At 40.8% G+C, this 288,358-nt stretch overlaps 5 protein-coding genes and 1 long non-coding RNA gene across 12 annotated transcripts; 1 reads left to right on the forward strand and 5 right to left on the reverse strand.

The window, feature by feature from the left end:
• Positions 1 to 73,167: 73,167 nt before the first annotated feature.
• fat4 (FAT atypical cadherin 4) lies at positions 73,168 to 192,155 on the reverse strand. 2 transcript variants are annotated; one of them, XM_074649052.1, is made up of 17 exons: positions 186,511 to 192,152; positions 133,238 to 133,369; positions 126,080 to 126,341; positions 125,000 to 125,350; positions 120,952 to 121,874; positions 118,310 to 118,484; positions 103,292 to 103,472; positions 100,370 to 100,620; positions 95,419 to 99,768; positions 93,808 to 93,912; positions 92,411 to 92,718; positions 87,379 to 87,464; positions 85,494 to 85,673; positions 84,943 to 85,067; positions 82,440 to 82,657; positions 78,962 to 79,223; positions 73,168 to 76,300 (listed from the first exon to the last, which is right to left on the reverse strand). In XM_074649052.1, exons 1-17 carry the CDS (start codon positions 191,611 to 191,613, stop codon positions 74,391 to 74,393), a joined length of 14,922 nt encoding a protein of 4,973 aa, XP_074505153.1. In that variant the 5' UTR covers positions 191,614 to 192,152; the 3' UTR covers positions 73,168 to 74,390. The 2 variants fall into 2 exon arrangements, with proteins under 2 accessions (XP_074505153.1, XP_074505154.1); XM_074649053.1 differs by lacking the exon at positions 93,808 to 93,912 and having other exon boundaries at positions 186,511 to 192,155.
• Positions 192,156 to 196,806: 4,651 nt separating this feature from the next.
• LOC141774849 (uncharacterized) lies at positions 196,807 to 204,486 on the reverse strand. The gene is made up of 6 exons (XR_012595478.1): positions 204,387 to 204,486; positions 204,100 to 204,233; positions 201,394 to 201,473; positions 201,046 to 201,100; positions 200,275 to 200,387; positions 196,807 to 196,914 (listed from the first exon to the last, which is right to left on the reverse strand). It is a non-coding gene; the product is annotated as an uncharacterized LOC141774849 (long non-coding RNA).
• Positions 204,487 to 228,852: 24,366 nt separating this feature from the next.
• On the forward strand, positions 228,853 to 234,249 carry LOC141774850 (lectin BRA-3-like). Its single transcript, XM_074647661.1, has 7 exons — positions 228,853 to 228,923; positions 229,380 to 229,473; positions 231,115 to 231,246; positions 231,316 to 231,456; positions 231,570 to 231,712; positions 232,666 to 232,775; positions 233,113 to 234,249. Exons 2-7 carry the CDS (start codon positions 229,401 to 229,403, stop codon positions 233,246 to 233,248), a joined length of 735 nt encoding a protein of 244 aa, XP_074503762.1. The 5' UTR covers positions 228,853 to 228,923; positions 229,380 to 229,400; the 3' UTR covers positions 233,249 to 234,249.
• Positions 234,250 to 237,206: 2,957 nt separating this feature from the next.
• Positions 237,207 to 242,719, reverse strand: LOC141775571 (uncharacterized). 3 transcript variants are annotated; one of them, XM_074649063.1, is made up of 8 exons: positions 242,646 to 242,719; positions 241,468 to 241,564; positions 241,278 to 241,379; positions 240,300 to 240,538; positions 239,732 to 239,879; positions 239,486 to 239,628; positions 239,191 to 239,300; positions 237,207 to 238,650 (listed from the first exon to the last, which is right to left on the reverse strand). In XM_074649063.1, the coding sequence occupies exons 2-8, from the start codon at positions 241,541 to 241,543 to the stop codon at positions 238,515 to 238,517; spliced, it is 954 nt and encodes a 317-aa protein (XP_074505164.1). In that variant the 5' UTR covers positions 241,544 to 241,564; positions 242,646 to 242,719; the 3' UTR covers positions 237,207 to 238,514. The 3 variants fall into 3 exon arrangements, with proteins under 3 accessions (XP_074505164.1, XP_074505163.1, XP_074505162.1); XM_074649062.1 differs by having other exon boundaries at positions 239,732 to 240,042; positions 240,232 to 240,538; positions 242,646 to 242,718; XM_074649061.1 differs by having other exon boundaries at positions 239,732 to 240,538.
• A 1,145-nt stretch (positions 242,720 to 243,864) lies between these two features.
• On the reverse strand, positions 243,865 to 258,173 carry LOC141775569 (uncharacterized). 4 transcript variants are annotated; one of them, XM_074649056.1, is made up of 8 exons: positions 258,101 to 258,173; positions 256,931 to 257,027; positions 256,741 to 256,842; positions 254,378 to 256,112; positions 246,341 to 246,714; positions 246,098 to 246,240; positions 245,807 to 245,916; positions 243,865 to 245,276 (listed from the first exon to the last, which is right to left on the reverse strand). In XM_074649056.1, exons 2-8 carry the CDS (start codon positions 257,004 to 257,006, stop codon positions 245,141 to 245,143), a joined length of 2,676 nt encoding a protein of 891 aa, XP_074505157.1. In that variant the 5' UTR covers positions 257,007 to 257,027; positions 258,101 to 258,173; the 3' UTR covers positions 243,865 to 245,140. The 4 variants fall into 4 exon arrangements, with proteins under 4 accessions (XP_074505157.1, XP_074505160.1, XP_074505159.1 ...); XM_074649059.1 differs by lacking the exons at positions 254,378 to 256,112; positions 256,741 to 256,842; positions 256,931 to 257,027; positions 258,101 to 258,173 and adding exons at positions 247,125 to 248,386; positions 249,015 to 249,116; positions 249,205 to 249,301; positions 250,375 to 250,447 and having other exon boundaries at positions 246,341 to 246,662; XM_074649058.1 differs by lacking the exons at positions 254,378 to 256,112; positions 256,741 to 256,842; positions 256,931 to 257,027; positions 258,101 to 258,173 and adding exons at positions 246,726 to 248,386; positions 249,015 to 249,116; positions 249,205 to 249,301; positions 250,375 to 250,447 and having other exon boundaries at positions 246,341 to 246,662.
• Positions 258,174 to 259,872: 1,699 nt separating this feature from the next.
• LOC141775570 (uncharacterized) lies at positions 259,873 to 265,356 on the reverse strand. The gene is made up of 7 exons (XM_074649060.1): positions 265,284 to 265,356; positions 264,114 to 264,210; positions 263,924 to 264,025; positions 261,796 to 263,295; positions 261,553 to 261,695; positions 261,262 to 261,371; positions 259,873 to 260,731 (listed from the first exon to the last, which is right to left on the reverse strand). The coding sequence occupies exons 2-7, from the start codon at positions 264,187 to 264,189 to the stop codon at positions 260,596 to 260,598; spliced, it is 2,067 nt and encodes a 688-aa protein (XP_074505161.1). The 5' UTR covers positions 264,190 to 264,210; positions 265,284 to 265,356; the 3' UTR covers positions 259,873 to 260,595.
• Between the last annotated feature and the right edge of the window lie 23,002 nt (positions 265,357 to 288,358).

Here is a 288,358-nt window from a genome sequence, read left to right on the forward strand (position 1 = left end):
TAAAATCGGCCCATATTCATAGTTTTCCATAAGCATATTAAATGAACAAACGCTTTTGATAAGTAAAGCTTAAATTTGGTTATTAAATTTAATTGTGACCAAGATATTAACCGTCAAACATTTGTGGTCAAACTATGTAATGATGACACTGTTTCTAGATAAAGAGGACTCAGGATTTTATTTCAAGACCGGTCAAGACCACAACTACAGGTTGTGACTAAAATCACTAAATTACCTGTGAATTGTTTAATTTATCTGTTAACATCATTACTCTGATTGCTCATAGAAAACAAAGCGGAATTCCCACACATAAAATCCACCTCTGCAATGCCTTTGGATTATTTTATCAAGACATTTATCATGGTACACTGTATACATACACACAGTATATATGGCAATAAAAGACGTAAATTCCCTATGGTTTGCACTCGCTTCTGGTCTTGGTCTTGACCACAGACTGCATACATGTATAAGAAGTGGACGTAGTCACCATGACGTCACCCATTGGTTTGTGGAATGCTGATTTGAAGCCCCGAGTTCGGCATTTTGGCTGTCGCCATCTTGTTTTTTTGTAACCCGAAGTGACTCAAGAGGGTGGCGCTAACTACAACCGAACACTGAATAAGACATTTTTAGACGACCAAAAGGTTATAATTAACTTTCATGAAGTGAAAACACATTGAAAGGGTTAAAGTTGTAAGACGAAAACACGGACAACTCCCAGACCGGACAACGCCGTGGTAACAACCAGTCAATTGGCCATGTACTAAAGCATCCCCTGCTTTATGGTCTATTTGACTCTAAATGGGACCATAATTTACTAAATGAACATCATGCTGTATTGAAGAAGACTTGAAACTAGTGATTGAGACCATAAACTCATGTTTACAATGTTTACTGAGGTAATAAGTCAAGTGAGAAGTAGGTTCCTTTTCTCATAGACTTCTATACAAATCAGACTTATTTTTGCAACCAGATGAGTCGCCCCCTGCTGGCTATTAGAAAGAATGCAAGTTGAAAGCCCTTCAGCATTGGCTTCACTTTTCAAAACCAAGGAGTTGCCCACTGATATTGACTCTGTCTCGCCCTGGCTTGGTCTTGGTCTAGACTTGGTCTCAACCCCTCAAAGTCTTGGTCTTGTCTCTGTCTCAATACACTCATAACTTGGTCTTGGGTTAGGTGGTCTTAACTACAATACTGTGACTTATATGGCAATATGAATACGTGATAAAATAACACTGGCCGATGATAAAGGCTCAACTGATTTATCATTCTCACTAGAGCTGCACCTAATGCTTTTTTTTTGAGCTGTGTTCACATTATAGCACAAAAACAAGACTTTTGCCGTTACATGCTGCCCCTATAGAACTTTTGCAATGACTTAAAAGCTAGAATGTTGGTATTTGCCATAACAGCGTTTTTGTAATAAACCTGGTTGTCGAATCTGAAGGCTGATATTTCAAACAGCAACTGGTTTTTGCTTGGCCTAAATATGGACAATGATTTGTTATCGTATTAGATACACACCGACCTTATAAATATTTAAACGCGGCTTCAACCGTTAACTGACCTCACAAAAGGTCAGCGTGCAACGCTTCACAGCACACCACGTACATTAGTGCAGGAAAGAAAACACACTACACTCACATTAATGGAGGAGGTGCACGCAAATGCTGTTTTGCTGTGGTAATGTCAACAAAGTTACAATCTATCGTTTAGCTTGCAATATGTAAGACAATAAAGAAAAATGTCCAGAGCCCAAGATTAAGCCTTTGTTTAGCAAAACAACTCAAACCCCAAAGATATCCCATTTTCAAATCATTTCAGAACTATTCACCACCTCCCGTGCGACTTTTTCCCCAAGAAAGACCACACACCAAGTGTTTATAAGTACAAAATTTTAAAACTATGGAAATTCTATTATCAAAAAATGATCACCACAGATATGTGAAACTGTCACATAATGCAACCCACAGACAAAAGTCTACTTACTGTAAGTAAAACCCTGATATGATCTAACATTACCCCTGATTGTAATGGACCAATAATGTGATTGCCAGGGAAAAAAATGATATAAGCACCAAGTAAATACAAATATAAAATGTTAACAAAACTAGTACATCTACTCTCCTGCTATTTGATTTCATTAACTATTTTTTTTTTTTGCAAACTAAGGCACGTTTGTCTTTGCAGATCTCCCAAGATTCATTGCTTTTGGGAATGTGTGATGGTATCACGACCAAGCACTTTCAGATGGTGGTTGCTGGAATTGCTTCCAAATGGGTGTGGGGTTTTCCGGCTTTATCCCCCTTTTCCATGCTTCTTTTTTCCTTTTTTTCTAAGGGAGGTAAAACCAAACACTGATTGTAAAGCCAGTCGAGGTCGTTAGATAACAGGAGTTCCTCTCTATAGACAACTTTTTCATTATCCTTGGGTTTTATAGCTGCACCTCTCTGCGTGATCTCAGAGTTCAGCTGAGAACTTGAGGCTGGGCCTGAAAACAGAGCAGGAGTCTGGTAACAATATCAAACAGCCGTCGAGCTGCAAAGGAGCTTTTTGTTCCCAGCTCGGGTGTGACCGCGTTGGCTCGCTCTCCGATCGCCGCGCTACCAGAATGGAACCTTTTCATTGATAGCCAATGCCTTGTGAGGCGCATGCAGGGGATCTGGCATACGGGTGACATCATCAAAGCTATGTGTGCATTTTTGTTCCTCTCTGAAAATAAATTTCACTGCACAGGCTCGTTATTTTACAGCCGAACAGCGGAGCTCCTGGTTGTTTTGTTATGGGTGGTTCTCGGGATCGCCTGCCAGTGCTATCCGCATGCTCAAAGAAAACAGTCCAGACCATACGTGGCCAGCTCAGGCCGCCTCGGTTCTCAGCTAAATAACAAGAACCAAATGTTTATGAGATACTTCTGTCTTTGACAAGATTCCACTTGAACATGTCTCAATGATCAATTGATCAACCATTCGTCATATGGCATAGACTAAGGGCAAAATAAACACCCGCTTTTGTTGAAAGATATGCACTCATTGCAGAACATCTGTGAAGCATTGCACTCAGGACAACCTTAACGTCCCCACGACTTGATAAATAACTGCTACAGAACTGCTTCATAAGTACCGAAATGTTCCAAACTTTTCTGTCAGCTTTTTGATAATTATTCAACCCCGCCTGTAAATAAATTGACAGAAATATCAAACGTTTACACGCTTATATAATGCAGTTTTATGGTACACTTAAATTCAAGATAACATTTCATATGCAGAGTTTGTTCACTGATGTAAACACACAAAAACGCATTGTTTAAACAGAAGGAGCCTGACACTGTGAGGCGTTTAAAGACTTGGAAGTGCATCAAACCCAGTGCCATGTAGACCAGTGAAAGAGCAGCAGCTACAAACCCTCGCTGGTGATTGGAGCTTTCCCCGTTCAATTGAAATTACCTTTCATCGCACTTTGTTAGCATCGAACTGAGCGGGAACAGCTTTGATGGTGTGGAGAAACACTTGGGAAATGTGGGTCAATCCAGCTCACTGAACACTGCTGTGACAGTCCAGGAAACAAATCCAAAATGAACAGCACTTTGCATGAGACTGAAATGGATATACACAAAGCACTACCAATATGCTTCATAAAAAGTCTAAAGAAAACAGTTCTGTGACCTCTGCTTTGAAACACAACTCCAAAATGTTAAAACTTTTAGTTTGTATTTGCGGCATTCATCAAATTTGGATTGGAAAAGAGTCCGAACTTTGAAATCTTTCTTTCCAGCGTTTCAATCAATGGGATATTGGTGTCACGGCTCAGAAATGTATTACATGTCAACAGTTATGCCTTCAAGACATGGCAAAAGTTTCAACCAAAGTAGCAAAACAAAAAAACTTCCAAAAGCAAAAATGTTTTTTTTAATATAGTTATATACTGTATAGGCACTGCATCAATTCAGTCCAATTAAAGCTGCTAAAAAGCCACTGTTCAGCACCAAACAGCTGACAGACACAGTTAGAGACTAGCTGTTGAACATACTGGAGTATTTAGCAGCTAAAGAGAGACATATTTCCCTCAGGAGTTGGTAGAGACCAAAAACAGAGCTAAAAGAGAGAGATTATTGGACTTACATTCAATAAGAAACCGTTGCTCATGTCCAAAGTGGAACCAAGTCAATGTTGACTTTTTTTACCATAGGTTTGCTACGTAACTTCTGTACTTTGCTAACACCAGTTCTATAACAAATGTTATTTTAACCCAAACCACAATCTTTTCCTAAGCCTAACCAAGTACTTGTGTTGTCTAAATGTAACCAAGTAGTTTTGTTGAGTAAGTAAACCTACGTTGGAAGTTTATATTGAAAAGACACTATGATCGGAAACTGACACATCGTCCCCGACACGTCCAAAACTGATGCTAGAGGGGTACCTGGAGCATCATAGTTTTAAGCGTAGGGCCACTGATAAAGTGTCGATATTTGACGAGTTAGGACTGAGAATGTGTTGCAACGTCAGTGTTGTGTTCACAACTTGTTTCTGCTGCCCCATGCCAAAAATACAGTAATAAATACAGATGTTGTACGCAGTGGCTTTTCTTGCCTCTCCTCCATTGTTTCACTAGCTGCCTCTTTCATCTGCTGCTTTATTGATATCAACTATCTCAGCCTCAGGCTACACGCTCCTTCATGGTAGACAACTGAGTAAGTCCAGAGACTTTTTTTGGAGTCCAAAATCCTTTTAATGAAAAACTCTGTTTTCACGATTTCATTAATGTCAAAGGGACAGCACAGGGGTCAAGTGCATTCTAGGACGATACCATTGTCTGCTTGTCTCAAAAATATGAATTTTCCATGATTATCTGAATAATATTAATCAGATTTCTTCAGCAACCCATCAAAACTAACTCATTGGTTCTCATTAGTTTTGACAGTCACCTAATCCCGTCAGGGCCCTCAAACCCCGTCACAATCCTTGTTTAATCAACTGGTCTTAACCCTTCCACAGTCATCAGTGACAGGATTATCATTTAGGGAGACACATCTGTGGCCAATTCAAGACGCTTGCTGTTATGTGAATGACCCCGTGAGATGATACAGGAGATAAACCAGCTGCATTGAAGTCTCCCTCACACGTAATCCTCTCAGATCTCATCTCGGAACCACTAAGACGTATCGCATATCCACTAATCATTTTCTAAATTGTTTATTGAAAATACTCCTCGTCTGGTAGATAGTGAGTCTGAAGAGGGAAGGAGTTTTCTTTACATTGAGACTTGTGCTTGGGGTCATATGGGGCGAGTGATTCAGACATCAGATGCAGAATATTATACTTTGTTCTGGGCTTGTTAATGGAAACAATTATTGCATCAGCTTCTTTGGTTCACTGACACAAATGCCCTCCAAAGAAAACCTGCCTTGTATCAAGTGTCTCTGGAAGTGCAGCAAAATTGCGACGTATCCCTGCGAGCCATCTAACATTTAAGGAATAAACAAACCATGACTGGAAACATTTGGTCATCTCGGAGGCACGTGAGCTCAAAAGACAGTAATTTGTTTCCCCCGGAAAACATTTATTACAAATCTACCAGACACAAATCCTTTAGTTGAGAGTCGTTTTTGTAAAAACTCCTGTTGGTTCTCGCAGGGGAGTCAAACATTTCAGAGGTCGACTACTAGTGGTTTGAAAATTAGATTAACCTTAATAACATTTCAGCTGGCAACTTGTGCGCTTAGATTTATTTGGGGGTCAGCTCAAAGCTGCTACAAATTGCAGAGAGCGACAAGAAAAAGGGTGGACTTGCTTTGTGTGTTCTTATTTTCCAAGAACTGATGTTGTGTAGTTTACACGGTGGGATAAAGAAACTGCCAACAAGAGCAGCTGCACAAATGGATCTACTGGAAACGTGTCATACCACCGTTGCAGTGAGGTGATTGATTTCTAGGATACAGGCAGCTTGGACTGATCCATTATCTGCACCTTATTGAAGTTATTACAAACAGAGAGAAACAATATTTCAATGAAAATCAAAAAGGTCAAACCTCTGACAGTTATCTCTCTCTCTCTCGCTTGGTTTTAATTTTCTACAGTCATGCCTTAAAGCCATTACTGTTGCCTCTTGCCAAAACAGACACGGGACTCGCTGCGTTCATGTGCTGTTTTCCTCACGTCGCCCACATCACAGTATCTGAAATGGTGCACATCTCTCCCCCTCTCTGGCTTCTCCCCATCATTTCATACCACATCTGGCTCTGTGGGGTCGGCTCCAAGCTCTGGTGGAGGTCTGTGTCGCTGCAACACATCTCTGAGAGGACCCTCCGCAAGACGAAGACAGACTGCGCTGGCAGGTCTGAATCTGAGCGGCCCGCGATGTTCGTCATGCATTAACATCTGTCCACAACTCGGCAGGATTCAGAAGGGCTCCTTTTCATTTTCTTGGGGAGAATTGCTGGTGCTCTGCTTTGTGTTTCTGTGTATGGTGAGGAATGGGTGCACTCGTGCTTGAAGACGATGATGCACTGCAGCATGGAAAGAGTTTGCTCCTGCGGTCACATCTTGGTACAAGAACACTTGTGATTCATGGTTATTTTGCACACGTTTTGGCTGGACTACTGTAACACTGAAAATTCATATTGGTTTAATCTTGTATATCCTTTCCTTTCCTCCTGCGAGCAGTTTTCAGTAGTGGAAAGATAATGCCCGAAATTATTTGTGAAAGGACTGCCAGCGAGTTATGTGCATGAATTTTCATTCTTTGGATGTGGGACAGTCAAGTTTACCAAATCAGAGGATGTGCACAATGTCATTGCTTATAAACCACATACGATTTATGCTGATCCGTATGACTACTGCAAAATAAAGCTTCCTGAGTACACCCAAATATTTCTCTAAATAAATTAGACTTCCCAGAAGTAGTTTTGCGGAATGATTACACACAGCAGTTCTGACTTGACAGATATATGGCGGCATTGGTGGTTTATTCCCTTAAAGCTGCACAAACCAATATTTTTATGATCAACAATGGATCAAATGAGTATGTGTAATGTGAAAAACACTACGGCGAATTACCACACAACTCAATTCCTCTCTTACCTCTACAAAGACTTTTAGCATCTTTACTCTCATTGTTTTGGTTTTTGGGCTTGCAATTTTATTGTTTTGATTCAGACAATTTTACCGTATTGGTAGCAGATCAAAAATTACGATATGACCCATTTCTGTAATGATAATTTGTAGCAGTTAAAAGGGGCGCCAAATCAGAAACAAACACTCATATGGGTAATTCTGACAGACAATGACAAACATGCTATTTTGCCTTTTAAGGACTTGTGCTAACTCAATGGCAAAGACACCAACCTCTCTACGCGACCTTAGATTATTAGTTTATTGATCTATCAGTCGATCACCAGAAGTCATTTATCAAGCACAAAAGCCAAACGTTACCTAGTTCCATCCTCTCAGTTGTGGAGATTTGCTGCTTTTAAATTAAACTGAATATCTTGAGGTTTTGGACTGTTGGTGTTAGGGATGTCACAAGAACTGAAACACCGGTACCAAGTTGACACCAAAATTCTGGAAACATAGCATTTTTCTAGTGCCGCAGGTACCGTCAAGTATTTAAAAGGGGCACTCCACACGAAATCCTACCTTTGAGTAAGAAACACCCACTCTGTAGAAATTACTACATTAATGGCTATCAATAGTGAGCAGTTTTTAAAGGGGAAGAAAAGTATTCAAATGTCATCAGTAGGGATGTTAAAATTCTGAAAATGTGACTGTACTCTTTTTTCTACAGTACAGCAGTTACCGTGGGTACTGTCTCGAGACTAACGGCTTCCTGGGACAATAGAAACTATCGACGCCTTCAGGGTACGCACCCTATTGATAAAGCTACATTGGGGTGTGCGATTGCATTACATTATGATGTGTTCAGGCTCTATTCAGAAAAAAATTAGTATTGGGTGAAGGTAAATGCTAACGTTATCATGATGTGTTCAAATGTAATCTTGTAAAATATATTTTTTGGTAAGAAAATTGAATAAACACAGTTGTTTGACAGAGATGTTTTCACAGCAATTTAAAATAGATAACAGACTGTAGTAAAGGAACTTGTATCCAGAATGGTGGAATTTCATGGTATTGGTATCGACTACTACATTTCTGGTACATCCTTAGTTGGTCGGATGAAAAAAGAACAGAAGATATCACCTTTGGCTTTTGGGCATTGTGAGGTATTAATTGTATAAACAAAACAACTAATCAACAGATGAATCAATAAGTAAAATAATCAGTGGTTGTACTCATATTCCTGAAACCCTAGTGGATTCATTCTTAACAATTGTCCGCCTGTTTACAGCACAGAGAACCATGGAAAAATAAAGATGGCAAACATCATGACAAGCAAGAAAAATACTAAATAGATGTTCAGATTTGATAAAACTGTGGTTTGGATGAAACTCTAGAAGTGGAGGAGGCGAGTCTACTACATTTTCTCCCTTGGCTTCATGCCTCTTATTCTGTGTTCATGAGAGCAGAAATAGGAGGTGAAGTCTGGTCTTAAGAGGTCTCATTCGCCTCATTTTAGGACAATTTGTTCCCTCAACGAATTTAAATCATGGAGCTTGCATGTAAATATGTCTGCTGCCTGAAATCCAGGCTCCGATGTCGATTTCACAGTGTAACATCCACAGAGGCTTCAGCTGCAAGGTAGCTTCCAGACGAAATAAGACTGTCATAACAATGACAATTTAAAAATGGTAGAAACGATGCTTTTGACTTGTTAAAACATACAAATCAGCGTATAGGCATGAAAGTTGAAGATGATCCTGATGTGCTTCTTGTGCGATCAGAGTCTGGAAATGAAAAGAAATAAGTGGGAATGACCTCCGAAGTCTGTTTTATGCTGTCTGACACTTGCTCGCTCTCTTAGATTTGAATCAACACCTTCATCATCCTTCCAATTCGTTTACAGTGGGAATGTGAAATGCATTGTGGTTTAGCTTCTGGACGGCTCTAGCATGTCAAAACCAGGTGGTACACGTCTTAATGCAACATCGTAAACATTCCGGCGCCGGCCATTGCTCATGATCATCAGTCAGGTGGCAGATCTATTCAAACCAAAAGCAATTCTTTACGAAGGAGGAAACTGATGTACATTAACTGGGACACGTCTTAATCTTTAAAATATCCTGACTGTTGAGCAGATACGGGAGCATATCAGAAGCAGACCGTGTCAGCGTTTCACACAAGAATCCTGATGAATGATTCTTTAATGTGGTACGATGGCTCCTGCAGACCAAACCCAAGAGAAGGAATTTTGACTTGCATCTTTCTCTCTGTCTGCGTCTGACAGCGGGAGCAGTGGGGTAGAGTCTATCCTGCTAGTGGAAACTTCACCTCATGCAAAGATAAGAAAGACTAGGGAGGGAGGAGTGAGGAGGGGGGGAGGGCGGTCTGCAGCTGGAAGACATTACGAGTACCAGTCATCCTCGCTGGAAAAGAAATAGACAAGGAAGAAAAAGAAGAAACAAGAAAATAAGAGACAACCTTCAGATATCCTCAGATGTTATTTATTAGAGAGGAGAAGCCCCCCCTCCTTGCTCATTATTGGATGTACTCGCCTCCAGGCTGAACTGTGCTGGGTTCAGTTCTCTTCATGATGTGCTTTGACTCAATAAAGATTTGACAAATACTTTCCTTCATTATCACCGGTTCATCACAGTAATTATGTCATAATTATGTCGTGGCAGAAGGTGATCGAACCCTGACGATTTGGACCACAGAGCTTCTGTTAATCTGTTTTTAGAAACACTATTTATACATTTCTTTTACACCTCTTGTCATTGCCTGTTTAACCTCCTTTGACCCAGGGGTTAATGAATACATGACGTTTTACTCAGCTTATTGGCAGATATTTATGGTCATTTATCTGTGTATAAAAGCTTATACCTTGTGTCAGTAATTTTCTTTTCTTTGTGGCAAAGTTTGCCTGTTTTCACTGTCTTTTCATGCCTATATTAATTAGAGCTGCAACGAGTAATTGATTAGTTGTCAACTAATCAATTACTATTTTGATAATCGATTAATCAGTTTGAGTAATTTTATAAGAAACTTTTTTTCAGCGTTTGGTTGTACATAGCTCCACCCTCTTATGTCACTTCTGGCTGCAAAAAACAAGATGGTGAGGGTCGAAAACCAATGGTTGACGTCACTACGTGACTACGTCCACTTCTTATATACAGTCTATGGATGAAATGCAAGTTAATCTAAGGGGTAAATCAAAGCAGAATGCATCGGAGCTACTGGCTCCCATTGTAATCAGATCTCAGCTAATTGCAATGTGTACAGTTTGGCCACCTTACTCCACCTCTTTCCTGTTATCTCAAGCAAACCTGGCAAAAGCTGCTGATGATCCATATACCAGCAAAATGAAAAATAAGTAGAGCTCATACAGCAGCATCGCTTCCCTTGACCTGGGAAACGCAAGTTTGTTGACAAGAATGTCAGCTCAGCCTACATAATTTGCATTCGGAGATTCCAATACAATGATAACAGAATCAAAATAATAAAAGTACTTATTAACATCAGGTATGAATGCAAAGGCCCTTAATTAGATGTCATTATCAGGCTAATGTATCCAGATACAGATTGCATGTTATAGCATGTGGAAATGGGGTCCAAGTGACCAATTAAAAGTGACGAAAGTAAGGAAAGTGCAGTAACCTACCAGCAGGGGGCAACAAAACCACTTAGGTTTAGGAAAAATGCCATTTTTGGCCTTAAAATAAGTATGTAAAGTAAGTAAAATATGTACGGAAACAACGTAACATCACTACGAAAAACCCGTCACAAATGTCACTAAAAAACACGTCACAAACGTCACTAATGTAACTTACAAAACAAAACACCGGTCCCTAACAGCGGTCTCCTGGTTGAAAGTCCTGTGGTTGTTTGACCCATCCACCTCCCTCCCGACTACCTACCTTAAGCGGTCATTCTCACACACTCAGCACAGACTACATGGTCTACAAATGACACACCTCAAACAAGAACTGCGTCCTTATCACACGCTTTTGCCTTGCGCATTATCATGTCATTCATATGCCTTTTCGTACGACCGGACTGGAACTTGAAATAGAAACGATGTAAGAATAGAAACAAATGAGTATTTTAGTTTGCAGTAGATATGACTGGATGGATTTCATGCCACCCACGTGGTAGACAATGCCAAAATGAAAGCCATACTCAGTAACTTTTGTATAACAAATGGAGACCATTTACAGACGGTGTCCATTATTCCATGGTGGAGAGGAATGGCGGAAATTATCTGTCTGAACGTCTTCATTTACACCCTGAAAGGTTTTATATCCCACTGTGAAAAGTGCGACCAAAGATTACCAAGCCCCGATAATAATTCATCTGAATTTGCCTGGAACTGAACTTGTCAGCACGTCTCCCCCTCAACAGTCCTCTGGAAAGCTCGACGTTTCCACACTACTCTCTACATGTGAAGCTTGTATTATACTGGTTATCCAGATGTACCCACAAGGCACTGGGAGAGGAAGTGTAACAGCCACGCTGTGATGATGAGGGAGCGTGCGTGGGTGGGGTGGGTGCCACGGCGCTCTGGTGTGGCAGCTCATATACTGTGAAACATTTTATAACGTTGTTCACCAGCTTCATTTCCTCACGAGTGAGCACACTTGAAATCACGCTCATTAGATGTGGGAAAGGACCTCATGTGAAAAGCTCACTCAGTTTTTATGTGGCAGGACATTAAAGCGAGGCTGAAACCTTGACTGGCGGTGTTGACTGCTCACAAAGTCAGAGACAAAAACAATCTGAAGAGTTTAATTTTTCATTTCAAAACAAGAACCAAATGTAAACAAGTACATTTACTGAAGTAATATATGTAAATACAATTCTGAGGTACTTTTCTTGAGTATTTCAGAAAGGCTACTTTGTCCTCACCTAACCTGCCAGATGGTTTGTTACACAGAACTAACTGGGAAGTTGTCATTAGAAATTGTTTGGAAAAGGGCAAAAAATAAATACGTGTCAGGTGATTGGATGAACCATCTGTCAATCAAACTTTTACCGAAGTCAGTCAGGAGAAGAGCGAAGATAGCTTTTTCATCTAGAAAAGTATTAATAGGGTCATAACATGCACAAAAAGGTCGTTTTCAGTCATAAAGTAAAATAGATGAGAGCTGGCTACATAAGCTTGTTACTATCTGCCTGTTGCATCTGTAAATGGGGGCTCAGACACTGAACCAATCAGCAAATATGCAGAAGAACCATAACAATGACCTAACATAAGCTAAAAAGCTCCATGGAGCTGAGGGAAACAGCACAGTTGGTGATAATTGCATACTAATAATTGCAGGTTTGTCACCACAATCATCTCAAATTGCATTTGATACATTCTTATTGAAATACTGACATAAACACATTAAGAAAAGGTAATATTACAAATGTGAGGATCAGCCAAAGCATCAGGACTTGTAAACATAAATCTCCTATTAGTAATCCATTTACATTTTTTTAGGATGTCTCATTTTGGATCGAAACACTCCTATTGTTCCCCCTGCATGATTTACTGAATGATATGTGTTTCCATAATTAGATGATCGCATAGAGCAAAGCCAGTTTTGTCATCACCTACTTAACTGGACCAATCACCGTGGATTTAGCATTATTATTAGATCATCCTTTGGACGGGCGCCATCCTTCCAGTGTGGTGTCATAAATACAGAGCTGATGGTGGGAATGATAAATTACGGTGCAAGGGGCAGCTGCACCTCTCCGCAGTATTTATGGCCGCAAACATTGAGGACACATGTAGATAAATTCAACAACTTGCACATCATAACAGCCGCCATGAAGGCTGAGGTTTGTCCAGTTCCTATTCCCGAGCAGAGTTCGGTGCGTCTGCTGCCAAATGTTTTAGAAGGGGTCAACATTTCAAGAAGCTCTATGAAAAGTCTGGGGGATAAGACACATTTGGGAGTCTGCTTTATGACACTAATGTAAGCAGAGTATGAGTCACGTTTTATGATTTCTGATGTCATGTACTTGTGTTATGACTATGGAGGTTTGTGCCACGCTGAAGTCTTTTCACAGACCCCATTCTCTCTCCAAGCTAAAAATAGTGTAATTGCTATGGATAGCCAAAACTAGTGTGTGTGGTAGTTATAGTGTAGTGAGCCACAGACACAACTTTCCTATTGAAGAAGAGTCTTTTAGACATTGAGAATATTGTAATTCCTACAACACTAGATTTAAATAACAGCTTTAGTTACTCGATACTTCACAGATTAAGATTTTGCATACAAAACATACTCCCAAACTTTTTTGGCTGGTGACCCCTTGACCCCTAAAATTAACTAATATCTGCTTGCGACTATATGAGTTGTGACCAGTCCAAGCAAAGAGTTATTTTCTCCACTAAACCTCTCAGATTGTTTCATCTCAATAACTGTGATGGGGCTGAGGAGTTGAAACCATCCCGTATTTCACAAGAATAAAAGGCAAAGATCAGAGGAAAGTCTGAGAAAAACAAATTCATTTGAGTAACTGTTACGAGAATTGCCATTAGTTTGGTCCCTGGCGTGTCTATGTTAGGGAATGAACTTGCCCCAAAGTGTGCGTTTGAAAGAGAAAGCTGGCGGGCAGTGGTTTATGTGGGCTTACCCACAGAGGCCAGCCCAGACGGCGTCAGTAGACGGTTTTTGTTCTTGTTGGTGGTGGGTCTAAAACGAAACAAAGCTGGAGGTAGTAGACGTTCAGTTCTCAAGACAAGAGCCAAAAGTTGCTCTGGTGTCGGGTCTCGGAGGGTATTTTCACACTTGGTCCCATTCAGCCCTCCGAACGAACTCAGAGCAATTAGTCAGCATTTTTGTGCATGTGTGAACACCCCCAAAAGAACTCAGACCCCTCTGGAACAAACGAGGAGGTACGAGTATGGTTCGCTTCAAGTCCGCGTCGCAGTTCGCTTAACTTGTGAACACAAAGCGCTCCAGGTTCGCTTTGCCATTGTATTTTAGCCCCCTAGGCCCTCATAGACAGATTATATGCTATTGCACTGGGACGCTGCCAGCTGCCGGCCAAACAGCTGACTACTCATTGAAGTCCAGCCGGCTACTTTATTATATAAATGAAATCCCCGTTCATTCCTACGAGAGCTGCTCAGTGGCGCATGAAACCAAAATGGCTCGACTGCCGAGTGATACAGTACCCGGATCATCCGGCGGTCTTCCGCATCCATTGGGCCGATAGAGCAGGCGCAGTAGTGTTTCCTTTAACTCCGCCGCCCAGCCCTCGCTCCAGCTGTAGACTGGAGCTCATTCACATGAACGGAGGAAAGGAAATAACTCTGGATTCGGCTATTAGTGCATTTTACAACTTTTAGGACCTAATGATTTAAATAAGGGCTATTCAAGTGTTCATACTGGGAAGTTGATTTACCTAAAAAAATAAAATTATCCACTGAGTTACAGACATCTCTTTCCCAAGCTTATTTTCTGCAATAATCCAAAACCAAATGGAAAAATCCTATTGGCTTTTTGTCGAGGGAACGTCATCCCTGGAGCACTCTGTACGTGCCTAGCGGCTTGTTTGGCACGACCCTCAAACACAGGTAGTTAGAGCGGAGTCCAAAGAGTTTGGTTTGGTTGACCAAACACCGCATTTCAGACAGACGGTGAAAAGAGGAGCTGCAGCACAGCCGGTATGAGAAAAATAAAGCCTTTTTGGAACATGTTCTAGCAGAAACCCAAAATGCAAGTATGAACCTGAAAATAAGGACAAGTCCTCTTTAAGTTGTAAAAATGAGCTGCACCATGACCGGATTTATAACACTCGTAAAAGAGATATTCTGTATGATGAGTGTTTACTTTGAATACTTTAGCATTTTCCTCTTGTAATAAAGGATTTTTTCTTAGTAGGGTAGCCATTTTCACTTTTAAATACATGATCTGAATACTTCTGCTCCCAACATGAATGCAGCCCATAACCATATAAACATAATGGGTCCATGGTGTACAATACAAGGCCCCACAGCAATGTTTCTTTTTGTGGCTATTGGTAATTTACTGTGAGATGTAAAAATTGACTTTTAAGAACAAATCAAACCACATGGTGTGCGATAACACGTGCTATCTGAGCTCTATAACTAAAGCTTTACACATGAACAACCCTGACAAAGATCAGCTTTTTTAAGAAGCAAATGGGGACAAGCTCTCGATCTGGATGCCATATATTTTGCTGTGGGTGGGCTGCTGGCCTCATGCAAAATTACATGCATTCTGCACAGCCGTCACTCACTGCGGACATAAAACATGGCTTTCATAGGTTAGTCTGACACAGTTAGTTAAATCTCCGTCTGGATCAAAACCACTTGCTGTTGTTTGCCTCAGGCAGAGCAGGCAGATACTAGATTGTGATCTTGGATTATATGGTTTCACCGTCATCACGTGTAAAATATTGAGCTCTGCATCTTACAAACCCAAGACAAGAAAAGTGCTATGTAGGGTAACTGTGTTTTAGAGATACATAGGGCCTACACAAAACATGACATTTGTGGGCAAAAGACCAAATATAGAGAAAATGTGTAGGTAGAATTACCGTAAGGCCAAAAAAGGCTACGCATGATTTCTAGCCATGCTGGCAGCGTGACTCTGTGAATGGCAATGTTGGTTCACCACTTTGGTACAGACTGAAATATCTCAACAACTATTGGATGGATTGCATTTGTATTTTGTACCTACATTCACGTTCCCCTGAGGATGAATCCCTCTGACTTTGATGATCCCCTGACCTTTCCTCTCGTGCCATCACCATGATATTTTTGCTTTTTAGTGAAATGTCTCAACAACTATTCAATGTATTGCCATAAAATGATATTTTTCCCAGATGATAAATCCTGATATCCTGACTTTTCATCTAAACTACTTGCAAAACTAAAGACATTCCCATCAGCCTCATCTGTACTTTATGCTAACTTCTGATTATCAAATATTAGCATGCTAACACACTAAACTAAGTAAATGGTAAATGGACTAGCATTTATATAGCACATTTCTAATCTTCTGAGTACTCGAAGTGCTTTACACTACATGTCAGCATTCACCCATTCACCTCAAGGAAGTGCTCAAGGACACTTCGACATGTGGACCAGAGGAGCCGGGGATCGAACCGCCAACCCGAGGTGGATGACCCGCTCTACCTCTGAGCCACAGCCGCCCCCAAGTCGGTGAACATGGTAAACAATAGCGTTAGCTTCGTCATTGTGGGTATGTGAGCATGCTGTCTTTAGCATTTAGCTCAAAGCATGTGCAAGTGCAGCCTTACTGAGCTGCTTGCCCTGTTGCACACTCTAGATGTTCACAACCGGAGTTTATGTCTCAGAGCCAGTATCACGTGTAGCTGTCAGGCAGATTAAATGATCAACGACCAAAATTTCTATTGTAAATATGCCAAATAAACGAATAAATTGATTAATAGCATATTAAATAGCTCGATATTGTAAGATATGTTGCCAAGACAACTTAAATAAAAACGTATATACAAAAGGTCAAATGCCACTGTGATTCTAATCCAATACACTTTTTGTCAAATTCAGTGACTATCCCGATCTGTGGGCACAACACCATTTTGAATTTCACAAACGCGGAAATCGGACCAATTTTATTTTTTAGACCACTTCTTTAGTTAACTTAAATTCAAGTTATGTCATATGTAGGCTATTATATGGCTATTTAAAACATATGCATGGCAGTTGTTCTATGTGGCCGGATTTCTGGAATATTAATGGCCATATTGGCCATCAATAAAAAGAAGTCTAGCGTTTAGCCTGCTCACAACATAAGGCATGACTGTATCAACATTATTGACCAATAAAGAGATTTCTGTGTTTGTATAATAAAAGCCATTTGTAACTTAGTCTGCTGCAACTGTAATGTCTTGATCTGGTTTCTGTTGCTCTCATGATAAGTACCCCAACCATCATGAGTCACTCTGCAGCACACCCATGTGTACCAAACAAAGAGCTATGACTACACCAAACAGAACAAGTACAGTACGCCTGCACTTTGTTATGGAGAGCCTCAACGAGATTCACTCATCATGTCTGTAAACCATTGTGTTTTTGTTTGACACACATTGCTGGGAAACTCGACTTCCCGTCCCTTGTAATGGGATTGCCCAACAGGATTATTTCATCACCAATTTATTACCATCTAATCCCGGAGATTTCTGTCTTGGCTTGGTGTTTCTCTCAAACAAACAGACAGACAGAAGAGGGCGGACATTGGGGTGCTGGTCCTTAATCATCTGCTCTCCTGCTGATTCATCTTGTGAAAATGGGGCTCTTCCTCCGTTTTCTCATCACTGTTCAGTTCTTTTGATTCGTACGAAGGACAATGCTCTCGTAACGAGTCTGTAATTAGGGAATTGTCTTTGAGGTTTGGAAAGAAATAGCGTAAGGATGCAGTCACAGCATAGTCAAGAAGTTTCTCATGTCTGAGATGATTACAGACAGTAAGAAGGACTGCATGTGGTGGAAAAAAAAGGCAACATATTGTAATCTTTAGTTTTTTGGATCACAAAGAATCCTATGAAAAGGAGAGAAGACACGATAACTTGTTGGTGAGATAAGGGAGGCGAGGGAATTCACCTCAGACTAAAGGAAAAAAAAACACAAATCATCATCAAGATGACTGTTAAATCAATGTTAAAATTAATAAATGTAAGCATTAAAGATAACTCTTGACCTTGGAAATTGTAGTTTGACAACAATCCCCATCCATAGTCCACTAACTAATTTCTTTGGGAGCTCTTCCTCAGTGGATGGAGTTAAAAACATGTATCCATAGCACTTCAAGGACTTCTAGTTTGTGTTGGCTTAAAAACATACAATTTAATTTTTTGAAGTATATTTTTTATATATTTTGGCCATATTATGCCATTATTAGGGAACGACATGTAACAAAAGTCCCCGGCTCGACTCGAACAAGGGATGTTGTGGTTCATGTTAAGCGCCTTAAACTCCATGGCCACCAGGACAAATATGCTGCTTTATGCAAATGTATGTTTATATTTACTATTGAAAATCAATTAACAAGACAAAACAATGACAACGATTATACAGAAACCCTCACAGGTACAGCATTTAGCATAAAAAATGTGCTCAAATCATAACAAACTGCAGCCCAAGAGGCAGCAACAGCTGTCAGTGTGTCAGCGTGTTGACTTGACTATGACTTGCCCCAAACTGCATGTGATTATCATAAAGTGGGCATGTCTGTAAAGGGGAGACTCGTGGGTACCCATAGAACCCATTTTCATTCACATATCTTGAGGTCAGAGGTCAAGAGACCCCTAAATGGCCATGACAGTTTTTCCTTGCCAAATTTTTGCGTAACTTCGTAGGAATAATTTAGCCTCCTTCCCGGGTCTGTGGTGAACACAAGCTGAAGAGATTTTAACGTTTTGTTCTACGATATAAAATACATCAGTAAATACCCCACTCTTGAATTTGTGAAACTTTTACATGTCTTAAAAAAGGCGGTTGCTAACAAATGGCTAAATGAGACTAAACATCATCACACTGCCTTGTTCGCCTTTAAAGCCTCAAGCTCATGTGACCGTGGCGTAGTTCGTTTATAGCTTAACATTAGCTTTTTGCTTGCCGATTGCATTTACACTTCAAAAATCATAAAAGTATTATAAACGTTTGTTTGCCAAAGAGCTTATTTTCTACAGTAATCCAAAACCAAATGGTAAAATCCCATTGGCTTTTTGTCGAGGGAACCCGTGTGATTCTAACTTCCGGCTTGGTCACAAAAGTGCATCATCCCTGCAGCACTCTGTGATTTGCAGATCCAGTATTGGTTTGTGAAATTCTCCCTTGCTCTTGACACTTTTACTCATCAGGAGGGACAAGGATTAGGGTTAGAAGAAAAGACGTATTAGCTTTGGCTAAACTTCAGGAAAGCATTTTTGCACAGAATCCGGATTGTGAATTTTGTCCCACGTCTTTTTACAATGTTGCTCGACAAAGGTTTTGCTTCAGGGACAGTGTATAAAAGGAGGAACGAGGAAGGAATAACTCTTACATAAAAAACATATGTCATATATCAAGAAAGACTAGAAATAACATAAATCACAAACTCTCTGTTGTGCTTGTTCTGGATGAGTCATAAAAACAGAACTGTTGCAAGAGTGAGAAAACGTCACTAGCTCCTGCTGTCATGTGGTACTTATTGCTAATGCTAAGACCAATAAGCACAGAGCAGTGATCCAGCACAGTCAGGCTGATGAGCTTGTTGTGAATAATAGCCCTCAGTTCACATGCAGCATATGCGCTAACCACTGCATCTGACAGAGTCCAGACTGAGAGGAAAAACTTGGAGTGGAGGGACTTCATGAGGAGTAGCCAGGCAGTAAAAACGGAGCGTATGTATGTGTTGGCCAACCTTGATTTAGTCTCATGCCCATTACATACTGCTGAAGAGCTCTCATGGGGTCAAGTCAGCCAAGCACAGAACACAGTGTTTGGTCAAAAAATACAAAATGCATAAAATCAGTTGGAAGCTGAAACAATAATTTGGGTTAATTTAGCTGAAAAGCCTTTCTAAATTAATTTGTTGGATGTGACTCAAGTAATTGCCATCCAAGCATAAGATATTTTTGGCGTTCGTAGGAGTTTTTAGAAGTATGTTTTTGTATTTTGTTTATCGTGTTCATTCAAATCTCCCATTAGAGACTGTATTGGACTTGAACTTTAAATGGAACTAGAAGTGGACTTTTCTCAATTTACTCATTAACGTGGCAATAAATACTAAAGCCAATAACTGTTAAATAAAGATCCATATTTCCATTTTTCTTTTCCTTTCCGTTCTCAGGCTGCTCCGAATGATGAACAGCGTTTTTCCAAAATAAAACACACGTCATTTACAGTGTGATATTCGCATTAAAGTGAGAGCTTTTTGAGCATTATTGAAGCTGATAGTGATTATTGGCTCTGTATTGAAAATATGAAATATTGAGCTGTGAATATAAACAGAGTGAAGCCCTGGTGTATGCGTGTTTGCAGTGCAGACAAAGGGGAAACAAAACTCGATCACAATGAAAGTAAATGACCTAGATTTCTGATCACACCACTGTGCGCAGAGCTTGTTCAGTATCCTCTCCAATGATCACTTTTTAAATGTTTTTCCACATCATTTTCCTCAACATTTAACAGATTTTCCACCTTTATCCCTCTTTGAGGAAATAACTCGTAGGAGACGAGGAATTCCCAGACAGTAAAAAAGTCTCAAGAAACATGAGAGATCTCTCTCCGCTCACATCTGCATCCCTATATAACCCAGCATCCTCCTTAATTCCATACGGTAGCTTGTATATCACACAGGTTTTATAGAGTCGAGCCCTGTGTGGGCGGGCACAATGGTATCCAGTTAGCGCAGTGATAAACTTCACAGCCAAGGGCAGAAAGTTCGCCGCTCCGATCGGTGGCCTGTAAGACATTACTTATCATTGCTCGGGTGAATAACAGACCTTGTCCTTTAATGTGGGCTGTGTGATCACGCCAAGCTGCACAAAGCAGCCGTTCAACCCAGAGCAAAGTGTGGTTTCAGAGGAATCCCTTTACCCCCTACCCATAAGCCTACCCTCAAACCCCCTCCTTCCCGCCTGGATGCTGCCTCGCCATTTTTTCGGGGTACTGCAGATGTGGAGTTAGTAGCTGGCACAAGCTACAGTATACGACTTTGTGGGCTGCGAAGCCTCACTGTGGCAATCAGGGGTGCATTGGACTGGACTGCAGACGCTAAGTGGGCCGCTGCCAGTGCTTTGAACTGTGAAAATAAATACTGAATGGGGCTACGTTGTGCTAGCCAGGCCTTGAGTCCTATAGTCATCTGTCTTGGTGTACACACCGGTGGGAGTGTTTGCCTTGGACATCAGCCACCGCATGTGGTAGCTGAGATTTTTTTCACACTGGATCACACTTTTTGAGGGCGCATTTAATAAAACTAGCTGCTGAATATAAAAAGGGGCAAGACTCATTTCGCACATGTGATAACTTTCCCCCTCATCTCTGCTCCCTGCCCTTGTCGGGGATGAGATCTGCACAAACGGCCAGAGTATATCTCTGCGTCTGGTAGAGACGTTTGTTCGAGGGCTGAAAGAGAGATCACTGGGGTGAGAGGATGTGGGCCACTCAGAGGAAGGAGGCAAACGAAGCACCTGGGACAGGTTGATTTGGATGTTTGGACGTCGAAGGGGAACTTGTTCGGTAGCCAACGCTCTGTTTCTTCACAGAGACGAGGGGAACTGACAGTGCTGCGCTGTCCGCTGCACAGTAGTTTTTAAACAGAGAGTGAGAACAGGAGATTGGATGTCAGAATTAACCATTCGGGGGCGTTTTGGAGGATTGCACTCATATAGCTCCCCTGCTCCCACATATTACTTTATCTTCTGCAGTGTAATCCAACAATCATACCATATTGAAAAACAGCATGAGTGTAGGGATTAAAATCGGAGTCCTTAACAAGGAGTCATCCTTGTAAAACAGGAGTAGGGTTTAACGATGTACAGGGAGGATTATAGGGTATACCATGCATACTTTGCACTAAATACCCTGCTCTTAGTTTTGATTGGAATATCCCTCCGCACTCAAATATTCAGTTTGGTAGCCCTCCATTGGCTGAGAAACTCTCCAGCATGTCATATTAAGTGCATACCTTGAGTTTGTATGAAGGTTTTGATTTATGACAAGTTTGCCATGATGTTGCTCTTTCCTTCTGGCCCTTTTTCATTCATCCAAAATTTGATTCGCTGAGTACGCATGCACTTTTTAATTCTGCTTTATTTCGCTGAAAGACATTCACAGTTGGGAGTACAGCCAGTGCAACCACATTCTTCTACTGTTGGCCACTAAACAGCTTTGCCCGAGCAATTCGAGTAATCCTCAAAACCCAAGTCCTCACAACTGGCTTCATTTGAATTTAAAATGCAGCTGGATGTGCTGGCAGCTTACAAGTTAAAGTTCTATACTAATGTTGCTGTAGTGTTTTTATTATGCGATTTTCTCACCAAATCAGCTCTTTTCAGTCTCTGTTTTTGTGTCTTGTGGAAACATAAAACATTTTAATTGTTTAGTGTTTTTGTTTAATTATGGAACAAGCATTTTGGAAATTCTACAGCACTTTTAATCTAAAAATACTAAAAGTGAAATATGCACTTTTATCCCATTTTGGGTAGCTTTTGTGGTCCAACGGCCAAAAAAGACGAAATACAAAACACACAGTGCCACAACCATCTGTCACACTAACTGTCATGCATGAACACCCTCTGCAATGTCAGCCAAAAACTTGCACCCACATTTTCAACCTTATCCACGTAACAGCTACTCTGTTTTGCATGTTTCCAACAAACAAAACTCTTTGCAGTGTCACTAAACTGCAAAAGCATGCTGACATAGACCTTAAATGTCACTTGAAGATCCTGCTTTTACTATCATGCCAAGAAAAGCCATCAAATTCAATCAAACGCTGAAGGAAAACAGATCACATCAAGACCCCGGTGACACTAAAGATGCCGCGAGCTGCTGAAACTTGCCCATTTTAGCTTTGGCGCACAGAACGTGATCCAGAATCAGATTATCGCAGTTGGCATCCCCTTTTCCAGACTTTGCTCTTTCCCATCTGTCTGGAACCGACTTCATCCTGTTTTCAGCCTTGTGCCATCTCCTCCAGTGGATGGAAATTGAAACATGTTGGATGAAACTGGCAAGATAAGCATTTGATAGCCAGTTCATCTTTCTGAGAAACAGGTGCGGCCACAGTTTTACAGGCATCTTTGTATATACATTCGGAGGAGGATCTTAAGTGCCTCTTGTGTCCGCTGTTAAAAGAATTCATGGCAAACCATCACAAAGAGACAAAATGCTCATATCTCTGACATGAAGGTATTATGATAGAAATAAAAGTACCAGATGTTAATAATAAATCTAGATAGCGTCAACTGTGTTTCAGCAGGGGAATTTCATAAGACTGATTTTGTCTGGAGGTACCTAAAGGGAACATGCTCATGTGTAACATGAAAGGAACAGTGTGTAGCATTTAGGGGGATCTATTGGCGGAAATGGAATATAATGTTAATAAGTATGTTCTCTTTAGCGTATAATCAACTGAAAATAAGAATCGTTGTGTTTTAGTTACCTTAGAATGAGTTGTTTATATCTTCATAGGGAGCGGGTCCTCTTCAGGGTGCAATGAGTGCATACATTGTCTAAGCACAAGTGGCCAAAGCCAAAATCGAGTTAAGTGTTATAGCCATACTATAGGTTATTATGTCTACAGGTTATTAATGGTGATCAATTACATTTTCAGTGGAGCCCTGCTGTATTTTATATCATATAACATCTACCACTTTATTACAGAATTCATAATACCTTATTATGTCTTGTGCAAAAAGAAGTTAAATTTGTTAGATGAGCCACTTTAAAAAACAAAATGCTGCAGACAAACTCATTTGAAGTAGGGCTGTGATCAAATTTCAATTATGGTTTTGGCTTCCAATGACTATGAAAACAAGCTTATCAACAAAATGATTATTGTGCCGCATTCCATTTCGCAATGACACTCTCGTTTTGTCCTGTGTTATAAATCCAGCGCACCCCTTTCCTTTCCAGCTGTGCACTTTCGGCCCATTTGTTGGGTCAGGGACGGACGCTCAGTGTGGGAACTCTCTCCGGCGCTGCTGGCCCTCACCGTGCGTATTTCCTTCCATTGTGGTGCGTTGCAACCGGCTCGAGGTCGGCTTGGAAAGGCCTCGGGTGAAAGTGGCGCTTTGCAGCACCACTCGCCCGGACCTCGCCGCTTAGTGCCCGCTGTGCCCGCTGTGCCCTCACTTCCTGTGTTGAGGAACGAAGCTCACTGTTCCCAGCGCGACTGTCAACCAGGGCGAACTGTTGGCAACCCACCTGACCCGTCTTCAAACACGGAACCCGTCTTATCGTTTGTCATGCTATGTGGGTGTGACTTTTTTGCTATGTTATCACCATTCGTATCTGTACAATCAATGAGTTTAATAAATTGTTTACTAGAGTGCAGAATTGTTTACAAGAGCACAAAGTTCTTCATGGATCTAGCCTCTAATTGTACTCTCAAAGTGCACCAGAGTGCTGCATTCAACTTTCTCTAAATGCATGATGTTTCCAAATGAGAAATCGTGCTCTCTCAACATCATCAAAATAATTGTGATTATGATTTTTGCCATAATCAAGCAGAACTTTGAAGATATTTCAACATTCTACTGGGCATGATATTTGATGAAAAAAGACAAAGCTAAAATGTAGTTTAAAAAAATTAAAACTTTAACTAACTTTGACTAACTAAAACTAGACTAAAATGTTTTGAGTTGTCGTTGACTAAAACTAGACTATAACTATGAGGAATAAAAATGACTAAAAAATGATTAAAACTAGTAAACATTTTCATCTTAAGACTAAGACTAAATCCAAATTAGCTGCCAAAATTAAAACGGATGTATTGGCTGGCCAACTCGTCACATTGCGAAAAGAGCCTGGCTCAACTTTGTGAATTTTATTTTGCACTTTTTCACTGCTGCAACGCAGTGGGCTAATTGAAATGAATAGGGTGGCTGCGTTTTTTTATGAAGTGCTAATGCTGTCTGGAAACAGTCTTCGTCCGTTACCAGGAACTTTTAGTGATAGCACAGCTGTTTGTCAAGTGTTCCTGCTGCCCACACCATTAAAACTGTTTTGGTTTGCTCTGGTCTTGCTCTCAATTGCTTTTGAAGTCGGTCTTTGAACTGACTTGGACTAAACTGAGGTGGTCTTAACTTTATTTCTTTATTTAGGTACAGTATATAATGCCACTTCCCTACTTTCCGACTTTAAAACAGAGGATGAAACAAGCTGCCATCTTCCAGAAGAGGAGCCCAATGTGGTTTTCATATTCACTCAGTGACTTCATCCAGTGATTGGGGACACACTTAATGTGGTTCATTACAAACAGTGACGGCTGGAAGAAGGGAAGGACTGAGAAACCTGATTCTGGCATAACAGTAGTTTACCAAACCCTGCTTGTCTGTTTAGAATTGAATCAGCAAGCAGCTGTTCCCGTGTTGAGTGACTACTCTCCAGCAGACCGTGGTTGTTTTGCATGCCCGCTACAAAGTGCCAGGCAACGTTTGGCTGAACTCATAGTGCCGCTAACCCTCTGCCACGCACGTGTCTTTGATTCCTGTGTTAGGCTTGAATAGCAACATCTTCTTGACATTGCAGATGTTGGTCATTAATAGCATATGTTTGTCATCTTTTTTTTTTTTCATCCCGTATTCTAATAGCTCTTGAACTACCTTTTTTTTTTATCACTTACGTTTCCTTAGTTTCTTGGATGAACATCTGAGAAAGTGTTATATGATTTAGTGCCTTGTTTAAAAGAAGCTCACACGAAAAGGGGGGTATAATATTGTCCTTGTGTGAAAGCTACGCCTCTCTCGATGATGACTAATGCCCGTGTTACAAATGGTCGCTTTTCAACTTTTGCTTGAACAATTAATTACAGAGACAACAGATAGGATGTGAGTAGGCCTTTATGTCACTGCACCACAAGGCTCCTGAGACATGCTCAATTTGACATTTTTGTCTAATTTGTTCATTTCTTCTGTCTTTGCTCATTTGCAAACATTATATGACAACAGGTAGGACTTTTAGGATATTTATACAAGCTTGCCCTGTTGTTTAATATTCACACAGTTTGAGGTTCTTATTCTTGGGCTGAATTTGTTATTCCAAAGAGAGCTGGGGCACATTTTTCCTATTATCATTATCCTACTGGTTGTGTTTACAGCTTTTGCATAATTGGCATGAGGTATGGTTACTTGAGACAACGGCAATCTAAGAAACTCATACACACTGTCTGTTTTAGTCTTTGTCAGGGAGTCGGAGCACACGACTGGATTGCAATGAAAGCAGCACAAAAGTAACTATGGTGCATTTATTTACTTGGGTTGAAATTAGACATTTTCCAGAGGAAGGAAAGAGCCGGAGAAATCATGCAAAAGATTCAAAACACATGCTTTACAGAGGAGCTCTGCAGAGAGAGGCCTGAAACTCGGACAGTTGAAGTGGTTTAGAACAATCGTATACATTCGCCTGAAGGATGTGAGCAACTGTACATGACTGGAGAAATGTAGAAACACTTTACAGGGATTTTACAAAGAGATTACTGTATGAATAAAAGGATATTATTTTAGGGCTGTCGAAGTTAACAAGATAATAACGTGTAATTTGTTTTAACGCCACTAATTTCAGTTTTAAAGCTAGAGTGAAGATACTGGCATGAAACTACAAAAAACAAAGGAATCCATTGATATCAACCATGTCATACTAGCTTGTTGCGAAGGAGGTTAAATAACGCTCCAAACTTGCGCTACATTTTGGCAAGGAAAAACTGGCATGGCCATTTTCAAAGGGGTCCCTTGACCTCTGACCTCAAGATATGTGAATGAAAATGGGTTCTATGGGTACCCACGAGTCTCCCCTTTACAGACATGCCCACTTTATGATAATCACATGCAGTTTGGGGCAAGTCATAGTCAAGTCAGCACACTGACACACTGACAGCTGTTGTTGCCTGTTGGGCTACAGTTTGCATGTTATGATTTGAGCATATGTTTTATGCTAAATGCAGTACCTGTGAGGGTTTCTGGACAATATTTTTCATTGTTTTGTGTTGTAAGTTGATTTCCAATAATAAATATATACATAGATTTGCATAGAGCAGCATATTTGTCCACTCCCATGTTGATAAGAGCATTAAATACTTGACAAATCTCCCTTTAAGGTACATTTTGAACAGATAAAAAAACATGCAATTAATATGCAATTAATCGCGATTAAGTATGGACAATCATGTGATTAATCGTGATTACATATTTTAATCATTTGACAGCCCTACTATTTATGTATGGTGGGTATAGTATTGTTTATTTTAATTTGTTTTAATGCTTCATTTTGTGTATAGTAAATTCTCATAATGTTCCGTATATAGTATTTTAGGTACCTATTTATTCAAATGCTTGAAAATAATATACTTCTGCCAATTTGACAACCTATATTTACAAGTGTGATATCAATAAATTGTATTTTATCATAGCTTATCCTTATCATGTTTTTCTAGACCACACTCAGTAACTCACTCTATACGGAAATTAAAGACTTGCCAGATGTGGAGGAGACAAACCTGCACTGTACATTACTGCTGTTTTCGTTTCTTCTGGATGTCATGCCAGATACAACTTGAGCGGGATGTTTAGCTATTTCTTCTCCAACATTATTTACTGGCACTGGCCAATTATGATTTCACTGTTTTATAACAAGCTGCATGTACATTAAGTAACATGCCTGTCATGTCATTCAGACTGATTAAAAAGATCTGTGTCACATGTGAAGGGAAAATGAAGAGTGGGACATTTTATGAAGCAGTGTAAACATAACCCGAGAGCTGTATTTGTATGGATTACTTTTTTTTTTGTTCCCTTTCACTTTGTTTTATATAATGAATACATTACAATTGGAGCATCTATGATATTTGGCAGCACACAACCTCAAAGCTATGGCAGCCATGATCCTGTAACATCCAATCTACAACACAGACACTACAGAGAAATATTAGCCACTATTTGAAAGCTTGTTTTTCCTTTCTTGCCAAACAAAGCAATGCAGTTGATCTTCCAGCTATGGAAAATGGCTCAGGTCTTACTCCTTCACAAGATTCCATCTTCTGCCTTGAACCTGTGATGGTAACAAGGAAAGAAAACTTGGCCAAACTCTGCACCTCTGTAAGGTCGTATCCAGCAGTGGAACCAAAATAAAGGCTGTAAATCAATGAGTTCTCAGCAGTGCTATATGCAGCCTGTGACAATGCCATTTTAAGACCGTTGTATGAAACTACCATGCTCACAGAGTAGAGGTGCTCGGAGCGCTTTTCCCAGATGCCTCAGGTTTCATGACTGGACTAAAGGCACGGGGGCTCAACCTCTTCTGACACTATTACTCTGAACTGCACCAATACCGGCCACATAATTCCTGTTTACATCCTCATTTCCAGCTCTGTTCTACCAGAAACCAGGTCAGTCAAGTTCAGGTCAGTTTCATCCTATGTGTAACAGCTCTATGGAAACGAGAGGCAAAAAAAGGAAAAAGGCTAAGATATTCCACTTCCTGTTTATACGAACTTATGTGGAGACCTTCCACTTTCCCACAAAACCCTTCGTTTTCTCGGAGGCCATTGGTTTTCTTCACTTCCTGTCACTCTAAGAAGCTCAATCCTCGACTGCAGCCTGACTAACTGCAGCAGTCGGCGGATTATCATGTGTATCTCTCTCAAATTAAATTTGCTGAAAGGAACCGTCTGACAAATTAAGTTGGAAGCAGCTGGCATTGTGATGAGGACGCTGGCTTCCTGCCCTTGTTGGTTTGAATGGGTTTCCGCTACCAGCAACCGGGTGGGCTGTCCCACTGCTAATAAAGCAAAGAGAGGCTGGAGGTGAGAGGAGGTCGCCGAGACTCGGAGGAAATGGAGCTCCCGCGAAACAAATGGAAAATATGTCTGTGTTTTAAATCAGCGTTTTAGGCAACAGGAGAGGGCTCAGAGCCAAACTATTGTTTCCGAACGTCTTTGTCGCTTTCTGCCTTCTGTCTTTACTTTTTCTTCTTCCTTTTTTGGACGAGAAAGCCGTCTCTCGCTCTGTTGTTTTGTCTCTCAATGCTTTTCCAGCCGCTCCAACACACTGCTGCACCTCACACTCTCTGGGATGTTAGAACAACATTGGGGGAGTTATATCTGCCGCCATGCATGAGCCCCGTGCTGTAGGTCGCCAAAGCCTGCTGTGAATCAGGGGCTTGATCAGGTAGTTATGTAGGCTTAGCTAAATTAAAAGCAAAATATACTCCCTGAGAGAGTGAATGACTTTATTTGAAGCCAAACCAGCCGTGATCCCGTGAACTCATTATTCACAGAACGCATGCCTGCCTGCCTGCCTGCGTGCGATGGATGCCACAGGGACACAAGCGCTGTACTCTGCTCTGTATGTGTGTGGCACCCCCTTGTAGAAAAATAAAGCTTCTAGTCGCTCTGCTGAATAAGAGTTGTGTGCTCAGGATTTCCTGTGGTCTAGTCTCCCAATATTGCGGGCTGGGATAAACCCTGATCAGGAGGCCCTTACAATGGAACATGTGAAAAGCCTTGGCACGCCGGCTTACTCTCAGAGAACTGTGTCAAAAACATATTGTTTGGCTCCGGCAAAGACGGCAATAAAGACGGAGCCTTACTGCAGTCGTACAGTAGAGATGCATCACGTGCGACGGGAAACACCTGGTGCGTGCAGGCTCCCTCGAGAGAGAGGATAAGGCGAAGAGCGGAGCCAGGGTCAACAGGTGGATGCGAATGCACTCCAGAAGAGGCCATCGAGGGGTTGAGTGTTAATGAGAGACAAGTGTTTCTTCTCTTCGGAGTGACTCTCATCTTGAAACAGTCACTTCTGGTTCTCATTCCACCCGAGTAGTTAACCCTTCCACGCGTGACTTGTGCAAAGGGGGCCTCACACAGATTGAGTTAATGGCTCTTTCTGCTGCCTTTGTGAAATTAGTGCTTATTTGGTTTCAAAGAGGTGGAATTAGTCTGTGTTTGCATGGATATGGAAAAGAAAAGATGTGGCTTAACCCTTTCAAGATTCCGTCGTTCATTTTAAAATCAACTGAAATTATATAACTTACTACTTTACAAACTTGGCACAGCTAACTTTGACTCAGATAGCATATCGTATTAGGGAATCATGTAAACCGCTTTGATGAGACATATTTAGAGAGAGATAGTACATGAACAGCACAGAAGGCATATTGTAGTCCAGAATATTTCACACCATCGACTCCACCAACTTAACCATAACACCATCTTCGGATGTGGCTACTGTCTCTGACAAATATTCAATGGAACCACAAGCAAACACAACATGTGATTTAATGTGAAGGTCAGAAGACACACCACATGCATGTGTTTTTTCTTCCCCCCCAAACTCCATCCCCAAAGCGAAATAAAACAAACCTGTTGAAATGTTAACGGCATATGACTTTTGGTGCACAGACTTGGTTGAGAATCCACAGAAGGCTACTGTGCTGCACGGCAGTGGGGCCCAGTAGACCCAGTAGGACCACTACACCTCTGGGAGTTTTTCAGACCATCCGAACTACATTTCCTCTGTGCTGGGTCAGTTGAGCGTGAGCTGATGGAGTTTAGCGGAGGGCCTTGTTATTCCTGCTGCTATTAATCTTTGCTTTGAACTGAAAAAATGATATAGAGGCTGAAAGGCACATGTTTGCTTTTGTATGCCACATGTCAGATGTTTCAACACGTACTGTACATCGGGCATTTTATGGTCACTGAAGAGTTGGTGGAGCTGAGGCTGCAGCGCTGTTGGCTCCAAGATGTTGTTTGGGGCTTGATAAGAAAAAGAAAGATTGATTGAATTGATTTTATAAATAAAAAAAACACATATGACCCTACACAGTTTATTTTTGTCATTTCAATAGTGACAAAATGGCTGCAGAACAAGTAAGATCATTGTAGTGTAGTATAATGTAGACATTACAACATTGTGACTTTGAGAAGAACATTTTGTATTTTTTTTATTATTGTACTTCATGCCCAATAGTCACATAAAATAAAGCTTTTTCTTCTTTTTCTTATATCTCTCTATATTAAAAGGAATGTGTTAGTCCGATGGTTTTTGATTGGTCTTATTTATTTCTATTGGTTTTAGTCTGTTGTTGGTTTTTGATTGGTCTTAGAAATTTTCATTGATGGTTTTTGACTGCTTTTAATTTCAGACAAACACAGTAGCATACAAAGTCAATGGAAAGGCGCAATTAAACGTGAATTCGTCAAGAGCTTTACGAATCCAATTCATAAATGTACAGAGGCGAGAGACAAAAGAAAAGACTGGAGGGAAGGGAAGTAACAGAAAGAACTGGAGTTTCTGGTGAGTTCTGTAAAAGTTAAAACATGACGGTACTTGTTTTTCTACCGCAGGTACCATAAGGGCTCAAGACTACATCCCATCTTCCCAGGGACGATAGAAAATGTGTTTGGGATGCAGTAAACTGACTACCGACGCGTCCAGGGGACACACCCTATTTTTTACCTGATACATTGTGACCAAAAACTCCTCAAATGCCAAATCATTGAGATCTGTTCCACTTTCAAAATGTTATAGTCTTTAAAGCACCCTTTCACAAGTCTAATCTTCACACACTGAAGACTTTTCCAAACTCCAAACAACACCACGGCACTATTATAACGCCCTGAATCAATGAATGGACTTGTATTACCCCACATGACACCCACAGAACCTAAATGGAGGGGTTGCATGTCAGGAGCAGCTGGCGGTTTACAGAGAGACACCTGTGCGGATTAAGCTCCGGTGTCAGGTTGAGTTTCGTTGTCCCAGCGGCCCCGAGCCTAGACTGATAAATGACTCCCAGTTCTCTCAACGCATAGCTTACTGACACACATCTCACAGACATGCTGCTCTGATTTCACAGTGGAAGTGGCCTGGATAGACCTAGATTCAAAATAGAACGGTTAGGTCATGTTGCCCATCTAGGAACCAGGACTGTTGTGGTAAAATATGGATTTGTTGCAGTCTCGTGCCTTTTTAAAAAAATTGACCTCTAGAGGCCTCCGTCATTATTAACTATTTTGGCTATTTTCCATCTTAAAGTCTATACACTGTTTTAGAGAGTGCATCTTTAAGTGACTGAATTCGAAAGCCAGAAATAGTATAGAGTGTAAGGGGAACAAAGGTTTTTCCAAAGTGATGAAAGAGTATGTGAATCAATACAGCATAGTATCGCGATATTTTGCGTGGCAATCTATTTTTATAGATTCACGGACATCAAGAATTGATCTTTAACTATATAAACTATTAACCTCTTAATAATCCGATTGCTCAACCGTGAGCCCGGCCGCTATCCTGTCTTTCAGACATTTCATAGCGGCCTTAAAGCTGGATTGAAGATACTGGCATCATGTTAAACTAGAAAACCTAAGGAATCCATTGGTACCAACCATGTCTTTACTAGCTTGTCGGGAAGAACGCTAAATAACGCTCCACAGTCACGCTAAATCTTGGGGATGAAAAACTGTTATGGCCATTTTCCCTTGACCTCTGACCTCAAGATACAGTATGTGAATGAAAACTCTGAGATGAACAGAGTGAAAACTGTATCTTATTAGATAAAACAGATGTTGACAAACTGCATAGTTTTGCAGTTGAAAAAAGTAAATAAATCGCATTATCTTATTGCAATACTCCTTTTTCATATCGCAAAATGTGTAAAATCACAATAAGATTGTACGGTGATAATATCGTATCGTGGAGCCTCTGGTGATTCCCGCCTCTATCTCGTATACAGAGTACAATCCAATACTTTTATTTTCCTAAATGTTGATGAAATATGTATCTGTGACTCCGAAAATTGACGCATCACTCTGTTGGTAGTGAGTGATCCTTATTTTGTCTCATAAAAAGGTTGTAAAGGTTTTAAAATCCTCTGAGACAAACTTGGTTTGGGGCTGTGCTGTAAATAAAATTGACTCTTGACTTGTATTTGTTGTGTGGATCCAATAAATGTTAAACGTGTGACTTGTTTTGGGCATCATGTGCAACAGATTTAAGATTTAAAAGAAACAAGTAACCAAACAAATTTCACCACTTAAGCTTCAACAGTTTGCAAAACTGGAACAACTTCCTGGATTAGTGTCATTTATTCTTCCTACTGTAATCCAGCTCAGCAATTTTCACCTTATTTTTTCTTTTTTATCCTCTTTAATTAAATACAAAACAATAAAGAGCAACAGGAAACATGGAAAGAGAGAACATGAAACAACAACAGCGCCTGACCAGACTTGAACCCAGATCGTTAGGGTTACATGGCATGTGTTTTAAACCGCTGGGCCACCGGGACACCGCTTTTGATGGTTTTCTTGGTGGAAAGAAACAATGTTTGTCTTTGATGATTTTGTGCTGTGGCATTGATAATGTATAATAAACCACGGGGTTGGCATCTTCACGTAATCCACACAGGAAGAGCTGAAAAAAAATGACATAAAAACAATATTTGACCGAGCATTCAACTCTCATTTTTTAGATTCTCTTTGAAAAAATGATGCTGAAACAAATTTACCGAATCCATTTTATCTGATGCACACCATGTCGACTGTCAGTCCAGTTAAAAGACAACTCAAAGTTAAACGGTCTTGTCGCCAGAAATATTATGAAATGCAGATCATGTCCCACAGTGTGAATTGTGTGCAAAAATAGAAAGAAGCTCCCATCATGTCATTTAGAGGCTGAATAAATATGGTAAAGACCACAGACAGTGATGGATTATAATTTAAACCAAGTCAATATGTCTTCTCAACTCTTTTGCCATTTTGTGGTGACCACAACTGTGTTGACTTCCTGCACTTAATCCACACAAGAAAAGTGACAGATTTTGAGAGTTCCCACAATGGGATCTTGAGCGAAAGTGCACCACTGTAAAGGAAAGAGGTGCGCTGGATTTATAATAAGACAAAACGAGAGCGCCATTGCGAAACAGAATGCGGCACAAAAATCATTTTAAGTTGATTATCTTGTTTTCATTATCATTGGAAGCTAAAATTGTAATTGAAATTTGATTGATTGCACAGCCCTAAAATTTAGCACCTAAGCCTAAAATGTGTTTAATCTCAGTAAATTGTTTTCAATGTTAGACATCTTCCTAACTGGACGTAATGCAAACGAGCGAACATCAGATTGTTTCTGTTCTTCCTAATAAGGATGTCCTAACCTGCTCTGTGCGTCAGCGAACAGGCAAAGCGGCGTGTCGCTTGTTTGAAAAGCTGCTCGCCCTGGCACCTCCAACCCATTTTCACTGGTCAAAGTTGACACTGACAGTAACTGACAGTTAATCATTATTGCGCTCTATGTAACCGAGACTGACATCGCTTGTAGTATATCTGTACAATTTCTTGCGCTCCATTTGTGAGTTCGCTCGGTCGCTGTATGTTACGAAGAGGTGTTACTCTCAGGTTATAAAAACGCATTGCTGTCACCTTCTGTAATCCCATCATCTAGGAGGAAACAGCCAATTCTTTGCATACGTTTTCCAACAATGCAGTCTTTGTTTCAGAGCTCCAGATAATTTTGCATGACTGTGGGGTTAAAATGGTAGGCACAGACTTCTTTGTAGTGCTAGCAGGCATTAAGGATGTCTCGCAGCAACACAATCCAGTCAGCTATAAACTATAGAAAAGTATGAAAAGGAGATGAGAGGGGTAAAAAGTCCCTTTACTAACTGCATTACAATCAAGTGAAGAGTTTGGGATGACACATGTGTGCTATGCAAACAATTTTCTCTCCAGTCCCAGTTCAAGGCTGATACACTGTAAAAGGAGACATGTGGGACGGTATATGCGTCTGCAGCAGTAGCAAACACAACCGAGCGACTCGCAACATAAATCCAGTCCATGATGATGTCATTAGATTCCTGCGAGAGCAGAAACCATACATGAAAAATTACACAGCATGAGAGCAGCCCTGAGAGTATATTCCTCGCGTAACGTCTTAATTTTATGTTTCCAACGTGAAAAGACACAGAGAACTGTCCTCCAGGGTTTGGTCCTGCTGGATCTACTGTTCCAGGATCCAGTTAGAGACCACATCTGTTTTAGATGCAGAGCGGGGACTGGGGCAAATCATGGCTCGTTATGATTTGAAATTAAATTTATAGTAAACCGTGTTTATTATGTATTCAGAATGTTCACGATATAGGCATAAATAAAACTGGAGATGTCCTTAAGTCTAAAATAAATGATGACCGTAGGCAGCCGTGTTGTGCCTGTGTATCAGGTTACTTACACCGGGGTGTTAATTCACAAATCAGTCCAACTGAAAGTATTTTTGTCCCACAGCTTTGACAACATTACATCAGTGAAGTGTGGAAGGCAATCCAAGTTTTAAAAAATGGGGCATCTACGTACTAAGAAGAATTAAATAAAAATCTTGGTTGAATTTAAAGTTATCTTGAGGCAGGGACTTACAAAACAGTAACATTTCAGAGGATGTAGTCATCTTTGCTTTGAGCAAAGGACACTTTTCAGCTTGTGTTTCAGCAACACGATGCAACTGTAGTGCTTTGTATTGAAAGCCTTAAAGCAGCTGAAATTGATATATTTTATAATGACAGTTAGGGGTGGGAAAAAAAGAAATTGATTCACCTATGTATTGCGATTTTTTAAATTTTGAATGCCAGAATTGATATATTTGCTTGCAGAGGTAGAAGGAAGTTACCACTTTTATTGTTGTAGTCTGAGTAACGTGACGTCATATCCTTTCCATATCGGTCAACCAAAACAAACTGCAGTCGGCCACAGCGAGCTGAAGCGTAAAGGTAGAAAACAGCAGAGGGTCCATATGGATACGACCTGCACCCTCACATGTTAAAGTGGTAAACATTACACATACAGCAAAGTATGGAAACACATTGGGTTTCACACATTGCAGGAAAAGCAGAGCTAGACATCATGGCTAAAGCTGCATGCTAACTCTGTCATGGACAGGAAACAATATTGTATTGCGGTAGTAGTGTGGTCAAGGAAGTATACACGTGTGACTACGTCCGGTTTTCAAAATAAGGTGTTAACAAAAGGAACTGTAAATACAAAAAACTAAGGAAATAAGATTGATCGGATTATATTCACCAGAAGTATAAAACATTACATGCCGCTTAGAAATTAAAAAGGAGAGGAATTATATCATATTTATTATAAATAATGCCTGACAATAACTGATATATTTAACTTCAGGACTTCTCTGACTACATACATGCTGAAAAGCAAACATTTTTACTGTATCAATTTAAATATTTTCCAAAGTAAAAGTCCCTAGAAGTCTATGATTAAATTTTTTCCCATCGTCTAGTGTTAAAAAAGTTAACAAAAATCGCAATAATCGAACCAGCACCCAAGTATCGCAATAATATATAATCGAGAAATAGACGTATCAACCCAGCCCTACAAGATGGCGACGGACAAAATGCTAAATTCAAGGCTTCAAAACCGTACTCCACAAAGAAATGAGTGACGTCACAGTGACTACGTCCACTTCTTATACACAGTCTATGGTGTGTCTATTGTAATGAGGGAACATGTCAGTAGGTCACCCAGTGCAACAGTGTGGCTCATTGTTTTTAATAGTTCTATGACACGATAATTCGGCATGTCAGGGTGTGGATTCCCAGACAATACTTGTCCGTAGGAGAAGTTATTGTTTGTTTTGGTCTGTTCATAGGATTTGTTGACAAGAAAAGAACAGAATATCAGCCGATATTAACTAATATCAGATGTAATAGACAGGTGTTGTGGTAAGCCACAGGTTTAAACTGCTTCCTCTTGATTCAGTCTTGGTCACGTCATCGCAAAGTAACACAGCCGGTGCGTGTAAATAATTCAAATATGAGTCATCCTCTCCTCTTCTTTTAGTCTCACAATCACTAATTAGAAGAAGAAAGAGCCCTAAAATGCATCGTTTATAAGTTCCAGTAGTGCAGACTTCAGTTTATGCCCAAATGAACCTGTCTTCTCGAGTTAGACATCAGTGTACAGTTCAGAGGACGAGCCCAGCGGGTGAGCTCCCGCCACAACAGAGTCTGGCCTTTGAAAGGATTTGAAACAGTTGAGATGACGGAGGGGGCAGGAAGTAGAATAGTGATGGCAATGCTCTTTAACACTGTAATCCTATTGTCAATTTCAAGGATTAATGTTCTTTCATCACGGTCAGTGTTGTTTATGTGTGTATGAGTGCATGTGTGTGTGTGTGTGGAGGGCAGGCGGAGGTGCACGGGACATGTCTGCAGTTAATGGTTGAACCAAAACAATAAGAGGCTCACAGTCAATTACAGGTCAGGCTCTCTAAACCTTTGACAGCGCTTGTTGCTGTGTGGGACATTTTTTATGTTTTACCAACAATACCCTGGAAACAGGAAAGCGCAGGGATGCCAAATATAGCGTGCAAGGACCAGATATGACCCTGCAGGAAGTTCTTAATTTTCCTCCTGTGGAGGTAAAAAAGACATTTTAAAGAGTTTGAGCTTTAGTTTTGAATATATTGCGATAATCTTTGGACGTAGAGTTGTGCCGGAGCTAGAAAGGAAAAATAAATATGTCACCTTTGTTTCAACTGGCCTAAGTTGAAAAGGAAGCACACACTGAGAAGCAGAAAGCTGACATTGAAGCCAACCTGCACAGAGTCAGAAAGCTGTTGCAGAACTAAGCCTGAAGCTTGGGGAAATAAAATTCAGTCAAAAGTTAAAAGGATGATATACGGTTTAGAATCAGCACAAGGTATAGCAGAACATTATTTTGAAGAACCGGCTCCTTCTCCAGCCAGGAGCAGAGCTTTGCTTCTCTGCTCCGCCGGTCCCCGCTAGGAGCCAACACCGACACCACGCTGCTGGAGGCCCAGGACGTATTGTTGGGCCCGCTGGAGGGAAGGGAGGCACGGGAGAACCAGAACCAGGACTGAGCAGGGCAAACTGTCAGACCCTGCTGCAGTAAAATGAGAAGGTTTCTAAAGGGACTCTGGTGCTTGGAAACACTACCGCTTTTGTCCACAGGGACTGCCAAAATTGCCATGACATGGTATCTTGTTTAACTTCTCTAACTGAAACTAGCCATAAGCAGTAAGATCTGGCCTGCACTCGCCGAAATTGAGCCAATCGCAACGCACGACTGCAGCTTTAGTTACACCGCGCATGTGTTATGCCCCGTACCCCAAGACCCGTGTCCGCCCGTGACCCAGCCTCCTTTCCATAGGCCTTGAGCTAAACCTCCCTTTTACATTTTTATTTGATTCAGCTACAATTTTGGCCAACAGGGCGCCGACCTCATCAAAATGTCAGCAGCTTCGGCTGTGGTCTAATAATGACATAAAACACAGTCTGGTTTCATTGAGGTGAGAATGAATTGCCAAACAAGGAAAAATAGCAGCCATTGTAAGCTGTGAGTTGAAGCAGGTGGAATATAAACTGATATTAATTTCATTTTGATAAGTCTCTGGAACACATTATAAAATAGAGCAAACCCTCCGTTTCACAGACTTTATTCATACTTTAATAACAGCCGTCGTGTCGGGAGCCAAGTAGCTAAAATAGCTTATTATTCAGTGATCCGAAGGGGCTGGGAAATGATTGCCCTGCCTGCATTGCAGTCAACTTGCCATGATGAACATCACACAGATGAAAGAGGAGGGAGCTGTTTTTGTCCTAAAACGAACAGGTGGAAACATTAACTGCAGTTGGCAGGTTGTGCTAACAAGCTGGAGGGCGTTTGCAAGCTTTCTGGGATGTGTGTGTCGGCACTGTGGCTAATTAATCACAGAGTACTGACACAGTTAAAAATGAGGCAAATGACTGCGCTTCTCCAGGAACAACACGGAAATAAATGGGCGTGTGCTCTGTAATTGATTCCTCATTTTCACAGACTTCAAAAGCAACCGAGAGTTTTAATCAGATCACAGTTCTGGATGATTGCAAATTTATCAGACAAATTAAGTTAAATTTACTTCCGGAGAAGCCCAGATTCTCCTCCTAACAATGTTGGGAATATAATGACCTTATGCTAATAACGCCCATAAAAACGACAGATAATACACCCCCCTCGGGGTTTTTAGAAATGCTGTTCTGGGTTAGATGTTCTTTCATGTCCTTGGGTTTGTTTTTCATTTATTCAAAAGTAAGCAAACTTTTGGAAAAATGGAATACTCTCGCTGAGATGTAGAAAAATGTTAAGCAAGAACTCGAAGAGGATGGTCTCATAGCACTTATTGAATTCCCACTTTATTACTTAGTTTACATAGTTTTAAATATCTGCCATGGCAAACATCTGACATCCATTCAAACTATTTAGTTAACAGGGATTTAAGGCTAAACAAAAGCTGTTGTGCAGAGGAGGGGATTGGATGTCAGAGTTAGTCTTGGATTTATGAAGTACATGTCATGAGTAAGCACTTTCATTTAGATATTCTGTAAAAGTGAACAGATATTGCACGATGTTTGAGATAAAGCCATGGTTACAGTGTTTATGTGATCTTTAATATCCAACCAGTTTGTTTATAGTGATTGGGATCTGATTACCTCGCTGAGTTTTCAAAAAGCAACCCTTCTGTTGTCCAGTTGTAAAGTCTTTTTGGAAATCCCGCTGGGGGCCTGGCCTAGATGAATCTACATTATCATCCTTATTATGAAAAATCTTTTTGCATTTCAGTCGAGAAACTTTCAGGCTTCAAGGGCATGATTAATGATTAAGAAGGAAAACTTCTCGTCTTTTGAAGCTCTTAGAGACATCAAAGCTATTCAGCTTATTGTTAAACTTAGCTGTGCTTTAGGATATTATGAACTAACACTTGACTGCATTAAAGAGAGTTTCATTAAATGTGGGGAGCGAAGAAAACTGGCAAGAGAACTGTAAGCTGTCAGGAATGTATTTCATTCAAGTATATTTACACTATGTATATATATTCAGTTGGGTTTTAATGGACTGCAATCTTGAATTGACCATATAAATGTTTATGGTCACATATACAGATTTTCCCTAGGAGACGGTGAATGTTTAAACTCATCTTAACCTAAAGCACATACTGTACATACAGCATTATGTAGGTCATAAAATATATGTATAAACTACAAAAAAATCAAATAAAATAAGAGGGGGCAATGTTACGTTTATACAGGGGTTTTAAATTAATGCTCCGAAAACTCTTCATCTGAATTTGACTGTATTCTTGTGGTGTATTCGCTGACAAAGCTTCCCTTTAAATCCATCAACATTAGTGCATATGAGTCACCCTCAGTAACAATACGATTTTCCATCTTGCAATGGATAAACGAGTGTGTGAGAGCATTCAAATTCCAGACAATCCCCCGTTTGCCACTACCAGCTGTTTGGCCACGAGAACAAAAAAGAAAAACATGTTTAATAAATGCAATAGAGTTGTGAGGTTCAGAAAGTATTTTTTTCAGATTGTAAATTCATGTTTCAAAGTTTTACTTCTTGTTGTTCATAAATGTTCCTTTTACAGATATGCAGGAACATCAAGGATAATGTCACAATACTATAGTTTTGTGTTATGGTTTGAATTATTTCAACTTTGTTTCTGAGAAAGCATGTTTATACAGGGTTTTAAATTAATGCTCCCAAAACTCTTCATCTGAATTTGACTGTATTCTTATGATGTATTCGCTGCCAAAGCTTCCCTTTAAATCCATCAAAATTAGTTCATATGAGTCACCCTCAGTAACAATAAGATTTTCCATCTTGCAATGGATAAACGAGTGTGTGAGAGGATTCAAATTCCAGACAATCCCCCGTTTGTCACTACCAGCTGTTTGGCCACGAGAACAAAAAAGAAAAACATGTTTAATAAATGCAGTAGAGTTGTGAGGTTCAGAAAGTATTTTTTCAGATTGTAAATTCATGTTTCAAAGTTTTACTACTTTTTCCTTTTACAGATATGCACGAACTTCAAGGATAATGTCACAATACTATAGTTTTGTGTTATGGTTTGAATTGCATGTTTTGCCTGGCAAATGCTGTATAGGAGAAGCCAGTCAGAGGTATGAATCAGACCTGTTGCAAATTGTAAAACGCTTCATTGCTGCAGTTGTGAATAAAACACATATTTAGCATAGTTGCCAACTGCCAACTGTGTCACCTAAATTGTTCATGCGGACAATTAATTATACTTCTCAACTCTGTAATATGAAATCAGTGGTGTAGATTAGTCTATCTATGGTTAATGTGTTGTGAGGATGGAGCAGAAAAACAAACAAAGATATCCGTGGTGAATGGAGACAGTTTATCCAAAGTAGAATTGTTCCAAAACCAGTATCTGAATTGCCAACAACAACAAGACGTGTCACTCAGTACCTGATCCCTACATCCTGCCCAATTGGTACTGCGGATGTGCAACTCTCAACAAAGATGAGAAAGAAAGCTAACGAGCGAGCCATCTCGCTTCTTTCTCATCTCTGTTGAGAGTTGCATATGCACAGTACCGATCATTGCAGGCGATAGCGGAGAGTGTAACGTCAGCCAGAACTAGAAAAATTCCTGCAATTTGGCAATATTTTACACCGGAACATTTGTCAAACTAGATAATAAAAGACAGTTCTATGGCCTTCATTCCCTGTATGTATTTGTTCATGTTTTACAAAGGGTTTAACCTGAGCCAGGCCTTACAACACTGATAGCAATCATATCACATCATACAGGGTTAGTAGTATACAGCTGTTTGAGGTACATGGAAGCAGCAGGCCAGAGCTCCAGATTGTAATGATACCTCAACCCTGCCTACACAAGTAACCTTTGGGTCAGTCATGAAAACAAGGAGCCCTCAAGAAAGCAGTTCTCAACAACACAGTATTGTATCAAGTTGTATCGTAAGTTTAAATTTGTTGACACACGGACCTTATGCAAACTATTACCTGAAGGCTTATTGACAAAATTGGATTCAGTGATATACAGTAATAGCTGAGTATCAGAAGAAGCACTATTTTGATCGTCATGGCGGACCTGAGCTCCACATCCGCTGTTGGCCTTTGGCGATGGAGACACGGCGGCAAACCTACTGAACTTTTGGACCCTTCATAGTCATTGTCTGTACTTTTGTTTAGTCTCAGACACAGACAGTTGGTCTTCCCCCAAACCCATGATAACAAACAACAGACTCCATTACTTGTTTCACTTGTATCCACATGGTGCCCACAAGCATCACACTGAAATGTGCTTTTAATCCAAAACAAAGAGTCAAATAAAGGTCCATGTCTGATAAAACTGACATTCATAATAAGAGGTTTGATGATGGTGTAAAAGTTAGGAACTTAGAGCTTTAAATCATCAACTGGGCTTGGAAACAGCATGAGATACATCTGACCCCACCGTAAGAACAATCCCCCAGGTAGGGGTCCATGAGCAGGTCACAAAGTCAGTATATATTTATCTCATCACCCATGTCTGTGGTAGGTTTGAGCAAACACCGAGCTCAGACAAATGTAAATACCACAGTGTGAGCTCAGTCTTCTTCAATTTAAGTGATTAAGATCTGATTGTGTAGAGTTCCGAAAAAGATCATAAAATTACCATCAAACTTCTTTAAAAAAACAAACCGCAGGATAATCCAAGTTTGTTGAATCCAAGAAATTTCACTATGAGTCGAAAAGACTGCGAATTACTCCACTGTTCTGGGGTTTTACTGTCTGAACTTTGAGTTACGAGGGTGAAAAGATAATTAAGGGTTTTTAATTTGGTGCGAACAATTTCTTTTTGCCATCTAACTGCTAATTGGCCACCAGCAGTAACCTGATAATCAGACCAAATTACCATTGGTTTCACCTCATTCATCTAGTCTGACATCATGTTCATGTGGCCCGATTTCTGTTTGGAAAAGGGAGTAATCTTGTTAACAACTAAGTGATGCGAAACCGAACGGAGGTGGCTGTTACTAGGAGCAGTTTGATGTTTTTCACAACCATCAAAGAAAAATGCCAATTTAAAGTGTGTTACTTAGAATAGAGCTGCGTTGATATCATCCACGCTTGTCATTCCTTTTGGGTATAACTACATATAGCTAGCCCCGTTTTCAAACTCAAACCAACTGGTGAAAATAACCATCAATGGGCACAACATTAGACCTATTTAGAACAAATCAGAGATGTTGGTGGCAATATAGAGGTCTACAACTAAACTATTATGTTTGGTAGTCCTGCATGAACTTTGCTTTTCTGCTGCCATAAAAGAAGAATAGATAATTATATACTATATAGAGTTGACCAGTATACAGAATTTGACCTCTAGGTGTCACACTTGACTCAGCAGCCGCTTGTCACAAAACAAGTATAGCTGGTCCACCTTAACAGCCCACCTTAAGTGAGCTTGGGCCAAAGTTGTAATTGTAATTACATTAATCGCATTGTCATATTGCTTATTACTAATGCAATACAAGCTGGATTAATGCCGTGATGCCGTCGGCACCCCTTGCTGATGTTGGCTAGAATTTTCCAGAACGTGTCATAATGACAAATGTCGGTTAAACCGATTGACATAAAATCAAACTGGTGTAAGCTTGTACACCGGACCGGACCGGCATAAAAAGAAATCGACCCAACTCTAATATTATAACATTAATTTTGGGGTGATCATTTTTACTTTTTGTTGGACCAATTGATCCCCCTACCAGCAGAACAGGTGGTTGTGCTAGGCATGTACAAGGTGTTAGCCTCTATGAGAGAGAAGCTAGTTTGTATTAAAAAGAAGTATCCAAGCACTGAGACTCTCTTTTGGTTAAAAAAGGTTAAATTCAATAAAGCATTTTTCAGTATAAGCCTCATTTGCATGGTAGAGTTTAAAAGTTGACATCATCTATGTTGTCATGAATAAACAAACTCTGTACACATTTTGTTTGTCCTTCACCCCCTCTAATCCTGACAAGCGATATTACGTTTGGGTCAAAACTTCCCCCTTAAACTAGGGAGCAGATTCCCCAGGGATGGATCTAATAATAGCCCGGCTTGAGATCACTTCCACATCTAACATAAAATGTGGCTGCACCCTGGTTACGATCATATCTTCCCTGCATTTTCCACTATTTTTTGCCATCATGAACCAATCTAAACCAATCTGGGGAATGTTCCCCGGAATGACAATTAAACGAACAAAGAGCAACCTGTGCAATGAACCAAAACAAATGGGGAAAAGAGAGAGCCGTTGCCAAAATCTATAACCTTGCAGCAGCATTTTATGCACAGTAAAAAAAAATGTTTTTGTTTAACATGGGTGTGTTTCAGTCCTGCATGATGCAGTCTGAATTGAGTCCCACAGATGAACACAGTGCACCTGTATCTCTCCCCACAGGTCACTCAGCGATGTGACAACCGTGGTCTTGTTTTGTCTCTAATATCCCTGAGTCCTTAATTAAATAATCCAAATGGGATTAGTATGGAGGTCTTTGAAGTCCCGTGTTCTTTGCCTCGGGTGAAATATCGAGACACGGTGCTTCTTTTGATCAGTGCAATCAAAATCAACTCTGGAGTGGTCGCTGTGTCAGATCCAGTCCAGGAACAGAAGCTTCCGCTTGGCTTCCTCTCCACCGTGAAGGCTCAGGGATTCCCTTATTTGCCACAAAACGCATTATGAGCTCATAATTATAAACTGTCCAGCTGTTGTTGTTTCATGTCTGTGAGGTAATATGTTGTTTAACGACCAAATTTAGGTAAATTAATTCAACTGAGGTAAGCTCGTTCTTGCACTAAATTGGATGTAAAACTTAACATCCTTCCTGTGAGACTTTCAACAACAACAACATCTTATTTCCCAATCTCCCGGGGTGCATCGGGGTGTGCATTTGCCCGGACATCTGAGCTAATTAGCGCTTTCGTCCAGGGCGGGGGGAGGTTCGGGTTCTCAATCTATAGTTTGATTCACAAGCTCCACCTCTGGGGTCTGTCGTGTGTGAGAACCGGCATTTCAAACTTGTTTTGAGGAGAGTTCAAAGTTATTGAGAGAAGACGGCGCTTTGTGTCGCCTTTCATCGCCTTGAAGAGGCTGAAAGGAGTGAAAAGCGTCACCATGACGAGCTCAGTCATCTGTGAAAATAAGTGCCTGTATAATCTCACTATCATTAACATGAAGCCACATGTGATGACGCAGTAAGGTGTTTAGTCTAGGAAAATGGTCTGATTTGATTAAATTTGTAAACATTTTTATTTTATCTTCCATTTACTTTACCAATTAAATGTGCTGATTGTATGATTCACTGATACATTGTAAATCTATGTGAAAAATGTCCATAACAGTTCCCCGGAGTCTAAGGGGATGTCTTCAAATGTCTTGTTTTATCCGACCAACAGTCCAAAACCCACAGATATTCACTTTACAGTGATATACAACAGAGAAAAGCAGCAAATCCGCCCATTGGAGAGGCTGCAACCAGCAAATATTTGGCTTTTTTGCTTGAATAAAACAATTAATTGATTATCAAAATAGTTGCCGATTAATTTTGTGTCAATCAACTGTTCAATTTGTCGGCTATATTGTTTCAGCTCTAATCTTTATATAGAAATGGAGATGTGGGCTAGTTTGACAGTGGGTGAATTTAAGGCAGGCCTATTCATTTGGCGGCCCGTCGGCCAAATCTGGCCTTAATCCAGCCCTTTGATCATTTATAAATATGAAAAAAGTATTTAAAATCTAACAATTTCTTACAATGAGACAGTTTATTCCTGTTCATCAACGTTACCACTCAAACTATTGACACTGTTACGGACTGTTAAAAGCAATATTATTGTGTTTTTTTTTCAAATAACCTGCTAACATTCTAAGTTTATGGGTGTTTACATTGTTTGATTTTTAGAAATCATCATTTTATTAGTAGGCTAATTAATCCATTCATTAGTTATGTCTTGTTAAGCACAGAAAATACTTTTCTTTGGGCTGTCAAAGCTAACGTGATAATAACGTAAATTGGTTTTAACGCCACTTATTCCTTTAACGCATTAACACAATCAATCTTTCGGAGGCTGTATCAGGCTCATTTTTAAAGCCAGAGTGAAGATACTGGCATCATAAGAAAGTACAAAACCTAATCCATTGGTTCAAACTTGCCATACTAGTTTGTCTAGCTAAATAACGCTCCAGACTTATGCTAAATTTTGGTGAGGAAAAACTGGCGTTGCCATTTTCAAAGGGGTCCCTTGACCTCTGACCTCCATATATATGAATGAAAATGGGTTCTATTGGTACCCACGAGTCTCCCCTTTACAGACATGCCCACTTTATGATAATCACATGCAGTTTGGGGCAAGTCAGCACACTAGTTTGCAAGTCAAGTCAGCACACTGACAGCTGTTGTTGCCTGTTGGGTTTGAGTTTGCCATGTTATGATTAGAGCATATTTTTTATGCTAAATGCAGTACCTGTGAGGGTTTCTGGACAATATGTGTCATTGTTCTGTGTTGTTATTGATTTCCAACAATAATTATATACATACATCTGCATAAAGCAGCATATTTGCAAACTCCCATGTTGATAAGAGTATTAAATACTTTTTATACTATTTTGAACAGATAAAAAATGTGCGATTAATCACGATGAACTATTTTAATAGATTGACAGCCTTACTTATTTCGTTTAAAAGTTTTAAGCCAGGCTGTTTAAGCAGAGGGAATTTAGTGAGTCAAACTGAATAAATAAAAAATAAGTTAAATGCAACATTGTGTTTGTTAAAACAACAAACTACTAGGATTAAAAAGGTGTATTGTTTTCACATTTTAATTCCAAGCTTTGCAGATCAGACACAGGAAATGTAAATGTCCGGCCCCTTGGCACTTCACTGTTTTTCAGATCTGGCCCTTCTGAAAGAGTAATTGAATCGGCCTGATTTAAGGTGTTAATGTGCCATCTTTTTAGATATTACACGACAGGATATTCAGATTAACGCCTTTGTCTGTAGCTGTGTCAAACTCTTTCCACTCCACTAATTTGAGTGTTCATGAATATAGTGAGAATTCAGAACAGATTTGGACATTTGTTTCATTTCAGTTTTATGATAGAAATGTTTTGGCACAAAATGAAACAATAAAAAAAAATGACACACAGAACTCGGGCATAATGAAACGCAGTGGGCCCAATCAACTTTTATACAAGCACACGCTCAGGTTAAGTAATGTGCGACACATCAAAACGAGACTAGAGTGCTCACACATGGTGGAGTAACTGTGGTAGCTTTTGATGTCCTGAGCGCCTTACAAGCTGATTAAACACAAGGTTTATAAGGCCTGTGAAACACTGGAGATGTCTCTGCAAAAACCCAGCGGCATGTGGTGTAGCAGTAATTAAGTTATTAAGTCCTTAGTTAAATGTCCATCCTCTGTGCAAGCTGTTGCGAGGCAAATTTATGGCTCAAATTAGATCCACAGCTTATTACAGCCTGAGGGGTATGGAGCTAATTTTGCATGGCGAGTAAGAAGTCAACCAAAATCTTCTCAACAAGTGTATTTGTCCATATGGACCTGTTTAAGGCTGAGATGTGTTCCTTACATAGCGCAGTGCTCAAGGAGTTATGAATTAGCCTGTGACATGCAAACAGGTGCACACGGCCAGAAATATCCACCGGTTAAGCTAATGTTTACTCTGAGTGAGTCACAGCAGGCGTAATGATTATCATTCCACACCCTGTCCAAGATTCCTCCGACTGTATTAGCAACATTACCAATCACAATGTCACGCTCTGTGTTGATGTCCAATCAGCTCATTTGAATAGCATCAAGATGTGTTGATCCCAGATGCTGAGAGGGGAAAGTTTAGTGAAGCGCCGGGGTCAAAAGGTTTACTGAAATCTAAACTTTCAGATTTGAAAGTTTACATTTCTTGTTTCATAATCACAAACAGGTGGTTATTTGCTAAATTAAACAACCGTATTTGCAGAACTTCCTTTGTTTATGTAAAGCAAATTCATCCTCTGTGAGTGAATACTGGAGTTGAACTCAACAGGTGGCCAGAGATACAGTACAACTCCAACCCAATATAATATGCCCGGAAAACAGAATGAACAAATCACACAGTTTAGGTGTGAAATAACACTAAATAAAATACTCATAACTTAGAAAAGCTTTCTTTTATAAGGAAATATCGGATTAAATAATAAATTAACATAATCTGACCAAGCATTCAATGGCAACTTTTCAACGTATTCTCATGCAATGGTTTGTATGATATCTCTACGAACGTCCAGCAACACATGTCAATTTCTGCGCATTACATGCATACAGTCTTTTCAAAATAAACTTCAGTCTTCACAGGAAACTACTTAGTTAGGTTTAGGAAAAGATCGTGGTTTGGGTTAAAATAACTATGGAAGTGGCGGAACTTAATTATGGAAGTTACGTGACAAATAAATCCACGTTGACGTCTGGTTTCACACAGGACATGAACACAGGTCTCCTGGGTGAATGTCCAGTGTTAGACAGGAAGGCAAAAAACAAAACAGACAAAGCGGATGTGGCCTCACCTATATGGTAGGTAATCAGTTATTAATCAAAGAACATATACACATCAGAAGCATTAACGTGCTGCATAAACTTCTGTCAGTCACCACCACTGTGTACATGATGCCTTCATAGACATTAAAACATAAAAAAATTATAATTTTGCAAAGGCATAGTCATATGTTATCACAATTCCCTGCTCTCTCTTAGGGCCTTGGTTAGCATTAGCATTCTCATGTGCTGACATTATCTGAAAGCAGGCTGACATGCCAGCCGGGCTGCTGCTTGGCAGGCTGACCCACTAACCCAGGCCCGCCCTCGGCTCAACTCTAAGCTACTGGAGATTTACTGCTGCCAGAAACTGGCCAGAGCTCTCAGTTTAGAGAAGGAATCACAACTCCCTGGTCAGTAGAAACATGCCTCTGAGTTACGGCCAAAAGATAAGTATCTGATTTTTTTTTTTTTTTTTTTTTTTTTTTAAACGTACATGTTCACATTGATGTTTTAAGAGGATTTGAATGCCCTGCGGTCATTGCATATTCAAAGACTTTAAATTCAGAAAAGAAAACTTCAGTTGGGTGTTTCTGGAAAAGCAGCAGTACACATTCCAGACATAATGTATGGACGCTTGAATATCCATCCGAATGTAAAGGATACCAGGAGCAGAAGAATGCTGCCATGTGTCTTTCTATTTACTTTTGACCTTATCTGTCATGCCAACATCTTAATTCACTTCTGCACAGCAGGTGAAGCTGTTTTTACTGCATGATACTACACAGATTCCCTGGAGATCTGCTCCAGTATCACTTTTTCATCTGAAGTGAGAAAAACTGACTTAAGGGTTTAGTCTTAATGCACAATTACTTGGTTGTCATACAGAGTAAATGTGCATCTGCAGCAGAGGAATGCAAAAAGCTACAGCGAAAGTCTTCTGGCAAGCTACGATAATTTGGTATCACAAACGTGGTATTTAACTTCACGGGGGGAGAGAAGTGAATATTAAAAATCTGTGAAATCGAGGAAGTAACTTTGATTTATTGTGACAAAGTCTGAGGCGGAGCCATCACTGAGGAATGTGAGTTCAGTGTCAAAAACATCTCCAAGTGTGAAGGCAGAGATTGGGCTGTAAATGATCTGGTATCTGTGCTGTAGGGTTCACAGAGGGACAGGAGGTTAATCCAGATGATGGAGTTTTAAAGATCGCTGTCCAAACATTGGACTCTCCGGGCATCTCTGCCCACATACTTTTTGCCTCTCTTAAACTCTGCGGCTACAATATGACTTTTTCGTTTTATGTTTCAATCAACTATGGCTGTCCTCGACCAAAGAAATTCCTCATCTTCACTCATAAGATCTTGTGAACTAATCGATTAATTGATTTAATTATCCACAAAGAATCACCATTTTAAATCTTGTGGTTACCAAAGATGTGCTCATAAGTTTCTTGGAAATACTGTAAGTCATTCAGCATGAAAAAAGCATAAAAAATGACTAATCAACTAAAGACATATTAGTCGATTTAGGGACAGCCCTAAAATCAAGTAGGGTTATCTAAATTGCAGATTGAGATTGGCAAAGCCCATTTTTGTATACTCCTGTGTGAATTAAATACTCGACAAATAAAAAGTACTGAGTATTTTCTCAACTTAAGAACTTCAGTGCAAAATGAACATAACAGTTTTAAGTGAAATTATAGAGAAAAAAGCAAATAAATATATAATAATCGCGATAGAAACAATATAGAAAAACATATACGATAGACATTTTATCGTTTTCACGATATATAGATATCGTCATGTTGCCCAGCCCTAGTTGCAACTACTGATAGTTTTAGGCGTCAGTCGAGAACAGAGATAAGGAGGCAGTTTGTATAATATGGCCATATAATAGCAACGTAGCATGACATACTGAATCCAACATTTTCAAAGATTAACTTGCATGCATTTATAAAATATCACCATTATCAATTGCTGATAAAAGTGTTGCTTGAATTAATTTTTTTATTTTCCTTGCAGCAAAACAAAAACAGCATTTGTTTCTATAATAGAGACCTAATTTCACCCAGAGTTTCTTCATAAGACACTCATGTTTAAAAGACAGATTGTCTTCCAGGAAAAAAACATGTGTTATTACTGTTATTATTGTTATTACTTTATTACCTTATTATTTAAAGCAAACGGCAAGTTTCGGTGCTGGGAAATGAAACCAACACGGAAGTGACAAAAACTGCAGTTCTTCAAATGTCCACTTGAAGCTGGCTCCAAGCATGAGTCAATCCCCATAGACCCCCATGCAAAAATGCCCAACTATAAAGCAGAAATAAACATGTTTACAGCCAGGTACAAAAAAGGTTTTTTTGTCTCTATAGCTAATTTCCCTGTTGATGACAACTGTACTGGGGTTGAATTTGTATATATCGCTTACCCATTTAAATTATACCAAGGCTTAAAGTTAGTTAAAGTAACAATCTGATATACACCATTTGACTCAAATCGGTGGATAATCACAGTTTATTGGCGCATAAGGGAGGGTGAACCTCTATCTGTTCCCCAAACTGATGACTAAACATATTGAAACAGATCTTAGGAGGCTAAATATGTTGCTAGGTTCCCTCTTTGCTTGCCTCCTGCCTGCTCTTCTCACTAAGGCTACCCTTGACATTTCAGGGGAGGTTGTGAAGTTTTTCATGGACTCCAGGGAAAGAGCCACACAGCATAAGACAGGGAGGGCTTCTCCAAGGTGAGGGATGTAATGTGTTTTCCAGAAGTGATGGACTTTAAACTGTAAAACAGAGATGCTGACATGCATAAGAAGCAGGCCTCAGCAAAGTAAATAAAGTATCTAACTAACTTAGTTTCTTCTTTTATCAGCAGCATTACAGCGGCATTGTATCAGTACTGTCTTTGATCTTTACTGCTTTGTATTTTTGGGGTTTTCTTACTTATATCATAATCCGTTTTAGCTGCTGCAGTGACCCAGTTTTCCCTCAGAGATCATTAAAGTTTTGTTGAGGCTGAACTTATCTGCAGATCTGGATGAAATAATACAGTATATTTCCCAGTTTTTTAGTGTCATTTCAAGCCAATACGTCAACTGTTTCAAGTCCGTTCTGATTCCTTTACTGAACATTCGCTCTGAAATAACATTTATAATGTTTGAATCCAGTTGTAGTACATTTACGATCTTGACAGTCTTACAAAAGGCAGATTTTCATTTTCAAAAGAGGATTTTCTGCAGCATTTTCTGCAAAATCCAGAGATGTGGTGTGCAGAGATTTTAACTTCTGCATCAGAGATTTGTCCTGCAATCCACCAGCAGTGTATGGAGGACATTCTTCAGCTGTTTGAGAGTGAACACACAACACTTTTTTATTGATGTTGAGTCCTGTAATAAACCTAAGTGGTGTCAAACCACGGTTTATGCCACACTCAAACAGCCAGCAGATTGGTCACTGTCGTCCACTCTTAACAGCAACTTTGGACCGAACTTGCTGCTTCTCAAAACACCCAAATAAAAACAAACTTTAAAACATACAATTATAGTTTACAAGTGTGTCCAGATTCAGTACAGCTGCCCCACCAGGGAAAGATCATTATGTGACTGTAGAATATGTACAGCATTAATGTTTCCCACAAAGAAGTACCACACTCAGCAGAGCAAGGAATGAGGAGTGACGACAGTATACCCTACTAGAGGAACATACATTTTTAAAATTTATAAAAGAAGTTGTCACAGCCAACGGCTAAGTAGAGGACTATTTATCTGTTCCCTCTTTTGCCTCTACTGCAGACTGGCTGAGTAAATTGGTCATTAATGCAATATGATTGGCGATATTAGAAGGAATGATCATTTTAACATCATTATTCTCATTTTCATAGAAATATATAAATGATTATGGCGTGGTTTTTGCAGGGATCTGTACCAAACAAAGATGTTTTCTTAAGTATACAGAATATGACGTGTAGGCCACGACATCTCTGTAGCGCGACAATATTCATTCTAAATGGTATTTTGACACACATTTCACCTTTAACAAATATTGTGCATCTTGCAATTTGAAAATTACAGTAAGCCACGTTGGACTGGCGACCTGTCCAGGGTGTACCCTGCCTTCGCCCAATGTCGGCTGGGATCGGCTCCAGCCCCCCCGCGACCCCTAACGGGATAAGCGGTTGCAGATGGATGGATGGAGTAAGCCACGTTGCGATTTCGATAAAATTCAGATTAATTGTGCAGCCCCAGTCCACGCTTAATGCAATTTGGCACAAACTCAAGGATGAACTAATTAGATTTTGGTGGTCAAAGGTCACTGTGACCTCACAAAACACATTTTTGTCCATAACTTAAGAATTCATATGCTGACAATTTCACACAAATGTCTAACATGATAAAATGATGAAGTGATGACATTTTGGACAGACATGGATGTAAACGGCAACTTCACTGGTTGGCGGAAGCATTCAACCGCAAGGCGGTAATTCTAGTTACATAAGCTTTAAAATGATCTAAATTACTCAGGATTAGATTGCCAATATTAGCAAAAGTAGTGGCAAATACACTGCGACCACTAATTTGATGGAAGTACAGATGAGATTTTACTTTGAGATTTTATTTTAATACATTTCTTGTTGCCAGTTTGTCAAGCGTACAATGAGGCCCTGCCCTGAGAAGCTGTTATCCCACTAAAAACACTTTGGTTTTCAGAGTTTTAATGACTTTTCCGTCCTCCTAAGAATAAAAATCTGGAGGAAACAACTTTTTTTGAAGGTTTATGGCAGAAATTATACAGAATTTGGGCACAGATTATAAGATTTGGCAGCTTCAATCTGAAATGATCAGCTATATCAGCTTTCAAAATGGGTTGAATTACTCAGCCTGGCCTGAATATACAACTTTCCTGGTACTCGTTTCTATTTAGTTTCATTATCATAGTTTGGGAGTTGGAAAAAGAGTAGAGCGAGCACATAAATCCTATTGGCTGGTGGCAGAGAGGCCTTGCTGACTGAGTTTTGCCACTATTTCAGCTTCCATTTATAGTGTGGCAGCACTTCCTGCTATTGTGTGCCAGGAAAACCCAGGCCCTCCTGGCTGCTCTCTAATGTCCTGCCTCTCTTATCCAGCCTGAAACTTTACACAGACGTAGAGGAATCACACAGACCAACACAACCACACGCACACACACTGAGCTGTCTTGGTAGAGTGCCTCTTACCACTAACCAGATTAGTGAAGAGGGCCTTTGCTTGGGTGCAGCTAACACAGTGTTTTCTGAAGTTGATAAAAACTGATGAACTACTCAAAATCAACCCAGCGACCAGAGGTCCTCGACCAGGAAAGGTTCTGGATCACCAAAGGCACTTGAGACTATAATTTGGGATTGGAAAGTTTTTCAACTGGGAAAAACTCCTGGCTCTGGATATCACAAAGAGGCAGCGCAGTCGGACACACTACGGAGGAAGCATTTCATTGCTGCACCTCATCAACGAGCTGCACAGAGTGTGCAGGATTACAGATTTAGACTCCAGACTTCACTCCTTTTCAGCTTCATTCACGTCTCATCCATCTGTGAAAATGGCAGCACAGACTCCTTTTGTCTCGGACGCCAAAGTCCTGGAGTTGGGAAAGGCATCAGGACACTGTAAATCATCTCTGGGGCTGAGTGTCAGCCAGAGTATATCCTCAATTACTTGACCACATCTCTGCGGATCACAGTTGTGGTCGACCCCTAACTGTACATGTCTTTTAACATCTCTGAGTGGAAGGTTGGGCCTCTTAGCTTGAAAGCGTGTTTTTGGAGATGATCTAATTACTTTCTCAGACAGCTGATACAGACTGAAGAGTGATGAGCCACAGCGGCTGAGTTGACCATGAAGAGAGTTTGTTGGTGTTGCTTGACACTTAACTCCTAATCTAAGAGGCAAGACAAGCACAGCTTAAACAAACAGTTGATTAATTGATTAGTGCAGTGTTTCCCAAAACTTTTTATCTAGGGACACACTTTATTTTAAAATGACAAACCATCGCAACCCAATTCACAATAGAGCTTATCTATAAATCATGAGAAGAGCGAATTTGTGCGTAAATGAATGTTTCTGAGCATTTTTACTGCCATTTCCGCATCACCTTATATTTTCTTGAATAGGTAAAGAAGCCATTTCAAAGAGAACTTATAAATACTATTATAAGTATAGTGTATGTGTCTAACTGTGGAGTCCGTGTCACTACGTATGTGTAAAATGTCTTACACGCAAGCCCAGCTGTGCAGCATCTGTGGCCTTTTCAAATACATTTTGGGACACGAATGAGACACCAACGCAGCAAAACATCTTTACTATGGTATGACAAAGCCACAAAATGCTGGAATGCAAAGTATGACCAGCAATTTGGTTTCCCTCAATTCAAAACCAACAGGATCCACCTCAAAAAAAAGCAAAAAAAATGTATAAAGGACTACTTAAAGTCAGTGTTAGACTGAGGGACATCCCAAAATGTCACGTTTAAAAGGTCAAACAAAGCAAAGTACAACCTTTCAGTTATTCCAGGCAGCCAACACATGTAGAATATTATAGTATGTGAATAGAGAGTTGAACTCCCGACCCTTCCAGTGGACCACCATGAGGCCTTATTTCGGAAATATGAACGGTAGTCAACGGAGAGAGATAAATATTCTTTTGATCCTGTTTGAATTGCACCATGAATCACACATACTGTTGTGTTTTTTGGCAATTTAAACACAGCGCAATTCAAACGGGATCAAGAAAATATTTGACTACGGTTAATATTTTTTCCGAAATAAGGATGGGACCTTATTTCTATGTGGTCCACCGGAAGGGGAGAGACTTCGCCAACCTAAAGCAATTTACAAATTTCATATTTTAGATACCAAGCACATCAAGATAAGTGCAGAGATTGGGGAACATTAGAATAAACATCTCTACCCAAAACCCCAGTACATACAAAGACAGATGTCAATTATATGGATGGCAGCACCAACCACATTATGACCATTCCTTGGTAGGCAATCCAGACCACACAGACTATATACAGTACAGTACTATAATGTGAGAGTCAAGCCACCATGTTGTCATTCCTCAACAGAACACCTCCAACAATTGCAATATAATCTTAAGAGTATTAAACTTAGAAAACGTCATGGTAATCTTTTATAAAAAAAGAATGTTTAGCAGTGATAAGCAGCAGAAAACCATCAGTACACTGATAGACAGTAAACGGACAATGCGTGCAGCACAATGTACCAGCATAAAATGTAGAACAGCAGGATAGATGCGATATTTACATATTTCTCTAATGCTTTATTGAATGTGAATTGTCGAAAACATGTGTCAATAACTATGTTGAGTTTCCCAAGAAACCAATACTTATGTAAATAGGCAACATGCTAGCATCCCCAATGCCACTTTACTGTACAATAGAAACCTCTACTAGACATCTTGTTTGTATTTAGCTTGTAGAAATGTTCCAAACAACAACAACAACAACAACAATCGTCTATATAACAAAGTCAACCCATAACACATCACTATAGCCAACATCATGAAAACATCTCAAAGCAGAGGCCTCCCAACCCACAAACATGAGGAAATGAGCTCAACCACATCAAGACAAAACACAGGTCAAAGTTAATATCAATGCTAATATTGCACACTGGTAGAGGGCCAGTAGGATAACAGCAGAAAATAGCAGTCAACAAGCCCATAAGCACATTTAATGGAGGCTAGTTAAGCTTCAGCAGCCTCATTAGTAAAGCCAAGCACCTTGATGAAGTCAAGCTCTGAAGCATTTCAACCAGAGAGTAATTCCTTTAGGCAGAGAAAATATAGTCCTGAGCTGCCAACATGGCCACCGGAAACTGTACTGTGTAAGCAGCTAGTTTACCTTGATGAAGGGAAGCACTGAAGCATTTCAACCAGAGTGTAATTCCTTCAGGAAGAGAAAATATAGTGACATTTCATACAGTTGGCCTCACTGGAAAGCTGCGTTGGATTTATGTTGCAGGTAGTCCAGTCTGTCATGTGTCGGTGGGTGGAGCAGCCAACTCAAGTTGTTTCTGCCTGACCCACCTGGCTGCAGGAGAGTCTTCAGTTCATTGCTTTTTAAGAAAGAACAGGAGTGAGCTGACATGAACAAAGGGAATCTATAAATGAACCAACTTTTGTCTTAATTAAAAAAAATAAAAAATGAAGCAACACTATTTGCAGGCATCCATCCTATATAAAACACAGTAAATAATACAAGATATGTATTATCTGACCCCCTGACAGAGTGCCACGTACTACACTTTGACAATCACTGGCCTAATGAATACAAGAAGTAAAAAACAGAATAACACAAAACAATATATGTTATATAAGTTTTTAAGAACATTGGGTGTCACATAATATTATACAGTACATTACCAGTTTTTACATCATCTTGAGGCATTTTTACATTTCTAGATTTTATTCTTTCTACCCATGCTGATGGTGTAAAAGTTGGCATATTACATCTGCACAAAACCAGACTGAAGAAAAAAAGTCCATTATAGTGTTGATGTCTGATGTCAATGGATGGGGAGACCTATTCCACATCATATTGTAGTTTATCTTAATGCGTCAAATTACTTTTGGTCACCTAAAATTGGAGGACTATTAATTGAAAAGGTTAAAATTCCCAAACTGTTTAACCTCTGATCGTGTTTCATACATTAAAAAATATTTATTTCAGCTGCAGAGTTCCCAGAAGACGGGAGGGGAGAGTTTGAGAGACACCAGGGATGACTGCTGTGGATGGACAGAGCCTGTTAAAGCTCAACGCTTATTGTCCCTGTTGCACTCGTGCCAATAAAGCATATTGAATTGAATTAAATTGAATTGTCTGTCACCTATGCGGCCTGTGTTGGGGTTTCCACACATGGCTGCTTTATGTGTCCCTAACTTTACCTAACAAGAGACAGACGACCCCTGAGCTGGGCTGTGATACGGAAATATTGTTTGCCCTTCAAGACTTTCATAAGACGTACAGTATATTGAATGAAATCCCCTCCTATCCCTGCCTTTTATAGACAGTCAAATTTACCAAGGTTGGTTTGATGGAAAACGGTGAAGCAGGGTCCAGGTTGGAAATGGATGGAGACAGTCGTCTCTGTGAATAAAGGTCATGCTCACTAAGCAAAATCCCTTTTGGATCAATGAAGATTATTATGGCTTGAAAAACGGTTCATTCAGCTCCTTGTTCTGCAAAAACTTGAAGCAGAAATGCTGACACCGGCATCCTCTGTCTCCAACTTTGATTACTTGAATATCTTCATGTCTCTGATGAATTATGTTGTTTTTGCCAGCAGAAGTAGCTTTCCATACTTATAGCCAGAGAGGACTTTTGAGGACCAGTAAACCCATCACGATCCATCATATATACTATACCCCTCACTCAAGATAATGGCACGAAGAGCAGGAATTTACTGCTATCTAATAACCTCGGAGCCACCTCCGTTTGCTAAGTCGTAAAAAACCTAAATGTAGACCATCCTGACTGTGGGACAGATGGAAATCCAGGCCCGTGTGGGTTTCTGCATCTTAAGGCATCCGTCGGATCAGATAATGTGTTTGCTGACACTGTTCAGCAAAGACAGGAACCATGTGAGTCCTTTGAACCGTCTCATAAAAATACCTGAACGGAATCCAAGATGGACTTGTTAGAGTGCTGGGTACAAAAAAAAGCATTAATAGATCCCATAATTGTTGCTATATGTGTAGGCTGCATGGCTTTCTGTCTCATTCAGAACTCTTTTGACAGTCCACACCGGGCTGCCAAATCTCTATAAATCTATTTTCCAAATGGCTCGGAAGGCCGACTCTCCGCCTCACCTCGCCATCCCCCGAAGACGGTCTTTAAGTATCAGCGTACATTTTATATCTCAAAGAGCTGAAATCAAATAAGAGGAAGATGCAGTGTCCAAAGAAAGCAGATTGTGAGGATGGAATACGAACCAGGTGCAGAGTTTGGAGGGTCTTCACAAGACTCTCACCACTGAATTTAATCGCCTGGAAATATTCAGGCAAAGCCTTCTTAGCTGACCTGCTGAACTCTCAGACGCTGCCTCTTACTTTCTACTCTCAGAGCACTTATGAGCCAATTTGACATACATTTTGTACGGTAGGATATAATTATATGCATTATGGCTGCATATTTGTGCACGTAAAATCAATCACCAAACACATATGTTGAGCTGGAGCTGGAAATTACCTTCAGCTTTTCACACATGCATAGTGCATTTCCAGGCCAGTATGCAATTTTTCAATTCTCAAAATTCCTAGTGTTTTGATTTATTATCGTTGTTGTAGCACTCATGTCTCTGTCAGGACTCTTAGAAGTCAAACCTGTAAGCTAACCTTTTTCCAACCATTTCAGTGAGGACGTTTTTTAGTGGCTCAAAGGTCGGGCAGATCAGCTGCAGTACATTGCTACTGTAAGCAGAGGTAACACATGTTTTATTTGCCCATAAACAAGTTTCACTAACAAGTAGAGATGCACCGCTCTGACTTTTTCAGTCCGCGTGCCGATGCCAAAACCTGGGTTTAGGTATCGGCAGATACCAAGTAATGATCCGATACCAGTGTTTAAAGGGATAGTTTGGGTGTTTGAAGTGGGGATGTACAGTATGAGGTGCGTATCCATAGTATATGTACTACCTACAGTAGATGGCGGTCAGCACAGACAGGAGTACCAGTGCGGGAGCAAAGCTATGTACTGATGTGGCCGGGGCCGACATCAAAACGTATTTTAGACACCCACATGAAAGCCCTCCTAAAAAAGAAAAATCAATATTAGTTTAATTGTACGCTATTTTTAGAATATTTTCGCCGCTTTACCTCGCCATCAGACAGCTCTTTCCAACGTGGAACTGAAGCCGTTGTATCCATCTGTGCTTTCACCAAAGCCACCAGACTCCATTGAAAAAACTTGCACACAGTATGTACACAATAACACAAACAAACAAACCGATCAAGGCAGCGGTAGACCAGCAGCTCCCGTGTCCTGCGAGGTAAAATTACTGCGTTTTTCAATGGAGCCTGGTTGCTTTGGCGAGAGCATAGATAATGGCTTCGGTTCCCCGTCGGAAACATGGACTGTATAGCTGTCTTACGGCAAGGTAAACCGTTAAATATAGCGTACACTTAAACTGATATCGATTTTTTTACGCCTAATTATCAGACGTAAACCTAGAATTGAATTGAATAGATCGGCCTTATTGTCACGATACCCGATCTAGCTATTGTCTATCTAGTATCAGATTGGTGCATCCCTTCTAACAAGTACAGAATGGTCAAATATGAACGAAAAATAAAAACAACAAAAGTGAAAACAATAATTTTATACAAAATACAGTCCCATTTTATTTTTACTCCTGCAGAACATGTTTTCCATGTCCACGTACCAGTTTGAGTTTAGGATAGTACAGTATATCTATAGGCTGTGTATATACAGTACCTCTATGCCTCACCTGCCAACAGAGCCTGACGTGAGACGTTGGCCAGCAGGTTTGTAAACTCTGATTACAGCGCTGTATCACGCCGTACCGTATCCTGATTTTGTTTACAGCTCATCTGAATGACTGCGATGACTCTCAAACTGCGGATGTATCCTTTGATTATAACATTACTCTTGAGGTACGACTTTTTGATTAACGGTTTGCTGAACTTTAGCGGATGAAAAGTATCCAGTTGCAGGACTTACAAGAGACTGATACCTTCTGTCAAACTGTAAAACCGTGTATTATGGAGCCGTAGAGGGAGAGAGAGGGAGAGGCAGAGAGGGGAGGCTTTTATTCTGGATGTCATTTTATAGATCTTTCCAAAAGCTTCCCCGCTCTAGGAGTTTAGAAGGAGTGAGCTTTCCCAGCTGGAGATATAAAGGGCTCAATCCAGCAGGACCTGCAGTAATTGAGCTAAAGCTGTTGTGGCAAACTGTGTGGGCTCGGAGTCGACGCTCAGCAGAGGTGAGCGTATCAGCAGAAAACCTGGGTGGTACACAAAGAGGAAAGAGGAGTGCTTGTTTAGCATGAATTCCATTAGTTATTGACTCTTCCCTCTCTTTGACGTATCACATGCAGGATAGCATTATCATCCCATGCATAAATAAGAGAGCGAAAGCGAACCCCGAAGAGGCATCTGCTTACATTGGCAGCGGCTGCGAGACAGAGCGAGAGAGGTTCAGTGGCGGGTCAGCCACGATAGGAGCTTTTGAAAAGCAGGCTGAACTTCAGCATCTGTCGAGAGCGGAGAATCTTTCCCCCCCTTTTATGCATGATTTCATGGTGGCTGATGAGACGGGAGAGCGATGTTTGGTTTTCTTTGATTGATCAACATGGAGAGGTGGTCTGGATTCAGTGTCCTAGACGCAGACACAATTGACCTCCATACAAACTCCCTTCAGCGTCGGGAAGCAGACAAAGACAACTCTGTGTCTTATTCATCACACACTGTGAAGAAGAAGGGGATTTTTTATTTTCTTCTTTTTATTATAATTTTTTATTTTTACTCTATTTTTCCCTCTGCCCTTTTCTTCTCTTTCTCTCGCTCTCCTCTACACATAAAAGGAAAATGTATATATAGTAGGGCTGTCAAAGTTAACGCGATAATAACGTGTTAACGTAAATTTGTTTTATTAGCCACTAATTTCTTTAACGCGTTAGCGCAACTTACGATTTCTAGGTTGTAGCAGGCTCAGTTTTAAAGCTAAATAACACCCTAATGTTGTGGAGGAAAAACTGGCGTTGCCATTTTCAAAGGGGTCCCTTGACCTCTTTTTTTTTGTCCAGTTCTGCCAGAAAACATCCTCCAGACAAAATGTACCACCCAAAACAACTCCTTGCACTAATCTATAGGGACACTTATTGGAAATCAGGGTGCTTTCCCTCCGCAACTTGGATGGAAATTACAATTAAGTCATTTTTTGGCATTTTAACGGCCGAATGACATCAACAGTGACCAAGGAAAACATTCAAACTTGAGAGAAAGTTATGGTTTATTATTGTAACATTCTGCGTCTCGAACGGGCAATTATAAATTGGAGTTAGATGAAACGGAGCGTCTAATAAAAACTAAACTAAAAACCACAAGAGAACAAAAGATGTCTTAAAGTCAAATGGCAGGCCGAACCTCTGGCCCGACGTTGTTGAAAGTGTGTGGGAGAAGACAGCGGAGTATCACCAAGTGTTGAGGTTTTTAACCCCAGAGGAAAGTTTTCGTGTTGCGTGGGAATGCCATCTTTAAAGCTCATTATAATCATGGTCTACTGGTCAGAGAGATCAATCAGTGCAGGTTTAACTCCCAGCAGGCAGTGCACTAAAATTCCCAGACACACAGATACAGATACTGTCTAAAATGAAAGGGTTAATGGTGGAAAGGAGTGGTTTCCATTTCTGGAGATCCTGGTTCGTCTGATCAAAAACAATGTTTCAGGAGACGCTGGGAAAGAACCGTGATCCAACCTGATCCTCGCCGTCTTGTTTCTGGATTCAAGAGTGACTTCATAACCCGAACCAGACAGAGCAGACAGGCTGCCCTTTATGAGCACCATCACGGAGGACGTCTGGAAAACAAAAACCCTTCACGCCGACGTGTGAATGTAATTCTGGCCGCGGTGTCTCAGTGCTTCCCCCTCGCTCTGTTCCTAATTTTAGGAAAATGGCTAAATCAATTGAGCTCTAATTCAATTGGCAAGTGAAAAACAAATGTTAGTGGCTAAATAAATGCTGACGTTGATGACTGTGATTCAGAGGTGAACCAAAGGCCTCAGTTTGACATGTTACAGACGCTGCTGCGTTGACAGATTAGTGATACTGATCAAATGTTGCTGTGATGATATCAGGATCTATTTGTTGTTTCCAAACAAATAACACATGTGGATTCTGTGCACAAAGCAAATATTTATCCAGCAGTTTTAATTAGTGCAGCAATTTCTCTATGAAATTAAGCATCTCCATCATAACTCTAATGCAGAAAAATCCACAAAATGCGAATAAAAATAGCAACAATGTGGAAGCAATTTATGCTAATTAGGCTTTTTATTTATGGTCCAATAATTGGGCGCATTTGAATTGTTGATGATGTTTTTTCTCCTTATTTTCCTCCCCCTGTGTTCCCCCATCGCTCCCTCTCTCCGGGAAGATCAAAGCGTGTGCACTTGAATAGATGTTAATGGTGCATGGCTGTCGTCTCAGTCCTGAGTGGTTGAGATCTCTGCAGCGAAAGAAAAACAGCCAATTTGGGGTCTACGTGGACACAATTAGCACAATTTATGTGCTCCTTTCACGACGGCACTGCCGTTTAACCTGCGAGGGGGGGCTCTGCATTCATGTCGTCACTATGATTTTCATAACCTTTAACTCCTTTTTGCCTTTTCACTGCATCCGAGTGCTATAGATCAGCAGAAGAAGAAGCACTTGAATTGAAAGTGAAGCTAAATCAAAACTGTATGATTCGGTAGCGCTGCTGCTGCTGCCATGAAGTGATGAACTGTGCGATAAATGTTGGCACGCAGAACTTGTAGCTGTCGTTTTGTGTAACACAAGAGCAATCACATGCAACTCATCCTTCAAAGTGTCCCACTGGTCAGCCCACCCACAGAAATGTTCCGCCAAAAACAAGGAAGCAAATCATCTTTCTTTTTCTTTTTTTTGTTAGTTGCTTTGCACGGCTGCAGCCTGAGGCATCGCTCTTACAGTGCCTCTCTCTCTGCTGAATTTGAATGAGCCAAAATGGTGACTGAGCGGGAGGAAACAAGGTGCATTATGTAGGTGGGAGGTAACCGTGCCATTGAGAGACAATTAGCATGAAGCCCAGACCTTTGGAAATAGCGCGGAGGCTGCCGAGAGCGGGCCTTGACAGAATGAAAAGATTAAGACTTGAGAAAAGATAGCAGGGCATGGGAAAATCCAAAGGGAACCGGGCGACTGAAGTAGCCAATGAGCAAAGGAGGGACAATGAGGTTTTTTCTTTCTTTCTCTTGTGAAAATTAATGTGCTCCTATTAGCTGCCAAGTGTGCACGCATTCCTCCATACCTAAAAAGTGCCATTACTTTGTGTGTGACTTTTGTTTCCCACTGCGTATACACGCGAGGCTGTCAGGAGGGTGAAAGACGAGCAAAGTGGAGCCTATTGCAAACTATTCAGCTACTAAATTCCACCAGGTGTTATAGGAAAAAAACGGGGATCTGTTATGGGGTTAAATGGTTGTCATGTGCCAATGAGAAGCCCATATTGTGCTAATGGTTTTAATGAGCCGTCCTTTCAGATGTCGGAATTCCAAGTTTGGTGGGGCAGATACATTCAATCTGTGTCGTATAATAACGGGCGCGGCTCCTTCAAAACGCTGCCAACTCCCGAGCCACCCAGCGCTGCCAATTTTAAATTTAGGAAACAGATTATCCACGCTGGTGTTGTGGATTGTGACATATAGCCTTTGCCATTTCCTACAGGCATCATAACTAATAAGCATCCAGCGTTACAGCCTGGAAACCGGCACATGAGGAGCAGCAAAAGGGGTCAAAATGGGCAGCTGTTTTTGTGTACAGTATTAGAGCTGCATACACCTGTGTGTGTGTGTGTGAGAGAGTTTATGTTCGTGATTCACACACATTCACACTCTCGCAGGCAGACACACTGGGGTTTCATAAACATCATAACAGGCAGGATAGGGAGAAATATGCGGTAATTACATACAGTGTTGAGCAGCTGTTTCTGTGTTTCATAATACGCCGTCGCTGAGAGAAGACATCAGCGTTACATTAGAGCGGCTCGTTGGGCCCGGGCTGCAAAATAAGTGGGAAAAGATAAAGTATGCTTAAACAGTTACAGAATGTGAAGCTTTGTCTGGTGTCTTCAGAAAGAGGAGGACGTTTTGTTTCTGTACAATGTATTTCAGTTTGAACTACAAAATCCTGAAACAAGATATTTGAGTTTCATCTCACTTTGATTTCAGGCTGAACTGGTTTGCAAAAGGATCATTCAATGACCAAAAAGTTGCAGAGTAGATTCTTTTGTTCTTGTGTGTTCTTCATTTTCCACAGCAATGGCTCTCAGTTCTTTTGCTTGAGACACTGTTATGACGATCTAAGTTCCCTGTTAATAAAATAACTTTGTTTTACCAATTCCAACTGGTTTTATGTTGCTTCCCCTTCCCCTAGCGAGTTAGGTCGTAACGACACCTTAGGGTGGTTTGGTGGCCTGAAGGGAGAAAAATGTACAGATTAGAGAAAAGTCTGATTTTGTACACAATATCACACAGCACACATATTGTTCTAACTCACTTTCTAACCTTGTAGGTTTATCTTGTGACCTTGTTGCCACCAGGAAAGTCCATCAGAGCTGAGATCAAGCACAAACAAAATACATCTTTACTTGGCTCTGGGTGCATATTAAACCTCAGGATTTTAGTCTACAGCCGGACGCTGACGGCTCTTTGGAGCAGCGGTCCTTTGAGGTTAAATGCTTAAAAGTACAGCTGAAGCTGATGGGACTGTCATAAGATTTGCAGGTATTTCATCATTAACCAAGAACAAAACAAAAACAAAGACCTGATGATGGCGCTAGATGAAAAGTCAGAGGATCACCAAAGTCATTGCAATCCATCTTGTGAGGTAAATGAATGCCTGTAGCCTTGCTGTGATTTTATGGCAGTCCCTCTGATAGTTGTCAAGACATTTCACTCAAATGTCAACCTCATAATGCTGTTAAAGGAAAAGTCCAAGGATCCCCCCACTAAGGACCATGAACGTCTCATTTCATGGAAATCCGTCCAATATTATTTTTCAGTTATTGCAGTCTGGACCATGCCGCTACCATGGTTAAAAGTTCACAATACAGAGAGCAATAGCTGACCTTGTTTGCTATTTGCCATTATAAATGCTATCTAGGGGGAAAATGCTGGGCAGCAGATTATTTTTTGGCTGATGACACTGACATATCCAGCTATACTAATACGTTAATGCACATGTCCACCATAGACTGTATATAAATATGGACGACAAGACAGCTCTTCAAAAGTGAAGCCAAAACATCTGGATCGCCCCCTGGTGGCTGGCTGCAGTATAGGTCTTAAATCCCCTTCATGTTAGTAGATGGGACATGGGCCAAACTAAAAAGTGAAAGTACACAGCAAATAAATGTTTCCCATAGATGATTTCTAACATTTTAGGTAGTTCTTATCACGCTGATGTATGTCCTAGTGTTCATTTTCGGGCGGGTGACCTCGATACCACGGCTCCAGCCCCCCGATCACTACTGCGCAGACTCTGGATTCAAATGACATAAAAATGTAGAAATGGCAGCTCCCATATCCGGGATATCTTGGCTTCACTTCTGTACAGTTGGAGAAGTTGTCGTCCATCCAGCCTGTCTATGATTTTCTGCCAACAGTAGAAGGTAATGCATTATGAGCAGCAATCTGCAAATAAGAAATAATAATATGAGGATGTAGCTACAAGCCTTTGTTAACAATGCAGGGTTCAAAACATTCAAAACCATAAAAAAAACTTTGTAAATGTTTTATCAGGTGTGCATTCAAGGTCTTTGTTCAAACTGAAAGATACACACAGTGTGGTTTAGTGAGAAAGTTGTTTGTTTACAGTGAAAGCTCCACTGGGCACCTTTAACAACGTTCTCTTTGCTGCCGCTGCTTGTTTCAGCGCTCTGATCCTCTCAGTTTCAATTCATCTTTAATGTCCCTACGGGGAAATTCTCCTTGTAGCCAGGCGCATAAAAGCATATAACACAAAAACAAGGCATAATGCACGACTCAAGAGACATAAATTCCTCTGTTCATGATCCATAAAGCTGCGTTTAAGGTCCTTCTAACTACTACACATGTGCAAGGGAACTACAAATTGCTGTTTACAGTGTGTGTGACATGTCAGTTGAATTGTTTTGATTCCATCTAAATCTGAGGTGAGGTATCCCTGCACTACATGTGCAGAAAAGAATAAACTTTTTTTTCTTCTGCTGCTGATGGTTTTCTGATTGTGGTTTGGCTCGAACTGCAACAGCCTCCCTCAGTTCATCTCAGATGTTTGTTATGCTGAAGTAAGATCTTGGCAGCATGAAGCAGCATTGTTTTCAGCTCTCAGTCGTCTTCTCCCTAACTCAGCACAATAAAAGAAACGCTACTGTCCTGACCAACAATGTGGCACACACACGAGTCCACAATAAGCCACAGAAATCCTCAGGAAATGTGGCGTATCCGAGGTAGAAAGAAACACACTCACCTTTAATGTAATTAAACATGGAGGGTCATGTGGTGTTAATGCTATTTGGTGTCATTAAAAGTTACAGAATTGCAATATTGAAGCATTTAATTCCATTTCCTGAGTTAAAATAATCAAGATGTTGATGTAAGTTGCAGAAGTGCAATTAAATAATCCCCTTCCTCAATCAAAGGCCAATCTTGACTAATCATGATTACAATATCTAGCGCTGTAATCAGCTTTTCTGTAGCTTAAAGCCTTATATACATAATTGCTGCACTCATAGTTTTCAAATGCAGTTTTATTTTCTCCGTTAAAGTGCAGCTGAGGCCTTCAGAGTGGTTGTTGCAGCGCAGCGGTGGCTGGATGAACAGTAAACATTTAGATAGCCAGTCCTCCCACTACACCAGGCACATTTGGCCACATGGAAACTTGTGAGTGTGTATTTTATATTCTGGTCTTGGGGTTTTGGCCCTGCCTGTGTGATTTGCTTGTTGACCATCATTTATGCAATGTTTTTGTGTATAAGCCGTAGATCATGAATGATTCATACCAGACCCCTCTTGAAGATGGTTGGATGGAGTTCTGGTCCAAACTGAACTGATTAAAGAACCAGAAGCCACAGAGTTTGAAGAGTCGATAAGAGCTGAAACCAAATGTCCACCCTCTTGACTTGAGGACTTGGTGCAACTGTAACATGTTCTCATCTTAACTTGTCACATACTGACAAGACCCCTTGGCTTAATGTTGTGAATTAAACAAAAACCCTTGCTTAGGTTTAGTTAACAAAACCACTTAGTTAGGTTTAGGAAAAAAAACATGGTTGGGCTTAAAACTACTACGTTACTACGTAAGTTTTACAGATCTGTCGATTAAATCAACTAATCGATTAGTCGACAACATCCTATGAGTGTTAGTTGACTAACAATTTCTTTGGTCGAGGACAACCCTACACAGAACATCCATCCATCCATCCATCCATCTGCAACCGCTTATCCCGTTAGGGGTCGCGGGGGGGCTGGAGCCGATCCCAGCCGACATTGGGCGAAGGCAGGGTACACCCTGGACAGGTCGCCAGTCTATCGCAGGGCTGACACATAGAGACAGACAACCATTCACACTCACATTCACACCTACGGGCAATTTTAGAGTCCACAATTAACCTAACCTGCATGTCTTTGGACTGTGGGAGGAAACCGAAGTACCCGGAGAAAACCCACGCTAACACGGGGAGAAGATGCAAACTCCACACAGAAGGGTCCCAAGCCGGATTCGAACCTGCAACCCTCTAGCTGTGTGCTAACCACTGCACCACCGTGCAGCCCCCCTACACAGAACAGATAAAAATAAATTTTTAAAAAAAACTGCCAAAATTGTGAATTTGGATGGCACTTCAAACTTCACTTAAAGTCTGTAAGTGAGGGAAAATCTGGGCATTTAGGGGTTCTGTGTCTTGCTCAGGGGTATTTCCACAGGTGGTTACATATAGGAGAAAAAGAACTGTGATGAAACAGGAATGAGACTCAAATAGAGACTCGTGAGGTAGTGGTCGAGGGGCAAAAACAATGTTTTACTTGGTCAAAGAAATAAAAAAACAGCCTAGCAACCACACACCATAGAGAGTAAAAACAAGGCTGTGAATCTGAAGCAACCAGCAAAGGAGTGAGTGCTGAAGACTGCAGAGTTTATATACAGAAGCTGATGACAAATTTGGAGCAGGTGTGTAGACAGGTGAGCATCCAGGTGAGGAAATAGAGTACACTGAGGACAGCTGGTGGCCAGGTGAGGAACAGCAGAATCTAAAATGACAGGAGAGGTTAGTACTACATGACAAAGAGAGTATGGGTGTACTGTACAGTGGGTTTCTAGAGTTTTATTGGCTGAAACACAGCGTCGATGAGACTGAACCAGATCAGTTTTGGGCCATAAAACCAAAACAATGAGCTGATAGATGATAAAATACTCCGTAGATCAGAGAGGAGAGCAACCCCTTTTACATCTCACATTGTCATTTGATCTCTTGTCAATGTAAAATATTGTGGGTGCAGATTTAAAGTTTTGTTGCAACAAAGTTGTAAAAAAAAAAAACATGATTCAATGAAAACTTAAAGTTGATCCTGGGTTGGTTCGACCCCCCGACAGGGTGGACTTCTGCAAACAGCGTGTCATCAAATTCATCCCACAAGTCGTTGTAAACAATACCAACATCTGCTTTCTCAAAGCAAAAAGAGAAACCAGTGGGACCAACTGGGAGAATCCAGCTCAGCAGCAGCTCTGCTGGTTGCCAAACACACAGTGAGTTAACCAGCTCTTAAGTCAGCAGCATCTCCCCGAATTAGAAAACAAAACAAAAGTCTAAAACGGCTGAAGCAGCAGAATGTCACACATGGGATCGGGAACAGATGTGTTGCCTCTGCGGAGCCTGACGGCACGGTGACACTCGAGAGCCAAGGGGTCTCATGATGACGCTGCTGTCTGTTTAGCATCCATCATACACGTCTATAAATGTTCTCAAGCTGGTGTGGCAACCAGAGCACCGCTTCATCCAAGCCCCCTCCATGCTGCATGGAGCACAAAACCACAGTCGCTCTTCCAAAGATGGGACAGCCATCGTCTTCCTCACACACACACACACACACACACACACACATCTATCTTTCTCTTTCATTTTCCCAACGACTCGCTGAAGCTTTCATGTGTGTTGAAAGGCATCGGCTGGCTGCAGTACACACAGCATTAAGGAGCACTTATCGAAGACGGGCCTCGCAGCTTTGATGCAGATGTGAGAATGGAGAGCAGCTCTGAGATCGGGTGATAATTTGCGGAGCGTTAATGTTGTTTCACCACTGATTTGTCCATCAAGTCTGCGGAGACATTCGAAGACTAATGAGAGGAGACGTACCGAGAGGTCTGGATGGAGATGAGGATGTGGGTGTTTACTGTACAGGGGCAAGAGGTGTGAACACTGTGACCCCGGGCCTGACCTCTCAAAAAGGTAATTTAGTTTTTACGCATGTATGTAGAGGCATTAACTATGACCTTCGTTAAAGTTTTGCTGTACACCACAGAGCCAAGTTGACAATCATTAGAGGCACGGAGGATACTTCATGAGCTTTTGCATTATTTGTAAGATGCACTGGCTGCTTTTAATGCTGTTAATGTAAAATACAGCTGTAGTAGTGAGGAAGATCCTACTTTCGGATCAGGAAATCTGCACAGGAAATAGTGCTGACTGGTTATAGTGACAGAAAATTAATTAGTTAAGTCTTATTTCACAGTTGCACTTGCAAAAGCTGTGTTTCCATTAACATATTTTTATGCACATCTCATTATCAAAGCTGTATGGAAACGTCAAAATTCTATTAAACTTCCTCAATTGCGAAAAAAAAGTTTTTACGCTCCCTTGAGGTGGTTTTTGCCTTTGTCGAAAAAAAGTTGATGTGCTATGTGTTATGGAAACACATTTGCTAAGTAAATCCTGACGTAGTGAACATTTAACACATCTAACATGAAATAACAATCAAAACTTGCCCATTTGAAACAAATCCCTGAAGACCTCTCTCCATCTTGTAGATGGTTAGATGGCCAAGGCAACTTGTTTTGTTTCCGCTTCACAACCTCTACTTCTTATTCTACTCTGTTTACTGGCGGATCACAGCCATAGTAGCCTATAGCGCCAACTTCTGACCTACTGGGCTGTGGCTTGAAGGTAACACGCAAATTGCGAAACTCTTGCGAGATGGTTAAGGTTAGGCATTGACCTTTAATAGTTAAGGTTAGGATATGTTGTCGGGCAGCGAGTCTCGCAAACCCAAACCAGTTGATGGAAATGTGCCTAATTTGCATTTCTGTTTTTGCGACATTTCAAAAGTTTGTTTAAAATAATAACAAACCCCAAACACACCAGGACATCCCAACTACAGTAGTTAACTCATGACCTACAACAACCATTGAGAAAGCACCCGGTAGTTTTGTATAGAATATCTGGATTTTACAATGCATTTTTAAATTAGTTTCAAGGTTTAGATTGAAGTTCCCTCTCGCTGCCTGCACATTCCCAGTCTAATCAAAAGTTGCTTAACACCAACAAACGAGAGACAGAGTTAAACATGTTCTCTGTTACAGCCAATGAATGTGCTTTTAATTATGAGTCATTTGAGTGAAACTCGGGGAGGCGCTGTAGCTGTGTGAGGACAGCGGGGCTCAGAATAATCAATCTTTATAAACAAGCTTTGGGGAGGATTTTAGGGAGGAACTCTCTGTTTCAAGGAAGTCACTCGCAGCTCAATGCCACATCCTTTTATAAATACGGGGGGAACTCTTGAGTCAACATGGAAATCATCTTAATGGGAATTATGTTTTGATGACATTTGTTGACTCGAATGGGGGGGGGGGGGGGGGGGTGGGGGGGGGGGGATTCTCTCCATGGGAAATACAACGCCGGCTCTTTCGCACCTTCAGTCAAAGATGAATATGTGGAGATCTGCAGAACACATTATGGAACCACACTTTTGCATCTTTGTGGTTTTACGAAGCTCACGCGCGATTTACTCCAAAATGGGAACCGTAATCGTGTTTCTTGTGTCATTACTCACACAAATAGCGTATTGCTCACTGAAATAGCGCCATTTGAGTCGACAGGAATAACACATGTTGTATTTTTCCACGGGCCATGTCCTGTAATGTAACATGCAATGTTCACACTCAGGATAAATACTGCAATTAATCCTTAAACACATCATAAGCTCCTCTGCCATTCGCTGAAGTCCAGCAGCCGTCTGGATAACATCCAAAAACAGCACTGGTGGAAAAAAAAAGCCACCACCACCACCACCACCACCACCGCCTCCACCACCCTACCCCCAAGAAAACCAGGCAGACAGATTCATGTCATGAGTGTTTTACATCCTACCATACTGTAGAACAATGTGCCCTTTGTGTACACAAGCCTCTCCTGCTCACCTATAGCTGGATATCTTTCAGACCGCTGTGAGGTTTATTTGAATTCATCTCTTATTTACTCTCCCCACGACCCGCCCACGTTCTCATTATCATTGTGAGTGTTATTATCATCTCAGCATCAGCGTGGTAGAGCCTTCGGTCAACAGAGCTCTCTGCAGGACCGAGCCGACCGTAGCAATTCACCCAGATTCGGGCTGTCACTCTACGCCGGGTTCACGACTCCCTGCGTTTTCTCCCGTGGCCTCTCTCCCCTCGATGACGGACAAGATAAGCATGTTGCATGCCGAATCACTGAGCTATTACAAAAAAAAAAGGGGTTCTGCTCAATAAGCCAGATGTAAATAATTGTTGAAAGTAATATAGGGCCTTGCGTCGCGGAGTCCGCTTCATGTTTTGCTTGGCCGTGAGCGAAGGTGGCTCAGTTTCATTCGGGTCCTGAAATGCCTTTTTAAAAGTTTAGTTCAGACTCAGTGTTATTTAAAGACTGCACAGCCTTGAATATAAAATACCTCAGCACCCAAATGATTTACAATAGACCCATTTTTGTCTTTTTTAGGGGGGTACAGAGGGTCTTTAGGGGGAGATAGCAGGTCAACAGTAGATGTCCACATAGAAGTGGTGTACATCATCTGAAAGCTGGGAACCTGAAGATTAATTTGAGATGCTGATCAGCGCTGTGTGTCAAATTGTTCTAGTGATCAATCAAAAATAAAGATGAATGAATGAATAAATAATTTAAAATAAATTGTAAAAGTGTAAAAGGGATATGATAGAAACATATGATGGCCATTCCCATGCTCGTCTCATAAGTTGTTGCAGCAATTTTGGGTCGATACCATTTGTTACACAGATTTGGTGCTAAATTTAACCATTTTTTACCACTCAAGAGTTAATAAAAATGACCAATAATCCCTCCAAAATACCACATTAAGAAACCAAGACCTTGAGAAATACCATTAAAAAGCCATGCTGTGATTTGGTTTCAACAACTTTTGACATTTGAAGATTTCTGCAAGAATTGCATTTTTTGGCGATTAGATGGCGAGCACTTCTGTTCTGAAAACTGTTCAAAATCCCCTTATTGTCAATCTAGCTAGGGAAGCCATCGATCCTCTGAATGCTCTAGGTCTCTAGCTTGTAAAGTTTCATGAGGCTGTGATTATCCTAGAGGTCACTACAGGTCATTTTATACAGTGAGGTCATATTTTAAAAAATGGTCTCATTACAATGAAATGTCTCCTATGGGGACTAACATCATCACACATGAATACAATTGAGCTCATTGGATCCACAAGAGTCTCAGCTCTACAGTGATACCCAATTTATGTAATTGAAGACTGTTTAGGGACCCCAGTATGCAGAAATATTCAAACACGTCATTTTAGAATAGGCGAAAAAAACACATTTATACTGCATGAAAAAAACTGCATGTGATTATCATAAAGTGGGCATGTCTGTAAAGGGGAGACTCGTGGGTACCCATAGAACCCATTTACATTCACATATCTTGAGGTCAGAGGTCAAAGGACCCCTTTGAAAATGGCCATGACAGTTTTTCCTCACCAAAATTTAGCGTAACTTTGGAGCGTTATTTAGCGTTACTTCCTGACAAGCTAGCAAGACATGGTTGGTACCAATGGATTCCTTAGGTTTTCTAGTTTGAGATGGTATTTGATATTTGATATTTGTATATTTGTTGCTCTAAAACCTGCTACAGCCTCTGAAAGAAAGTAAAGTCGGTCGGGATCGGATCTCGGAGGGTTAAAAAGGCTTATCTAAATCAGTTGCTCACCACTACAGCTTTTAAATAAATACTTTTTTTTATTCTGTTATTGGCTTTTTACAGGTACAAAGCATACAGCATGTTATAGTTTTATCAAAAGTGGAAAATACTGATGTTACATATGTAACAAATGTAAAAAATAAGTCTTCAATCTTACTTTCCCCGAAAGTAAGAACATACATTTCAGCATATGAAAATATCCATAAAAACACAGCTTAAGTAATTTAAGTTAATAAACAGTACAAAAAAAAAATTTAGAAACCATACAATGTCAAAATAATGGACAACAACGAATGACTCCATGATTTCTCATGAATTAAAAAAAAAATTTACACAAGTTCATAGTGTTTTAGTTGGGGTCATGTTTATAGGATCCATACATCATCATCATCATCAAACGCTTGGCTGGGTCAGAAAAATTGTGACAAACAACACAATCCCCCCAAAAAAACCTCCTCTGCTCCTGAACGTAGGCCAGAAAAACCAGAAGAGGAAGAGTCCACCCCCGCAATGAAATCCTCAAATGTCTGTAAGGCAGGAGACTTGATTAATCCTCACTCTTGGAGCGTTTAGCCAGTCTTCTGTGAGAAAACACACCAGAAAAAGGGATCATAACATCGGTGGGGTCTGCCATACCGTGCGAGCAAAACGGCGTGCTGACTCTCGCAGCGAGGGCCGCGTGCTGTCGCCTACAGGTGCAGCGAGATCAAACACACATGCTTCTTTTTAAGTAAATTAAAAATCAACCCCTAAAAAGACGGAGACCGGGAGTTTCCGCTGGAATTCTCTTCCTGTGAGTGTTAATGTTATCTAAACGTCTTATCTCTCAGCTGTGAATGTGACAGAAGTTTTAAGGAACGGAGAGGCAATATTGGTAATAAAAAACAGAAATGTGTGATCAAGATAACGAGAACGGAGCTTTGCAGCCACTAAATTGAATTCAGACATTTTTTTTCTTTTTGAGTCAATGGATACGTTGTAATGAGGCCTCAAAGGGATGAATGCACGATCGTACAGTTGACTTTGGACCTAGAAAAAGACTGGTAAACTATTCCAAGGTGGTTAATGACAAATTCTGTCATGTTACAGGTGCCATTTTTCTGCCTTACTGCATTGAAAGTCGTCTTATAATGTAAAAAAAAAACATGTAGTCCAATGTCCTCTTGAAATGTACAGTCTTCCTTTTTCTTTTTTTAAAATGGAGAACATCACCATATTCTACAACGTCGTAATAAATAGTCTCATACATATTGCTCGGCTTCTCCTTCGTTCAGGATGGTCACCGATCCATCCCCACTGTTCATTTCAATGTCTCTTGCCGCCGCGTTCTCGGGAAGCAAAGCTAAGTCCTTGAACACGTCTACGTAATGTCCGAAGCCGGGGCCCCAGTTCAACAGATTGTCCCAGTTGAAGCCCCCGGCTTGCTGGCCCAGTTTGTGGGGCAGGGTGTAGTGCTGCTCGGTGGGCGGCATCTGGGGAATCCCAGGCCCTCCTTCCGCCCTCCGGCTCGAGTACCGCCTCTGCTTGAGCCTCCCGCCGTAGTCCTCGTCGTCGGCGTCCGACTCGTTGACTTGCGAGAGCTTGGGGACCCGGGAGCTGTAGGACACCGGCTTGTCCCGGTCGTACTCCATCTCCGAGCAGGTGAAGGAGTCATGTGAGTCGCTCTCTGAAGAGGACTCCGGGGCGGGGATGCCGTCGGCGGGATTGCGCACCCTCGACAGCGGCCTGCGGCAGTCTTCCTCTGAGCTGGAGCGCCCGTGGTCGGCGCTGCAGATGCTGGGATTGCGTGGGCGCGGAGTGTTCAGCCGCTCCACCTCCTCGATGGACAGCCCCACGGGAGGCCCCGTCTCCAGGGGGATCTGCTCGATCGGCTGCTTGAGCCGACTGCCGGGCCTGGAGGCGTGGCCGTGGCTGGCCATCGTCTGCGGGCTCTTGCTGCGCCTCCCCAGCCGGGTGGCGTAGTTGAACATGGGCGGCGGCTGGCACATGTCGTTGTGCAGGTCCAGCGGGCTGCCCTCGCGGCGAGCCAGGTTGAGCTCTCTGGTCGGAGTGTTTCGGTAAAAGGAGGAGGGCTTGGTGAACGGGGCCGGGGAGTGTCTGGAGAGAGGGTTCGGCGTGGGGCACGCTGAGTGGGAGTGGCTGAGCGGCGTGGACCTCAGTGCTTGGGTGTACTGAGGCTGGTAATTGTAGCTCGTCGCTCCGAGGGGTAACGGGGACTGTCTGGCGAAGCCCAGCGGGCTGTGTCTCTGGATGGAGAACTTGGGCGTGTGGCTGCGGAACTGCTTGTAGTGTTGGATGATGTCAGCATCAGAAGGGGCGATGCTGCTGGCGTTGTCGATGTCGTAGTGTTCGATATCTGCCTCGGGGCCATTGCAGGGTGCGCAGGGCGCGCTGGGGACGGTCTCGTTGTTGTGGGGAATGTCTGTTTCATCGTAGATCAGATAGGGGTTCTCCCTCTCAATGATGTCCGGTTTGGGGTTCCCTTCTGGTTGTTTCCGTACCGTCATGTCATCACCGTACGGCGGGATGTTATCGGGGTCATCAAACGCTACGTTCTCGCTACCCTTCTTCTTTTTCTTCTTCTTCTTCTCCTTGGGTTTCTTCTCCTTGGGCTCCTTTGGCACTTTGGTCTTGTTGCGACCCCTGCAGTGGTTGCACAGGATCAGGCTGAGCACCACCATGGCGAGGACGGTGGCACAGCTGCCGACAATAGCGGGCACCGCCCAGATGGGGAGCACCATGGTCTCCGCCGTGGGGCTCGGGCTGCACACAAACCCGCCGTTGTTGGCCGACTTGCAGACGTTCCCCTCAGGGCACTGGACGCCCAGACACGCCACCAAGGTCTCACACGTCTTGCCCGTGTAGAACTCGGAGCAGACGCATGTGAAACCCGAGCGCTGGTCCGGCACACAGCTGCCGTGGTTCTGGCAGGAATTAGAGCCGCAGTCGCCGGGCGGGACGCACTGGTACGTGTACCACTGGTTGACGCACATCAAGCCGTCCCAGCACGGGCTGCTCTCACACAGGTTAGGACCCCTGCAGCCGATCTTGACGGACGAACTGGTCTTGGTTAAGCTGACGAGGCTGTGCTCTCCAGTATACGGCAGGTTCTCCCCGTTGTACTTCACGTAGGCCAAGCAGCCGTCGAAACCTGCAATAAGAGAGAGAAAATGGTTCAGATAAAAGCCATCAGCAGCTAACAAGGTCGTAACGGCGGCCTGGAGGGGAATCATTTCCGATTGCCAGCAGACTGGCTTTAAAAATGTCTGCTGACGCTGGATGTAAATAACAGGAACTGGGAGCTGTAATCAGAGCTAAAGCAATTTTGTTTAGACAAATAATTGGTTCAAGCTCAGGACAAACAAAAAAGTTAAATATATTGTGGTAAGCGACTCCTTTAGAAGAATTCATATTATAAAAATCAATCGTTCTGCAATTTGAAAGAAATATGAAATGTTTTCTAACAGAGAATCCATCGTCGGAGACATTATAGCTTGGAGACATACATCTGGGTTGGATGCATGTCTCTGTGTTTAATTCAATCTGCTCCGTGTGTAGCCTAACAGCACTGCTTCACCGATGTAAATAGATTTTTATTGAATTTATCCCGGTGCAGATTAAATCCATTTGTGCCTTTTCATTAGCTCTTGAAAAGTGAGTACACAACAGAGCACATATTAACAGGCAGTCTTCCACAGATCTGTATCTCCTACAAAAGGTCAACAAATAATTCAAATTGCTCATTTTTTACCATATTAGTGCATAGTATTAGGTTTGTTTTCCCCCCCTTAAAATTCTGAAATTTACTGTGTTGCACTACCTCCCTCTGGAAACCCCCTCTTTCACCTTTTCCAACTGTTCCTAGCTCAAACTGGAGGACATCTGATCTGTGATTTAAGACTAAACCAAGATGGAAATAAGACAAAAACACCAAAAAGTCCTCAAGGGCGGTTCCAAGACAAAGTCAAATTAAATCAATATTAGTTATTTAGTCCATAAATGATACACTGATAATGAAACATTTATTCAGCTAATGTAAATTCATAGTAGGTAAATCTCTGCAGCGTCAAATAGAAACAGATCTCAGGCCAGAGTTGTTGGACGGACACCAAATATGGTAAGGAGTTTGAGCAGCAGATATTAATTCATTTGGAGGGAAATAGGTTTGTATTGGATTTATAAAGGCTCACGAGTGCTCCATCACACACGTACAGTCTGTAGGAGAGGTCGCTGCTGCGTTTGTGATTTACAGTAGGTAGAGAGCGGGTGAGTTTCTTGGTCAAACGCCAGTTTTTGAAAGCTCCGGCATTTGTGTTTGACACAGCACGTAAACACACATGTACATTCACACACATACATGTAAATAGAGTTTACATTCAACAAGGGTTTGATTATCATAGTTAGCTTTGGAGAGGGCAACATCTAAACTGTGAGTTTTAGACTCTAAATATGACACGTTTATCGTCAAAACACGACAAAAATCCAATGTTTTACTGTGAAATATTTTTTAAAGCCTCTGAAACAGCATTTAGATCATCATGGGACACTAAAGCTGTCTGATGAAACTCATACTTAAAGGTCTTATTGATAACATTTACATATAGATGAATATTTGAAAAAATAAAATACATCCACAGAGCTTTTAGAAAGGTGCCAAATAAAAGTTAAAAAAGAATAACTATGATTGTGAATTATTTTTTTTAATTTTGACGTGTCCGAAATAACAAAGTTTAACAAAAATACGTTTACAGAAATTCACCCAATCAAATGCGACTTTGGGCGACTAGCTAGACAATCATTTGTGGATCGAATCAAGATGCGTTCTTTGATCGAAGTAGCTGAGAGAGCAATATGGAGAAAGACAGGAGGGGATGTGTTTTTGGATATAAGTGGGCAAAAACAATGTGGCTGAGGTCTAATTCATTCAAGGGAAACTTTACTGATTTTAAACCGACTCTGTGTCACTGTAGCGCGGCAGTTCATGCAGTGAACGTCCACTGGATGACGACCGACCAGAAACGACCAGCGGTTGAGTGGTCTGCTCCGGGCGCCGTTCATCTGCATGTACTGCCTGCGCTGAAGGGACGTTACCACACAGCCGGTTGAAAATCTGCAAAGTTTCCCTTTCATCTCTCACTCGGCCTCTGCCTGATCTGACAACAGGTGAGGGAGATGTGCAGGTATGGAAATTAGCCACCAGCCAAATTCTGGTAAAATATGCAAGTGGCTGCTGGATTTGCTTCACTCACAAGCCAAAGAGAGAATTGTAATCTATTGAGTGGCAGGTGGGTTTTGGAATCCAACAGCCACAGTGGAAGGTGGACCGAAAAGTTAATTTCCAACCCTGGAGGTGTGTGTGGAGCCAACAGTCCTCTCGCCCACTTTTTAGGGGCCCAAACTAATGCGAATGATTTGATTTAAATCCCTCTTGTAACTATACACTGCTCAAATATTCAGTTTCACTGTGAGATACGTTGTACGTACAGCAGTTAGAGACGCTCTGTTTCATGGGGACTTTAAGGGGTCGTGTCTAGAAGGGAGCCTGTAAATTGTGAAATCTGATCTGAGATCTGCAGAAATTCTCTGCCCGAAGACCTATCCTAACCGTAACTATTCAAGATCAAAGCCTAAACTTGACAATCTCGCAAGAGTTTCCCCAGTTTACTGGTTCCCTTCTAGCCACTACCGACTTTAAGTAGCTTGCTCAAAGGCACCTCAGTTGCCAGAAAATAAGGTTTTTAGCACTCAATTATAGACCGAAATAACTTGATCTGATGACCTATTCTATAATAAATACACTGTTGATCCTCACCTGCGGCGGTTTTCTGCTGAGCAGGTCCGGGTGGGATCCCTCCCAGGGAAAAGGTTACAACGCTGAGACCTCCAAAGTCCTGGGTTGGATGCTGGATGACCCTGGGGTGGCTGCTGTCTACCAGGACCACCGTGGCCGAGCCGTTCTTGACCAGGCGGAGCGTGTGCCACTGGCCGTCTGACAGCACGGCGTCGCCCACGGTCCGTTCCACCTTCCCCCCGACGCCCGCATCCGAGATGTAGTGGATGTTGCCGTTCCTCAGCTGAGAGAAGAAACAGAGTACAGCGATGCGTCTGCATGTTAACATCCATGTTAAACAGCATATCAACAGACTGTTATAATTCTTAATTTCCAGCGTATGATAAATAATGTTCTCTGAGGGGAGTTGAATAAACTAGGGTTAAAAATGCTGTTTTTCAGATTAATGCAATGACTTATCATGTCAGCATCAATCACGAGCGACGAGAGGAAGTCATCTCTCTCTCTCCACAACACTACCAACACACTACGCTGCTTTTAGAATCTGATGTTGGGGTCAGAGATCGAAAGCAAAAATGCAGCTCGACGCTCGTAAATCTTCCTCCCGGCGGGACGCGCTGCCGTTAATCATGTTCTCACGACTTGTGCGTATCTAATGTTATTCAGCCAGATGATGACCAGAAGCTCGCTAATAACAAATTCAGAGAAAACATGCTCGTTCAAAACGCCCACTGGTGGAGCCGCTTTTCCAGAAAAGAGAGGACAGAGTGCGTCTTTGAAAGAAATTAATCAAGCTCACTTTGGCATGGACGACAAATTTGCGGTTTACACCGTGTATGGTAATCTCATATGTGTACTCCCCACTTCGATGGAAAAGTAATCCCGTTCTCCTCCCTTTTCAAAGAACCCGAAAAATCAGCAATGATAAGTAGCTTCCGGAAGAATTGATTTAAAATGGGAAAAGCGGAAAGTCCCCCAAGCCAAAGAAAACTGAGTGCTCTAAACCTGGAAAACAGATCATGCAGTTTATCTATTAAACATCTTTAAAGAAAGTTTTTTATATATATCTCAGTATATATAGTTCAGACTCTCAACATATGTGCATATACAGTATGTGGTCCCCTGCTGCTCTGCTTTTTTTAGGCGTCATGGTACTTATAATACTTCTCCGGACTGTTTAGGAAGCTGTGATGGTGATTCGTTGAGCACCAGAAGCTGCTCAGAGCCAGAAAAACAGAATCATAAGAGAGAAAGACTGATACTAAAGTAGGAAGGGGTCGGTGGTGGTGAAGGTCTAAAAAGGAAAACTGAGGAGGATGAATGAGCGCTCAGGCCTCTTTGGGCAGCTGCCCAGGATCAGTCAGAGGGAGAGGGGAGGGTGGGGGGGGGGCTGAACAGGATGAGAGGAGAAAAAGAGGGCTAAAGGGAGGTGGTGGAGAAAGACCCAGAGAGTTTGCCTGTAGTCGGAGAGAGTGTGTGGGGTGATGACTGGTGTTGTTGAGGGTGAATCAAAGTGAACATGTACAGACACTTATGTGTTCACACCATCCTGCTCAAGCTCAAACACTCAGGAGACCTTTCAGAGTCAGGTGTAGCAGGCTGACATGTTCTTCTGTCTGTCGGGAGAGTTTCAGAGCCCGGGACGGTGCCGCTGCCGCACCTCTACACACAACAAACTGATATCCGTATGAGAATAACTTGACTTGCCGCAAGCTGGTTTAGTTTATACGGAAGTCAGCCCGCTACAACATGCTGCTACTTTGATTTGAATGGGAATGTCCGTTCTATTCCTATTCTATTTCTATGGTCAGCACACACACACACACAAACCAACACACGCTCATGACTGCAAATGCTTTTGGGGAGGCAACAAATCATCTGGCAGTCATCTTGCACAACCGCAGCTCTGTCATCTCAAACGAATGGATGAGCCGAAGCTGATTTGTGTGTTGGCACCGACTAGAAGCTAATCACGCTCATGAACTAATTATGACTCGCACGTTAGCTAATGAGTGCAAGTATGGCTCATGGCTGATTCTTACATTAACAGTGGCTGCTCTGCAAAAATTAGCGGGCTAATTAGCAGAGTAACAAACTGAGCTGAATCTTCTGCTACAACTTGTGGTGCTTTTAATTTAGGGGAAATGCCATTATGTGAACATGGGGACATTTCCTATGCCACGGTATCCTAAATTGTGATACCTTCACAGACAGTTCACCACACATTATTTGAGATTTGAGGCAGATGAATGGAGAAGGTTCTATCTGCAGAGCTTTATGTGCATGTGTTCATTAGTTTGAATAAGCCACACAACCTCCACCAATAACACCAAGGTAAACAATACAACCTTAATATTTTTTGATATAACTGTAACTTACAAAGTTAGATAACATTAAGCAGCAAATAATATCAAAAAGTAAACAAACAAGCAAGCATTAAATCACAAAGCAAACAAAAATTAAGCAACATAAATCAAGCAAAAACATTAAATAACAAAATAAATAATAAATAAAATAAAATAAATAAAATAAATAAAATAAATAAAATAAATAAAATAAATAAAATAAATAAAATAATATTTGCTGCTTATAACCTAACCTAGGTTGTATAACCTAACATTTACTTTATAAGTTACAGTTATATCGAAATACCACAGTTGTATTGTTTACCTTGGTGTTATTGGTGGACAATACACTGCGCAATATAATACAGCGGCATGTAAACGTTATTTATTGATAAGGAAGCGCAATAAACACACGTGATTTGCCACCATGGGTCCGAGCGCCGGAGGTTCCCGAACCCGGAGCTCTGCAGCGGGACACTATTGGATGAGCGACTGTGCACGTTAGTTTCTATTACAATTAGTTAGTTAGTTTGTTTGTTTGTTAATACGGAACTTTGTTGTCCACCTTGACTGTCTTTCACACGACATTAAAAACACTACTGATGCGGAAAAACAGCAGGAACACAGTAAGTACTGGGCAGGACCTTCACTTACCTCAACTGAACTTTATTTATAGTTTGGAAAGTGTATTTTAATATGTTTTAGTGGGAAGCCTTTCTATTCTTTGATCTGCTCCTGTTGGCTATAGTAATTTGCTGCTGCTGTTGTGCGCTGATAATGCAAACGCCAGACTTCCTCCCATGAACACTTGCATCAGTTCAGGGCCATTCACTTCCTTGAAAGGCTTTTATTGTGAAACCACCACCTGAGGTGCTGCGTTTCATTATTTAGAGGTGGTCTGATTTCACTAAACACTAAAGAGTGCATGAGGGAGGGAGAAAGAGAGAGAGAGAGAGAGAGAGAGAGAGAAGAATATGGGAGTATTGGTTTGTACACTATGATGAATTTACCATGTGAGTCATTTTGGTGCAGTACAGTCTGTATAATGTTCAAACACACATTAATATTCACTTATTTGACAATGCATGGTTTGTTTCTCTGAGCCCTGCTGCCACATGTCAGTATGCACTCCACTCTCACTTCCTCTGTCTCACCTTAACAGTGGTGTAGTTGCTGCTCTCCTGCACATGCAGCAGAGTGCCGCTCTTGCTGCGTGTCCTGAACTTGACCTCCAGGCTGCTGGGACCCGCTGGGTCAGAGGTCACGCCCTGCAGTGACTGCCTCAGAAGGACGTCACGTTTAGGGCCCTGCTTCAGGGAGTAGTCCAGACGGCCGGTGCCATCCAGGGACAGGGCCGTGTCTGCGGTCATGTCTGTGGGATCAAGAGAGAGAATATCCTCAATCTGGTCTGACTTCACACAAGTTTCACAGTGACTGTAAAAACTAATATTTCCACTCTGGAGCTGGTGAACGCTCAGTGCCAAAAGATTTTCCTAATCCGACTGCCATAACCACTAATTGGTCCTTTCATTCCCACTAGTGGTGCCAAATACCTTCCCATAAGTGAAGTTTGCAGGTTAATCAGAGCAAGACAATGAACCCACACCTATACTCCCTTCAGAGCTTAACCTGAAATGTAAATGTGTTCCCAAAGATTCATAATAATTGCTTGATGTAATAAAAAGGTTGTGGATTTATTATGTGCTTATTAGGTGAGTAAACCTTGAGCATTGCTAATATACGATATGATCACATTTTCTGAAGCTATAATTCAATAATTAGGTATGTTAAAAATGGCTGTGTATCGGCAAAAATCTGGAGATACGATACATATGATACAGGGGTTACGATTCAATATATTGAGATATATTGCTGTACTGTATGCAGGGTGATATATTGCCATTTTTTAAATCCAATATTTGGTAAACTGTCAAAGTATAAAGACAAACCACCATGTACATAAAATCTGAGTAAAAAAAATGTTTTTATGCCGCCAGAAAGTGTGATCTGCATTTTTATTTATCACAGTCCCTGTAACATCAACATCATAGCTTATTAACCCTAACACATACAAAGTATGTAGCCATTAAACATGTTAATAAACACTAAAACAAATTAATTTTTTGAAGTGTGAAGAAAGATCAGGCCACAGTTCTAAACTAGTTACTCCTCTGAAATCTAATTTTACTGTTATTTCCATTTGCCATATGTCTCTATTTTTTGTATCCTACCAATTTAATCAATGTTTAGACTGATGGAATAAATGTTTTGGGACCATTTAGTAGTTAGGGTTTGGTTATTTTAGATTTTTGGGTCTTTGGTTCGTCTTAGGTGTTTTGTAGGTTGTAAATATTACTGTATTTTTCAAATCTAGATATATGTGTACTTTCTCCATTATGTCTTATGATTGTACTTGTATATTAACTGTGAATAAACTGAAACTGAACAGTCTAAATTAACAGAACCGTAGTACAGAATAATTTCCCTTCAAAGATGGATACACAGTTGAAATGAAAATATGACTATTTTTACATGAGTAACACAGTAAAGTGTTTGTTGTTTATAATGATTTCTATTAAAACAATGTTTTGTGTTTGTGCCGTTCTCCCTCTCCCTCACTTTAAATGCTCTTGAATATACGGCACAGTGCAGATTAGAACAAAATCTAATGCTCATGGAATTTGCGGCTGGATTTAAGACGAAGCCACACCGGCACTGAAAATGTCAAAATGCTGCAGCAAAATCTGTTTAGTGAGTCAGCTAACGGTGGGTTTTACATCTCTGCAAATATTCAGCATCAAATTCAACTTTGGTTAACGTGGACACGCAAATTCGTGCTGCTGAATGGAAAACTGTCTTTCAAAAAATGACTGCTGACCTTAAAGGAAACCCAAGAGAGTCATTAGCTGCATTGGACATATGCTCTTCTTCTCTAAGACACTGACTGATGGGTACAATTGACTAAATTTGCTGTAACCACAAGACCATAGTCAAGATGACTAATATCTACAGTAAGTCACATCACTGGTATTATGGCTCAACATTTTCTCATAAACTTTATTGCTTCCTTCTGAGAAAAGGATGTTCCTACTTGTCACTCCCTGAACTTCCTGGCATCATGTTTATTTTCTCTTTTTTTCTAGCCTGAAGATGAAACACATGACTGAGAAGAGCACGCTCCATTTCTATTAGAGGATATGTTGCTGTGATCCTGTTTCGTGCCATAAAGCAAACCAGCACATTTCCCACAAGATCAAACCCAACGGCGAACAGAGAAAAATTAAGTGTTGAGGTTCCCGGACTTTTCAAATAATGATCTTGTTTTTTTCCCCAAGTATGAAAGTTTCAAAATAAATGTGGCAACGATTATTGGTAGCATTGCTTAACATAAAGTAGCACCTTACACAGTAGCGACATGTTTCTGGCAATTTTTTTTGTGAACCTCAAAGGTTTCTGTTTTAGCTCTCTGATGTTGAGTATTTTTATAATGAAATACACACATGCTTTGAAATAACGCTCAGGACGCAGTGATGTGGCCCAGATTAAGCTATATGGTGCAGTTGGATGACTCATGAGGGAAGAATCATAAATAATCATGATGGAATATTCCTGACTAAGTGCAGCCTCAGCAATAAAACTTCAAATGCATATACTTACATTTCTCGCAGAATTTGCCAGTGAAGCCGTCCACGCACTGGCACTGCTGCCAAGACCAGTGGTCCAAGCAGGTTCCCCCATGTCTGCAGGGGCTGGCGGTGCAGGCTCCTTCCAGTCTCGGACATCTACAGACACACAAGAACAACGTCAGTTTGACAAGTCAGCGGCAGCCGGGGGCGTGGGGGGGTCCGCCGAAAAAAGAAAAAAGGGGCAGATGAGCCGTGATTTCTCTCCCCGTGCTGCAATACAAAAAACCCATAAAGAACCCCGAGAGAATTAGCATATTAAAAGATCTGTTCTCGCCTCACTATTCACCAGCAGAAAAAAAATCTATGGAATTCTGCAATTGGTTTCCCCCCCCGTCAAAAATCTGCCATTTGTATTAAAAAAACATCTTTTTAAAAACTCTCCCGAGGGTTTGAGAGTGTGAACAGATGTCCCACAGCGAGAGTCGAGGAGGTTAGAGAAGACGGACAGATGGGAAGAAGAGGGAGATGATGGAGAGAGGGTGAAAGCGGGAGTAAAGGGAAGGGGGTTTGGGGTATGCGGACCTGTCAAGGATGCCACGCGATGCCAGCGCCTGACTGGGCTCCAGCGGGCGGCCGTTGACGGCGAACTCCATGATGCAGCCGACAAAGTCGTGGGTGGCGACCTGACCGCGCCGATGAAGGACGGGTTCTATTGACCTGACGCCTCCAACCGAGAGCCTGTTGGGCTGCACGTCCAGGATCCTGCAGACACACACACACATGAACAGAAACACACAAAGACTTAAATGAACGCAGACACAAAAGTACACATGCACAGAAATCCAAAAGCTTACAAATGCATTCAAGTACGCGCACAGAAAGACACCGCAGGTCAGCGAGTTTCACAACAACATGGTCCTGAGATCCTGACAAAATAAACTTTCTGCAGACCTCTGTGGCCCTTCTTCATCTGCCAAATCAATCTCTCTCTCTCTCATACACACACATGCACGCACACACATGCGAAAACACATGTACAGTGTCAAGCGTTCACCCCACAAGGCCTGGCTCGGAGCTGTGTCTAAAGGCAATGATCATCCACTGATTTGATGAAGGTTTACATCATGTATTGCATATTTACAACAGATGACTTCATTTTTTTTTTTTTAACTTTGAGTCGTTTTTGTATCATCATCACACAAAGATTTATGAGAATTGCATATTACTTGTTAAACGATTCGCTTTCATCCAGATGACAGAAAAGGCCTTTAAACACTGGGAACGGGAACAGAAGTGGATCTGGTCTATGCTGCCTTTGTCAAGGTTGAAAGGACTAATAAAGTTTGCAGTCTTGGTTCAGAATGAGGAGCCTCTGAGTTGATATAAATATACATTTCGGCACAACTCAACCTGTTCTGCACAATGTGATTGGTTGATGTCTTTATTGGTGGTGCGAAAGCTCAGAAAAGTTTACCTTTTTTCCGTAAAAAAAGAAAAAGACGTCGCCTTTTTGCCACGTAATATTCGTGTTCATTGCAAAAGTATTTATAATGAAAAAAACAATTTGAAAAAAATATTGACATGCAAATTAATTGAACAAAAAAAACCACCCCAGGACCCCGGTGTGTAAAGGCCTTAAGGCAGTAATAAAATAAGCAAAAAGGAAAAAACAACATCCCTACTCTCCATAGAGCTGCGTCAGATTCTCTAGTCAATTCTCTATAGAACAGCATATTTTAAGTAAGGGATAATAAACAGTCAGATCCATTATTAAAAATGGAAAGAAACAAGGGACACCTTGCATAAAAGTTTTAGGTTGTTATATTTGGTTTATTTATTCAGTTTAATAAAGATTTTAGCTTTAACACACATTCCTCAGCTCAGTGTTGGGACCTGAATTAACCCCCTTTACCAAGCCAAACTCAACAAACATATAATGGTGATGAACATATCTGACAAAAAAAACTATTTTCTGACATCATCTATGGCAATGGTTCCCAACCTGGGGGTCAGGACCACTACAATGGAGCATAAAAGAAACCAAAGGGGTCGCCAGATGATTAACAGGATGGTAGAGGAGAAAAATCATGTATGCTATGAACTAGGTTTACTTCTATCCAGAGCTGCAATGATTAATCGAGTAATAGATTGTCAACTATTAAATTAATAGGCAACTTTTTTTGATAATCGATTAAACAGTTTGTTTCACAAGTTTGTTTAAGGGGTAAAAGGTAAAGTCAAACAACAACTGGAAAGCATTCAGCATATACCGTATATGTATAATATGTTCACACCAGGTGCAGAAAGACTATGGGTTCTGTAATACTTTCCATTATTATGCCAGACATGGAAAACATCTTTATGCATTGAGTTTTCCAGCCTTGGACCTGAAACTGTCAACACTATTTTAATGTATACAGTTGGATCATAGAAGCAGAACATCTGTGTCCTGTATGCATTTTCTTACCAGTCCGTGTGTACTGCCACATTGCTCACAGCACAGTAGCCTGGTTCCTGGTCATCACCACACAGGTCCACAGTCAGGGATGCAGCCTACATGATGACAGAAACACATGCATGTCACGTGGGATTGTTTTTAAGACCAACAGCTGCGAAGTTGCACTGCCTCATTCGATTATTCCTCGTTTGACACACCAAACAACAAAACAACAAAAGCAATTTCTGCTAGATTGTGGTTGATAATTGGTTGCAGTCACTCTGTTTCTTCCTCTTTATAATCAGTGTCATGTGTGAGTGAGTGTGTCACTGGTACTGGTTCAGTTAACACTGCCACGGATAACTATTCTCTACCGAATGTTACTCAGCTAACTCGGGTTTTAGTTTTACTGGAAATCAGTGGTTGGAGGTAAACAAGCTCAGTTTATTGGGAAAAGAAGATTTAAGGTGGAGCTTTTCTTTCGTAACTAATTGGCTAACTAGCCAGGCTGGGCTACAATCTCGGATAGATGGCGAAATATTGATCAAAACAATTATACAATCATTTTATTTTGGGTCTATTTGTGTCTTTTTCTTTTTAATGAGGAAGTAAAGCCCTTGGAGTCATGACAACAGCATAACAACTTACATTTTTATCTGATCTGAAAAAAATATATATCTTAATTTCGTACGATAAAAAGTCAATACATTGTTAAGGAATTATGTAGAACACATACATGCTCATTAATCAACAACAGCAACACTGCTGACAAAGCTTACAGTGTTTACCTGGGGGCAGTGGTGGAATGTAACTAAGTACATTTACTCAAGTACTGTACTTAAGTACAAATTTCAAGTGCTTGTACTTTACTTGAGTATTTCCATTTCATGCTACTTTAAACTTCTACTCTGCTACATTTTGGAGGAAAATATTTTACTTTTTACTGCACTACATTGTTTTAACAGCTTTAGTTACTAGTTACTTTGCAGATTCAGGTTATCAATACAAAATATAAAGCATAATCAATATATAAATAATGATGTAATAATATGGATTAAGGTACCCAGTAGTTTATAAAGTAATTAAAATCAGTCCCACCGTTACCAGTTAATGTGATGTACACATTTAATGCATGACTAATCATAATCCAGGGATAAAAGATTAATGTATATGATTCTGAAATGTATATGTATAATGAATACTTTTTTCTTTTGGTACTTTAAGTATATTTTAATGCTTATACTTTTGTACTTTAATACTGTGAGGCAGCTGTGAGCTAGCCAGTGGGGCACAACAAAGAGACTCAAATGCACACGAACAAAACAGAGAAGCTCTGATTACAACACACAAAGAGGGAGAGACTTCATTCTCTGCTCAGGTAGACATTGCTCCTCTATGTCTTTACATAGACAATAGTTGTTTGTTGCTATATTAATGCTCTGAATATCTTATGTAGAACCTGTAAAGCTTGTGAAAGATCTAGTGAATCCACTGAATGAGTGTTTTACACCACATATGCATGTTATTTTTTTTGTTTTTTTACAGCAAAGAAGGACTTCCTCAAATCCTCAAAAGCATCTTGTTTGCAACATGATTCCAGCCTAAATATATGTTTTATTGTGTGCACATCTTTAGGACTGAAAACCCATGAGAGTGTGCCAGAGTAAATATCTTCTTGTGCACTGCAGCGTAACGTTCACTCCAGGGTTCTGGTTCAACCCATTGAGGGTTACTTCAACCGCTACAATTATTCCTCCCTGAATAGTTGTGTAACTAAGTCCTGTTGTTAGTGTGAGATTTGTCCACCAAATGACATGCAGGCTGATTATTCATCATCAATTCATCACAGTGGTTGATGGGAGGGTGGCATTAAAAAAATGCCATACATTACAGCGAAACATTTCCCGTTAATGGTACTAAAGCTTTTGTCCAGATGTGGGTTATTCCTTTGCTCTCTCTGTGCTCCGAGAGGGAACGACCCCACTAGGAAGAAAAGAAATGGGCTGGTGAGGAAAATGTCCGGAAAAGTGTGTGAAAGTGTTGACAAACCGGGGCAATCACGCTCCACCTCTCCTGGATCTCAAGTAAACACGGACCACACCGGTCCCGGATCTTCCCGACACAAATCATCCAGGAGAGCATGACCCCACCGAGCGCGCACACCCACACACACACACACACACACACACATAGAAACACACACGCACAGTTCGCATGAGTCAGACACATGGACACGTCCACAGAACCGAGTCCGTAAAACACACATGCGGTGACAACAGCGAGGCGAGGAACAACGGGGCTCATTTGTCTCAAAGACACTCGTGACTCGCCATAAAGAACGTCACAAGCACATGAACATTTTATTAATGTCTTTTCCTGTGATCAAAGGCGCTACAGCTACAGCCATGGCTTGAATACACTGCATACACTGTCAAGTGCCTCACACTGTGGTGGAGAAAATATGTATTTCAAGGAACCCTCTTGGAAATTAAAACCGAATGTAGAAGATGAGGAGCGTGTTTTCGTGCTTGGCTAACGCTGAAGGAAATGTGAAGAAAGCGCCACTGGATCTCATTGTTTTTGCCCCGTGACTAATACAATGGAAGGACCATAGCGTTGCTTTCTGTTGTGGTTCAGGCACTGAACTGAGGTTTTCTGCTTGTTTCTAGGACAAATAATTCTGCTAATCAAAAGCTTTGTGATTAGCCGCTGGTGCTAATCAGCTACAGCCAGTCATAATCTGTCAAACTACATATGCAAACCTCATTCATAGAAGACTTTGTTGTTCTTAAAACTCTGATTTAAAATAAACTAGCTGAGGTCTCTGCTTGGACGTTCTCAGCTGTGATCAGTTACTGTTACATGATCACGCTAATGGATCATTTATTATTTTCCTACTCTCCCCCTGCGGTATCTAGCCATGCTTGTTTTTATTTGCACAGATTTTGAGACTTCTCAAATACACTGAACAGAGAACATTGAGAAATTACATCCCAGTTACTCACACAGATAATACACAGATGTAGTTTTGACAGTTGGGAACTATCAACCACCAAATGTGAAAAATAGTGAGAAAACAGTGAATTTACCCTTTAACAGGCAACTGCCACTGTACAAGACATGAGATTTTCCTACTGACGCCACTTGTATTCCAAACTACTCAAAACGCAAAGGCAGTTTTTTGAAAAAATTGACTTTGGTGTCACATTGATTCAATTGGCAATGTTACAGCTAATGCTAAACGCTAATCTAGAAAATGTGTTGATACTTTTTGTGGGAGGTTATGTTTGAGGAGTTTGGTAAACGTACAATGTTAATAGGGTCAGTAACTTTGCTATAGTGATGTACTTTATGTCATGCACTGAAATATGGTTGTGTCTAGAAGGTAACCCGCAAATTGCGAAATCTGATCTGAAATCCACAAAAACGTGCAAAAGCCCTCGCAAGACTCGCTGCCCAACGACCTACCCGAACCTTAACTATTCGAGATAAATGCCTAACCTTAACTATCTCACGAGCAGTTTGCCCAACTCGCGGGTTACCTTCTAGATCCGACCCTAAACATATTGATCTAAAATATTTAAACTGATGTTGTGTCTGTTTTGATGCCAACAACAGCAGCAATTGTGTGCCAACATTGAAGTCTTTCTAGCATCTTTCCTCTCATTATTTTGGTTTTAGGACCCACAACTGATTCACTCTCACCGCTCTCATTTCCACCGATAGCAGGCAGCTGTTTTTAGAGAAAAAGCTGTAATAAACCACAGTACACTACTTGACCAGCACCAAACCACACACAGGCAAAGGTAGTGACTAGCTGGTGAACATATTGGAGCATTTAGTAGATAAGGAGTGATATATTTCCCTCAAATTGGTGTTTAAATTGGCAACACATACATCATATCAACATCTGTAAGGTGATAAATCAACGTTGTGTTTACAACTTGTTGCACTACTCCCAAGTGCATGGCCAAAAAATGTTAAATTAATGAATGCATGTTTAAACAGAAAAATTTAAACTTGTGATAATGTCATTATTTTACTGGCATTTATATCAGTCTTCATATTCAACCCATTTATTACATGGGCTCTATTGGTCTGGCCCTAACATGAGCTCCTCTTGCCGAGACAAATCGTGGGTCTTTTATTGTGTTTGACAATAATTTTTTCGGATTTGTACGATGCTTATAATTACGACTGTAACAGTATCTGTGAACTTTCTGCTCTCCCTGATTACTTGGAGCCTTCACGATGAAGCAGTGCATGACCGTGGTTTCGGTCTGCTTTTGACATCGGCTCAGAATTCAGGAGAACAGACCTCGAGCCTGACCACCGAAATGACCCACAGCACCTTTTGCAAACATAGTGATCAGGTTCACTTTACACCGCCTGAGGGAGTTGGCACTTGAGGCATCACCCACACACACATTTCTGTCTTCAAGAGCCGTTACATGACCACCTCTGCATAACACTATGGACAGAATCGCAGGTCTCGACGTGTGCTGTATTCCTTTCCATCCCGTCACTCTGCACCATCTCAAAACTGACAATTTAACGATTTTACCAGCTTCCTATGAAACTCTCAGTGCACGGTGGGAAATGACAGATTTGAAGTCCAGCAGGAGAGCTACATTATAGAAAGCTTTGACAGGGCCTGGTCGGATTTTTTTCCCCCTCTTTCCTTGCCACTGCATTGCTGGCAGGGAGAAGCCTCTCATTCGGAGCACAGGAGACAGAGTTTCAACCTTCAGGGCCAGTTTGGATCCACGTATTGTAAATCACAACGAGCAATAAAATATAATTACAAACCATGAAAACCATAAGCTGAGCTACCCGTGGTTTGGGGGGAGTTTAATTATCATCTGATGGTGCAAAAAAGAATATAAAGCCAAATTTGGATGCAGGTTCCAGATATAGAAGCCCAGGACATAAACGCAGCACGTGGTGTAAGTCCATACCATGTGGCAGATCCCATAAGAACTATTAAGCCACTAAATGAAAAGTTTTTTTATGAATGCATGACAAAAACAAGGTAATTTCAACCATAAAAATACGTTCTTACCATCCCGGCTCTCCTGGCGATGACTGTGTGGAACTGCCCATCCGAAACTTTAATCATGGTCATCAGTTTATAAGTTCCACTTCCCAAGTTGAAGGAGAAGCGCATCCGTCCCTCGAAGATCTCCAGAGCCAGGAACTCCGCCTTGTCTCCGGTCTGGTTATCGTGGTTGTACATAAGCAGCGCGTTGCTCTTCAGGGTAGCAAACTTGATATAGATGTAGTTATTGTTGGGATCCAGAGACGGAAACTCCATGTAGGAGAGCTCCTCAAAGCCGTAGCTGTTAAGTTCACAGTGTTTGCCGAAAACCCCTGAGGACACAAACAGACCGAAAGTGGAATCAGAGAGGAAGCCAATGAATGATTCAAGGCACTGCTGTGATAAAAATATCTACAGATTAAACAGAGTCTTTATTGAGCGATATCATAAGCTCTGTATTTAGTAGTAACAAAGCAGATATCTCTCTGCTGTCAGGTCATCTTCAAAAAGTTCTCAAATTGGAGGCTTATTGATGACAAATGGAGACACAAAATGAAATGACAGCGTCCCCCGCATAGATATAAAACAGTAGATGTGACATGTTCTAATGACTCCAGGATGAACTATATGGCAGCCACCTTACCTTGGCACAGTTTTAAACTTGCTGTAATTGGAACCTATGTGGAAAGAGGTTTATGTTGTCCTTATAATCCTTGTATTTTTCTACCGATACACCAATACTGTTTTTTATTCAAAGTAATGAGTGTGAGACAACTGTGTCTGTCTAAAATGAACCACAAAACAAAGATTTGGGTAGATTATTATAGCTCTCCAAGAGAACAAAATAATTTTCAATCATGAAGATAGTCTCATAATTGTGCATTTATATTGCAGACAATGATTTTTTCAATCTTGCCTGAACTTAATATGTAAGAACTGTCTCTGGTATTGTGAATGGCTGATATACTACATTAAGCAATATCTTTTATGTAGAAATCCTAAATACATTCAGTATTATGGCCTTCAGGCGAGCAGTCACTTCCTGTTTTGTGTTTTTTTTCCAGCTAACCGGTGTGGGGTTTGTTTTGATAATGAGAGGAAAGGTTGAAGAGCTTTGCTACCGGTAAATAAGGAGTTGTTTTAGTTGATAAAGTAAGCAAATGCCTTCAACAGAACTCCTTTTGGCAAAGGTGCTGAACAGCTGACACCTGCCCATAGGTGGCAACTGTAAACAATACCCAGGTAAGATGGCGGACGATTATCCCATCAGTTTTTACGTAATGTTGCATCTACTGTTTTATATCTATGGTCCCCCTTTAAATGGTTTAATAACAGCATAACTGTCTTTTCTTTAGGGAGATTTCCCGTCTGAAACATATTGCTTTTCAATTCACCCTTAAAAGTTTCCTACTATTACTTACCAAATGGACAATGACAGAAATATCCATCCACCCGATTCTGACAGGACCCGCCATTAAAACAAGGGTTACACTCACAGTGATTGATGATGGAATCACACGTTTTGCCTGGGTTCACAGAACAACACAAATTAAAATGGATGAGGTGGCAGACAACACAGGAAAACCCCGAGGGGAAAACAGTTCACTTTCCCCACAGGGCCAAGTCATGCAGGCCTTTCATCACCTCACAGCTGAGAGAAGCACTGCAAAAAGAAAAGAAAAATCGGGGCTCCAACAAATCATTTGAAGTTGTAGCGTGTCTTAACATCAGATTTTTGTTTAAACAAGCATAAAATATATAATAGGAAAGATGTAACTTCATCTGTTTTAGTGCAGTTTCACTTATTCTAATTTTTTTCTTGACACAAGTGAAGAATAGAAATGTCCAAGATGACATCATTTGATCCAAAACATCTTGAAACTTTCATAGGAAAAAAGAAATGATCTCACCCAATTGGCAGATTTTTCTCACTAAGAATAATCAGATTTTAAACTTGTTGCAAGATCAAATTACGTTTGGATACGTTTTTTGTTTTTTTTTGCAGTGCAGAAAGACAAACAGTTGCAATGTTAACATCATGATAAGGAATGTGACACTGATAATAAAAATAATGGATTGGAGCAGGACAATAAATGATCCAGGCATGGCACAATACAAAAAGACTGACAATGAACTCCTGCCAAATATATTTTAGGCTGTAAATCCTGAGACAAGTTGCTTAATGGAGATTGATTCTGCTGCCAAAAAACAGGCGGGAAAAACAGGAAGTGGAGAGTTCACAGTGAGGGCATGCAAACTACTGTAAGTCAATAGGTGCATTTCTCCACGAGGGTCATTTATCTTGATGAAACCTAAAAGATTTGTGGTCATTTTCTATCGTCATAATAAAAAGGGACAGTAATGACTTGACTCGAGGCAAATCGCCTGCTTTGAAAATGCCTTTCAGATGCTGCACTCAGCGGCTGGACAACATGCAGGATTCAAATGACTGTTCTAAGTAATTCCACTTCAAATGCACTCCCCCTTTTTATCAAGGGTAATAATGCAGTGTATTCATTTCCAAACTAAACGGCCTGATTGGATCTTTTATGAAGCTGCTCATTTGTCATAAAACTCAAAACAGAGCCTAATGAGAACTCCTTGATTAAGAAATCCTTCTGTGTACAGTTGGATTAGAAGTGTATCTGTGTGTGGTCAAAGATGCATGCACATGAAGGAACATAATGAAATGGGATACTGGTGAACTGTGCATGGAGTCTACACTCGAGTCCTGACTGGGGTCAGTTTCGCATCATCCTTTTTATTAAAGCAAACATGGCAGGCTGATATGCATCACAGCTGATACCCCCCAACTAGTAATCCCAAAAACAAACTGTTTTTGGCAGCCATGCTTGTATGCTATGGCTACGACACCTCTTGGAAACATTCAGAAGCAAATATTTTCCTTGGCCTGAAAAGCAAGAGCGTGAGTACATTATTGTGTGTGTGGGTCCCCACATGTTTTTTTTCCCAAGCCTAACATGAGTGACTGTGTGGTCAGACATAAAATGTGACTCCTGCGTGTATAGTACCTGCGAAGCCGGATTTGCAGAGGCAGTTGAAGCCGCCGGGGAAGTTCTGGCATAGCGCCCCGTTCTTGCAGGGATTGGAAAGGCATTCGTTGACATCCCTCTCGCAGGCCATCCCGGTGAAACCCTCAGGACAGGTGCAGGAGAAACCCCCCACCAGATTGTGGCAGGTGCCGCCATTGTGGCAGGGCGATGGCTGGCACTCGTCGATGTCTGTCTCACACAGAGCTCCTGTGTATCCTGGCCTGCAGCTGCAGGCGTAAGGCTGCAGGGGGTGGTTGGAAACAAGGATCACTGGGACACTTTCTTCTGTCTTCATATCGGGCCCGACACTGAGACGCCTCTTGCAGCTGCCTCCATTCTGGCACGGGTTACGTGTGCATGGATCATGGTCCACCGCATCTATTTGCACCCCGCTCTGTCTATATAAAATGTCTTTGATACTCTGGAAGAATGTGGCCACACCACTGGGGTTGACATATTGTCCGTGGCCTCGTTTCACAGCTGCCATTAGGAAAGTCTGATTGTTGAGTTCAAATGCACCATAAAGCAGCACCCCGGTGCCGAGTCCTGCTAGCTGAGAGTTGGCAATACGTAGGAAGCTGAGGTAGTGGTTGGTAAGGAAGCTTTTGACTCCTTGGGTCTGGAGTCGAATTAGTATACTGTTGTCCACTGTGGCGTTCGTGAAACCCATGAAGAGGACTCGGGCTGTGTTGCTGACTGAACCGTGGACGCCATCACTGCTACGGACGGTTAGTTCAAAAGTTCCATCTGTCGAGCGGGCTTTAGAGTTGAGGTTGCACGTTCCAGTTGGGATATTAAACAGACCGGAGGACGGGGGAATAAGGGAGCAGTGGAACCTATCCTGGATGTCAGGGTCTTGGGGCTTGACATCTCCCAGAGAGCCTCCAGGAAACATGTTCCCATAGTAGTGTACAAAGATCTCCATGGACCTCGGCTCTGAAGGATTGTCGTTCTGATCGTTTATTTTGACGTGAACTGTTCCTGTGGAGGACATCTGAGGCACACCAGAGTCCTTAATCACAACAGAGAGGTAGAAATCGCTAATCTGTTCCCTGTCGATCTCCCGACTGGTGGTTAACACTCCAGCTGGACTGAGGCTGAAGTAGGTGTTGGCAGAGCCAGAACTGAGAAGGCTGTAGAGGAAAGGACCTTGGTTTGGTGGTAGATCTGCATCAGACGCTGTTAGTGTTGTAACTGCAATGCCAGCTCTCTGATTCTCCATTACCTCAGCATAGGCGGTGGTCAGAGTTGGACCGTTATCATTGATATCTTCCAGGTTCACAATCACAGTGGTGCTTCCTGTTGAGGGAGGTGTGCCAGTATCCACAGCGAGAACCGTTAGATTATACACAGGAGTTGTTTCTCTGTCCAGCTCTGCAGCCACTGACACTTGGCCGGTTTTTGGGTTGATTGTGAAAACATTTTTATCAAACTCAGGAGCAATGGAGTATGAAAATCTGCTCCAGCTTGGGACAGAGTCTGAGTCCTCAGCACTCACAAAGGTAACAAGACCACCGGGTGAGAGACCTTCGCTGACCTGCACATCGTACAGTTCTTGGGTAAATACAGGAGGATCGTTGGCGTCAAGAATCGTGATGTTCACAAACACCTCGTCGATATCTGCGCCGCGAATGCTTCCTGCGTTCTTTGCTAACACCTTCAGTGAAATCTTTTCCTCTTTCTCACGGTCTAGAGTACCTGTGACATAAATCTGGCCTGTTTTCCTGTTGATGCCAAAGCCCTTCTTTCTACTCTTCCCGAAAATGAGGTAGTAAACCACTCCATCATCTCCCTGGTCTCGATCACTGGCGAACACTTCCCCGACCACTGTGCGTTTTGGAGCGGCTTCAGAGATTTCAAAGTAGTACTGTTTTGAGACAAAGCGGGGTACGTATTCATTGGCTCCCTTAAGCTGAATGTTGACGTTGGCGAAGCTGCAGCGCTCCTCGTCTGGGACATTGAAGGCCTTTACTGTTAAATGGTAGACCTGCTTAGCCTCGTAATCCAAGAAGCCCTGGGTGGTGATGGTGCCCGTGTTCGGGTCAATAACAAAGAGGTCACTGTCTGATGACTGGATCACATAAGCCATGACTGCATTAGCACCCGAATCGCGGTCTGTGGCGTTCATTTTGACCACAGTGGTGCCACTGGGAACGTTCTCCTGCACAATGGGGAAGTACTCGTCAGGATCAAACACAGGGGGGTTGTCGTTCACATCAGTCACGTGCACTGTGACGGAGACGTAGCTTGTTTTTGCAATCCAACCGCCGTCAGTGGCTGAAACTCTGAGCTCATGTTGCTGCTTCTCTTCAAAGTCCAGAGGCTGAGCGAGGGATAACACTCCCGTTTTACTATTAAGTGAAAACAGACCCTTGTCGTTGCCTGAAGTAATACTGTACACGATAAGGCCATTCATTTCTTTGTCTTTGTCTCTGGCAGACAGGGTCCTTATTGCTGTTCCCACAACAAGGCTTTCAGGTACAGTCGCTGAGATTTGGCTTTGTGAGAACTCAGGCGTGTGGTGGTTTTCCTCCGTGACTGCAATTCGCACTGACGTTTGCGTCGACAAAGGAGGATTTCCTCTGTCACTCGCTGTGATGTCAATGCGGAAGAACTTATTCATATCAGATGTAAGGGACGAGGCGACAGTAATCCATCCACTTGTTTTATCTAGCTTGAATTTACTAGAGCTGTTTCCTCCTGTTATTAAGTACTCAACTTCAGAATTAAGGCCAAAGTCTTTTTTGTCATGAGCTACAACCCTGATCAGCCTGGTGCCAACTTTGACACTTTTAGTGACGGGCGTGAAGTAGCTTGGCGAATCAAACTCAGGCGGATTATCATTGCTGTCTACAATGTTTACAATTACCGTCGTCTCACTCATCAGAGGCTTGACTGCCCGGTCTGAAGCGGTGACAATGAAGCTGTGCCGGTTTATATTTATACTGCTAGCACCCGTTGAGTTCTGATATTTTAACTGCTGCTTCACAAATATCTCCCCAGAGCTGGCGTTTATTCGGAAAAACTCTGACTGGGAGCGAATGAAATAGAAGATTTTGCCGTTGACACCTTCGTCGGGATCTGTGGCGGACACCTGCGTGACCACGGAGCCCACCTCAGTGAGCTCAGGGTAGTCCAGATAGTAAGAGGGACGACTAAATCTGGGGGCGTTGTCGTTAATATCCGTTATAAATATGGTGACGTCTGTGCTTACAGTCCAGCCAGAGTCATGAGCAGACACTTTGACAATATAGTGATCTGTATCTTCTCTATTGAGCGGCCTACTTATTGTTATGTCTCCTGTGTTTGGGTTAATATTGAATGGAAGGCTGGTATCTGTGATTGAATATCGGCTAATGGCGTTTGAACCAGCGTCCTCATCTGTGGTGGTGACTCTGGTGACGGTGTAACCCACTGGGGCGTTTTCAGCCACTGTAGCACTAAAAATCTTGGAAAACCTCGGAGCATTATCATTCACGTCCAGTACATCGATTATCACTTTGACCGCTGAGTTTTTGGGCGGCAACCCCCGATCAGTGGCTTTGACTTTCAAAGCGTACTGAGCCACCTTCTCCCGGTCCAGCGGCCTGGTTGTTCGTATTTCACCAGTTGCTCTATTAATGCTGAAACTGTTCTCCTTGTTTCCATCAATGATGGCGAACTCAAGCTGTCCATTAGGCCCGCTGTCCAGATCTACAGCAGACACCATCAGCACCCGCTGAGGCGAAAGGTTCTCCAGTATCTCAGCGTGGAAGGGATCCTTATCAAACACCGGGTGATTGTCATTCACGTCCAGCACGGTTATTTCCACTTTCTCATAAGTGGAATAAGGTGGGAAGCCCTGATCTCTGGCCTCAATCCAGAGAACGTACTTCTGAATGTGTTCATAATCTAGAGGATGTCTGATGGACAACTCGCCCGATAGCTGGTCAACGTGAAAGGCATTGTCCAGGTTGCCGCTGGCGATGTAATAAGACAACGGTCCACCCCTCATAGATGTCCCAGTCACCGTTGTAACAACGTGATTGGTCGGCTGGCTCTCCGGGAATGTGAACGAGTGCTCCTTCAGTTTGATGACAGGGAAGTTTCCTCCGGTAACAAAGCGGACGGTCACAGTGGTCGTGTCCGTTTTGGGGTTAGCTCCGCCGTCTTTTACTCGAACTGTGAGGGTAACTTCGGAGTTTCCAGTTAGCTTCTCGTTGGCAGTGATGGCACCTCTGATGGGGTCGATCTTGAACTTCTCAGAGTTGCGTCCTACCAGGGAGTAGTGCAGCTGGGCGTTGGAACCGGAGTCTTCGTCAGTGACAGTAACAGCAAAGACCAGGGAGCCTAAAGAAGAAATAAATGAGTTTTTGTCATCATTTGTTTTTATTTTAAAGAAGCTGACAATGAACAAACCTGCATATAAACATATGTTAAGAGTTATTTCTCGTAATCATAATATTTCAATATGTAATGTGTTCTTCCTGAATCAATTTGAGATTCACTGACAAATTAAGTCTACATCCACACTAATACGTTTTCATTTTAAAGCGCATAACTTTTGCTACGTTTATGCCTAGCGTCCACAAAACTCAGGCGTTTTTGAGCCCCTTAAATGGAGACATTCGAAAACGCTGCTGACCCGGTTTTACTTTAAAAATTCTAGAGTTGCATTTAAGTCTGGACGGGCAGAAACGGAGAACTTTAAAAACGATGACACCCACGTTCGCTTCTTGATTGGGTCTTATCAGTAATAACGTGTCCTTCCTTGATTCGTCACGCCCCTATCACATGAACCTTTTCCGGAAGACAACAAACATCTGTTGTGTTTTCCGCCACGTTGAACACCTTATATTCATAGGTTACTCTCAGTAACAGCTCCACCTTGTCATCTGAACCTGTTCTAAGAGGAGAGTAACAGTGAGAAACTTTAAAGGCAAGTACTGACCTGCTGTAGTAGAGGCAGGTATATGGGTGACGTAGGGGTGGTGGTGGAAGCGAGGAGGGTTATCATTGATGTCTGCTACCGTCACGGATACGGTGGCGGAGCTGGATAGGCCCTGAGGCTGCCCTCCATCTGTCGCCACAACCAGCAGCTGGTAATTGGCCCTGTCCTCTCGATCCAGCAGGGAGCTGGTGATAATCTGTCCTGTAGCCGGGTTGATTGAGAACTGGCCGTGTCCTCCGGTCAGGCTGTAGCTGTAGGAAAGATAAAGGAGGACAAGTTTCAGTGAAAGCTTTGTGAATTTCGGATGAATATCCTGAATCTACAAAAATATTATATGATGTTTATTTTTACATTTTATTGCCTTTACTCCTCACTACCTGTCTGAAAAAATGCAAAAACACAAATTTCCAATACTCAGGTCTACTACAAATCAATCTTCTCTGTCTTTGCCGATGGAAAGTTCAATTTGTAATAGTGAAAACCTTCTTTAACTAGCTTTAACCAGAAGCTGAGAACTGCTTATAGAAAAAGAAAATAGAGAAGAGGCACCTAAAGGGATTTTTTTCTACTGCACCTGCATGTATTTATATGTTTTTGGTGTTTCAAATAAGTTATTACATTGTGAAAGGACTAAAAAAGTATGAAATTACACATACTAACTCTTTCAGTCCATCAAATTATCACAATTACTTCTTCTCAGTGGCTATGGAGCTACTTTAATGTCTGCATCATGAGCACATCTTATGTTAAAGTGAGGTAACTGTGTTATTACAGGTGTTCCTAATGTAAATACCGACCGTCAGGTGTTACATAAGCCATTCTCCTGAAACTGTTTCTACATATTGTTTGCTGCTCTGCCAGACTGAAGGCTCCTGTTCAGTACTGTCACAGTGTGGTCTATAGAGGGCACTGTTTCAAGCTTCACAAAAGCAACATTTAATAGACAAATATGCCCAATAATGGTCATCACATTGTACTGGCTTCACATCAGGTCAGATATTTAACTGATTGAAACATTCAGCTTCATATTCTATAAAATGTAGCCACAGTTTTCTGCTTCACTGCTCACAGAGAGCCACTGTGGTTCAGGCTGGTTGGAGAATTCAATTTAATTATGTTATTGTGGAACATGGTACTTATAGAAGAAAAAAACTCAATAGCTATAAAAATACATCACATACAACACGGATAAAAAACATAAAGTACATGCATGCATAAAACCACATAACATGCAAACTCTTCATGACTGAGGGGCCACAGTCGTTGGCTTTCAAACTTATATCATGTTTCACCAGCCGGACCTAGACGTAAATGTAAACTGACACATACATGTACACACCAGTGCATATTTTGAAAAGGCTTCTTGAGAAAGCATTCCCCTCCAGAGATGTGACGACAAATTGCAGAACAACACGTTAAAGCAAAGTGAATGCAAAGCTTATTTGGACATCATCAACAACATTAAGAGCTGAACACAGTCCAGAGACAAGTGCAGGTTTGGGACTTATATTTAAAGGGCTGTGAGAATCAAAACTAATAACTCGAGGTAACCAGTTCTGGTCTCCGTTAAGGGCCTCGAACCCCCCTGGAACCCCTGATGGGCAAAACTCATACTGTCATAGACAATTAACATCCTCATTATCATGTTTTGGGAAACTGGAGCGCGCTGCGGTACCCCCAATGTGCACCCAGTGGGGTGACTGGGGAGAGAGGAGGGGTCGGGGTTGAGTCAGTGTCCGGCTTGAGAGAGACCGGCCAGAAGCTCTTACAAGCTCCCCCATGGTGGGGGCTGTGAGTGTAAAAAAGCTGTCGTTCCAGCTTGAGTATCGCGGCCCAAACAATGACTTTGGGTGTTGACTAAAGCTCTACACTCTGCTCCGAAACTCCTGTCAACAATTGCAACATCGTCCTGGAATTTCACAAAGCTGGTGATGAGGTAAAACGTCTCAGTGAAGGCGTGAGGAAAGACAAAACCCAGTCCTGCATGGCCCTGAAAGGATATTTTCACACCAGGGAATCAAAGCTAAATAAAGCTGACCTGATTACTCACAGTAGTGACTGGAACTACACACATCTCCTCTGGATTGTAAAAAATGCTTTCATTAGTCTCATGCACAGAAAAGATTGTATTCCTGCGTTAATCTGTCTAATAAAGTATAAATTTGAAATAAACCTTCAGTGAAAATGATTTACTGTTTCCTTCAGACGTCCCTGGAAAAAAATAATCAAACTATGAGGTAATTTCTTAGTGGTTTATGGTTTTTCTTAATGAAATCTAAAGCGGAGGTTTGAATGCCATTTCAGTAAAAACATACACTTTTGTTTTGTCTGTTCAGGAAATGACATCAAATCTCACATTTAGACTATTATGAATTTATTATTATTAAAGACTACTATTAATCGCACAATTTTTTATCTGTTCAAAATGTACCTTAAAGGGAGATTTGTCAAGTATTTAATAATCTTATCAACATGGGAGTGGGCAAATATGCTTGCTTTATGCAAATGTATGTATATATGTATTATTGGAAATCAATTAACAACACACAACAAAGACACATATTGTCCAGAAACCCTCACAGGTACTGCATTTAGCATAAAAAATATAGTTTTTATATATTTCATAATTGGGCAAACTCAAGCCCAACAGGCAACAATAGCTGTCAGTGTGTCCGTGTGGTGACTTGGCTATGACTTGCACCAAACTGCATTTGGTTATCATAAATTGGGCATGTCTGTAAAGGTGAGACTCGCGTTATTTTTGACAGCCCTAATAGGAATTAAAAAATCACAACTAGAATTTTCCCACCCAGATAGTGCTGATACATTAAATTTGGGTCTTGGCCCATGGACTAAAAATAAGGCGTTCCCTAAAAATAAAAATAATGATCAGAAAATATGTGTAAATGAACCTATAGGTACCTTATAACACCATTGACGCCCACATCTGCATCGGAGCTGTTGACCAACAGCACATCCGCTCCTGTCTGAGCGTTCTCCATGATGGTGGTGTGGAAGGCGGAGGAGGTGAAAACAGGGACGTTATCGTTCACGTCGTCCACGAGAACCGTTACCGTCCCCGTCCCGCTCAGAGACGGAGAACCTGGAGACGAAGGGAGAAAAGGAAAAGGAAACGGAGAAAAAAATTCAGTGACAATAACAGTTTGCGTTTCCTTCAGTGAGCACACTAAAAAGAAGTGAAGGAGAAACTGCCTGAAAGGCCAGGACAGAAGCAACTCATTACACTTTCCATTCACATGACAGACCTGAACATGGAGAATTTTCTAACTGACACAATTAGGAACTCCTTTTTGTGCCACAGCGAGCTGGTACAGGGGGAAACAGTAACATGTGAGCACCATTAAATCTCCCATTTTGACTTTAGACACATGGTGACTTATTGTACATGACTTGTCATTTACAGCGAGACTCACACTGAACCAATTCATGCTCCTGCGAGGGTTCAGCCACAATATCCCTGCTGCATTTAATGCAAGCAAATTTCTCTGGCTGCCGGTTTGGGTTTCCATCGGTCGTACTGCCACATCAACGCAGCGCAGAACACATCAAAAGGGCTCAATGTCTCTGAAACCAAATCCGTCAGGCGTCCTTCCTGGGGTCTTGGACACTCATAGATTTAATTTCCACAGCGAGGTATCTATTTTAAGGTGCACGCCACTGAGCGAGTTAGTCTGTGGAATTTGAGCGAGGAGAAGTGCTATTTTCAGCAAAAATCTAACCGTTTTTCTCCAGGAGCGGGTGACGAAACGGGGCTTGCTGGGCCCCGGGGGATGGATTTAAATCAATAGCAGATGAAAACGAGCCGCAATGCAGAAAAACCTGAAGAAGAAAAAAGATTCAGACATCTGCCTTGCTTGAGCTGCCCTTTATAATCCATCCTTAAATGGCACACTGCAGCGCCTGATATATATTCCTAACATAAACACAAGTTCAGTTACTGAAAGTCACAATATGGGATTTGGGGACATCTTAAAAGGCTTTTGAGCTGGTAATGATTTGCATATGTTTACATTGTTTATAAGGACAGAGAGCACCTGAGGATTGAGAAAAGCTGAGATCTGCAAGCCGTATGCGGCACTTTTCCCACCTCTAACTTGTAGTTGTTCCCTCCTGCAGCTCTCTCCAGGAATCTATGTGAATGTGTCAACTATAATACTCCCAAATAAAAACATACACAATCCCGAGCTTGTGTCCCCTGTGCCTGTGTGCTCAGCTGTGGAAAACATCAGATGCTTGAACTTGCGTACCGTGGGGGCCCTGGATTAATAAGAGATAATAAAAAACACTTGGACGGTGGCCACAGAAATTCTCTCTTAATGCGGAGTTGTGCAAAATCAAAACATAAGGAATCTGAGAAAAGAGGGTGTTGAGGGTCAGGAAAGAAAGCTTGAGGGACACTATGGCTCTGCTGCTCAGCCAGCCTGGATTATCTTGTAAATTTGATAAAAATCAGGGCAACACGCTCATTATATTTTGTGCCAGTTCTTCTCATTTGTAAGTCAGATGAATTATCTTTCCCTCAGCAGCCTCCTGAGATCATACATGCTGATAAAGGGACTCATTTCTGTCACACTGTATGTCACAGAGAACCATTTTGCTTTTCGCAACCCTGTCTCCGACAAAGTTATGTTCCCATACAACTAAACTGCATTCTCAATAAGGGAAACACATTTTATCCCGGAATGCGGTTGCAGTTTTAAACAGCTTTAAACAGTTTTGAACATCTTTAAACATGTGGTTAATGTTGTTAACTGAAACAAAGCAAAACAAATAATGCAACACAACTACTTAGTGAGGTTTAGGCAACAAAGCTACTTGGTTAGGTTTAGTAAAGAACATCATAGTTTGGCTTAAATGACTATGTTTGTTACGTTATTAAGCTATACGGACGTAATTTGATGTTGAACGTTGACTTTTAGTTTCACACCAACAGTCTGTCTCTATGTGTCAGCCCTGTGATAGTTTGGCGACCTGTCCAGCGTCTTCGCCCAATGTCAGCTCTGATCGGCTCCGGCACCCCCACGACCCTGAATAGGATAAGTGGTTACAGATAATGCATGGATGGGACACCAACATCAGTCTCCTGGTTAAAAGACTGTGTTTGTTTGACCCATCCACCACTTTGGCTTCTCCCTGCATGGACTATGATTAGAAACATATCTGTGATACATCAAAAACAAACGTAATTCGCACCAAAATCCGCTTTACTTGAAACGTAATCCATAATGCAGTTTAGTTTTATGGAGATTTCCTTTTTAGGAGACAGGACATAGAGACTTATTGTCCAGGCACAAGATTTTGATTTTAAGGTATTTTAGCCAAGTGAGCTACATGACTCTATGGATGGCGATGTCGGCCAGTCCACCACTTTGTTTCAGACTAAAATATCACAGCAACTGTTGGATGGATTGACATGAACTTTGGTATTTGTATCCATGGTCCCCAGAAGATGAAACTTACTGACTTTGGTGATGCTCTGACTTGCTGGTCACTTGAAAAGTTTCAAAACACCGACACATTTACCAAAAAAAGACTGAAGTATACAGGTATACGAGATCCACACTTTCCACACGGTATGTGCCAGCAGGGTTGGACAAACAATGTCCAACCAACTGAAGCGTCCTTGAGAAAGAAATGAAATCCCCCACGAGCTCTGCGGCTGCTGATAAATCGCTGACACTAAACTGTGACCTCGTCGTGGGCAGAGAGGAGAAAGAGAATTCCCTTGAGAAGATCAACAAATTTGACCATTATTGTTGAGTTTGGAGGCCACCGCAGCTTCTTTCAGGCGGGCAGGGGATTCCTCACAAAATGAGATTCGAGATAGTTTACTGCAACATCACTTCGCTGCCCCGGCTTTATGATAATAAACAGACATTCGACCTTAAGCTTGTCATGCATTCAGGTTTTCTGGTGAGAACAGAAGTGGCTAACATGAGCGTTCAGGATAAACAGAGCTGAATTCCAGGAGCAGAATAAATGACACAAACAGAGGTAACTGTAAACAATTTTCATCCCAAAAGAGACCCAGAAACCATACAACACTAATCCTTAGTGACTCATTACCAAAATGAGTCATGTCCTCTGCAGCTCCAGCTAGGACTTTATAAGAATTCTGTTTATAACCTAATATAGGCAATGTTGAATTTTAGGGTGATTATGTATTTCCACCTTTACAAATATTTGTGATGAGGAGAACTCTGCTTCTAAACAAAATACTCCAAAATCATTGGCGATTTATACAGAGGACAGTGCGGCGGCAAATTTGGTGTCGAATGCAAAGAATTAGCGGCAGCGGAAACACAATCCAAGCGGAAAATGTAAATTGTGGTACGCAATTTAGGTAGCATCCAGTCCTTACTGTATCATCGCAGGGCTATTATGTAATCAAACGACCGCAACATGTGGCTAAGTGACCAAACAAAAGGACTTGATTGTCTAATCCGCCTACGCCTGAGCCTGTGGTGTCGCACGTTCAAGTGCGCAACGTGATTGGACTGACATGAGTCATCGTTGTGGGAGAGTTGTCATGGCAACAGATTAGAGCAGCACCAGCTGAGCCTCTTCATTGAGGAGCGATCCAAGTCAGCAAAGGTGTCTGTATCACTTTAAGTTAACTGGTGCGAAGCTGCTGCTGCCGGGCAAAGTTTGTTTGACAGTCAGCAACTCACTAAGACGGTTGTTGATCAAAGATGTTCTGTTCAGGCTGATAAGTGGCTCTGAGAGCTAAGCGGCTTTGCCTACAAACGCCATTAGCTCCTACCAAGAGACTGTGAATGAAGAAAATGTTTGGTTAAACGAACTTGTTTCACCATCCTCCTGGAACCGTCCCGAAATACAATCTAAGCCGCCCCGAAATGAATGCGGACCGTCCCGAATTTAAAATCATTGTTTTTCTACATTATTATTAGTTAATCATTCAAAGTGACCTTTAACATAAATCGAACATCAAAAGTGGTTTATTTTTGTTCATAAATTTAATTCGTAAAATATATATATTTTTTATTTATAATTCGCATGTTTGTTTTGATTTTAACGACAGCAATACAGCTAAGTTAAATTCAAATATTTTCTATGTGTAGAAATGTGTAAAAAATATTTTCTTGGTGGAAAAAACAAGATTTTGTATTTGGGCCCCCAAAAAAGCTAGAACCGGCCCTGCTAGCTGCGTGTCCTAAAGTTGGAGATGCTGCCGTCATGGGGAGAGGAGCAGCATGTTGCCAAGGACAAAATGTGATGGAGAGATCTCATTGCAGCCTCATTACTCAGAGAGGATGAAGAGGAGTCAGTAAGTAAATACTGCAAGTGGCAAACATTAGTAACATGGTTTTGAGCAGTTGCAGAGTTTTGACTCCTCATAGTTAACGTAACGTTATCGTCAGCTCACTCACTATAAATGCAAGCGTCGGCTGCTGACGTGTTAGCGAGCGTTAACTATAACGTTACCGTTAATATCAAACAGTCTAACGTTATAACTGGTAACTTTAATACTAGAAAATGTACCTCATGGACCTGGGAATAGTAATTTTCTGTTGCTGTTGTGGCTGTCGTGAGGTCAGAGGCCAGCGGTATGTGCTGTGTGTGTACGTGTGGGACGGATCGGGCACTGACAGTGCGTGTGTGTGTTTATGTTTTCAAGGAGGCTCAACAATAAGAGACGTCCTTAAGCTTGATCAAGCCAGCTGCTACATTTTTCTGAACTCAAACTGCCTTCTGCTACAAAGTGTGTTGCATTTCAAAAGCATTGTTTCTCCACTAAGAGCGGAAGCAGGTCCAAGCTACAAGGCTAGCCCAGTGTGTATGTGTGTGTGTGTGTGTGTGTGTGTGTGAGCACACTGCCCTCCTTCCAGGCGTTTCACTTTTGTACAGGACGTGATGTCACAACCTGTTTACAGCCTCGGGAGAATGAACAACCTCCGCCGCCGCCACCACTTGTGTGACCTTTGACCTGCATTGCGTCTGCCACCAAGCACATCAGGGACTTTACAGGACACTGTTACCCCAGCTAATCCTTAGTAAGCATAGAGCAAAGATAACCCCCCGCCCCCCTTTTGTGAAGATCTAAATCGCGCTCAAATACTCCCAAAGCCCCCCGACGCTCCTCCGTGTGACCCTGAACCTGTGCTGACCCCGCCATCTTCGACAGGCGCTGGCTCAGACGGGGCATTTTTCACGTCTTTCTTGGCGTATCACTTCTCACAGCGTCATGCAGCCTCAGGACGTGCCTTCTTAGCCTCCTGGGGCTCACTGATATCACATAACCCCTGGCAGCTGTTTCCCCCCCAAAACCTGCTGTCCAATGTGTAAATAGTTCAGATCTATCTTGTTACATCGCGTGGGCTGACAGATTTAGTCATAAAGGAACACTATATCTTGGCAGGTATGCAAATGTATGTAAATGACAGTTGTTTCAAATATTTACGGCGAGGGTGAGACATTCTTAAGATGCATGCGACGGCGGCTGATAAATAACGGGGTCAACATCGCAGCTGGGTATGTCGTCTGTTTCCGATTCTTAAATTTCCACCGAATACCGTACCTATAATAGTAAGAAAAACAGTTTTTATTATGTCGAAAATAACCCTCATCCCCTTCTTCTTCTTTTTTTTTTTTTTGTAGGGAGTGACTCAACAGGAGAGGAATGCTCTGCAAGAGTGCTGAGAAATGCCAGCAAACAGTCTTTGCTGGAATCTGGCAAAGCCCGGGGAAGAGTGTCAGGGTCAATGATTTAGACGACTGCAGCCGAGGCGGGTGTCACCTCGTGCGCCATGGCTCGAGCCGAGTAAGGGGAGGGAGGGGGGATATGGCGAGGAAATATGCCTAAATCTGGCAGTGCAGAATCTGGCCCACCGCTATACGACAAATGACATAATTTTGCCATGGAAAGAGAGCTGGTGGAAATTAGCAGCGGGAAGTCAGCTGCCTACCGGTGGCTGCCATGCTCTGTGGTTAAAAAAGTATTTTTTCCATTGGCAAATCCTGAACCCCTCGATTTTTTTTCTTTCTACAGTAGTTTTGTAAATTTGACCCGTTTTATAAAGCTGCATACAAATGGAGTCTGTTGTATCTGCCGGTTGTATCGGCTGACATTTGAAGCTGCAGCGCTAATATCATTTGACTCCATGAAACAAAGCCATGCAGGTAAATGTTCATCAAAAAATCCACACTAGAAAGATGGACACCTCTAATGGAGGTAATGGGGTAACAATAGGATTTATAACCGAAGGATCAGATACTTAAAAAAGAACTGGTCTGTATGTGATACCCTGAAGTACTCTATTGTGTCTTCTTTATAGTGAGACAGGGAATTTTATCTTTGCTGTCAAAGTTAATTGCGATAACGCTTTAATGCAAAATCATTTTAACACCACTAATTTCTTTAAAGCATTAATGCAACTTTTGATTTTAAGGTTGTTGCGGGCTCAGTTTTAAAGCTAAAGATACTGACATCATATGAAACTGGAAAACATAAGGAATCCAATGGTACCAACCATGTCATACTAGCTTGTCCCGAAGGAGGTTAAATAACGCTCCAAACTTACGCAAAATTTTGGCGAGGAAAAACTGCCATGGTCATTTTCAAAGGGGTGCCTTGACCTCTGACCTCAAGTTACAGTATGTGAATGAAAACGAGTTCTATGGGTGCCCACGAGTCTCCGCTTTACAGACATGCCCACTTTTGTGATTAATTTGCAATTGACAGCCTTACATAGTACTGTAAGCCCTTGTGAAGGAAACTGTCACCCTAAGTTGGAATATTTTTTAATATAAAAGGGGATGTGAGAAAAATACAAATAAAGAATAAGTTTAACAAAAATGCAGATTTAATTGAAAAGATCAATGAATGTGATTCAAAAACATATCTGGGTCTCTACGTGATTGTGCATGTTCAACTATAGTGTTTGCATTCTTGTTACCATTATGCTTATAGACCTCTAATTTGTGGATCACTCGACGGCCATAACAGATAAAGCAATCAATGCACTACCTCACCCTCCGCTGTCTGAAGTTTGTGCCATGAGCATAATCTTATTTCAGGGGTTAATCTTGGGTTACTTAGGAAAGCAAACCGCCGTGACCTGACACTGCTCTCCTGGTGATTGCAGCCTCACATCATCTGTATTTACCTCACGCCGAGAACTTATCAACTTCATCGCTCCGAAAATCAAACTATGTACTTTTACGCAATTTCGCTGCGGCTAGAAAGTTGTTTTGGAAGCAGATGCCACTCATCGCTTACAGTCCAGACGAGCGTGTGTGTGTATATTTGATCCAAATTCATCTCGGGTTATTATTGCACACGAGGAAATGGGGTTTTGGGGAGAGAAGCATGCTCCCTCAATCAGTAAAGCAAATAGTGGACCCTGTGGTACTGTGTTTCCATGAGGTGGTTTTGCCCTGGAGAGCTGTGCTGGAGTCGCTGAGCTCTGAAGAGGTATGGATACCATAAAGGATAAGTCCGAGCTAAGACCTGGTGATAACTCTGTCTGCACTGAGGGTATTCTCCATGGGAACACATCAGACCGATGGTATTCAGATAACATTTTTTTAACCTATGAGCAGCCATTATACTATGGGATAAAGTAGAAAGACGCTGGCGTCAGTGCACCTCGTTTCACACAAAGCAACTGAATCCATCGGGGAGCTCAAAGCGTTCACAGGAGGATTCCTCCCCTGCTTTAATTGAATCTTGAAACGCCAATTTAATTAAACGCAGCACATTCCCTTCAGATCTGGGAATGACACAGTTGGGGCAGTGACAACCAAAACAGAGTCCTCTGTTTGATATTTCACAATGATCCCGAAGAACTTAAAGTGCTTGTTGAACTGGCGGTGGGAATGACTTTCAATTCTGCGTGCTAATATTTCATTGCTGAATCTGAGCTCAGATCTAAGCGATTTTGGCGTGGATCACGTTTGGAGAACAATTGGAGAATAACCCCAAAGAACTGTCGTCCAAAATAACAAGCTTTCAGCACCCTGAGACTAAAGTAGACCAGCTGACCATCTGTTGCCTCCTAAAGATCCACAGACAGTTCACTCTGTAAGCCTCTCAACCCAGAAAGTATTGTCTAGCATAAACATATGGCCGGGTCTAAGCACCTTATTAGGGTACATTACCACCGGACAAATCACATTAACCTCCAAGAAGGTGACATGGCCATACTTTCTGAACCGGAGGGGGTACAAATACATGTGTTAATGACGATTAAGAGATCTGTTTTTTGACCGCTGCAGCTGCTATGAGGGCGCTCACTTGCTGTGAGAGCATCACAGGGGGTTGATTTGAAGGAAACAGCAGCACCCACCTCCTGGGAAAGGCTTCGAGTTGCTCAGTCTAAGCCGTGCTAAGAAGCAGGTTTGAGTGTCTCTGCTGGCACAAGAGATAATCCCTTCCTTCAATATATGATTGACTGATGTTTTATCGAAAAACAAGGATAAAGCTGGGATGTCCAAACAACCGGATTCCTCCGAGTCCACGACAGGTTGACTTAGGGAAGACGGATGAATGTGTAAATTTATGAGACAGCCCATCTGTAGCCTGAAGCTTAAGGCTAAACGGTTAATTACGGTTTATGGACTGCGGCTAGATTGTGCTCTTAAGGGACAGCGTAAATAAAACACATCATTACTCAGGGGGAGAGAGAATTGGCCGCCATCAAGGCAAAATTGACATTTTTCTGCCTCTGAGAACCTGTTGCTTTGCAACAAAGCTTCTTTTAATGCGACCCCGTCCAGCACCCATGAATGGCCCCGGCGGAGCTGAGTGCGGGGTGCGAGCTGTCCCAATGCACAGTTTGCCAAACATAACAGAGTAAACAGAGGTTTTCTCACACTTAACAAGCAGGAGAGTGAAAGGGATATCTGAGTAGAACACTCAAAGCTGCTAGCCGGTGTAAAGGGGAAAGAATATTTCTAATAATACGGCAATCTCAGAGGCATTCGTCAAATTAAATCAAATGTTATACTGCTCGCCGGTTATTTATGGAGTGCCGCGTCTGACTGCTTTTGCATAATTTCTTCCCCATATGTCACGGATAGGGTTTGGCGGTTTGCAGGCAGGCGAGGAAAGCATATCGACGGACAAAAAAAGTGCTGCTTTTTCTCATATTTTAGGGTCTGTGGTGAAACTTGATGAAGTGATGTGCCCTTTTGTGTTTTTATTACAATGGCGCTTTTATTTGCTGTGTTGTTGGATATTTGGAACTCCCTATTTAGCACTGCATCTGTGGGACATGCTGTACCATTATGTGGTGACACAGAAAAACCAGCAGGTCATAACCAGTGTGAGAGGTGGCGAACATATATACTGGCAGTATAACTCATAATACAAGTCTATAATGTTCATACGTTGGCCATATAAATCTGAAATATGACTTTGGAAAAGTGCTAAAGAGTGAAACCTATTCACACATTACATACTGCAAGTTTTTCAAATAGAAAAGCAAGTCGCGAACAGCTACAACGAGTTATGTTAAAATTAGCTTTGGGAGAACTTGATGTGCTAAAAGCCAGCGTCCTCAGAGAAACACAGCAAATAAACATCATTAAAAAGTGGTTCTTGCCAGACTAATCATCCAACCCACGCCACCTTTTTTTAAAAAAAACATTACTTACCGAAGCTATTTACACAAACACTCAGAAGAAGCTATTGTTAAAGTGTACCAGGGAGTGGAAAACAGAAAACAGGCAATTGGAAAAAAAACTTTGCAAGACCACATTGTTTTTTAAGAGCTAATCCAGAATGTTACTGCTCTGTTAAAGTTCATTTGAGGAACCTGATATTTCATTTGGCTAAGTCTTGTGTTGCCACTAGACTGCAGACTGGCGGAAACCTTCAGAAAAGGGACCTAATTAAAGATTTATTATGGCAGGCGTTGGACAGTGATCTAGCAATGCCCCGGCCACGTTTTAACACCGCGTTATCAGTGTTCTTACAGGACTTCATTTGTTCTAAATTTCCATTTGCTTAACATGCCAGAGATGAATAGTGCTCTTTGTTGTTCTTGTTCAAAACGTGATGACAGGAGATTGACAGATCATTATTCAATTCATCAAGTCAGGGGGAAAAAACTAAAGAGGACTGGAGGGTTTCTACACCAGATTCATGGGAGCTGTTTAAGAGAATAAAAGATCCTGCTTTTAAGTAGGGATGGTCATTCAAATTCTTTATCTGCTAAGCGGTCGTTTAGCCCCCCAAAACTTCCCCTCACCCACCAGCCAAAAGGCCATATACAAACAGCGCGGCACTATGGAGCGATGTGCTGGAGGGATGTGAAAGACATGGGATTTCTTTGCGGCCGTATCTGCCATAATAGGCATGGGCCAAGGGATTTACTGTGCCTTCCCTTTAATAAATGTGACCAAACACGGTGCATGTCAATGCACCCCGAGGACGCTCTCACCACCGCATGCAGACTCTGAGGCAACAGACATAATACACAAAATACAAACGTATAAACACACATGAAAAACAAAGATTATGTGCACGTGCATAACTGTGCAGAGACAAGCGTGTGCATACATACAACCTTGCATGAACTGTTAAAAAACTAGTTTATTTCTTCAATTTAATGTCAATTTGCCATATATTTTGGTCATTTTTAACTCAATTTCTCTCTATATATATATATATTATCTCAGTCTTCTCAACCAAGGGATGTTGAGGTGAGAGCACGTATTGCCAACAGAATATTTGAAAAACAGTACATGAAGTGTGAAATTAAATAGCCAAATCCTTAAAACCCAAATAACATCAGTATAAACGAACCCTTAAATAGAAGAGATGATCCAAAAAAATAAACACCACGATAACAAACATCTAACTGATGACTCCAGCAACATTTCCTGGTGATGACTCATTAATAACTTCACACCACAGATAAATCCTGACCCCTACAAGTCCCTCTTGCTTTCCGATGCTGTTACATCGTAGGATATATTGCCAACTTTAGACCTCAAAAACTGGAAGGATTTCAAAAGCAAAGCTAAAAAATGTTAGCTTCAGAGACTTTTTCCTGCATTCTGGTGACTATTTCAGAATGAAAATAACAAAATAATACAAGTACACTATAATAAGCACACTGTAACAGCATTATTTGTTACAGTATGTTATAGTCCGAATAATTCGCCCCTCTGGTGTGAACTTGTGTGTATTTCTGATATAAACCTATTTTCATGAGTTTTCATTCATTAATTTTTTTGCCCCTGCTAATGTTATTCTGCATTTCTCTCAGTCACTGAAAACCCTTTCAGACACAACGCGACAACGGCTCCACTGCGCTGTGAAACCCGTTGTTTCCAATGGCTTGCACCGCGCCGCAATGGCTTTGCTATGATGCTGTGATGTGTGGCGAGCGCAGTTAAAACCGTGCCACGGTTTCGCAAGCAGCTCTCATACGCCGGGAAAATACATTTGGTGTAGCTGTATTGTTGTCCGGATGAAAACAGTAGGGCTTATACACGCTGCACAGCGCTAGAAACATGTTGAGATAACGAAAAGGAAAACATTTTTGAAAATTTGCCGTAAATCAGGAGAAATGCGGGAGAATTGTGACCCCGGGAGGAAGCTGGGAGATGGCAAAGAAAAGCTTGAGTCTACTGGGAAAATTGGGAGGATTGGCAAGTATGTCGTATGACACCAATATAAAAAGAAGCTTTTGGCAACTTTATGTACTTATTGAGAAAACAGTTCACACAGAAAAAGGTGAACCGAGTATCGTCATATGATGTAAAGTCGTAAAATTTATGAACAATGAAAAGAGGAGAATTTTTTAGAGAACGGAAAGAATGCTATCAAACTTTTAAAAGGCTAATCAGCTGCAAAAACACACACCTGACCAGCTGCCAGACACATAAAAATATGTTTTCTTCAATCACAGATGCCAACTTAAATCTATTCTATAAACACTGAGTATGTTACTGTGTGGCTCTGTTGGAAATCACATTCTTCAAGGGGGCATAAGTTGTGTGTTGCTAAGCAGTGGCTTACAAATCTGATTTGCCTGCAGCTGATCCCAGATGTTGGCCCGGCGTTAAGATCAGTCTCGGACCCTGCAGCACCCAATGTCTCCCGCTATCTGCACCACTTGTTAACTCAGAAATGCTGCAAACAACTTTCCATAAACAAGGAAGAGAGAGAGAGAGAGAAAACAGACATATCTCAGGTCTGATCTTCAACTTTCCTCTCAACAAGGCGCCTTGTAAAACACCTTTAAGCAGCTTGTATGGATGCCACGTTTTGGGGCGATGCTGTGCACAGACTTTCAAATAATGGCAGATGTTTGCCAAACTCTCCCGAGCCAGAATCCATTATGGGAACCGGCACCCGGTGAGCTCTTTTGTTTCCATCCATTTCATGACAGATTTCACTCAGCGCAGCAGTCAGAGGGTCCCGAAACTCTGCTCAGGCTGCGATTAATGAGTTTACCTTCACTGAAATCACTGAAATGTCCCAGGAGGATGGACCACTATAGCACAATACACATGCACAGTCCTTCCTGAATACGTGGAAGTCAGTCTATGATTCCTTCACAGAACAAGTTTATAGGGGTGTAATGATCCATCGATCTAGATTTATATATATCGATTGAATGTTCAACGATCCAATATCATCGATGCAAAGTGAAACCAAAAAGACTTTATTTTGAAATTCCCATGGCACTACACTGTTTTACCATTTCCCTCCAAGGACATCTCCTTCCTAAACATTCAAACAGTGCTAGTGGCGTAGCTTTGGTTATGCTTTCTGCAAGGACGGTAGCACGGACATGAGCTGAAGTTGACGAGGAAATGAGCGGCGTTAGCGAGCGTCTGGGCAGCCGAGAAAGAAAGAGAGCATGTGTGTGACGGTGAGTAGAAGTAACGTTATAGCTGTGAACGTAGCAGTGCAGTATGTGTACGTTACACTTTATTTGTCGGTACAACCTCCGGAAGATCGATTGTGTAAATTCATTAAAGAAATTAGTGGCGTTAAAATGAATTGGCACTACGCGTTATTATCGCGTTAACTTTGACAGCCTTAATATAAATGCAACTGATTGTGTTATATGGGCATATGATATCGTCTCACATCGATCGCAGCCCCCTGAATTGAATAGAAACCGTGGCAGACTTTGTGAAATATTGTATCGTTGTCCAGAGAGTCAATTTAATATCATAACGTAATGAAACTGGTAATTTACACCCCTACAAGTTTACAAAAGCATATTTGTCTGATCATAAATCATGTAGCACTTGTGTTAAAAAACACAAAATGATCTCTTCTGCTCATGATGAAGTGGCTGCTGCAAGATTCTGACTTGGCTGTTATACAAATACCAAATATGACATTACAACACATTCTTTCACAAACAGATAGCTTAAGCCTTTGTCTGACAGAATAATACTTTGACAGACTGAAGTTTCAGGGTGATAAATCCTCCGGAGTCTTTTTTATTTTCTCTCTTCTACAGTGCAAAGTGTTTTGGAGTAGAACTAGTAGCGGAGCAGGAAGATAAAGGCAGACGTTAACATGTTAAGATGAATGTCTGCGGTTGAGAATGGGTTATGGTAGACAGCAGAATCGGAGACATGTCTGCACCATCCACCTTCAACATTTCCTGCCAGATAGCGCCTGGGAGAACCATTTCCCCCCACTGTCTCAGCCGAGGCCTCAAAAATGTGAGAAAAAGCTGCTGGGTAATTTGGCCTGTACTATGATTATGGGTTTTTTGATATTTTGATATTCTACCCCAAATCCCTCTCTCTCTGCCTCTCACCAACATTGTACTGAAACGTCCTGTCAAAATATTTTGGAATTGTTGTCAGGCTTCTAAATATGGCGTCCTTGTGAAGCGTACGAAAAGGGATCGAATCCTAATTAGTATGTTCGCTTGTTGGGCAACTTTGTCCATGTGGCACAAACCTCTAGAAGAGTGTGTAAAGCAAGAAAATCCTAAAAAGCATGAAGAAAAAATACACTTTTTTTGTTACTTAGACTTCTGAAAATGTGATGCTGTTGCGCATTTTTGATTAATGAGCTTTGCTAATTAAAAAGTGACCTAAATATGACATTAATATGCAAATGATTCACCAACTCAGTAATGGATATAACGCTCAAAAGTGTTCATGTAGAAGTATCTAACATTCAACAAAACAAGACACTCCATGCAACATTATCTCAATTCTCACCAAAGCCTGTGCACAGTCAAAAATACACAGCGTTGTGAACGGTCACATGGTCAGTCCAGGAATGAAACAGAACCACCCTCAGACCATGACGGCCGTGCCAGAGCAGCTCGGGGAAACATATACTTAACTGGGATACCATGTGATTTGGCTGCAACGGGGATACGCATGTACTCCTTCAACTGCACATTAACTGGCCTCTATGCAATAACAAGTTAACCTTTTATCTGGCTATAACAAGCTCTACCGCCGTATCCAAATAAACAGAGGATGCCGTTCAATCGAACCCGCTGAAAGGGACTTCTGGGGAATAGGTCAAAAAACACCCACTATTTTGCAAGCTAAAAACTCCCGAATGTTTAGGTTATTGTGCCACACGAAAAGAGCACTGTGTGCACGCTGTGAAATCAAAATGCTGTTTGTTGACATTGCTGTTAGTTTATGAAAATATTCTTTTTCAGCTCGGTTTTGCTGGCTGATTGCAAAATATGTTTCTAGCTTTGCTAAAATTCAACAATGTCCATGTAAGGACACATTACACGGTGCTCAGTCCTCACCAGATCATCATGATAACTTGAACAAGTTCAATGTGGTGCGAGTTCAGACATAAACAACTGATTTTGGAACACTAGGAACTGAAACATAACACTGCAAGGCCAGCACAAAAATCATCTTTTACTTAGAAACCGTCAAACATTTCAAGATGGTATCAGCCGCCCTCGCAGCCCAAAACCTCCACTGCAGTCTTACCTGAGTCGGCGGCTGTGATCAGCAGGATGTATTTCCCCTGAGCCTCGCGGTCCAGAGTCTGCGTCAGGCTCAGCTGACCGCTGGACGACAGGCTGAACGCGCCTTCGTCATTCCCACCGCTGAGCATGTAGCTTAGCTGGCCGTTGGCACCTTGGTCGTCGTCTCTGGCAACAACCTGTAAAACACAGAAACAAGCTTCTTCAGAGATTCTGGGGCTCAAACTTCTTCTTCTTCTTGTACAAGAAATGTGGTTTTCATTTCCAGCAGCAGAACTACAGGTTGTGTGGAATAAATAGAAGAACTGGAGAGTCAGAGGGAGCTGTAATAGCATGGCAGCAGTGGTGGAAATTAACATGTACTATACTTAAGTACAGTTTTGAGGTACTTTACTTGTTTCAAGTACAAAATAGCATGAAATGATACAGCAAGTCTACATACTGTGACCTTTGAAAGGAGACACAAACATTCTTCTCACATATTAAAAGTTGAATCTATTAACAGTAAAACACAATCTTGCTCAATTCAACACACTCTGGTGTTTTGTTGCTACAGCCTTACTGTACATAGTCTGGTATGACCAGTAGTTTATGTTGGTTAACGTTGTCTAATATTGGAAAACTACATACTGCTGTGCAACTGACATTGCTGAGTCAGATTGGTGACTGAATGATTGTTCTCTACTTCTCTACAACATTTATGGGATAATGGTAAACGTGAGTGCTATTCAGCAAAGGTTTACTAGTCTCACATTAAAGGGTAAGTTCAGTATTTTCCCCATGTTTTTGTGTCTAACTGGCTAATAGGGACAACAATTTATGAAACCGGTTCAGTATTGAGGAAGAGCGCTGTAGACGGCAGCTACTCATGGGATGCAATGTGGTGCTATTGGGGCAAGTTGGCACCGTCATTTACGTCCTTTAAAAGTGATTGTTTTTGCCATGACAGGCTCTAATTGTTATTATAAGTGTCCGACATTATGGAAAGAGTCTCGCTCGTTCTGAAATCTGGCGAGGTGACGTGTTGCCGGAACACAATGGTCGAATAGTGGAATACATCCATGGTGGAAACGTGAGTGTTTGTTGTGTAGGAGTACAGAAAAAGTAGCTTTTCAATGTCATGACTGAATATTTAGATGATTTCCACAATGTAGATGAGTATACGGATATTTAGATTTCACAACAAGACTTCTCCTTGAGCTGGACTTGGACACAATAACAAACAGACCGGATCAAGAAAAATGTCAGAATTGTTTCATAATGTTGTCAGACACTTGCCTGTCAGTGGCAGAAACAAGCCCTTTTAGTGGATGTGATGTTACATTGACTCAGCTTGTTTCACGGCTGCCGGTTACAGCGGTCTCCCTCAATACTGGACCAATTTCAAAATTGTTTGTCCCCATTAGTCAGTCTTAGACGCAAAAACATGGAAAAATAGGGTCTAGGTTGAAAAATACCGAAGTTACCCTTTAAGTAAAGTACCACAAAATGATGTTTAGGTACGTCTTGAGTCAATATACTTAGTTACATTCCATCACTGGAGAAAAACTTGAGCTTTTGGGCTGTAAGAATTGACTTGACTTGACATTTCAGTGGATTAGTTGGCAAGTGATCGCTGGAAAGAGCAGTAAACACCAGAGCAATGGCCTATGCTGTATATTAACCAAACCAAAAAATCTCATTCTTGCAGTTTTACTGTTGTTTTTTCCCCTGGTCATATTTTAACGGAGCATTCTTGCGAGAAATATGTTGCTCAATTCACACAACCCAACAATAGCTGGAAGTAACCCAGTATAACCACCATCCTGATTCTTTCCACTGAAGCAGCAGAGGGTTAATTACCATCACGGTGCTGGGCGGCACCATGAAGGTAATTGTTGAGGGAAGGAAGAGCATTACTTATTCACTTTGTCTAATCAGACTTTCCCAGGGAATCCACAAAAAAACAGTTGGTACAAAACCATTAGTCAATCTGACTTTTCCCCCTTGTGCTGCACATTTCACTGATGTGCCCAAATGCATTGTGGGCTCTGCAGCCCTCCCCGCCGTGCATGCCGCAGACAGGCATAGCCAGGTTAGCGCACAGATGTGTATTCTTGTGTGGCAGAAACCCACCGCGTCTGGACCTGTTCCCACCACTTAACTGTACCCTCATTTCCTCACAAGGTACACAAGCGCAAGTAAATGGAATTGCGCCGTCACTGGAAATCACTCCTTCCCCTCCATTTTTTATATATGGCTCATTTAGTCATCAAGGCGGTTGGGACGTTAATTACCTTGTCATGCAATTTAGCCTCGTTTCATATTTCGTTGAAATCCTATAAAGCCCTAATTGTGCGGAGCAAATTGCAGTCATATATCATTTCTATATCATTTCAGTCACGTATCTGTTATGGCATTTATCAAAATAAGACCACCATGCTTAAGTGGTTCAGAGCACTGATACAGCTCACATACCTGCACTTATTAAGTTAGTATTACTACAAATCTGGTTAAGACATTAGCTTATTTAAGGTCTTAGAACTGTCATTCAAAACACTGCCTTCATTTCACTCAGGACGTCCTGTCTGTGAATGTTAACGACGTCCTAACTGCTTAAATGTCATTGAATGTCTCGACAAAAAAGAGAAAAACAAACACACTGACCTGCAGAATGTTTTTCGGTAGGTTCTCCAAGTTCTCTTGAGCGTTGACGGTGTAAGGAGAGAGCTCAAACATGGGTGAGCAGTCATTGACGTCCAGCAACACGATGTTGACTGTGGCACGGTCCACCCTGGGGCTGCTGCCTCGGTCGGCGGCTTGGACCACCAGCGAATAGGACGAACGCTCCTCGCGGTCCAGCTGTTTGGCCACTGAAATGGCCCCTGTAACCGAATCAATCCTGAAATCAGAGTTGGTGTTGCCTCCTGAGATAGAAAACCGGATCTGCCCGTTGGTGCCCTCGTCCGCATCGCTGGCGAACACCTGGATGACATCAGTCCCGGTCAAGGTGTTCTCCTCGATCTCGATGTCGTAGATGTTCTGCGAGAAGCTCGGCGTGTTGTCGTTGACGTCGAGAACCATCATAGTCACATCCATCGTTGAAGACAGAGGAGGTTCGCCTTTATCTGTAGCGACGACTGTGAGGGTGTAGTTGGAAAGCTCCTCGCGGTCCAGTTCTCCAACCAACCTGACGTCTCCGTCGATCGTACCGATGCTGAACTTGTTACCAAAAGGTCCTTTGAGGGAGTACTCGACGTAGCTGTTGGGCCCGCTGTCGGCGTCCATGGCTTTAGCGTTGAACACGACCGTGTCCACCGGCGTGTTCTCCTGGATGTAGGTCATCCTCTGAGAGGTGAAGGTCGGCGGGCAGTCGTTGACGTCCAGAAGAATGATTGACACCTGGGCAGTGCTGGTGAAGCGGATCATGGGAGGAGGAGGCAGGTCGTTGACCGTGATCACCAGGTTGTAGAAGGACTGGATTTCTCTGTCCAAGGCCTTCCTGGTTTGGAGGACTCCTTCCTTGCTGATGACAAAGTGGCTCTGGGGATCACCAGATGCTATTCTGTAGACGAGCTGAGCATTTGGGCCTGGAAAACATACCAAGAGGGAATCAGAAGACAATAATAATGACAAGTGAATTATTTCAGAATTTAAATTAGTAATGTTTTAAAAGCTGACATGTTGGTTAGTCCCATTTCAGCACCCACAAATTATGTTTGTTTGGTAAACTTTGACTCATTTGCCAATCATTTTCTTTCCTAATCTTTTAATAGGTTTGTCTATTTGTGAAAGTTTTTGGAAATGTTTGATATACGTTTTTATTTATACTGTTTTTATTCTTATTTATCTGATGTTATTCATTTTATTGTCTTTACTTCCTCTGTGCTCATGTCCTGTGACCTTTTACTCATTTTATCTGCCTTGTTTGGTTTTCTTTTCTTTTGTGAAGCACTTTGTAACATTGCTAAGCAAAGTGCTATATAAATAGTTTATTAATATTATTATAAAATGTCAGAAAATAGCGAAAAATCTTCAAATGTTTAGTTTTTGTCTAACGAGCAGTCCAAAACCAAGAAAATATGTGTTCATGTATAACAAATAATAGCATGAAATCCTCACATTACAGAAGCTTGATCCAGCAAAAGTTTGGCATTGTTCCATAAAAAAAGATTAAAACGAATACTTGATTATCAAAAATAGTTGTTGATTAATTTCCTGTTGATTGACTAATCTACTGTCTTTGCAGCTCTAATAAACTGAACACATCATGTTCATATAAGAAGATCTTCACTGATACAGTCATCCTAAAGTGCTTCATACCAAAAGATACTGAACAACAACGAGACAGAAAACAGAGCTACTCTCCGAGATTTAAAATAATGTTTGTATTTTGCTCCCAGAGTTAAATGTGTTACTTTCCCTGAGTGGAGAATTGACAAAAGCTGGTACTAAAATTGTATTTGGGCAAATAAGAGGAATCTGTGGTGGGACAGGGATGCTTTTTCTTGTTAAATCTCCTATTCTGTACAATCAGACTGAGAGTTTGGGTGTATTTTTAACACAGACCTGTCTAGTGCTCACAGTGCCAAAAAGAAATTAATCTACAAGGAACTATTCAGTATGACCTTGAATTCAAAAATAGCCCGATAACAAACAGACAGAACGGCGTAGGAAAGGTTGAATGTTGATATATTTGACTAGCATCCATTGTTCCAGATGTGATTGTTAAATATGCTCTTCTGCGTCTGAATAAGGCACTTATGTGCATTATCTACATCCATTTCCACAAATTGTGCATGTGCAGCAGCTGGAGCTCTGGCCGCTACTCTTGTCCTCCAAGTAGTCGATCCATTCATGTGCTGTAGCATGACGGATTGCTATCAAAAGAGAAACACCACTGCAAGCCACTTCCTACACTGATAGTGTGGTTGTAACCATTCTGGAAAATCCCCTCACAATTGCAAACATTTATTTAAATGAGATAACTACAGTGTGGCTGTGTGGATGGATGGAGTGAACTATCCATCCTTGAAATCTGGCCTAATCCGCAGCGCTGCCCTGGAACTGGGGGTTAAAATGAGCTTAAATTGAGCGTCTGTAATTCAACTCAACGGGGTATTCATGTGGAAAGCGCCAGCACCTTCCCACACTCCAGCGTGTATTTACAGTACACAAATAATCTCTTATCAAAAGCCTGAGTGCTACTTCCATCCGAGTTTAGGCTACGTCGTCTAGAGACAAAGTCTGCGGGTCGGGGGTCAGGGCTTAGGAAGTGCTAACAATGGCGGCGTTTGTATTTTGACAGTGGAAAGCGGCAACCATATATCTGCAGAGGACGACGCGGTCAGATTATGTGGACAGTGGAGAAAGAAGCCAGACTCTGGTTGAGAACTAGGCAGCGTATTTCCCAGGAATGTAGGTCACAATAACCACATTAGGTCTGGGTGAAGCGGTAATTACAGCGGAGGAGAGTAGCGGTGACCGTTCAAATACCACACGGCACTTCACATACACGAAACCCACCACCTGAAAACGCAGAAATAACTCAAGCCACTTAATCATACGGTGAAGATGTATTTCATCGAGTCACTCATGCATGACGCAAAATAAAAATGAAAAATAAAATGTAGGTTTGAGTGCTTCTGTGTAACCGACTGTCATAACAAAATGACAGGCCTGCATTAAATTAATCTGCTTTGGCTAACTCAAACTTGATTTATATAGTAGGAGAGTACATAAAACTATAGTACGGCTTAAAACTTTCTCACAGAGTTGTTTTCTTAACTTGATTTAACTGGGATTTAACTACAATCTAAAACATTTGTTTCCTGACATATTTTTCTTGCACTAATACAACTTATCCTGATTTCACAGGGTTGCCAAATGTTTCTAAGTATAGCATGTTGTTAAAAAACTATTGTTATTGGAGGTAAAATCTCAAGAGAAAGTCATCTAAAACCGTGCACAGAGTCAAATCGGTGCCAAAATAAGTTGTTTTGTTTCTGATTTTGTCTGATAACGGTGATGTTGTGATACTATGTGAAGATAGTATTAATAATAAAACTTCAAGTTGCGAATAGATTAAGTACATGACTTTCAGCAAAGACTTTTCTGATAAAATGTTATTGTTACACAAATGATAAAAAGAAGGACATGAGCCATGAACAATTCAATAGTTGAACAGTGCATCTCCTATATATTTATTATAGGGCTGGCAAATTATTAAAATATTTAATCGCAATTAATCACATAATTGACCAGCCCTAAATTACTGACTATATATTTATTAGAACCTGTTTATCAGTTTATCACCTACATCTACATATCAGTATCAGTATATATGTGAGCAGAAATAGGAAATATGCAGTTAATTCACATTATATTAATAAAATAATATTAATATTTATATTTGACATGTTTTAAAATTGAAGTTTCATGATTTTTTTTAATGTTTTCATTCTATCATAATTTTTCTTATTTTTCAGTGTTCTAAATCTGTTATCTTGAAATTATACCTACTGTCTTTTCTCAAAAAACGCCCTGCCAAATAGCAAAAATGTTTGAGGGATCCCTGTTAAAAATATTTGTTGGGGATATGTTATTATGTTTAAAGCAAATATAGTCAATTTCATTCATTAACTCTGAAATATTAATAGTATTGTTTTGGCTCTAGTATTTATCATCTCCCACGTGCTTTCCCACATGTACATACCATCATCAGCATCACTGGCCCCAACAGTGACGATACTGGATCCAGGCGGCAGACTCTCTGAGACTGATGTGCTGTACACGCTGGTGTTAAAGACGGGCGAGTTGTCGTTCACATCCAGGACGTTGAAATACACTCTGACCGTGCTGGCCTGCCCCCCGCCGTCCCGGGCCTTCGCCGTCAGAATATAGTACTGCTGAGTCTCGAAGTCCAGCGGGCGTGTCACGTTGAAAACTCCCGTCACGGGGTTCAGGAGGAACGTCTCGTCCTCGTCGTCCTCCTCCAGCGAGTAGGTGACCTCTCCATTCACCCCTGAGTCAGAGTCGCTGGCCAGGATCGCCGCCACGATGGAGCCTGCGAGAGTCAGACGGGGTTGTAACACAGAGGCGAGAAGTTAGACTTTACTGCCCTATAGAACAGAATGACTTTAATATATCTACAGGGGGTTACTCAGGCTGTTTATTAATACCAGTGACTCCGAGATCACTCTGCCAGCTTCACTTTTTTAACTCACTTGGCCTGAACTGCTTTGGATTTAAAACCAATCATTGTTATTTAACCGATGACGAGGGATGAAGATAATGCTATAACAGCTCATTTAGAGTTTTTATTAGCATTTACTTAATCATATCTTAATTACATCTTCACATGACATTCTTCTTTCATTTTATTTTTCTCTTTCTTGTGATTGAAGCGGTGAGAGGGATAAAGGAGCGTTGCCAGACAGTTGTCAGTGTTATTGTAAATCCTGCTGGTCGCTGATAGATTTCCATATAAATCAAATATCAGTTACTGTCCCTTTGACCTATTAAACTCTTAATTTTCCCCTTAAGGAAGATACAGAGGATTTGGTTGAGCTACAGCACTCGTATAAAAAATTTCTTATAAACTACAGTATTCTTATAAAAAAATACTACTACAAAGAAGCTGCTCCTAATCATTTGAGTTCCTGATGACCTTAACAGAACTCTGTAAGTTCACTCTGAGGGCTTTTGCAGAAGACAAAACATCGCCTGTGTGAGTCTACATTGTCTACATTCAATGCATTTCAGTTTGCAACCAGATGCTCCACTATGACCTCACCTGGCGCCATGTCCTCGGGGATATCAAACGAATACGTGACCCGGGAGAACTTGGGCGTGTGGTCGTTGACGTCCTTGACGGTGATGTTAAGCCTCATGTCGGACGACTGTTTCCCGTCGTCTGCGCGCACCAGGAGGGAATATTTTGAACGGCGCTCCCGATCCAGCTTCTTGGTGGCGATCAGATCTCCGGACTCGGGGTCGATCCGGAAGCTGTCATCTGCCCCGCTGATGATGGTGTACGTCACAAGAGCATTGGGACCCTGAGGTGAAGACAGAACAAGTATTATTATTATTATATTATAAGAATTTACATTATTAAATCTGAATGTTTATGGCACAAAACTGCAAACTTAACATAAAGCAGAACTGTGGAATCAACATGTGTGTTTATATGTTCATCGTTTCAAATAGACTGAGCTCATCGCAGGCTTCAAACCAAACTTTAAGTCAATATTTCCTGGCTACTGTACGTTTTCTTTCCCTCTCAGGATTCAGAGCGCTAAAGGGGCCAGTAAGTTCGATGGACGTTACTGAAATCAGGCCACAGAGAGGAAGAGCCTCGTAATTATCAAAGCAACTCTTATCTGGTAGGAAATCTGTTTACCACACATGTTAACGTGTCACGTCTCCAGATCAATCTACCTACTTGTCCAGCATGAATGAAACCCTTCTTCACAGAGACACTCCATGAAAGAAAGGCTTGTGGTTTCAAAAAGACCATGCAATAGTTCACAAATCAAGACGGAGACACCAACAGAAGAAGAAGAAGGAGAAAACGGATGTACAGTAAAGGGATTATACCCAGCTGACCTGCACAAATAAGAGACAAACTACTAACTTCATTAATGTATTTGATTAAAAAGAAAACAGCCTGTACAAACAAGTGAAGATTTCACTAGTGAAACACAAACTCTAAAATAAAAACTAAAAGGAAAAAGAGAGAAAACAGACTTAGATTTTTTTTTTTAAATAAAGTAAAGAAATCTGTCAGTGCAGTAAGATTATTAAGGTAACACTTGAAGCCTATGTCTATAATGTATATAATGTATAATATAATGTATATATAATGTACATACTTGTAATCTTCTTATAGCACTGTATAATTATATTTATAAGCATTCATACATATCCATAATGCTTTATGACAATAACCAAAACACATTATAAAGCATTTTATAATGACTTACTGACTGAGGATTATAGTGTATTATAATTCCCATGGTTGTAATACATTATAATCCTTTTATAATGCATTATAATGTGATTATAAGTTACTCTAAGGCTCAATCTAAAGACTCAATTGAATAAAAATATAGATAATACCTGAAACAATTTCTGGTTGTTAATGTCCATCATTCAATTGTTAATCATAAAAAAGTCTAAAAATGATCTTAAAAATGTGATCTGTATGACATTTTGTCACTAAACTGGTAGATTTACTTGCTTGTTTTGAGAAAATATGACTTTTAGCAGTCAAGGAGACAATAAATTATTGATATAATGGAGATTTTAGCGGTGCAGCAACTCTAAACACGTCCTTTAATCTCTGAAATCTGTCAAAAACACAACCGAACTTTTATCTTAAATCACAAAATCTATAATAAAATGTGTATCACCCGCTAGACAGAGAGAAAAAGCAGCAGATGCTCTAGTGAGACTCTCCCTCAGTCTTTGAACTTTTTGGGGGCTATAGTGTTCCTCTATAAATGCAACTAATAGATCCCCTGTTACCTTGGGCAAGTACAAGCGCAGTGACACATGTGATAGCTATAGCAAGAGGCTTTGGAATAGGAGAGGACGACCGAATGGGCCTGACGACAGAGCTCGACGTTTATATTTGTGCCGGGGACAATAAGAGATCAGACAACTGTCTGACTCTGTGTCTTCTGCCAAAAAGAAAGAGCAACATCAAAAAGCTACTGCTATTCAGTGAGATGAAGCTCTGGTTACAGCTGGTTAAGAGCTAAGCTAAAAGAGACTCTTTCAGCCGTGCCTCATGTTTGTGTGCTGCTTTTTGATCCTGCCGGGACAATGGAGAGGCTTACATAGAGGCGTTGCATTAAGCTGTTGCTGTATCTGCATGTCGACACATTTACTGCCTTGGTGCTCACATAACAAACTGCATTTTACCTAAACTGTATGCATGCAGTAATGTTGAAGGGCGACATTAGCACGCTGTTTCTCACCTCTCATTTAAATCGTAGCTTTCAGCCATGTATTTGCTGAGCACGCAAGTTACATATTCAACCCCCTCCTGAACAACTGAGCAGTTTTCCGTGGGAACACAAGTGCTAATTTTAGGACATTAGCATAAAGTTCTCAACTCCCTGTTGTTGCGCTGCTTGTCGCTGCTTACCACGGGGGCCCTCAACTAACTTTTTTCACCATCCTCCCGGAACCGTCCCAAAATACAACCAAAGCCGCCCCGAAATGAATGTGAACTGTCTCGATTTTAAAACTTTTCATAAATCATTCAAAGGGACCTTTAATATAAATTGAACATCAAACGTGATTTGTTTATTTGTGTCCATCAATGTATACTTTATCAAAAACATTTTTTTTATTATTTTAAAAAGTATAATTTGCATCTTTGTTTTGATTTTGATGTGAAAATTGCAGCTTAGTTAAATTAAAATATCTTTTTTTGAATGTGTAAAAAGTAACATTTGGTAAAAAAAAAACACGATTTTGTATATGGGCCCCCAAAAAGCTAGAACCGGCCCTGCTAGCTGCGCGTCCTAAAGTTGGAGGAGCTGCTGGACAAGATGCTCCTGTCATGGAGAGAGGACTCAGTAAGTGAATAAGTGTTTAACATTAGTAACATGATTTGAGCCGTGGCAGAGTTTTGACTCCTCATAGTAAACGTGACTCGTTAGCGATATAATAGGTAATGTTTTTACAACTCTCGTTCCAAATTCGTCCCAAAATTTGCTCTTGTTAGCATCTTTGTCCCTCTGGCACTAAGTGCGTGTAAAAGATTTTCCAATGAAAATGGACTGACATCTCTCTGTTTCTTGAGGCACCATATGTTTAATGTTACAGCTGTTATATATTGAACCTATAGATTGTTTTAAGCAAAGGTGCTCTTTTTAAAAATGTCTGAAACGGCAAAATGTCTAATTTATGGATAGAGGTTTTGCAGGCAATGACAATGTAAGAAATAAAGTTTTCATGGAGCAGATATTTCATTACTTTACTCATTTTGATGATGGAGCAGAATAAGAATAAATTATTTTTGTCACAACGACAAATTAAATATTTTCTTTCCCCTTCTATCTTTAACAGACGTTGTGCATAAACGTTAACGCACCAACAAGTCTAGACACGGCGGTCGCTCGCCAAAAGCTTTTAGACGGAGTCAATATCGCAAGGCCAAGTTCATGACTCGCTCTTATCTCTTCCCCGTGGCCTGTTTTTATGACGGATAAAACCTCCGTCTTCTTGACCCGGTCTCTCATTGCATTACCAGAGACCTGGTCAGATATCCAGGACCAGTAAAAAAAACGACGGAGACGAGGAGGACGCAGAGCGAGCCTCCGCTCATCTAAGGACCCTGCTGTCATCAATCAGTGGCTCCAGATCTGGCAATCCCATCAGCCACCTGGGCTGCAGTCCGGAACCCAACACCCGCGGTTTGCCAATTAATTTTCTGATAGGGTTCAAAGGCAGAGCAAGGGAGGTGGGAGAGGCCGAGCAGGGGGTCCATCTAGGCCACAGTCCAACACACACACACACATACCTATACAAATTATGAACACAGGCATGCATTTCATACACATACAAATATCTAATGCACTAATTCCTCTCTCTCTCTTTACTAAACTAACATAAGTAATTACACACACAAACACTCACTTACATACCGGCTGCCCTCTTGACCTTCACTTAAGAGTTTGACTACTTTACAGCTTTGGTTGTTTTGGGGGGGGGGGACCAATTAAACAGCAGCGTCCCAGGGAGAACAGCGTATACCAGACTGCAGCAGAAGGAAACTCATTTAGCAGATGAGTGGTTTTTGGGAGCACGCAGCTCCTATGAGAAAGTGAGAGGTGCGAAGCAGACAGCGCCGGCGGGGATAGTGAGCTTCCTGCATGCAACACGCAAGCCAATCATAATACAGACTGCTGAGAAACAAGCAACGTGTTGTTACGGAGAGCTCAAACAAGTGTTTAAAGGTAGAGATGGACCAACCGGCTGCACTGCTGCTTTGTTAATCTGTTCATTCGCAACTGCAAAAAGTGTCTAGAAATACACTTGCAGTAGGCGTGTAGGCCTCTGGAATACATTACCGTTCATTTTGAGGCTACGCTTACTCTCAGAGACCTCTCCTAAAACAGCCATTGTTGCACTTTTCTTCATTAAGAAACTTTTTTTTTTTTTTACCTGTGACATATTTTCCACATAAGGTTAGACTTCTAATAAAACATTCAGTCTTTCAAGGCACAATTTTTCTTTCAAATGAGGTGAGAAACATTTTCAGAGAGGCCCAGCCTGCGTTAGACAAAAGAGCAAAGTTTTCTATTGATTTTCTTTCAACTCTGCTGCAACCTCGTCCTTCTTTCAGGGGTGGAAATGGGGCCTATAGCGAAAACCGGATGCGTAGAAACAGCATTTTTAATACCCTCACACATGAATCCCACATGTAACACTGTTAAATTGGAAGGGATCATTATGATGTCTGAATTCAGCCCGTCAGCTGGCCAACAGCTTGCACTCTTGGCTACTCTGCTCTGGCTCACACATGTGGCTTTCTCAACGAGGGCTCCAATGCGTTCCGTACGCTTAGTGTCAGCGCAACTTAAGTTTCCTGCGTAAGGATGTGGGCAAAGACTTGGCTGGCCTCGTATCTGGCGCCGAGTGTGAGCTGGAATGAAGCACAGGCTTCTATTTAGCAACCTATTCATGGCAGCGCTGAAGTTTGGAGTAAACATCTCTAGAATCTGTAATTCCTAAAAAGGCTCCTCCACAATCGCTTTAAGTGTCTCTATGTTTTCTTTGCATTTGAATCCCTGCCTGGAAGTAAAAATGTGGCTGAAAGTTCCTTAAAGTGATCTCTTGGGAAGACTTATATGCATACGTGTGCATGTAAAAATGCTTAATATTCTACAAATGACTTCAAGGTTCGTCTTACGGACCACAGCTCATGGCTGACGCTCAGATATAAGGAAAAAGTGAACAAGTGTGATTTCAATACCATATGCTTTCAGGATCAAAGCTGTGAATACTTTGGCGCTAAAAAAAGAAAATAATCAAATAATGTCCTTAAAATCCCCCTACTGAAAAGACTGACCTGCCTCCAGGTCTGAGATTTACAGTCAATATAGTATTCCGACAAAAGAAAAATGGCCAGAAGTGAGACTTTGTACGACTTTTCTCACATTCGGAGCGAAGCGAAAGGGGGTGAGGCAACAGCTGTGCAATAAAAAACGTGTGGCCTCATGAGTTAACGTTAAATTTGAGTCCATATTCTCTCTTTCTAATCTCTCTCCCCTCCATGACCCGACTCTTTCCATTCACTTCAACTGTGTCCTTTGGCTTGGGCGAGGGACCGCAGACCTTGGAGATGCCTGCGTTTCGCTCACTGCAGGATTTAATGTCCATATCCTGCCTAAAGCAGCTAAAGATGGAGCCTATAACTAATTGAGAGTGATACCGGTGATGTAATGTGAACTATGGGGGCCGCGGAGGGACTATCAGAGCGGCAGGCCGAAAAATCAATCGCTGGCCGTCCTCCTGCCGGCTGTGTGACACCGGTGGCCTCAACGCGTCTCAGATAACGTCAACATGAGACAGAAAAGGACAATGCGCTCTGTATGTGTGTGTGTCTAGAGGAAAAAAAATATAGGAGGACAGAATGATTCAAAGTGGTGGTCTATGTGTTTGTGTTACTGTGTGAGGGTGAAGGCAGCAGAATCTGTCTCGGCCACTTTGTGTCACTGTGTGTTGGCAAAGTTCATGGGTTAAACTAATCGCACTGTACTCTAAAGCAGACAATTTGCTTTGTAACGTAATGTTGTTGTTTTTTCTGATTAATTGATTAACATTTTGGTCTGTAAGATGTCTGAAAATTTCCCAGAGCTCAAGGCGACATCTTTAATTGGCATGTTTTGTCTGATCGATAGCAAAAACACAAAAGGTATTTCTGATACCACGAATAATGGATTATCACAACAGTTGTTGATTAATTTCTCACCATCGACTAATCAATTCATTTAACTCTTATTTCACCTCTACTCTAAGGGGCCGTACACAAACCGTGTCTAAAAAAACGCGTGGAAAACCTGCGTGTTGCGATGACGATGATGATGAAGTTGCGGTAATTTAGCAGGAAGCGACACTGACTAAACTAAACTCAGTCAAAACAAAATAAATGCATTTCCAGCACCGTAAATCCTTCACAGTAGCTTTACACTTGATTTCTATGTGTCAATTTGACTGACCTTTCAACTGGATGTTGTGACATTCTTGGACACAAAGGGTGAAGCCAGTAAAATAGCCCGTGGTAAAGCTCTGGGTAGTCCTGCACTAACATGATTAACTTCTCCTCCATATATTTACTGTAGACTGATATTTACAGAAGAAAGAAAAGATATCTGCCGGCTGTGATTGGTTGTTCCTCGTCACATGACGTGCAGTGAATATTTTTATCTCGGGGCACAGCCATCGCAGCCCAAAAAACAAGCTCTTGGGTGCAAAACACGTGCCATGCGTATGGCCCCTAATGCTTTAAGTTTGACAACATATTTTTTGACAAGCTAATAACTCTGAAACTGCTTCTGTGCCTCCTCTCTCTACCCACAATGGAAAACTTCTAAATGGTATCTATTGTTCACTCTATTGCTCATTTGCACATAATTCCCATAATTCCTACCACAGACTTAATGTTGTTTCAATTGCTTTTCTGCCATGAATATCTGCATTTTTTTTTTTTGGCATGAAAATGGTCCAACGTAAAGATCATTATTGACAGCTGCGTTGGCCTCAAAATCCCATTTGAATCTATAGCGGTTTCTACACTGTAGGAACAAAAATTTAGAGCTTATTTTCAATTCAAATCACTCCCAAGATATCTATTCTGAAAGCAGTGGAGTGGAAAACGGGCACAGAAAAGTGCAAAAACACTGTCAGACAGAATAGAAACTGGGGGAGCCATTACCTTGTCTGCATCCGTGGCTGTTAGCTGCATTATCTTGAAGCCATCTCCGACGTTCTCCTCAATGGTCACATCAAGAATATCATTAGGGAAAACAGGGGGGTTGTCATTGACGTCCTGCAGCGTGATCTCCACCTGCAGAGGAAGAATAAACACCACAGTTTCCGTTAAAGCTCTGCTGCCAAACTCGGCCTGCTACAGCTGTTAAGATCGCTGCAAAGAAGAAAAAAAAATGTGTCCATCTTCTTGGATTTCAGATGATGAAGAAGCTGCACAAGAAGGGAAGCTGGAGAGGAAAATGTTTGAAATGATGAAGTGTGGTATATATTGACTTGAAAGCTCAAAAAACTAAGGAGAATGAATTATTGTTTTTCCCAAAGATCATTTATTTAGATTTAATAGTCGAATAAGTCTGCCCTTTAAAACCAAAACACTGCAACTAGGCCTACATATCTGATCAACACTCAATTCACAATATTTTGACATCGGTTTTACAGTATAACAAATATTATGTCATTGAAATGTGACGGTTTTGGGAAAAAAACATGTCAATTTCAATAACTAGAAGAAAAAGGTAAAAACCAGAACTGCAGTGATTAGCCAAATCCAATTTACCCACTTATTCCTTTTGCCTGTAATTGAATAATCATTTTTTACGCTCCAAATTGACCAATCAGAATCGAGTATTCAACAAAGCCGTGTCATAAATAAATGTATATAATTAAAGATAAACGTATGACACTAACTCATTAGAGGAGAAAGAAACATGAACATTTGCTTGTTGATAGTAGTAGCTACTGTATACCGCTCCAGATACCCACATGTTCAACTGCCATATAACATATCTAGAGAACTGCATTGTGGGTAGAAAACATATACCCAACTGTCACAGGAGGTTATAGAAATTGTACAATTTACAAATTGACTTGAGGCTCTTTTCCATGAAGACTTACAGTGAGTGTAACAGTAGAGCAAACTAACTGCAGCTCAGGGATTTTCACTTTCATGTCTTAGAAACCAAAATAAACACACACATTACTGTCGACCGCAGACCCCCCATATGGATAAACTTTGTCCCATACAGTGAGACTTGTTCTGATAACCTACATTTTACTACAGACCCATCAGTGGTAAGACTGAAACCTATGATTAGATCAATTGTTTATCTAAATTATGTGATTTCAAGTAAATCAAAGTGACATTTAACTTTTCCTCGTTTTACAAAAAAAAAAATCACGTGAACCCACTTCAGGATCTCCAACGGTTCTTTCACCACACTTGGAGAACCCTTCGTCACCATCCTGGTTCGCGGTTAATACACTACAAGGCCAAAAGTATGTAGACAGCCCTTTCCACATCCTTTTTTTGTATACTTTTCATGGTTTTGGATAGGCCATTTAATTTTGATTAAGGGGAATCTTAATGCTATATCATACAATTTATTACATAATAATGTGGTTCCAACTTTATGGAAACAGTTTGGGGAAGGCCTTTTCCTGTTTCAACATGACAATGCCCCAGTTCAACCCCTTCCTACTACAAGAGCACTAGATTTAAAAGAAATATAAGAGCAATGGTCAAAATATATGGTTCAGTTCCAATGGGAATCAAGCCAACCTACCACAACCAGCCACCTATAGCAGGACAGAGAAGCTCAGCTATGCAAATGAGGGAAAGTGGAAACCCTGGAGACAGTGAGAGTGAGACATTTATGGTTTCAGATGTTCTTTGTCTAGTGTGGCAATATTACATTTCCATTCGTATCCCACAACTTAAACTGCGATCCCCCCCCCCCCCCCCCTCCACCTCATCCACTAACCCAAATATGCATTTCAAAGCCAGTAAACACGGCTCACTTTTGAATCATAACAGACATTTTGCTGCGCATTCTCTGTTTATTGACTCTATAAATATGGAAAAGCTGTGTTTAAATTCTCCAGTGATAGGATCTCCATTAATGTTGACAGTGATTATGGTAATTTCTTGTGCCAGGCATCACAAGATGCCCCCAACCTCTCTTTTCGCAAACCCCCCCCCCACCCCCTGAAAACACACACCAATGAAGCTACGTGACGTTAGTGAGATGAAATAGGAAATGGGAGAAAAGAACAGTTGTCAAAAAGTCTACAATGGGTGCAGCTTTTTGAGGCGACAAGAGTTTCCCAGCGGGCATTTATAGAGCAGACAATAGGCCTCAAGGCCGCACGACCAGCGAGGTGGGGGGTCAGATACAGCAGCCTATTCATACCCCGGCTATTGACAGGAAAAGCAGACTTCACATGTCCCACAAATCTGCTTTGCAACCCAACAGTAGCAGGAAACTCGTCGTAACAGCTGCCACAGACTCCTTTATGGAAAATAAAAGAGCTCAGTTCATTAAAGATGACCCAGAACAAAAAGCTTGAGGGAGACTGAAATGGTGTCAGAGTCTGGTTGAATAAAATATTGCTGTTTATTGCTATGATGACACCGACTGCAGCGGGGCAAATCTGCGTCAGGTCACAATTACAACACTAATTCATCTGATCTACTTGTGCCAGGATGTTGTCCACTTATTAAACCGACTCCGAGTCGGTGTCTGCATGAGTGGAGATAATTACAGAAGAACAAGGCAGATTATGTCCTGGGCACCAGCGATGCAAAAGTCGCATAAACAACCTCACAATGGCAGCGGCTCTCGACTCAACTTGCGCCTGAGCCGAGGGACCGGGGCAAAGTCAACAAACAATGAATATTTATCTCCCGCCCTGTGTGTCCCCTTGATGTGTAAATAATGCAAGGCCCACTTCTGAGGAGTGAACTAATTAGGGTAGAAGTGCAGTTTTGAGAAATAATTACGCCTCACGCTTCCAGTTTGCATTACCCAGGCTCCCACGGGGCAGGAATATATCAAAGAGCTTTGGTGCAAAATTCATCGGGAGGAAGAGGAAGCAAGGTCAGGAGGGAGGGGAGGCTGAGAGACGAGAGGTTTTGTTCCCTCTACCTGTCTGCGGCGGACCCAGACGCCCCGGCCGAGGCAGGTGAAACACATTAGTTTACAAGCTAAAAGATTGTGTTTCACGAACTACTGTTTCAAGTTGCAGGTGCTGCCAACTGGCTGCCAGAGTTTTATTATTTATGGGGAGGTATGAATGATTCACGCGTCAAGTGGTTCCTGAGCGCTGTCGATTATGAGACCTTAAAGTGATGGAAGGTATTTGTCCAAGAGGTTGAAGCTGGAGCGCATACTCGGCAGTGATAAATTAATCTTGTCACCAAATTCCCAGAGCTTAAATGATATACGCCGGACTGACAGGTGGGATAATTTAGATGTCTGAGCTTGTGTTATGTAATCTAGTCTCCTTTCTCACTCATACAATTTAAATTTAAAGGCTCAGTTCATCCATATTACAGAAAGTAAAAAAAAATGTTTTCCACCCGATAGTTTTGTTTTTATGAGCCGAGGTTTTGAGATATCTGGAATTTCTGCGGTGACCCCAATATTAATGGGGAGAATGTTTTTTTTTTTTGTGCTCAAAGCATGGGAAAATACATCTGAAAAATTCAATAGCAACATGTCTTTCCAGCAAAAAATGTCCTGATTACTTCGAATAATTCACTGACCTCCCTGGAACTTCCAAACAAAGAAAAAGTCCATATGAAAATTGCTGATGGAGCGGTCTGTGGATTATGACCAAAGCGTAACCAAAACATTGATTCTGGAAAGACATGCTGCTGTTGAGTTTTTCAAATGCAATTTTTAATGCTATGAGGAGCAATAATTCCAATAAAGAGGACTTATTGTGCAATTTCCCTTTCCTTTAGTGTATTATATAGTTATTTTGTGCATGTAAAAGGTCTGCAAAAGGATAACGCCCAAAGTCCAGGCCAAAGGGAGTTATTCTTCCCCACAGAAACACTGCTCCTGAACTGCCTGAAACACCTTGCTTGAAGTCCGGCCTTTTCTTCTGTAACGTGGTGATGTCACCAAGTAACACATCTGCATAATACCTGCCTAGCGGCTAGTTGGGCAAGCCCCTCAAACAAAGCTAGTTAGAGGGGAGCTGGAGCAGAGTCCGAAGAGTTTGGTTTGGTTGACCAATCAAAACAGAGCATTTCAGACAGAGGGTGAAAAGAGGTGCTGCGGCACAGCTGGTATGAGACATTAAAGCATGTAAACATGTTCTAGTAGAAGCCCAAATAGTATGCAACTGAAAATGAGCATAACATATCCTCTTTAACCTCCACTGTATCAGGGTGGGGGCACAATACCAAAAGTATCTGTGTTGCTGGGGCTACTTGAGAAAATACCGAATATGTTTTTATACTTTGGGTGAATTGACCTTTAAAAAAATATCAAAGTGTTGCTGCATCATTCATTCATCGGTACATTTTGTTCTACCGAAAGTCCACATTTAAACATCTTTAAAATGACTTGCTTGTGGAAGCAAAGCAGACATCAAAGTGCAGACACTTAGCTCAAGAGTAACGCAATATACCCAAAATAATCCTTCCATCCCACCACACTGTAATACCCAAAGTGAGAAGAAACAGTTCTGGTTACAGCTGAAGGTAAAGGCATCACCTGATGTCCCTGAGAGCAAACAATCTTTGCCATTTTCCCCCCACATCTAAAAAGTGGAAGTAGCAGGTTTTCATATGTTTCCCACTTAAAACGTCTCACAGTTGCAGCTCTGCCAAGAACAGACAGACAGACAGACAGACAGACAGACAGACAGACAGGCCGGAGGAAACGTCAATGCAGCAGCAAGAAATCTATCATTTGAGCACAATCCCCTTGTACACTGCATGTGGACATATTTTGTCAGTTACCCACTCAGTTATTTCTAATAACTGGTAGAGGGTCAGATTAATTAAGAGAGGGATGGTTTGCATTACAGATGAGTAATACAGAGTCCATTGAACACCACAGACTTCTGAGAGAAAAGCTTGAAATTCACATCATTAGGACAAACATTTCTTCCAAAGCAGACCTTGCTGAAAAATAAGTGAACTTGAGTGCAACTGATGCAACAGTTGGCCTGTAAAAGTTGAGCTCATCTGATCGTAAAAGCTGGAGCAGGGTGCGCCGCCTGCAGGAAACAATCATTTCAAAATGATTAAATGTCTCATTGGATGCTGTTGACGACTCGGGGTCAAGGGTTGAGGGGAAGCACCGTCGACTTCCAGCTCGCGTTTATACTTGGCCTCCAAGATTGAACGATTCCACTTTGCATCACTCATTTTTTTTTTTTTTTTGCTGATGTGCACATGAGCTGTGTCAAAAAAAAAAAAAAAAACTGGGATCACAAAGCAATTCCAAATATAACACTTCATCATGGAGCCGGAGCCAGAATCATGTGCTGTTAAAGGGAATTAGTCAGGTCTTGGCGCAGTATAAACAGCTAAATGGCACAAAGGAATTTTTGCAATGCCGTAAAAGAGAGTCGACACTTCGAAACGTGCTGATTCCACGACGTACGGTAAATAAATGACCAAATCTAATCCAGTCTGAGGTATGATGCACTTGTTTGTTTACAATGACATGATGGTTATCTAAGGTTACACATTGGTCTAATGCCTCAGCTGGGGCCGTGTGTAACGTGAGGACCGTGACCGAGTCGGAGGCTGGTACAGCTTGGGCTGGTTAGCAGAGTATTCCAACAGAAGCAGAGAAATACAAAGGCTCCGATTGCTGGAGCAGGAGAGTCATCACTGGGCCTTCTCATATGCAGACGGAGAGGTTACATCCCGTCCAACCGCTGACCGCGAAACCTTCGAAGAACCGCGCCCAAGCAGGTCAGTCAGGACGTCCCAACTAATTCCCACAACGAAGTATTAAACTAACTCCACTGCACAATGGAAACTCTTACTTCCCCTAAAAGTTCCTGTTCTATTTAAGAGCCACTGTATCGTACGGAGGAATCTGTCATCCTCTTTGAAACTTTGAAAATGGATTACCGACCGTCTAGAAAAAGCCCAGGCCCGTGTCTGTGTTTGCCTCGCTTAATCTGAAAACCGTATGGCATGATCCACGCACATCAGATGAATGCTCTGCTGTGTAAGAAGAGAAATTGTAAGGTGGCTGATAAAAAAGCCACATTCAACATAATTAATTTCCTGCAAACCCCGGAGATGTGCGGACAAAGCCCATCATCATTTCACTTCATCTTCACTTCCTTCTCTACCTCTCCTTGGGGTTGTTTCAACTGTTTAGATAGATACAACACCATACAGTGTACAGTAGACTCTTGGCTCCAGATTTAAAGGGAAGTTATTTTTGGACTTGCAATTTTTATTTTACAATACAGGCCTACACATCAGTCACACAAAGATGGCGTACAATAGAGTGGTGCAAGAATGAGTCCTAAAAAACGGAAATGAGTTAGCATTTTAGCACTTCCAGGTTCCCTCGTCTGGAAGTCAATGTGTTTTTTGAATGTGTTTTTAGTTAGATGCCTGAAATACGAGAAAAAACAACGAGACTGGCGTTCATGACCAGTGTGAAATCAGAAGTCAACGTTGTTTTATTTGTCATGTAACTTCCGTACTTAAGTAACGCCAGGTCCGTAGTTATTGTAACCTAACCAAGTTGTTTCCTGTTAAGTTTATTTTGAAAAGACTGTATGCATGTAATGTCTGAAAATTGACATGTGTTGATGGGCAGTCGTAGGAGAATGCACGAGAAATGAGGAATAACTTTCAGCAGGATATCATACGAGCCGTTGTATGAGGATACGTTGACCTACTTTGGTTCCAGTAGAAGCGATGTAAATTCAAATAAGCCCCACCCTCAGATCTCTTGACATTATTAATCCCATCTCTCTCATGTTCATCAAATGATGTGCCCGAATGTCTTTCCTGACAAATTTTCAGGGCTGCAACACTTTTAGTCCCACCATATTCCAAAAATATGTAGACGCTTCACATCCTTCACCAAAGACCTGGAGAATTTCTTGTAACTTATCTGCTGACCTCAGAGATTGTAAATTTGACCCAAGGATCTTTCGCAATACATAGATAGACATCTCCAGAACTGAGTCTTAGGTAAATCATATTGTTGCTTTAGAACCTCAAATGATTTAAGTGTATTTTTGCAATATAAATCTCCAAATGTAAGAACACCCCTTCCCACCCATTCCTTCCAAATACATGATTATTTGTCAATGCTTCGATTTAGCCAAATACTTGAGGTTTTATTTAAGTGAGGGTCAAAATCTGTCAGCCCTGCATTTTTGATTGAAGGTTTAACAACTCATGGGTTCCGTGGGTCAAGGGCACTGGTAAAAGTGTCATCTCAGCTCTCTCTTTTAACAACAAAAGGAAACGCAACTAAATAATTAAGACAAGGTCAAACTGATCTCTTCCATACGGTTTCTTTAACACGTGTACAATCGCAACTGGCTCGATCTGTCAAACAAACGGCTGCAGAGTAATTCATCTTCCAACCGCAGTCATCAGGCTCGGCAAAGTGCATGCGCGCTCCGGAGACAGGAATTTGAGCGTGCCGGAGATGGGAATGTGCCCGGGAAAAGAGCAGACAAAGCTGGACGTCAGCCAAACCTCAACGCACTGTGTGCAAGAGAGAAGTCAGGATACGATCATATCCCCCCTCAAGTCCCCCCAAAAACCTTCTGGAAAGAAAAGAAAAAAAAAAACAGAGCTGGAGTGAGTAAGAGAAAGAGACAGACAAAACAAAACAGGAGAGCCTGCAAACGATCACAGAGCACCTTGGCCTGTATGTAACCAACAAGGAGAGAGAGAGTGGAGAGACAATGTCGGACAAGTGGTTTTAATAAAAGGGGATCACTGTCCTCTCGGCGGACCACTTCACCAACTGTTAAAAGATTGTTTGTCTACAGCAGGCCCCTTCAAGCCCCCTGCACACCCTTGCCAAGCGAGGTTCCCTCTGAGCATTTCTTGTGGGACATATAACCCAACAGAGCGAATAACCCACCGGGTCATCTGGACCAGTGTATTGTTTCACAGAGGCTCCGGGCTGGCCCACATCTCTGCACACAGGAGAGTGGAAACAAACCGTGATGGATTGCCATTTTTAATGGCGCCGTATCCGGCCGTGAGCGGTGCAAACTGGGGTTCTTCTTCACTATAAACAGCCATAACTCTTTCCCTCTTATTCCTACCTGAGGAGAGCTAGATGGAAAGTTTAATTAGACCTTGTGCAAGATCAGAGTGGAGCTAATGGAGGCGAGACAAGATTTAGCTCTCCTTGAAGCCGGAGCACAATTCAAAGCCATCATCAAAATTACCATAGCCTATTAAACGCAGCGTGTTCTGTATCCCTGGATTAAGAGGTTAGAAGAACATCAAAACAAGCATTTTCTCCTTCTTGTGAAGATGAAAGGTAAAAAAACAAAATAATTAGCCTATTTGTGAAAAGTATGCTTTGAAGTAGTAAGGAAATAAATGTATTTTCTTTTTATCAGTTATCTGTCTTTTTTAAGGACTTCTTAAAAAAGTGGAAGGAGACCATAACCGGAGTCAGCCGCCTATCGGGATCCATGTTGGTGCCACTGGCTCTGCGTGAGTCTGCGGCCTTATCGCAGCGCTCTCTACACAATTACCTCCAATTACGGCATTCAAACCATGCAGACCATGGAAAGAAGAGAAACTGAGAAACACAACACTTTGTAATTGCTCGTAAAAACCCTCAAAATAGATCAAAAGATTTTATTTTGAACCGTTTCTGGTACTGAAAACCTACAGATTTGATGGGAATTACCATTTTTGGACATGTCTTATTGTTTGCTCCTCTATTTTTCAGACCAAAGTATTGTACTTTTTATTATTTTCCTACTTCTGAAGACTGTAGTTACCACTTACTTTGCTGAAAAACATTTCATATTCAAACATAAGATAAGCTCATTTGCAGTTTTCAGATAACAATGTCAGCTTTTCAAGAGCTGCCTTGTGTTAAACTTGATGGCGACGCATTTTTACAAAGGATAAGAGGTAAGAGAACGTTTTCCAGCCAGTAGAGAAGCATGTAATCCTTCAGCTGATATGAAAGGAAGGAAAATCCCCAAAATCGGTGATACAAGCTTCAGCTTTCATCCGACAGCTGCAATATAACACACTGCTACAGTTTAAACTCTCCAAGAGTTTAATGAAGTAGTCAGACTCAGCGCCACCTGGACTGCTTACAACATGAAAAATATATCTTACATCAATCTATTAACACACTGAAAGGGGTATATTTCACTTCAATCTTACTTTTAATGGAGTATTTTTTTTTCAATGCGGTATTGCTACATACTTAAATAAGAGATTTAAGTCTTCAACTACTGGTGATGTCCAAAAAAGTAATATTATTGTCTTCTTTTGATGCATATTTGCTGCGATTTGTCTGGAGCCATCATAAAGAGCCTAAATATAAGATGGGGAGATTGTTCCAAATGGCCCAGTACGTACTCTCAGGCTTTACATCAGTGGGATTTTACCAGATAAATGCTAGATCTAAGTGATATCAGGCATCTTCCTCTAAAGCCAACGTTGCTTTCCAAGACTTCTGGAAGATCTGCGAGAGGCTTTAAAGACTATTATGGCATCCATTTCATAGTTGCTGTCGACCGATGATAAATGCATGAGATTTACAGGCGCTGGGGGGGGGGGTACGAATGACGCATTATAGCAAAGCATCTCTGTCTAGATTTGACCTCATCATGATCAAGTCACAACGATGATGACATCTCCCCGTGCAGTAAGCTTATTCTTTAATCTTGAAATCTGGGTTAAATAATTAGCCTACTGTAATGATGTTTGGGACTGATTTGATTATCAATTCATTAGATCTGGTTTCCTGGTTGGGAGTTCAGAGAGCATCAAAGGAAATGTTGTTCCCAGACTGTTCCCCGTCTACTTGTGTGTTGGTGATGCGGTTCAGGTTTCGATTCATGACATTTGTCCCATTTTAGTTCTTGCCAACCCGTTCTCACTCCCAACTCATCAAATATCGTTGTTGCAACGCACCAGGCTTTCAACTAACTCCAATGTAAACCCACCTGCAGCATTAATCCGCTTCGGGCGGGAGTGAGTGGTGGTGGATGATTCAAACAAATGCAGGACTTTCACCCAGGAGAACGCTGTTCGGGGCGCATGTGAAACTAGAAGTAACCGTTGACTTATTCTAGTCCCGTGAGTCATTAGTCAGTGAAGTTAACGTCAACCACGATCTTTTCGTAACCCTAATTTAGGTGGTTGTGTTGCCTAAACCTGTGAAAACTGAAGTTTATTTTGAAAAGACACTACGCATGTAACAAGCGTATATTGACACTTCGTCCCTGGTCGATCCAAAAGTAACGCAAGAGGGGTACCCCGTGCGTCGGTCTCCGATGCCGAGGGACACTGACCAAACGGCGGTATTTAATGAGTTGGGAGTGAGAATGTCCAGTTCGAGAAAGTCTAAACACAAAAACTTGTCTTTTTTTAGGGTTTCCACGGTCACTATATTTGCACATTATTAAGAAATTAACACTGCACGTCACTAAAGAATGCCAGTTTCATCAAAGTCATAAAGTGGAGGACAGCGTGTCAGGAATAAGTGCATTTGTGTGTTTAAGTGTGGAGGGTGGTGTAGAAACCAGCTTTAATCCAAAACAGGACTCTGATTGTTGTGTGAAACCCCCAGCAGCCCCTGTTTATGTGAAAAAGCCCCTGCAAACATTAATGTTGGGAGGAGCAACAGGGTGGGGGTGGGGAGGGTGTATATGTGTGTGTGAACGGGGGGGTTGATGCAGTAGTCAAGCTCGTGGCTGACCTGTGCTCCAGCAGGAAGCCCCTGACTGCCACCCAACACTCCCGCTGATCAGACTAAAAATAAGATAGTAGCTTAACTTGGAACAATAGACAGAAGTTTAGATTTCCCAACTGCGGTTTGTTGCATTTTGATGACGGGCAATTCTAAATGCACTTAAAGTAATAGTTTGCCATTTGTGAAATATGCTTGTTCGTGTTCTTACTGAGAGTTATAAGATAGATACTACCACATCTGTTACAGTATGTATGGAGCCAGTGCAGGAAAGCGGTAAGCTTAGTTCAGCATAAAAACTGGAAAGAAAAGCAGAAATGTGAAAACAACAATTTGGGGTTTTAAGGACACTTATGTGCTGTAACTACTCCTGACCAACAACAGTTTATACATCGACTTACTGCAGCTGTTTTCTGCAAAAAACGTTCTGATGAACTCCAATGCCAAACGGCAGACAGGCAAAGTTACTGCCAAGCTGGTGAAGGAAGTCAAACAGCTAATGTGTTCTCAGGAGATGGAGTAGACCAAACCAACTCCAACAAACACAGGGCTTTCATCCAGGAGACCGCTGTTCGTGTCCTGTGTGAAACCAACAACAAGTTTCACATTTACTTAACAAACGTAGTAATTTTAAGCCAAACCGTGATGTTTTTTCCTAAACCTAAGCAAGTGTTTTTGTTTGAATTCACAACGTTGACCACTTGTTTACTGCGACCGCAGTGGAGCGCCATAGTTTGACGCGAAGGGCTACCCAGTTCGTTAGAAAGTGACGCCAAAGAGTCCTGACCAAGCATCAGTATGAGTATTGGGTTGAGAACGTGGGAATGTTGAGAAAGTGGACAAACACAAGTCCACATGAATGATAATGTTGCTCTGTGTCAGTAGGCTCTGTTGCTAATTCGTTAGCTGTAACAATTTGATAGCACAACAGTCTCTCAGCCTGATTCTGATTTCTCTGCCCCTCGTGACCAAAATAATTAATACAGCCTAATCAAGTTCTTATAAATACTGCTTCACATCACATAAGTCATCGCGGTTAGTCCTGATCCAAGAAATAACCTCATTTGTTGCTTCATCGTCATGAAAGCTATTGCTCTTTTTGGCGTAGCATACATCTGCCGCGGTCATTTAGGACTCAGCAGGAACCAGCTTGGCAAGACAACCTGATCTGAAGACGTTCTGAGGGGCAAAAGAAGAAAAAAATGACGGGGGAAATGTTGATGAATTTAACATGAGGTGGCGTAAAAAAGACTTCTGCCAAATGACTTGACAATGAAGGACAGTTTCCCCCTGCTGAGGCCATTCATGGAAACAGACTGGCGGGCCCTGAGATAGCTCTGCCCCTCTTTTCTCTTTCTCACACACAGATACAAATGGAGGAAAATGCAAACTGTGCACCAATCACACGGCAGGCTATGACATTCTCATTCATACATGTGTGATGGCGAGACCACCCCTCCTCCTCCCGTCATACCTCCACATGCACTTCCTCACTACAAGGAGGTCTTCACATGTTTAACTCTCCTTTATTATCACGAAGATGGGCCTTTTAGAAGTACCATCCATCTTAATTAACAAGCCATTTGTATGCACTTCAGCCTCCAAGACAAAATAGCATGGGAAGAAATCCTGTGGCCAAAGACGAACTCACGGGCTCTAAGACATCATTAGCGGATTAGAAAAAAAACTTCAATGGCCTTCCCATGTTGCCTGCACATTTCATTATCTCCCACTGTTCGTGGCCATTCCCAGCTTCATCCTTTGCATTTTACGGATCCAAAACTTTCTCCATGGAGCGAGAGTCTTCCCATTCCTTTAGAGTTCCACATAATTTGAGGCACTCTCTCGATGATTTACGGCCCCGCCGTGACATCAATGCCTCACTGTCTGTAAAGCAAAAGCGACTGACATATAGCATGTCGTTCTGTGGCTACTGAAATGATCGAATATAATTTCTGCTTTCAGACGTCAGGCACGAACAAACAAACGTCAGCCTCAATATGATCTGTTTTCCCTCACCAGTCCCGCGGCTAAACGGCTAGCAATAAGAAGAGCTGTTGAAAGATCACTATTTTAAAGTGGCAGATTTCTGGCTTTAGAAAAGGGTCACTTCGCTGGGTGCTGTGTGAGTGTGTGGGGGTTGTCCCAGAGGGCCTGTGTCTGCAAAACAAAAAGGAAATGTTTCAAAAACAGCCGTATGGGTAATTCGCCTTCACAGCCATCGCTTTTTCCTTTTCTTTCTTTTCTTTTTGTCTGGCGGCACGCTTGAACGCAGCTGAATAGCCGAGAGACAATTCGTCTCAATTCCCCATTCAGGAAACCTACAGAGACTATTAATTGTCAACTCATAAAGGCCCCATAGACGCCCCATGAGAGGAAGACTTTTTTTTTCTCACTCCCCCTTCTCCTTTCTCTCCGTCTCTACTATCATCCATAACACCTTTAGGTTTTCTCCAGGGTTTAGAGGGTCAGCGCGCGAGGTCAGAAGGTGATGATTAATTCCTCGGAGCTGTTGCATTGTGGGAGCCCCTTGGTTACTCTGGGGTCAAAACCCCAGTTTAGCACAAGGGTGTCATTTGTTAGTTGACCTCTCCTGCAACTCTGACATGTATTTTATGCGGATCAGGAGAAGAAAAGCAGAAGAGGGGGGACGACTTCTGTACTTCATTTCTATCACTTCTTGTTTAAATAAATCCGTCAGACTTTTACCCCCAAAAAAGGAAAAGAGACAGGCCGCCCAGACAACACGACTTGTGGGCATTTGGGAGTTTGACAGAAAGAAATACTCAGACAACAAAAGAGCAATGCTGTCCTGACTTGGGAAGTGAAACCAGCAATCAGCAATCAGTCAAACAAAGGGCTTCTTAAAACGTTGAACACCGAAGTTGGTGTTTACTAGCGAGGAAATTGTTTAGTCTAGCAACAAAAACAGCAACAAAAAAAGTCATTATCAATATCTGTGGTGAACAATGTGGGGGTGAAACACAAGATATACAGTGTAGCCCAAACTCACTCCACACCCAGGCGAACACACAAACAGAGCCGTGACAAGTGACATATTAATTCAACATTTACACAACATTTTAAACAACGCGTCCAGGAAAAGGCGGATTGTGTTCGGGAAGCAAAATCTTTATGAGATATGTTTAGACTGAACAGCTCTGGATAACACAAATACACACGTTTCTTGTTGGGAAAACAAGCAAAGAGGTAAGATCTCATCCTGAGCATGTTGTAAAATCAGATGTGCTTTTATTTTGATGTCAGTGTTTGGGACAGATTTAACAGGATGTCAACGCTGAATAAAAAACGTAATGAAAGCAATATTTGCCCGCAAACAGTCAGAACCAATTTCATGATGTTTTGTGGATTCAGGAAAGAAACATCCGTATGACCACAAACCCTGTCAGTATCACTACCATACGGCCGAGTCGCGGACGCTACGTCAAAAAATCAAAACATTGGTTTGACGGTTGCGCGTCACCCAGGGCAGGAGGGGAAACAAAAGCTTCTAATGTCTAAGCTGGAGAACGTCTGGCCACTGTCAGTCAGTGCAGAGAAGAGGATTTAAGTAGGGCTGCGCCGGGGTAGAAAAGGCTTACAGTGTCACATATGATCTAGTCACCGACAGGAACAGTCGCCACCTCCACCTCCACCCGTACACCACCCCCCCTCCAACTCACCGCCACAGGCCCGGTATGCATGGACGAAACCAACCACTTGGCACGGCGGGACAAAGAGAGAGAAGGGGGGCGACAGAGTGGAAAGGGGGAATGAGGGCAGCAATTGAGAGACCAGAAAAAGACAAGTGAGGCCCTAAAGTCAATTGGGCCTCTTGTCTCTCCTCTCTGCTCCTTTTCTCTCCTCACTCTCCCCTCCTCTTATCCTCCCCTCCTTTTTCTCCTTAACCCCCCCTCCCACATCCACTCTCTTTATGAGTCCCCTCTCTCAGCTGTCCTGCCATTTTTGTTCAACAGAGTTAGACTGATATGAGCGGCCGATACTGGCCTTTTTCACTAGATATCAGAAATCAATGCTCCAATGCTGAAATGACACAGCCTGATCTCACGTGAAGGCATATAAATAGCATTACAACAACATTCCACGTGTCATTGGGATGCATTTTAGGCTTTTTGCGTGCCATTTGTACGCCGCTTTTCGCTTGTCATTTGTTCGCCAAGCAACAACACTACAGTAACATTCACAGTTAGATTTAAGCAACAAAACCACTTTGTTATGTTTAGGAAAAACATCATGGTTGGGCTTAAAATAAGTATGTAAACTAAGTAAAATATGTACGGAAACAATGTAACATGAGTACCGAAAACACGTCACAAACGCAACTAAAAAACATCGTCACTAACGTAGCTTACAAAACAAAACACTAGTCTTGAACACCGGTCTCCCAGTTGAAAGGCCTGTGTTTGTTGGACCCATCCAACTCCCCTCCCACCTGCCAGTCTTTCTCACTCTTTTTTTTATGTCACTAACTCTGAGTGTAGCATATTTACGCAGCTACAATTACACGGCAGTCAGTACAGACTACATGGTCTACAAATGACACACCAAAAGCAAGAATGGCATTCTTCTTGTACGCTAAATTCTTTGTCATTCATACGCCTTTCCATGCGACCGGGCTGGACGGATGTCCTTTCTCATACAAAGCTACAAAAAGTTGGTAAAAGTCAGTAGGATTTATACTCCGGGGACCATGAATGTCTGCACCAAATTTCATGGCAATTCATCATACCTCAAGTATTTGAGGTATTTCCGTCTGGTCCAAAGTGGTGGACTGACCGACCCAAGGCCAACAATGCCATCCCTGCAGCCACGCCGCTATCGTGGCAAAAACTCAACCAAACTCCTTTTAAACAATCCCACCTTCCTGCCATCGATCACACTGACTGGTTTATTAATTACATTGATCCTTCATTGTATCACGTCCTGCCTGCACATCCTGTTTAAACAGGAACTACATCACATTAAGGAAGTAATACTATTTGCTGTTTCACATGCTTGACAACAATGACTATGTTAAAATGTATACTAATATTCCACTATTATTCCAAATATGACAATATTGTGAATTTGATACGGGTCATGTAAACAGCATATTCTGTTTGGATATTGTGAATTAGGCCTTATTCCGAATGGAGCATTCTTTGGACATGTTTACAGCACATTCAGATTATACGTCTTAATTAGGGGTTTTTGCGTCAGTTTCCGACACACGGCCTCTTGCCTGTTTATGTCCAGCCCTGTGTGTTGTACACAAACCAACTAGCCAACAGTTTGCAAAGATGCATGCCCGGAAGAAAAGCCCAAACTTCTGGTCGGAAGGAAAAACACACCTACTGTTAAACATTATGAAAGAATTGGATATCAACAGGTTTTTGGATATACGCAAATATCACAACGCCGACCAACAAGTCCGCCACCGATTACGCTAATCGGAGTGCGGCTGCATAATAAGCAGGAATATTAGTGGAATACTCATTCTCATTGGCCATGTTAACAGCTTTATAGGAATATTGTCTTTTTCGGAATAAGGAAACCGGAATATTTTGTGCATGTAAACATAGTCAATTAAATTCTAAAGGAATCCCTAAATAGAGCACAATAATGAAAGAATGTGACAAGAAAAAGTGTCTGATAATATCAGCCTGCAACATCCACTGTCAGTCAAACTAAAGTCCTTCTCCAATCCAGTCACTACCCTCACATGCACATCCCTCTAGTCTCTCCCTCTGTGGGTCTTAATTCCTGTTTCTATTTTTCCACTGCACGCCAGAGCTCCTCTTTCATTTGACATGTAGCTCAGATTTCAAGTAAATCCAGCTCTGGGCCACCACTGTTTATTCATACCTGTTTAAACAATAGCCCGAGACGAGTTAAGAAAAATAATGAGACATTTCTAACACAATCACTACTGTACGTCTGTGAAATATACTCTAGCACTCCAGACTGTCACACAGCGAGAGGTTTATTTTCCATTACGGTGATATAATTTCCGTCTGACATGAAGCTCGGTTCGTCAGTGGACCATTGAATTCTCATCTTTCTACCCAGGGAAGAGTTTTGCTGAGCAGACATTCACTTATAGTCTGCTTCTCATTCACACAGTTACACACATTCACACCTGGGAGCTGCCCAGTGCAAGCACAGCCATCTACTGTTGGCAACAAGAAGCTTTATGTGAACAGTTTGGCTTGAATGAGTGGGTAAGTGCCTTTCTCAAGGGCACCTTAATGTTATTTATTGAGGAGGTGTTTCTCATTCAAGTTCTTCTCCGCATGTTTTTTTCCAGCCTGTCCAGAGATTCAAACTGTAGTTTTACAAGCAAGTTTTTAACTGCTCTAATAGCATCAACAATGTCATTGGAACAGCTAAACATCAGTTTTTCTTATTCTGGCATATTAAAAGAGGTTTCTAAAAGAGTTATTGAGTTTGTTCCTGTCTCTGCACTCATCTTAAAACATCTGAAAGTCATTAACTTTTTAGTGAGGGTAACATTTCAGCTTTATAGTATCAAAAGTTAATTAAAAAGTGGTCTGTGGACAAACGTATTATAAAACTATGTTTGATAGAAATATTGGAAATGTGTTGCTTCTAGTTAATCAGCTACATTTTGATATAAGATTTTAAAGTCTGTGGTGAGTGATGTTAACTGGCTAACATCATTTCATCATAAAGTTGGGTCAAATGTGATCAGGGTTGGTTGCCATATGTGTCCATTAGTGTAACTGTTGATGCATATTTTTTTGGGGGTATTTTGTAAGATTAAAAACTATGTTTTTATTGTTAGTTAATTATTACTATTATTATAAATGGTCAATTGCAAAAGTAATTAGACATTCCTACTGATAAATTGCTTATAAATATATATATATATTTTTAAATGGGCAGTTAGTCCATCAAATGTTAATGTTTTCTGTGTCTTGTTTGGATTAAATGTTCAAATTGTTTCTATTGGTTGCTTCATTCTTTTTAACTATAGCATTTGAACATTGTGCCAACCGACCCAATGACCAGCCCCATCACAGGGTTGGTTGGCACAAATGCACAACATGATTATAATCATTAATCACCTAATTTTAGAAAACATTTGTATACATTAAAACATATTTATTTATAGCTGAGACCTTAACCTTTCATGTGATGCTGGTTAGAATATTTTAACATAAATTATGCAGAGAAAAATGCAGAGTTGGTGCCAACCAACCCCGGTCTCCCTTACTAGCAAAAAAACCAAAACCCTCTAAAACTTAAGGTCATGTTTAGAAGGTGAATCGCAAATTTAAAAAAGCCTAACCTTAACAATCTCGTGAGAGTTTCCCAAATGGTGGGTCACCTTATAGACATGTCAAAAACTTAATGGTGAATCTAAAGAACCACTGTTCTCAAACCGCTTACAATAGAACTATAGTCAAAAGAAAACTGAAAAAGTGAACATCAAGGCATTTTGTATGTCATTTATAACCATGGGATTGATGGTTTTGGAATAAAAGCAAGCAAAGTACCTACTTTACCCAGACAGCTGTGAGCTAGGATGGCTTGTTGGAACATTGGACGGTTATTGAGCTAGCTAACCTAGCTCTTCTGTCTCCACTTTGCCTTTCCACAGGGCTTTGGTCTAACATTACTTATCCAGTGTAAAATGGGTCTTTGTTTCAATCCATAAAGCTTTAACTCAAGAAAAAAAATGCTACTTTTGAGGAATGTTTTCATAGTTAAGACTTCAAACTGCCTTTCAGAGAGAGTCTCTAACTCTTTAGCTACCGCCTCTCTGTATGTCTCCACATTGTCTAGGAATGCCTTTTCATAGCACGGTAGCGCTAAGACTTGGAAGGCCAAAAAAATCTCTCCAGGCCAGCTGGTTTGGCCGGACAGCAGAGGCTGTCCACGGAGGAAACACTGGAGTTGGAGCTCGTTGGAGCACCATACAGCGATCTGTAATTCCATGATTCAAACTCATTGGGCTGCGTGAAGTTTAATTGAACCACAAGCTGTTAATGCAAGGAAAAAAAATCAACTAATCCAGATTAAGGTCAGCCAGACGGGGAATGGAATTGTCGTAAGCACTCCCTGGCCTGCTGGGTACCTTTGAGGATCGGGCTCATTACTAGAAAGCCAACCATGCTCACGTGAAACAAACACCACACGGACTGGAAGGGTTTTGTCGCGCCGTGAGAAGATTTTGACATAATCTCACACCAATGACTGCTTGTTTGTTTGTTTCTGCTAAAGAATCTAAATCAGGAAGAGATCAGTGTGAGAAATGTGTGACTGGACTGATCCATGAGTGCAATTTTAAGTTGTTAGGTCTGCGAGCAGACAGAGGGTTATTTGATAGCGGGTAGGTTTCACACTCTTATCTTTTGCATACAGACAAACACACTTTCTCACCCTGCTTTCTCTCCCAAACACGACTTTATCTGCACTTAACCATCTCTCTTTCACCGTCCGTGTTATCTTCTCCCACTAAGGGAATGACCAGGCCAACAAACATATCTGTACGAACGCGGCGTTGATAGGCAAAAATTCGGAAATAGTTCTTCGTTGCTCTGGTGACAATCCCATTCTCAGAGAAAAAAAAAAGATTGTGTCATTTCTGTTCACCACATCAATGCAACAGCGGGACATTTGGTCGGGCTCACACAGCGTTCACTGAATACCGATAAAGTGTGTGAAAGTATAAAAAAGTGAATGCATTCATACAGCTGGGCCATTCTTATACACTTAGCATTTATATGCAAATATTTAATAAATGGTTTATAAAACACTATAATGTAATTGTATGCAGCTATAAATACACATGTTAAGTGTTTATAAATGTACAGGATTTGTACAATATTATAACTTTTCCTTTGAAGACATATTTTGTATCTTTACAACTGTTTTTTTTTTACTTTATTAGTCATTATGTGTTTACATTAGTAAACACTTATGCATACAACTACATTATTATTAATGTTTGCTAAATAAGGGCACGTGGTGATGTGCAACAGTTCGTATGATTTCTTATGAAAGGTTTTTCCTCATTTTTGGGCATTCTCCAAGAATGTCCAACAACACAGGTCAATTTCCGCATGTGACATGCATACAGTCTTTTCAAAATAAACTTTCACAGGAAACAACTTAGTAAGGTTTAGGCAACAAAACTACTTGGTTAGGTTTATGAAAAGGTTGTGGTTTGGGTTAAAATAACTACGGGAGTGGCGTTACTTCAGCACACAAGTTACGTGACCAATAAGTCATCGTTGACTTCTGGTTTCACACGGGTTACAAACACTAGTCACTCTTTATACTTTTGCGATTACGTGGATTAAATACGCATTCATTTCATGGGATATATATGAATTACTTTTCGTAGGTATAGCTACGATTGGTGCATGAGAACAGCCTGTAATATACAAATAAACACGACATAAGTTCATTCTTGACCTTGAAATAGTAGTTCGACTAAAACTGATAAATGATGACTGATCAAGGATGAATTAATGTTCATATTATTAATGAATAAACTTGGTTTACGACCTTATTGTGTCAATCTGAGTCACTTTGATCAACTGTAGCTCAGTGATTAGGGGATATCATGCACACTACCAGGTTTAGAAACGTCTCGTGGCGCTGTGAGGAGCTTTGGATTAATCTCTTGAACAACGACAAATGGCATCAAGTGCTGTATGTTAATTCTTTTGCTAGTTGGCCCCCACTGGTATGCAGTAATAACCACAGAATGTTAAGTATGTGGAGGTAAAGCCATATTAATTAATGTAACATATAGGGGAACCGGCACCAAATGTAGGCCTTTAGGTCTTTATACATTATATGCTTTGTGCAAAACAATAAAATCAAGTCTTAAACTACAAACACAATTACTTATTTAGCGGACAGACCTCTACATGTTTCACATCTCTCTCTCAGAAAATAATTTTAAGGCTTGTCAACAGATGGGACCACTGCTTGATAATACATTACAGCTGAGGACGCAGGTCAAACGGTGTTCCAGAGGCAGACATGGATAATGCATCCCACACTGTATACCATACAGCACTTCTCCATACACCCCTGAGTGATTTCAGGTGGGACTGGACTCTAACATTTATCCACAATGTCTTCGTTTTTCTTGGGACAGCGGTGGAGAAAAAAAAGGACTCAAATTTGACTAGGCAGCTGTGTTTGGGAAAGGAAACTATTCATCAAAAAACGGGGAGTGATATATGCTAGCCGCTCCGCGCTAACCCCTACTCTGCGTGTGACGTCTCATCTGCGACCGGTCTCATCTGCGACTGCTCTCAGAGATCCATCACGGCCTCAACAGACGGATACGCGGCGCTCGGAGGCCTCTGCAATTAGTGCATCAACAGCTGGGGGGACCATTAGACACTCCTGGGTGTTTGCCTCCATCTCCTCTGTTTAGAGAAGGCTGAACAGCACGGACAAATACGGCACACTAATGAATGGTGTCTGTCACTGTGAGTGGGGACGCCTGGGTGGGGGAAAGTTTTTTAGGGCACGATGAGAATTTTGGGGCAAAAAAAAAAAGCAAAAGTGACGTCAAACAAACTGTGGAGAGCTGCTCGGAAAATCTTATTAAGACGTGTAATTTTTGCAGATGTTCATTATACTTTGGCCAGGGTTAAGAAAATAAGTGGTATTACAGTTTTTGCCATTTGTCTTTGGAGAATAGATCATTGGCTGGAGCCCCGACTATGAGCTATTTAAGGCCATTGTAGCGAATGCGAGGCAATCAAACCCAAATGTGAATGTAATGTTGGCACGATGAATACTGTGAACTGTGTGTGCATCCAGGCTCGCTTTGGACAATCCAAGTCACTGAATGGGTCGTGTTACTGCGTGTGTGGCCGATTACAACACACCAATTATCTGCATTGATACCAAACTCCCATCGAGCACGTTAATTCAGACTACAGGTATTGGATCCAAGTCGGTGACTGTACGGTGAAATAGTGAGAGTGTGGGAGTCTGAGAACTGTCCACCTTATCTTAAAGAATTAAGATAACCCAGAAGTGAATCACTCAGCATGGTCTAAACCTAATCTAAGCCCTGGCTGACGTATTCTGCATTATCTCACCTACACTTACACACACACACACGCTCACACACACACACACGCACGTATGAAAACAAACACAGATTACAGATGCCATTTATCCTCTATAAGTCAAACTGAGGGCAGGGTACAGTGTATGCACAGATGATAAAACCGTTACCCCAAATACCCTAAATGTGGTTAAGTCTGCTTTTAGGAGATACAGACAGAGATGACATATTTGCATCATGCTGTCATGGCTTCCAAGAGAGAGTGACAGCGATCTTTTTTGTTCTTGGTCGGAGTTCAACATAGATTGTAAATGTAATCCATCCAAGAAGGAGTGCACTCCTCTTTGCAACCGACTCCCCTCGATGTTGTTATTGGCAAACTCCCTGGAGCTGGCAATCGAAAAGAGTGATGCTATTTTCTGTTAAACTCTCTCCTCTTTCTTTCTCTCTTTTTTGTTTGGTCTCTCTTCTCATCTATTCCTGAAATGTTATACAGTAAATATGTTGATTCTTTGGTCAAGTGTGGGCTAGAAATCGAAGGCCTGTAATCAGTTTTCCAAACCTCTCCGCCTTTCCTCGGCCAGGCTGTTTATTTCTATCTTGATGACATTGTCCAACGTTGGTTCATCAGGACTTCCAAATCCAAAAACAACTGTCAGAACAGGCCTGCTTTTTGTTAAAATTAATTATAAAGCAGCATAAATACAGGGTATAAAAATTAACGTTCTGTCCCGGCATGATCAAGATCTATTCGCCGAGTTATGGGGATGTCAAATTTAAGGGTACTACATCATGGTCATTTTCCACGCATTCCACAAGTGTAACACAAGTGTATTTATGCTGCGCAGCACGCTGCCCATAGCCTATGACATGAAAACGAATGGGATAATTAAACCACTATTGACACTAATTAAACGTTCTCCAGCATCCAGATTTAGAAGATAAACAGAGCGGAGCCAGATTTAGTTCAAACTGTAATCGACTGTGGCCATCATGTCTGTAAATCAACTTTACAACCAGTATGTGGGATTTACTGCCTAACCAATCACCACTGGAGGCTACATGCTCACATAAGACGTGCTATGTGTGTGAAGAGTAACAGCAGAGAATAAAAGGTGCTCCAATTCCACACTTGTTTTTTACAGAAAATATTATCTTAAATCAACATATCCTCACGTTTCTATGATATCTTACGAAAAGTTATTCCTCATTTTTTTAACATTATCCTAAAAAATATTGTCTCGCAACATGTGTCAATTTCCGCTCCTGTCTTTTCAAAATAAACTTGCGTCTTCTGGGAAACAACTTGGTTAGGTTTAGGCAACAAAACTACTTAGTTAGGTTTAGGAAAAGATCGTGGTTTGGGTTAAAATAACACTGTAAGTGGCGTAACTTAAGTGTGGAAGTTATGTGACAAATAAATCAACGTTGACTTCTGGTTTGACACAGGGTACGAACACCAGTCTCCTGGGCGAAAGTCCAGTGTTTTTTGACCCACCCATCCACCCCGATGTCCTCCCAACACAGCGTTTGTCAGTCTTTATACTTCCTGATTCACAATTACGTGGATTGCACACAAATTGCTTTTGTGGTATGTACACAAATTACAGTGCATTACTTTTCGTAGCTATAGCTATGAACGCTGTATGAGAACAGCCTGCTTAAATTCATGGCAAGTTTGTAGACAACAGCTGGCTTAATTATCAATCAGAGGGATGTTTATAATGGACAGAACAACCTACTAACTCATCCGTTTACTGTGATGTCAAGAGTGATTTAGTCAGAGGGAATGTGACAGTTTTTCTCCATTTCAGAACAAGATGCATCAAAGGAAGAAAAGCTTTTAGCGGACCACTTTTACAAATTACTTGGAAGAACTGTTCATGGAAAAAGGACTCAAGTAAGGAAGATCTGAGATGGAACCAAGAGTTTCCAAACTCTTCTTCAATAGGAATAAAGAACACGTAGCACAGAAGAAAGAAAAAAAACTGAAAAAGAGTAGCTGAGGCTAAATGAACTAGTAACCCTGCAATAATCCAGATATGTTTCCTCTCTATTGTATTACCTTTTGCATCAATAACTTGTGCTCATGCATAAACTGACCTCCTCTAAACACTTGTCCTCCTTTGCTTCTAAATAAGGTAAAAAACTGGACAAACAAACAATCCCCTGAGTCACAATGTGATCGAAACAATAGCCAGTGGCACTGCTTCGTGTCAAACCACTTCAGGCCAGAGCTGACCGAGGCGACACGAGGCTGGAGGAGGTCGTAAAGTTAAGTCAGCAGAAGAAGGGAAGGAACGAAACACAAGGGTGGGGATTGTTGGAATTCTCACGGCGTGGCCAGCACGGCTTCCTGTTATTTGTTGTGTAGTAAATGCCGACTCTCAGGGGGGATATGACTGACCGTGCTGCCGGACACAAGTCGCGGTCTGTCCTCTGACCGCCGTTGTCTGCATGGCTTGGTGTGAGAGTGAGTGTGACTGCATGAATGGGAGTTAACGTGTCTGCACGTATTTCACGTTTCCGAGCCCTTCTTGTTAGTGCTGTTTTTCACAATAAAGGTCAACTTAGATACAACAAAGACTAAAGTAAGACTAAAGTTTCTCAATCTCACCTCATGATTCCAGTTCGTATACACAGACACTAACGAGGTTAATGAAAACATGCTGCTAAATGGCACATACGTAAGTCTGCCTCAAATGCAATACGCATACAATGTTTGTCTTTTATTTGATACCAATGATCTAAGGTTTCCTTTTATTTCTTCCTTGTCTCTGTTGTCACACAGTTGGAGACACACAGTATGTGCACCCTCAGTCATTTATTCTTCTATGAAAACAAAAACAACTTCCACAGAGCGAAATATTAAATCAGAGTAAACATGGTTTTGTGGCACACCTCATTTATAATGCTGTATTGGAGTGTTTTTGAAACTATTTGTATTCTAACAATCTGAAAAAAATAGTTTAACAATATAAACACCAACAGCATGCACTGCAGAGTAACTGGTTATATGTAGACAGGGCATAAAGAGAAGTTGCAACATAAATTCAGTCTATGCAGATCCATATTGGATTAAACAGCTCTTGTGAGTCGGTATATCAGCATGTTTACGAGAGTGATCTGACTTAACAGCATTAAAAAGAGTCATACACGTCTGCTGCTCTCCTCCATCGAAAAGCTAATGGGCCGGGACCTTTCCTCGCCTCATTATCTGGTTCTGCTCCTTCTCAGCAAAATAAGAGAAAGAGAGAGAGAGAGAGAGAGGGGAAAAAAGACTTCTAAATTGAGGAAGAGAAAGATGGAGTAAGAGGAAGAAAGAGAGATTGCAAAGGAAAAAAAGTTGGAAGAGGCAAGGAGGGACGTGGAGCAATAAAGAAATAGCAGGAGAAAGAGTGAGAGAAGACAATGTGTAAAAGGAAGAGAAAAGAAAGAATAGAAAGAGATAACATAAAGAGGTAAAGGATTAAGAAGAGTGACAAAGAAAAAACTGAGAAAAGACAGAAAGAAAATAAAAGCAGGACAAAGTAGTGCAGTGAGAGCCGGCCGTGGAGGACTGAGCAGACTCCACGGCGTGAGTTTTATTGTCTAACTACTTAATTGTAAATAACAGGCCTCGGCGATGTGAACGACCATTCATTCGCCCAGACAGAGTGATTAATCCATGCTGGGCTTTGGGAGAGTGGGCAGTGTGTGTGTGGTGTGTTTGTGAAAGAAAGAGAGAGAGAGAGAGAAAGAGAGAGAGAAAGAGAGAAGGGTCTTTCTTTCCCTTTCTTGTCTCTATCTCACTACCCTGCAGGTCCTAATTGGTTAATTTCATAAACTTTTCAAAGGGGCGCTCACTGAGGCCCTCCCTCCCTTCTATTGAGGAAAACAGGACCCGGTTTAGCATCGCTACCTGCAGCTCCTCTGGTCTTTGTTTCGGAGGGGGATGAGAGTCAGACGGCGACCGCAGGGGTTCCTTCACAGCGGAATACAGCAGGGAGATAATGGGACACGGCGCTCGGGCCAGACGAGGAGGGAGTTCTGCGCCCGGCTTGAAGCTGGTCACTTCCCAGTGTTTTGTCCATGGGAAGAGTCTATGACCTGCTCATTATTTCCTTCTGGGGTGCTGCCGTGGTATCATGGCTAACAAGCTGGTCGAGGGAAGTGAGCAAATCGGATGCGGTGCCTTTGCGAGGTGCTTTTAGATGCCAAACTGAAATTTATGTTGTTTTATGCAAACTCAGTCTCACTGCAAGAGAAGGAGCCAGGTTGCGGAAGTTTTTTCAAAAGCCAAATTACATATGACTATGACTATATATGTGTGTTTATTTGATGATGGTCAGCACGCTCCCCAGTTTGAGAAACAGACAGGAGTACCGACACCTTAGCAAAGCAATACAGTGCTGGGGACGGGGACGTTATATTTAGAATATTTTCACCACTTTATCTTGACGTCAGACAGTCCTTTCTTTCTCCTTACCGACAGGGAACTGAACTGAAAGTGAAATGTATCTGTGCTCTCTCCAAAGGCAGCGGTCTCAGATGTCAAAAACCGAATAGATAGGTTTAACTTTCTGTTCGGTTCGCTGTCAGAACATATTCTAAACATAGCGCACACTTAAACGTATATCAATTTTTTAGGTGAGCCTTTCTTTTAGATGGCTAAAATACGTTTTTCTGCCATCCCGTCAACAGCACTGTATTGCTTTGCTCCAGTGCACCATCTGTCATGTACTGTAAGTGATACACCTACTATGGATAAGTACCTCATACAACCCCACTTCAAAACACTCGAACTATCCCTTTAAGATTTCAGTTAGATTCAAAAGCATTGAGCAAACTCAGTCTCACTGCAAGAGCAGGAGCCAGTTGCAAAAGTTCAAACTTTTTTCAAACGCCAAATTACATATGACTATGTGACAATGTTTTCACACACCACTGTCACCACAATAAATGTCTATTCTGTCTGTTTCTTGGTATCTGAAGTGACTCAGATTACATTTTTTGGCCTGACTACATTAATTCCACGCAAGGGAGTCATTTGGCGTCATGCACAAATGTGTTAATGTTTATTTGCCGGGAAGTTGTTTCTTCTATATGAAGCTGAAATTAGATTTGATCCACTTGAAATGACATTCAATGAATAAAGCATAATAGCGCATTACCAAAAACAGCCAGAAATAAATCACTCAATAATAACTGCATTAAATGGCCGCCCTCAAAATTGGTGCAGCCAGACATTGAAGCGTCTACATCAGTTACTCGCAAATGCTGCCCCTTTGGAAGAAAGGCATTATGGAGACCTCCCTATCAAAGCTCGGGATCAGAGTCTTTAAAGTGTTTTGCCCCAAAAATGAGCAAGTGAGCCGAAGCTCTGAGTCCGTGTTTACACCCACTCATGGAAAAGACCTTGCATGCATGGAGGAGATACCATCGAAGCCCCTTCTTGTTGCATGCGACGGGCGTACCGCTGCCTTTCCACCCACCTTCACCGATTATTCCTTTCATTTATTTATTTACGTGATTTTTGCGCGTCAGTATCGAGCTTTTACGAGAGGAATTCCAGCCTTTATACGGCGGAGGGCCCTTCACAGCAGATAAAAACTCAAAGTATAAACACGCTCCCATTAGGGAACTGGCGGCCGACCAGCCTTTACCTCAAAGGGATATGTGTTATCTGCAAAGCGGCCTCGGTCTGCGTCCGAGTGATTCACTGCAGGGACCGCTGCTTTGAGATGAGCCAGGTCTAGGTGCAGCCGCGGTGTAAAGGCCAATCTGTCTCCATAAAATTGACTTGTTCGCCGCAAAATGAAAGAACAAGAGGCGTCAGCATGCTTGGATCCATGTGGATCTCCTCTCAAAGTAATTCTAAACTTGCTATGTGTGAACTCTGCGTTTTAAAGTGTGCATTAAATCAACAAGTATGAGCCTCATGGACCATTAAGAGTGCAGCATTCTCATGAAACAGCAAGACGCACACCTAAAAAAGACTGAATTTCCCTCAGGTGGCATTTGTCTTTGAATCGTTTCACTTAAGGGTTGATAAATATTGTGCTGGGTTTGGTACTGAAGGGGATTTTAAATCGACCCCTCTCTGTGGTCATGTGCAACACTAGAGGTAGTGTGCTGCTGCTGCCATCCATCAGCATCGCCGCAGCAGTTTACGGTTCTATAAAAGTGTTGCTGTGTCTTTGCCTATCTGTAAATCAGGTGTGTGGAAGACTGACATCATGAGTAACATAAGACTAATAAAGCAGCAACTTAATCTGAAGGAGTTGCATAAATAACGCAAAGTGGCAATAAAAATGGAGACTGGTGCACCATGGGAATGCTGTCCTGCTGCTGAGGCAATTTTGTAGTAGGGTCTTATGAAAGGTGTATTTTAAAGGGATAGTTCTGGTGTTTTGAAGTGGGGTTGTATGAGGTACTTATCCATAGTAAGTGAATTACTTACAGTAGACGGCGGGCGGCACGCCCCCAGTTTGGAGAAACAGACAGGAGTACCGACACCAGAGCAAAGCAATACAGTGATATCCGTTTAAGTTTACACTATATTTAGAATATTTTCACCACTTTAGCTTGCCGTCAGCCGGCCCTTTCCTTCTCCTTTCCGACGGGAAACTGAACTGAAAGTGAAACTTATCTATGTTCTCTCCAAAGTCAGCAGGCTCAGATGACAAGAACAGTATAGATGCTATAGACGCGTTTCACTTTGAGTTCAGTTCGCCGTCGGACAATATTCTAAATATAACGTACACTTAAACGGATTTAATTTTTTTTTAGGTGAGCCTTTCTTTTCTGGGTAAAATACGTTTTCCTGCCGTCCCCGTCCACAGCACTGTATTGCTTTTTGCTCTCGATGCTGGGGGCATGCCGACGGTCATCAACTGTAAGTAATACACCTACTATGGATAAGTACCTCATACATCCCCATTTCAAAACACCCGAACTATCCCTTTAAGATTTCAGTTAGATTCAAAAGCATTGAGGTTTGTCGTGTAGTTGGTTTGAGAAGTTTGAGACAAAGTTGTAAACTGTAAAATGAGCTACCAGAAAAAAATAGTTGTGATGGAGCAAAAGCAAGAAAAAAAAAAGCCGAAACACAAACATTTGCATCTGCAACATTCTTTCATCTCAACTCTCTGTGCCGTTAGCCATGACCACTGTTGCATTTACATATACGACTCTACAAAGCCATCTTATTTTTTGCTTATTGAGGCCGCTTATCAGTTGCTGTTCCCAACCCGGCATAAATCCCGAGGATTAAAGGACTTCAAAAAAAGAAGTTTTTGAGGGTGTAGGAGGGTGTGGGGGGAAAAGAAGTGGGGGTTTAGGGGTGGGGGGGAAGCCGGCAGGATGAAAAGAAGTTGGGGGCCCATAGAAATGCTAAGGAAGTGGCCCTCTTTTTTTTTCCCCCAAGTCGCTCAGGGGTAGGAAGTTCCCAGCTCCGCCACTTCATTAATTCATGCTATTTAACAAGCAGGATTGTGGTGGGGCTTCTTCGGCCCCCTTCACACTGGAACCAACAACAGTGCCATCAGTAACTGACAACCCCCCGGGCGGAGGGGCTATGGCCTCCGGGGTCCACGCTGCAAACAGAGCCACGGGAAGCAGAACCTTGCCATTCAAGAGTTCAGCCTTTATTTGTCATCCCTGGTTTCTCCCCACCATACACATCCCCAATCATGGGCCTCCGGGGGTGGACGGCGGATTGGAGGATGAATCTCCCCTGTTTCCTATTAGGACAGAATAGAGGAAGGGGGGCTTCGCTCATCAGAGGAATCAGTATGCTCATCCATAACTTCTTAACGTTCGCTGACCACAGGGTTTGTGAGACGCTGTGAGAGGGAGGAGGAGGAGAGTCGAGGTGGCAAGTGCCAAAAAAAAAGAAAAAGAAAAGCAGACCAAATCATCCAAACTTTTGTTTTGTATTGTGCTATGTTTTTGTGGGTAAATGATTCAAGGGGTGTTTTCTCTTCCAGGAGCAATGAAACAACCAGAGCTCTGTCCAAAAGAAATTTACAGTCTGTGAAAAATGCACCAGCAAGAGTTCATTCAGACAATTCTTCACAGACAGAGCTGATTATGTCCAAAATGCATTCATCTGCTAATAGAAAAAAAGCCAATATTGACTACAAACACAGGACTTTCCACCAGCAGACCGGTGTTTGTGTCCCAATGTGTTGTTGAGTTATTTTGAAGTTACATTAGTGACATACATGACGTGTTTTCCGTGCTTCTGTTACGTTGTTTACGTATGTATTTTACTTAGTTTACATACTTATTTCAAGCCCAACCATGATGTTTTTCCTGAACCTAACCGCAACCATTTCACAATAACGACATGGCGTTAAATATTAACTACAGGCATAAAGGTTTTCAAAAGTATTGGTTTTTGATTGATTATGATTTTGCCACCTTGAGTTTTAACTGGCGACCTGTCCAGGGTGTACCCTGCCTTCGCCCAATGTCGGCTGGGATCGGCTCCAGCCCCCCCCGCGACCCCTAACGGGATAAGCGGTTGCAGATGGATGGATGGATGGACACCTTGAGTTTTACTGACAAGTGAAATGTTGGGATATGGCTCGTAGACTAAAAAATACTTGAAATGACAAAGTCTCAGAAGGATTTAAAGGGGTATCAGTCTCTAGTGGAACGGCTTCAAGACACAAGACATGTGATGAGGGTTTGCAAGTGGACATTGCTTCATTTTAAAGCTCTAAATATGTACTGAACGATGACAGTGCCCAATAATATGCTGTACATGTGGGTTTCGTCCAACAACAGCTTCATGCAAGCATGCTAAGAACCCCCAGGGAAGCCTCATAAGGACGTAAGCCGACAGATCATCGTAGCCGCGAGGGCAGGCTTGTAATTTAGCCTGCAGAAACCTGCATGTGAGGTTTACTACGATTATGGAACGAAAGCTGGGTTATCCTCTTGGGGAATTATTCAAAATTAAACTGCGTTGATGCCTATTTGAAAGAATGTTACCCAGAATCCTTCCTGCCCGGGCCCCACATCACTCACCGTGCCTGAAGGTGTTGAAATTGGGGGTTAGATTCCCATATCTGGAGTCGCAACCTCTAAATTTCAGTCGGCCTCAGCTGTTCCACGATCTGCTCATTTATTATCTTGCACAACCGTCGAGGGACGGCGACTGAAAATAAACACTGCGTATGGTGTTATATCGTCAAGTGACATTATCTTGAGTCTGTTATCTATTATGGTGAGACCATAATGAATGAGGGTTAAAACGTACATGGATGATGTCTTCTCACAGCCCATTATGCCGCGGCCGCAAGCGGACGAGATGAGGGAAGGCGATGCAATTTGCGAGGGCGTCTGCTGCAGGCTCCGATTGCGGCTCGGCCTCGCCTCTTAATTGCTAATACAGTTATTAAGGGATGCCAATGGGGAGACCACCGGGGAAGGATTGTCCCTGAATTATCACAGTTGCCTTTCAGGGCCGTGGAAATCCTCTAAAGGCCAGTGATTCAGTGTCACACAAGGCTTTCATCGTCGTCCCACTGAGCCCCGGGAGGATCCCCACTAAGACCCACAAAGCACCACACCAACCTCGCGCACACACATACACACATGTGGACTTTGCTCGCACATACAACGCGTAAATAAGAATCCAATCACTTTGCCAGCAGCGATCACTTTCTCTGGCTGTGTCCAAATATCACACCAGGATTATTATAGTACACTAAAAAACTGAAACAAAATGAAACTATATCCTTTAAGAAGAATTAAAACTAAACTGAAACAATATTGCATAGTTAAAAAATGAATAAATTAATTGCAGTTTTAGTTTTAGCAGCGTGTAGGATTTGGCGGCATCTAGCGGTGAGGTTGCAGATTGCAACCAACTGAAACTAGGGGACAATGATTCTTAGTTTCAGGTGATTATACACAAAAAAAAACATAGTTATTACTTGCTTATTGTATTACATTTCTGCCAATAGATCCCCCTAAATGCTACACACTGTTCCTTTAATATGATTTTATCAGATACAACCTGTCTTTTCTCTGAATCTGTAATGGGATAGGGATGTTTAGTTAGAAACATAATTGCCTCAGACATCCAGAACTTTCTAACAAGCCAAACCGCCAAAGCTTCATACAAACAAAACTCTGATATGTCTTTGGAGAAGACAGCTCAAATTAATGGCACAATTTCATTTTAAGAGAGGTGGTCTTTTAGCTGAAATAGATCTGAGCAGAATCAAAAGTGCTGTTTATTCTTCAGATGTACACAGAAACGAATGGAAACGTCCGCAATTAATACATCCACGTCTCCTCCTTGAGTAAACTTTATTCCCATTACCAGGAGCTAAATGTATCCTGACAGACGTAAAAAAAAAAAAAAAAAGAAAATGCACCATTTAGATGACAAGCCTCTTCTCTCATGTCTCCATGTCTCCGTTTTTAAACATTTCCCAGGATGGGATGGGACACATCTTTTCTGAATGAAGTAATGAACATTAAGGACGCTCTTGCACACATCGACCTCAATTTTTCAGTGTTTTTTCCAACTGGCTGATGACTTTAACATACACGGATGGGTAGAATGGGTAGACGCTACTTTTTTCCCCTTAGCCAAACAAGGGGAAATGCCTGGGAATTACCTGTTAGACCCAAGAGATCTCTGCAAGCCCCATGCCAGGGCAAAAGGGCTGCAGTGAAAACACTCACTTTAACAAACAAAGACAGAGGCAGCTCAGGTCTCGGGGGCAAAATTCGCTCATTAATTCCACTTAGCTCGATTTTGCACGGTTTTCAATGAGCACTGACGGACAGAGTTTCCTACAAAGACAGCATTGAGACATCTTCACTGCTCTGGCGAAAACTGTTAAAAGTTTGATAAGACTACTGTCACGCTGCTAGAGCAGAGAAACGGCTACTTTGACCACCAATTTGGCTGAGAGAAAGTTTCCGATCCGCCTCCCCTCAGGACAACGAAGGCTCAACGAAAAGCGTCCTTAACACACTTTTTCCAAATTAAACGCAATATGCCGTTGCATCTGATTGCTGGAGTGGGCTTTGCTCAGCTGGGTTAAGTTAACCATCAAAACGGTTCAGTGCTTTTTAATGTAACTGTGTTGCCAGGAAGGACAGCAGCGCTCAATTAATTGTCAAAGGGAAAGCGGAAATCCTGTAATGAGACTTTCTAGGACGGTCCTGTCAATAGGCTGTAAAATGGGATGGAAAAAGAAAGATTTTGGCTGAGCTGATGTGTCACAGTTCATGACTCCTTTCCTCTAATTCTGCATTGTTTCATCTGAGTCAGTGCGATAACTAATGGTGGAACAGACTGACCAGGCGTCCCTTTGAAGGCAACAAAAGCCCCCTGGGCTTGTGACATCTCGGCCTGGTAACACGTAATCTCAGCGGTCCCAGGCTGTGCCACTATTAGCATGGCAGCAGCGGTGCGCAGAGAGCCGGCCGGCCTCTGCGCTTGCACAAACCCCGGCTAAATCTGTCTGATTCTCATCAAACACTGAGGGGGGAGAAAAAAAAACTCAAGCCTAGACTCAATACAGACACTGCACCACACAACTCGCCTGGCAGGCAAAGCTGTCACCATTCAGTTCACTCCAGTCCTCCAAAGAGACAAGCCAGCTACGAAAACAGTCTGGTGGTGCCTTGAATCATGAGGAGTGAGGGTAAAGAGAGGGGAGAGACGGGAGTGAGGTAATCTCAAGTTAATGGAATATGATAAGGAAAAAGTGTCTTTACCAAAACACGTCAAGATGACATTTGAAAGGTTCGTTTTAATGGCTTTATCTCAACTTATTTTAGGGTGGAGGCCTTGGCGGTGGTGGTGGGTGAGATGAATCCTTGACCTTACTGTCTGCAAAGTTTCACTTCAAGTGGGACAAGATGTTTTTTCCACCTTTTCGTGTGACCCATTTTACCACCACTATCAGTCCGCTACGCTCGCTCCGACTGCTTTTGTATTTTTACCCCCCTTCCCTCCTCGCCGAGGGTTTAACCTCGGGTCACCACCAACTTCTTAATCAGTTCAGCACATGACCATTTCTTTCAATCCCCACATACCAGGAGAGAAGCACTCCCTGATACAGTAAATTACGATAAAGAGCTCACGACCAAAAATCGAGGGACCATATCCCCGTATGAAAGCAGGGGCCCTGATACATCAATAGACAGATTTGGGGTGTGGGGCGGCGGGGAGGGGCTGCGAAGCACTTCTCCAGAAAATCCACACTTCAAAAGAACCCAGTATTAGATTGAGGGGGGGTGGAGGGGGGATTGGGTGTGTGGGATGTAAAGAGGATAGAGTCCCTCTGCAAAGTCTGCCATGCCAATCCACTGTGGTCACCAAGAGAAAAGAAAGAAAAAGGAAAAAATCTGAAGGGAACCAAGATGTTAATGTGTGTGTTCACGAAATTCTTTGAAGGATACGGGCCCGAGTTTCCTATAGCCTAATGGTTACCAGTTGGCTTATCATCATTTTGATGTCTTGAAACAAAAATTCATGGACTGTGATCTCCTACTGTCAGCGCTGCATGATTTCCGATTGTTGGACTCTCCATTGTGTTCTCATTACGGCTCTTTCACCAAATGTCGGAAAGATGGTCCCGACTGGCTGTCAAGGGGGGGCCGGGACAATTTCCTGGGTTAGCCCAAAGAGCCTGAAGGTTAGAGGTCAAAAAGTGCTTAAAGAGGTTGGAAGCCAAGTCAGGAGGGGTTAGAGTTCAGGTTGTATTTCTTTTTCCTGCCCGTAATCCCACAGGGTCAACCCCCCTTTTCTGTTAAAAACACTAAAAGCAAAAACTAGCGGGATCGCTTTTCGTCCCACATCGTCTTCTCTAATTCCTTCTTTTAATCTGTATGAAAGGTTACACATTTAGCTGTGAACGGTATGAGATAAATAAGCCTGACGTGCAATGTCAGACCCCAGGATTAAGTCTGGCAGATTACAAATTTAAATTTGTAATTTTTACCTTGAGTTCTATATCTGTTGGTATGTAACAGCAAAATGATGATGCTCTGAGGTTTTGGCAATCGTTGGCTATATATTAGTTGATTTTTTGGAACACATTGAAAAACACACTACTGAACCAGAAATTATTCCATCCTTCACACACCCTGGACGTCTGCCCAGACTAAGCCCACATACAGTATTTATCAGGAGGGAAACAGAGCCAGGGCTTACTTCAAAGAGAGGCCTTGATAAGAGTGACCCGATAACCTACAACCTAGACTAGTGTACTACACACTCTGATGAGTGGCCAGGGCTCTTTGGCTGACATGAACTTGTAAAAACAAGAGCGAGTGCTTGAGAGAAGGACTTGACCACTATTGAACTTTTGGAATAGAAGCTGCCAATATGTTAATATTTCCAGCCATTGTTAAGAATTTAGACGATATTTCTTTCCACTAGTATTTCAAGTGGACACTTTTTACATCTTGCATAGCCAGACCTATCTCCACGGCGCTGTGTCAGCACCAAAGAAAGGTCTGGCTCCACACGTTATCATTCTGTTATAGGTTGGAAAAAAACGCTCTGGCTTGTTTGTAGTTCTTTTAACTAAGCACAATCAGCTAAGTACAGGATGCAGTGACGGTGTCCTCTCAAAATAGATAGTGGAAGGGGAGGATAATAACGGCTGAAATAGGCGTCCAATGGCAGGCTTATACCTACAGGCTACATCTGGTGAGTTAGACTACATTTTATGTGATCATAGTCCTCAGTAGAGCTATAAATGGAGATATGCAAGGTAAGTACATGTATCACAAAACTGTACTTAATGGAAGAACTTGAGCAACTGTTAGTTACTTATTCACTGTAGCCAGGGCGCGAAATTAACATTTTTCCTAAGTGTCCCTCAACTGTCCCGAATTCTACTTTCAACCGTCCCAGACTTAACAACCAATGTCTCAAATTTGCGAGTTAACTCGCATCACTTCATTGACTCACTCTGGTCCACCATGGAAGTTTGGCTAGTTGTTTCCTGTACTTATATCTAAATAAAAAAAATTAAATCAGGTGTTTGGCCACAATCAGCTTTCATTATTCTTTAAGTCATTGGTTGAGTTACTGTTTCTTGTTCCTTTTCTAACTGATGCATCACTTCCAACTGCAGTGTAAAAATGCAAACCTGTTTTTGATATACACTAGTATACAACGATGAAAATTGACATTCACACACTACATATCTCATAGTAAATTTAAAATAGTATCAATAATCTTTACATTTTATTCTAAATTGTGAAGCTGTTTGTAAAGTCAGTTTAAATATTAAATTAATCGTTGACCACGTTTAAAAATGATGACTGAGGTATCACCGCGATCACATGTGCCTATGATGAATTAATGGTATGGGAGCTTTATCTAAGAGTATAGGAGCAAAGAGACGAAACTCTGGTGTTTTTTTGACAACAGCTGCTGCCGCCATTTTGGACTGAAAACACTAATTGTATTTATAATATTTTATTGTTGAAAACAGGCCATTTTGGTAGAATATGACAGTAGAATAAAAATAATGTTGTTTTACTTTTGTACGGCACTTTTAAGGCAGACGTTTTACTGGCGTCCGGTAGTTGTAGTTGGTATAACCTCATACTGAGTTTATACCAACTACAGAATCAGTATCGGAAGAGACAAGTGGGATTAGTGCATCGTTAGTGGCAAAGACATGACACTGACAGGACATGTTGTATTACAGTAAAAGGCTGATATCGGGCGAGTCTAACCCTTTACTTGAGAACGCCGGCGGTGAGGCACCCCGACTGGCCCGCGACAGATACAAGTGAAGAGCACTCTCCTGCAAATGAAGATGACAAACAACCTCTGCACTCGGAGGCGATGGGACTCAGAGGGAGGGTGTCAGGGGTCAGAGAATGAAACGGCAACACCTCTGCAGCCACTTGACAGGATGAAAAAAGAGCGGGAGACGGGGGTGGCGGGGTGTTTGAGAGAGGGTGGGAGTAGCACTTGAGGCCAGAATGGAAGACACAAGCCTCCCAGCAGCAGCAGTCAGAGGCAAGGGGACACAGGGGCTACTGTTCCCATTGAGGTCTTTGTCTCCCAGGCGCTCTCTTGTTTTTCCTCAGCAAACCGTGGGTACAATGAAGGCGGCATGCTCCCCTCCCCTCCCGCAAAGGGCTGTCAATACTGGACCTATCAGACCCTGAATGGCCGAATCAGCCTTCCCATGAAAATCAAGTCAATGACCTGCTTCCCCTGGCTCTCCTCCTTGTGAAGTGGGTGACAGCTATAATTTCAATAAGTAAAACAGAGGGAGAAAGAGAGAGAGAGCAAGTAGAGAGTAATGGAGAGAGAGAGGGAGCTTTCTCACATGTTGCTGAGGGGACTTTGCCTCAGACTCGGCATCCTCATATAAAATGCATTAATTCCTTCGCTGTGAGCTCACCGTAAATGATTTGATTGTGGCCGATTCGACATAGTTTCCCGAGCTTCCCCGAGCGCCATAAAAAAAAGGAAAGAGAAAACATGATGCTGGGAATGCTAAGACAATTTTGAACCAAACATTTAACTTCAGCCTTCTGACCCAATCAAGTGGAAGAGAAGACAGGCTTTGTCCACCTTGGCCCATCCAAGAAAAGTTAGCCAAGAGAGGGAGGGGGAGAAAGGAGGAAAAGAAATGTAAAGATTTTGCCAAGCTTTTGTCACGCCTTAAGGACTGGCTTAGTCAATTGCTGTCAGATCAAGAAGACAGAAAGGAAAACAGCCGTGGTTGCCTTATATAAAAAAAACACTTTCTCTCGCAGCCAAGTCGGGAGAGTCCCCATAGACAGAATTACACAGTTACTTTTAAAGGATTTGCATTTAAAAGATTGCGTACAGGCCTGAATGCGGGTCGTTTCCCCGTGACCATAGAAACACTAGAAAAGGTGGAAAATTCAGTCCGCTGAACTTTAAACGACTTTATTAAAGTGTCACTAATCAGACGTGAAAGACACAAGGTTTTAGTGTTTGGGCAAACTTACAGAAAAAAAAAAAAAAAAAAGAAGCTTAATGACCTGTTAAGAGCATTACTTTGAAAAGCCTTATTGATGTCCCATTCCGCAATAAAGAAAGGACCATTGCTCACGTCAGGGAAAAATTAATACCCAAAATATTCAAAGAATTTGACCTCAGCGTTGTGCTGAGAAATATCAGGCCAGAGTTATAATAACAACCCCGTAATATCTGCCTATTGTCTCATTTTGTAATTTTATAATATTTTTTGCCCAAATAAAGCAAGATATGCTTTTACATTTAAATACAGGATATCAGTGCCTCAATGAAAACAAGTATTTTTGGATCCAGACGTCATCTAAAAAGTCACAAGCCGTGGAAATGTAATCTAACACTTTTTTACAAATTACTGATGATAAATGCTTGATTGAAAAACTTCCTGGCATGTATTTCCCTCCAGAAAAAGACAAATTCCTAAGCAGAAAATTGCCACCATTACAGCGTAATGGGATAACAACCCAAAGAATAATCCCTGGCTAACAATGGGGAGGTTTGAAAGGACTCCTGTGAGTCCTGTTTGGTGTCTGCCAGCGGAGAGCTGCATTTTACAGCCACCAACCGACGATGTAATCTCCGCTCAATGGAGACCTGGAGAGAGAGCCTCCGCACCGGGGTCTCTATCCCCTCCATCCATCCATCCATTGATCTAGCCATCCTATCCCTAAAGAAATGGGTAGACCTCATTTCCATCCAACACCAACTGCGTGAAGGCGTTGGGGGTCTTATGATCGGAAAGAATAAAACCGCAACAAGACAGGAAGGGATTGAGAGAAGGAGGGGAGGTTTGGGGGGGTTGGTAGATGAATTAGCATCGGTGCTATAGATGAAAAAGAGCCTCTGATCTTCCAGGCTGGTCTTAATCATATACACTCTAAATGAATCATCCCGGGACTTCTCCCAAGTTAATTTCAGTGCAAGAATTAATTAAGGCGAGAGCGAACTGATGTATGCAGAGCAGCAGAAAAACAACAATGTAAACAACCCCAACAATGGGGTAATGATTCCGGGGGGCTAATTTGTGTCATAATGATATGAATTTGATTTAGTGAACTGAGCAGCAGGATTAATGAGGGAAACAAAAACGCTTTTTTTTTTGAAGATGAGAGGTTTTGAAACGGCGTGGAAGGGATGTTGGTACTCATTTCGTCTTCTTAGCATAAATCTTGAATAATTTGCTGAAGAAAAGAAAGTCTGACCAACCAATAGCACCATTTTTTACTGTGTATATGCAAGTTTTAACTATTTAAGTGTACTGAATGTATGCTCGTGAATCATTTCAAACGGTTGCTGAAAGTTGCTTTATGTGTTTTTCCTTCTATTCCAGGTAGCCATTGGTTACCATTAATTTCTGTACATTATAAACTTTAATTAGCAGACTCATCAAGCTCTCTAATATTCCAGGAAAAAACTCAGGATTTCTATGATTTAAGACTTAAATTTACAAGACAAAAACTTGAACATTCTCTGGGATTAAAGTGGAAAATTTATGAGGAAAACAAGAATCACAAAATTGCGAGATTATAAAGTCTTAACTTTACGAGAAAAAAACAAGTGGGAAAAAATTGCACATTAATCTTGGAAATTTTGAGTTTTTTTCTTGGAATATTAATCTCCTATCCTGGCTCTGCAATTATCATTTTTTACCTAATATGCCATCGTAGCATTGGTTTCCATTCATACGATACCAAAAGTCATAGTTTTACGACGTCGTACAATGCTGCCTAAAATGGGAAGGAAAAAACATTCAAATTTCTAATAGAGCAGTATGGTTTGCAAAATGATTAACTATGATGTGTATTGATTTGTGGCAAATAAGCTTAAAGATGCAAAACCAATGGCACAGTCCTTATGTAAATACTCCTCATATAAGGGCCACAATTATGACTATATTGTACAATGTCAATAATGAACCGAAATTGTCAAAATGTACATGTATTTGTATGAAAGTTTTGTCTATTAGGACTACGAGAAACACCACTGGAATTTACTGCATCTACAGTAAATTCCAGATATTTAAAATCAGAATATAAACTTGGGAGTCAACGTCAAATCCACTTCATACTTCAACATTTGCCCTCGTAGTCATCTGACCCCCCTGTGGGGAAAGAGGAGGTAGATATACAATCCCAGCTCTTGTGAGAGACTCGAGACGTTGTTGTGTTAATACCAAACAGCACCATATCCACGCAGCCTCCATATGGAGTCCAACACCGGGGGCAGACGGGGCATTTTGACAGTCAGGGGATCAAACTGGTTCCATATGACCACAGCTGGCATCACTCTAGGCCTGGGGGCAACTACGGCTTCCTCACAGCCCGAGCAGAGGGCTCGTGCAAACTCAACAGCGGGGGTCGCGCATAAAGCCCGGGAATAAATCTTGAGTTTCAAAGACGGTTGGAAATCTGATGCCCATGCCGTATTACTGATTGATTTCCACGAGGAGAGGATACTCAGATTTCAAAAACTTCTTACTGTAAAAAAGACTCCCAACAATCGAAGCTGGAGATGTGGAGAATTTTGTTAAAAACAATATCACCGTCCCACGACATGAAAGAGATAAACAGAGTTATATTCCCCATCTTTGACAGGATAATATGCTGAAATCACACATCAGATTGGAGAACAGTTTTGTGAATGAGGTCCCATGAGTGTGTCGGTACGTTTCTCAACGGCCTCATGAAAGAGCAGCAAAGTGCCAGTCTCCATAGGCTTGGGACAAAGAGAATATACCGCACTGTTTTACGGCCCGGCCTGCAGAGAGGCATGATGGGACGTAATAACCACATCATTACCAACAGCGCCTCAGCCTTGTCAGACGTCAGAGGAATAAAGGAAGCATGCGGAGTTCACACTCGGGCTGCCAGTCTACCGCGCTGTCGGACCCTGTCACACATAAGCTCGCACATACATATATACACAAACATTTATCGGCCTGATGAAACACACTTCCTAAAAAAAAGGAGTATATTCACACCAACACACGCTTAGAGACACACATAGCTGGTTGTTTAGCTGCCAAGACAAGAGGCAGCGCTTCCGCTCAAGTTCTGCCAAGTCAGGTCAAAGGTCACACGATTCACTGGGAAGGTCCTGAGAGTGTTGCTTCCCGTTGGATCACTCACTCATTATCAAATAACTGCATCAAATGGCATGAAGCCTCTGCGAGATCATGTGTAAATCTGCAAGAGGAGGGATTAGCGCCGAGGCAGCTGGCGTGCTGGACGACAGCAGCACAAACACATGTCTGCTTTCTCACTCATACACGTCTGGGGTTTCTCTTCTGCTACTGCCTCTCTCTCTCTTTCTTGCAATCTTTCTGTTCAAATTTTGCCAAGCCCAAGCAGCGATAACCCCGATGACATCACTGGGGTTAATTTGACAGACTTGACAAAGCTCCTCCAGAGCCACATAAGACATAATAATTACGGCTGTCTATCGATTTAAAATATTAAATCATGATTAATCACATGATTGTCCATACTTAATCGTAAATTAATCACACATTTTTTATCTGTTCAAAATGTACCTTAAAGGGAGATTTGTCAAGTATTTAATACTCTTATCAACATGGGAGTTGGCAAGTATGCGACTTTATGCAAATGTATGTCTATATTTATTATTGGAAATCAATTAACAACACAAAACAATGACAAATATTGTCCAGAAACCCTCACAGGTACTGCATTTAGCATAAAAAATATGCTCAAATCATAACAAATTCAAGCCCAACAGGCAAAAACAGATGTCAGTGTGCTGACTTGACTATGACTTGCCCCAAACTGCATCTGATCATCATAAAGTGGGCATGTCTGTAAAGGGGAGACTCGTGGGTACCCATAGAACCCATTTTCATTCACATATCTTGAGGTCAGAGGTAAATCTCAAGCTGTGGGCGATATATTCTAATGAGCCTGTGACATAGGAAGGGGAGCCAAATCCGAATGGCTTGTTGAATCACATATTTTCTGATCTAGGCAGCCCACAAAAAAACTGACTGGGTTGTCTTATTTCACAGTCTGTTGGTTGGTAGGCACTCCAGATACCTAAATGGATGTGTACAACTACTGGAAAAGGGAGTTTTTCATGATATGTCCCCTTCCCCATTTCTAGAAAAGTACATTTGTATTGGAAACAGGTTTGAATGGTCTTAATGCACTGGAAGATTTTCAATTATAGAGTGAAATGACATCATAATTTAGAGATTGTTTGCACTGTGTGTTTGCAGATTTTGAGGGAGCTCAGTATAAGTTGCATGTGCTGAGTTGTTGCTATAAACCCCTCCTCCCTCTCTCTCACTCATACACCCACACTGAGTCTGCAGTGCAAGTGAATCCCCAATAGCAGCAGCCCCCTGGAGGAGATAGAGACACAATATAATATCTGATCACCCTCTGTGTAATACCATAAGAACACAGTGTCCTGGGAGGGAGACTTCATTACGATCTGTCTGTCAACAGCAGGAGAGCCAAGTTTAGACAAAGTTTCGGATGATTCATTTTTCGGTGGGCTCTTTTTTTCTACGTGTCAGTGCCAGAGACGCCGACCATGATAACTGCAGAAAAATGAGGAGAGGGCGCCAAGATTTGGTAGATTGTAGAAAAAATATGCAAGAACTGTACTGTTTAAGGCTGAAGGCATGTACTGTTCTAACGGAGATATGCATGTACACACAAACACAAGCATACAAAGTGAGAATAGCCCAGTGTTTGAAGGGAAAGACTATAACTTTCAGAACAGCCCGCACTTTGTTAAATTACACCTCGACATCCACACACAATAGAGCCTGCTGAAATTGGGCAAAAAAAGAGAAGACATAAAAAGAGTAAAAATAGCACATTGTCAACGAATGTAATCGAAACCAGAGCCACAGCCATAAGAGCTCCAAACAGTCATTTCGTTTGCAGCTTGAGATATCCACCAACTTTAATAAAAACATAACTTTTATCTGACAACAGAGACGTGTCTCAGGTACCCCCCGATTGTGAGACTGAGTCACGTTGACTGGACCCGCACATCGCTGCCCAGAATCCTCACCAGCTGGTTTCACTTACACAAGCCCAACCGGAGAGGGGAGAGGAAGGCCACATTCACCAAAATGGCTCTCTATTTCAAGCCAGCAGTTCTTTCTGCTCTCTGTTTCTGACAGATCAGTTGTTAGAAATTTGTGTAAACACAGTGTTTTGTTTGCTAGCGAGGGCCACCCCTTTGGCTGCCATGCATGAGCCACGCAGTATACCGTGCAAGATGAGAATGCTTGAGAGCGTGCATCCAGTGCATTTTATGATATTTCACTGAAAAAAAGCTTCTTCAGGATTATTGCTTTGGAACTACAGAGTAGCCGCACCAGCATCCAGCCAACTCTGATCCAAGAATCTCCTTGAATGAGATAATAATCCTCCAAAGTGAGGCTCATGCTCTGCAGTTATTGTCTCGGTGACCACAATGCTATTTTCCCGAGACGTTCCACTCGGCTACGTGCTCAAACGACCGCAGCCTTTCTGCAAAACTACCCATGGGAGGATGATGTGTACACGCAATTTAACGAGCAGGGAAGCCTGGGTTTTGTAAGTCAACAGCGCTGCACAGAAACACCTGATAAGAAGCACCTGTCAGTTCATTAAAAGTTTAAAGGGTCAGTTCACCCAAATTACAAAAAAATACACAATCTCACTTACCTCTAATAATGTCTGATAATGCAGCTTTGGCATCATTTGGCCAGTTTAAGATATCTGCATCGAGAGGTAAATAAGAAAAGTAGCTTTTTTATGTCGGTGAACTGACGTTAGGTTTTCTTTTTTATCCCCCCTTAGACAGTATCATGTATATTCTGTATAACTTAGATATATGATGTTTACACTGAGTGAAATATTCAAAACCAAGACTGCATGTTTTTATGACTGCATTATTGCAATACATGGGAATGTTCTAGATGATTAGCACATCGTTTTATGCACTTTTTCCAAAAATCGTGCCTCATATATTCGGTATTTCTTTGGAAACTTTTGGATCTCAACTAGAATAATAAAGTTCTGTGGGTTTGAACGATATTGTTCTGCACAGCATGACTTTGAAATTAACTGCACACTGCTGCGCTGATGGGGATTTAGAGGTAAACAAAACACTACACAATAGCTATACTTACCTCTTCACAAAAGAAGGGTTATAAAAGAATTGAAAACAAAAGGAACAAAACAACTATAATGAGAGGAAAACTCCATTAGATCACTCTAGACGGGTCAGTGGACTTTTCAAGGCCAACAAGCTGTCAAATGAAGAGCATGAGCGGAATTACAACTAACACTTGTGCATGAATTTAAAAATCTAACAACGATAGAAATGGAGTGAAGGAAAAGTCATGCTGGGTCATTTTGAAAGCTGAAATATTTCAAATCCAAAATTGAAAACAGATGCAAATGGACTGTGGCTTGGCTTATTTCTTTTGAGTTAAGACCTGCACAGCAGAGCAAAAGCTTGAAAAGTAGCAATCACAACAGCACAACTAGAAAACATAAAAAAATAAGCTCTGTACAAATGCTAAATCACAATATGGTTAACCTCTTAATAAAGTACGAACGTGTGCTGCACACAGAGCTGGAGCTCCGGCGGATCTCCTGATGGAAAACTCATAAAATAAGAGGGGAGATAACAATAACACGGGCTCTCGCTCTCTGGTGCCAGTCTATCTTTGCTTGTCTCCTGCCTCTGACACTAAAGCCCTACTCCAGCCCTCCCTCCCTTGCTCCCAGCTCAAACCTCACTGCCCCCCCCCCCCTTCCTTCCCTCCCTCTTTTTCCTCCCTCCATCTCCCATCTAGCTCCTAAATTATCTGTCCGGACTGTAGGAGATACCCCTTCCTGCCCGGGGTCGCTCGTCTCACCGCAAGATGTGGAGATGAGGTGTGTGTGTGTGTGTGTGTGTGTGTGTGTGTGTGTGTGTGTGTGTGTGTGTGCACGTGAGAACAGTGCATACGCTGCAGAAACGCACATCCCCTTCTCGTTTGATGTCCCTGGAGGTGGGAGGATCTGTGACCACACTAAATGTCACTTTGGAGGTGCCGTTGATGGACGGCCAGCGCGAAGTGAGATGTGCAAAAGAGCAGAAGCTCCTTTTTCTTTTTAAGACAGAAAGCAGAGAGAGAGAGAGAGAGAGAGAGAGAGAGAGAGACAGGTCAATGAGGCAGCAAGTTTGAGCTCCGAAAACAATGGAAATTTGCTGTGTGTATTTCTGCATGTGGATGTGTTCGAGTGTTTGTTGATGCTAGAGAGCTTGGTAAGTCACGTGTAAGAACAAATCATTCTGTAGCTGGGATCCATTATTACCGCGGAGAGCGTGTGCCAAAATCAACCCTCCACTCTCCCTCTTTCTCTCTACCTCCCTTCGTTTTACAAGTGAAAGTAGTGGAACATTATTTTTTTTCAAAGCTGGACAGACTTGGGCATATTTTATGGTCCCTTCACAGTCAGAGCAGCACAGAGAAAAGTGATGAAGAAATCTCTGGGATGGAGTCATACTCAGGCAAAGATTTATTTCCCTGTGTAGCTCTTTTTGCTCGGGGAAAATGTACGACCCAAATCATAGCTATACCTGATCATTCCCACTTCAACTACTCCCAATCAACCTTGCTGCGGCTGACTGACTATAAAGCTTGGAAACTTTAGATCATAGCTTCTGATGGACCGGTCTGATTGCACTTGAAGAAATCCCTCCCTGCCGGTAGAAAACGGTAAACGGCTCCCTTTTGATCACGCTAAAAGGAGAAAGGCATTCCTAGTGGGAGATTAATACTATATCAGTCGCGCAGCATGTGTGCTTAAGACGGAGAGGAATGACCCCTCCCAAATGAGGCGTGACAATCAAAGTCACAGAACAAGAGAAATGTATCTCTGATGTGAAAATAAACCTGATGATGCAAAACTCTGCGGAGCATGCACAGCTCTGGCCACATTCATTTATTATTCTAACCCGAGGTCTCGCATTGACTTTGCATGAGGCAAAAGTAAAAAAAAAAAAAAAAAGTCTGCGGACAGTCAGCCGCAGAGCTGAAAGAGTTTTCTTTTAATATACATGTGCATTCCCTTTATAAACATAATTTAGCGCCAAACCAAGTTTAAAAATAAGTGTGTGTAAATAATTTTCGTTTTAACCTGTTTAGAGTAGCAGCAGGGTGGAGTTACCACACCAGGACAATTCAGTTTGCCACAGCAGACAATACAATGAGTGCTACAAAGTCGAGACAATGCGATTGAAATCTCAAAGGTAATTTTGTGTACTTTTACTTTAGTTTACTTTCACTAGATCTAACAATATCTAGACTTTTGTGTATTGAACAGAGACAGAACTGAGTCCACAGAATCAAAAACTGCCCAATACCAAAAGCCGGGATTGAATGCCTGGTCACATAATCTTCATCACTTACTCTTTTGATCCAGTAGTTCCTGATTAAAACCAGAATGAGTATAACAAGTGAGAATGTCCACTGAGGGCAGGCGGGACACAGGACTTTCAACCAGGAGGCTGTTAACTGCTTGACATTGTGCGTTTCTGCAAGCGTGATACGAGGATGATGTGAAACGTATTTTTGGTTCAGAATCGTCGACATTCAACGTAACCGTAGTTTGCAGAAACACACAATGTCAACATTTGTTTTCTGGCGACTGAGTTGCACTTGCTCTTTGGTTGAACTGATCACAAACAAATTATTTTTAATAAAAAATCACAAGCCAAAAAAGTTGGTCACCAAAAATGTAAGGTATCCGAAAAAGTATTATTTAAAAAAATAATGTTAATATCAGTATTGAAACTGATGACATACTCTTTCTCCTCTTCATCCACAGACCTTGAAATGTATGAGCCGGTACAGACAGCTGCATAGATTAAAATGAGAGCGTATCTGTTGTGTGAGACGTGCGAGTGAAAAACGCGTCTGATACACTTACAGTCTAGACGAAGAGTTAGCCAATTGTGGGTTTTAGTCATTCAATCAAACATTACAGCAAAGGGCAAGTGCACCTTTCTAGTAATTAATTCAGATTTCTGAGTGTGCTGTACACCCCTCTGCAAGACATTTTCCTAGTTACACACAATGAAGTCTTAAACTTGAACATTTTGGATTATAAATGAGTTAAAACAAATGCTTAACATGACAAACAAGCAAGCATCACAATATTGTAACGTCCTGTTGGTGAGAAACGATTCCATGGATAATGAGTCTGACTCCTCAGTCAGTTGAGCAGGTAACCAGCCGTGTATAAAGATCTTAATCTCTTCTGAAAATCTGCCTGGTTTGTAAAATACCAAAACTGACTGGTGAATTGTGGGATTTAACAGCCTTTGTGGCTTGTGGCCAAAAAAAAAGTTAGTTTTGCTCTTTCATTACTGATGTGACTCTTGGCTTAACTTTAAAGAACATGGCCCAGCAGAACAATGTGACCCCTGCTCCCGACCTTTCAGCCCCGAGTTTGACAAATGTGTACCGTGAGCTGTGCCAGTCGCTGCTTTCATGACGAGAAAGAAAGTCAAACACGGTGAAATGTGAGACGGCTTGTTACACAACCACAGTTAAAACTTTTGGAGAGTTACAGCTATAAGAGCTCTAACATCTTTAACATTCATCTGAAGAGGTGAAATGAGCATCTGTAACTGCGTTACACATTTCCAAACAAAGTTGCACTGTGCCACAAAATAAATGGAACAAGACAAACACTAACAAACAGTCTCATGTAATAAAAGGAGGACATAAACCGCTGGCTTCATTAAGGCGCAGTTTGAATCTGCAGAATAGCCATCACCAAGTATCCCAATGATCTTATTTGACAGTTGCATAATCATAATAATCTAAATGAAACTGAATTATTTTGACTGTGGCTACCATTTAAAGTGTTCCTGCACTTGAGAAGGAACTTGTGGTCAGTGTGTGTGTGTGTGTGTGTGTGTGCGTGTGTGTGCGTGTGCGTGTGCGTGTGTTTTTGGCAGCATTTGCTTGCACGCATCTATGCATGAGCGAATGTTTATCCAACTTTTATGGCGATTGTCTCGTAAAACTGGACAGGCGCTCTGGGACGACCTGCGCTCCTCGGCACCGTGCTCGCCCACAGGTTCACCCGGAGCGACCACCTACCAGGAGGGCCGAGCAGATGCTCACCTCGATGACCATTTCAAAAAGGCGTGTCCAAGCGGATTACTGCGTGAATTATTACCTTGGTTATGGCCAGACTGGACTGTTACCACCCTTTCTCAACGCACCGAGACAAAAAAAATTGGACCATGAATTACAACACACAGGGAGGCAGTTTGTTCTGCATCATTCCTCCTCCAGTTGTTGTAAAACATCCCTTCTGAGGAACATGAAATTTTAAAACTAAGCTTGTGTATGACTCCAATGTAATCAAAGCTCGTTTTTTTCTGTTCAGTTCGATTCGACAAAGAACAGTAAATGCTGCGCTTGGGGAGCTATCAGTATCACTGTTTGACCTTTCTCTGTAGTCTGTAGTCATCAATACTTCAATTTGTATTAATACTCTCAGACACAAATACACACAAAAACCAGCATCCGTATCAGATTGTCTAGCCGCACATGACCTTCTCCTCCCCGTCTCGTTGACCTGGCTGGCTTTACAGTTTTTTTTATCTCGGCCTCTATCGTCTCCACAACTTCAATACCGCCTCTGAAGTCCTAATCACATTTCCCTTCATGTTGGAGGAGGTTCAGCATCACACAAACACGCAGAAAGCAAAAGAGGGAATGAAAGAGAGACAGAAAGAAAAGCAAACTTTGAAGTTCGTTGTCAACAAGATTTATGAATCAGACTGATCCACAACACAGAGACAGACACAAACAAGAATCCCAGAGACAGGCAGCAGACACAAAAGAGATTCTCACCCCAACTCGTCACATACGACCCCTCGGCGTCACTTTTTGGTTGCAGTAAACACATACTTAACGTTGTGACTCGCTTAGGTTTAGGTAACAAAACCACTTAGGTTTAGGAAAAAAGCATGGTTGGGCAGCCTTAAGTGTCCGTATGAGACGCACAGAGGTTTCCATTTCCATATTTGATGCCCTTGGACTGAGAATGGGTGGCTTTATATTAGGGCTGGGCGATATGGAGAAAATCTAATATCATCTAGTCTCATATCACGATGTCGATATAATATTGGTATATTGCCCAGCCCTACTGGATATACAGCTTAATGAAGAGGAGGAGAATACATCGGAGCTCCAGCCATCCATAGCAACACTAATTTCTATATCTGCCATCTGCATTCCCTCACTGTGATGTCCTAAAGCTCTGGACGGGCAGACTGAGCACTCTTGCTCCCAACTGCTTATAGGACAACACCAGGAGCCCGGCCCTCGCCTCTTCCTTCCCATGATTCCTTGCAACGCTGCCTGTGTCTGGCCCTTCAAGGACCCTCCTAAAAATGTCTACCTCCACCCCTCCTCTTCCTTCATTCCCACAACTCCCAATAACACCGTCTGACATGACCAGAACCCTCCCAGACCCTTTCTTTCTTCAACCTCACAGACGGCTCTACCGTACGTTCCTCACTGGTGAGGAGAGGGGAGGAAAGCTGGCTGACAGGGGCATCCATACACACTCCTAAATCTGCCAAGGCAAGACGCTGGCACAGACAGAAAAATAACAAAAGCCTCCCGATCCACGGCCGGGGCAGCGCAACACTTTATCTGGGAAGGCAAAACAAAGGAAGGCCTGTTGAACACTCCGACTGTGTTTACTTTCAAGGGTTGAACAATGCCTTTAAGAGGAGGGGGCAAGGACTGATGTGGCACTTGAGGGCCTCTCCGAAAAAAACAGCACTTCATTTTGATTCACAGTGAGTTTAAGAAAACAGTTGTAGCAGTCTGGTCTATAGGAGCGCGAGGGATTGAATGCGAGGCGGCAGATGAAGGGAAATAGTACAGAGATAGTCGAGGTTTCTTTCTAGTACCCCATCAAAAATCGTTTGAGTAGGAAACCAGATTTGCAGCAATTACAGTTACTTTTGTTGGTCGCAAATGACAAATGCAAACAGCTGAAAATACCAGCAACAAACATGTTACATAATTGTGCTGCTATTTAGATCACAAGAGATCAAATAAAAGTCACAAAAAGACATGTTTTGTCAAAACTGTGTTGGAAACAAACTAGAGGACTTTTGAGAAGTGTCTACGGACACTGGATCCCCATTTAACCAACCCGATCTCATGGGAAGGCGTATAAATAGCACAACATTTTCGTCTGTCATGATAACACATTTTAGGATTTTCACGTGTCATTTAACTCCACGTCATTACCGTGAAACAGTCGCCGTTATGTTTAGGCAACTAAACCACTGAAAAACTTCATGGTTGGGCTTAAAATAATTATGTACTCTATGTAAAGTATGTAAAGAAACAACGTAATATAAGTAGTGAAATCAAATCACAAATCACAAATGTCACTAACTTAACTTCAAAATAACTCAACACTTTGTGACACAAACTCCAGTCTCCTATTTAAAAGTCCTGTGTTTGTTGGACCCATCCACCTCCCCTCCCACCCACCATAAGCAGTCTTTATCACTTTTTAATCTACATCACTAGCGCTGAGTGTAGCATATTTAAGTGGATGCGTTTACTTTGCAGTCAGTACAGACTAAATTGTGTATACATGACACAAAAAAACAACAAAGGCGTTGTTATTCCACGCAAAATGACTTAAAAATTACCGTTTCATTCGTACGCCATTCGGTGCGACTGGGCTGATTTAACTGGCTTTATTAATTTAACTTCTGGCTTTAACCTTTTCACTTTGTTCCCTTGTTTTTCTAGTAACATCCACAACTAAACATCGTTCTTCTAGGAAATCAACACATGAGCCTCTCTAACAGGCTAATAGCTTTCAAGCACATTACAGTCCTGCTCATAGCCCAATCAGTGATATGCAGGTGTTTTGTCTTCAACAGCTGATGGGAAACACCTGCTGTCACATCACTGATTACGTTGCAGCCAAAAGTGGAACAGATACTTGAAAGTTTCAGCTCGTAGAGAGAAGTCAGAGTGGATTTACTCAGTATGAGTTATGGAGCGGAAATGCTTCTCTCCACCTCTAAACGAGAACATTGCAGGATGCGATGAATCAAAACTTGGAGTGATATAAAAAACATCCTCCTGAACACTATGAATGGAATCTGGATTCACCAACAATGGATGAAGCTGCTGCCAAGAGATTTTTTTTTCTGTATCAGCTATTAAGAGGAAGAAACACAAAGGTTTCTGGGTAATGAAGTCATTTGCATAACATTCCACACAAAGCTGCTGAAGTAGAGCAACAAAATACGATCATTTAAGGCCCACTGCACATCAAATGTGACCCAGATGTGAGACAAAAGTGACAGATCTAATCAACAATCACTGACAATGAAACTTTCTAAGATGCCGAGGTCAGGAGCTCTTTCAACTGCAGGCCCAGCAGCCGGGCCCAGAGTTGTTTAAGATCATGAGCGTCGATAACGCATGTCCAGCCAAATTCTCTTTGTTCGAGTGTTTCCAAAACATCACACATGGTGCATAGAAGAGGAAAAAAGATGCCAGCTTTCCCCTCATGCATCCAATCAATGGGGAGAATGGGAAATGGAGAATGTGAAAGGGTCACAACCCCAGGGGTGGAAATAATCCCCCAGTTGCTACCGGGTATCTGGTGTATAAACACTGCACTGGAAAAACATTAGTCTAAGTCTGAAGGTTTACACTATAGTACCACACAGTCCTTTGAGATCCCGTTGACAGAGGGGATACAAATAGTATGAATATGACCTGTTCATCATTACACCTACAGCCATAAAGAGGACTCCCCGTTGCATTTCAGCACAAAACCTGCCCACATTTCCAAATGTGGAAGGTCATTTGAATTCCTCCGAGTTATTAGATCTCACGCTTCTCAAACTGGAGAGACTGACTCCGCAGCCAGGTGGTATGGTAAAGTCATCTCTCCGAGGGGTGAGAAAGTTCAAGCTTAGCATGAAACCAATCTAGAGTTTAAGGTTTGGGAACGCGAGCACTGAAGCACTATATTCTCTCATTAGCCCGACAGTAAGTAGAGTATGCAGGAAAGCAGATTGCCATCTTCGCTGCAGGCGAAGTGAGAGAACATTTGATATTCCCATTTGGCGCGAGCACACCTTTAAGTTAACTTAGCTGACACGATTTTGCCAAGTAATCCTTGATTTCAATAATGTGCGTGTTTGTCTCCAAAATAACTGATTGTTGTATTAGATTTCACTTTCAATATTTGAAAGAGATGAAAAGGCATCAATAACAACAGTCAAAGACGTCCAATTTAACTAACTTCACATCATTTTAAATGCAAAACACATTTCTTAAGAGGAGAAGAAGCTTGCACCTTTTTGTTTTTGCTCTGAAAAGTCAATCATGTCACCAAGCCTGTAATAATATGGCATTTCAAGTCCGGGTTAAAATTTCCAAAACATATATAGACTCACATTTGTTTTTCATTTGACTGGCGGCTAGGCCTTAGCCACCCAAAACTGGGTTTAGGGTTCCCGCATTACACTTCAGAGGATTTAACTCCCTCTTTCTTTAGGGAAAGCCTGAAAAAGGTGCATCGCATAATGCAAACTCAGTGGACAGCTTAAGTTTCACTCTCTCTGCCCTCAGCGTCTTTTCACAGAGTCTTAAGAGGTCACCCAATTTTAATGGTCACTTATTGCCTGTGGAGCAGTTCCCTGTGGTATAGAAAGGTACCCCAAGACCACCCCAGTGCCAAAACAGCCTCAGGCTCAACAGCTCACAGTAATACTGGCACTGATGATGCATACCTGCACAGGAAGACCTTATGAATTACTCTCCTTTTCATTTCTACTAGAGACACTGGGGAAACTATCATGGGCCTTGAACCTGAAACAGCAGCCCTGAATGATTTATGTCTACAGTGCAGGGAAATTAGAAATAGTCCTTTTTTTTATTTGTGCAGTTCATATCCGCTGATAAGAGTATTCCAGTTCATGAGAGCAGCTCGTGCAGAAGACATGCAACACTCATTTCCCTTTCCAAGACTGCTCAAATATTAGAGGAGGCACATTCAAGATGAATTGTTATGGTTATGTTTTTGGAAACAGTAACAATAAAGTTATTGAGCCAAAGAACAAGGCCTTCTTACTCATGTCCAAGAAAACTAGGATTTTAATATAATACAGAGCCACGCGTAAAAAAAGGAATTTAATTAATGAGCAGACAAATGCAATAGGTGGCTCTGTTTTATGTGTGACTTGGACAGTCTCACTCCCCATTTTTCCAGTTCAAATCTTGATCTCATTACACTTATTCCATCCAAATGTCTCTTACATATGCCAGTGGCATGCCCTCTGCCTGCCAAACAGATCAAATAGACCAATATAGCACAATATAAGGTGGCTTTCCAGTAACCTGTGGAGAATAGAAAAGTCAGCAGTGTACTAACCTCAGCACGCTGCGTTCTGGGCTGGCTGGCGTCTGTCTCGATGGCGTACACATCCACCAGGTAGAGGTCGGAGCCTTGCTCTCGGTCCAGCTCTGCAGCCGTCTGTATCACTCCAGTGTGGCGGCCGATGGTGAAAAGGCGTCCCACGGCTTTCCCTTCACTGCGCACAGCCACGATGAAATACTCCACTTTGGTCGCTGAGCCCCGCGGGCTGGAGGCATCCAGGGAGATGACGTTGGTGCCTGGCGGCTGGCCCTCTTTGAGGATAGTGATGTACTTCGGCTGGGAGAAAACAGGCCCGTCCATCCCTTGGAGGATGATGGTCAGCTCGGTTCTGGAGGTCTTGCGGCTGGTGCCGTGGTCGGTGGCTGACACGGTGAGGATGTACATGAGTCGGGACTGTACCAGCTGGGAGGCCAGGCGAATATCTCCGCTGTACCTGTCCATGATGAAAGTGTCTGAGTCCCCGTCCACAAGCTCATACTCCACTTCTCCGTTTGACCCCTCATCGGGGTCAAAGGCCAACACTGTTGTCAGGATAGAGCCGATGACTATGTTGGGCTCAGCCACAAGGGCATTCTGGGACATAAAAGTGGGGACATTATCATTCAAGTCTGTGACCCATATTGTGACATTTTTCAGGGCAAAGCGACGGAATTCAACAGGAACTGCCTGGTCAGTGGCTTTGACTGTCAGCTCAAACAGATTTGAAAACTCCCTGTCAATTTCTTTGTTGGTGTATATGAGCCCGGTGCTTGAATCAATGCTGAAGTGGTTTCCCCGGGGAATCTGCTGCACAATGGAGTACTCCAGCTCCCCGTTTATGTCTGCATCTGTGTCATGAGCTGTGATTGTCATGACTGAAGCTGAGAAGGGAAGGTTTTCAGGGATGGATTTGAAAATGTCACCAGGGGTAAATATGGGAGGGTTGTCATTAAAATCCCTGACGTGAATGACCACAGGGATGGATGAAGAGCGGGGCGGTCTGCCGTTATCTTTTGCAGTGATGTTGAGTTTGTAAAATGACTGAGTTTCAAAGTCCAGCTTTTTAACCAAAAAGATGCTGCCGGTGTTGGGGCTGATGCTGAAAGTGCCGTGGTTGTTCGTGGCTGTGATGCTGTACGTTATGTCGGCGTTCTGACCAGAATCTAGATCAGTAGCGGTCACCGAGGCCACCAGCTCCCCTATTCTCATGTTCTCCAGGGCGTCCACAGACACCGAGGATTTAGGGAAGGAGGGGGAGTTGTCATTCTCATCCATGATGCTGATACTGAGCATGCAGGAGGAGGAGAGGGGCACAGCTCCAGCATCAACAGCTATGATTTTCAATGAATAGGAGGATGTAGATTCATAGTCCAGCTTTCCTACTAACGTAACCTGTCCAGAGCTGCTGTCAATACTGAACTGTCCTTCCTCGTTGCCCTCGGCGATGTGATAATGAACCAGTCCGTTTTTGTTCTCATCCACATCGGAGGCGGAGACCCGCAGCAGTTGTGTCATGTTTAGAGCCGACTCTGAGATGGAGGCCTGGTAAATGTCTTTGGTGAATTTAGGCGGGTTGTCGTTGATGTCTTGTATGTAAACTTGCACTTTGGCCTGGTCTCTGAGGGGCTTGGGGAGACCCTGGTCTGACGAGACGACCACGAAGCTGAACACGGCGGCGCCCCTTTGTCTCATGAGCAACTCACGATCAAACTGCAGCGTGCTGGTCAACTCCCCCGTGATGGCGTTCAGCTCAAAGTTGGGCTGCGGAGTCTCAAATGTATATCTGACCTCACTGTTTGGGCCAAAGTCCTTATCCTCGGCAAAAATATGCCCAGCCAGCGACCCCCTCTTCTGCTCTTCCTCGAAATGAAACACATAATTGGTGCTGTTGAAGAGGGGACGGTTATCGTTAACGTCATCTAGAATCACGCTGACATTGACAGTGGCACTTAGTGGCTCCACAGCCCGGTCTCTGGCCACAACCACTAAGTTATATCTGTCTTGTATCTCTCGGTCCAGCTCTGCTTTGATGTACAACTGCCCGTCTGGAAAAATGCCAAACACGTCTCCCGTGTTGCCACCAGCGATGTCATACATAATCTCCCCGTTAAGACCAGAGTCTTTGTCTGTGGCCTCCACTTTGAAAAAGCGACTGTTGACAGGCTCAGACTCTAAGATGATGACCTCGTATGAAAGCTGGTCAAACACTGGCGAGTTGTCGTTGACGTCGTAAACGCTGACAATGAGGATGAGGCTGGAGGTGTGCTGGGGGACCCCCATGTCTGATGCGATGACCTCGACCTCGTAAGAGCTTGTGGTGACCTCCAGCGGCCCGGTCAGCGTGATGAGGCCGTGCTTCTCGTGAATATGAAACAGGCCTTTAGGGTTTTGTTTGAGGCTGTAGACCACCATGCCATTTGTGCCTTCATCGGGATCTGAAGCTTTGGCCTGGAATATGACATGACCTGTGCTCCAGTTCTCCACTGCACTCACATGCTCCACAGCATGAATGAAATGAGGGGCATTATCATTTAAGTCCTTCACAGTGATGTTAACAAAGGCCTCTCCTGTGATCTCCCCAGCTCTGGCTACAACCTTCAGCTGATAGAAACCTTGCTCCTCTCTGTCTATCTGGCTCGACGCTGTGATCTGACCTGCGCTGTTCACAGTAAAAAGCCCCCTCTGGTCCCCTGAGGTGATTAGATATGAAATGTTTGTGTTCAAATCTACAGTGGTGGCTGACACGGTCCCTATAACTGTCCCTACGCCCACATTTTCAAACATGACAAAGCTGTACACTTGCTGGCTGAAGACCGGCGGGTTATCCTGTGTGTCAATGACAGTTACAGTCACTATGGCCTGGGTGTGTGAGCGCAGGCCGCCGCCATCTGCTGCTGTCACCTGCAGCTGGTAAGCAGTTTTCTCCTCTCTATCCAGGGGCACAAGCGTGGATATTTTCCCAGTGTTGCTATTAATGCGGAATTTGGAAGCGTCTCCAGCTGTAATTATATATTTCAGCGTGCCATTTCGACCCAAATCGGGATCTGTGGCTGAGACGGTGGTTACATAAGAACCCGAGGGCTCGTTCTCTTTCACGTTGGCAAAATACTGCACAGGGTAGAAAACTGGCCTATTGTCATTGATATCTCTCAGGGTGATGTTGACTTTTCCTACAGAGTGCAAAGGAGGGCTGCCTGCGTCTGCTGCCTTAATGTGGAGTAAGTAGGAGGCCTGATCCTCCCTGTCTAGCTCCGCGGCTGCGCTTAATCGCCCTGACACTGCATCCAGGCGAAACAGCTCCTGGACACTGGCTGGCGTCTCTGCATCAAATGAGAACCGGATAGTTCCGTTGGCCCCGACATCGTCATCTGAGGCAGACAGCACCACCAGCTCAGTGCCGGCAGGAGCGTGCTCCACCAGGGAAACATGATATGTGCTCTGTGTAAATGTGGGCACTTGGTCATTCACATCAGTGATGTTGACTACTAGTTTAGTGTATGAAATCTTGGGCTGCAGCCCCTGGTCTTTGGCACTAATGTTGAGCACAATTTCAGATGCTATCTCCCTATCCAGCAAAGCAGCGCTAGTAACCAGACCACTGTTTTCACTGATGGCGAACCAGCCCAAAGCGTTTCCAGACACCAGGGAGTAGCGCAGGTTGGCATTCTGCCCAGAGTCACCATCTGTTGCAGAAACCCCTTTAATGTAGCTGCCTTTTGGTATGTCTTCACTGATATCTACTCTGTACAGCGTTTCCTGGAATATAGGTGGGTGATCGTTGATATCATTCACAAAAATAACCAGACTGGCGAAGGAGGACCGAGCCATAGGCTTGCCGTTGTCCGACACAGACACGGTCAGGTTGTACGAGGAGATCCTCTCTCTGTCTAACACACTGGCCACTTTGATCAGACTTAAATTTGGCACGGGAGACGTGTGCACTTCAAAGTGCCTCTGCTCGTTGCCTCCTAGGATTGAAACAGATATGTTACCGTTAGCGGTGGGGGAGTCTGAATCTGAAACAGTGAGCAAAGCCACAACCGTGCCGATCTGTGCGTTTTCATCCACAGAGGCAAATTTAGAAGTTGTGGGGAAATACCTAAACTTCACCACCGGGTCGTTATCATTCACATCTACAAGTTTGATGGTGGCTTCTGTTCTGCCTGACAGAGAGGGCACCCCGTTGTCTACCGCATGAATAGTCAGGGAGTACTCCTTCTTACTCTCATAATCCAAACCCTCTTTTATTATAATAGTGCCAGCTTTGGGGTCAATTTGGAAAGGCGTCCCTTCATCTAAAAAGTACCGGATTTCAGCATTTGCTCCCTCATCCTGATCTGATGCTGTAATCTGCAGAACACTAGAACCTACTGCTGCATCCTCGAAAACGCTGGTTTGATACTGATCTTGGTCAAAAATAGGGGGGTTGTCATTTATGTCTTGGATGGTGACGTTTACTTGCAGGTGGCCAAACTTTTTGGGCTCTCCTTTGTCCTCCACTTCAACCAGGAGCTGGTAGAAGGGAGTGACTTCTCTGTCCAAGCCTCCAGTGGAAACAAGGTGCAAGAATGCCCCCTCTCCACTAGGATTGACTGTAATATCCAAGCGGAATTTCCTCTGCTCGTTGCCTTTCACTATTCTGTAAGTGGTGTGATCGACTCCATTACTTCCAATGTCTGAGTCTGTGGCTGTGTCCAGGATCACTTGTCTGCCACTGCTGGCGTCCTCCTTGAAAGACACCACAATGGACGCGTCTGGAAACACAGGGGAGTTATCGTTAATATCCAACACTACTATCCTGACCTCGGTTGGGTAGGTAGGCTGGCTGGACAGCACCACCACGTTGATGACGTCACTTTGCAGAAGCTCCCTGTCGATCACGGAGGATGCGTAAATGACCCCCGTGGTGCCGTTGATGGCGAAAAGTTTGTGGCTCTCGCTGAAGCGGTATGTGAAGCTCGGCTTGGTCTCTATCGTGCCCACGTAGGTGCCGATGGCTTGCTCTTCCAGGACCTGGAACTCTTGACGGACTTGGCTGGATGCTGAGTACTGCGACAGAGTCCACAAGAGCAGCAGAATCAAATGGAACCGGCCTAAGCCCCTACCTGTGTGCGCCATGGTCCAGTTAGCCAGTCCACCTTTCTCAGACAGAGTCCATGCCTATGATGCATCAACTTTACTAGTCACTAAAGCATTGTATTCCAGCAGAGAAAACTCAAATAGGAAACCCAGCAGCGTCTCTTTTCCACAGTTCTTCCTTCAGTGTTCCCAAAAGTACTCCAGAAGTGTTATTTTATCCTGCAGAAGCGCTGCGTTTTCAATGCAACTAAATCCTCTGAATGATTCCTGCAGATCTGAGTTGAAGTTTCACCTCAACTCCAACTCCAGCAAAAGAAAAAGCATTTTCCAAACACAATCCCTCTTGAAAAAGGACAAAACAAAACAAAACAAAAGTTCCTGGCTCCTTGGAGATGTTAAAAAAAAAAAAGTTTATCCAAAGTTTTCGGTGCGTAAAGTGAGCGAGCAGGCGGCTGAGCGCGACGCACCGTCCCGTGGAATAACGGTGCAGGCGCTTCACTCATATTGTGCTCCAGAGGAGTCCCAGTAAGTTATAGGACAAAGCTGGAGTTTCGACAAAACTCCCTCCCATCACTGATCCCATTGGATAGCAGGCGGTGCTCCACTGCCCGCCCTCCCACCTCCTCCTCCAGCTCCATTGTGCAGCGCAGCGCGTTGTGTCCTCAGCTCGTGGAAGAGGATGTCAATCAAATAGAGACAGGTAAAGATGTCAAAGAGCGCGCTATAATTACTCCACTAACAGATTAATATGAGTTAAAACAGTCTCAGTGAGCTCAGGACATGAAAGTTTATCATAAAACATACAGAAACACACACAGAATATACTGTATATGTTGTAATATATATGTTCTTAATATGCCCTTGTACAAAGTATTTCCTTTTATAATTGTAATGTAAATGTAATATAACTTATTATATTATTTTAATGGAGCTTCCCAGCAAAAAGTATTTCACACGTTTGTATCTGTACAACCGGTGTGACAATGAACATCTTGAATCTTGAATCTCGAACAGATCCTATGATAGAAATCATGCTCACAATGCATATTTTTTTAAGTATAAAATGTGGAAAAGTTGCTTTAAAAATCACATTTGAGTACCTTGTATGGGATGTTATTAGGAGTATTATAATGATGTATGATTAAGTCGAGTGTGGTAAAAGTCCCCTGAAATTTGTAAACATTTATTTACATTTATTTATATATTTATTGCCTCATGTATTTATTTCAGTATTTTTTTTCATAGCAATATCTATTTATTTCAAAGCCATATATATTTGTTTATGTATTTATTTATTTATTTAATATTGGCATAAATTGCTTTCCATATAGATATTATATATTATATTATTAGAATTGCTCTAATTTACTGCAGGAACAAGCCTTTATTTAAACATGATCTAATTTTGTTGGGTTGGGAATTAAAATATTTGCATTGTAGATTTTTACACTGAAGCTTATGGTCTTCTCAGTGTGGCCTCTTCAGTTACTTTGGCGACAAAATGCTGTTAAAATATATATATCTCTATTATAATTAGGTGTCCAATAAAGCTCAATGTGTAGTGTAAAGATATTTGCATATAATGGAAGCTGCAGGAAGCTTTATATGCGCTGGTAAGTAGCTCCATCTAGCGGCCAAATGATGGTACCTTCAACCAAAATAGATTTCAGTCAAACTTTCTAAAGAGGAGGAAGATATATAATATATACAATATATATATAACATATGATAAGCAATGTTAATGGTAATTATTTGTCTTTAGGCACTTTTAAATCATGCAAAAAGATGGAAGCACAATATTTTTTAGAAGACTGACTGTGTACAGATTGACAGTATGATCTTTCTGGTAGAAGTTTTTGATGTCAAATACTCATGCAAAAGTATTAGTTCCTCCTGCATGTGATGAAAAGTGAGATGACCGTACCACCAATCTATCTGATTATAATTTTACTGCAGACGCATCAACACATGAATTATATAGTTTCTACAGATCCTAAACTACAACTGGAACTGGTACGTACAACACAAATTATCACTCTGCAAATTATAAAATTGTGATAAAACTTTATGTCCAGTATCGCTGTTTTCTCTGCAGAAGCATCATATCCTCAATTTGGTAAACATCGCAAGTTAACATGAAATGTTGAATAAGATATCTCAGCGTCCTCCATGACATTTCCCAAAAGTACTTTTCTATGAAATCCAGTGATAATATGTTATAAAACCCCTCAAAATATAAAAGCTAATTCATCCAACTTTATTTAGCACCATGTTAAGTCAAATTTAAACACAGTTATTCTCAGAAAAGACATTCAGGGTCAGGAATATATAAATACAAAATTATGTATGGGTAAAAAAAAAAACAGTATTTACACAACTCTAAATGCCAATCATGACTATTTGTTTCTGCTATAATAATAATAATAATAATAATAAACTGTATTTATATAGCACAATTCATGCATAAAATGCAACACAAAGTGTTTAATATATTTAACAACACAGTGTATTCCACCTCCAAAACGCAAAGGCTGCCAAAAAACAAAACATCCAATTGAGCGGACTCACCCAACCTATCTGGGAGTCACCTTAGACAGGACCGTCTCCTTTAAGAAACACCTCAAAGGAACAGCGGCAAAGATGAAGTCCAGAAACAACCTGCTTTGTAAGCTTGCAGGCTCAAAATGGACTGCAAAACTCAGCACTGGCCCTTACATACTCTGCAGCCGAATACTGTGACCCTGTCTGGTCCAGATCATCCCATACACACCATGCACAGCTAGACACAACCATGCAAATCATAACCGCAAATATATGCTCAACGCCACTCCCCTGGCTTCCTGAAGGTCAAAGATTCCCTGCATCTGCTAATCGACGCAGACATCTACAACCTACCTACTGCCAATCTCCCATCTAAAAAAACAGCAGACTTTACTATCCAGTCTGCTTGGGAAAAGGAATGGGAGTCCAAGTATGTACCAAACAAATACCTGGTTTCAGACCCCAACCAACAGGCCCCTGGCACCAACCTCCCAAGGAGACAGTGGTCAACCCTCAACAGATTCAGGACCGGCCATGGCCCCTGCTTGGCCAGTCTCTGTATGAAGGGCAGCAGCCCACTGTGTGCTTGTGCAGAGGAGCAAACAATGGAATACATCATTGAGGCCTGAGGATTAGTCACCCTCCATACAGCAGACCAGGAGGCAACTGCTTCGCTCAAGGACTCTGTATTCGCTAAACCAAATAAATCATAACATTTATGATAAAACAATAAAAAAACAAGGAAAATAATATGAAATAAAATTGAATTAATTGCTGTGCTAACGTGTGCTATTTTAGTGCTACAAAGCTGTCTAAAGTGACACTAAAACACTGTAACTTCTTAAAATGAGTCTAGTCATGCAAACCTTGAAATTTACTTTTAATTGATTTCCATAATGTCAATATTTTAGTAAAGTAAGTAAAAAACATTTTTATATTTTCCAATTCTGCGTAATGAACAGTGCATTTTTACATTGGAGTATTCTTATTATTTTATGCATTCAAATATTGTAATTTTAGCAAATAATATGGTTTGATATTCTTGACTTTACAACTTCTCCGCTTTATTTTTACATATATTTATTTACTTATTTTTCTGTGTTGCTGTTGCTGAGGTTATAATTGATTTTAAAGTTAGTATTATTGATTTATACTTCTTACTTTGCAAAATGTTTTGTATGTCTTTGTGTCTATGCATACTCATGTACACATCTCTGCATACTCATGTACTTTGGTCTGTCTGTTCACTGTCCATGCAAAAGTAAATAAAAAAACAGTTGAAATATATATAACTTCTCCACATCACAGTTTCACTTTTGAAAGTAACAGTAGAGATTAAGTTAGTATAAATAAGGCAGTTAATAATTCTATTGTAGTATCATCTTCAATCACTTTCCGAATTAAGTTCTGCATGTGAGCATTAATTGTAACCTTCATTGATTATAATGTGGGAGAAGACCTGGAATTCAAGACATTAATAATTTCCAGAAATAGGCTAAATGTCTTCTATATGCAGTGGGATGAGGTTGGGTCAAATGAGTTCATTGAGAAGTCTAATTGCAGCAGGAAGAACTGTTTGAATTTCTACGTGAACTCCTGTGGTGCACTTCATCTGTCCTGTGAAATAACATTACGGAAGGATAATTACAACCCTCCCAGTTTTGAAAGACATAAATGTTTATTCAGGTTTTGTATTTGACAATTTGTGGCTTCCGTAATCAGGCCGTTGGCTGCCTGGACGTTAAGTAGGACATGAGTCGACTACTGTAATTGAATTACAGAGTGGGCTGGACTGGTTGCTAGCTGCAGCCTGACACAGATTCAATGTTTTGGTAGCAGACAGAGCATCAAAGTAGATTACTTCCCCCTCAGGAGACGTTTCGCTAACCTGATTACACCGGCTAAGCCAGCAGCTCCCAGGATGCTTTTGATATAAATATCAAGTTGTTGTTATGTTTGCGTTAAGTCCCTTCTGCTGAGTGATGTTTTCACGTGCTGTCACTGATCTGAGAGCTCATTTTGACGTGGAAGAGATGTTGACCCGATCGCCTGCTCCGACATTGAAAACACATGCAAATACAGTAGCAAAATGAAAGTTAAAATGACTTGTGAAGCTGTGAGCTCTTACCCTGCTATTATGGAAATGCTGAGATTGTTTGGATTGGCAGTGATCTTGGCCTGTTTTTTGCTATGCATCAAATACCTGTCAAGAGGGATTCATGTAAGTCCTAATTCTCTAGTTTTCCTTTGTATCATCATTCTCATGTTGCCACTTTGTGACAGCTATTTTAAATGTTTTCCTACAGTACAGTGAGCTCTTTTCCCCGTTGAAGCCAGCACTTAAAGATGGCAAAGTCAATTTGTCAGTGAATCAGTCCGTCCATCCAACACTTTGCTCCAGAGCATAACATCTAGACAACTACTGGCTAGATTGCTATGAAGCCTGGTATTAATTATATTCATGGTCATCAAGAGGAAATTACTAATAATTTTGGTGACACTGGCGCCACAGTCGCTTCAAAATTTCTTCATGACGAACACTTAGGTCCACGAGAAATATGTTGAAAATATATCATCAGAGAACAATTAAATCCGCGTTATGGCAGAGTGAGCAGAGCAACAGGGATAGGCCCCGAAAGCAGATGACAGTTCAATAATAATTATTTACAAAAGTTAAAGATGCAAAGACTTATGAGCCGGGCGAGGGTCAAAACCTGAGAGGAGGTCCAAAACAGGCAGAAGAATCCAACAAGGAGCAGACAGGAACCCAAACGCCAAATAATCAGGCAGAAGGTCAAACTGGCAGAAACAGACAGATACATCAATTAGACTATGAACCCTCATTTCATAAGATTTTATCCTAGGGTCCCCCATCTGATAGACATTTTGCTTTTGGATGTTTTATTACTAAGGCTGTCAGTCAATTAAAATATTTAATCATGATTAATCACACATTTTTATCTGTTCAAAATGTACCTTAAAGGGAGATTTGTCAAGTATTTAATACTCAACATGGGGGTGGACAAATATGATGCTTTATGCAAATATATGTATATATTTATTATTGGAAATCAATTAACGACACAAAACAATGACAAACATTGTCCAGAAACCCTCACAGGTACTGCATTTAGTCTAAAAATATACTCAAATCATAACATGGCAAACTTAAGCCCAACAACAACAGCTGTCAGTGTGTCAGTTTTTCCTCGCCAAAATTTAGCGCAAGTTTAGAGTGTTATTTACCTTCGCGACAAGCTGGTATGACAGTTGAGTAGTTGGTACCAATGGATTCCTTAGGTTTTCTAGTTTCATATAATGCCAGGATCTTCACTGTAGCTTTAAAACTGAGCCTGTTATATAATATAATTGACTCTCCTTTTTTGCTGGGAACCCCCTGGAACACCCTCAAGGACCCCTGGGGGTCCCCAGACTCCACTTTGAAAACCACTGCACTAGACAACCTGGAAGAGGAACAATGGAATGAGGTGCAGGTGGAGAGATGGGCAGGGAAGCTCAGGTGAGGGGAATGAGGTGATTGCAGGGCAGATCACGGAAGTGGATCTGGAATAAAAGGAGAAAAGTCTGAGGGCATCTGGTGGACAGGTGAAGACTAATGCTAAAGATGGCCTGGGAAAGTGGAAATGGCTGAAGAGAGGGACGGAGAGGCAGAATGAGCAGGAATACACACATTAGAGGCGGACATCTGTCGTGGTGGATATGCATTGTCTCCAAAAGATAGTCTCTGGTGATCCCCACCACCGTCGGGAAAACATTTTCATTTTAATTACTGAGCAGATTCATGCTCCTCTAAGGATGTATTATTTCTCTTCTGGGCACGCTGTGAGCTTTCCCTTCATGACAACTTCTGGCTGAAATGTCAACTATGCACTCAAAATGTCCTATCTTCATATGGGTTTACGTTTATGAAGATGCTTCACGTCGATAGAGAGCGAAGAGAGAAGTCTTTCTCTGTTGATAACCACAATAAATGTTGCTCTACACTTCAAATTGATCTCTTGTTATTTAGATAAAGTATCTCATTATCACAAGTGCATTTAAAACTGCAACAGAGACCTAGTTAATCAGTAAACTGCAAACATCAAGGTTATTTTTTATCATGAGTTTATATTGGAAACCAAAGGAGCAAGTGAGACAATAGATCTGAGATTGATGAGTAAACTTCTTACACAAAATGTTGCTTACTGCTGTTTGTCAAAAGTGAAATTTTTTCCTACATATACATATAACAGAGCCACTTCTTGGTTCAGCGTCCTGCTCAAGAACACTTGAGCTACAGCTGCCCACTCATAAATCTTGTCATGTCACTTTCACAAAATTGTGGTACAGGAAACTTCCCCTGTTGCAACCCATCTTGTGATTCTGATCAAATGGTTGGATTTTTACATAAAAATAGGGGTTCTTTCAGTTTAGAGTCAGCGCTGAATGTAATACCAGGACACTGTCTTGTAAATCAATCATGCACCAACCGAGTGGTTTTGTTGTGAGTAATTTTTTGTCTGGAAAATTACTTTTCTGGCCGTGCAGAAAGCTGCATGAAAAACAAGTTTATGAGGATGTTAAAATGAAAGTGAAATGAAATTATCTTTGGCTCAGTACGTAACCAAACGTGGACCAGGCAGACAGATGTCAGACAGAAATGTGAAATCCCCTCAATAAGATTAGTTCAGACCATCAAAGGCTGTTTCCTCCACTCTAAAAAAAAAAAAAAAAAAAAGCACACGTATACCGTGCCTACTCTCATAAAAATCCATCAACATATAGTAAAGTCAAAGCTCGGCCATAAAGATCAAATGCAGGAGTCAATGAGAAGATGAAGGGCTGCGGTAATCCAAAGCAGCCATTCATGCACCATACTCGTCTTCTGTGAAGTGGACGGAAATGAGATCTGACCTGAATGAGGTGACGCAAAGAAGGACAATCAGATTTGAACTTGAACTTGAGTTAAATTAAATATGAGGACGGATGATGAGATGCTAATCATCGTCTTTTCAGTCTGTGGCACTTGAACGCAGCTTTCAGGGTCGGCCCTGTCTCGTCTCTCAGGGGTCGTGGAGAAGCAATGTTAGAGAGGACGGTAAATTGGTGCTTTTTTTTTTTCATTTTTACAAGTGAGTCGTTGGTTTCAGTCTCAGGCAACAGGAGTTTAGTTGAATGGGCTTTTAAAAAGTGAGCCACAAAAAGGTTATTGTATGCCTCGGGGGAAGTGAGAGCCAGCAAAACAACACTGCCCTCCTTTCTAATAACGAGTGTGTGAACGGCCAAGCATTAATGCTGACAGTGGATCTATTGCATGTCTGTATTTGTTTAACATGCTTCTGGGTTTTAAATTGTCGTCCAGCAGAAGTTTTCCCAGCGACCCCTCGTTGCCGAGTCTAATGTGAGGGCCTGCTGTTTCCTAGCGTGCTCGCCTTCTCCCAGTTTCCATCTCCCTCGTCTGCTCACGCTGAGAAAAACTCAGCGCGAGGAAATAAATATCAATCAGTAAACTCCACTGTTGGGTACATTACATGGGCGTTGCATGAGATATCGCTTGCACCGGCATTCGCCAAACGAACCAAACACTCATTCATTTCGGAGGTGGCAGGCCAAATATTGCAGCCATGTTGAAATGTAGAATACAAATCTTTTGATGAAATATACAGGAGGTATTGGACTGAGTCAGAAGGGAAAAGGGTGGGATGATGACATGAGATGGAGTGGTTAACCCATCCTGGCACATCAGAGCCACAGCTACCTCACTAATGAAGCTGCCAGTACTGTATGATCTAATGTCTGGTAGCTTTCATCACTTTGTGACATTTGAGGCAGATAAATATGGCCAAAGGTCTGTGGACACCCCTGTCTGTTGCATGTCTGGTTTTACCAGTTTGGTGTGGAACAACTTGACTGAGCCCCAACTTCAACCCCATAAAAACACCTTTACGTTAAACTGAAATGCCAACCCGATCTCATGGGAAAGGTGCATGAATAGCACAACATTACAATGACATTCTGTTTGTTATGAAAAGACATGTTAGCCTTGAAATGTTTAGAATTTTTTGTCAGAGCATTTGATTAATTGATTGCTGTCAGAATATAATGATAATTTCAACTAATATAACAAAAATTGTATTTGAACAGTATTATCGACCCTACCTTTAATTTTTCCAAAGGTTCCATGGTCCCCTGGGAAAGGTCTTGTGGTGAAAACTCTCCATAATGCTCTTGTGACTGAATGGGAGCAAATCCCTGTAGCCAGGTTTCCACATCTGGAAGAAAAAGAGTGGAGGCTGTCATAGCAGCAGATTAACGCTCATGATTTTGGAATGACAACAATAAAAATATTCGCTGTAAAACATTGATAGATGGATAAATTAAAACATGCAAGTTCTCCAGCTGCCTTAAAAAGTAAGTTAATTAAACCAAACTTGAATAATTGGTTTAAAAAGTCTTCTTGTGTAATATGAGGAATTGAGTAAGTTCACTGAAGTTTAGAAATCAAGTTAAATCAAAGTTAAGTTAGATTCTAAGTTCAATCAACAGCTGTTTAATCACACTGAAACATTACAGTCAAAATTTGAAATCTTGAAATTAATAAATATTATGTATTTACATTAAGTTAATTACAACAGATTAGTTGAGTCCACTAAAAACTAGTGTGATCTTTTACAGTGCAGGTGTAATGTTTGGGTGTCCACACACTTTTGTCCATATACTATAAGTAAAGTTTGACATAAAACAAACCAATAAAGTCATAAAACAACCAATTAAATTGTTTGGATAGGATTGGTATGTTTTTTAGTCTTCTCCTTTGATTGCTTCTTTTATTTTTATTTTTTACATCTGATGCTCCAAATGTATTAATAAGAAATAGGGAAATAGAATGGAATGATGTATTTTGGGACTCAATAAAGCCTAATGAGTCACCTCACATCAGCCACTTTATTCCTTTGATTTACAACGCCAGGATGCCTTGAATATCCTTGTTTTAAAACATATAAAAACACTCTTTAAATAAGAAATTGTGTCTGATGTGGTTCTCACGCAAAAAAGGTTGACTCATCAAAAAATCTTAAAATGACATTCACTCCCACACCCTCGTTGGAAAAAAACAGAATCTCTGCTGATATTTTTAATTTCAAAAGTTCAACAACTGGACACAAGATGTCTCCTAAAGTCCATTCTCATGATTGTCTTTCAAACTAGTTGCATGTCACAAAATCCTGCTTGTACGTACACGTCTTAAACTCAGATTTAAGATAAACAGGAACTTACCTCCTTCAGCAGATGGATGTGAAAACAGCCCTCTAGTGACAAACTACACATCCATCATTCTGCACAGTGACGGTCAAACACTTGAGTGAAGAAACAAAACAAGCAAAGCAGAACGCATTTTAAGTGCATAGAGGGACTTTAATGTTTCTTTCAAATGACTGGGTAATTGTGTTTACGCTTTATTTTTGACATCATTAAATGAATATTAGGGGTTTGTGAGTGAAAAAAGGAGAACAACAATGCTACATGCAATATTAGGCTGTGAAACATTGGAGTGAATGTCTGCCACTCTACATGCAGTACCCCATCTGACCCACAGGTGTCACTGTTGTATTATTAAAAAACTCCTCTTTGATCAATTTAATTTTTTTAAATTCATGTTTTCCCCTCTAAAAGCTGTTTATTCCTCAGGACATATGCCTGTTTATAGCAGAATCATGCTGATGGAAATCTGGAAAAAAATAAATATTTTTATGAGAGTCCAGAGGGGAATGACCAGCTCTCTGCCTCTTCATCTCACAAACCCCTGCCAATATGTTACGCCACAGACACAGATGATCAAACATATTATTAACTGTGTATTACTAATTTTGTAATCAGTGACTCAACAACAAAATGGCATGTGTCATAAAAATAATTAGCCTAGGTAATTAGCAAATTATTGTTTATTTTCACAATATTTTTTATGATAAATTGGTCACTGCTGTGCCTTTGACTAACTGGGCATAATTGGATAGTGGCATATAGGATAGTGGCATATAGACATATATTCACACCAACACAAATCAGTGAAAAACTGCTTCTAAATTAGGTTTTCAATGACTAATATCTGCATGATTTAATAAAAAGGGAATCTTAATATCTTTCTGATGCCAGCTGAAAACAGTTGCCTATGCTGCTGTCATATTAATTTTCACAGTCTGTGCCGTTATAATGAAATGCTTCCCTGGAAAGATTCTCATCCTCTGACGCAGGTTACACAAAGCAAACAATCTGCAATAACTCAAGTGATTTCAATAACAATCTGACCTGTGATAGATACAGATGGGGATCATATAGTAGGGCAGCTACCGTATACACACACATCACAAATTGCTTTGCTCAGGCAGTTGATCCTGATTCAAGATAATAAAATGAAGAAGCCTGGACTCTTTGAGTCCTTTGAAACTAATATGAAACTGTACACTGAGGCTACAGAGGAGGGAGGAGGACAGTGACAAGTTGCAGCGAGAGGAGTGTGGTGCCGTCCATTAGACCCTTATCCAATTTCACACTCTCACCGGACCCCCTTTTTTGGATGCCCTTTCAAAACACAGTCCTTAGGTTGGAGAGTTTGCCTGAGTTTCTTCAAACACCCAGAGGTGCAGAGGATACACAAGACAAATGTGAAATCAGCAGGTCTCTTTGGTGGAGATTTCCTTAGTACACAATATTAGAGTTTGAGTGTTGTATGCTGCTTCACCTTCACATGTTTTGACTAGAAACATGAATGACAGAAGCATTACAGTCATTTGTGTCTGGGACAATCTGACGCTTTAGGCACATTTATGGTTGTGCATTAAGGGTTTAAAGCGTGGTTATGAACCTATGAATGTAGCAGCCGTAGCTACGCCGGCTATGGCAACTACAAAGATACCACTTTGGGACCACAATAATTGTGATTGGTCAGCATGGGCAGCTTGTTTTTTGTTTCCCCTTACCTAAACCTGAACCAACCCTTATCCCTAACCCCAACTACCGAGGGGGGCGTTATCATTTTAACAGGAGGGAAACACTATTCGACAGGGGAACAGACTTCAACACAACACTGGTAGAGATTGTTCAGACTGAAAACAACATGAGGCAACTTGACAAAACGCTCAGTAGGCTAATCTTCCAAGTTGGTGTTCCCGACTTCCAAATGCATCCCAGTGCATCTGCTCGGGAAAACATGGACACCAGCAGCCAACGGATGTTTGTATGGCAAGTGTCTGAGCTTCATAAGCATCTACAGAACACCTATATCAATTACCACAGCGCCATTAGCAAAGACAAACAAGTATCTTTAAATTAACACCTAGAGTATCCTGTGGGGAAATATTTCTGAAAATCTAATTTAAAGGTCCCATATCGTGCTCATTTTCAGGTTCATATTTGTATTTTGTGTTTCTAATAGAACATGTTTACATGCTGTAATGTTAAAAAAAAACTTTATTTTCCTCATGCTGTCAGCCTGAATATGCCTGTATTTACCATCTGTCTGAAACGCTCCGTTTTAGCACATTTTGACGGAATTGCAACAGAATTGCGTTGCTAGGCAACAGCTTGGGTCCATGCTTACTTCCTGTCAGCTGATGACATTCACATACACTGCAACCAGGAATAAACTGGGACACATTTAAAATGTTTACATTTAAAATTGTGTCAAGGGTCTAAATATTGTAAATTCGTGACATCATGAATGGGCAGAAATCCTGACAGCTTGTTTCAAATGCAGAGTTTCTGAATACGGGCTGTATATTTCCCTGTGGATTGAGTGTTTCGATACTTTCACAGTATTTATATTGGACTTAAGCCTGCTTTATATAAAAAAAACATGAAAATCTCACTTTTTTATAATATGGGACCTTTAAGACATTTTAAAGATCAATGGGAACCCTGTTAAAGGAGACGAGAGGAGTAGGAACACTACAAAAGTAAAACATGGTGAAAAGGTAATTCACTCACTATGTGCGCCGCCATGTTGCTGTGACGTCACCTTAGGTGTGTTTATGTCAAGGTTAATCTAGCAGGAGTTTCTGACTTGGTGTTCCCAGTTGAATGACCGCTCCACTGCACTTTTGCGTGTCTTAGGTCGTTTTCTTCAGAGTACAATAGATTGTAGCATCAAACATAGTTCCTGTCAACAGTTTTATCCACAATTCATTAAGCAAGACTAGCTAAAAGCCAGCTAATGCTAACTGCTAACTCCGATAACTGGTATCAAATAGCAAGTTAATATTTTTAAAACTTACCAGGAACTGCAACGGTTTTGCAAATTGTCCTCCAGGCCTTCTCCTTTTTAGGTGGGTCTAGCTCAGGGGTCTGCAACCTGCAGCTCCAGAGCCACATGCGGCTCTGTTGCTACTTGCTAACAGTTAAGCTATCTCCAGATGAGGAGGAAGTACTCAGATCATATACTTCAGTAAAAAGTAGAAATACAACAGTCTAAAAATACTCTGTTACAAGTAAAAATCCTGAATTCAAAATGTTACTTAAGTAAAAGTACTGAAGTATTATCAGCTAAATATACTTAGAGTATCAAAAGTAAAAGTACTTGTGATGCAGACTGGTTCCTTTCAGTGTTATAGCCTATTATTATAGTATATTATAGGCTGTTATTCTGCTTTTATCACTAATTAATACATGTAAGAGCATTTTAATGTTGTATTTCATCAATGTGGAGTCAGTTTGTGTACTACTGGCTAGACTACTGCATCATATCATATAATCATATCATGTTTTATATTCTTATTTTAAAAGTAACAAAGGTGTCAAATAAATGTGGGTGAATAAAAAGTACAATGCTCCGCTCTGAAATGTAAAGTAGAAGTATAAAGCAGCAGAGAATGGAAATACTTAAGTAATGTAGCCTACAAGTATGTCAAATTTATACTTAAGTAGTACAGTACTTGAGTAAATAGTTACATTACATCACTGTCTAACTCTCACTGGTGACTAAAACCTCATCCATTATTTTTGTTGGCTATATCACAATACTTTGTCGTGCATAGGCTAATCACGTATTTTGTCTGAAGTAGGAAACACAGATATGAATTTATTAAATGGTAAAACATGACAGTTTTCCCCTTTTCTCACTGTGAGGTCCTTCTACTACTTGTCTAAGGGGTTAAAGATGTACCTCATTTCATAAACCAGCTCCCTTATCACAAATAAAGGTAATGACTTGGCAAAAACTGAAATGAAGGTATTATGTACCATATCAGCAGGGGCACCATTTTCTAAATCCATGAAAACATTCCAGTTGCAAGAAAGTGTACTTAGGAGGGTTTATGATGTTGGTTTAATGACACAGGCCTAATAGGAGATCTGAACGGCACACTGGGTTTGTAGTCAGACTGATGGCATCTTGGGTTAAGTACTAGTTGGAAACGCTCAGGTAATTCACTTGAGCCTGGCCTGATTGCCCTCTCAGATGACTTCATATTTGAGGACTATTGCACTGCCGAGTGTGGAGTGACGAATCAACGCACATTTTCTTGATTTCACATAATACAGTGTTTCCTCCAGTACTGGACTTTCACACGCAAACGTGTTTTTACTGATGAAATAATCCTCACTAAAAGGCACAAGAGCAATTTCTGCAATTAGATTGTAAGAGTAGCTTGATGACTATGGCATCATTGTAGAGTTTTTTTGGAAGGATTATGAGCTTTTATATATCACAAACACTGGCTAATTGTTAACACTGTACATGCTGTCAGCGGTGGTTATAGTAACAAATTACATTTACTGAAGAACAGTGCTTGAATACAATTCTGATGTACTTGGACTTACTTACTATATACATACCAGTAGTATTCTTCACTACATGTCAGAAGGTAATATTTTTACTGCACTTCATTGATTGATTTACAGCTATTTGCAGCTTACTTTGCATATTAAGATAAAAGAAAATCTATAAAAAGCAGCATATAAAATAAGGTGTGTTGTTATGAAGCACATTAAACGATCCAACAGTGTATTAGATAATTAAAACCAGCTGCACCTTGACCATAAACAACATTAAAATGCTGACTAGACGAAGCCCAGGAGTGACCATAGAGAGAAAAATATATACATACAATTTATTAATTTGCTCCCTCAATTTAATTAAATCATTCCCACGTTTTGATTAATTTCACAAATTAATTGATTAACTAATTAATTGTCGAATTAATTGAGGGAACACATTACATCTTGTGCGCACAAATTAGTAAATTGTGGCTCCGTAGACTGCACATGAATGCATCGCTAATAACTATCCAGTGTAACAATATGAAACTGACATGAGCCATTATGCCTGCATAATACTTTTACTATCTTCATACATTAAGATAATATTACTTAAAGCTGCATTAATTGATTTTTATGGCCATTTGGGGCAGCATATGCCAATAACATAACACTCACATACTGTATAATACTTTTTTCAAGTTTTTATTTCACTGAAAACAGCTGCCTGATGGGAGGGATGAGAGGGCCATAAAACCAAAAATAATGAGCAGAAAGATGCTAAGAAGCATAAACAAATGATACCTTTCACGTTACACATACAGTAGTCACTTTAGCAGTTGGTTAATATAGTAATATTGCTTGGTGAAGCTTTAGATAAGATTTTGAAAGCAAGATTTTTACTTGTAATGAACTATATTTACATTGTGTTAGTTATACTGTATAATTTTTTAGTTTAAAGCAGTTTTAAACAAGCTATAAAAACAAAATCAACCCATTGGTTCTTTCTCACCTGACCCTCCCCACTACCACGCCGTGACGGAAACAGAAACCTTTTCGTAACCATGGTTCAGGGCCGGCTCTAGCTCTTTTGATGCCCTCGGATTTGGATTTGGTGATTGAAAGATTGAGAACCTCTGTTCTAGACTAGGCAAGGGTATAATTGATTCTAAATGCAATGTAACCTTTAAGTTGTTAATGTCTATCTTAGTTTGAGCAGTTTACATTTGTATGGGTAGTTGCACTGAACTTATTTGTACGGAGCGTGTTCCACGACAAACACAAAACGCTGTTGCCAGTGGCCAATGAGTCGGCATCGATGTAGACTCGCTGTTGGAAGGTTATATAACCCACTTTCACTACCCTAATTGGTTTGGGATGGCACTTAATATGGCGGACCCTCCACGAAAATGTGCAAACGAAGTGGAAGTAGGTGGGAGAGTGTGTAGGGAGCAGTTTGAGAAAGGCCCATCATCACCTTTGATATGGTGAATGTGTTAACAAGAAGCTAAAACGCTACAATGCAGAGCTGAAGGGAGCTGCAGAGTCGGGTGATAATCCTCGGGGGGTTTGTCATAACAAGCGACCCCTGTCACATTACACATACTCATTTGATCCATTGCTGATATAAACATATTGATTCGTGCAGCTTTAATAAGGATCTGAGCACTTCTTCAGCACTGCGTGCTGCACATCGTGGCACCAACGCTTCAGAGATTACTCAGCGCTTATCTGTATTTACTCAGATGTGAAGCATGCCGCTCTGTACAGTCGAGTATGTTATCCTCTGTGGCCATGTGAGAGCTGTGTATCATGCACAGATAAAAGCCTGAAGCTGTCTGAGGAGAGGTGTGTAAATCTTTTACTGTACATTGAGCCACCTCTTTAAATGTCTCCCGCAGTTCTATTGTTACCGAGGGATAGATTTCATGTTTGTCAAGGCGGAAAATAATAGCTTTGAAAGTGTTACGTTCGTCCGTGAAAAATGCGACAAAGAAAAGCTCTGTTAAAATGTGCTGACTGTGGGCGAGCGCGTACTGTACCTCCCACAAGGGAGCGGGGGATCCCTTGATTTGTGTCCCTCGATTCAGCGATCGCATATCATAAATGGTGTCGCGGTGGGGAGGGGGGGGCGGGAGGGGGAAAGAGCAGGAGTGCAGATGGATCCCTGAGGCACCCCATTAAGCAAAGTTTAACATCGTAAGCATTTCTTGAGTTACACTGGTATCAAATGCACTGCCGCCTATGAAGTGCCTAGGGATACACTTTTCAAGTTTGAATAAAAAGGTACATTCAGACTCAGGCCTTGAGCTATTGCTAGAAAAACAGTTGAATCAGGATAAAATCTATTTATAACATTACATTTAGCATGCTCGGTCTGAAGCATAATAAACGTCCATCTCCTGTATGATAAACTAGAAACAACCTTCGGACAGAAAGGTCTATTTAGCAGCTAGAAAGAGAAACAGGAGATTCATTAGGCTGCAGGAAGCTGGTCCTGGAAGTTGGCAGGCTCCTGCAGAGAGTTCCACTGAGGTTGGGAGATGTTCTGTAATTTCCGACCCCGAGCTAATCTGTACAGCATGCTGTGTGGTGAGAGTGCGATTTCCACTCGGGGCGGGGGATGACAGATTCGTTGCATTTGAACTCCCTCATGTCTTCCTTGTCACGTCTGTAATTAAATATGTGCTCCCTGGGAGACAGTGGGGTTCTGGGTAATAAAAAGCCTGCTTTGTGAGCTTCCCCCTCTCTCGCTCTCTCTCACTCTCTCTCGGTCTCTAGTGCTGTTTTAGTTTGTGTTTGTCGGCATAGTGACAAACCCCCAGACACGTTTTACATGGAATTTTAATGCTTGCAAAGTTAATCTCTATATCTGCCAAGAGCTTTCTCTGCTCAAACCAGGCCACATGAGTTTTTTTTATGCAGTTGTACAATCTCGTCTAATCTTAACTAAACGCCTTCAACAGACGTCTTCTTTCATACAACTCAGAATGCAAAAAAAACATGTGGAAATATCAGGGGGTGCATGTCCGCATGACATTTTTTCTCCAAAGGTTGTTTAGTTTTGCCAAAAGTCATTTGGTTTTCAAATGACTTCTGTTGAAGTTACAAAAGGGAACTTTTAACTGGTTATGAAACAGTCTCAATTTAACACTGGAGCCTCGATATGACCTACATACATAAACAAGACCATCAGCGAGAATATTGGCTATTTTTATATAGTTATTCTTAATGCTTGTCATCGGGGTCCAATTTCGTGTGAAGATGAAACGATTTATGGCACACAGGCTCAACAGAAACTCCTTCAGCTCAGACTCCATAGGCCCGCCGTGTGTCCTGCTCACGCACAGGGCAAGATGATCTCCAAAGGTCCCCCCAGCAGATTATTTAAAGGTTAGACCCTTGACCCAGGGCAAGCTGACAACTGACCCAGTGTTCCCCCTCTGTCAGCGGCCCTGCCTCCAGCAGCAGTCAGACCACCCAACACGTTCTCATCCAAACTCGTCACATACTGACATTTTGTCAGACCCCTCTGCGTCACTTTTTCCGTCGCACTAAACGCGTGCTCTACGACCCCTTGGCGTCACTTTTTCGGTAGGATTAGGCAACAAAACCACTTAGTTAGGTTTAGGAAAAACAACATGGTTTGGAGATAATTTCTACGGTTTTACAGTGCAAATGTGACTTGACGTTGTGAACACGAATGAACAGCTGATTGTAAAGTGAAAGTGAAACATAATGCACGGGACACAAACAGCGGCCTCCCGGATGAAAGCCTTGTGTTTGTGGGACCCATCCCCAACTCCGGTGAGGTGGAGAGCTCCGCGCCCGGCAGCGAAGGCTCCTCCTCCGGCCAGGAGCAGAGCTTCACCTCGCTGCTCTGCCGGTCCCTGCTAGGAGCTAACACCGACACTACGCTGCTGGAGGCCCAGGCCGTAATGCTGGACCCGCTGGAGGGAAGGGGGACACAGGAGAACCAGAACCAGGACTTCGCGGTGCAGACTGTCAAACCCTGCTGCAGTAAAATGAGAGGTTTTCTAAAGGGACTCTGGTCCTCAGAAACACTACCGCTTTTGCCCACAGGGATTGCCAAAATCAACGCAAATTAAAAGTTCCCCGCGTAGCTTTAAATATCATTCATTTGTTACATCAGAACTGTTGCATTTTAGCAGTAAAAAGGCCCTGTTTTATTCTTCTAACAGAGACATCCAGCCCAAGGCTAGCTTTCCATAATGCCCTCTTTAAGTTACTCGATGATTACGAACAATTTAATCCATTTGTCTACAAATGTGGAGCATTATGTGAAAGGCTGTGCTTGTGTTACATGTTTTAACAATGAAAGTAAATTAGGTTTCAACAATGTGTGTCTTACAGTGCCCCCAGCATACATACATACATACATAACTGGTCATAAATCCACTTTTATTGCTGCTGCATTCCTGAGGATAATTGTCCTCTCTATAAAGCAGTATTAGGTATCACTGTGCAAACACAAAACTGATGATATCTGCTCCATCACACGCATTGCTCATACAGTATCTTTGTGATCAGGGTTGAGGGGTCGTTTTGCGCTGAGCGTTTATCTCACATTTCATCTGTCTTTTCACCGCAAGAAGCGGCCGGTTTCTGATTCGTCCCCATGCTTCTATTGTCAGCAGTTCCATAACGCGGTAATAACCATGTCAAGCTATTGTGTTTCTTAAGCATGAATTACTGTCTTGAATGTACATTTTCCAATGACCTTAAAATGTTTGAACACATAGAATGGTATCTTAATTTTCATCAGAGTGGAAAATGAATACTGGCTCTGATATTTCCATTTTGACAGCCTTTCCATGATCATATTTCAGGTCTTACATGTGCTTCCCTTCAGCATAAATGACTGCACAGTATGTGCAAGGAAGTGGAATATATTCCCCGACAAACTGCCCAAACTCAAACCGTATCTCAACTTTCATCAAACTGGATAATGCACTGTGGTTCCACTCTGTTGCTGTTGAGATTGCAGTTTCGACAAAAAAGCTCTTCTGAGGGAGAGGCAGTGTTTATCATATCTGCCCTGATGCCTGCTGTGTCACAATGTGGACGCTGTGTTTCTCCGTACACAAGCGCAGGCTGTTTATCACACTTGTTATGATGGACTTGGGTTTGTGTTGTCAACCCAGCGAATGATCTGTGACTGAGGTCGTCTCAGAGCCCTAATAAAACATACTGCAATACAAGCATGTTTTATTAGCCCTCTTTTGGTGCTTTTTTTGTTTTGAAATGAAGGACTTTTATGAGTTTGTGTGTATGTTGCAAAATAGAAAAAAACAAAATAGCATTCTTTTCCCAATTCCAACAATCATGCCCTATTTCAGACCTGATTTACAGATATTTTTCTCGTCCTCCTTTTGCTCAGTGTCAAGGTATTTTAAAGTCTCATAATGAGGTTTATTTAAAGAACAGTTTGTAATATTTTGGGGATCTATTAGCAGAAATGGAATATAATATTCATAAATATGTTTTCATTTATGTATAATGACCTAAAACTAAGAATAGTTGTGTTTTCGTTAGCTTCATATCTACATAGGGAGCAGGTCCTCTTCAGGGAGTCCACCGTGTTGCTCCGCCATATTTCTACAGTAGCCCAGAATGGACGAACCAAACACTGGCTCTAGAGAGAGACTTTCACGTTTTTACGTTACCTTTAGGCCACCGTAGTTCTTAAAGTGTAAAACCATGGTACCGCCAGCCGCTGTCTGACTTCCGTTGTTCCTAAAGTTGTGTTGTTATGGTAAGGATGGCCTCTCAGCGAGGCGAACGGCGTTTTAATGTCTTGGTTCAAAAACATTTTTTTTGCCGACCTGGGTTAATTATATTATGTTTTGTTTACTAAGCAATAGAAACACAGATGGACAGTAACAATGACTTCCTTTGCCAAGATTTGGTAGCCTGGTTTCTGGATTTATGAATAACCGTGCACATCTTCGTTTTTTTCACTCTCACACACACATAAGTCTGGTGTTGTGTGCATTGACAGCTATTTTATCACTTCACAAATGAAGTGAAACAAGTTGGTTTGTTTGGGTTAGAATAACTACGGAAGCGACGTTACTTAAGTACGGAAGTTACGTGACAAATAAGTCAACGTTGACTTCTGGTTTCACACGAGACACAAACCACTGTCTCCTGGATGAAAGTTCAGTGTTTTTAGATCAACCTCAACCTCCTCCATACGCAGGCTCTGTCGCTCTCTATACTACGTCACCTGTTCTGGCTCGCAATTACGTGGATTACATACAAATTGATTACGTGGGTTATACACAAATTATAGTACATTACTTTTCATAGATAGCTACGAACAGTGTATGAGTACAGCCTGTCCTGGTGCTTGAAACTACTGTAATTGCGACAACTTATTCCCAGCCTGTACAGTGACTCAAATTCACAAGACCTCTGGGTAATCTTTAAAAACTTTGTAATGATTAACACTAATCTAATCAAGCTTCACCATTTCCACTTGGACAAACTTGGTTTGATAAAATAAAGTCCTGAGCTGGTGTTTAAATCATCCAAAGGTGTGGTTTCTCTTTTCTCTGCCATAATGTAGCTGAATGTGGATCATTGTTTGAGTCCTGCTTATTTCCTAACAGATTATTCCTCCATGACTAAGGCCACTTCAGAGCCGTCTTTAATGGACACATTTGGGCCGCAAGCCAACAGTCATTTTCAACTCTGCTGCTCTATGAAATGACTCACAATTAGCTCCATTGAGGTAACTGTCAGCGCACTAATCTCTGCCTTTTTTTATATAATTAAAGGAGAGGCTTTCAGGCTGTTTACACAAAAACATGATCAGATTCTTGGGAACAGTGGCCTCGTTGATGAGCGAGCGCTTTGTGTTTGATCCCCCTCAGGCTTCATAGTTTGTGTCAGAGACTTGATGGACCGTGTGGGGAGACAGGTCACCTGCATCAGCAAACCATCCCCCCTATCCACCTCCATCTCCATCTCCACCTCCACCGTCCCCCAGGTGGATGAGGGCGGTGGACAGATGAGTGTTGACTAAGTGCTGCTGACACGCCATTCCTCGCCTACCTTTGTTTGTGTGTGACTCTAACAAACCTGCATATTTGTGCTGTTGTGTGCAAAATGCAGGATTCTAACTTACAATGGAGTATTTTTACATTATGATGTTGGTACATTTACTTAAGTAAAAGATTGAAACGCTTCTTCCACACATCCCAAAAGACTTTAGCCTATATATTTTATGATTTGGGACTTTGATGTTCTCTAATGTTCTCCCTTTTTTATTTGATTTGTGACGCTATCTTGGGTAACACTTTTCATGGTGAAACATGTCATTTTTACATTTTCTTTTTTGTCATTTTGAAATACAAACAAAAAATGTAAAATTTCTTGAAAAAAACTAAAAAAAATGTTTTTTTTAACAGTGTACAGTAGTAGAGAAGAAAGAAAGCAAAGGAAGAGAGGAGAGTAACGAAGGGGAGGGAGAAAGGAAAGCAAAGGAAGAGAAGAGAGCAGAGTAGAAAGGAGCGGAGAGGAAAGGTGGATGGAAAGGAGGATGGGGGAGTCTGAGGCTTGAGGATAGTTAGCTGTCGGATTAGTTTACCGCCCTCAGAGGCTGTCTTTGTGAGGGCGGCTGGTTGCTGGTGGGGGTGGTTTGAGTTTGGGGGGTTCTGGGAGTGAGACTGGGCCTGTACCTGTGACTCACTGGCCACAGGTGTCAATCACGCTCGCCCCGGCTGCCAGAGGAATGTGGCTGTGAAGGCTGTGTGGTCCCAGAGAGCCGGAGCGAGCAGCGTCTATACTTACTTTATACTTACTTTATACTTTATTGTCAGACAGGTCTGAAATTTGTTTTGCATAACAGCAGCTCCGTTTGCAACATCACAGAAAGGACAAAGACAATAAACAAGGATACAAACATTTAAACATTACAATCACAGAAGACAATATTCAGGGCCCTTTAACGCACATTTGATCTGGGATTAGGCTCCATATTTAGTTTAAGGATTGACTGATGCAAAAAAGAGTGCTTCAGTCTAACCTTATTAAATCGTGGACGGTACTATAACGGTAGTCAGAGCTGCAACGTGACGGCTGAATCAGACATTCAGCCACTCGCTGCAGTGCAGGAAACACCTGGAGGTGAGGAGGACAGAAAAAAATACTCCCCTATCTCTGCCTCTGCCTTTGTGCTTTTTTCGGAGTTGTCATCATACGCCAGGTCCTGCTGCCTGCAGGCGATGTGAGCAGAGGTTATTGTTCAGTCATCTAGCAGAGCACCTTTCTTCCGTCTCAGGTTCCACTTGAGCACTTTCATTTGTCGAGTCTGAGAGAGTTCTTTTCAAGGCCACTATTTCTACAGGCGTAAAACACTGATCCAAGACAAGACCTGCAACAAATACTACATTTAGTTTTCACCTGCTTGAGGGGATCAGCAAATTGTCAGTCAAATAATATACTATTTAAAATTGCAAATATGTATTTTTTCAATAAAACTCTCTCTCTCTCTCTTTCTTTCAATCAAGGACATAATAGATGGCTCAGATGAATTCATACTGCATCACTTGCCTCCATCTCCAATCTACCAAGCATGTAGCTGCCATTCAGGACATTAAGATCATGTCCATTGTAACATTTCTGAGGATATAGGAGGAGGGAATTAAACATATAAAGGCCATTACACACAAAATATACAAAATGCAAAAAACTTGCATGCAAATATTTCGCATCAAAACTTTTTATTCCAGCAGCGATGCAAATTTGCAACAGTTGCAACACTTTTTCAGTAAAAGGTTTGAATAGATCCGCGCAGGCAGAGGACCAACTACCGGGAACCTATTGATCCAGAGCAGCGTCTGGCAGTCTGTCTGGGCTAAATTGTTGTATGGCTTGAATTACTGTAAGCTATTTTAGTTTCCTTTTGGCAAAATGCTCTCAGTGAATTTGCCTCTGGTAAACAGTTATGCAGTGTACATGTCTATAGGGCTTTTATTGTGAAAGGTAAGAACAGAAGGAGTGGATCTGGTCTGCGCTGCCTTTGTCGAGGTTAAAAGGAGTAATAAAGTTTGCTGTCTTGGTTCGGACTACGGGGCCTCCGTGTTGTTGTGCACTTTTGAATATGTTCGTTCCACACAACGTGATTTGTTGATGCCTTTATTCGCAAAACTATACTTTTCTTGTTTGTTTATATAGTCACTTCACAATAGTCAAGAAATATGTATTAATATGACAGAAACACGTGATTTCTGCTAATATCAATGGCCATAAAAAAGACAGTGGGCTCAAAGGTCACTTTGTTGCTTATATACATTTTATTGGAACAGGAAATATGATCAAAACAACTGAAAAACTGTCTCCTGACATATTTTTTTAGTGAACATTGACCTGTGATAGAGCTGTAGTGCAACTGCAAGATCGGTTACACTCATCCACATCGAAACATGAGTACAAAACATAGTAAAAAAAAAAAAAACCTGTCTAATACCTACATACCTACAAAGTCAGTACATCTACACTCATTGTGGGAATGCTGATTCAGCATTCCCAGTATTGTTCTTCTAAGGTTTATTCAACTTCTTCAATCAACTATTTCTTCCGTACATTTTTTGGCCTTTAACTAGTCCTGCATACTTTCAGCTACAGAAACCGTTCAACTATCAAAATATTCAGCTCTTTAAGGACATTAGTGCTATATCTTGACTTGTTTCAACTATTTATACTTTTTAAAATATTAAGCTTTTTCCAAATTTTTTTTTACAATGTAACTCAATGGAGAAAATCTCCAAATCCTCTTAAACGTACTCCAATTTAAAATGCTACTGCTTCTGCATACTTTCAGCTACAGACTTCATTTAAACTTTAAACGGGTTACACGTCTTTGAACTATTAAGCTATGATTCAGCTTTTTGATAACTTTTACAGATTTTCATTTATCGCAGTTTACGTTTTATGAAATTTTCAGACCATTTCAGATTTTATAATGGGTGTGTATTGCGTGGATCGTTAAGGGCTAGAGCATGTGATGTCACAGCTAGAGTGGAGCAGAGCTTAAAAATCTTTTGAAAATTATCCGAACAAATTGCTACCTAGCCCACAACTTCCACTCCTTATACACAATTAATACATCAAACGTAGGTATTTTTGTCTTCTTTCAGATGATGTGCCCATTTAGGCATTAGGTCTTACAGTTTGGGATTTATCTCCTTCAAAGCACCAAGAGATCCCTTCCTCTCTCTCATCCGCTGCAATGTTAATTCACCTCTAAAAGTCTGGAACAAAAACTCAACTGTGGAGACTTTTTAAACTGCCAGTGCTCAGTCATCATAACTTTATCCACACAAATGACACGTCAACATCTTTATCAAAGTCTTGAGGTGCTCAAACTGAAGAGATTTCAGCTATACAACATATAGTTTTTAACTGAGGGAGTCTTTTTCTGGTAGTACCTTCTCTGTGTTTTCACCAGTCATTCCCAACCATGACTCAGCACTTTCAGACACAAACAGGTGTTTCTGATTGGCTGATTAGAGCTCCGTCAGTCTCTGCCTGTCTCTGATTGGTGCATTGCGCTTAAGCTCTTTTTAAACTGTACAAGTTTAATTTCTATTTAGGCCTATACAGTTACTGTCTGTCTGATCAGTCTCTGCCTCTCTGATTTAAAAGTACCTCTGTCTCTCTCTCTCACACACACACACACACACACACACACACACACACACACACACACACACACACGCCAAACATTTCTCCGCTCCCTTCCTAATTCACTAAGGAGTTAAAACACCTCGCGACATATCCCTCTCCCCTAAACTGTTTTTCAGTAGTGCGACCACGGGTGCACACTTGATTGATCTGCTGTTTCCTGTACGGATATATTCACACAAACATTATTCTTTGACATTTTGGCGACCACATCACTCTGCTACAGTGCCGCTGCTGGAAACGGCTGATATTGAGACGCTTCAGTGTGCAGGTAACAAAATTGAGATGCATTGTGGGACATGTAGTTTATAGACACCGTACTTCTGTAAAGCGGCATAGAATTGTATGATAAGCAAATTATATTCTTTGCCAGACCACATTCAATGAGGTGCCGGCCTGGACTCGGCCCACGAGCCTTGAGTTTGACACATATATCTATTTATATTACTGTGAAAACATCTCCTTGAAACACATCATGATGGTGTTGTAATTAACCTCCACCCAATATCATCTTTCCTGAGCAGCGTTTGAATGCCTCATAATAATAACACAATGGCACCTCCGTTAATGTTAGTAGCCCCATTATTTATTTAAGCAGGACTGTGCTGCCCACCGGCTGCTAACAGGTAACATTACTAACTCTCCTCCTGCCGATTTCAACACAGGTTTGTTGTTCACAGTGAAGCTTTATCAGGGAAAAAATAAGGTGTGTCCCGTTTGTTAGCCTCCTTCCAGACACGCTAGCATGACATGGTTGGTAACAATGGATTCCTTATTTTTTTAGTACCATGGTGATTACCGCTTATAAGGTTTGGAGCTGTATTTTATACATACATCACGTAAGCCACCCTAAACTCAGCCTTTTAAGGACCACATGCAGATGTACAGCTGTTTGCCTCTCCCTCAGTGTTATTTCCTGTGTAAAGCATCTAAACAGTGACATAATAGTGAACATTTACTGTATGGGATGGGTCCCTGAATGATTAGCTAAGAGACATTTTAGTTAACGTGTTAGCCTATATGAAAAGGCAAATCATGTTTTTAAAGATAATTTTAAAGGCATTTCCGCCTAGTAGATGTGCAGTAGAGAGGGTCAGCTGAGTTTGGACAATATCTGTAATTCATTTAGCGACACACACAAAACATTCACAAAATGTGACAACGTTTATTTTTGTTTCTTTATTAATCACTTCAATATCAGTGATACTCAAATTCAGTAGGTCCTCAAGCCTACATAATAACCCTCATCTGTATGTGTTTAGCCAAGTTTTCTTTCTCAGAACAAATGATAATGACATGTATATTTTATAGATGTGACTGTAAAACTGGTGCAAGTTGGATCTTCCAGTTTTTTTCATTTAGTACAAATTTAGTTTTGAGGTAATGTGGCTGAATTATTCATCGCAAAGTAGCATGATCATGACTACAAAAGTGACGTACTCCTCGAAATTAAGAACACCATCACCGTCGTCATCCAGCTCCTTGAAGCATTTGTCCACTTCCTTTTTCTCGCTGGGCTAAAGAAATAAAAACAGAAGGAGTTGTAGTTGTAAGTAGATAGTAAAACATAAAACATATGTCAAAGTGGCACAGCTCTCTATTGCAATAGTGCTACATATTTTCTACTTACGTCTACATCAAGCTCTTTGTGGAGCAGACGAGACATTTCTTTCTTGCTCAAAGTCGTGCTGTCTCCGTCTTTTCCAGCGTAGGTTTCGAAGACTTCTCTGAGGAGGGTTATTGCCTGTGGGAGCTTCTTCATTTTGGCTGGAATGAGAAAATAGTGTTGACTGTGTATTCCAGTGTTTATTTTATTTATTCATTTTACATGGCGGTGGTAATGCAGTAACGTGGTAATGATTCATGCTACATTTAAACACATGGGTTGGACTCTTGGTTGAGTAGCTTGTCTTAACAAGCATGATCTTTGATCAGGAATGTTACCGCCCAACACTCTTCCTCATTAGTCTCATGAATAGAACAGACTCTTTTAAAAATGCATTCAGTACAAACTTAGATTTTCCTTCTCTCTAAATGTTGCTCATTTGTTTCCTTGTCATCTTTTCTCTGTCCCTCAGGGCTAATACTCCATTTCTAGTGACCATTGGTTTTAAACAAGAGACATGATCAAGCGCTGTATGGGTGGTGCAACAGAGAAGCAAAGTGGTTGTTTGGTGTGACATTCAAGTCTGCATTTTTCTAAAACAATTCAAGGCATCTAATAGCTGCTTGCCCACTCACTTTACTGGTTGTTTCTTCTCAACGGCTTTGGCTCGGCTGCACCTTTATACATTGTCTTAACTCACTACTTTTCACATCCTCAGTTTCTCCACCCTACTGCATGACTTTTAAAACAACTTGTCATTGTTTTTCCCCCAGAATCCCTTTTAGCTTTCATTTACTGAATTCAAAACCAATTTCACATCTGTCGCTGTTATAATATTCAAATTAGAATTGGTATAATCTTACATTATTTTTTCAATTTAACTCTATTCACAGGAAAATACAGCAATTAAAAAAATAATGAAGCCAAGAACCACTCCACACAGTACACAAACCACACCCAGAAGCTCATTCATGCATCTCATACCACATCATGCTACATATCAGGTATCAAATATTTAGTCAAATGAAATCCAAAATAGTTAATGCTGTACTTCAAAAAGGATTCATAAAAATATTTCCACTCACCAGAATTGTATGATAACCTTGAGAGGTTGAGATGGTGGAAGAGAGGGATTTGTGAAGAGAGCACGGACACAAACCTTTTAAATCAGAGGTTGACACACCCTCTTCCCAAGTCCTCACCCCTCTTGCTGTACTTGTTTACCTTATTTCTTTCTTTCTTTTCTTCAGAAAAATGTGCAAAATGTGCAAATGACAATTCTGGAATTTCCGCTTTCTTACTTTCACTCTGACATAAGGACTTTATGTCAGAGTGAAAGTAAGAAAGAGGAAAGTAAGAAAGAGTTTTCATAACAGTACTACCGATGTGGGAAAACTACAAGTCATATAAGGATGCTCATGCAAATTGAGGAATTCATGTCATGTAGAAGTAAGTAATGGTGGTCAGTATAATCTCTTTTCATGCTGCATGATGAGGGAACATCAAATCCTCTAGATCAGGGGTTCTCAACCTCTTGTAACTTGAGGCTCACTTCTGATTGTTCAAAAATTTCCAAGGACCACTTTCCCAAATAAATGACAAACTGGTCTATAAATATGTGTTATGCCACTGGTGTAATGACCCACATAAATATTCAGTTTAGCCTCACCCATCACTGCCTGCCATTATGAATCCAAAGTATTCAGGGTCATATCTACTCACCACCAGGGTCTGAAATTAACTTTTTTCACTGCCTGCCACTGTGGCAGGCAAGTATTGCTTTTGTCTGCCACTCAGAAATTTGTATCTGTAATTCATTTAGCGACACACACAAAGCATTCACAAAATGTGACAACGTTTATTTTTGTTTCTTTATTGGTCACTTCAATATCAGTGATACCCAAATTCAGTAGGTCCTCAAGCCTACATAATAACCCTCTTCTGTATGTGTTAAACCAAGTTTTCTTTCTCAGAACAAATGATAATGACACGTATATTTTATAGATGTGACTGTAAAACTGGTGCAAGTTGGATCTTCCAGTTTTTTTCATACAAATTTGTTTGAAAAAGTTTTGAGGCAATGTGGCAGAATTATTTAGTGCCGCAAATCACGATGAGGGCTGCTGCAAAAGTGACATACTCCTGGAAAGCAACAACACCATTTCTGTCGCCATCCAGCGCCACTTTTGAAATCTCTGCGCTAAATGAAGGAATACAATTTTAGATCTGTAAAAATATTGGCAACAGGTCATAATTCTCTTTCTAATATCTATTTTACATTACTGTGAAAACAGCTCCTTCAAACACATCATGATAAAGTTGTAATTTACCTTCAACCAATATCATTTTACCTGAGCAGAGCACTGACTGTGCTGCCCACCGGCTGCTAACAGGTAACATTACTAACCCTTCTCCTGCTGATTTTAATGAGGTTTGTTGTTCACAGTGAAGCTTTATCAGGGAAAAAATAGAGTGCGTCCCCTCAGGTTTAGTAGCAACATGCTATTGAGCGCTTTTTTTTTTCTCCGCCGTGTCTCAGGTCTCAAACAAACTGAAACATGATACAGCATGCGTATGAGTCATTCAATCAGTTCTTAACGGGAAACGATTCTCTATTCCCATCACTAGCGTTTTCCCTGCCTGCCAACAATTTACCCTCATTTGGCGGGTGCTAATTTCAGACCCTGCTCACCACATGCTTTGGAGCTTTTGCTGGTGCAGGGTTGTCACCGACATCATTTTTTTGTTTCAAAAAACGCTCCGAGACATAGGGGAGACTCGTGGTTACCCATAGAACCCATTTTCATTCAGATATCTTGAGGTCAGAGGTCAAGGGACCCCTATGAAAATGGCCACGCCAGTTTTTTCTCGTCAAAATTTTGCGTAACTTTAGAGCGTTATTTAGCCTCCTTCCAGACAAGCTAGCATGGAGCAGAGAATGAAGACCGGAGTTGACAAGCAGAAGCAGACACCAATTAGCTGACTATCATATAGTCATGCACCCTGACCCCATGATGCTGATTCAGCATTCCCAGTATTGTTCTTCTAAAGTTTATTCAACTTCTTCAATCAACTATTTCTTCCGTACGTTTTTTGGCCTTTAACTAGTTCTGCATACTTTCAGCTACAGAAACTGTAGTTTTTAACTGAGGAAGTCTTTTAGTCTTATTTCTCTCTCCCTCTCTCTCTCTGTCTCTGTTTGTGTTTAGCAATGCAGTTCATCTGTCTGATATACATAAAAAGCATTTCTTCTCTCCGCCTATTCAGGAAAATTCAAATGTACCACTTTTGACAGTATTACAGTTTAGCTTCCAGCATTTCTAGCAATGTATTTCAGCTCTTAGCTTCTTTAGCTAATGCAGTTCAGCTTCCAACTCTGCCAGTTGTACATTTCATCTTCTAGGGTTTTCAGCAGTGCAGTGCAATGCATTTGAGCTTTGACATTTTTAGGTAAGTAATTTCACATTTCTGCATTTTCAGCAATGCTTTGCAATAAATTTCAGCTGTCAGCATTCCCACGCATTTTCAGCAGGAAATGCATTTTCTAGTTTAATCTAGTGTTTTGTTTTCAATCTTTGTTTTGCACCTTGGTTTGTTGTGTTTTGTTTATAGGTTATGTGTCTGTTTATCTGTTTTATCATATGTACACACTATATTGTGTTTTGCCCTTTGTCTATTGTTGTTGATTATATCTCTATCTGTATCATCTCTGTCTCACCACCATGTAATGTACTGTTGTTCTTCACTTATTGAAAGAAGACAGGAAATCGTGCACAGTTATTGGTGTCTTCGCTGCGTTGCAGTGAACCAGCGGCTCAGTGTTGCTGCTGTTCACCCTCAGATGACCTCAGACTGGAAAAGAACTGCTGATGTTCACTGTGTGTTTGAACTCCTGTGATTTCCTGTCTGCTCTCACTTCTCCCCTTCACTGATGCTTTTTTATACCACTTTCTTGTGCTATGACAGTAAAAAAAGAGAGCAATTTGATGTCAAGATGACAAGGAGTGACAATATAATATAGACTCAATATTGACTTATATATTATAAATTATTTTAATATGTAAACGTTGAATGTTGCTTGCTGAAATGTGAACTTTCTAGGCAGTAACTGTGTTCTTTTTGTATAATCCTGTCTGTGGAACATTAGTATACAATTGTACCTGCAGGTATGATTATATAAACTGGGAAAAAAATGTTTGGAAACTTGTGTTTGGTCAATTATTTCTCTGTTGTTACAATGCTAATTGGCATTGTATTTTACATCGTTGGAAAGCCTGTTTATTTACCTTCACAATGATGTCCAACTTGTAAGGATCATGCATTTGTGGGATGAGCAGCACAGCTGATTATGTGGGTAGCGCCCAAGAAAAATTTGCCAAAATGCTCTGCCAATGGTAAACAGTGTATTCTCCTGTTGGTATTGACTCTTGTTTTGAGTTGTTTGGTGGATTGAATAATTGAACTCTCTATCAGTAACAAGGAACAAACAAGACATATTGGCTATTTTACACTTTATTCATTTAATACACCGTCAGGAGCCTCAGTAGCGGTGGAAGATCCATACGCAGCCACAACAGCCTGGCACCTCCTCCTCATGCTGGTCACCAACCTGGTCACACGTTGCTGTGGGATGGCGTTCCATTCCTCAACCAGGATTCGTTGCAGGTCAGCCAGCGTGGTTGTGTTGGTCACTCTAACACGTACAGCACGCCCAAGCTGATCCCACAAGTGTTGAATTGGGTTGAGATGTGGACTCTTGGCAGGCCGTTCCATTCTCTCTACTCCCATATTGTGGAGGTAGTCTGTGATATGGGATCGCCACTGGCTGCAGAATCTCATCCCGATATCTCACTGCATTGAGATGGCCTTCAATGATGACAAGCTTTGTTTTGCCAGTGAGGGAGATGCCCCCCAAATGATGCATTTAAAGCAGCACTACATGACTGACATCATAATTCATTATCACTTCATAATGTTTTAAAAATAAGTTTTACAATACCATTTTCATATACATAGCTAAGATTCAATGTTTGCAATTAATGACAAAGTAATCCAAAAAACAGCAAAAAAAAAATAATAATAATAATAATGTTGTTGAATACAAAATTGTAAAAATAATAAACAATCACTAAATAATATTACAAAGTTCCTATAGTTGCTTATTATTTGTATTATTAGTTGTGTTTAATTCAATTTGTTTCCATTTATTTGGCATTTATTGAAGGTTGTTCACTGTGATAAATTTGGTTGTGTTAATCTATAAATGTTTTATTATTGTCTGATATACTATAAGTAATTTAAGAGGAATATGCAAAAACTAAATAATTTTAACTGCAATTTAGCACAGGCAGAGTTAATCACTAAACATCTCTTTGCAAAATGTAACTTTATTAAAATAGAAAATGATCCTACTTGTGGTTTAAAGAAAGGGAAGTAAAAAAAAATGTTATGCTAAATTCTCTTTTCGCTGGAAGATTAAGAAATTCAGTTGTCTAACTAAAATAGCTCACATCCCTTTTCTAGTTTTCTATTTTCAAATATCTGCCTTGTGACTCACCCAGGTGCAAACAAAGTACATGTAAGGAGTAGATTGTGCTGGTATGAATGGGTCAAACTCTAGACTTATATCCTTCACTGCTGTTTGAGTCCTGTGAGAAGTTATTATTTTCTGTTTTTTAAATTATTATTTTCAGTCGCAGTTTGGTTAGGTTTAGGACAAATATGCATACAGTACATACACACAAACAGTATCTAGTATATCTGAAGCAAATAGCATAGTTGGCTACTGACACTTGGGTGCTAATATCATCTGCCAAAAAAAAATGAACTGAATTGATACAGTAATCAGCCGATTAATCAGTACTGAAAAGAATCATTAGATGCAGATCTAAACTATTGCATCAAGATAACATGTGTCCAAAGTGGTGAGAAATATTATCTAGCCAGTTGCAAATGTAACATTTAAAAACTTTACATATGAATGACTTCCAGGCTTTTCAAGTGAACAGTCAGCCAAGTGTAGCTCGGAGATATCCCTCTCTCAGTCTGGCAGTGACCTTAATATTACCACAGAAAAAGTGTGTGTGTGTGTGTGTGTGTGTGTGTGTGTGTGTGTGTGTGTGTGTGTGTGTGTGTGTGTGTGTGTGTGTGTGTGTTTGTCATTTGTATGCTCTCTGATTCGTGCCTGATAAAAGCAGACACATCAGCTTGTGTGAAATTCAGGTAAAGGTTTTTTCCCATCTGTCCCCGGTTTGATTTTCAGAGCATGAAGGATGATTGGCACCTGCAGATTTCCTGCATGCGTTTCGGCGCTCATGTATAACTACGACGTGTCTGTGTTTGCTGTTAAACTCCTCTGTTCCCTGTCAGTGCACATGTGTCTTAATGTGTTTGTATATGAAAACATCCACAGTTGATTTATTCTGTAATGCCCATCTGAAGTGAGCTTGTATTTCATTCAAATATTTCACTTCCTACAGTGTGATGTATGATTATGAATTGTGATTATGAAGTATTTTAAGGCACACTCAATAAGGAGCCATTTATTTGTCATTTTGCCAAGATATATAGTCTTGGCCGCTGATTCTCTCAGTCTGCAGTCCGCTCTCAGCTTTTATGTGATTTTTATTTTATGGGTGCTTTTGCACATGGTGCTGTTTTATTTGCTTACAACCTTTATATACGTCAAGGATTCTGCTGTCTTGGCCTAAACTCTTTAAAAGGAGTTTAAATATCAAGTTAGATTAAAAAAAACTAAACTACAGCAGTATATAATTTGTTTTTCTTTCTCACTACTCTTGGACTAGGTTTATAGTACGGTACATGCACAGCCAGCCCAGTTGCACAGCAATTTGAGAAATAGTCACAAAATTGAATGTATTTATTTGTGTACATAGACACAAATGTCAAATTTTTTTCGTGATGGTCAGCACAAAAAAACGGGAAGTAAACCGGGTAGTATAAAGAGGAATAAAAAAACAGACTGCTGTTCATGTCCCATGTGAAACAACAAGTCAAAGTTGATTCATTTGTCATGTAACTTCTATACTTCAGTTACGGCACTTCCCTACTTATTTTAACCCAAACCATTATCTTTTCCTTAACCTTACTGATTAGTTTGTTGCCTAAACCTAACTAAGTAGATCTTTTCCTTTAACCTAACTAAGTAGTTTTATTTTGAAAAGACTGGAGCGGAAAGTGACACATGAGTCACATGTTGCTGGACATTTGTTCGGAAAACGCATGAAAAATAAGTTGTTGAAAGTCGTACTGAAAAAAAAGGGGATTCATGTCTACGTACTCAAATCAAATAGATTAAATTTCATAACTATTTCACGAACTGCTGTGAGAGTGTGTCGGTACATCAGGTTTATGTACATGTGTTTTGGGTGAGGAATGACGATGTCTTTCCGTCGGTCAATCTACCGCATTGATCCAGACTGACATATTTCACCAACTAATGGATAGATCACCATGAAGATGTATTCTGATAACTTTGGTGATCCTCTGACTTTTCCTCTAGCACCACAAGCACGTTAACTTTTTTGGCTTTTAGTGAAATACTGTATCTCAACAACTATTGGATGCACTGCAATGAAATTTGACACAGACATTCATGTCCCTCAGGATGTATTATAACAACTTTGATGACCCCTTAACATTTAAACTAGTGCCATCATCAGGTCCAAATTTGAATGTGTCCAATACTTTGGTTTATGACCAATGACCTGCTAAACTAATATTACCGTCATCGTGTACTTTGTTTTATGACAATACATTCTTACTCTCAACTTGTCAAATACCGCAGCTTGGTCAGTGGCCCTATACGCTTCAAACTATGATGCTCTAGGTACCCCTCTAAGCGTCAGTTTTGGACGTGTCAGGGAAATGTAAACTTTCATGTTTCTTAGTTTTTAACAATAACACAGGGCTTTCATCCAGGACACCGCTGTTTGTGTCCCGTACATTACGTTTCTCTTTCACATCACAATCAGCTGTTCGTTCATGTCCCGTGTTCACAACATTCAATGTCATTTTCACTGTACAAACGTAGTAATATTTATGTCCAACCATGTTGTTTCTTTCCTAAACCTAACTAAGTGGTTTTGTTGCCTAAACCTAAGCAAGTGTTTTTGTTTAATTCACAACATTAAGCACGGGTTTACTGCGACCGAAAAGTGACGCAGATTGGTCTGACAAAGCGTCAGTATGTGAGAGTTGGGATGAAAACCTGTTATTATACTACGTCAGTTGCCCTGACCGTCTAATAATGACGTGGATGGGTTTACGTTGGAGTTAGTTGAAAGCCCGGTGCGTTTCAAACAAATGCTAAAGGGTGCCTCACTTGGTCTAAGTGTGGACATGAGTTGTGAGCAGTTATAACAAGATTGTTTCATTTGAAGGATTTTTAAAGGCCTGAAGAGATAAAGCTCATTGGTATTTCACAAACAAAGCAACAGTGTTAGAAAGTCAGAAACACATGATCATTTTGTATAACTTCTCAGATTTATCTTTGGGACACCCTTGGGGAGTCCAGGTTGGGAACCACTAACATTTAGCACATTGAGATAGAACACCAAAGAAAAAAGATCCTTCCCTACAATGAACATGGACCATTTCTTTAGTGCAATGTTTGAATAACTGATATGAAGATGTGTCATTGCAAATTGTTCTAAATGTAGGTGCCTAATATCAAAATGCCCTTTTCAGTACAGTGTGCTCTGGAGACACAAAATGATTTATCTAGACAATATGATAGCTGGAAAGACGCTTATGAAGACAAGTGACATTTATATGAACCCTCCTCCAACAACTACCGCTCAAAATAAAATGTCAAAATATTCTAAAACAGATAAAAACATGAACAGAACATGATTAAAATGAAAAAGAAAAAAATCTAAGCTTGGTTTACGTTTTATCTATAGCGGTGTGTTATGAACATCTTGATCTTTTCTTTCCTCTGTTACCTCTTATTCACTGTTTCAAGTCTTTCAACATACAAAACAGAAAACCTGTGTGAACCTCATTTTTTTCTGCTTATCTCTGTGGTTCTATTATTCTTCCAGCTTGCAACAATACTGAGAGTTAATCCTCCTGATAAGGCAGCGAGATACTTTCATGGTATATGTAGCAACAGACCTGAAATCAAGCACAACAAAGCTTTAATTCAGGGCTCAGCGCTATCTAATCTCTGAGAAGTAGAGCCGGAGAAACACTCAGCACTCTCAGTGTTTCCTACAACAGTTAGGAGACGGCACTAAGTGCTCCACGCGGAGGGAGGGATCAATATTTAAGAACAGCACAGCAGCTGCCCTGACAGCTTGTCTTCTCCGCCCGATGAGGAAAATCAAAACATCAACTGTTGGGATGTCTGGCACATGTCAACTTGACAACCGTTTCTGTTTCATTTTGAACATTTTGACAAATGACACCCTTTTTTTGCGGTCACGTATTTCCCAGTATTTTGTTACAGCTGAGGCTGATGTCTGCACTACAGCTGTATCTAAGAAGTTCCTCATGCCGGGGAGGAACGGATTGCTCTCAAATGGCTTGTTTTCATAAAGTGTGTGTCCTCAGAAGTGTAGATCATCAGATAAGAAATAAAAAAGAAATGTTGGTTTCATGTTCCAAAGAGAGATGTGTTTTTATGATGGAACGGAAATGAGCAATAAAATATATTTTTTATATAAAGATGTTATCCACCCATTTAAGAACAAGACTGAATGTATAATGCGTGATTTATTAGTTTGATAGTGATGATTGATGTCTACTGTCTCTTTGTGTCTTAAAATATAAAGTTTGTTCTGATGAAGATGATGTAGAAAGGCTGCTGGGTAATAAAAGTGTTTTATGTCTTTGGAAAGTTGAACATGTTAAACAAAGTTTGTGGTAATCTGTGGTAATGGTAATCTGCCCATTAGATAATGATATTTAGTCATATAAAATGTTCTGTTCTGATTGTAAAGGAAAGGTCAGAGGTCACACAAAAACATTCCGCATGTCATTTAACGCCATGTCGTTCCTGTGAAACGACCAAAGTGAGGTTCAGACAACAAAACCACTATAGTTATGTTTAGGAAAGAACTACATGGTTGGGCTTAAAACTACGACGTTTGTACAGTGACACTGAACGTTGTGAACATGGGACATGAACAAACAGCTGATTGTAACGTGAAAGTGAAACTTAACACACGAGACACGAACAGCGGCCTCCTGGATGAAAACCTTGTGATTGTTGCTGATTTGACTTGAGCTCAAAACACCGCTGTACAGCCTCATGGAAGATGAGTATTTGTACCAAAAGGCAATTTGGACAGTAGATATCAACATATGTGGCTCTGGACCAAAATACTGGGAGGAAAGATGGACCTCGATGGGAAGTTAATCTGTGAGAAAAGGGAAGAGAAACTAGAGATGAAGTCTGGAGCCTGAGAGGAAGAGAAAATATTGAAACCTCTTCTCTCTGATAGTTCAACTTCCTTAAATCATTTAGGTTGAAACTTACTAGGAATCTTAACTGAAAACGTGGACATGAGGTTTATTTGTATAGAATTTTTTTTCAAACCAGTCAGAGTCAACTTTAAGTGAAACATTTTGATGACATAGGCAAAAACCACATCCTGTTATCTGCACAATAAAAAACCCTGCTGCATTAACATTCATTTTTACTGTGTTTGTTTTAAATCAGCAGCAGCATCTCATACTGATACTGACTTCTTTTGACTTTCTCAGATCCGAGGTAAGTTGATATAACTCTAGTTCATTTTCACTTCAGTTTTATTTAAAGTGTTTATGCAAATTATTATTCCCGTAAATTAAATGATCTCATTCAAATTTAAATACTTGGATTATCTCAAGCAGGCTTAATTTTGTGCACGCTCCAAAGAGAAACCACAAATGAGATTATAGATTTTGGCTTGATCCTTGCAAATAATTTAAAGGCTTCTTCATGTTACCAGCAATGTTTGTACTAATTAAGCACGAGTTTAATATAAATGCCATATTTTACTACAATCGTAAATATAATACTTAGTCAAGCACAAGTAAGCACAAATAATTGATCAGAGCATACTTATAAATACTGATTTAAAAAGAGTGTAATAAAGTCTTAAAGATGAACTTTTTTTTATGTCTACATGATTGATGAGTGCATTTGTGGCTTTACAAACATCTTTAAATGTCTCCTCCTCAACAGGGAAAACAGACCTTTATCAGAATGGATTTAACTGGAATGAATGACGACACATTTATAGATAAGAACCTCAGAATGGAAAGCCTCATTAGCCAAGGTACAGTATCAACCTGAAAACATACAGACAGCCAGAATATAATATGAGGTACAACCAATAAAAAGTGTAAATCATGTGTTTTTGGAAAATAAGCTATTGATCAATTTAAACATTAAAGAAATACTCTGTAACTAATTGCAAGGTTTGTTTTTATAGTGAATGCAGCGTGCATATTTTTATCTGCGGAGTCAAAGGGAGCTCGTTGGGGTGGATGGTGGGCGTACAAAGTGACGGACTATGACTCCAGAGACCTTTGCTTTTGCAAAATTGTTGATTAGAATTATGATTATTATGTCATCATCGAATGGACCAATTGTCCAACATTTGATTTTAATGTTTTAATGTGGTAAAAAGCTATTAATACATAAAATAATCACACCAAGACCAGCCTAAACATTTTTTTTCTCTGCTACAGCATATCTGCTGTAAATGTTTTCCTTTGAGAAAAAAAAAATAAGGGGGAAATTTAAATAACAAATTGTTTGGTTTCATGATGGCACCACCTAGTTTGCCACTGTTAGTGTCCCCAAGAGGTTAGAAGGGATGTATATGTAATACGAAACGTAGACGTAATGGTAATCTAAAAACATGTGTAGCTAACATTAGCAGAGTACGTTAGCACAATATTAACGAGCGCTAGCACTTCTATGCTACGCTAGCTACTGAAGGTATACTAAATGTATAAACGTGCTGCTTTTGCTTTTTAATGATTGTAAGAGTGAATAAATGCAGCTTGTTCTCATTCCCAGGGCATTAAATACCAATGCAACACCAATGCAATACCGCTGCAATGTTTGATACCGCTGCGCAAGGCACCCTTTAGCGCCGGTAGGCTTTCATTAACTACAACGGAAAGTGTGCTTGGAGTGTGGTGACGTATAATTTAAAGAGCGAAAGACGCACTAAGGGCGGGCAGGAGGGGAGGTGGATGAGTCCAGCAAACACAAGGCTGTCATCAAGGAGACCTGTTCGTGTCCCGTTTCACTTTCACGTTACGATCTGCTGTTTGTTCGTGCCGCGTGTTCACAACGTCAGGTTTCCTTTTCACTTTACCAAAGTAGTAGTTTTAAGACCAATCATGTAGTTCTTTCCTAAACCTTACTAAGTGATTTTGTTGTCTAAACTTAAAGCGACACCAAGGGGGCGTGGGATGAGAATGTGTCGGCCAATCAAATCTTGCATAAAGCAGTAATGTCAGCGTTGTATTACAGCACAATAAACAGTATATAAAAGTCCAGTTCGATGCTTTTGAGGTCCTTACTTTTCAATACAAACTAACTAATGACACGCTGTCTGCACATGGCATGTAGGTTACAGCACGTTTGTTTACTTTGTCTCTCGTTGGCATTCACAGACACTGACACGCCCATCCGGAAAAGGACTTTGCTTTTTGATTTAGAGGGTTTTCGGAGAATAAAGCAGCCCTCTAGATGTGTGATCGTGTGTCTTGGATTACTGTGTGCTGTCCTATTGGTTGCTAACATAGGACAACTTATCTACCGTAAGTGATCTGTTTGTTTGTTGTCACTAAAAATATGAATAACATATTTGTTTGAGAAACCAGGTGATTATGTAGATACAAAATACAAGGGCAAAAATCCAAATCCAAGCCGATACTTTAAATTTCTTTCCATTTCACAGATGCCAGCCATCCAGCAGACAACACTGAACAAGATCGGCTGCAGAGAAGTCACGATGCTTTAACTACAGAGAGAAACCAGCTAAAGGCCAGACTGACTAACCTGACAGAAGAAAAAGACCAGTTGCAGCAAAGTTACAATACACAGACTACTAGTAATAATGACCTTCAGACCAGCTACAATTCATGTCACAACGACAAAGAACAATTGCAAATCAGTCATGATACAAAAGAGAAGGAACAAGTGGCGTTACACCTCCATTACATTAGTTTGAGAACAGATTGCCTTGAGATAGCCAAACAGTTCACGAACAAGATGTTGAGGTCGGCGGTTCAAGTAAGAAGTAAGATGTTACTCATAAAAGTTGAATTAATTTAGTATACAGTTCTAATCAGTGTTGTGCTATTCTTCACCTTTTTGTGATATTTTGTCTGTCTCCACTTTTTCCATTCGCAGGCATGCCCTGTCAGACGGGCTGGAGGAAGTTCGGTGACAGCTGTTATATTGTTTCAGCTCTGAAGAAAAACTGGACGTTAAGCAGAGAGGCCTGCTATGCCGTGGGAGCAGATCTGGTCGTCATAAACAGCAGGGATGAACAGGTGAAAAAGAAAGAATAAACTGAGATCAAAAACACACAACGGCGTATTAGGGCCATTGTAGGTTAAAAATATACATTACGGCGCAGGTGGAGGGTTGGTAAGATTCTGAGAAAAAACTCTTTCTGAGATTAAAGTCATAATTGTATATATTGTATTGGATATTCTCTGAGATTAAAGTGGCAAATTTACGAAACAATAACTCACAAATTTACGAGAAAAAAACTTGAATATTCTCTGAGATTATAAAATCATAAATTTACTAGAAAAAAATTAAGAAATTCTCTGAGATTAAACAGAAATTTACAAGAAAAAACTTGGATTTCTTTTTTTTTTTTTGGTCAAGGGACCACATTGCTTCACTTTGCAAGGTTGCATCCATCTCCTCACACCACAGATGACACCGTTAAACACTGTGCAAAATATATTATATTGTAGCAACCTTAGGAGTAACAAAATTCAGACAGCAGGTGGCATTACCACAGTTTTGCACTCCCACTATTTTATGTATATAACAAAAAACAACAAAAAATACCGGGATTTCGCCCAGGAGATCATGTCCCGTGTGAAACCAGAAGTCAATATTGTTTTAATCATCATGTAAATTACGTATTTCAGTTACGCTACTTCCAGAGTTATTTTAAGTTTAACCACGATCTTTTTCTACGCCTAACTAAGTAGTTTTCTTGCCTAAACCAAAGGAAGTTGTTTCCTGTAAAGAGAGAAGTTTATTTTGAAAAGACTGTATGCACGTAACAAGCGGAAATGGACACGTGTTGCTGGACGTAGGAAAACGAACGAAAAAGGAGGAATAACTTTTTCGTAAGATGTCATAAAAATTGTCATATGAGAATACATTGGTTGTCTTGTAGAATTTATTAAAATTAAACAGTTTGACTGAAATAATTTAGCATATTTATGTTTTAATCATTCCTGTCTTCTCTCTGTGCTAACAGGCATTTGTCAACGGGTTACTGGATAAAGGCCAAAATGCCTGGATTGGCTTCACTGACAGTATTAAAGAGGGAACTTGGATGTGGGTGGATGGGACTGCAGTCACCACTACGTAAGTTTGAACTCCCAGATTGTTTGGATTAGACAACACAACAATGGGACATGTTCCTTAATTAATCTTTTACTTTACTGTATAATGGAGTTCTTTAATAATCAATTTCTTTCACTGTTCATATCATTTTAATGTAGTTTTGAAGACATGTCAATAACTTGTAAAACAGCAAATGAAACTGAAGCACAACTTCTGGTAATACAACTGATTGGGTCAAAATCTTGGGTAACAATCCCTTTAGTCTCAGTTTGGGTCAGAAACAAAAGGTGAGAGCAGTGGAGAAACAAAAACTGGGTGATGCAAAAAGCATTTATATCTCTGTTATCTTGTTCATCAGGTACTGGGGGGAGGACCAGCCCAACAGCCACGATGGGAACCAGGACTGCGGCGAAACTGTGCAAAAGGAATTGGGAGTTGGAGAATGGAACGACGACGGCTGTTTTGGTGATCAGAACTTTATCTGTGAGCAATAAGCTCACAGTGATTTACACAGTTAATGATGGTGTGTGGATTTTGACTGCGGTTCTAATAATGTTTAAGTCTGGTGATATATTATTCTAGTATCAACAAACCCCATGAAAAGACCAAAACCAACAATAAATCATCTTCCTTCATTATCATGAGCACAGACACTGTAGTTTATTTTGTTTTCAATGTCACATACACGTCCGTCTGCTGGAAATACTCACGAGAGCACCAATTGTGTATTAATCCGCAGCTGAAAATAGTCCCCAACACTATTTACTCCAGTTTGAGAAACGTTGGCTTAAAACTACAATGCCCCGCTGTTTTAGGAAATTAATGAGCATTTTTTGAAAATAATAAGTATTTGTGGCCCATTTTTAAAGATTTTCATCTTCATTGGGAACCATGAACTTGAAACTGATTGCCACAAAATAAGTCAGAAGGTGTTGAGAGGCGGATTAACACATTGTTGAGTTTGGTCTTTTCATAACAAAAATATAGTACCCTCATTCTTTGATACTCTTACTAATTTAAGACCCGCCCTACTCTGCCTATTGGTATGCTACTCTTTGACGCATTCATTAATTAATGTCACATCTATTGTGATTGAGCCAGCAAAAAAACGAGAGCTGATGATTAGCGTTTGATAAAATAGAATATTAATTTCTTGGTTGTACAAAAACAGATTTTACTATCAATGTCTAAAAATTATAGTTTCCTGTGGCCTTTGGCATAGCTTTATATATGTTTGCAAATAGCCATCTGTGTGATTAATGAATATGCATGAAATTGAACGTGTGATACAAATAATGTATGTTACAAAGCATATACATACTGTACATATACACACATACAACATTTGTATATGGTATTAATCATTTACTGTTTCACTCTGTGATGATTACATGATAGTGGTGAAATGCACTCGCTGGCTCAAATGATTCAAATATGTAAATTCAATCACAAGTACTGAAGATTTCTTATAATATCAGAATAAAAACATTGTGAAGATGTCTTTTTCTGTTTAGGATAAAACAGAATATGCACTTATACTCATATTCACCAAATAAGCTGCAGGCTGAGGTGTACATGGGTTACAGATTGAAGATCTAAAAAACGCAGATTGATTACAGTAATGAGCAGATTTGGTGTTTTGCATTATGAATATCTGGTTCATATTTTTACCTGGTTACTCAGGTAACCATTTTTTGGGGGTCAACACAGATGTCATAAACAAGTAAAATAATCTAGTTTAGACTCACACTCTGACAAATCTGTCAACACTTCCTGGCCTACTCGCCATTATAAAATGGGCTTCTGTTGCCTAGAAACATCCCCTTTCTTCTATATGTGCAGACTCACACAGCAATCTGATACCTGCACACTGGAGGAAGGCTTTAGATGAAATCTTTATGCTTCTCACTCTTCTGCACTGTGAATTAAAAAAAAATTATATATATAGCAAATATGAATTCTCAAAGATTTGTTTGCTTCTATTTGTAAATTTTTCAAGTTTCTGTTGCACACAAAAAACTTGTTTTGTGTAACACACATCAAGTTTCCTAAAAAGAGTGGTGACTGGTATTCTCCTGTTTAAAAGTGTTTCAGTAAAGTATCGTCTTGTATGAAGAGATTGGTCATTTAAATCTGTGGGAAAAGAAACTTCTCATGCAATACATACGCCAAAATAAATTGAATATGAAATGTATAAAATAACTGCGGGGTGGAGGCTGGACAAACTGTTTCTACGACTTTAGAAAACTACCTCATGTCATGTGACAACAGCAGCCCGTTCTCATTCCCAGGGCGTAAAATATTGATGCTTTGTCACGCCCCTTGATGTTGGATGCCAACACATAAAGCTTTCTTTATACTGACGCGAGACACCGTGGCGCGGGCCTCCGTCAGGGGGGCGACTCCTCTGGTTGCAAAAGAAGTCTATGAGAAAATGACCCTACTTCTCAGAGTTTATGGTCTCAATCGCTAGTTTCAAATCTTCTTCAATACAGCATGATGCTCATTAGTAAATGGTCCCATTTAGATTCAAATAGACCATAAAGCAGGGGATGCTTTAGGGCGTGGCTACCTTGTGATTGACAGGTCGCTACCACGGCGTTGTCCGGTCTGGGAGTTGTCTGTGTTTTTTATCTTAGAACTTTAACCCTTTCACAGTGTGTTTTCAGTTAATGAAAGTTAATTGAAAACATTTTTGGTCGCCTAAAATGTCTTATTCAGCATTTGGTTGTGCTGAGCTCCACCCTCTCGTGTCACTTCTGGTTGCAAAAAAACAAAATGCCAAACTCAAGGTTTCAAAATCGTAGTCTACAAACCAATGGGTGACGTCACGGTGACTACATCCACTTCTTATATACAACCTATGATTCATTCCCTATATTTATGGATTTAAGTCTTTTTTTGGTGGTCAGTTGTATACAACTGAAGTTAAGGTAAAATAAACTGGAATATACTGTATGTAATATCATATATCGAGTGTTCATTTAAGAACTTTATATACTGATATTCCCCAGTTTAAAAATGCATTGCTAAGTTTTTGTCAAAAACCCACCACAGTACAAGGGGATTTAAAACTGGGTGGAATAAATCATTAAATGCTATAAATGTGGCATAAAATAATTTTAAAAAAATAGTAAAAATGCATGAAATAAGAGTTGGTAGAGGTTGGACAAACTATTACAACGACCTTACAAAACTACCTCAACTTCAACTCAAGGAGTTAAAAGAGTGCCTCTGTGATGAAAAGCGAAACAATGAACACAATAAAGTAGGAGGGCTGGCCGTTATATTGCAGAGGTGTTGCAATGGTTTGCATCATATCATACAGGTGTTGCTCCGACTGCGTCCACCTCCGCTCGTCACCGTGCAGCAACGGATGACAATAATGTACTGACACATACTGAGTGCTGACGACGCTCACTGCACGTTACATAACACAGCGTCACAGGAAGAATCACTAACATGTGGGCAGCATACAGGGCAGATGTATTTAGCGGGCAGAGACACCACGCTCTGGCATGTGGCTCATTTTGGGTGTGGTGGCGGTTGCATCGAGTGCGGCGGCTCTTGAAGGGGGCATCTCAACCATTAATTGGACTAAGTCTTTTCATTCCCCACAGAGATGAGTCCCATCCAAACCGTCTGTGGTCGGGTGGTGAGATGGGGTTCCCCCCCGGGCCTGACTAAAAATAAAAGATCAAGGAGCCTCAACCAGACATGTTGGTCTGGTTAGACTCACAGAGCAGAAAAAAAGGGTTTTAAAAACAGTTAAAAGGGTGTTGCATGTGACCTAATGCATTGAAATAAATGAGGTAACTTAACAGTACACAGCAACACCGTAGCAACTAAATGGACATATTAAACATTTTGAAGTAAAGGGAATTTTCCTTACTTTGTGTACAAACAACAGTAAATGAATAAGAGGCTGAAGAGTATACAGTATACTCAATTAAATTATTTTTTTATGTAGCGTCAAATCATAACAGAAGTTATCTCAGGACGCTTTTCATATGGAGTAGGTCTAGACCGTAGTCTACTACAGGTAGAGACCCAACAAGAGGTCCCCCATGAGCATGCCTTGTTATGCGACAATGGCAAGAAAAAAACATGCACACCACCGGGATTTCATTTTATTTTTCACTCTTGCACATCTAAAGCATAGACAGCTTTAACTTCTACTGCTACTCCAGATATACTGTATGAATGCCGTCAGTATGATTGGATTTATTTTTATAAAGTTCAAGTTCTTTCTAGTCCCAGGGGCTGGTGGAATCCATTTCAATGAATGCAAAAAATAAAGACATTTTTAGCACGTGTCATAATCTTTCTTTAGTTCTTGTGATTGAATTTACTGTAGAAAGTTGAGTCACCTCAATAATTCATTTGACTATGCCAGCTAATTACATCAAACACAAACAGTGATTTTTTTGAAAAAACAGAGATGGAAAATAATTTGTGCCAGTATTTTTTAATCATTACAGAGTGATACAGTAAATTATTAAAACCATATGCAAATGTTGTATGCATGTGCTTTGTAACATACATTATTTGTGTTAAACATTAATTTGCATACAATTTCATTAATCAAACAGATGGCAATTTGCACACATTTCTAAAGCTATACCAAAGGCCACAGAATATCATAGTGGAGTACTAGACAATGGGCCTCAAGAACAACTCCTACAAACAGATTCATACTTGGTATCATTGGGGTGTTAATTATGTTAATTTACAATTCTCATGAACGATTGCTCATTTACACACAGGTGGCATTCATCATGTTTACGCATTTACACAGTTATCTGAAGTTAGGAGTGTTTGCTGAATCTGATGTAGCACACTCATATGAGCACATGGTAACACACAGTAAAACCTGTTTTTGTACAACCAAGAAATTCATATTCCATTACATCAAACACAAATCATCAGCTAAATAGTACATTTATGAACATGTTAACAATGTTATGAATCAAAGTCTACTTGTTTAAAATCATTGAAGCTTAACAATTTAAATATATTAAGACATGGCTGTCTGGAGGCAGAAATCTCAGAGATAGATATCTTACATGTCCACTAGAGGTGTGGAAATATGAGAAATATGTTTGATTGTAATTTGGGTGAACCGACCTTTAAAGCCTCTGAACACCCACACAGGTGATTTCAGTTATTCTGTCTGATTAGACCTCTGCTCAGGTTGAAGGTGGGCCGGAGCTTTAATGGGGATTTATTAGATCAAAAATCTTCATCGACCAATAAGAATGATAAAGGTGTAATATATCCCGCCTTAACAGGTTCAACAAAGCTAACAGGAGAATCAGGAAGATGTGACTCATTAGTCTATACACGCCCACAAAGTCCTGAGAAGAGGTCTAATCAACCAGATTAATTGAAAACAGCCTTTAACAGTTTCAAAGAATAAAGCTGAGATTATCATATATTTTTGTTGTTGTCTACATATCCCATGAAAACAACAAAACCAATGTGTTTGTCCATCTCTCAGCACTTTCTGAAAGTCCATGGAGTTCCCACTGAAGATGAAAATCTTTAAAAACAGCCATAAATATATACCATCATTTTCAAAAAAGGCTCAGTAATTTCCTAAAACAGCGGAGCATTGTAGATTTTAGCAAACTGAAGTAAACACGCTATTTGTTGAGGACTATTTTCAGCTGCAGATTAATACAAAGAATCAATTAGTTATGATGTACATTAGAACTGCAGTCCAACACACCATCATTAACTGTGTAAATCATTGTGATATTATCCCTCACAGATAAAGTTCTGATCACCAAAACAGCCGTCATCGTTCCATTCTCCAACTCCCGATGACTTTTGCACAGTTTCTCCACAGTCCTGGTTCCCATCGTAGCTGTTGGGCTGGTCCTCCCCCCAGTACCTGATGACCAAGATAACAGAGATATAAATGCTTTTTACATCAGCCGGTTTTTGTTTCTCCACTGCTCTCACCTTTTGTTTCTGACCCAAACTGAGACTAAAAGGATTTTAACCCAAATTTTCTGTTGATTTAAGTCTTATTTGTATAGAAGTGGTAGTATGTAGAGTATGTACAGTGTGTAAGGTCACAGTTGGAAAGCACATCACCTCCTGATTCAGTGTGGCATTTACTTTGTGGCAAAATATATTCAAAGCCTTCCTCCACATTTTCTTGTCAAACAAACCCAAGACTTTTAACAGGAGAATGGTGTAGCAAGCGTATATTGACACTCCCTGGTCTGTCCAAAAGTAATGCAAGAGGGGTACCCTGCGCATCGGTCTTCGATGCCAAAGGGCACTGACCAAGTGGCAGTATTTGACAAGTTGGGAGTGAGAATGTGTTGAAAGAAATGGTATATTATAAAGCTGCAGACTTAATACAGTAAAGTGTCTAATATCATGATCCTTGAGAGATATTTTAATTCATACAGTTAAAACTTACGTAGTGGTGACTGGAGTCCCGTCCACCCACATCCAAATTCCCTCTATAATACTGTCAGTCATACCAGTCCAGGCATTTTTGCCGTCATCCAGTAACCCGTTGACAAATGCCTGTTAGCACATGGAGAAGACAGGAATGATTAAAACATAAATATGTAACACAGAGAGATCACACACCATTTTTGCTTCTGCTTTTCAACATGCTGCTATAAGCTTCCTCTGCTCCATTCATTCTCCAAGACAACATGTTTGTGATCTCTTCCAGTTGATTCTTTCTTTCTTTCTTTCTTTCTCACCTGTTCATCCCTGCTGTCTATGACGACTAGATCTGCTCCCTCTGCGATGCAGTATTGTCGGCTTTGCGTCCAGTTTTTCTTCAAATTTGAAACAAAGTAACAGCTGATGTCGAACTTACTCCAGCCTGTCTGACAGGGTTTACCTGAAAATTAAAAACATGGAGAGGGACAAAATATCACAAAAAGGCTAAAAATAACACACTATAACTGAACAATAATAATAAAGCTTTATGACAAACATCTCACCTCTCACTTTGTCGATCTTCTTCTGTAGCTGATCTCTAGCTGCAGCCAAACTGGTGTATTTGGTCTGTAACTGCTCTTTTTCCCTCTGCAGAGTATTATAGCTCGACTGCAATCGTTCTTTGTCTTTCTCCAATGAATTGTATCTGGTCTGAAGGAAAATCTTACTTAAACTCAGTGTGTTATAGCTTATTTGCAACTGGTCCTTGTTTATCTTCAGTGAGGAGTAATTGCTCTGCAACTGATCTCTGTTTGCTTTCAGCGTAACAGACAAAGTCTGTAACTCATCTTTTTGTTTTTGCAGGCTACTGTACCTGGTCTGTAGCTGGTCTTTATTAGTCAGTAGCTCATCTTTTTGTCTTTGCAGGCTACTGTACCTGGTCTGTAGCTGGTCTTTATTAGTCTGTAACTCATCTTTTTCTCTTTGCAGGCTACTGCACCTGGTCTGTAGCTGGTCTTTATTAGTCTGTAACTCATCTTTGTGTCTTTGCAGGCTACTGTACTTGGTCTGTAGCTGGTCTTTATTAGTCTGTAACTGATCGCTCTCTTGTTTTAAGGTGTTGTAACTTACTTGTAACTGGTCGCTCTCATTTTTCAGATTGTTGAAACTGGCCTTGAACTCATCTCTTTCAGTAGTCAAAGAGCTGTAGCTTTGCTGCAACAGGTCTTTTTCTTTAGTCAGGTTAGTCAGTCTGGCATCCAATTGTTTTCTCTCTGCTGTTAAAGCATCATAGCTGCTCTGCTCTTGACCTCCTTGAATGTAGCTGGCCTGCGTTGGGTCTGCTGACGCAGAGCGGCTGATTATCTCATCTGTGAAATGCAAAAGAAATTCAAAATATTATTGGATTTTGAAAAAAAATCTTCTTCTTTTGAATTTGTATGATAGTCTACAACATTAGCTATACGAAAAGTAATGCACTGTAATTCGTGTATAGCCCATGAAATCAATTTGTGTGTAATCCACATTATCGTGAATCAGGAAATATTAAAAGCAGAAAACACTGCGTAGGGAGGAGGTTGGGGTGGATGGGTTGGTGGGTCAAAAACACCGAACTTTCACCCAGGACACCGGCATTCATGTCCCCTGATAAACCAAAAGTCAATGTTGATTTATTTGTCACGTAACTTTTACGTAACGCCACTTCTGGAGTTATTTTAGCCAAACCATGATCTTTTCCTAAACCTAACTAAGTAGTTTTGTTGCCTAAACCTAACCAAGTTGATCTATTCCTAAACCTAACCGAGAAGTGTTGTAGCTTAATCCTAACTAAGTAGATTTGTTGTCTATCCTAACCAAGTCGATCTTTTCCTAAACTTAACTAAGTAGTTTTATTATTTAAACCTAAGGAAGTTGTTTCCTGTGAAGAGGGAATTTTATTTTGAAAATATTGTATGAATGCAAAATGCATAAATTGAATTGAGGTGTTGCTGAACATTCATAGGAAAACAAACAAAAAAGGAGGAATAACATTTTTTCTAAGATATTATACGAACCGCAATTAGTAAATCCATTATTCATATTTCCAGTGATAACAAACAAATCACTTACAGTAGACAAACTGTCCTATGTTACCAGCCAACAGGACAGCACACAGTAATCCAAGACACACGGACGCACATCTAGAGGGCTGCTTCTTCCTCTGAAAATCAACTAAATCAAAAGTTAGAAAACAGTTAAACATAATTTCAAGGGTTGCCTCTTTACTGATTCTCCCTGTAAAACAGAAGCACCCTCATACCTGAGTTAACGAGGCCTTGCATTGTGAGGTCCTTATTCATATGTAGCTCATCGTCATCAACTTCCATTAACTCCATTCTGATAAAGGTCTGTTTTCCCTGTTGAGGAGGAGACATTTATAGATGTTAGCAAAACCACAAATACACTATTATATAGACATACAAAATTAGTCCTTAAGACTTTTCAACACAGTCTCACGTCAGTTCGTGAAATAGTCATGAAATTCAATCTTTTTGATTTATGTACATAGACCTTTTGTTTCGTGACGCCCAGCACGACTTTCAACAACGTATTTTTCGCGCGTTTTCTGCTCCAGTCTTTTCAAAATAAAACTACTTAGTTAGGTTTAGGAAAAGATCAACTTGGTTAGGCTTAGGCAACAAACTACTTAGTTAGGCTTAGGAAAAGATTGACTTGGTTAGACTTAGGCAAGAAAACTTCATAGTTAGCTAAGGAAAAGATCGCGATTTGGGTTAAAATAACTCCTGAAGAGGCGTAACTGAAGTACAGAAGTAACATCGCAAATAAATCAACTTTGACTTCTGGTTTCACACGGGACACAGACACCGGTCTCCTGTGCGAAAGGCCAGTGTTCTTTGATCCAGCCTTCTCTCCCGACCTCCTCCCTACGTGGCATTCACCGCTCACTGTACTTCCCGGTTCACAATTACATTGATTACATACGATTTGATTTTGTGCTGACAGTCATGAAAAAAAATTTGACATTTGTTTCTTTGTACACAAATCAATACATTAAATTTCATGATTATTTTACAAACTGCTGTGTGACTGGGCTGAACTTTTTTACGTTCTTTGTAAATTTGTATTGATAAGTACGCTCCGATAAATTATTTGTGCTTACTTGTGATTGACTGAGTTTTATTTTATAAGGATTTATAAGTCTAGTCAGATGTGACATTTGCATTAAAATCCTGCTTAATTAGTACAAACATTGCTGGTAACATGAAGAAGCCTTTAAATTATTTGCAAGGATCGATTTTGCCAAAATCTATAATCTCATTTGTGGTTTGTTTTGGAGCGTGCACAAAACTAAGCCTGCTTGAAGTAATCCAAATATTTAAATTTTAATGGGATCATTTAATTTTACAGGAATAATAATCTGCACATGCACTTTAAATAAAACTGGAATGAAAGTGAATTAGAGTTATATGCACTTACCTTGGATCAGAGAAGAAGTCAGTACCAGTATGACGGCATTCACATGAAGATGCTGCTGATTTACAACAAACACATCAGAAACTAATATGCAGTGATATTTATTGTGCAGAAAAGAGGATGCTCCTTTTGCCCATGTCATCAAATGTTTGACTTTATATTAACTCTGATTGGTCTGCACAAATCTTGACCTGTATTGCCCACATTCTCAGTTTAGATTTCAGGTAATATTCGGACAAAATTATTCAAACGAACAAACTGAAACTGACCAACCGAGTTCAGTGGTTATCTCTCAGGCTCCAGACTTTCATCTCCTGTGGTTTCTGTTCCCTTTTCCCACAGATTAACTTCCCACTGAGGTCAAATGAGTGATGACTGAGATACAAGGTAGGTCATATTGAAAATTTTAAAAATTGCAAACTCAGCTTTGTTGTACTTGAGTTCAGGTCTGTAGCTACATGAAAGTATCTCGGTGCCTGGTTGTCTGGGAAATTGAAGAACGATAGAGGCACATGTTACACCCATCATACAATGAAGTCTACAGAATTACATGCACGTGGACATTTCCAAATCAGTTGTCTCAATAATGAAATTTAAGACTAATTTATGCTCCGCCTGATTGTGTAAAGATTAATTCTAAACAGGGGATTTGTTTGTAAGAGTGTTATCTGTTACTGATGCCATTCACATGCCCTGTTACTGTTGAATGGTGTGAAATGGATTATAGTTGATCTACCCTTGCAGACAAATGATTTAGCCTGGCAGTGGTACAAGATTTAGAGCTGTGCCAGATTGGAGGTTATGGGCGTTCCCAGCAGTCTGTTTATACGGGTCAACTCACATTCATCTGTTGGACTGAAGACACAGGCTTAGGTTGATTGTTTATATCCAACTTCTGATGAAATAAGATCAATATCAATGTAATATGCAGTTTTAGCTTTAACTTCTACTGCTACTCCAGATATACTGTATGAATGCCGTCAGTATGATTGGATTTATTTTTATAAAGTTCAAGTTCTTTCTAGTCCCAGGGGCTGGTGGAATCCATTTCAATGAATGCAAAAAATAAAGACATTTTTAGTACGTGTCATAATCTTTCTTTAGTTCTTGTGATTGAATTTACTGTAGAAAGTTGAGTCCCCTCAATAATTCATTTGACTATGCCAGCTAATTACATCAAACACAAACAGTGAATTTTTTTTGAAAATACAGAGATGGAAAATAATTTGTGCCAGTATTTTTTAATCATTACAGAGTGATACAGTAAATTATTAAAACCATATGCAAATGTTGTATGCATGTGCTTTGTAACATACATTATTTGTGTTATACATTAATTTTCATACAATTTCATTAATCAAACAGATGGCAATTTGCACACATTTCAAAAGCTATGCCAAAGGCCACAGAATATCATAGTAGAGTAGCTACTAGACAATTGGCCTCAAGAACCACTCGTACAAACAGATTCATACTTGGTATCATTGGTGTGTTAATTATGTTAATTTACAATTCTCATGAACGAGCGCTTATTTACACACAGGTGGCATTCATCATGTTTACGCATTTACACAGTTATCTGAAGTTAGGAGTGTTTGCTGAATCTGATGTAGCACACTCATATGAGCACATGGTAACACACAGTAAAACCTGTTTTTGTACAACCAAGAAATTCATATTCCATTACATCAAACACAAATCATCAGCTAAATAGTACATTTATGAAAATGTTAACAATGTTATGCATCAAAGTGTACTCGTCTAAAATCATTAAAGCTTGGCTGTCTGGAGGCAGAAATCTCAGAGATAGATATCTTACATGTCCACTAGAGGTGTGGAAATATGAGAAATATGTTTGATTGTAATTTGGGTGAACCGACCTTTAAAGCCTCTGAACACCCACACAGGTAATTTCAGTTATTATGTCTGATTAGACCTCTGCTCAGGTTGAAGGTGGGCCGGAGCTTTGATGGGGATTTATTAAGTCAAAAATCTTCATCGACCAATAAGAATGATAAAGGTGTAATTTATCCCGCCTTAACAGGTTCAACAAAGCTAACAGGAGAATCAGGAAGATGTGACTCATTAGTCTATACCAGAAGAGGTCTAATCAGCCAGATTAATTGAAAACAGCCTTTAACAGTTTCAAAGAATAAAGATGAGATTATCATATATTTTTGTTATTGTCTACAAATCCCATGAAAAGAACAAAACCAATGTGTTCGTCCATCTCTCAGCACTTTCTGAAAGTCCATGGAGTTCCCACTGAAGATGAAAATCTTTAAAAACAGCCATAAATATATACCATAATTTTCAAAAAAGGCTCAGTAATTTCCTAAAACAGCGGGGCATTATAGATTTTTAGCAAACTGGAGTAAACACTGTATTTGTTGGGGACTATTTTCAGCTGCGGATTAATACATAGAATCAATTAGTTATGATGTACATTAGAACTGCAGTCCAACACACCATCATTAACTGTGTAAATCATTGTGATATTATCCCTCACAGATAAAGTTCTGATCACCAAAACAGCCGTCATCATTCCATTCTCCAACTCCCAATGACTTTTGCACAGTTTCTCCACAGTCCTGGTTCCCATCGTAGCTGTTGGGCTGGTTCTCCCCCCAGTACCTGATGAACAACATAACGGAGACAGAAATGCTTTTTTACATCAGCCGGTTTTTGTTTCTCAACTGCTCACACCTTTTGTTTCTGACCCAAACTGTGATTAAAAGGATTTTAACCCAAATTTTCTGTTGATTTAAGTCTTATTTGTATAGAAGTGGTATGTAGAGTATGTACAGTGTGTAAGGTCACAGTTTGAAAGCACATCACCTCCTGATTCAGTGTGGCATTTACTTTGTGGCAAAATATATTCAAAGCCTTCCTCCACATTTTCTTGTCAAACAAACCCAAGACTTTTAACAGGAAACTGGTGTAGCAAGCGTATATTGACACTCCCTGGTCTGTCCAAAAGTAATGCAAGAGGGGTACCCTGCACATCGGTCTTTGATGCCAAAGGGCACTGACCAAGTGGCAGTATTTGACAAGTTGGGAGTGAGAATGTGTTGAAAGAAATGGTATTATAAAGCTGCAGACTTAATACAGTAAAGGAACGTGTCTAATATCATCATATTTTAGTTCATACAGTTAAAACTTACGTAGTTGTGACTGGAGTCCCGTCCACCCACATCCATCTTCCCTCTATAATACTGTCAGTCATACCAGTCCAGGCATTTTGGCCTTGATCCAGTAACCCATTGACAAATGTCTGTTAGCACATGGAGAAGACAGGAATGATTAAAACATAAATATGTAACACAGAGAGATCACACACCATTTTTGCTTCTGCTTTTCAACATGCTGCTATAAGCTTCCTCTGCTCCATTCATTCTCCAAGACAACATGTTTGTGATCTCTTCCAGTTTATTCTTTCTTGCTTTCTTTCTCACCTGTTCATCCCTGCTGTCTATGACCACTAGATCTGCTCCCTTTGCGATGCAGTATTGTCGGCTTTGCGTCCAGTTTTTCTCCAAATTTGAAACAAAGTAACAGCTGATGTCGAACTTACTCCAGCCTTTCAGACAGGGTTTGGCTGAAAATTAAAAACATGGACAGGGACAAAATATCACAAAAAGGCTAAAAATAACACACTATAACTGAACAATAATAAAGCTTTACGACAAACATCTCACCTCTCACTTTGTCGATCTTCTTCTGTAGCTGATCTCTAGCTGCAGCCAAACTGGTGTATTTGGTCTGTAACTGCCCTTTTTCCTTCTGCAGAGTATTGTAACTCGACTGCAATCGTTCTTTGTCTTTCTGCAATGAATTGTAGCTGGTCTGAATGTGATTCCTACTTATACTCAGTGTGTCATAGCTTCTTTGCAACTGGTCCTTGTTCGTCTTCAGTGAAGAGTAATTGCTCTGCAACTGATCTCTGTTTGCTTTCAGCGTAACAGACAAAGTCTGTAACAAATCTTTTTGTCTTTGCAGGCTACTGTACCTGGTCTGTAGCTGGTCTTTATTAGTCTGTAGCTCATCTTTTTGTCTTTGTAGGCTACTGTACCTGGTCTGTACCTGGTCTTTATTAGTCTGTAACTGATCGCTCTCTTGTTTTAAGGTGTTGTAACGTGCTTGTAACTGGTTCCTCTCGTTTTTTAGATTGTTGGAACTGGTCTTGAAGTCATCTCTTTCAGTAGTCAAAGAACTGTAACTTTTCTGTAACTGCTCTTTTTCCTTCTGCAGAGAATTATAACTGGACTGCAATCGTTCTTTGTCTTTCTGCAATGAATTGTAGCTGGTCTGAATGAGATTCCTACTCATACTCAGTGTGTCATAGCTTCTTTGCAACTGGTCCTTGTTCATCTTCAGTGAGGAGTAATTGCTCTGCAACTGATCTCTGTTTGCTCTCAGCGTAACAGACAAATTCTGTAATTCATCTTTTTCTCTTTGAAGGCTACTGTACTTGGTCTGTACCTGGTCTTTATTAGTCTCTAACTGATCGCTCTCTTGTTTTAAGGTGTTGTAACGTGCTTGTAACTGGTCCCTCTCGTTTTTCAGATTGTTGGAACTGGTCTTGAAGTCATCTCTTTCAGTAGTCAAAGAACTGTAACTTTTCTGTAACTGCTCTTTCTCCTTCTGCATTGTATTATAGCTGGACTGCAATCGTTCTTTGTCTTTCTGCAATGAATTGTAGCTGGTCTGAATGTGATTCCTACTTATACTCAGTGTGTCATAGCTTCTTTGCAACTGGTCCTTGTTCGTCTTCAGTGAAGAGTAATTGCTCTGCAACTGATCTCTGTTTGCTCTCAGCGTAACAGACAAAGTCTGTAACTCTTCTTTTTCTCTTTGCAGGCTACTGTAACTAGTCTGTAGCTGGTCTATATTAGTCTGTAACTCATCTTTTTCTCTTTGAAGGCTACTGTGCTTGGTCTGTAGCTGGTCTTTACTTGCTGTCAGATTAGTGTGATAAGTCTGTAACTGATCGCTCTCTAGTTTTAAAGTGTTGTAACTTACTTGTAACTGGTCACTCTCATTTTTCAGATTGTTGAAACTGGCCTTGAAGTCATCTCTTTCAGTAGTCAAAGAACTGTAACTTTTCTGTAACTGCTCTTTCTCCTTCTGCATTGTATTATAGCTGGACTGCAATCGATCTTTGTCTTTCTGCAATGAATTGTAGCTAGTCTGAATGTGATTCCTACTTATACTCAGTGTGTCATAGCTTCTTTGCAACTGGTCCTTGTTCGTCTTCAGTGAAGAGTAATTGCTCTGCAACTGATCTCTGTTTGCTCTCAGCGTAACAGACAAAGTATGTAACTCTTCTTTTTCTCTTTGCAGGCTACTGTAACTAGTCTGTAGCTGGTCTATATTAGTCTGTAACTCATCTTTTTCTCTTTGAAGGCTACTGTGCTTGGTCTGTAGCTGGTCTTTACTTGCTGTCAGATTAGTGTGATAAGTCTGTAACTGATCGCTCTCTAGTTTTAAGGTGTTGTAACTTACTTGTAACTGGTCGCTCTCATTTTTCAGATTGTTGAAACTGGCCTTAAACTCATCTCTTTCAGTAGTCAAAGAGCTGTAGCTTTGCTGCCACAGGTCTTTTTCTTTAGTCAGGTTAGTCAGTCTGGCATCCAATTGTTTTCTCTCTGCTGTTAAAGCATCATAGCTGCTCTGCAGTTGACCTCCTTGAATGTAGCTGGCCTGTGTTGGGTCTGCTGACGAGAAGCGGCTGATTATCTCATCTGTGAAATGCAAAAGAAATTCAAAATATTATTGGATTTTGAAAAAAATTCTCTTCTTTTGATTTTGTATGATAGTCTACAACATTAGCTATACGAAAAGTAATACACTGTAATTCGTGTATATCCCATGAAATCAATTTGTGTGTAATCCACGTAATCGCGAATCAGGAAATATTAAAAGCAGAAAACACTGCGTAGGGAGGAGGTTGGGGTGGATGGGTGGGTGGAGTTATTTAAGCCAAACCATGATCTTTTCCTAAACCTAACTAAGTAGTTTTGTTGCCTAAACCTAACCAAGTTGATCTATTCCTAAACCTAACCAAGTAGTTTTGTTGCTTAATCCTAACTAAGTAGATTTCTTGTCTATCCTAACCAAGTTGATCTTTTCCTAAACCTAACTAAGTAGTTTTATAATCTAAACCTAAGGAAGTTGTTTCCTGTGAAGAGGGAAGTTTATTTTGAAAAGACTGTATGAATGCAAAATGCATAAATTGAATTGAGGTGTTGCTGGATATTCACAGGAAAACAAACAAAAGAGGAGGAATAAAAATTTTTGTAAGATATTATACGAACCACAGTTAGTAAATCCATTATTCATATGTCCAGTGATAACAAACAAATCACTTACAGTAGACAAACTGTCCTATGTTACCAGCCAACAGCACAGCACACAGTAATCCAAGACACACGGACGCACATCTAGAGGGCTTCTTCTTCCTCTGAAAATCAACTAAATCAAAAGTTAGAAAACAGTTAAACATAATTTCAAGGGTTGCCTCTTTACTGATTCTCCCTGTAAAACAGAAGCACCCTCATACCTGAGGTAACGAGGCCTCCCATTGTGAGGTTCTTATTCATATGTAGCTCATCGTCATCAACTTCCATTAACTCCATTCTGATAAAGGTCTGTTTTCCCTGTTGAGGAGGAGACATTTATAGATGTTAGCAAAACCACAAATACACTATTATATAGACATACAAAGTTAGTCCTTAAGACTTTTCAACACAGTCTCACAGCAGTTCGTGAAATAGTCATGAAATTCAATTTTATTGATTTGTGTAAATAGACCTTTTGTTTTGTGAAACAACGTATGTTTCACAAGTTTTCCTACAAATGTCCTGCAACATGTGACACACGTGCCAATTTCCGCTCCAGTCTTTTCAAAATAAAACTACTTAGTTAGGTTTAGGAAAAGATCAAGTTGGTTAGGCTTAGGCAACAAACTACTTAGTTAGGCTTAGGAAAAGATTGACTTAGTTAGACTTAGGCAAGAAAACTTCATAGTTAGCTTTAGGAAAAGATCGCGATTTGGACTGAAGTACAGAAGTAACATCGCAAATAAATCAACTTTGACTTCTGGTTTCACACGGGACACAAAGACCGGTCTCCTGTGCGAAAGGCCAGTGTTCTTTGAACCAGCCATCTCTCCCGCCCTCCTCCCTACGTGGCATTCACCGCTCTCTGTACTTCCCGGTTCACAATTACGTTGATTACATACGATTTGATTTTGTGCTGACAGTCATGCAAAAAAATTTGACATTTGTGTACACGAATCAATACATTCAATTTCATGACTATTTTACAAACTGCTGTGTGACTGGGCTGAACTTTTTTACGTTCTTTGTAAATTTGTATTGATAAGTACGCTCCGATCAATTATTTGTGCTTACTTGTGATTGACCGAGTTTTATTTAATAAGTATTTATAAGTCTAGTCAGATGTGACATTTGCATTAAAATCCTGCTTAATTAGTACAAACATTGCTGGTAACAAGAAGAAGCCTTTAAATTATTTGCAAGGATCGATTTTGCCAAAATCTATAATCTCATTTGTGGTTTGTTTTGGAGCGTGCACAAAACTAAGCCTGCTTGAAGTAATCCAAATATTTAAATTTTAATGGGATCATTTAATTTTACAGGAATAATAATCTGCACATGCACTTTAAATAAAACTGGAATGAAAGTGAATTAGAGTTATATGCACTTACCTTGGATCAGAGAAGAAGTCAGTACCAGTATGACGGCATTCACATGAAGATGCTGCTGATTTACAACAAACACATCAGAAACTAATATGCAGTGATATTTATTGTGCAGAAAAGAGGATGCTCCTTTTTCCCATGTCATCAAATGTTTGACTTTATATTAACTCTGATTGGTCTGCACAAATCTTGACCTGTATTGCCCACATTCTCAGTTTAGATTTCAGGTAATATTCGGACAAAATTATTCAAACGAACAAACTGAAACTGACCAACCGAGTTCAGTGGTTATCTCTCAGGCTCCAGACTTTCATCTCCTGTGGTTTCTGTTCCCTTTTCCCACAGATTAACTTCCCACTGAGGTCAAATGAGTGATGACTGAGATACAAGGTAGGTCATATTGAAAATTAAAAAAATGCAAACTCAGCTTTGTTGTACTTGAGTTCAGGTCTGTAGCTACATGAAAGTATCTCGGTGCCTGGTTGTCTGGGAAATTGAAGAACGATAGAGGCACATGTTACACCCATCATACAATGAAGTCTACAGAATTACATGCACGTGGACATTTCCAAATCAGTTGTCTCAATAATGAAATTTAAGACTAATTTATGCTCCGCCTGATTGTGTAAAGATTAATTCTAAACAGGGGATTTGTTTGTAAGAGTGTTATCTGTTACTGATGCCATTCACATGCCCTGTTACTGTTGAATGGTGTGAAATGGATTATAGTTGATCTACCCTTGCAGACAAATGATTTAGCCTGGCAGTGGTACAAGATTTAGAGCTGTGCCAGATTGGAGGTTATGGGCGTTCCCAGCAGTCTGTTTATACGGGTCAACTCACATTCATCTGTTGGACTGAAGACACAGGCTTAGGTTGATTATTTATATCCAACTTCTGATGAAATAAGATCAATATCAATGCAATATGCAGTTTTAGCTTTAACTTCTACTGCTACTCCAGATATACTGTATGAATGCCGTCAGTATGATTGGATTTATTTGTATAAAGTTCAAGTTCTTTCTAGTCCCAGGGGCTGGTGGAATCCATTTCAATGAATGCAAAAAATAAAGACATTTTTAGTACGTGTCATAATCTTTCTTTAGTTCTTGTGATTGAATTTACTGTAGAAAGTTGAGTCCCCTCAATAATTCATTTGACTATGCCAGCTAATTACATCAAACACAAACAGTGAATTTTTTTTGAAAATACAGAGATGGAAAATAATTTGTGCCAGTATTTTTTAATCATTACAGAGTGATACAGTAAATTATTAAAACCATATGCAAATGTTGTATGCATGTGCTTTGTAACATACATTATTTGTGTTATACATTAATTTTCATACAATTTCATTAATCAAACAGATGGCAATTTGCACACATTTCAAAAGCTATGCCAAAGGCCACAGAATATCATAGTAGAGTAGCTACTAGACAATGGGCCTCAAGAACCACTCGTACAAACAGATTCATACTTGGTATCATTGGTGTGTTAATTATGTTAATTTACAATTCTCATGAACGAGCGCTTATTTACACACAGGTGGCATTCATCATGTTTACGCATTTACAGTGATCTGAAGTTAGGAGTGTTTGCTGAATCTGATGTAGCACACTCATATGAGCACATGGTAACACACAGTAAAACCTGTTTTTGTACAACCAAGAAATTCATATTCCATTACATCAAACACAAATCATCAGCTAAATAGTACATTTATGAAAATGTTAACAATGTTATGCATCAAAGTGTACTCGTCTAAAATCATTAAAGCTTGGCTGTCTGGAGGCAGAAATCTCAGAGATAGATATCTTACATGTCCACTAGAGGTGTGGAAATATGAGAAATATGTTTGATTGTAATTTGGGTGAACCGACCTTTAAAGCCTCTGAACACCCACACAGGTAATTTCAGTTATTATGTCTGATTAGACCTCTGCTCAGGTTGAAGGTGGGCCGGAGCTTTGATGGGGATTTATTAAGTCAAAAATCTTCATCGACCAATAAGAATGATAAAGGTGTAATTTATCCCGCCTTAACAGGTTCAACAAAGCTAACAGGAGAATCAGGAAGATGTGACTCATTAGTCTATACCAGAAGAGGTCTAATCAGCCAGATTAATTGAAAACAGCCTTTAACAGTTTCAAAGAATAAAGATGAGATTATCATATATTTTTGTTATTGTCTACAAATCCCATGAAAAGAACAAAACCAATGTGTTCGTCCATCTCTCAGCACTTTCTGAAAGTCCATGGAGTTCCCACTGAAGATGAAAATCTTTAAAAACAGCCATAAATATATACCATAATTTTCAAAAAAGGCTCAGTAATTTCCTAAAACAGCGGGGCATTATAGATTTTTAGCAAACTGGAGTAAACACTGTATTTGTTGGGGACTATTTTCAGCTGCGGATTAATACATAGAATCAATTAGTTATGATGTACATTAGAACTGCAGTCCAACACACCATCATTAACTGTGTAAATCATTGTGATATTATCCCTCACAGACAAAGTTCTGATCACCAAAACAGCCGTCATCATTCCATTCTCCAACTCCCAATGACTTTTGCACAGTTTCTCCACAGTCCTGGTTCCCATCGTAGCTGTTGGGCTGGTTCTCCCCCCAGTACCTGATGAACAACATAACGGAGACAGAAATGCTTTTTTACATCAGCCGGTTTTTGTTTCTCAACTGCTCACACCTTTTGTTTCTGACCCAAACTGTGATTAAAAGGATTTTAACCCAAATTTTCTGTTGATTTAAGTCTTATTTGTATAGAAGTGGTATGTAGAGTATGTACAGTGTGTAAGGTCACAGTTTGAAAGCACATCACCTCCTGATTCAGTGTGGCATTTACTTTGTGGCAAAATATATTCAAAGCCTTCCTCCACATTTTCTTGTCAAACAAACCCAAGACTTTTAACAGGAAACTGGTGTAGCAAGCGTATATTGACACTCCCTGGTCTGTCCAAAAGTAATGCAAGAGGGGTACCCTGCACATCGGTCTTTGATGCCAAAGGGCACTGACCAAGTGGCAGTATTTGACAAGTTGGGAGTGAGAATGTGTTGAAAGAAATGGTATTATAAAGCTGCAGACTTAATACAGTAAAGGAACGTGTCTAATATCATCATATTTTAGTTCATACAGTTAAAACTTACGTAGTTGTGACTGGAGTCCCGTCCACCCACATCCATCTTCCCTCTATAATACTGTCAGTCATACCAGTCCAGGCATTTTGGCCTTGATCCAGTAACCCATTGACAAATGTCTGTTAGCACATGGAGAAGACAGGAATGATTAAAACATAAATATGTAACACAGAGAGATCACACACCATTTTTGCTTCTGCTTTTCAACATGCTGCTATAAGCTTCCTCTGCTCCATTCATTCTCCAAGACAACATGTTTGTGATCTCTTCCAGTTTATTCTTTCTTGCTTTCTTTCTCACCTGTTCATCCCTGCTGTCTATGACCACTAGATCTGCTCCCTTTGCGATGCAGTATTGTCGGCTTTGCGTCCAGTTTTTCTCCAAATTTGAAACAAAGTAACAGCTGATGTCGAACTTACTCCAGCCTTTCAGACAGGGTTTGGCTGAAAATTAAAAACATGGACAGGGACAAAATATCACAAAAAGGCTAAAAATAACACACTATAACTGAACAATAATAAAGCTTTACGACAAACATCTCACCTCTCACTTTGTCGATCTTCTTCTGTAGCTGATCTCTAGCTGCAGCCAAACTGGTGTATTTGGTCTGTAACTGCCCTTTTTCCTTCTGCAGAGTATTGTAACTCGACTGCAATCGTTCTTTGTCTTTCTGCAATGAATTGTAGCTGGTCTGAATGTGATTCCTACTTATACTCAGTGTGTCATAGCTTCTTTGCAACTGGTCCTTGTTCGTCTTCAGTGAAGAGTAATTGCTCTGCAACTGATCTCTGTTTGCTTTCAGCGTAACAGACAAAGTCTGTAACAAATCTTTTTGTCTTTGCAGGCTACTGTACCTGGTCTGTAGCTGGTCTTTATTAGTCTGTAGCTCATCTTTTTGTCTTTGTAGGCTACTGTACCTGGTCTGTACCTGGTCTTTATTAGTCTGTAACTGATCGCTCTCTTGTTTTAAGGTGTTGTAACGTGCTTGTAACTGGTTCCTCTCGTTTTTTAGATTGTTGGAACTGGTCTTGAAGTCATCTCTTTCAGTAGTCAAAGAACTGTAACTTTTCTGTAACTGCTCTTTTTCCTTCTGCAGAGAATTATAACTGGACTGCAATCGTTCTTTGTCTTTCTGCAATGAATTGTAGCTGGTCTGAATGAGATTCCTACTCATACTCAGTGTGTCATAGCTTCTTTGCAACTGGTCCTTGTTCATCTTCAGTGAGGAGTAATTGCTCTGCAACTGATCTCTGTTTGCTCTCAGCGTAACAGACAAATTCTGTAATTCATCTTTTTCTCTTTGAAGGCTACTGTACTTGGTCTGTACCTGGTCTTTATTAGTCTCTAACTGATCGCTCTCTTGTTTTAAGGTGTTGTAACGTGCTTGTAACTGGTCCCTCTCGTTTTTCAGATTGTTGGAACTGGTCTTGAAGTCATCTCTTTCAGTAGTCAAAGAACTGTAACTTTTCTGTAACTGCTCTTTCTCCTTCTGCATTGTATTATAGCTGGACTGCAATCGTTCTTTGTCTTTCTGCAATGAATTGTAGCTAGTCTGAATGTGATTCCTACTTATACTCAGTGTGTCATAGCTTCTTTGCAACTGGTCCTTGTTCGTCTTCAGTGAAGAGTAATTGCTCTGCAACTGATCTCTGTTTGCTCTCAGCGTAACAGACAAAGTCTGTAACTCTTCTTTTTCTCTTTGCAGGCTACTGTAACTAGTCTGTAGCTGGTCTATATTAGTCTGTAACTCATCTTTTTCTCTTTGAAGGCTACTGTGCTTGGTCTGTAGCTGGTCTTTACTTGCTGTCAGATTAGTGTGATAAGTCTGTAACTGATCGCTCTCTAGTTTTAAAGTGTTGTAACTTACTTGTAACTGGTCACTCTCATTTTTCAGATTGTTGAAACTGGCCTTGAAGTCATCTCTTTCAGTAGTCAAAGAACTGTAACTTTTCTGTAACTGCTCTTTCTCCTTCTGCATTGTATTATAGCTGGACTGCAATCGATCTTTGTCTTTCTGCAATGAATTGTAGCTAGTCTGAATGTGATTCCTACTTATACTCAGTGTGTCATAGCTTCTTTGCAACTGGTCCTTGTTCGTCTTCAGTGAAGAGTAATTGCTCTGCAACTGATCTCTGTTTGCTCTCAGCGTAACAGACAAAGTATGTAACTCTTCTTTTTCTCTTTGCAGGCTACTGTAACTAGTCTGTAGCTGGTCTTTATTAGTCTGTAACTCATCTTTTTCTCTTTGAAGGCTACTGTGCTTGGTCTGTAGCTGGTCTTTACTTGCTGTCAGATTAGTGTGATAAGTCTGTAACTGATCGCTCTCTAGTTTTAAGGTGTTGTAACTTACTTGTAACTGGTCGCTCTCATTTTTCAGATTGTTGAAACTGGCCTTAAACTCATCTCTTTCAGTAGTCAAAGAGCTGTAGCTTTGCTGCCACAGGTCTTTTTCTTTAGTCAGGTTAGTCAGTCTGGCATCCAATTGTTTTCTCTCTGCTGTTAAAGCATCATAGCTGCTCTGCAGTTGACCTCCTTGAATGTAGCTGGCCTGTGTTGGGTCTGCTGACGAGAAGCGGCTGATTATCTCATCTGTGAAATGCAAAAGAAATTCTAAATATTATTGGATTTTGAAAAAAATTCTCTTCTTTTGATTTTGTATGATAGTCTACAACATTAGCTATACGAAAAGTAATACACTGTAATTCGTGTACATCCCATGAAATCAATTTGTGTGTAATCCACGTAATCGCGAATCAGGAAATATTAAAAGCAGAAAACACTGCGTAGGGAGGAGGTTGGGGTGGATGGGTGGGTGGAGTTATTTAAGCCAAACCATGATCTTTTCCTAAACCTAACTAAGTAGTTTTGTTGCCTAAACCTAACCAAGTTGATCTATTCCTAAACCTAACCAAGTAGTTTTGTTGCTTAATCCTAACTAAGTAGATTTCTTGTCTATCCTAACCAAGTTGATCTTTTCCTAAACCTAACTAAGTAGTTTTATAATCTAAACCTAAGGAAGTTGTTTCCTGTGAAGAGGGAAATTTATTTTGAAAAGACTGTATGAATGCAAAATGCATAAATTGAATTGAGGTGTTGCTGGACATTCACAGGAAAACAAACAAAAGAGGAGGAATAAAAATTTTTGTAAGATATTATACGAACCGCAGTTAGTAAATCCATTATTCATATGTCCAGTGATAACAAACAAATCACTTACAGTAGACAAACTGTCCTATGTTACCAGCCAACAGCACAGCACACAGTAATCCAAGACACACGGACGCACATCTAGAGGGCTTCTTCTTCCTCTGAAAATCAACTAAATCAAAAGTTAGAAAACAGTTAAACATAATTTCAAGGGTTGCCTCTTTACTGATTCTCCCTGTAAAACAGAAGCACCCTCATACCTGAGGTAACGAGGCCTCCCATTGTGAGGTTCTTATTCATATGTAGCTCATCGTCATCAACTTCCATTAACTCCATTCTGATAAAGGTCTGTTTTCCCTGTTGAGGAGGAGACATTTATAGATGTTAGCAAAACCACAAATACACTATTATATAGACATACAAAGTTAGTCCTTAAGACTTTTCAACACAGTCTCACAGCAGTTCGTGAAATAGTCATGAAATTCAATTTTATTGATTTGTGTAAATAGACCTTTTGTTTTGTGAAACAACGTATGTTTCACAAGTTTTCCTACAAATGTCCTGCAACATGTGACACACGTGCCAATTTCCGCTCCAGTCTTTTCAAAATAAAACTACTTAGTTAGGTTTAGGAAAAGATCAAGTTGGTTAGGCTTAGGCAACAAACTACTTAGTTAGGCTTAGGAAAAGATTGACTTAGTTAGACTTAGGCAAGAAAACTTCATAGTTAGCTTTAGGAAAAGATCGCGATTTGGACTGAAGTACAGAAGTAACATCGCAAATAAATCAACTTTGACTTCTGGTTTCACACGGGACACAAAGACCGGTCTCCTGTGCGAAAGGCCAGTGTTCTTTGAACCAGCCATCTCTCCCGCCCTCCTCCCTACGTGGCATTCACCGCTCTCTGTACTTCCCGGTTCACAATTACGTTGATTACATACGATTTGATTTTGTGCTGACAGTCATGCAAAAAAATTTGACATTTGTGTACACGAATCAATACATTCAATTTCATGACTATTTTACAAACTGCTGTGTGACTGGGCTGAACTTTTTTACGTTCTTTGTAAATTTGTATTGATAAGTACGCTCCGATCAATTATTTGTGCTTACTTGTGATTGACCGAGTTTTATTTAATAAGTATTTATAAGTCTAGTCAGATGTGACATTTGCATTAAAATCCTGCTTAATTAGTACAAACATTGCTGGTAACAAGAAGAAGCCTTTAAATTATTTGCAAGGATCAATTTTGCCAAAATCTATAATCTCATTTGTGGTTTGTTTTGGAGCGTGCACAAAACTAAGCCTGCTTGAAGTAATCCAAATATTTAAATTTTAATGGGATCATTTAATTTTACAGGAATAATAATCTGCACATGCACTTTAAATAAAACTGGAATGAAAGTGAATTAGAGTTATATGCACTTACCTTGGATCAGAGAAGAAGTCAGTACCAGTATGACGGCATTCACATGAAGATGCTGCTGATTTACAACAAACACATCAGAAACTAATATGCAGTGATATTTATTGTGCAGAAAAGAGGATGCTCCTTTTGCCCATGTCATCAAATGTTTGACTTTATATTAACTCTGATTGGTCTGCACAAATCTTGACCTGTATTGCCCACATTCTCAGTTTAGATTTCAGGTAATATTCGGACAAAATTATTCAAACGAACAAACTGAAACTGACCAACCGAGTTCAGTGGTTATCTCTCAGGCTCCAGACTTTCATCTCCTGTGGTTTCTGTTCCCTTTTCCCACAGATTAACTTCCCACTGAGGTCAAATGAGTGATGACTGAGATACAAGGTAGGTCATATTGAAAATTTTAAAAATTGCAAACTCAGCTTTGTTGTACTTGAGTTCAGGTCTGTAGCTACATGAAAGTATCTCGGTGCCTGGTTGTCTGGGAAATTGAAGAACGATAGAGGCACATGTTACACCCATCATACAATGAAGTCTACAGAATTACATGCACGTGGACATTTCCAAATCAGTTGTCTCAATAATGAAATTTAAGACTAATTTATGCTCCGCCTGATTGTGTAAAGATTAATTCTAAACAGGGGATTTGTTTGTAAGAGTGTTATCTGTTACTGATGCCATTCACATGCCCTGTTACTGTTGAATGGTGTGAAATGGATTATAGTTGATCTACCCTTGCAGACAAATGATTTAGCCTGGCAGTGGTACAAGATTTAGAGCTGTGCCAGATTGGAGGTTATGGGCGTTCCCAGCAGTCTGTTTATACGGGTCAACTCACATTCATCTGTTGGACTGAAGACACAGGCTTAGGTTGATTGTTTATATCCAACTTCTGATGAAATAAGATCAATATCAATGCAATATGCAGTTTTAGCTTTAACTTCTACTGCTACTCCAGATATACTGTATGAATGCCGTCAGTATGATTGGATTTATTTTTATAAAGTTCAAGTTCTTTCTAGTCCCAGGGGCTGGTGGAATCCATTTCAATGAATGCAAAAAATAAAGACATTTTTAGTACGTGTCATAATCTTTCTTTAGTTCTTGTGATTGAATTTACTGTAGAAAGTTGAGTCCCCTCAATAATTCATTTGACTATGCCAGCTAATTACATCAAACACAAACAGTGAATTTTTTTTGAAAATACAGAGATGGAAAATAATTTGTGCCAGTATTTTTTAATCATTACAGAGTGATACAGTAAATTATTAAAACCATATGCAAATGTTGTATGCATGTGCTTTGTAACATACATTATTTGTGTTATACATTAATTTTCATACAATTTCATTAATCAAACAGATGGCAATTTGCACACATTTCAAAAGCTATGCCAAAGGCCACAGAATATCATAGTAGAGTAGCTACTAGACAATTGGCCTCAAGAACCACTCGTACAAACAGATTCATACTTGGTATCATTGGTGTGTTAATTATGTTAATTTACAATTCTCATGAACGAGCGCTTATTTACACACAGGTGGCATTCATCATGTTTACGCATTTACACAGTTATCTGAAGTTAGGAGTGTTTGCTGAATCTGATGTAGCACACTCATATGAGCACATGGTAACACACAGTAAAACCTGTTTTTGTACAACCAAGAAATTCATATTCCATTACATCAAACACAAATCATCAGCTAAATAGTACATTTATGAAAATGTTAACAATGTTATGCATCAAAGTGTACTCGTCTAAAATCATTAAAGCTTGGCTGTCTGGAGGCAGAAATCTCAGAGATAGATATCTTACATGTCCACTAGAGGTGTGGAAATATGAGAAATATGTTTGATTGTAATTTGGGTGAACCGACCTTTAAAGCCTCTGAACACCCACACAGGTAATTTCAGTTATTATGTCTGATTAGACCTCTGCTCAGGTTGAAGGTGGGCCGGAGCTTTGATGGGGATTTATTAAGTCAAAAATCTTCATCGACCAATAAGAATGATAAAGGTGTAATTTATCCCGCCTTAACAGGTTCAACAAAGCTAACAGGAGAATCAGGAAGATGTGACTCATTAGTCTATACCAGAAGAGGTCTAATCAGCCAGATTAATTGAAAACAGCCTTTAACAGTTTCAAAGAATAAAGATGAGATTATCATATATTTTTGTTATTGTCTACAAATCCCATGAAAAGAACAAAACCAATGTGTTCGTCCATCTCTCAGCACTTTCTGAAAGTCCATGGAGTTCCCACTGAAGATGAAAATCTTTAAAAACAGCCATAAATATATACCATAATTTTCAAAAAAGGCTCAGTAATTTCCTAAAACAGCGGGGCATTATAGATTTTTAGCAAACTGGAGTAAACACTGTATTTGTTGGGGACTATTTTCAGCTGCGGATTAATACATAGAATCAATTAGTTATGATGTACATTAGAACTGCAGTCCAACACACCATCATTAACTGTGTAAATCATTGTGATATTATCCCTCACAGATAAAGTTCTGATCACCAAAACAGCCGTCATCATTCCATTCTCCAACTCCCAATGACTTTTGCACAGTTTCTCCACAGTCCTGGTTCCCATCGTAGCTGTTGGGCTGGTTCTCCCCCCAGTACCTGATGAACAACATAACGGAGACAGAAATGCTTTTTTACATCAGCCGGTTTTTGTTTCTCAACTGCTCACACCTTTTGTTTCTGACCCAAACTGTGATTAAAAGGATTTTAACCCAAATTTTCTGTTGATTTAAGTCTTATTTGTATAGAAGTGGTATGTAGAGTATGTACAGTGTGTAAGGTCACAGTTTGAAAGCACATCACCTCCTGATTCAGTGTGGCATTTACTTTGTGGCAAAATATATTCAAAGCCTTCCTCCACATTTTCTTGTCAAACAAACCCAAGACTTTTAACAGGAAACTGGTGTAGCAAGCGTATATTGACACTCCCTGGTCTGTCCAAAAGTAATGCAAGAGGGGTACCCTGCACATCGGTCTTTGATGCCAAAGGGCACTGACCAAGTGGCAGTATTTGACAAGTTGGGAGTGAGAATGTGTTGAAAGAAATGGTATTATAAAGCTGCAGACTTAATACAGTAAAGGAACGTGTCTAATATCATCATATTTTAGTTCATACAGTTAAAACTTACGTAGTTGTGACTGGAGTCCCGTCCACCCACATCCATCTTCCCTCTATAATACTGTCAGTCATACCAGTCCAGGCATTTTGGCCTTGATCCAGTAACCCATTGACAAATGTCTGTTAGCACATGGAGAAGACAGGAATGATTAAAACATAAATATGTAACACAGAGAGATCACACACCATTTTTGCTTCTGCTTTTCAACATGCTGCTATAAGCTTCCTCTGCTCCATTCATTCTCCAAGACAACATGTTTGTGATCTCTTCCAGTTTATTCTTTCTTGCTTTCTTTCTCACCTGTTCATCCCTGCTGTCTATGACCACTAGATCTGCTCCCTTTGCGATGCAGTATTGTCGGCTTTGCGTCCAGTTTTTCTCCAAATTTGAAACAAAGTAACAGCTGATGTCGAACTTACTCCAGCCTTTCAGACAGGGTTTGGCTGAAAATTAAAAACATGGACAGGGACAAAATATCACAAAAAGGCTAAAAATAACACACTATAACTGAACAATAATAAAGCTTTACGACAAACATCTCACCTCTCACTTTGTCGATCTTCTTCTGTAGCTGATCTCTAGCTGCAGCCAAACTGGTGTATTTGGTCTGTAACTGCCCTTTTTCCTTCTGCAGAGTATTGTAACTCGACTGCAATCGTTCTTTGTCTTTCTGCAATGAATTGTAGCTGGTCTGAATGTGATTCCTACTTATACTCAGTGTGTCATAGCTTCTTTGCAACTGGTCCTTGTTCGTCTTCAGTGAAGAGTAATTGCTCTGCAACTGATCTCTGTTTGCTTTCAGCGTAACAGACAAAGTCTGTAACAAATCTTTTTGTCTTTGCAGGCTACTGTACCTGGTCTGTACCTGGTCTTTATTAGTCTGTAACTGATCGCTCTCTTGTTTTAAGGTGTTGTAACGTGCTTGTAACTGGTTCCTCTCGTTTTTTAGATTGTTGGAACTGGTCTTGAAGTCATCTCTTTCAGTAGTCAAAGAACTGTAACTTTTCTGTAACTGCTCTTTTTCCTTCTGCAGAGAATTATAACTGGACTGCAATCGTTCTTTGTCTTTCTGCAATGAATTGTAGCTGGTCTGAATGAGATTCCTACTCATACTCAGTGTGTCATAGCTTCTTTGCAACTGGTCCTTGTTCATCTTCAGTGAGGAGTAATTGCTCTGCAACTGATCTCTGTTTGCTCTCAGCGTAACAGACAAATTCTGTAATTCATCTTTTTCTCTTTGAAGGCTACTGTACTTGGTCTGTACCTGGTCTTTATTAGTCTCTAACTGATCGCTCTCTTGTTTTAAGGTGTTGTAACGTGCTTGTAACTGGTCCCTCTCGTTTTTCAGATTGTTGGAACTGGCCTTGAAGTCATCTCTTTCAGTAGTCAAAGAACTGTAACTTTTCTGTAACTGCTCTTTCTCCTTCTGCATTGTATTATAGCTGGACTGCAATCGTTCTTTGTCTTTCTGCAATGAATTGTAGCTAGTCTGAATGTGATTCCTACTTATACTCAGTGTGTCATAGCTTCTTTGCAACTGGTCCTTGTTCGTCTTCAGTGAAGAGTAATTGCTCTGCAACTGATCTCTGTTTGCTCTCAGCGTAACAGACAAAGTCTGTAACTCTTCTTTTTCTCTTTGCAGGCTACTGTAACTAGTCTGTAGCTGGTCTTTATTAGTCTGTAACTCATCTTTTTCTCTTTGAAGGCTACTGTGCTTGGTCTGTAGCTGGTCTTTACTTGCTGTCAGATTAGTGTGATAAGTCTGTAACTGATCGCTCTCTAGTTTTAAAGTGTTGTAACTTACTTGTAACTGGTCACTCTCATTTTTCAGATTGTTGAAACTGGCCTTAAACTCATCTCTTTCAGTAGTCAAAGAGCTGTAGCTTTGCTGCCACAGGTCTTTTTCTTTAGTCAGGTTAGTCAGTCTGGCATCCAATTGTTTTCTCTCTGCTGTTAAAGCATCATAGCTGCTCTGCAGTTGACCTCCTTGAATGTAGCTGGCCTGTGTTGGGTCTGCTGACGAGAAGCGGCTGATTATCTCATCTGTGAAATGCAAAAGAAATTCAAAATATTATTGGATTTTGAAAAAAATTCTCTTCTTTTGATTTTGTATGATAGTCTACAACATTAGCTATACGAAAAGTAATACACTGTAATTCGTGTATATCCCATGAAATCAATTTGTGTGTAATCCACGTAATCGCGAATCAGGAAATATTAAAAGCAGAAAACACTGCGTAGGGAGGAGGTTGGGGTGGATGGGTGGGTGGAGTTATTTAAGCCAAACCATGATCTTTTCCTAAACCTAACTAAGTAGTTTTGTTGCCTAAACCTAACCAAGTTGATCTATTCCTAAACCTAACCAAGTAGTTTTGTTGCTTAATCCTAACTAAGTAGATTTCTTGTCTATCCTAACCAAGTTGATCTTTTCCTAAACCTAACTAAGTAGTTTTATAATCTAAACCTAAGGAAGTTGTTTCCTGTGAAGAGGGAAGTTTATTTTGAAAAGACTGTATGAATGCAAAATGCATAAATTGAATTGAGGTGTTGCTGGATATTCACAGGAAAACAAACAAAAGAGGAGGAATAAAAATTTTTGTAAGATATTATACGAACCACAGTTAGTAAATCCATTATTCATATGTCCAGTGATAACAAACAAATCACTTACAGTAGACAAACTGTCCTATGTTACCAGCCAACAGCACAGCACACAGTAATCCAAGACACACGGACGCACATCTAGAGGGCTTCTTCTTCCTCTGAAAATCAACTAAATCAAAAGTTAGAAAACAGTTAAACATAATTTCAAGGGTTGCCTCTTTACTGATTCTCCCTGTAAAACAGAAGCACCCTCATACCTGAGGTAACGAGGCCTCCCATTGTGAGGTTCTTATTCATATGTAGCTCATCGTCATCAACTTCCATTAACTCCATTCTGATAAAGGTCTGTTTTCCCTGTTGAGGAGGAGACATTTATAGATGTTAGCAAAACCACAAATACACTATTATATAGACATACAAAGTTAGTCCTTAAGACTTTTCAACACAGTCTCACAGCAGTTCGTGAAATAGTCATGAAATTCAATTTTATTGATTTGTGTAAATAGACCTTTTGTTTTGTGAAACAACGTATGTTTCACAAGTTTTCCTACAAATGTCCTGCAACATGTGACACACGTGCCAATTTCCGCTCCAGTCTTTTCAAAATAAAACTACTTAGTTAGGTTTAGGAAAAGATCAAGTTGGTTAGGCTTAGGCAACAAACTACTTAGTTAGGCTTAGGAAAAGATTGACTTAGTTAGACTTAGGCAAGAAAACTTCATAGTTAGCTTTAGGAAAAGATCGCGATTTGGACTGAAGTACAGAAGTAACATCGCAAATAAATCAACTTTGACTTCTGGTTTCACACGGGACACAAAGACCGGTCTCCTGTGCGAAAGGCCAGTGTTCTTTGAACCAGCCATCTCTCCCGCCCTCCTCCCTACGTGGCATTCACCGCTCTCTGTACTTCCCGGTTCACAATTACGTTGATTACATACGATTTGATTTTGTGCTGACAGTCATGCAAAAAAATTTGACATTTGTGTACACGAATCAATACATTCAATTTCATGACTATTTTACAAACTGCTGTGTGACTGGGCTGAACTTTTTTACGTTCTTTGTAAATTTGTATTGATAAGTACGCTCCGATCAATTATTTGTGCTTACTTGTGATTGACCGAGTTTTATTTAATAAGTATTTATAAGTCTAGTCAGATGTGACATTTGCATTAAAATCCTGCTTAATTAGTACAAACATTGCTGGTAACAAGAAGAAGCCTTTAAATTATTTGCAAGGATCGATTTTGCCAAAATCTATAATCTCATTTGTGGTTTGTTTTGGAGCGTGCACAAAATTAAGCCTGCTTGAAGTAATCCAAATATTTAAATTTGAATGGGATCATTTAATTTTACAGGAATAATAATCTGCACATGCACTTTAAATGAAACTGGAGTGAAAGTGAATTAGAGTTATATGCACTTACCTTGGATCAGAGAAGAAGTCAGTACCAGTATGACGGCATTCACATGAAGATGCTGCTGATTTACAACAAACACATCAGAAACTAATATGCAGTGATATTTATTGTGTAGAAAACAGGATGCTCCTTTTTCCCATGTCATCAAATGTTTGACTTTATCTTAACTCTGATTGGTCTGCACAAATATTGACCTGTATTGCCCACATTCTCAGTTTAGATTCCAGGTAATATTCGGACAAAATTATTCAAACGAACAAACTGAAACTGACCAACCGAGTTCAGTGGTTATCTCTCAGGCTCCAGACTTTCATCTCCTGTGGTTTCTGTTCCCTTTTCCCACAGATTAACTTCCCACTGAGGTCAAATGAGTGATGACTGAGATACAAGGTAGGTCATATTGAAAATTAAAAAAATGCAAACTCAGCTTTGTTGTACTTGAGTTCAGGTCTGTAGCTACATGAAAGTATCTCAGTGCCTGGTTGTCTGGGAAATTGAAGAATTTTAGAGGCACATGTGACACCCATCATACAATAAAGTCTACAGAATTACATGCACGTGGAAATTTCCAAATCAGTTGTCTCAATAATGAAATTTAAGACTAATTTATGCTCCGCCTGATTGTATAAAGATGAATTCTAAACAGGGGCTTTGTTTGTAAGAGCGTTATCTGTTACTGATGCCATTCACATGCCCTGTTACTGTTGAATGGTGTGAAATGGATTATAGTTGATCTACCCTTGCAGACAAATGATTTAGCCTGGCAGTGGTACAAGATTTAGAGCTGTGCCAGATTGGAGGTTATGGGCGTTCCCAGCAGTCTGTTTATACAGGTCAACTCCCATTCATCTGTTGGACTGAAGACACAGGCTTAGGTTGATTGTTTATATCCAACTTCTGATGAAATAAGATCAATATCAATGCAATATGCAGTTTTGTTGAGGATAAAGAGTCACTGACTTGGTGACACTTCATTTTAACGCCCCCATTTAACATTTCTAACACATAAGTGGAAAAATGGTATCATGACACAGATGAAAGAAATCATTGAATTGAGCACAAAGTTCGACTTCATGACTGATTATAGACTCATAATCATATATGAATATTAGTTACGTATTGTACGTTTATTTTTGTATATCAGTCACCTGACTCTCTTGATCTATAAAGCTATATTTCTCTTGACAGTGTGAAGAAGCTTTGGCTGTAACTGAGCTCAGCCAGTTAAAGCAGATAAAAATTCAGCTGACAGAAAACACTAGTCTATTTTTAGTGGCTGGACTGAATTTCCTAATCACCTCCAGGACTCCTGAATGAATAATGAATAGTATCTTGTCAGTAATATAATATCACAAAACCGAAACCAGGCCGAGCATCCAAAACATGTCGGTGGTGGAAAATAGCCCCGCATCAGGTCATCATTGGGGGGTTTTTAAGCAGCAGTTTATGACCCCAGTGACCATTACCATGCAGCCGTCTGCCATCTGAAGCTGAAGGGAGGCTGTGAATGAGGAGGGTGAAGGTGCTGAGTGTCTGATGGAGATAAGGGGAAATGACTGTGGCTGAGAGACGCCATCCTTCAGCCTGTCACACCCTGCACTGCCCATATTAATTAGCCTCAAAAACTCCAGAGCTGATCTGAAACAGCCACTTCAAAAAAGAGGAGAGGACTTATCGACATCTCATGATTCTGTTATCTCTTCACAACAACAACAACAACACTGTGATGTGTGTTGATATGATACAGGCATGTTGATATGGACAGAATATATTTACGCTTATTTATCATAATAAGCACAAGAAATTACTTTTTCATTGTTTATTTGATCCTTAAAGGTCCTCTTTACTATTCAGAACCACTAGATGTCACACTAGATCTCTCACAAGAGGGTTAGGGTTGGGCATTGACCTTGACTAGTTAGGGTTAGGATAGGTCATCGGGCAGCGAGTCTTGTGAGAGATTTTGAAGGTTTTTGCAGATCTCAGATCAGATTTTGCAATTTGCGGGTTACCTTCTAGACACAACCATCTCAAATGGGTGTGTCGGCCATACCTCCCTCCCCCCCTTATGCCACTGAACACAGAATGAGATAAACATTGGCATACAGTTACCCTTTTTTAACATTATCTAAAGGTAGTGTGTAAGATCTAGCAACATCTAGTGGTGAGTTTGCAGATTGAAAGCTCTCCCGTGTGCGAAGCGTGTTGGAGAACTAGGGTGGCTGACCAGTGGTCTAAAATGCCGATCTCAAGGCTTCAAAACGGTAGTCCACAAACCAATGGGTGACGTCACGGTGACTACAGCCACTTCTTATATAGGCTACGGTCTATGTGGCAAACAAAAAAACGTGAATGGCCCTAACTAGAGCCAGATATTGTAAGAGTAGCGTATGTCATTAGGAGAATAGAAGAGTCAGTGTGTAGAGTGTGTGTGGAAATGAGTGGTGAAGCAAGAGAGAGAGAGCGGCGGCGAATGTGTGTGAGCGAACAAGTGGTGGAGCGGTTTAGCTGTGAGAATGTCAAGTGAATGTACAGTGGAAGTTGTTGCCGCTCCCCGAGACCAACAGAGGTTTCCCGTGTCTTGTTTTCATGTGACTAAGTGGAGTGACGGCGGGGTTAACAATAAGTAACGTTATCGAATCCAGCCCAAGCAGGAAAAGTTAACACCGTTTGGTTCGTCCGTTCTGGGTAGAAACATGGCGGCCGGCTCCGTGAAGAGGACCCGCTCCCTATGTAGATATAAACGGCTCATTCTAAGCTAATGAAAACTCTTATTTTAAGGTGATTATACACTAAAGAAAACATACTTATTAATATTATATTCCATTTCTGCCAATAGATCCCCCTAAATGTTACACATCGGTCCTTTAAGTTACGGACGTTAATTAAAATAAGTCAACATTGACTTCTGGTTTCACACTGGATGTTAACAGCGTTCTCCTGGGTGAAAGTTTGTTTGACCCATCCAATCTGACTTCCTCCCTACACGAACTTCTGCAGACTTTGATTAAAAAAACTATTTCTGATAAGTGAAACACAAACGTAATGTGGGAGAAAGTTTCCTTCAAAATGTAATCGACGATGCAGTTTCGTTGTATGGGTAATATAATTTTAGATTTTTCTTCAAATGTCTTTTATGAGTAACCCATATGAGAATATCATAATGATATTTGCACCATTTAAAAAAAAAATGGTAACACCTACTCTAACAAGTACTTTTTGGAATGAATGCAAAACGTACTGCTAAATTATAATGAAATGAAGAGAGATATTGAGTCCTTTAATTATAAAACAGTAATTGTAGTCTGTGATGTGACTGCCTTCAAGTTTGACTTTACTGAGCTGAGTAACTTTTTCTTGTCTTTTGAAATGAATGACTTTAGTGAAGGATTCTTTTAATAGGGAACTTCAAAATAAGTTTACATGAACTGAATGAATTCATTAATAAAAAAAACATTTATTTGTACATTGATTATTCATTAATCACGACAAGAATTTACAGTGTCTAATGTGTGCCTTGATGCAAAAACAAAACAGTAATAAATGCAAGGGCGCACGTATTTCCATCATCATGATTACTTGTTAGTAACCGTATTCATGTATTCATTGTAGAGATTTATTGATTTATTTAGGGTTCCAATTAGTTGTTACCTCGGCAACCGCTGCTCTTTCTGGATCCATGGAGTAGTCCGTGGTGGTCTGCAGCTCAACAAACTGACTACAAACTGGCTCATCAGAGCTAAGATCACATTCCCTCTGATGAGAATTTCAAGTATTGTCATCATTAAAGGAACATGCATGTTTTAAATATCAAACAATCCTTGTGGCCTTGACCGGGCTCTGGTTTGGCACGACAGAGGTTTGTAGATGTAGAAAACGCACAAAAAATTAGGAATAACTTTTCGTAAGATATCATACGAACTGTTGTATGAGGATATATTGCTTATAGTGTGAATGCAGCATAAGGAGAGTGTATAACAACGTTTGTTAAGGTTAACAACAGAGGACTTTGGTGATTAGACCCATATTGATGTGATGCATTTTTCAACAAGCGTAGGCACATGAACAGAGGAGATAGGTGGCATCCCCAAGAGTCTAGACGCTGCTGGTGGTGGAGTAGAGCCAGATCTTCCTCAGCGTTTCATCAAGTGGAGCTGCCAAGCAAACTACAGCTGCTGTCCTCTGAGAAGGAGCAAACTTTTTCTGAGCCACAGTTAAAGCCTTCAGGCTGTGGGTGATGATATTTTCAGTGGACTATTTCTCATGACTTTAACATATTTGTGGCGCTTTATCTGAAGGTGGTGAATTGTGCCTTTTTAAGACGGCTGTATAGTGTTTTGATAAGGATGGAATAATTGGAAAATGGGATTAATTAACCACTCAAGACCCCAGGAAGAGCGCCAGGGTTTGAAGCAAATTGTCGTAGTGGCCAAACGGCGGTACTACAACTTCTGCGTCTGTCACGTGATACCATTGGACCCAAAAAGACTTTTCCCCATAGAATTACAATGGGAAAGAGATGTCTGTAAATCACAGAATTTTTTTTGTTGAGGCAACTGAACACTTGAATAACCCTTATTTAAATCATTATGTCTTAAAAGTTGTAAAACACACTAATAGCTGAATCCAGAGTTATATCCCTTCCTCCGTTCATGTGAATGAGACCCAGACTGCGGCTGGACCGAGGGGCTGGGAGGCGGAGTTAAAGGAAACGCTACTGCGCCCAATGGATGTGGAAGATCGCCAGAAAATGCCGGTAATTTTATACTCGGAAGTCAAACTTTTTTTTGCTTCATGCACCACTGAGCAACATTCATAGCATTGAACAGGGCCCCGCATCCAATGCTGTATCAAGTTCTCTTTATACATCCATGATGCCGCTACTCGCCTCCAATAAAGCATAAATTTGTGCAACTTGTCCAAATATACGTATAGACTCAATGCTGCTCCTTGTGGCCAAGGGGGGTAAAACAGTCGAAAAGAAATTCAATTTTAACTCTGCACAATTCTCTGTTGCTGCCAAATGTCTGGATCTTTGCTTAACTCGGAAAAAAACAACATTTGAATGCAGTTAAATGTTGCATGAATGAATTTTGAATTGTTTCATGCTATTTCATGTATCCTTTACCATACAGTCTTTCTTGTATCACAAATTGTTAAAGCTTTGACTTGCAGATGACGTTACACGGATCACATTTCAGAACATACCTAAGGCTTTTTTGTGTGTATCACATGAGCTCATGGCTCCGATGGCCCCCCTTCCCCATAAAGGCACTGCCACTGTTTTAGTTACAACCTTGAGATGAGAGTGTACGGGTCCCCGAGGAGCCACTGGAGGAGGGGTCGTTATCATTTTTGGCAGTCCTCCCATATAAACCCAAAGGCCCTCCTCCATATTCATCAGGGGTGATTATGTGCTGACCTCCGTCTGCCGTTAATCCTGAGCTGATGTATGCCCACCAGGCAGGCGTCATGGAGGAGGGCGAGCAAGCCTGACACCGCGGCCAATTAGATGTCTCTGAGGTGAGAGAGAGAGAGGGGGGGAGTACTAGAGAGATGCCATTCATATCAAAGGCCTCTATATTAATTTGTGATTACGATAGTGATGATTGATTTTATTATATCTCATTGATACAAATATGGGTTTAGAAGACACCAGTTTAATATCCAGAATGCAGCACATATACTTTAAAAAAAGATACTGTAAAAAGCAAGCAAATGGTTTTCTAAACAGAAAATACAAAATGCAATAAAAGGCAGCCCATTCGCACGAAAACGCGTATGAATGCCACGATAATGCGCAAGGCATTTAGCGTGCAATAAGTACGCCTATCTTGTTGTCTGCGTCATTTGTGACGTGCTTTCCGTAGTTGTGTTACGTTGATTTTCGTATGTATTTTACTTAGTTTAGGTGCTTATTTTAAGCCCAACCATGAGGTTTTTCCTAAACCTAACTAAGACATGCGTAAAGGCTAAAATGCGTACTCATGACACACAGACTGTTTGTGTAATGTCGTGCTATTTATACGCCTACCTGAGAGGTTGAACAAGGACAATATCATATAAGACCACATAGATCACAGAGAATGAAAATAAAGAAGATGATCATGAGATGCTAACGAATATCTAAAGATGCAGTTGAAAGCTCAGGAAAAAAGTGGACCGTGAGTTGTTTTACTTGTCGAAGGATGTAAATAAAGAAAAATAACATAATAAAATCAAGAGAAAAAGCATAAGAAAGAGGGTTTTAAGGAGATTTGAAAAAACAGCAGCGACATTTAAAAATGAAAGAACACAAATTCACATATCCAAATTTTTACCTTTATGTCTATAGCAAAATTAATAAATATGTAATGCATATGTGTAAGAGAAATCTAACTGAAAATGAAATGTAACAAAGCTTTTGAGACAAAGTCAGCTAACTTAAATATATAAAAAAATATTTTAGGCTTGTATGGGACGATACACATCTGATTCCTGAATTTCATAGATTGACAGCAGAAAAGTGTTTTCCAAATGTGAGTTAAAAGACTTAAGTTAAAAGGAATAATTTGGCATTTGGGGACATATATTTATTCTCTTTGCTGCCGGAGCTTCTGGATGATGATTATCTTAGTTTAGCATAAAGAAGCTCATTAATTCACACTTTGTATTTTCTTTATTCTGTACACAAACAGAAGTGGTATCAATCTTCTCAGCCAACTCTAAATAAGAATGCATATTTCCCAAAAAGTTGAATAAATCGAATGAATTCAATTATTTGAATAGTCTCTGCAAACAGTCACCAGTCGATTCAGACAAGCTTGCAACATCTCGGTGCCAAAACTGTGACAACTGTCTCAGGTATCATCACAACAACGCCGACATATTCCGGTAGCAGGAGTTCAGACAGACGTCTCGTCTTGTCTCAACATGTCATGCTGCGTCATATCTAAAAGAAGGAAGGCAGTGCAACCTTTCACTCTTCACATTGATTAGAGATCAACATGTCTGCGTCACATGTGAAAGAAAAACATGACATTTTTAGCTGCCTCTAGGTCCTATAGAGAAACAGAGCAAAAAGAAGGTGTAGTGGGGCGATAGACAGATGTGTCGGTGGTCAGATCACAGCTGGATCAATTCCCTGCTGTTTGGACTTGCCACATTAATATGAACACCAGCACCCTGTGGGCTCCGAACATCCAATTTGGGAGCCGGAGAGCCAAAGAGAATCCATATCGGAGAGCTACACCAGCAGGGAGCGATCACTCTGTATCAAATTAACGGCACCATAATTCATGTGCAATCCTGCTGCATTATTAAAGCCTCAGTGCTGCTTTTTCGTGACAAGATCAATTATGGGTATGTTTTTTTTCTAGGGTGTAATCAGTGGTGTAACCATGGAAAGTACGATTTAAAAGTATTATCTGTACATCGTAAATGGTCATCAGACTGCCACTCAAAATACAAACGCAGGTCGGTTTACCACCAAAACACTAAAGTAAACTTCTTTCTAAAGCCCTGTGATACATTCAAAGCAGATGTGAAGCTGAAATGACTGTTTGTGTCAAAATGCCAACTCAAAAATACAATTTTTCATAAGCTGTCCACAGCGACACAGGAATCCGTCGGCTTCATGTTTTGAATTGGTTTTACAAGATTGAATAAAGGTGATTTCACGGTGGATGAAACTAATGAATTTAAACTACTGTGTCTATTGATGTGTATGATGTGAGCTGTTGTCTGACTAAATTTCCCCTGGGACGGTGATTGTGATTGACATCGCAGTGTCCTTGAGTGACCACGAGAAAAAAAAAAAGATGTTTGTTTTGAGGTTACAATTTATTATGTGGAGGGCATGAGGCAGGATTACACCCACAACAGAGCTTGTGTTCAATTAACTTGCGTTCACAAGACATACATCAATCACCTATTTGATCAATTTTATCATTTTGTGTGAAAAAGCAGCCCATTCACATGAAAAGGCATGTGAATGACACGATAATGCGCAAGGTGTTTAGTGTGCAATAAGTTAGTAACGTTTGAGATGTGTTCTCTGTAGTTATTTTTCATTGTTTCCGTAAGTATTTCACTTAGTTTGCATACTTATTTTGAGCCCAACAATGACGTTTTTCCTAAACCTAAATGAGTGGATTTGTTGCATCATCTTAACAGCGGACGTACCCGTAGTTTTGTTGCGTGGCGTACAAATGATGCGTGAAGAGCCTAAAATGCACCCTCTTGACATGCGGAATGTCTTTAATATCGTGCTATTTATACGCCTCCCCGTGAGATCGGGTTGGAAAAAATAAACTAAACATGCATCCTTTGTTTAACTTCACTAACAAGGCATAATTAATATAATATAATAATAATAAGTTCCATGTTATATTCTTTAAAGACTGCACAGTTTTGGTTATTTTTGATAAGAGATTCCTCTGGTGGTATAGAGCGACAAAGCCCCTGGTGTCCCCCATGGGACCTTATTTCAGAAAAAAAATATGTACGGTTGTTAAGGGCGAGAGACAAATACTTTTTGATCCTGTTTGATTTGCGCAATGAATCACACATATGATGTTTGTCAATTTAAAAGATAATTTTGCAAGTAAAGAAAGTCACAGTTTGTTCTAAAACTGTTGAAGGATAATGGCCTTTACCCAACGGGGACGTTCTTTTTCACGCGATTAATTTGCACGTCAGAATATTTTTTATAGCTGTTGTTTTTATCATGAATACTTTCACACAGAACGAGAATATTATGGTGAAAAAGCAACACTTTTTCAAGGAGCAATGTTGAGTTTTCTGAACTTCGGCACTGCGTATAAAGGCATCAACCAATGACGTCTCTCTTGCTGAATATACGACGCCTGTGTGTTTCATACTGAGATGTACTCACATGAGCAACAAGTCTTGCTCGTTCTTTTGCCTCACGGCTGATAAAAAAGACCAGGAGTCGCTGGATAAAACTCATCAGGTAAGATAACGTTTCATTTGTGCTTGGAACATAGCTAAGTTAGCTAGCTAGTGTTTGTGACGTATATTGTGCGAGGCGAGAGATGTAGTTCACTGAGCGGTTTCTCACAAAACTAAATGATACTACGACAAACCTACGACAAACTGAACCTTTCTTGACTATACTTTATTCCCCAAATGCAGCTATCTTGGCTTCATCAAGCCACTCTGAAAGGGTTTGTGTTACATCCAACTGTGACAACACAATTCATTTTAAAATACTTTAAAAGTAAGCTAAGAGTAACTTTTTACAAACAGGCTACTGTGAATGTGAGGATGATTTATGGGGTCGCAGTTGGTGCCCTGTCATCTTATTTTAAAGTTTCAATTTGGTTTGCACAAAAACAAACCAGCAAACAAAACAATCACACTCCCTGGTGATTCACTTTCTACTGCTTTTGTTTTCACATCAAGTGCTTGGACAAAATTTGTTCATTTCAAAATTGTGCAGTTAATTTAAAATCCACCTCCCCTTTGTAACACCGATTCAATAACCCCGGCCTCCAGGGATCCACCAGCCTATGAATGATAATCACTATTAATTAACACTCAGCTGAGTTTCTCTTGTTTCCAAACGTGTGAGTTAAAATCAGCCTCCCACCCTCCAACCTTCTCCAGCCTTTGACACCAACACCAGGATTAAATTGCCAGTGTGAAGACACTAAACAACTCAATTAAAACTGCCGGACTCCATCAGCGAACGGAGAACAGAATTCAATGTGCTGATTTGCAGCAGGCAGATCCTGTCTGGGATAACGCGCTGTGGAAGATGTGTATTCTCCGCTGCGTGTCCGATGCTTAAGTACCTGTCCAGTTCAATCAGTGACTGAGGAGTGAATTACAGGAGCAGGACGGGTCTATCCTCTGGAGCACACAGCTTTTTACTCAGCACAAAGTAATAGCTGGCTTTCAAGGGCCTTAGAAGAAGAAACTTTAACTGACATACATATTTAATTATTAGTTGACTGGCAAGGGGTTCTCAAAGGTTCTCATTCAGTCATTTTGGTTATTGGTAGTTTTACATTTGCCACCAAGAGGTCTGCTTTTAGAGTTGATTTCAATTTGCTAAACAACAACAGTTGGTGCTAGCCAAATGCAGGTAAGATAAAATAATACAGCATGATAAATAAGTTTTCTGAAAACAATATTTTAGACCATTTAGGAGCAGTTTTACATTTTCAGAAGTCGCTTTTTTCTTGTCAAGAGTTAGGTGAGTTTGTTCAGAGTTAGATGATTAGATTGTTTAAATGTTTTAAAGCAAGTGCAATGAGCTTGTGTTTACAACATGGGAAGTCATGTGCACAATATGCTTGGCGTTCATAGTGGTTAAGTCGTGAGAACACTTGCTGCTAAGCAACGGCTATATTAACGTTACCGTCGGCATCTAGAAGCCAACAGAGGCTAACAATTTAGCAAGTTAGCAAGTGGGTAACATAATAATGCAGGAAATGCAAAGGCATAATGACAGAGGAAAAACATGAGGTTGTTGGGAATATCAACGTTTTCCTCAGACATGTTATAACATTACGAGGAAAAACAATATACAACTAAAATTACAATATATCTACTAATTATGCACTGAATGAACTTCCAAGGCCTCCTCCATTTCTGATGTCAACAAACACGTCACAACTCATAAACTCTGAGCTTTCAGAAACCAGAAACAAGAGGCTACTATGTAACAAAAGATAAATACTTACTTAGTTCAAGAAAAGTTAAACACACATCACTCTTATAGGATCTAAACCTAAGAGTCCTCCCATTTTCGTTTATTATTTTAATATAGTGTGATGAGCAGTTTTCTATAGCCTGGCCCCTTTACAAATCTCAGGAAAGGTATATGACTAGCTGCGTTTTACAAGATAAATAGGCCATTTTTACATGTCATAGCAGGAAAAGCACAGGGGTATTTAATATCATTAATAATGGCTACATTCAGTTAAGGTGCACCACTTCGTGCTGGCTTACTGGGACACTTAAATTAATGTTATTAGTTCCACTTTTCCTGCTACCACGAGTCAGAGTGTCTGCCGTGAAAACGGCTCATTGTATTTGCTTTCATGCTTTGTTAAAGGCTCCTTATCTGTTTGTACAGAGGATTTAGTGTGCAGGAGTACAGTAAGTGTATACTTTAACCCTTATAATTCTACGTAGAGGTAAATACTGCATTTTAGGTAGATTAATTCTGAAACTTTTTACAGAATGTGATGCCTGAACGGATGAGGCCTTTCTCCTCACTACATGTGTCGGTGGTAATTGTGTGAACTCTCACCTTTCTTTGCTCGCTGTGTTTATCTCTGCGTGAATAAGGTGTTGAAAGCGATGTGTTGTGCCCCTGCCCCCTCCCTCTTGGCCCTGAGGTAAACCTGCAAGGTTTTCACAAGTAGAAATACACGTGTGTGTGAGTTAGCTTCACCTGCCCAATCTAATGCAATGAAATATAAAACCTTTGTAGTAAAAATCCTGTCTTAATCTTGCAATCAGTTTCTGTTGACACTCTGTAAGGGGTGTTGATTCGGCTCTACAGTCATTCATGAGGCCGTCTTTAGTTAGTGGGGATGATTTGTTGGACTGCAATATATCACGAGGTATTTCTAATATTTTATCGTTCTTATATGCAAATAGGGGTAGACAAAATATTAAAAACATCTTTAAATTATAATACTGTCCAATACAACATCACCTCTAACTTCTGCCTCAAAAATGACCACATCTTTCTCTGACACTGTCATCAAAACTGGATATAAGCTGTTCCAACTATTAGGGGTTGTCGGATGTGGTGTTTAATCTTATTTTTTTTAATTTATTTTTTTAAATGCAGAATGAGTAGGATTTTCCTTTCCTATAGACTCATACAAAAGTAATCCTTCTCAATTATCACTTATAATCCACTAGAAGTATGTGGTGGTGTCTGTTTCTGCAGAGATCCTGCAGCCCTCTGCCTGGATTTTATATCCTGCTGTGTTCAGGACGTTTCTGAGCGTCAAACATATTGAGAAGGTGCCGGATTGTAAGCACGCTTCCAAGAGGAAGCTACAAAAATGGCAGCCACAGCCACAAAAAAAAGAAAAAAAAAAAGCCTGAGGAGGGGCCAACTTTGAATGTTGTGTTTATAAACCGCAACTGACAAATCCTCCTTATTCTGCTTTTAAGACCTTTAACAGTAATAATCACAATTTAAAATTTGCATAAGGGAATGCTAGGGGCTACATCATAGACTGGAGAGATGGACGCATCTCCACTTCCTCCCACTGTACAAAAGTGAAGCCAAAATATCCCACATACGGGGGTTGATATTTTCAGATTTTGATGTCATTTGGACCCAGTCTGCGCAGTAGTGATCGGGGGGCCGGAACCGTGGTATCAAGGTCCCGCCCACTCACCTGCCCGAGCCAATCACAAGCCGAGCATGGCCGCAGCTTGCTAGTGTCAGCCACCTAGCTGCCACGTTAGCACCACGTTATCTGTTTGACTAGAAAGACATAACAGCTGTCCATAATATAACTACATTGATGATCAAATTGACACATGCCCTATTACACAGACTTGTGACGATTATGGAAAGTTAAAGTTAAATCTCCTCTCTCGTACAATTCTTCCAGCTGCGACTATTTCACTTAGGGCAGCTGTCAATCATGACGTCTCACCCCCTTTTTATACCATTAAACAACTAATTAAAACCAAACTTATCAGGAAAATGAACACTTGAACATACATCAGCTTGATAACAACTACGTAAAATGACAGAAATCATGTTTGGGAAAAAGGTATTTGACATTTACTTGGACTTTTAAGTTTGGCCCGTGTTCCATCCACTAACAGTGAGGAGGCGGGGCTTACGACCTATACTGCAGCCAGCCACCAGGGGGCAATTCAGATGTTTTGGCTTCACTTTTGGGGAGCTGTCATGTCGTCCATCTTTATATAGAGTCTATGGGCTAAGTTAAATAAAGCTTTGGGTCCAATTGTGGAGTAAAACATGCAGAAGTGCAGAAAAAAAGCACAAGACGTAACTGTAGTATTTAACAGATTAATTATTTCTTTAAAAAAGCAAACCTATGATGTTTCTGAATCATTATAGATAGTCGTTTTTATAACAGAGGCAGACTTTCTGACTTCCCCCAGTGAACAATGTGCACTCACAAAAACTATTTGAATATAAGAGTAAGAGTAATTCTTGCTGTTTGTTTAACCTTCATAATGGATGGGTGGAGTTGACCACAGAGCATAATACAAAGAGCGCCAGAAAGTTGAGACAACAACAGGAAAAGTATTTGAATGTCAGTTTCCTTGTGACTGACAACTGAGTCGACACTATCTGATTCATACGACCACTCCCACCTGCCGGGCAGCTAAAACACACAGTGAGATTTATTTGCATATAACTGACTAAGGTCAGTTCAGGTCAGGTAATAAATGTGTACACTACAGGAGTGTTGTTACAATCTTCTCAGTCTCCATGAGCTGGTTTCACATGTTTCACTGGCTATGAGAATAAACAAGATTATCTTGTCAACAAACCACTTTGAAAACTGTATAAACTCATATCTTCCACTGACTTTATTATTCCATTAGACAAATGGAAAAAAGACCTCAACATCCACCCCAATAACCACTTATGGAAGAAAATCTGAAATAACATCTTCAGCATGTCGAGGAATACAAATGAAAGACTAATACAATACAAGACAATTCACAGAACACACATCACACGGCACAAAATGCACATAATAGGATTTACTGGATCAGACATGCACTCAATGTATACAGTCGACACAACTGCCGACTACCTCTGGCTCTGTCCCACAATACATTTCTGGAAAGAAGTAACCACCACATTATCCTTGTTCCTTGGCTGTAGTATTCCATTATACCCTTCAAAATGCATACAAGGCGATTTGGATAACATACTCAGCACATGTTCAGCACAAATCATAATACGTAACTAAGTAGTTTTGTTACCTAATCCTAACCAAGTTGCGCCCTGTGAAGACGGAAGTTTATTTTAAAAAGACTGTATGTGACAAGCGTAAATTGACACGTGTTGCTGGACATTTGTAGGAAAACGAACGAAAAGGAGGAATAACTTTTTTTTCATATAAGATATCATACGAACCGTTGACAATACGTTGAAGATATCAGATGAATGTACTGTAATAATCAGTGATTTGTGCCAGTTAAAATCCACCAGCTTTTTAATCCCCACATCTGAAAACAAGCACAGAACGTGTTTCAACTACAGATGGGATCCTTTCTGAATTATATCTTAAGTAAGGTAGACATGACGGTGGGAGGAGGAGCGAAGACTTTAATTTGGACCATCTGGATGGTGGATTAGACACCTTAGTGCTTCCATTCAATAAACAGTGTGGGGGGAAAAATCATTATTGATTGGAACAAAAGCCAGGCGTGAACAGATGCTCTATCAATCCCCCAAAAACTGCAATCTCCACATGTCAGAGAGAAGAGTGATGAAAACATAAACACACAAAGATTACCGGGTGTGAATATTATTTCAGTTAGTTTTGAGTAGATTTTGGGATGATTGGAGGAATGATTTCAAGGCAGAACTCATAATTCTTCCTGCCACATGCAGAGTTTTAGTAAGTTAAAGGCTTTATGTTTTGGGAAGCCATTCCTTCTGCAAAATAAAATCATCTTTGTTGTTTTGTGGGAGTGAGAAGCCTATAAAGCAAGCTGTTTTGAAAGCTTTGCTGTTCATGACGCACGGCTACTTTGGGGTTTCTTATTTTATCACTTAGTGTTGACTACAAAAATACTGTACGCTGTTATTTCAGAAGTGGCTCCACTTGAACTCTGTCGAGGTGAGCAGATGTGGAAAGAGTTGTGTCTCCTTACAGATAGAATCTGATCCTCGGTAGTCAAAACAAATACACAGCAAGGACACAATCCAAGGCTGAAGGAGAAAGGGAGGAGATGTTAGTCATCACAACAGAGTACTCTTTTATACACCACTGTAGAGGACATTATCTGCTCTCCACGTGTCATGTCATTGCCTTCACTTGGTGCATGAAAAGATGGCTCTGCACGTCAAGGCAGCTCCTGTTATCTTGTGGCTGTGTTTTTTTGTTTTGTTTTAAAGTGTAACTTCACCTTAATATTCTGCTAAAACATTTGCTCCCAGCATATTTTAGAAATGCATCAGAGAAGTGAGGGAGCATGCAAGTGAGGTAGGAGACGTGGCCTAGTGTCCACTTGGTGTAGATCAGCCATGAGAAGCTACTCTCAGACTCTCAGTTTCTCTGCTGGAAAGACGGGGGGGGTCTGGTGGAGCTTTAATAAATGAGTTACTAGAAGCACGTTTACTGCGTTGGTATCTGTGTTGTAGCTCGGATGTGGGGGATTGTCAGTACATAGCCATAGCCGTGCTGTTTTATCTTGGTTAACGTTTGTCAGCCCTATATAGCTTGTTAAGGTCTGAATAGAACCCAGGTGTTGTGTTTAATCAACACGTTCTCATCCCACCTCGTCACATACCTCCGCTTTGTCATGCCCCTTGGGCGTGAAAATGACGCTGAACGTTGTGAACACGGGACACAAACGGACAGCTGATTGTAACGTGAAATTGAAACTTAACACACGGGACCCATCCACCTCAACCTCCCACCCACCCGCCCTGTGTGTCTCTTTCGCTCTTTAAACTACGTCACCACAGCACTTTCTCTGAGTGTTTAATATTGACCCGGATGTGTTTACATTGTAGTTAATGAAACGCCTGTTGTGTTTCATACATGTAAGGAGGACCGAGATAGCTGGAAGCTCCACTGGAAAGCCCGTCTGAGGACGACCCAATGATATCAATTCCGATAGTTATATTATGGCTCTTTAACATCCACTGCTATTGATTTTTGTTATTAGTCCTACTTGTATTAGTTATTACAGCTGCTGGGCTTTTATTGTGGTTGCTCTCTCTCTCTCTCTCTCTCTCTCTCTCTCTCTCTCTCTCTCTCTCTCTCTCTCTCTCTCTCTCTCTCTCTCTCAACCCAACCAGTCAAGGCAGATGGCCGCCCACCCAGAGCCTGGTTCTGCTCTAGGGTTTCTACCCGCTAAATGGGGAGTTTTTCCTGGCCACAGCACATTGTAATACTCTTGGTGGGATCTCTTGTTGGGTCTCTAAACTACAGAGTACGGTCTAAGAGCTGCTCTATATATAAAGCGTCTCGAGATAACTTCTGTTATGATTTGACGCTATATAAAAATAAATTTAATTGAATTGAATACCGGCGCTCAAGGGTGCCTTGTGCAGCGGTATCGAATGCCGACGGCCATGACAAAGCATCGGTATTTGACGCCCTGGGAATGAGAACAATAATTTACTGCCACTGCAGAGAAGTCTAACTATAAATCAAGGAATCTCTGTCTGTCTGTAAGTGTGTGTGTCCTTCCTATATCTCGAGAGCTGTCCATCCGATCTACTTCACACTTGACGGGTGTATTGCTGGGGACACAAGGACATGCAGTGTGGAAGCTGGTGCAATTTGGATGCGTGACACGTTCAATATTAATAAACTATGAAAGCGAACAGCGCTCTGTGCAGCAGCGGGGGCAGAGTCACAGCTCGCTGACTGCAGTTCACGTTTGCTGCTGGATGCTGGATATACTAATGTACATACTAATACTCTTATTCATTTCCCTGTAGTCAACGAATGATGAGAGGTTCTCGACAACTTCAGGGGGCCAAGCAATTGGCCCGCTCTGAAGTTGCGTTCCGAATGGCCACACCGTCTGAACGGCCATGCCATCTGAACGGGCACGCCCCTTGACAATGCTGCAAGCAGCAATACTGGGAGCCAAGCAATCGGCCCGTTCCGAATGATAAATAGACACCTACAAATAGAATAGGAAAATAAGTGAATTGTTTTTCCCAGCTGGTTGTAGATTAAAGGAAAAGTGTATAGGTTTAAGATTGATTTATTTTTACATTCCATTTCAATCGTATTTGTTGATGTACTTTATTTGGTGCTCAGTATAAAGATGTTTATCTTGAAAAATATTTATGAGCTGCTGTGATTCTGATTCAGTTCATGCTGTAATCTAGCAACTCTGAATTATTTCTGTATGAACAGGAAAAAAAGCATTTTATTGCTTCAGCTGAAAAAGTGCCAGGGAAACAATTACAGATGGATGTCAGAGGTTTGTCTTAAAGAGATATTGCTGAGCTCCACTGCGAATTGCACGGTTTCATTTTGACACAGACTTTCCATCAGAGCTGTATTTAGTATAAAAACGGAGCTTTGTTCGCTCCACTGTGTGGGAGTCTATCCCACCACATGTGCTCATATTTCACTTAAAGCTGCAGAAAATGATTCCAAGGTGGTGAATCTTATAATAACTGGTGTTACTGCATGCGGAGGAATTAAATATGAGGCTAAGGTTTGGTGTACAAATCAGCTACTCGTTGATCACCGCAGCCACTTGTGTAATGTTTTACAGTAAAAAGAATAACTATAAGTTGCATTTCAAATGTATTCTCCATCCACTCATGCTTTAGCGGTTCAAACAAGGCATCATATATTCTCTTTGGGCCTTCACAGTCTGAGGAGGCCTCAAAAATAGAAACAGCAAAGCCTGAAATTATACTATCTAAGGCTCTGAAATATGGATCACAGAAATGGGCGCATGAACGAGTAATGACTCACACACCCACCACACTCATTTGCCTACCAAGGTTTAGTTTTAATGGTACTGAATTTCACTTTGTAACATCCATCCTTGGCAGAAATAGCTTGATAATGTGACTGATTTAGCTCAACAGCTCCAGAAGCAGAACTGGGTAGACATAGTGTGAGCCTAACATGGATGTACAGATGAGGAAAAGAGCGCCCCCTAGAGAATATCTAACTTGACTAATCAACTCGTTCTCGTTCCCAACTCATCACATACGGAGGCTTGGTCAAGACCCCTTGGCATAGGCAACACAACTACTTGGTTAGGTTTAGTAAAAGATTGTGGTTTGGGTTAAAATAAGTGTTTATTACGTAGGCTACACAACTTGACGTGACGTAAGTTAAATACTTTATGTAATGCCTGGTCTCCTAAAAATGACGTTCCCATACAACTAAACTGCATTGTGAATTATGTTTCGAGGGTTTGTTTTTGACAAATCACAAATACATTTGTAATGATGGTCCGCCGAAGTTTTGTTTCAATTTCCAACATTAACCACGCGTTTAAAACAGTTTAAAAGTGCGACCATAATTTGCTAGAAAATACGTTTCCCTTGAAATGTAATTGAGAATGCAGTTTGGTTGTATGGGAACATCATTTTGTAGGAGAAAAGGTTGGTTACGTAACATTCCTTAACTTAAAATAAGTCAATGTAGACTTTTGGTTTCACACGAGACACAAACAGTGGTTTCCTGGGTGAGAGTCTGTTTGATCCATCCACCCCGACCTCCTCCCTACGCGGAGTTTGTCACTCTTACGTCACTTATATTACGTCACCTGACTTCTGGAGCAGTTGCTGTGAGCGTCTAATATTGCCGTGGATGGGTTTACATCGGAGTTAAAGCCTTGTGCATCTCATACAGACGCTGAAGAGTGTCCATTTCTGACAAGTGAAGCCAATGCTAAAGTGCCTTAAACTTGCATTATTTCTAACAGCCACCAGGGGGCGACTCCTCTGGTTGCTAAAAGAAGTCTGATTGTATAGAAGTCTATGAGAAAATGAGCCTACTTCTCACTTGATTTATTACCTCAGTAAACATTGTAAACATGAGTTTATGATCTCAATCTCTAGTTTCAAGTCTTCTTCAATACAGCATGATGTTCATTTAGTAAATTATGGTCCCATTTAGAGTCAGTTTGACCATAAAGCAGGGTATGCTTTAGGGCGTGGCTACCTTGTGATTGACAGGTCGCTACCACGGCGTTGTCCGATCTGGGAGTTTTCCGTCTTTTCATCTTAGAACTTCAACCCTTTCACAGTGTGTTTTCAGTTCATGAAACTTAATTATAACCTTCCGTTGCCTAAAAATATCTTATTTAGCGCTCGATTGTACTTCGCTCCATCATCTCGTGTCACTTTTGGTTGCAAAAAGCCAAGATGGCGACTACGTCAACTTCTTATATACAGTCTGTGGTCGATATCCAAAACGCACCCTGGGAATGACACAGGGCTGGACTAACATATGAATCCATACAAGACATCTGAGTTTAGTTTCAATTTTGCACATAAAAATACCAGAAATGTGGGGAAAGCTGAAATATCACAAAAAGTTTTTACACTTGGCTGAGTTGGAAAAGGTGGCACATCCTATGATATGATGTGATAAAGACTGACAATTGTTTTTTCACCTACGGTACTCCTTGACATTGTCGCACCTTCTTCTGCTTCTTCCTCTGTAAACACAATGTTCATGTAACGCTGTCGCTCGCCGTTACACACCTCCATTCCAACAGAGAGGAATAAACACAGTGGGGGTGTCGGCGTTGTACATAACTGCAATGTCCCGGGTCGAGTGGATGGGCTTTACTGTCACACCCTCTAACAAGCCAGCCTATAATGTATGATAATGTATTCTTTCTGATCTCACCCCGTATTCAAGTTCGGCGAGTGCGCTTAAATAATTCATTCAGAATAAAAAAGAAAGTGGGATGGGAGGCAGATATTAAATGCTATGACCTATCAGAGTTACTGCTGCTCAGTTACAGCAATTAGCATGATGCAAACACCAAGTGAATTTACATTTTTTGCAGAAGTTTCAGGTATTTGTTGAAAGGTTGCACTAATGGAAACACAGCAAGATGTTGCCAATACCTGTAGCTGAGATTTGCTACAGCTGATTTTCTCTTTAGACATGCAGAGTCTCATATTGTATCAATAAAGATCCTGGGTGAGCAGCGCTGCACAGAGCTGACGGTTGGTGAATGAGAAAGCAGCTGCAGGTGTGCCTTATCTGCTTGATCTGCAGCAGTTAACCTCAGTCTGCAGCCCGGCCTCCTTCTAATGGAGGCTGTCAGCTGGCAGATCACCTCCCCTACCTTTCACCACATTATTTCTCCACTCACTCTGGTGTTTGTGGCTGCTCTAAAAGCCTTGTGTCTCCACACAAAGTCAACTTTTCGGGAAGAGAAGCAGACTCATCTCATGATTAATTAATCTGTGGTTTTGATAATATTCAAGAGGCTATTTAAATGTTTTATATTGTTAAATCGAGGGTCAGATATTTTCTTAAACTCTTAAACTCACTGATGACCTTGCACTTTTCAGTGTCTGTTACACAATAAACACACAGATGGATGACACATTCATTCTAATATTGAATTTGAAATTTGCGCCTTTCTTTATTTGCGCAAATTCGATCGCGGGATAGTTTCTGCAGTCTTTATTTATTTGCACCAAACAGCACATGTTGGCTATCAACAGTTTGAAACTCTTTTAGAAGAGTTCAAGTTTTTGGAGGATGTAGTTTGTGGTGACGTTGAACTGTGACACATTACACACAGAGGTGTTTCTGTTATTTAGCCTACCCTCATTGATATAAATGGAGTTGAAAGATAAACAATAGAAAAAGTATAATATAATATAATTCAACAGTGCAAACTGCAGCCTCCAGAATAATCCTATAGTTATAATACACACAATTCCAGAGAATTGAAACTTTTTAAGACATTTTTATGGTAAAAAACAAGTTTGTTCACAAGTTTGGAAGAACAAGCACTTGAACCAACTGACAGTTTCTTGTTTTTCTTCACTTCTCTCACACATTCACACCAACACACACACACACACACACACACACACACAAACAAAACACAAAACAGACTGTGTAGCTCCATGCAAGATAAAATCTAGCGCCTTTGTCGTTGTGCAGACAGCCAGAGGATGCAGTGAAGACTTGTTCTGCTGTAGCCAGGACGTAAGTGCCAAGATAAATTTGTTCCCACTTCGTGGCGGGACTCGCTGTGAATCTGGCGTACAGTCCTGGCCTAGAAAATACACACAGCGAGATGCATCATTTCACATTTTTCAGCGACAGAACCAAAAACATTACGTCTGGCCTGTAAGTGTGTGTGTTCCAAACATCCTTTTGAAAAAGGCTGTGTATCGTCCTGTTTGCCCTACTTCTGTCGAATGGCCTTAAAAAGCGGAGGGACAGTGAACACTCATATTGCTTGTTTTCTTTATCCAAGTATGTCAGAATATAAACAGATATCCAGGATCCACATTGTCCATCTCAATACACTTTTCCTCTGTAGCTTCAACTAAGCAAGCTGCTCATACTCATGTTGTATTCTGTATGTAGGCCAACAATGGGATTTGCAGTAAACAAATGATTGCTATATATACAAAACCTGGTTACAAAAAAATTAATCTGAAACATCGTTGTGATCTATAGCTGTAAGCTCTTTGAGTAATACTGCATCATGACGTTTGTATGATATTCTTTGAAACATCCTATTTTTCACAACAAATCTACGACCAAAAGTTTGTTGCTCTGCAGCAAACGGCCGCTGTAGTCAGCTTGAATTCACAGCAGTTGTAATAGATTGTTACGGCGATCCACAGTCACAGCACGAAAACCTCAACATCTATCAAAACATCCCCACAAACTACACCTGAAGCATGATCCACACCGCAGTGTGTGAAGGAAGGCTAAAAAAAGTTTTCAGAGCCACTTCTCAGGTCTACAGGAGGTAGACTTCCGTTTTACTTGAAGTTTGACTTGTATTTCTAGAGAAAACAGTGATTAAATTACTGTGACTTGAATAGAAATGTAAAGATGGTAAGTTAGGAGGCCTATTTAATAGAGTTTTTTTTAAGCTGTTGATAAAGATTCTTTAGTGCGATATTATAGAAATGTAAGGAATAAACTAGAAACAACCGTCATAGAAATATTTTAACTTATTTCTTCTCAAAACATTATTACGAGATTGGAGCAAATATGATTAAAAAAAGTTATTTTTATAAAACGGTCAACTATATCGTGACAGTAGTACATGAAACAGGTAACCTGAAAAAAACCATGTGCCTCTGTGTCCTCCGGTGCTCCTAACGGCATCTGTAAGATTTCACATACCGGAGGAAAACAAGCAGTAAAAGCTGATCTGAGGTCCGCTGTCCAGCTGCCGTCTATGAGAGCCGGCTGTCAATCACTCGCGAACTCCGACCAAACGGTCAAACTAGGCAGCGCTGATCAATATGAATCAATATTATGTTACGTTAATGTTTATCTCTCGCCTCAAACGTTTTCAGAATCATCTTGTAGTGCACGGTTTAGCTGAGAAAGTTTGTGACGCTGCCGCCGCCGCCATGTGAAATGTGGTGAAGGAACGCCAAGTTCTGGTCACATGACCGGAGCACAGCCAATAGGAACGCTCACTCTCTCTCTGAAATGACCTGTGATTGGTCAAGGTCTCCCGTCACGAGCTAGATTTTCTAAAGCCTGAAAACAGAGCCATGATGAGTTGTAGAAGTCTATCTCTCATAACACTTGAATTACAATATGCTGATAGGTTATTATGGAATTTTTGCCCAATGATGCCAAAAATATACTGCCTACTGCCACTTTAATGTCATCTGAAGAAAAAAAAAGTGATTATTATTATTTTAGGAAAGCTACAGTTAATTATTGTGTAAAATGAAAATGGACAGAGCACCTGAGGAAATCTGTGTGTCTCCTTCAAAGTGACTGAAAGAGTGTGTTGATAGTGTGTGACACTTTAAATTACGACCCATGGCAAACATTTCATCTATCTATTCTATTCTATCTATTAAAACTGGCTGCAATAAGGTGCTTTTGACTCAGATCCCCCCAGCCTGTTCTCATTCCCAGGGCGGCAACTACCGAGGCTTTGCCGCAGCCAACAAACACAAGGCTTTCATCCAGGAGACCGCTGTTCGTGTCCTCTGTGTGTCATGTTGCAATCAGCTGTTCCCACCCCAACAGCACAAGAGAAATAATGTTTTGATCCTGTCTGAATTGTGTCATGAATTTTGTCAATTGTTTGTTAATTTAAAAGGTAATTTTGCAGTTCTCTGCAGCAAAGACAGTTGTAGTTTTTCGTAAAACTGTCAAATTATGAAAATGTATTATTAGAAAGACTACACACCCTAAAGTCTCGTA

Source organism: Sebastes fasciatus, chromosome 10 (assembly GCF_043250625.1).
Source record: "Sebastes fasciatus isolate fSebFas1 chromosome 10, fSebFas1.pri, whole genome shotgun sequence".
Taxonomy (NCBI): Eukaryota; Metazoa; Chordata; class Actinopteri; order Perciformes; family Sebastidae; genus Sebastes; species Sebastes fasciatus.

Bases quoted from the DNA above. Each gene is read 5' to 3' on its own strand.
- fat4 (XM_074649052.1), bottom strand. From the start codon at position 191,613: ATGGCGCACACAGGTAGGGGCTTAGGCCGGTTCCATTTGATTCTGCTG. The intron at 92,719-93,807 runs GTAAGTAATAGT...TTGTGTCCTCAG, and splicing joins TTTCTGTCATTGTCCATTTG to GGGTTTTCGGCAAACACTGT. The intron at 79,224-82,439 runs GTGAGACAGAGG...TTCTTCTCTCAG, and splicing joins GCAACTACACCACTGTTAAG to CTGAGGAACGGCAACATCCA.
- LOC141774850 (XM_074647661.1), top strand. From the start codon at position 229,401: ATGGATTTAACTGGAATGAATGACGACACATTTATAGATAAGAACCTC. The intron at 231,247-231,315 runs GTTACAATACAC...ACAACGACAAAG, and splicing joins AAAAGACCAGTTGCAGCAAA to AACAATTGCAAATCAGTCAT. The intron at 231,457-231,569 runs GTAAGATGTTAC...TTCCATTCGCAG, and splicing joins GTCGGCGGTTCAAGTAAGAA to GCATGCCCTGTCAGACGGGC.
- LOC141775571 (XM_074649061.1), bottom strand. From the start codon at position 241,543: ATGGAGTTAATGGAAGTTGATGACGATGAGCTACATATGAATAAGGAC. The intron at 240,539-241,277 runs GTAAGTGATTTG...TGCATTTCACAG, and splicing joins CATAGGACAGTTTGTCTACT to ATGAGATAATCAGCCGCTCT. The intron at 238,651-239,190 runs GTAAGTTTTAAC...CTTGGTCATCAG, and splicing joins GGGACTCCAGTCACCACTAC to GTACTGGGGGGAGGACCAGC.
- LOC141775569 (XM_074649056.1), bottom strand. From the start codon at position 257,006: ATGGAGTTAATGGAAGTTGATGACGATGAGCTACATATGAATAAGAAC. The intron at 256,843-256,930 runs GTATGAGGGTGC...CTTTTGATTTAG, and splicing joins GGGAGGCCTCGTTACCTCAG to TTGATTTTCAGAGGAAGAAG. The intron at 246,715-254,377 runs GTACAGTAGCCT...GGTACAGACCAG, and splicing joins AAAGACCAGCTACAGACCAG to GTACAGTAGCCTACAAAGAC.
- LOC141775570 (XM_074649060.1), bottom strand. From the start codon at position 264,189: ATGGAGTTAATGGAAGTTGATGACGATGAGCTACATATGAATAAGAAC. The intron at 261,372-261,552 runs GTGAGAAAGAAA...ATGTGCTAACAG, and splicing joins TAGACAGCAGGGATGAACAG to ACATTTGTCAATGGGTTACT. The intron at 260,732-261,261 runs GTAAGTTTTAAC...GTTGTTCATCAG, and splicing joins GGGACTCCAGTCACAACTAC to GTACTGGGGGGAGAACCAGC.